General features: G+C 39.6%; 4 protein-coding genes across 8 annotated transcripts; 2 read left to right on the forward strand and 2 right to left on the reverse strand.

Moving 5' to 3' along the window:
• Nucleotides 1–49,548: 49,548 nt before the first annotated feature.
• Umad1 (UBAP1-MVB12-associated (UMA) domain containing 1) lies at nucleotides 49,549–220,339 on the reverse strand. 3 transcript variants are annotated; one of them, XM_057764671.1, is made up of 5 exons: nucleotides 219,081–219,121; nucleotides 216,205–216,347; nucleotides 195,618–195,717; nucleotides 101,361–101,422; nucleotides 49,549–51,458 (listed from the first exon to the last, which is right to left on the reverse strand). In XM_057764671.1, the coding sequence occupies exons 2-5, from the start codon at nucleotides 216,253–216,255 to the stop codon at nucleotides 51,201–51,203; spliced, it is 471 nt and encodes a 156-aa protein (XP_057620654.1). In that variant the 5' UTR covers nucleotides 216,256–216,347; nucleotides 219,081–219,121; the 3' UTR covers nucleotides 49,549–51,200. The 3 variants fall into 3 exon arrangements, with proteins under 3 accessions (XP_057620654.1, XP_057620657.1, XP_057620663.1); XM_057764674.1 differs by lacking the exons at nucleotides 216,205–216,347; nucleotides 219,081–219,121 and adding an exon at nucleotides 219,836–220,339; XM_057764680.1 differs by lacking the exon at nucleotides 216,205–216,347 and having other exon boundaries at nucleotides 219,081–219,170.
• Nucleotides 177,460–177,884, forward strand: LOC130871349 (60S ribosomal protein L31-like). Its single transcript, XM_057764698.1, has one exon. It carries the CDS (start codon nucleotides 177,478–177,480, stop codon nucleotides 177,853–177,855), a length of 378 nt encoding a protein of 125 aa, XP_057620681.1. The 5' UTR covers nucleotides 177,460–177,477; the 3' UTR covers nucleotides 177,856–177,884.
• Rpa3 (replication protein A3) lies at nucleotides 219,277–222,458 on the forward strand. Its single transcript, XM_057764688.1, has 4 exons — nucleotides 219,277–219,571; nucleotides 220,557–220,631; nucleotides 221,627–221,735; nucleotides 222,108–222,458. Exons 1-4 carry the CDS (start codon nucleotides 219,473–219,475, stop codon nucleotides 222,170–222,172), a joined length of 348 nt encoding a protein of 115 aa, XP_057620671.1. The 5' UTR covers nucleotides 219,277–219,472; the 3' UTR covers nucleotides 222,173–222,458.
• Nucleotides 222,459–237,027: 14,569 nt separating this feature from the next.
• On the reverse strand, nucleotides 237,028–271,136 carry Mios (meiosis regulator for oocyte development). Of its 3 annotated transcripts, none has more exons than XM_057775679.1 (12): nucleotides 270,988–271,136; nucleotides 268,591–268,658; nucleotides 263,074–264,407; nucleotides 262,700–262,798; nucleotides 256,901–257,155; nucleotides 252,733–252,902; nucleotides 251,591–251,656; nucleotides 249,635–249,793; nucleotides 245,622–245,774; nucleotides 243,807–244,011; nucleotides 239,831–239,960; nucleotides 237,028–238,582 (listed from the first exon to the last, which is right to left on the reverse strand). In XM_057775679.1, the coding sequence occupies exons 3-12, from the start codon at nucleotides 264,365–264,367 to the stop codon at nucleotides 238,486–238,488; spliced, it is 2,628 nt and encodes an 875-aa protein (XP_057631662.1). In that variant the 5' UTR covers nucleotides 264,368–264,407; nucleotides 268,591–268,658; nucleotides 270,988–271,136; the 3' UTR covers nucleotides 237,028–238,485. The 3 variants fall into 3 exon arrangements, with proteins under 3 accessions (XP_057631662.1, XP_057631670.1, XP_057631679.1); XM_057775687.1 differs by lacking the exon at nucleotides 270,988–271,136 and adding an exon at nucleotides 270,429–270,953; XM_057775696.1 differs by lacking the exon at nucleotides 256,901–257,155.
• Nucleotides 271,137–288,358: the final 17,222 nt, after the last annotated feature.

The following is a 288,358-nucleotide window of genomic DNA, read 5'->3' on the forward strand; positions in this document are numbered from 1 at the left end:
ATATTATTTGCTATCCAAACTTTGTGACTAACACTCCAACATGTTGATATTAATGACCCCAGTTATGGCATGCATACAATAGAAAGCCAGCAGGGATCCACAGTGTCGGCTCATGGTAATGTAATGACTATCATTTAGATTCCTCTTTTTTCAGACAGAGTTTCTCATAGTCCAAACTGGTTGAATTTTCTGTGAAAGAGAAGATGACCTTGAACTTCTCATCCTCCTGCCCTTTCCTCCTGAGTTCGAAGATCATAGCTATCTGTCACTATTCCTGGTTTATACACTGCTGAGAATACAACCCACAACCTTGTCATAAAAGCAAGCACTCTACGACCAAACTACGTCCCCAGCCACAGTTCCTGACTTTTCTATCTTCCAAGAATCTCTGCCTGTTTGGGGCATCCTTCTTTAGTTACCAGGTGACATGTTGTCAAATATATGCTCTCTGAAATATTACAAATTCAGCAGCTTGAGAATTCTATGTGGATTTAATAAACCCAAATCAGCTGTGCAGGAAGCCAGGACAGTTTTCCAGAGTTACACCTCCCTAAAAGTCACGGGGTTAGTAGGGATGATCTATTATTCCATGCACTATGTTCCAAAAAAGCTAAAGGACAGGTTTATGCATGGTTTCCCACATCCAGTCCTCCCTAGAGTGGGATGACTTGGGACAACTGCCCTAAGTCAATATTCAGGGGACCCAATTTTTTCAGTGACTCAAAAGGGCACAGCTGTGGCCTGTAAGAGGCTTGCACCACCCTTGATGACAAACACTTCTAATCGGACTCCGGTTCCTGAACTTACCAGAATGACTGTTTGTCCCCCTTCGATTATTACACTGCAGGATACAGAACACAGAATAAGGTCACTGACAATCTCCACATTGCTAGTTCCCTAAGATAGTTCAGGTCGCTCTTTCTCAATCTCTCCACAACTTTCCACATAGCCAGGCACTCCCTCATCCTTCTGGAAACCTGTCCGCTCTTCACTCCTGTGAGTTCCCATGACTGCTTTCCTGCTACAGCCACAGCTACTCCCCAGCTGTCACGTGTCTCCTCTTCACAAACACTGAATGTTGGCATGGCTCAGGCCTCCTCCTGGGGTCTGCTGCTTCTTTCCCCACTGTTTCCCTAGAAGACCTCATCTGTTCCGTCACTTTAAATGGCATCTTTATGTTCCCAAGTTTATTTCTTCAGCCTAGCTCTTTCCTCCTGTATCAAATGCCAAGCCTCTGGATCTCTTAAACACAGAGTGGTAAGGAAATATTATTGAATACATAAATTAGTTTACCTTCTTGCCTCAATAGAAACCAGAACCTTGTCACTACCTTCCCTTCAGCTTCCGCTCCCATTACTAAGATGCAGGCTTTCTCTTTCCTATTTATCTCCTTAATGTTTCCCAGGCTAGCTGCATTTTTAAGGAAAATACCGAAAGACTTCTAACACCGGTTACAAAGAGCAGCTGGCCCCAGTCCCTGTCCATGCTTGCTCCACCTCTGGATACAGCTGGCCCTGCAGAGGCCCACAGACTCTGCTCTGGTACCCAGGCCAGCAACCATTCAAATGGGTCAGTGCTGGAGCCAAAAGTATTGTTAAATACTTGACCATACTTCCCCCTCACTTAAAGCTGCTGTTGCCAAGAGATTCCAGCACTCAGGCGTCAACTCTCACCCAGTTGAGTGGAAAAGCCATCGAACTGGTCTCCCTATCTGGTGTCTTGTTCATCTGCAGACTTTGCTAGAAAGGCTTGTCTGAAACAGCAAACTGACTCCGTCTCTCCATTGCCTGAAGCCTTTAAACTGGATAAGGCCCAAGATAAAAAACCCCAGCGTCCTGAGAAGTCTGAGCCCTTCAGGATCTGATCTTTCCACCCCTCCAGTCTCCTCACCAAGGCAGGCACCACCCTGACCACTTTCAAGCAGGTCCTCCCTTCCAGAACCTGTCTGCTTTCTCCACAGGGTTCTTAAATACTGAACACTGTTGTGTGCAGTTGTGGTTTTTGTTTTGTTTCTGAGACAGGGTCTCACTATGTAGCTCTGACTGTCCTGGAACTCATTATGTAGGCCAGGCTGACCTCTAACTCACAGAGATCTAGCCGCTGGGGATAAAGGCATGCACCATTATGTCCAGTGTATGAATTATTTTTTAAAATCATTTCTCTTACTAAACTATAAGATCTTTGAGGACAGAAGCCATGTTTTGCTTGGATGTTGATAGATTCCTACCAGCTTTAATTTTTTTATTATTGTTTGACAACTTCTGTGTGTGTGTATCCCTCCTCCATCTCTCCACACAAAGACACACACACACACACAAACATGTACTTATACACACAAACACACATGCACACACACAAATGTGTATACACACACAAACACGCATATGCGCACACACAAACATGTACATACACATAAACACGCACATGTACACACACACATACACACACAGACACACACACATGCACAGAGGTTTCATTTACCCTCCAACTATCATCTCTTATCCATCTCCCCACCTCCAAACCTTCTGCTCCCTCCCTGCAAGCCCCGCCCCCCATCACATAGATTAATTTCGTGACTCACTGAGTTTAAGCAGAACTGTTAACATAGTCATGGTGTGGAGTAGCCACTGGAGCGTGGGCAACTCACTGAGGCAAGGACGCCCAGTTCACAAGCAGCCGCCAATTGCCAATAATCCCTAGGGAGGGTCAGGCTCCAAGAGCCCCTCCCGGATCCATGATGGAATGTTGTGTTCAGTCTTGGGCCGGCCCTGTGCAGGCAACCAGAAAAGCGGTTCAGTTTTCTCCCATTGTCTGGCTCTTACATTTTCTCTGCCCCCTCTTCTAGGATGCTCCCTGTTCCTTGGAAGGGGTGATATGGATAGCTACTCCGAATCCCTAAATCCCTTCTGGTTTCATCTGTTGCTATAGTTTTTCTAGTAACCAATGTTCATAGAACTAACATTTACTTAATAATCTAAGTATAAATTATTCTCAGTTTTTAAGCATTTATGTTAGCTACTAATCTTTGTCAGAACTGCTGGGCTTCATGGCCTATCCTCTAGTAAACTTACGCCACATTTCAGGCACCCATGCTGTTATGACACCAGGAAGCCTACCTGCTAGTACCTCCTTGGTAGAACTCTTTAAACTGTAATCTAAACATCAGATTCATTTATGTTTTTTTACTACATTTTTTTTTTTTAACCAGCTGTATCTGAAGTGCTGGGCTCTGAACTCAGTAACTACATTTTAACGAAACCATTCAGAGAAAACCAGTGAACACATCAGTTTTGGTAGTAAAGATTTCTGAGTGGCTGTGAAACAGAGGAGGGAGTGGTTGATTGGTTGCTATGCCTTGGTGTCTTCTCTCTGACAACGCAATTCCCCTTCCCTACATGGTTCAGTTCTGGCTTCACCTGCAAATTCACTGCTTTTCTGCAAGAGCAGAAATTCGCTCATAAATTGCTCTATTTATTTACAGCCTGAGTGAGCCTTGCAAAGTACAGATTCATGGAAAAATCTATTTAAAACAATGTTTGGGGGCCAGCACAATGGCTCAGCGGGTAAAGGCACTCCCTGGCCAAGTCTGAAGGCCTCAGGTCAATACCCCAGACTCACTTGGTAGAAGGAGAGAAGCAACTCCCAGAAAACTCACACACATGTACACACACACACACACACACACACGAATGCAATTCTTGAAAGAACCAAAAGGGAACTTTGCTATCCCGAGAAGACACAGCAGCAAAGAGTGGCTACTGCTTTCTGTATGCCTTCAGCATAAGTTGGTGCGATTTAGTAAAAGCCAGAAGCACTTTCCTCTTCTTGTTAATGGCAGTTTTACGGTCTCATTCTGCCAGGCATATAACTATGTTATAATATAAACAAGCCCACGGTGTAATGAATCATTTCAGTCTCATTGTTTGTATGGTTTTACTACAAGTCTTAGGGGAAAAGTTATTTGAGTTCGGCATTTGAAAATTATGCTAATGCGATTACCCATTACGGTCCTGCTTACTCTTTATGATGGATGCAAGATGTTTACATCCCCAATAATACTCGTGATGTTTTTGATTAGTGCGTGAGACCCAATCAAGACATTGTTGATGAAATTCGAATAACATATTTAAAAAGTTATATGAAACAGAATACTTGATGGCTTAGATAAGATTTTATAAACTAATAAAATGAATGTAAATTGAATTAACATACATTTTTATTCTTCCACAAAATGTCAGCTGCTTTAAAACGCATTTTTGCCTGGCTGTCCAGGTTATTGTTTTCACACCAAAAACAACAATGACAGAGTAAGTCATCCACGTCAGCCAATAAGTGTCCTCGAAATGCAGGCTTCAGAGCAGCTCACTGTTCCTGCCTTTGGATGCTGTTGTGGTTAAGGGAAATAAAAACAAAGTGGATGAGTGACATTTTGACTCGTTAGTATGACTGAAAGCCAGCTTGTTGCTGCTAGCTTCTTGCACAAGCCCTTAGCTCAGAGAAAGAAGTGGGGATCAGGAAGAATAGGGATGTGTGCTTTTAGAATTATAAAAGAGGTCACTTGGTAAGCAATCCAAAAAATAAAACCGAGGATGTAGTGTGTGTGTGTGTGTGTGTGTGTGTGTGTGTGTGTATATATATATATATATGAATTTATTTAACCTATTTATGTGCATCGGTGTGAAGGTGTCTGGAACTGGAGCTACAGACAGTTGTGAGCTGCCATGTGGATGCTGGGAATTGAACCAGGGCCCTCTGGAAGAGCAACCAGTGCTCTTAACCACTGAGTCATCTCTCCAGCCCCGTAGTATAATATCTTAAGAATTTTGGCCAGGCGGTGGTGGCGCACGCCTTTAATCCCAGGACTCGCTCGCAGAGGCAGGCGGATCTCTGTGAGTTCAAGGCGAGCCTGGTCTACCAGAGCTAGTTCCAGGACAAGCTCCAAAGGCACAGAGAAACCCTGTCTTGAAAAACCAAAAGAAAAGAAAAGAATTGAAAAAACACTTTCAGATGAAGAATTCCATGTTAGAAGGACTCTAATAAAGAATAACTATCCATGTAAGGACTATATGAAAAATGAGACCTTTGTATTAAACAGTTCAAATTTATCATAATTATTTAAATTCAGTGAGTTGGAAAAGTAAGGCTTTTTTGATAAACACCAAAAGTTAAAAGTAAAAATTGGGGCCTGTGATAACAAATATTTCACAGGAGCCTTAGCAGCCGGTTTGTGTCTGCGAGCTCCTATTGGTTGCACAGCACCCAGATTTCTTGGTGACAGAGCTGTACTGTGGGAATGTTTCCCAAAATGAACTTTTTAGGCCGGTTGCCTTGCAATCTAGGGTAGTGTTCCATTTACAAAGAACAAGGGGGGAATTTCATTCGTTTTGAGAATTGCACCCAAAGAGCTAACCCCAGGGACAAGTTAGTGTATTGTTGGTCTCTACCACACAAAGAGTTTTATAATAGTTAAAAATTAAGTAAGATTCCAGCAAAATGTTTTCTGATCCCCTCGAGTTTCTTCAAGGACACACGAGCGTATAGAGTGTTCCTGCTCAGTTCCTGCTGGTTTGTTGTTGTTGCTGCTGCTGTTTTTATTTTTTACTTGAAGTGTCTCTACTACGTAAAGACTTTAACCACAGTCCTGTCCGTCTCTGTTGCCTCCTGCTATAGTGTGGAGCCATGGCATAAGCGATGTATCTTTTCTGCAGCGTTCTCTATCTCGGTGGGGTCAACGTGTTTGGGACTGGAGTTCTGCTCAACTTTCCCCTCTTCCTCACCCTGAACATCTAATAGCTGTTCAAAATCTTTTCATCCCACTACCAAGACTTCAGGTCTATCTGCACGACTCTTTTCTATTGCTACCCCAATGGCCTTCTCTGTAGACTCGCGTCTTTCCCTTCTCCTCACAGCCAGAACTTCTCTTCTGAAACACTGGACTGTGCCATACTCTGACTCCAAAGCGCACAATTCTCTTCCACTTGACTTGATGAGGTCGAACCCCTTGGCACACACGGACTACCTCCACAGTCAGATCCTACCATCCCCAGCCCTCATCTGGTGTCCCTGACCCATGCCCCCAGAATATGTCATGCTGCATACACCATAGATTTTGATCCTTAGTTTGCTTGACTGGGAAACTCGTTTTCATCCCTTAAGACTCAGTTCAGCTTCTCTCCGAAGTCTTTGATTTCTCTGAAGTTACAGGCTCTTTAACTTCCTTTATGTGACATTTCCTTTTAGAATCTGCTTCAAATTTTACTGTGCTCATCAACTAGGACATCTCTCTTTTCTCCCAAATGCTATAAGCTTCCAGAGAGCAGTGACTGTACAACACCCACCCTTTAACTTGGAACCATCATGCTTGGTTGGGTCCAGAACCATGAAATAACTTTGGTCAGTATTTCGTGTGGGGTCTGCTCCTGACTCCTCCAGGATGACACACACAAAGCCACAGTGGCATCCCAAAGACTCCCTGTCACAGCGAGGACACAGGTGAAAAGTCAGTTCTTCACCCTTCTTCAGTTTCTTCTGGTCATTTTCTGCGTCTTCCTCTCAGGTTGTTAACACACATTGCATAATCGAATTTGGAAACCTCTCTTTTGTGAAATCATCTTTCCCAAATTTCTTTTTCCTCTTTTAAAGATCTATCAGACTGATGAATCAATGACTATCACATTTTGTTGTTTGCTTGCATTTTTGAAACAGGATCTGTCTAGTCCTGGCTGGCCTGGTACTTACTCTGTAGAGCAGTCTGGCCTTGAACTCAAAGATATCTGCCTGCCTCAGCCTCCTGAGTGCTGTTTCCAAAACTTTTTTTAACTTGTCTGTCCCCCGGTTCTATATTTCCTGGTGTTTGGTACCTCAACCAGAACTCAATCTCCTCTTAGTGCCCAATTACATTTTGGAGACAGTACTAGTCCTGCATTAGAACAGGATGGTTCTAGCCCCCCCCCCCATTATGATATCATGTAGAGTCATTCCCAAGAAAGCTTTTACTCAAGCAACTTGCAAATGTTAGGTTTTCTGACTCCATAAGCCTGGGAGGTTCTAAAGCAGAGCTAACATTTAATTCTTTTTATATATTAGTGTGTGCATCCCTTATTATGAAAATATATATTAGTGTGTGCATCCCTTATTATGACATTGTATCCCTTTGATTTTCTCTTCAGGAAACCTCCATGATCTGACTTCTTTTCTTTATTATCTCTGATCACTTGGATATTTTATAGATTTTTATCATCTTTTATTTGCTTCATGATTGTACTTGAAGAGAATGTAATAACACTTGGTTATTCTTGCTCATCCACTCAACCATCCCCACCCATTTTCTAGCCATAACATTTCCTATTTCCAATCCTCCCTGGGTTTGGAAAAAAAAATAGGTTGGCAAAGGTTCACTAAGAATTGTAATTTAATCCTTTGGAGTAACAGGCTTTTCATCTGTGCTCCCTGCAATGATCCGACTATCTGCCATGCGGTCATTAGTTCCTTAGAAAAGAACAGTCAGTGCAAAAGAAAAGAAAAGAAAAGTGCTAGCAACTTGGAAAGAATAGGAGGCCTTTTATATAAAATGTCTAAATCAAAATTAACCTTGAGAGTAAATGGCATCATAATATTAATTATTGCTCTTTAAAAAAAAGAATCAAGACACTTCTGGTAAGTAAATGCAAATGAGCAATGTGCTTTTGCTCCTGGCTGTGTAAACACAGGCTCATAACTAGGTAGTTTTATGTTTATGTTGGTGGAGTCTCTAAAGTCCTGCGTACAGACCCAGGAACAATGCAACATTGAACAAAGGGCAAACACAGCCTTAATTTTCCCCTCCCAAGGCACTTGACCTCAGAAGTGTTTGACAAGTCCTTCGGTGTCCCTGTGTTTTATGAAGCAGATTATTGTAAAACAGGAGGAAAAATTGAGTTATAGTCCTAGTATGCCTATTATGTTGGACATATATTTGTCTGTGGGGTTTGTCTGTTATGAAAAGTCCTTCTTTTGAGGCACTTAGAAGCCACCCACAATCTGCACAGTAATTTTTCACCTCATTTTCAGTCATTATCACTGTTTATCAGCCACGGCTGTAACATCACAGAGAGTTCACCAAGATTCCGTAGGTGTTTTAGGATTCATTATCTTCACTGTTATTACTACAAATGGCACTATTTCCTTAGCGCCAACGACCTGCTGAAGAAAGCAGGTTGGTTTCATTTTAAGTGGGAAAGACAGGCATGAGCTCCACACACGGGCAGGAGAGGGGAGGTGACTGACTGAGCAATTGAGGAGGGTGTGTGTGTGGGGGGGTGATTTCCAGAAGAACGAACTCTTTGCAAGAATCCTTTTGCCCGTTCCAATCTGACCCACAGAAAGGGAATAGAGCTGATCAGAGCGCATATTTAAGATGGAAATTCTGGGGAATTGCCTGTGTGTATGGCACAAACTGTTCATTTTGTGTGTTTGCAAAGTCTATTGAGACTTGGAATCTCTCAAGTGTGTCCGAGTCTCTCAAGTTGCTATATGAATTCTTGGAGTTCTCCCTCTGCCCAGCCAGCCCCTCCAGCAGCATGGCCTGTCCAGTTCACTGAGGTGGGGTAGAGAGAGGCTGACAATCTGATATCAGCCAAACAAATATTACAATATAAACATGAATTGTTTTCTGATCAAACTATCACTGAAAGAGATTGAAGGTCTCACCTCCAATTTACTAAAGAAACCAACTTTACTAGTCTTCTTCCTTTGCTGTAAAATGTAAATTTCTTTTTCCTATTTGCTCTTTTGTTTTTAAGACAGAGTCTCCCGCAGCCTAGGCTGGCCTTGAACTCCTCCGTGGTAAAAGATGACCTTGCACTTTCTGCCTCTGCTTCCTAAATTCTAGGATTACAGGGTCACTTCTGTGTGCTTTAAATAAGGCTGGGAAGCAAACCTAGGGCTGTGCGCACGCTCTCTATGAATTAGGTTGCACTACTAGATTTCTAAGGTAAAGTTAGACATTGAATGCCCACAGAGGTGATCATAAGTTAGAAGCTTGGAATTCAAATTCCTTCTCCGCTTTCCATAGACTTGGCAATCTTGAAGCAAAGCTGGATAGAGGCGGTGATTTGGAGGTGATATTTATACAGCTTGTTTATACTTCATAGAGTGATTGTAAAATTTTCGAGTAAAGAAACTCAGTGAACTCAGTGAACTGAGTTTTGTATTTATTTATAAACCATCTTATATTTGATAGTGACTGAAATCTGAGTGACATTCTCAGTTTACGTGAAAATGCTAGTTTTTTAAAAATATATTCGATGTAATATAATGGATGTTACTTTCAAAGACACAGGGATAAATACCTATTATCACTAGTGTCTGATTTAAACAACGAGCAAATGTTTGATCTTGACAAACCCTTTGGACTTGTGGTTACAGCAATACTGAGGAGGCTCTCCATGTTTTCATATGCCCAGGTCACCTATATAACAAGTCACAGTTCACAGCCGTTTGTTTTCTTCCAGGCAGCCTAGAAATGAAACTGAGGGAGAAAAGACAATCGGTTTGTCATAAAGCAAGAATATTTTGGAGGAAAGCTTGCAGGAGGAAAAGGAAGTAGTGCTTGAAAACATGACAGAGTGAAGAGTTTTTAATAATCTGAGCAATCGTTAGAAGTAAATACAGAAAAGAGATTCGCTAGGCTTTCCAGAGAGCAGCGTGAGCTAATTCATATCATTACACATTTACAGTTTGGAATTTAGTTTTTTACTGTGGACCTACACAGGCTAGAAAAAGAATTGCCAACAACATAGTGATTGGTGCCATTTGTGAGGTTGTGAGGTTGTGACTGGCAAAGAGAGAAGACCTTCAGAGGACAGGGTGTGTGGGGGGAGTGAAGTACAAATATTGTGGGTTTTTTATTGTCTTCATGAAAAAATAATATTTTTCAGACCTTGGACCTGGGAGGCGATTTTCCATGGCTGATTATGGTAGTTCTCACGGAATGACTGCACACCTGCATTTGGTGAAACAGAAAGAAAAACTCCCTTGTTCGGTAAGGGAACATATGCAAATTAAAGGATCTGGCAAGCAGGACAGCTGGCCATAAAGAGTGTTTTACCTCTGAGGGAGCCCTTGGCTGAAAGCATGTGGGATCACCACCAAGCTGGTAAAGTGTGTGGAGCAGCTTCAGGAAGCTTAGCTCTCGAATGTGAGAGCAAATATCCTGGCCCAAGTCCAGAACTCACCGACAGAGAGAACTGAGGGCTGAGCAAAGTTGAGGGAGCCACTGACAAATTCATTAACCGAGGCAAGGCAAGCATTGTATTCGGATGGCAACTGAAGATAAGTGGGACTGGGCTCTTTCTGGCTTACTTCAACCTTTAATGCCAGACAACAGAGGATCTTTGCTTAAATCTCATGAAGATACATCAGCAGCACGCTTCTTATATTTTAGGGCACATCTTTGGTCAGTGTTATATTAAATGAAGACTCAGTCCTTCTTTGGACAAAGAGGTGATGATTTTTCATCAGAGACTGCACCAGACTTAAAGGCGCTATGACCCATGCAAAGCACACATGGACTATTCACAGCTTCCATTTGCTCATCTGTGAAATGGGGTGAATAAGACCTGCCCTGCCCACTTCACAGGCGAACATCAAACTCAGTTATGTGCCATGTAAGATGATATATAAATGCAAGGCATTATTTTTATGGAATCAATCCACTGATGGCTATTTTTTATTCATAGACCTTATTGAAGTCCAAGATCACCAGAGAGTTGTATATTCAATTATAATTTGCGGACCCTTCTATCTATTTAGATTAATAATCACATGTATCATTTATTTAGACAAGAAAACCCAATTGCCTTTTCAGGCTACCCCTTCGGCCTCATTCAGGCTTGTTTCTGTGTGCGTCACATCCACAGGGAGGTCCCAGTGTTTATTAAAATGGGCTATTCTGGATGCTTAGGTCCTAAATTTAATCATAGTGACAAAACAAAACAAACAAGATATCCATGCGACTTCAGAGACCAGATCCTCCCGAATTCTTAGTTTACTGACATAAACAAAGCAAACAAACAAAACATCTATCATTTTAGGGGAAAAAAACTCACACCCAACATTGTCTTTCTATGCAATGCAATCATGATATACAAGCAAGAAGCAGCAGCTATGTCAAAGTTTAACTGTGCTTACAGAGCATCACTGAGAAAGTTGTAGCTTTTACTTTAACCTTCTAAGAAAAAACATTATAAATGTGCACCTCGTTTGCAGTGCCTGGAAGCTCTTGGCTCATACAGAGGCTGGGAGGATGAGAGGCTTTCCTCTAGTTTCATATGCTTGCCATTTGGCAACTCATTTTTCTTGCTTTTGTCCTCACACATCTGTTCTTCTAAAAGGGCAGAGGCTTAGTAGTTGAATGGTTTGCAAAGCAGGGGTGACTTTTGGTTGTAATAAGCCTGTATTGGAACAATAGCCATGGGTGATGCAATTTTTCTTCCTTCTTCTGCCAGTGGACTGAGAGGCCGGATGTCATCAAGCCAGTGGGCATTTTCAGGTTTTATAAGCCCAGGGCAAAAATCTTGGTGAGGATTTGGAGCCATTTATTTGTTGTTTTTCATTTTCAAAACAAGCACCCTTGAGTTGTGGTTCCCCATTCTCTATGTGGCTCTGAGATACTTGTTTCATGCTGAGCAATGCCTCCAAAGATGACCTACCTTATTCAGTGTGTGAGCCTGGTAAGTAAACTCACACGACTCCTATCATCTACTGTGAAAGAATTCCTTTCTCCCTTTAAAGAAGACTCTTTTATTATTTTTAATTATGGGTATATAAGGGTATGTGTATTTGAGTGTAGGGGCTGGTGGATGCCGTGAGCAGTAGGAGATCATGGGCATCAGGAGATCACGGGCAGTAGGAGGCCATGGGCAGTAGGATGCCATGGAGGTAGAAGATCATGGGCATCAGGAGATCATGGGCATCAGGAGATCATGGGCATCAGGAGGCCATGGGCATCATGAGATCATGGGCATCAGGAGGCCATTGGCGTCAGGAGATCATGGGCAGTAGGATATCATGTGCATCAGGAGATCATTGGCATCAGGAGATCATGGGCATCGGGAGATCATGGGCATCAGAGATCATGGGCGTCAGGAAATCAGCATCAGGAGGCCATGGGCATCAGGAAGCCATGGGCATCAGGAGATCATGGGCATCAGGAGATCATGGGCAGTGAGAAGCCATGGGCATCAGGAGATCATGGGCATCGGGAGGCCATGGGCATCAGGAGATCATGTGCATTAGGAGGCTATGGGCGGTAGGCGATCATGGGCATCAGATCCTCCTGGAGCTAGAGAGACAGACATCTATGACTCACCTGATGTGGGCATGCTGGGAACTGAACTCAAGTCCTCCACAAAAGTAGTATGTTCTCTTTACCTCTGAGCCATCTCTACAACCCTCATTTCTCCTTTATCATTTTGAGTCTTCATTTATGTTTATAACTAACAACTATCGAACAGCAACAAAAATCCACAACTAAAACTGTCCTGCAAAAGACCATTCAAATCAATCCCTTTGTAACCAGTGGTCCTCTTCATAGTTTATTTTTCTACGAACAATTTTATTCTGGACACAAGCATTACTGAGGCGATCACTGGGATGCTAATTATTAGCTATAGTTTAACTGGCTAATATCTAATGTAAGCTTTGTCATTAACTGGCCAAGTAACCTAGAATAAATTTCCATTTCCTTGTCTGTAGAGTGGGAATTAGGCCAATGATCTAGTAGTTAAAAAGCATCTATAATCTTAGAGGGCAAATGTCAGAAGGCAGATAGCCATGGGGACCATCTGAGACTCTGTGGGTGAGGGTGCATTCACTCTTTTCTTGTTTTTGTTTTTGTTTTGTTTGCCCTGGAACTAGCTCTTGTAGACCAGGCTGACCTTGAACTCACAGAGATCTGCCTGCTTCTGCCTCCCGAGTGCTTGGATTAAAGGTGTGCACCACCACCGCCCAGCTGCATTTGCTCTTTGGGGACATTAGAAAAACCATTTAGTACTAGAGCCATGGCTTACTAATATTGCCCCAAATGGCCCTACAGAGTAGATACATTTTCCATATACCTCTGATCATCTCCATGTAAATCAACTTAATAGATGGTGCTTTTGACAAATTAATTTGTTTGACTGAGGTGGACGTATTATTCCCAGAGAACTTGCCTCTTGGTTAATAAAACAATCAAAGGCCAACCCCCCATAGGCTTGCACATAATACTGTACACCACCACACAGTACCTGTGATGCTTTCCAGAACATGGTATTGTGAACTGCTGTAACAGTGTTTCCTCTCCCACAGTCATGGTCTCTGGTCTTGATAGCTCTGCTGGTGGTGTTGGAGTTACTAGACAAAGGCTTGGACAAAACCATTCATTAGCAGTAGCTATAGGATGTGAACAACTGTCTACCACACACCCTTTTCTCTATGTAGATGAATATTTAATGTGGAATTTTGTACATGTTCATGTTTGCTCTAATATGGGGTAGGATGTCTAGGAACCAGCCTGGTCAAGTTAGGACTATGAGATGACACTGATCAGATGAGTTAATTATCACATCAAATAGACCATTTTCAGTCCGTATTAAAAATGAAGTAGAAGTTGATACCATTGGCCATGGCCACATTTCTCTCCTCTTGTTTCTACAGTGTCACCACCTCCCTTGTGACCAGTCTCATTGACAACTGTTATTTGCTCAGTCTCTTCTGGGTTCCTGTTCTAGCCCTGGAGTTCCTTCTGGTTATGTTTTGTTTGTTTGTTTAAATGGGCTTCCTTCATTCATGCTTACGCTATTTATCACTGATTGACTTTTGAGAGAGTCTTATGTAACCCAAGGTGAGTTCCTAGTCCTCCTACCTCCACCTCTAAATTTCTGGAATTTCTGGTATATATCACTATATACACCACATTTCTATACATTTTGATCTCTGCTGGTCCATGATGGTTCCTCACCTTCAATTGTTTCCTTCTTTAGTCCTAAAGTCTGATGTTTGCCTCATGAATAAATGACACATGATCTTTTTCAATAGCTCAATCAGCAGATCCAGATCCACCTATTCTTTCATGAGACGGGGAGTCCCTGAACCTCAGATCTAGCTGGTAGCCCACCACCATTAACATTACGGCACTCTGAATTACACTGCAGTATTCATTTCCTGCAACTCTTCATTTTAGTTCCTGTCCAATGCCCGTCTTCCCTGTCATCAGAGCATCTAGTGTTTGCCTAGCATTTCCATGTGCTGGTGGTTTGACACCTCCCCTCATTCTAATCCTCACAACCACTACAAGTCTCTATTACCTCCCAGATAGTACTAGAACTCAGACAGCCTGTATCCAGAGCCTATTTCATATCTTATTCCTTCAGTGGAACAGTGAGCCCCAGTAAGTGCAGAGGCCAAGTTGGGAGCCGAACAAGAAATTACATATATTAGTCAGCAGAGGATTGACAACATGGAAGTGCTCAAACATTCAATATATTTCAGGACATGGAGTGGTGTGTAGGTTACTCTAATCTTCCCTTATGTGTTTGCTCATCTCTAGTTTCATCTTGTAGTATGTTTTCTTTATCAGGTCCAGTGATGCAGCTGTATAAGGAGTTCTCTGAGGTCAGGGTAGTTCACAGCCCTGTCCCTTCCGTGTTAGTTAACTCTCATTACTCATGCATCTACTCCTTCACACCCTCATCCTCATTCATTTACTCCATTGCTCAAAAGTGAGGCAGGGAAAAATCCCCGTGATAGACCATGCTAAAGGAACAAAGACAGAGGGCTCAAGAAGTTCTCCCAAGAAAATCGCTGTCATCTAAAGGGCGATTCGTATCTAGTGTACATCAAGAACTAAAAGCCTCAAATTCCAGAAATTAACAGACAGTTCTCAAATACAAGATAGAAACTGCTAGTCAATATATGAAACAGTGTTAACTATCCTTAACCATGAAAAAAAAAAAAAAAACCAAATCAAATTGCATTGAGATTGTATTTCATCCCGAACAGAATAACCATAATAATGAAAAAAAACTAACAATAAATGTTAGGAAAGATGAGAGGGGAAGGAGCCCTTATATATTGCTAATAGGGATGCTGATTGGTCTAGTCACTATGAAAATCAGTGGGCCGGAGAGATGGGTCAGAGGTTAAGAGCACTGGCTGCTCTTCCAGAGGTCCTGAGTTCAATTTCCAGCACCCACATGGTGGCTCACAACCATCTATAATGAGATCTCGTGTTCTCTTCTGGCAGAATGCTGTATACATAATAAATAAATAAAATCTTTAAAGAAAAAAGAAAGAAAAGCAGTATATATATATTCTTCAGGATGCTAAAAAGAACTGCACCATGATCTGTATACACCACTCCTGGGAATGAACCCAAAGGAATATACATCAGTACATGCAGAGACACCTGCACACCCATGCTTATTGTAGCACTATTCATGATAGCCAGGTTGTGGGATCAGTCCAAGATACAGAAGGTACGGTATATACACACAATGGGATGTATTCTTTCTGCCATAAACAAGGATGAGGTTGCACTACTGGTAGGAAAATGGATGAACTAGTGATCATAATTGAGTAATAATTAAGCCAGACTCAAACAAATAGGACATTTTCTCTCATATGAGGATCTCATATTTTATATATATATACATATATATATAATACAAGCATGGCATAAAAATATAGGGGAATATTTAGAACAAGGGGGAGGGAGGAGAAGGCATGATGGAGGAAATATGATCAAAGTACCTGATATACTTAAGAGAAAATGTATTTATGAAACCCACCATTGTGCACATGAATAGATACTAATTTTTGAAAATTCTCCCAAGTGCATCAACATGAAAATTGATGCTTCATTTTCTGGAGTGTATGCACCTACATGGCAAGTCCCTGTTCTTTCAAGGCTCTCTCAAATAGTCTTTCAACGCCCATCCACCCCAGTCCAACCCTGCAGACCTTGTATTGCACGGCTTTATGTGATGTCATAGCCACTTCCAATCAGACTCTCGGGTCTGCTTTCTACCTGGTATATTAGTAGTCTCAGCACAGTTGGTTCTTGGCGGAAAGGAGACAATCAAAGAACTAAAGGATAAAATAATTGCCTATCGTGAAAATACTTTAATTCGTTGTACAATGCTATACCCAAAACAACAGAACTTGGGTTCCTGTTTACAAAATAATTATTTTTCCTTTATGTATAAATAAGGGAGAGTAAGGGTTATCTAGCACTATTATATAATTTTATTTTAAACATGGGTACATAAAATGTGTTTTAAAAAACATATAAACTTACAGATACATGCTCACACAATTTAGCTTGAGAAAATACGAATTCTTGTCACCAAACGTTCCTTTGTAGGCTTTGCACATCAGAAAATACGAACTGATATAATCCTAGCATATTTTCTGAAAGAAAAAAAATCTACTAATTCTTTCATCCATGGTCGTATTGTAGAAACAGCCCCAGTCCTAAAAGGTACTGGTGTACTTCATAAGTGTGTGAAAATATGCCATCTATACATTTTGGACTAACATCAAAGCGCATTTATGTTTTCTTACTTATTTGAGGGTGCCTGTGCCATTTGAAAACTGTAATGAGATGTAAGCTTACACCAATGTCCTTCTCTACAGCTCCAACGCTTTGGCTGGAGCAGGAGTGGGTAAAGGTGCCGTCTTCGCAGGCTGTTGTCAGAGTGTGTGACTTTGAGCTGCCTCCTCCTTCAGGACAAAAGTCTCACTTAAATGAGTGGGGTTGGACTGGGCCAAGAGCACCTCTCCTCTCCTCTCCTCTCCTCTCCTCTCCTCTCCTCTCCTCTCCTCTCCTCTCCTCTCCTCTCCTCTCCTCCTCTCCTCTCCTCTCCTCTCCTCTCCCCTCCCCTCCCCTCCTCCCTTCCTCTCCTCTCCTCTCCTCTCCCCTCCCCTCCTCCCTTCCTCTCCTCTCCTCTCCTCTCCTCTTCTCTCCCCTCCCCTCCTCCCTTCCTCTCCTCTCCTCTCCTTTCCTCTTCCCTTTCCTCCCCTCCTCTCCTCCCCTTTTCTTCCTGTCTGTCTGTCTTTGTCTTTCTTCCTTCCTTCCTTCCTTCCTTCCTTCCTTCCTTCCTTCCTTTCTTTTTTTGTCAATAGTGAGAAGGTAAATGTTTTTGGCTTTAGATCACATGATTAGCCTGTCATAGGTGACACAAACACTATGTAAATAAACAAGTTTTGCTACTTTTCCATAAAATTTTATTGATGAAAATCAGCAGTGGGCCGACTGTGGCCAAATGTCATAGTTAGATTCCACAACTAGTGGAATTTTAGATTCCTTGTTAGGTTTCTCTACTATGCTCTTCAGTTTCTGCAGTTATGTGTAGGCTCAGGATTGGGGACAGCAGGAAGAAAAGAGGAGCACACTTTAAAGAGTCATTGGTGGATGAGCTTACTTTATTTGACTTATCTTCTCACTTGCAGTCTTTCTACCTTTTAGCATAATGCCCCTATTATATTTAGCAATTAGAATGCCATCAGAAGGAAAATGTAAAACCATTACTCCCTGAAAAGAGAAAAGGCTTCCGAATGAAATGGTGCCTGCTAGGAGTGTGGGTGATAATTTACTCATGTAATCATTTCTATTTCAGTTCTATGGCAAGTATTTCTGGAGATGGCTCACACAGCAAGAAGATCTTCAAGATGTGCATACCATAATTAACCTTTTTTACATATCCTAGTAGAATTAACCAATAGTTTCCCTTCTTTAGTAGTTCTAACTTATGTTTTGTGGAAATGATTTCAGTTGAAGGAAATAATTATAAGGAAAAAGCTCTTTATCTTGTTTTTAAACAAAATATGGATGTTTTCCTGTTATTTTTATTTCATGGCTAAGTTCTATAGATTGACACGCAGGTGGTAATTTTTCCTCTCCTGCATAGGGGGTTAAACAACTACTCTTATGCTTTTGTGCTGTAGGTCAGTGACTCGTGGTGTGGTCTCTGAAGCAGCACGTCAGCATCAGTACCTACATCACCCGGGAATTTGTTCCATGTGTACGGAGTTAGAAACACAGATCCCAGGACGCATAATTTCTTACCAAGTTTTCCAGGTGACTCTGATGCCCAATAACATTTGGGAATTGTTTGTATAGACTACTATTACTTTTTAGACATCAAAGTTAAGGGGAAAACATCCTCCATGCAAACACTAGACACATTAAGAAGATGCATAATAAAGCCAATGAGCCTTTAGCTGTCTTACTACAAACAAGTCTGAGCAAGATAATCAACAGAGAAGAAAATGGAGACTAGGAAGAACTAGAGGGCCCCAGAGTATCCTCTTAGGAGCAGTGGCTAAGTTCACGACCATTGCCTCCGGTACAACAAGCATTCAACACCCCTAGGTGGATGGATGGGACTCTGCTAGGTGACAAGAACACGAACGAAGATGCTCCTTTTCCCAGGTGCAAAACATTTGGTTTTGGAGTTAAACAAACAAACAAAAAACAAAACAGAAAAGAAAAGAAATGGCTCACTTAAGAATTTATAAAGCAGTCAAAAGACAGAAGTAGGATGTCAGGAGTCAGGATGAAAAGAATAAAGAGAAGAGGGGAAGGAAACAAGAACGTTTGAATCCTGTAACCATTGAATGCCAAGCTCAGTTTGACTTAGAGACCCAGTTCTTTATTCCTCTGTTCCAATTATCGCAGCTACTCAGAGCCATACGACTGCAGCCAAAGCTTTTCCTTCCTTCCAATGTCTGTATGGTCAAAGACACATATACCAGAAAGCTTCTAGCAGGGCAGTATTTAGACCGAATGTTTGTGACCCCCATCCTCACCCCCATTCACATACTAAAACCCTACCCTCCCTCAAGAGATGGTATTTGGAGTGAAATCTTTGGGAAGTAATCAGGAAATGAAGACAGAGGCTTTGTGAATGGGATTACTGTTCTAATAAGGGACCCTAGAGAGATCCTTTTATTCCTTCTGCCATGAAGACACAGAGTTAAGTGTCATCCATGATCCAGAAAATGACTCCAATGCAACACTGAATCGATTTATGCTCAAGTCGTGGACTTCTGTGCCTCTAGAACTGTGAGTTAAATTTCTACTATTATAAGACATCTAATTGTTATAAGACAGTTGAGGTGTTAAGTTATAGTAATTTAAGTTGTAGTAACGTGAATAAATCAAGACAGCCAGGACCAACATATATCCCTAATACCACTGTGTGGATTGACTTTCTAGTTTTGATGACAATGTCAGTCTCGGAATCTCATCAGAAACGCTGTGGATTTATAAGGAAACCTCAAAAGGGGATAAGAGTCTACTGAAAACTAACAGCAAATAGATCACAGCAGTAATTTTGGAATCTAATGACCTTTTGAGTCACTTTGTCAAAGATTCTCAAATGTTTTACAGAGGAACTTCCTCTGTTTAGTAAAATGATTAAATATTCATTTTTAAATGTCAGGCAATCTAAAATGCTACAGAGAGGAAAATAATCTCTCAAAGAAAGATTGCTAACATTTTGTGAACATTAACCATATAATTAAAAATGGCCTCAAGAGCGATCATATGTATGTATTATTACATATCAAAAAGTAGTAGTAGGTACTACTCTTTAAAACAATTTCTGTTTTGGAGTAAGTTTCAGTTTAGAGAGATGTTGTAAACATCAGGATTCTACATACGCTCCATTCAGCTTCCTCTATTCTTAACATTTCATAATAATAAATAATAAAATACAAAATAAGATTAAACAGTAAAGATGCTTGTTAACAGACACACTTGAAAATATATAAACAGAGATTTATTACAAAGAGTTGGCTCACAGGATTAAGCAGACTTAAATGTTTTGAGCAGTGCCTCAAATAGTCTGTCAACCCAGAGAAGCTGATGTTTAGATCAAACATCACACAGCAAGGCCGTCGGGCAGATAAAATCCCTAGTATTTAACCTTTTTGTTTCACTCATGTCTCTGATTGGCTGGGCACGGTCCAGCTACATTAGGGAAGCCAGTCGGTTCTGTTCAGTCTACTCACTCAAGTACGGATGGCATCAGGAAGGGCCCTGAGAGACACACAATTAAACGTCTAGGTGCCTTGTGGCTTAATCAAGCTGTCAGATAAAATTAATCAACACAGATATAGTGCTACTTTTAATCTATTAGTTTAATGTAATATTCAACTTGTCAGATCATATTGTCAGTAGCGCCCTTCACTTGAAATGTTCACAGCAAGGAGATGGCTCTCCAGATGGCCCACGTTTCTGTCTCCATCAGTTCAGCTGGGTACCTGGAGGCTTTACAGCTGTGTTCAAACTCAGGTATTTTTAATTATATAACTTAGCTACATGTTATAAAAACTAATAGAATAGAGACAGAAACGTGATATAGTTGTCTGTATATAAAATAGGATGACTATGCCAAAAATATTAGTTACATAGAGTAATTCAAAACTTGCTTCAGGTAGGTATGGACAGGACAACGACAAACCCCTAGGATTGTGAGTGCATGTTCCGCCTCGAGCACCTTTCAATCCTTCTTTCATTTAACAGAGAACTGAAGCAGGAAATGTAAACTACATCCTTGTCATGGCCAATGCAAAACTGGTGGCCGGAAGAGCTCAATCAAGTGCCCATTCTAGAAGAAAATATATAAACCCCAGACTAAGAGACTGGGAAATGGCAAAGGGCAATGTACATAGCTTACAGCGAAGTGCAGTTCAGCTCGGGAAGACAGGAATGCTATGGATGGCTGTATGGCCCTGTGAATGGCATGGATACCACAGAACTGTGTGCCTAAGATGGTTAAAATATTGCCCCATGCAAGTCGTCAAAGTTAAACACACACTAATGGCTAGGTATATTCTTTAGCTTCCTCATTTCAACAAATATGCCATTAATAAAAATTGCTGCAACAGACAAGAAAGCTCATTCTGTACTAAACTTACTGTAATTTGGTTTAATAGAAGAACAGGACCCCAACATGAAACCAGATGACTTTCAGGTAAATCCCTTTTGAGACTTTTAAACCAAAGAATTCGAATTCTCTCACATTTTTTAAATTTAAGAGAAAAACGTGTGGTTAGAGCAGTGGCTCTTATCCCAAGGCGTGCCAGGTGTGTTAAGAAATAGACATGTGCACATCTGTTATGGTACTGGCATCTTCTAGTGATGCAGAGATGCCAACCCTCTTATACAAAAACAAGCCCACACACTCACAGGCACATAGACACACAGTTAAAGCTAAAACTAAAGCCTTAAGAAGTTATTTTATATTAAATGTGGGTTTTACATAAATTCATTTTCCCTCTGTCTTTTTAGTATTTGCATTGCTAATATAGCAGAAGATGGGATTGGGTGGTGAAAGAATTTTGCCTTAGTTTGGAGTAATGGAAAAACCAGGTTTCTAGTACAGAAGAGCAGAAGGCATTGAAGTTGCAGGACTGTTTGTTTATGGCAGCAGCTTCCTACCCCACTTTGCATGAGCTCTCTTCTATTTGTGTGAGCTGCTTTGTGAGCAATGTCTGGGCATGCAGCTCCCAGCATGCTAAGGAGGGCAGCTGTAGGGCTGTACAGCTGACTTTGAGTCCCTGCACCATGGTGCTATTCCACTGTTCCCCTGTTTGTGTAGAACTGAGCCATGCTTTGTCTGTCGATGGGATGGCGTCCTGGGGGTGGGAGTGTGGAGAGTTGCTTTCTGGGTGAGTCTTGCTTTGGGAACCCATCCCATTTGCTCTCAAGGATAGCATTCCTCCACAGAAGTAGATATTCTGCATATTTGGAAAATTCTGTTCCCAGCACAAGGAAGACTAGCAGTTTGATCCTCAACACCCAAAAAAAGATGTTTAATTTTGTACAATATCAGTATTTTTTATTCAATGAGAAAAGACATACTTTCATTTTCTTCCACTTGTACTTTTAGGGCTGTGTGGTTTGAATAAGAGTGACCTTATAAGCTCATATATCTGAATGCTTAGTCACCAGGGAGTGGAACTCTTTGAAAGGATTAGAAGGTGTGGCCTTGTTGGAGGAAGCATATCATTGAGAATGGGATTTGAGATTTTCAAAGTCCATGCCATGCCAAGCCCTGAGTCTGTCTGTCTGTCTGTCTGTCTGTCTCTCTCTCTTTCTCTCTCTCTCTTTTTCTCTCTCTACCTGTGTGTTGCCATGCTTCCTGCTGTGATGATAATGGACTAACTTCTAAAACTGTACACATGCTCCCAATTAAATGTTTTCTTTCATATGTGTTGCTTTGATCATGGTGCCTCTTCACAGCAATAAAATAGTGACTAAGACCAGGCCCATTTTTTGTTAGTTATTCCCTATATTCTGGAGCTACCAATGCTGACACTCGGTCAGAACTATTGTTCTAACACTATGGTTCAAACTATCGTCCACTCTTGACTCTATTTTAGTAATTCAGCCTTAAGAAGCAGACGTTTTCCTGCTGCAGCTTCTCTATTGCCTGAATATCTGATTGCTGATCTTGTCATAGATGACTTTTAATTACTTTTATTCCAAGAAGAGATTAGAGAATTTGCTTTCATATTTAGTATCCACCTGTTACACTGCTCCTGAGAGGATGACTGTTAGGGCTCAAAAGTTCAAGTCAGCTTTCTAGTTGTTAATTTTTTAGACTTGTAAGACTACCCTAGAATTTCTTTTTTCTCATAATACTTCTATTTTTTTTGATTTTGGGAGTATTTCCTTTGCTATTTACAATATAAATCTATGTGTGAGGGTGTGTTGTGTGTGTGCAGAGGCATTTATAAGTGCACATGTGTTTACATGAAGAACAGAGAAGAGTCTCAGGTACTGTCCCTTAGGCACTGTCTGTGTGGCTGGTGAGGCCCAAGGATCTTCCTACCTCTACCTCACAATGGTATTACAAGTATACAGAACTATACTGAGCTGTTTCCTCAGCCCTACATCATAAGTCTTTAAGAAGATAGAAATTAGTGGTTGAATACCATGAACATTCCATCTATAAAATTATATGGGCCTGTTCTTAGAAGAAGATTGTACATTTAACTACTTCAGGAATATTTGAGTTTTTAAAAATTTAAAACAATTTTGTCAGGTTATATTTTCTTGAGAATTATTTTGGCTAGGTTTTGAAACATACTGGAAAAAAATTATTCATAGGATTCTGTTTCCAGTTGCTGCTACAGTGTGTGCACCTTTTAAGGCCGTATCCTTTTACACGCTTTTGTTTTTCAACAACTCTTGTGAAAGAATAGTCGATTTTATAAGAGTTTTCAAAAAGTAAACTTTTCGATTGGTCTTCCTGTTCTAGTTTTGTTTTCCATGTACAGAATTGTGCTCTTTTCGTCACAGCTCTGTATTTACTTTTTGTTTACTCTTTTGTTCTGTAAATATTCTGTAAAAAAGCATTCTTTGCAAACAGATGAGAATTTCTAAAACACTTTTGCCACTCACTCCTTTTATCTTAAATTGCCATCAGAACATACCATCTTTCTAAGGCGTGCACTCAGAGCTAACACTATTGTGCAAGTGTTTTGATGAACTCATCCTGTTTAACTAGAAATGCCTTTCTTCTTCCATGCTTGATAGGCAGCAGCTAGTCGCTCTCCAGCCCCAAATATAATGTCCCACGACTTTTTATTTTCCCCGCACACGAAGCGATCATTTCTTCCTCTGTGATCTTTCTCCTATCAGGCTGTTTTTAAATTGCCGCTGTCTTTCTACAGAGCTTCTATTTAACAGCGAGGCACTGGTTTTCTTTTTATTTATCCTTCTTGGCCATACTACACTTTCCCAGCAGACTCATAGCTTCAGCACCCGGGAAAGGAGCCTAGCTACCCTCACTTTCTCCTGAGCTTTGTTCCCGGTGTTCTCTCTCATCTGATATAGGTCAGAACTTCTCATTTGCTCCTCAATATTTGAAACAACTCTTAAAGCCATTCCTTTCTTTTCTTCTTCCTCTGTTTAATTCACTTCTATTCCCAAGGTCATTACTTCCCTCTTCAGGGTTCTGTTTCGCTGTCTCCAGTCCATATTTGCTATTAGGGCAGTCTACTTAGTGATTGGTAACAGGTAACTATTGGTCATTCCTGATAGTCTTCTGTTGCTTGCTCTTTATTTTAATTTTAAACATTTCTCTAAGTATTTCATGAGCAGCTCTTCTCTCTGTGGTGATTCTGATACACATGGCTTACTTTCTCAAGGGCTTATTGGCCTTTGTTGTCAACTGCCTAATTGTGTGTGTGGAATCCAGTAAGACAGCTTATGAGTGGTTTGCTACAGGAATTTATGCGAGTCGCTGGGAAGACATCAGTTTGGGACTGCGGTAGCTCTCTTCGAGGGTCTGGACTTCATGTCAGTGTCAGCTCAGTTTCCTTCTCTTGCTGTTGACTCTGGGGTCAGTCTCTCCATTGCAGTTTCGAGCTCTCCCCCGGCATCTCCACATGACAACACGGCTGCTCTCTCGCTCTTTGCTCAGCCCACTTACCTGTTCGTGCTCCAACGTCTAACACTTCCCTATCTGATCCCATTTCTTTCTTATTTGAGGCAGACATCTGGACTTAGAGATGATTTTACTCACTTCCTGGAAGCCTAGGAACAAACTAAAATGTTTTATTCAGGATTTCAGACCTAATTAGTTGTCAACAGACAGGGTCTTGTCTGCCACTGCTTTGAGAAGCAGAAGTTCAATTCTTAATCTGTGAAGCTCACCAAATAACATACATGATCTAACATCAGCACATAGCATCCTGTCATGATTTAAAAGATCAAGTCTCTGTAATTATTTTTGTATTTTCATTTTTAAACACCACTACTCTCAGACCAACTGTATTTTCATTTTTAAAATGACTAAATTAAGTAATCTTTTCATTGAAGTAACTCAAGCGTAAAATTGTAACTAATGTGGTTCACCCTGGTAAGAGAACATGAATATTTCTTAGGAACAGTTTTTAACAGCGGCCCTCTAGGAAATCTATCAATGTGCACATTGCCAAGAACACGCTAATCATAAAGTCTGGGGGAGGGGAGACTCAGAGATGGGTAACAGTCTGTCCAGCAGCCTTTCAACATAAACAATCATGCTATCAGGGACTCTGAGGGGAAAGGATTACAAACAGGTACACTCAAAATTATAAGTAGCTGTTAGAAGCCCCTGAGGGTTTCTTAATTAATGTCTGGTATTATCTCTTTTGTTTTGGTTAGATATACTGTCAAAGTTAAATTGACAACATTTAAACTTCATTTTACACACACACACACACTCACACACCACATACACACACTCTCACGCACACTCACCCACACTACCACACATACACACACTCACACACACCACCACTACCACTATACAAACACACTCACACACATTCTCTCTCTCTATCACACACACACACACACACACACACACACCACAAACACCACACAATCTTTTTCTGAAAATCAAAAGTCTCCAAAAGTTCCTTCATGATATCTTGGCCATAAATATCTCATTTTAAAATTTTTCAAAGATTATTTTTTACTAAGTAAACTATCCAAGGACATTTTAGTGTCTATAATTATTTCTATGTTAATATATAAGAAAAATGATCACTTCCTTGTTCTTTTCTGCTTTGAATTTTGTCACCTACTCAGGTTTTGATACACACCCACCTCAAAAATATCAGCTGTACCCTCATAAACACCCAGCACCTAGATCTACTTCTCGGAGGCAAGCGCTGCTTCAGTCAAACACAGCCTTGTGCTTGGGGATTTTCTTTTTGAGAAAACTAAACACCTTAAAAAGCTGAGGTCTCTATGGCATGGCTGCATATACTGCTAGTCCTGAAGACCACAAGCAGTGCTCTTATTTGTGAATGCTTGCTTGGTATATGCGTGTTTATACACACAGTTGTGTGTGGACCCAAGTGTACACCTTCCGGGGTGTGTGTGCTTCGACGCAGGGTGGTCAGGAAACAAGTCTGGGTGTTGGCCCTCCCATAGAGCCTCCAACTCCCATCTCCCACAGAAACACTGGGATTGCAGACGTGTGCGACAGTGTCTGTCTTCACGTGGGCTCTGAGGATTTGAACTCGGGTTGCATGTGTGCCAAGTGCTTTACCCACTGAGCCATCTCTCCAGTTAAGGAGGAACTTGGAGGAGCAGAGCTTGTGCCATTCCTTAAAAGCCGGGAGAGCATGCACGAGGGCAGTTTTAGCAGTCAGATCTGTTCAATAGATTCTTTAAGTCACCTTCCCACGTTTCAGAAAGTGATTACGTAGGGCTTGCTCAGGACTTTACATTTCAGACTTAAGGCATTCATAGTGTTATACAGGACATCATAGAAAGTGAATCATTTAAATTACACCTATTTCCAAGCCTGCAGTGAAGTTTAAGACTAAAATAATGGATCTATTTCACTGCCCATAGGGGAGCCCTAAGTTTTCAAAGCCCAACCCTAGGAGCTTGTCTTTGTCCGTATATGTGGGTGCTCAGAGCTGCTGTCCTGGAGGGCTGCAGACCGCACCACCGTCAACAGTCTGCACTTCAGACTGTCTGTGTCACTGTTACTGTTTTCAAAAACACAGCCAACTTCACGTTTTAGGGAAACTGGACATTTCCACAATTGTTATAAGTTGGTGCCTAAGACAACAAAATCCTGTTTCTAATTGCTTTCAGAAAATGTCCTTCTTAAAGGTCTCCCAAGGCAGAGTCTAAAGTCAGGACAGGGAGAATGGCTTCTACACGTGGAGCCAATGGGACGCATCAGTGACAGACATTTCTCATGAGACTCAAATATTCATTATTTTGGTGCTTGTGCTAGTGAACAACTTCAAAGTGAAAAATCAATTTCCCCTTTGGATTACATAGGATACTGTTTTTAAAACTGAAGTTTTCCACACCATCCTAGACACACACCCGCCCCCAGAAAGGGATGAAAACATTGCATGGTTGTTTTCAACAGCACATACAGATAGGTTGGGGTTCTTTCCCATGCTTTTATTATTAACATTCATTTTTGGGTTGTTTGTATTCTTGCGTGTGTACACGTCTGTGCATGCTTGTGTGTGCACGGGGTCAACCTTGAGTGTCGCTCTTCAGAAGCTGCCTCCCTTGCTTTCAAAACAGGTCTCTCATTGGCCTGGGGCTTTCTGAGTAAGCTAGGCTGACTGGCCTGCACGCCCCAGAGACTGGCCTAGGGCTGGGGTTACAGCTGTGTCTCACCACAGCTGGATTTTAAAACTTGGTTCTGTGGATCAAAATCAGGTTCCCTTGCTGCAAGGCTAAGCATCTCTCAGAGTATCCCTTGTTAATGTTCTTAGTGATCACCTTTATTTAGAGAAGAAAGAAAAGAAGGGAATGAGGGAAGTAGGGAAAGGATACTTGGTATTATGTATTAAAATGCAAGTTAAATGGTTTATTGGGGGGGGGAAGCATGGATTTCTCTTTACAGCTTCAAAAAGGTGAAGTAATACACACTTCTAAAACTTCTAAACAATTACTTGAAGTGTTCTAACCTGAGGCAAAGCCTTGGGATATTAAACCCATTCTGCATTAGACGGAAGTCAAGCCTGTCCATTTGCATCTGTTCCTCCAAATAACACCTGCTGTAGAATGACTGGGACAAACGGCCTTTCTTGATCCACCCAGCTGCCTCCCACTGCTGCCAGAGCATCTCTGGGCTGAGGCTAGAGTCTAAGAGGCAAGCCAGATGAGCATGAAATTAACCACAATGCTGACCTCTCGCTATTCCCTGCCCAGCTATTCTATTGGGACTTCCAGTTCTGAGCATGGCTGTCCAAGTCCTTCTCAGCCAGCTCTGCACATGGGGCAGCCTCTGGAAAGAATTCCAAACAGAGAGGCGCTCAGTGTCAGTGTCCTCAGCACCAATCAGGCAACATTGTGGGGAATTTGCTGTCACCGAGGGAAGGGTTCCAGGGAGAAGTTTATCACATCTTTGCAAGGTGTGTTGAAGACAGGAACAAGTCATTAAATTACCCTAGTGATAAAATGCACCATGGCTGTAGTGGGACATGTTTGTTATGCAGACGAGTTAGAACCCTGAATCTGAGGGAATTAAGTCTTAGGACATTTTCAGTTTGGGACCATTTTCCTCCTCAACTACATCATCTGGTGCTTCACCACACCTTAGAACGAAGAGGTAAAAAAGAAAGAACGAAATGAACCAGGTATTTCAAAGTGAAAGAAACACTTGAACACAACCACGCAAAACCCAGGAAACCATAATTAACAGTTTCCTGTAAAGAATGGAGGGTGCTGAGCCGAGCTATTAACTAAGCAATGTGGTGTGCAGAAAGGTTAGTTGAGCCATTAAATCAGTGTGGTGTGCAGAGAGGGCCATGGGGGATTTATTGTTGGCAGAGAGCTTTAGCTTGGCATTTCACAACTTTTGTGCCTTTAACTTTATATTCGTACAATTCCATTCCTACAGTTAAACAAAGCTGACATATGATAAAATCAATACTATCGCAGGTAACGGGGCGGGGATGACAAATGAATTTAGTTGATGGGAAGGGAACTGTTTGGGAAGATTTCTATCTGTGTGGATATGTGATGTGTTTGAGATGGTGGGTAAAGATCAGTGAGATAGCCAAGCTCAATCAGCAGCAGCTGCAATAGCTTCAAGTCAAATACTCGTTTCTGTGTAACATCCAAGCCAGGGTGGGGTTTGGTACAGCAGCAGAGAGGACACGAATCCCATGCCTAACTACGGACAAGGTAAAATGGTCTCATGATTCTTCATGTGTTAGAATTATCACCAGTGCCTCAGTCAAAATCTAGTCTAGAATATGCTCCTTCATAGTAAATTGTAGTTACTTTTAAACCACAGCCATCATTAAGGAAATGATGGCTATATTTTGTGAGCCATTTGCTTGACAGCTGGAAAAATTTAAGTCAGAAATATAAAATGAAACTATGGATAATTGTCTTATACATCCTTAACATTAATACCTCACATATATTTAAGAGTTGGGACACTGGCCTACAACTCCAGCGGAAGCCCCCTGCTTTACCAGAGGACATGCCAGTTCCCCAAAACTTCAGGGGCAACACCAGCACTCAGAACCCCAGAGTTCATGCATGCCATCACAACCACAGCAGAGGCAGCCTATTAGATCAGAAGACTCACTGGCCACCAGAAACCCGGGTAAGAAGACTAGAAAGCAAGTAGAGACCTGGGGGGAAAACACCCATCCAACAAAGACGAACTCAGAAATTGGCACATAAGCCTATAATTCCCCAAACCCAAATGCCTAGAGGCAGCTAAGAGCACAATCAACAACAGCAAGGACATTATCACACCACCAGAGCCCAGCTATACCACACCAAGCCCTAAATATTCCAGCACAAATAAAGTACAAGAAAATAACCATAAAGTCAACTTTGTAAAGATGATACAAGTCCTTAAAGAGGAAATGAATATATTCCTCAAGGAAAACACAAACAAACAGGGGAAATAAATAAACCCCTTAAAGAAAGCCAAGAGAGAAAACAAACAACTAACCGGTGAATGCGATGAAGAAAACTGTTTAAGACCTGGAAATGGAAATAGAAGCAACAAAGAAAACACAAACTGAGGGAATCCTGGAGATGAAACATCTAGTAAGTGAATAGGAAGTACAGATGCAAATCAACACCAATAGAATACAGGAAATGGAAGAGAGAATTTCAGGTATAGAAGACACAACAGAAGAAATTGATACATCAGTGGAAGGAAATATTAAATCTGGAAAAAAATCCTGACATAAAACATCAAGGAAATCTGGAACACTATGAAATCAAGACCAAACCTAAGAATAATAGGAAGTGAAGGAGAAGAATTCCAGCTCAAAGACCTAGAAACTATTTTTAATAAAATCATAGAAGAAATTTTCCTAAGGGCATTCCAATTAAGGTACAAAAAGCTTACAGAACACCAAATAGACTGGATCAGAAAAGAAAGTCCCTTCACCACATATTAATCAAAACACTAAACATACGGAACAAAGAAAGAATATTAAAAGCTACAAGGGAACAAGGTCAAGTAACATATAAAGGCAGACTGATTAGTATTATACCTGACTGCCCCATGGAGACTCTAAAAGTCAGAAGGGCCTGGAGAGACGACCTGCAGACTCAGAGAGCACAGATGCCAGCCCAAACTACTATACCCAGGAAAACTTTCGATTACCGTAGATGAGAAAACAATATATTCTATTCCATGATAAAGGCAAATTTCAACAATTCCTATCCAAAAATCCAGCCCTAAAAAAGATACTAGAAGGAAAACTCCAACTCAAGATTAACTACACCTTGAAAAACATAGCAAATAAGAAATCTCATAAAAACAAAATGAAAAGAAGGAGCACACACACACACACTATCACCACCACCAATGAAATAACAGGAATTAGCAATCATTGGTCATTGATATCCCACAGTATCAATAGACTCAGCTCCCCAATAAAAAGACACAGACTAACATAATGAAATGAGACTAAAAGATGAGAAAGCAGGATCCATCCTTCTGCTGTATATGAGAAACACAATTAAACATCAAAGATAGACATTACCTCAGAGTAAAGGGTTGGAAAAAAGATTTTCAAAGCAAATGGACCTAAGAAACAAGCTGGCATAGTCATTCTCATATCTAACAAAATAGATTTCAAAATTAATCAAAAGAGACAGGAAAAACACTTCATGGTCGTCAAAGGAAAGATCCAGCAAGATGATCTTTGAATTCTTAATATCTGTGCTCCAAACACAAGGGCACCCACATTTGTAAAGGAAACACTACTAAAGCTTAAAACACACTGACCCTCACACATTGTAGTGGGAGACTTCAATACTCCACTTTCACCAACAAAAACTCAAGAGAAATACTGGAACTAACAGACATTATAAATCAAATGGACCTACCAGATAGCTATAGATCATTTCACGAAAACACAAAAGAATATACCTTCTTTTCAACACTCAAGAACGTTCTCCATAATTGACCACATATTCAGTTACAAAGCAAGTCTCAACAGTTACAGGAAAATTGAAATAACCCTCTGCATCCTATCAAACCAGCGTGGATTAAAACTGGGTTTCAACAAAAACAGAAACAACAGAAAGCCTATGAAATCTTGGAAACTGAACAACTCTCTACTGAATGACCACTGGGTAAATGCAGAAATGAAGAAAGAAATTAAATACTTTCTAAAATTCAGTGAAAATGAATGTACAACATACCCAGATTAATGGGACACAATGAAAGCACTGTTAAGAGAAAAGTTCATAGCACTAAGTGCCTTCCTAAAAAAACTGGAGAGATTTCATATTAGCAACTTAACAGCACACCTAAAAGCTCTAGAATGAAAAGAAGCAAACTCACCCAGGAGGTGTAGATCCAGGAAACAATCAAACTGAGGACTGAAATCAATAAAATAGAAACAAAGAGAACAGTGCAAAGAATCAACAAAACAAAGAGTTTGTTCTTTGAGAAAATCAAAAAGATAGACAAACCCTTACTCAAACTAACTAAAAGACTCAGAGATTATCTAAATTAACAAAATCAGAAAGAAGAAGGGGATATGATAAAAAAGGCACTGAGGAAATCCTAAGAACCATTAAGTCATATTTTAAAACCTGTACTCCCCAAAAATGAAAAATATAAAACAAATGGATAATTTCCTCAAAATATACCACTTACTAAAGTTAAATCAAAACCAGATAAACAATTTTTAACGGACCTATAACCTCTGAAATAGAAGCAGTCATTAAAAGTCACCCAACCCAATAAAAAGCCTAGGGCCAGATGATTTTAGCTCAGAATTTTACCAGGCTTTCTTAGAAGAGCTAATACCAATACTCCTCAAATTATTCCAGAAAGTATAAACAGAAGGAACTTTATTTAATGAGACCTGGTAAATTTATTTACAGTCACTCTGGTACCCAAACCACATAAGGATTCAACAAAGAAAGAGCGTTACAGACCAATTTCCCTCATGAATATAGATGCAAAAATATTCAATAAAATATTAGAAATCCAAGAAGACATTAAAAAGATGGTCAAGTAGACTTCATCCCAGAGATGCAGGGATGATTCAGCATTAAAAGGTCTGTCAGTATAATCAACCATATTAACTACTGAAAAATAACTGCATAACCCATTAGATGTTGAAACCCAACACCCCTTCAAGATAAATAAATGTATTGGAGAGATAAGGGATAAGAGGAACATGCCTCAAAATAATAAATTTAATTTACAGCAAGCCTATAACCAACATCAAATTAAATGTAGAGAAACCAAAAGCAAATCCACTAAAATCAAGAACAAGACAAGGCTGTCCACTCTCTCCATGTCTATTCAATATAGTACTTGAATTTCTAGATAGAACAACAAGACAACTAATGGAGAACAAATACATTGGAGATACATTTTGGAAAGGAAGAAGTTAGAGTATCACTATTCAAAGATTATATGATAGCATACATAAGTGACCCCATAAATTTTACCAGGGAACTTCTATAGCTGATAAACACCTTTAGTGAAGTGGCTGGATACAATATTAACTAAAAAAATAAAAAACGAGTAGCCCTCCTATACACAAATGACAAATGGACTAAGAAAGAAATCAAGGAAATAACACCCTTTACAATGACCATAAATAATATAAAATATCTTGGAGTAACTGTAACCAAGCAAGTGAAAGACTTATATGACAAGAACTTTAAGTCTCTGAAGAAAAAAATTTAAGAAGATGGAAAGATCTCCCATACTGATGGATTGATAGGATTAACATAGTAAAAACAAGCATCTTATTAGAAGCAATCTACAGATTCAAAGCAATTTCCATCTAAACTTCAACACAATTCTTTACAGACCTTGCAAAAAACAAAGCTCAACTTCATGAAAAAAACAAAACTCCTAGGATAGCTAAAATAGTCATTTAATAAAAAAGAACTTCCAGAGGAATCACCATTCCTAATTTCAAGCTGTGCTACAGAGCTATAGTAATAAAAACTGCACGGTACTGGCAGAAAAAAAGACAGGCTGATCAAAGGAATCTCATGATCTTGGCATAAAAACAGGCTAATCAATGGAATCACATGGTATCGGCACTAAAAACAGACAAGTTGATCAATGAAATTGAATCTAAGATCCAGATGTATATCCACACATCTATGGATATCTAATTTTTGATAAAGAAGCCAGAAACACACAATGGAAAAAATAAAAAATCTTCAACAAATGGTGCTGGTCTAACTGAATGTCTACATGTAGAAGAATGCAAATAGATCCATATCTATATCACCATGCAAGTCCAAGTGGATCAAAGACTTCACCATAAATCCAGATACACTGAATGCATTAGTACAGGAGACATCTTACTGAACAGAACATCAATAGCACAAGCACTGAGATTAACAATTAATAAATGGCACCTCATAAAACTGACAAGCTCTTGTAAGGCAAAGGACACCTTCAATAGGACAAAATGACAGCCTACAGAATGGGAAAAATTTTCACCAACTCCAAACATGACAGAGGGCCGATATTCAAAATATATAAATAACTCAATAAACTAGACATCAACAAACCAAACAATCCAATTAAAAAATGGAGTATAGACCTAAACCGAGAATTCTTTTTTATTATAAAATATTAATTGCAATTATATTTATTTATTTATTTATTTAATTATTAAAGATTTCTGCCTCCTCCCCGCTACCGCCTCCCATTTCCCTCCCCCTCATCCAATCAAGTCCTGCTCCCTCATCAGCCCTAAGAGCAGTCAGGGTTCTCTGCCCTGTGGGAAGTCCAAGGACCTCCCAACTCCTTCCAGGTCTAGTAAAGTGAGCATCCAAGCTGCCTAGGCTCACACAAAGCCAGAACGTGCAGTAGGATCAAAACCCAGTGCCATTGTTCTTGACTTCTCAGCAGTCCTCATTGTCCACTATGTTCAGCGAGTCCGGTTTTATCCCATGCTTTTTCAGACCCAGTCCAGCTGGCCTTGGTGAGTTCCCGATAGAACATCCCCATTGTCTCAGTGTGTGGGTGCACCCCTCGCGGTCCTGAGTTCCTTGCTCGTGCTCTCTCTCCTTCTGCTCCTGATTTGGACCTTGAGATTTCAGTCCGTTGCCCCAATGTGGGTCACTGTCTCTGTCTCCTTTCATCGTCTGATGAAGGTTAACACACAGGAGGATGACTATATGTTTTTCTTTGGGTTCACCTTCTTATTTAGCTTCTCTAGGATCACGAATTATAGGCTCAATGTCCTTTATTTATGGCTAGAAACCAATTATGAGTAAGTACATCCCATGTTCCTCTTTTTGGGTCTGGCTTACCTCACTCAGGATAGTGTTTTCTATTTCTGTCCATTTGCATGCAAAATTCAAGAAGTCATTGTTTTTTACTGCTGAGTAGTACTCTAATATGTATATATCCCATACTTTCTTTATTTTATTTTATTTTTTTAATTTTAATTTTTATTCTTTTTTAATTAAAATTTCCACCTGCTCCCCTGTTTCCCATTTCCCTCCCCTCCTCCCAAATATTGCCCTCTCCACTCCCCTCCCCCTATCCCCACTCCTCTTCTCCTCCCCCCACACCATTCCCCCTCCCTCTCGATACTGAAGAGCAGTACAAATTCCCTCCCCTGTGGGAAGACCAAGGTCTTCTATCTAGGTCCAGGAAGGTGAGCGTCCAAACAGGCTAAGCTCCCACAAAGCCAGTTCATGTATTAGGATCGAAACCTAGTGCCATTGTCCTTGGCTTCTCATCAGCCTTCATTGTCCGCCTTGTTCAGAGAGTCCAGTTTCAACCCATGCTTATTCAGTCCCAGACCAGCTGGCCTTGGTGAGCTCACAATAAATCAGTTCCACTGTCACAGTGGGTGGGTGCACCCCTCATGGTCCTGACTTCCTTGCTCATGTTCTCGCTCCTTCTGCTCCTCATTTGGACCTTAAGAGCTCAGACCGTTGCTCCAAATTGAGTCTCTGTCTCTACCTCGATCCATCGCCAGATGAAGGTTCTAAGGTGATATGTAAGATATTCATCAGTATAGGATAGGGTCATTTCAGGTTCCCTCTCCTCAGTTGCCCAAGGTACCAGCTGGGGAGATCTCCCTGGACACTTGCGAGCCCCTCTAGAGTCAAGTCTCTTGCCAACCCTAAGATGGCTCCCTTAATTAGGAACTGACATCGGTCTGATCTCCAAAATATATAAAGAACTCAAGAAACTAGACTGTAAAAAACTAATCAACCCAATTACAAAATGGGGCACTGAGCTGAACAGAGAATTCTCAACAGAAGAAGTTCAAATGGCCAAAAGACACTTAAGGTCATGCTCAACTTCCTTAGTGATCAGGGAAATGCAAATCAAGACAACTTTAAGATACCATCTTACACCTGTCAGAATGGCTAAAATCAAAAACACCAATGATAGCCTTTGCTGGAGAGGTTGTGGAGTAAGGGGTACACTCATCCATTGCTGGTGGGAATGTAAACTTGTGCAACCACTTTGGAAATCAGTGTGGTGGTTTCTCCGGAAATTCAGGATCAACCTACCCCTGGACCCAGCAATACCACTCTTGGGAATATACCCAAGAGACGCCCTATCATACAACAAAAGTATATGCTCAACTATGTTCATAGCAGTATTGTTTGTAATAGCCAGAACCTGGAAACAACCTAGATGCCCTTCAATAAACCGAGAATTCTTAACAGAGGATTCTCAAATAGCTAAGAAACAAAGTAACATCCTTAGCCATCAGGGAAATGCAAATCTAAAGAACTCTGAGATTCCAACTTAAAACTGTCAAAATGGCTAAGATCAATAACACAAGTGACAGCTCATAGTGGCAAGGATGTGGAGCAAGGGGAGCTCTCCTCCATTACCGGTGTGAGTGAAAACTTACACAACCACTGTGGAAATCAATATGGCAGTTCCTTAGAAAACTGAGAATCGACCTACCTCAAGACTCAGGTACACCACTCTCTTGGGCACATATACAAAGGATACTGTGTCCTACCACAAGGGCACTTTCTCAGCTATGTTCATTTCAGCTTTATTCATAATAGCCAGAAACTGGAAACAACCTAGATGTCTCTCAAGTGAAGAATGGAATAAAAAGAAATGTGGTACATTTACACAATGGAGTATTACTTAGAAAAAATAACATCATGAAATTTGCAGGCAAATGGATGGAACCAGAAAAAAGATCATCCTGAGTGAGGTACCTAGACCCAGAAAGACAAACATGGTATGTGCTCACTTATAGCTGTAAAGTAAGGATAATCATGCTACAATCCACAGACTCAAGAGAGGCTATGTAAGAAGGAGGGCTCAAGAGAGACACATGGATCTCCCTGTAAGAGGAAATAGAACAGATTTTGTGGGTGGACTGAGGGCGTGTGGGGATGGGGTAGGAGAGGCTTAGGGGCAGAAGAGAGAGAGAGAGAGAGAGAGAGAGAGAGAGAGAGAGAGAGAGAGAGAGAGAGAGAGAGAGAATGAATACTGGGAGAGAGGACTAGGACTTTGTGGGCATTGGGGGCAATGTAGAAACCAGTGGAGTGGAAACTCCCTGGAATCTATGAGGGTGACTCTAGCGAAGTCTCCTAGTAATGGGGGATACAGAGCCCAGATTGATCATCTTTTATAAGCAGGCAAGGATCCTAGCAGTGTGACTGGGCCATCAATCTAGTCACAAAACCTTCTATCTATAACTGTCCTGCCTACAATCTGTGCTGTCAACGATGCCACAGAACGTATGGGAGTGGTCAACCAATGACTGGTCCAACTTCAGACCCCTGCCATGAGAGGGAGTCCATGCCTGATACGGCTTGGATGACCAGGAACCGGAAGCAGGACTGCCCAGAGACCTAGGGATAGGACCAAACACAACTGGCAAAAAAAAAAAAAAAAAAAAAAAAACTGTCCAACCATGATAGTAACCAACTATCCTCTGAATAATTTATCTAAAACCAATAAACAACAGGAGTACAGCTAATTCTCTTTTCTAATTACCCACTTGAGACACCTGGGTGACAGTGAGCACCTACTCTCTGAAGGACATCAACCAGCAGAATATTTAATTTACATTCTAAGTTGATGTACTTTGGAAAATGACAAAAAAAAATAGTGAACGTTTGCTTTGCCCCTAATGTTTGCAATGTTTACTGAGCCAAACAGAATTTCATGTAAGAGGGCATCATGACCAGTTGACAAAATGTGCAGATGTTCATTGAGAGGGTGAATATAGTCAAATTTATAGGCTCTAGAATGACTTAGAAGACAAATCTCGGGGCATGCCTCTGATGGAGTTTCTAGACTCTTTGGGAACCTGCTACCCAGCTCCCTAATAAATACACAGAGACTTATTCTTTCTTATGAATGGTCAGCCTTAGCTTGGCTTGTTTCTAGCCAGCTTTTCTTAAATTATCCTGTCTACCATCTGCCTCTGTGCTTTTACCTTTCTTTATTATTATTATTATTATTATTATTTCTATTATTATTTCCTTCTTACTCTGGCTGGTTGTGGCTGCCCTGGTGTCCTTCTTTCCTTATTCTCTTCTTGTTCCTTCCCCTTCTTCTCTCTTCTCTCCCAAGCCCAGATTTCTCGTTCTATTTATTCCCTCCACCTACCCCTCTCTCCTGCCTAACTATTCGCCTTTCAGTTCTTTGTTAGACCAATCAGAAGTTTTAGACGGGCTAAGTAACACAGTTTCACAGAGTTAAACAGATGCAACATAAAAGAATGAAACGCATCTTTGCATCATTAAACAAATATTCTACAGCATAAATGAATATAATTCATCTTAAACTAATATTCCACAATAGGCTGGGTTAAATGAGTTGGGAAGACTCAGCATAAAAGTGCCTGGCACCACTGCATGGACTGGACTCCTGGACTAAATGAGAAGGAAAAAGTGAGCTGAATAGCAGCACGCATCTCTCCTTGCTGGCCAAAATGAAATGCGACCAGCCACCTCAAGGTCTGCAGCCATGCCTTTACTGCCATGATAGACTGTACCTGGAACTGCTGAAATAAACCCTCAAAATGCTTTTGTGAGGTATCTGGTTGCACCAATGAAGAAAGTAACTGCTATATCCAGTTTGTATATATAAGAATTCAATAATAGTCTATCTTATATAAAATAGGTATTAAATAATAAATATATTTGAACTTCTCAAGTGACCTCACAAGGTAAAAATGGCAAGAATCATCTACCCAGGGAAGATTCTGGTAAGCAGGATTTGCCTTAAGTGGTGACAATATTAGCTCTGAGAAGGGGCATCAGGGACAGGTTCTGACTGTCTTCTAGGTGGACTATAGGCATTTTGTACTGGACAAGAATCATGGCTTGGTTCAGAGTAAGCCCGGTGAATCCTAACATCTTCTCCCAAGGCAACTTCTGATTGAAGTGGTACCTTTCAGATCACATGGGTGTGGGCCATTCTTCATATACTGATGGCTTGAGATGAGAATGAAGTTGCTGTATTAAATAGTGTTTTCATAGAGGATTGCCAATAGCTGCCGTGTGTTACTGCTTACTCAGTTCTCTGCTCTGTTAAATAGTTGAATATAATATCTTCTTTAACTCTCATCGCAATACTACAAAGTGAACATTATCTCCACTTCAAAGATTAGAAACTTTAGTCCCACAAGGCTACACAATTTGCCCAAAGTCAAGGGGAGGAGTGGAGGGTGAATATGATCGAAAGACATTGTATGCATGTATGAGGCTTTCAAAAAGTTAATAAAATACATCATTAACAATCTTACAGTTATTTTTCTGGGAACACTTCGTACTCCATGAAGTAACATTTCTCATCATATTTGTTTCCTAAGGGAGATGTTAGCAAGCACACCTCTTCGCTATGAAACGGTCCTTTGTTGAACACATTCCAAAAGAGCGGATGAGATGGCAAATGAATGGAAAGTAAACAGCCTAAAATAATGAGTGACTGACAAAGGCAAAGGTAAGTGGCCAGTGAAAACCACCACAGACTCAGAAGTCACTCGCCATTCGTGTTCTAGAATTCCCATGTCATCACACGTTAAGAAAAAAGACATTCCCTTTTCTCTGAAATATGCTTTGCTCTTTGGAGTTCTCTAAGCTACAGAAGTGTTTCATGGCTTTCATTATTACCCCCTCTCCAAAGTTTTCATTTAAATAAGAGTGTTGCAACATATAATATTTGAGCAAAACACATACATCACAGTGGCCCTGCGCAAGGCAGGAAGCTTCCTGCTGCCCAGTGGCTCTCAAGTGCTATGCATGATGCTGGCGGCAGTGCTAGGGGAAATAATAACAGTGCTGCACTGCCTTCCATGTGAAAGCGTGGCACACACAGGTGCAGAACATAATACTTGACGGTAAATGATTGCCACTGGTTTACATGTGATATCTTTAATCATTATTTTACAGTGTATAGAAGTTACCTGTAAAACAGCCATAGGCAGTCCTTCAAGATGGACTCTAGAAAAAGATGCTGGTATTCTTGAAGACCTACTAAGGGGGCAGGACACATTTCGACAAAGAGCTAAGGTTCGTTTGTTATTGAAAAAAATGTTTAAAAAATAAATTTAGTGTGCTGGACCTCTCAGCTGTAGGAAAGTACACTGTTGTTTGTATAACAATAAAACTGCCTATGACGGCATATTTCAGAATGTATCCTCTTTCTTAAGAAGTATATTACTGAACTCTGTTATGGAAAAATATTAAATACTGAAGGACATTTCTTGTGCAGAGGTAATATTATTTAGAGACACACACACCTTTTGATTTTTTGAGATTCCTGAGGCACAGTTCTTCCTCTCCTGCTCTGTCTTCACATACCCTCAGGTCTTCCTGAACTCTAAAGGGCTGTGATGAAATACTTAGTACTCAGGAAAAGCACAGCCAGTCAGTGAGGTGGCTAATCTTGGTTGTCAGTTTACCTGGATCTGGAATCAACTCAAGGCAACACTCTGGGCCCTTATCCGATTATCTGGAGTGGGAAGATCCACCCTAAATGTGGGCAGCATCTTCCAGAGATAGCCCAGTTATCTTTCAGTCATCTTCCAGGAAAATGGAAGAAAGACTTGTTGGCCAGTTTATCTACTCTGTGGCTACCACCGCTACATGCCGTGTGCTGACTCAGCATCAGTTTTCTATTGTGGACTGAAGACCAGCGGCTCTCTAAGATTCCTCTAGGTCTTCAGTATCAGAATAGAACTGTTGTAGCATCTAGCTTGGTGGACTACAACTACCAGATTTGTGGTCTCCTTGGTGTTAAACAGTCATTATTGAGACTATCCAGACTGTATCATCTAAGCCAGCCTAATAAATCCACTTTCTATCTCCCTCCTTCCCTCCCTCCCTCCCTCCTTCCCTCCCTCCCTCCCTTCATCTATCTATCTATCTATCTATCTATCTATCTATCTATCTATCTATCTATCTATCCATCCATTCATCCATCCATCTATGTATCTATCTCTATCTCTCTATCTCTCTATCTCTCTATCTATCTATCTATCTATCTATCTATCTATCTATCTATCTTTCTATCTATGTTAGTTATATGGGCTCTGTTACTCTATAGAACCTTGACTAATACAGTTAGCCTAGCATCCTATGGATCCTATGCATGTCTCATAATCTATGTTAAATTAGCTCAGTTATCTATGGCTCTTAATAGCTACAAAACTATATTCAACAGTACATGCTGGTCACAGAATGACTAAGAGAAAATCTCTGAAATCATAGGTAATCTAACCCTATTTCTCGGCTGGAAGTGAATCTCTATTCCCCAAGTCATTTGGCTGATAGCACTCTTGATTGTCACAACCAGATGGGCGTGTGGTGACTACTGGCACACATAGGGTACAGCTCAGGGGTGCTGCTAACCATATAGGGTGGGTATAGAAAAGCCCACCAAGGCAAAGACTTATCAAGTTCAAACTGCCAACTCTCAGGCCGAGAAACAACAATTTTAAAGTTGGGGCTGACTGCAAACACAGTAGACAGACATAAACCCACTTCAGTTATCCACCTATCTGTGTATCCATCTGTCCATTCATACAGAATTTATTAAGTATCATCTATGGGAATCTTGAGCAATAGAGACCTCAAAGCCCACCCCATAGCGACACACTTCCTCCATCAAGGCCATGCCTCCTAATAGTGCTACTCCCTGGGGCCATTTTCTTTCACACCAACACACTTCTATTTCATGTAAATGGAACAGCAGTTGCCCTGTTGTGCCTGGGTTATTTTGTTTATGTCTAAAGATTCATCCATGTAATAGCAGAAATGAAAACTTTATCCCATTCTTGGCTTATACCAAATTCTATATATTCATTTGCTGATTGATAAAGAGGAATGGCTTCCACTTTCTGGCCCATGAGAGCTTTGAGGAGGTTCTACTGGAGGAGAACAGCTACTTGCTTACCCTCGGCCCGAGAACAGTCCTTCTCTACTGGGGAAGGTCGGCCCCTTTGAGAAACGTGCAGCTTTGGGAAGGATGCACATGGAGTGATGAGGAAAGAAGGGTGCACGTATCTCACCAGCCAGATCAGCCACAACGACGCCATGGTCAGTGGGGTAATGGATATTGCAGCCAGATTGCCCTCATATCCTTTCTACCTTGGGCAATAACAAGGTTTCAAAAGATAATGCACGTAAAGCAGTTAGGAAGCTGTAAGATGCTGGGGTACCACTTGGCCCTCAGAATATCAGACTCATTGTGAGTGGTGCCCCAAAGGAGACAGGTAGGAGGCAGGTCATACTTAAGGGCTGGGAACTAGAAGAGCACATGCCATACACTTCTAGATGCTTAAGACGCTCCACGAGGTCTCCCCCACCACCTAGCCACCCTTTTCACAGCTTGTTGCCCTCCAGGCAAGGTAGATGTGTTTTCTCCTCAAAAGATAAACAGCCTAAGCAAAGTTGCTTGGGATTCTCTGAATAATCGCATGCCTGTCTTGGGTGGTCAAGCTGATGTCAGTGCTAGCTACAATTTCACATTCTGGAATGAGAAGCACTCAGGATGGAGACATTGTCTTCTGTGTTTTTGTTTTGTCAAGCGCATGAGACCTTTCTGGCGCTTTGGATCTGAACAAACTCAACAAAGCGCTCACCAGACTGGAGGATATGGAGTTTGTCAATGAACAGACACAGGCCTTGAGGCTTCCCACCTTAGGGTGGTGACAGATTACGCGGCAGCTGGGCCTTTATCACCATCTACGTGAAAGAGAACACCTGTCTATCCTGCAAATGCTGAAAAAGCTAGAGAGAAAATAACTTTAGCCAAAGACAACTGCTCTGCCTAAGGATGGTTTTATTTCTATAGCTACCCTGTGCCAGCAGAACACTGGCAAGTGTGGAACCCGAGGCACTTAAAGTGACTCAGGTGATAAACTCAAGATGGGAAGAGAGTCTCAGCAGACAGTCCTTCAATTAGAGCATGAGGAAATGGCTGACCCTGGTATTCATTTAACATAGTATTTTAATCAAGGACAGGAAGGTAATAAAGATTAGGACACCACTTTACAATTCAGGGCTAGAGACTAGTTGTAAAAATCATGTCTAATAAAATATTTTTATGACTTATTGATGCTATAAAGTGATCGCAACCTGCTATTTAGATTACAGAAATTATAGTTTTGTTAACTAAGTGTAACAGGGCTCTCCTGCCCACCCCCATTCCTTTCATGGACTAAATGAAGCTTTTAAAGGACTGGCTGCTATTTGTGCCTGCACCCTTATATCTAGGGTATGGGGACTTTAGAGGCACAAAGAGCTAACGTGATGATTGCTCCGGTTAGATAGCAGTTTACTGTATAGTACCAGGTCACAATCACTTAATAGAGAAATTAAAATGTTGGCTGGGCATGGTGGCACACACCTCTAATCCCAGAACTCAAGAGGCAGAGGCAGGTGGATCTCTGTGAATCTGGGGCCAGCCTGGCCTACAAAGCAAGTTCCAGAACAGCCAGAGTTGTTGCACAGAGAAACCCTGTCTCAAAACACCAAAACAAAAACAAAAATTAAAATGTTTGTCAAAGGAATGGATCAAAGTATATTTAAAAGTCTGCTTTGATCGCATCAAAAATCAAAAAATGAGTTTTACTTTTTCCAGTAATTGTTTCTCTGAGAGCAAAATGAGAACGCCCCCAATCCACACCTGTGCGCCAACCCCATGAGGAACATGCTCTCCAGTTCTTTCAGTTTGGCTAAGAAACAGAATAATAAACAAACAAAACCCCAAAATACTAGACTGTCACAGCCCACAAAATCATCAGGCAGTCCATGAATTAAACAGTGTGGTTTAATTAGCATTAACCAATGTTGATTTACAAGAAAGCAAAAGAAAAATTCCAGGTAGACATTAAAGAAAACTAAAAAATAAAATACAACTTAAAAAGAATAGACTCATAGTACTTCATTTATCAAAATTTTATCTAAAATGTCATCTGAAAGGTTTGATAAATATCAATGTATTCTTATTATATCAGTGCTGGTGCAGATAGCTAATCAACAAAAGGCAAATTTGGGGCGCCATGGAGAATATCGAGGCTGCTTATGGCTTTTAACAGACTCAGGCAAATTCTGATACAGATAGGATGTGAACATCATTTTAAATTGGGGCTGAATTGTTCATCTGTTTTAACAAACAAACTTACTGAGTACACTCTATGTGTGAGGGATCATGTCAAGCACACAAATGTATGTGTGTTTGTGTCCATTTAGACAAGCAAAAACACTGTGGGTGAAGAATCACACAGAGGAAACCCCAGGATAGAACAGGGGCATGGAAGGACACAAACCAGGGCCAGTAGGTGCCCGGAGTAAAGGACATGGAAAGGAAAAGTTGGCAGGTCAGACAGGAGTAATAAATCCTGGGCTGGGTCAATAGACAAACAACCAGGAACACACACGGGGATATGGAGGGGCACGACTGTCTCACACAAGCTAATCCACGGCACCAAAGTAATCAGCTCTGACTCGAGCATTGCTTTTATTCATTACTGAACGACTACTATTATTTTTAGATGGGGTCTTGCTTTGTGGTCCAATCTGGCTTCAAACTAGCAATCGCCCTGCCTCAGACTCTTGGCTCAAGTCTTCTTAGAAGAAACTCACTATAAGGATGAAAGGTGAAGACACCTTCTTCCCCCACTACATTCACTTCCAATTTCAGAATGAAGAGCAGCCGAGAAGTGGAAGAGCATATTTAATTATGAAGGCAGAGATATCTGCCTCTTAAGCCCCACGGAGACTGGCTCTTCGCGGCTCTCGCCACTGCCTATGTCTTTGCAGTTAGGAAACCGAAATGCCTCGTTGAGGTATAAACACGGAGCTTTTCTCACAGCTCCACGAATGCTCTGTAGGAGCAGAGGCAGGGGGTGGGTAGCGTAGGATTCTCGTGTTAAGCTGTGTTAATTGACAGCTACAGCTGGTGTGGTGTGAGATGGAAGACCGCAGTCTGTTCCAGGTTCAAATATGTGTATAGATAAACAGAAAGTCTCTACAAAGTCCACAACAGCAGCTAGGGGAGAGTATGAAGGATGAATATTCAGGCATTATTTCAGACCAACTGCTACGTGCCTGTCAGCAGCCACGTGCTTCTCTTTTGTCCTGAGACGGCCTGTCCCAGTGTGTAGTGCACCCTCTAGGTGAAGAATTCAGCGGTGTCTGGCCGCTGTTCTTGAACAAAGTTACTTGTTCGCTAGCTTCCTAAATGCTCTCAGCTGTTATGTGGAAATACGTTAATTTTAAAAGAAAATAAAGTATGCATCTTTTCAAAAGCAAGACAGAAAAGAAAAGCGCATAGTGACAAGGAAATACACACCAGGCAGGGCTCCTCGGCCACGTAGTATTTTAGGGTTACTGTCCATACCCAGGGCCACTCTGGACCGTCCTTCCGCGGCAGCAGTGCTAAGCTGAGGCCAGGCTCTTTGGCCTCTGAGCGATCCCTTTCTACATGGGGGGTGAGTGGCAAGCCTGTGGCTAGTTCCGAGCTAATGTGACTGGGCGTTCTGGGTACAAATATCCTTTGTTTTAAGCTTTGACTGTGAGAAATTTGTTTCTTTTGTACGGGTGAAAATTGGGGTTGGGAAAATTCTTGACAAAGGACTATATTCAGGTTTCCTTCAAGGGCGAAATAACTAAAATTGGATGAGATCGATGCTGTTTTTAGCACAGCAAGTTTTCATTCATTAGTAGTTTTTCTGCTATCTCTCCCCTAAGAGGAGATACAGCTTCCTTTCCTTGCTCCTTAAAGCCACTCTCTACAGGCTGATGATGAGATCCAAGTTTAGCAATTAAAGAGCCATATTTCTACTTTTATTAGTACTAAAAATAAAGAGCACGCACCAGAGAGAAGAGCCAGGTGTCATGACATTTCTTGGTTCCTTAAACAGGAAAATGATCACCCTGTCATTTCATGTCCACAGCACTTGCTTTAGGATGGACACTTCCCTACCTACCATTTATGCTAGGACCGTCTTAAGCAAGAGGTGGAATATGGGGTTCCATTTTTGATGCCACACTTATGTGAGGTCTTCTGCATCATCATGGGATGTGTTCTGTCTGAGTCAGGAGCCACCGCATGACCTCATCATGTGGCCATCACAGAACATACTTAGAGAAAACTAGATGGTAGAGTCTGCTGCACAACTGGGCTACAAACCTGAACCGCATGTTACTCCACTGGATATTGTGCGACACAACTGTCGCTGCATTATCTGTACATATCTAAGTGTAGAAGAGGCACAGCAAGGATGTTATGCAGTAGGAATCTTTCATCTCCATCATAATCACCATATGTGCAGCCTGTCATTGACCAAAATGCCCTTATGTGACTCATGACTGTTTACACAGTTAAAGTCAGGGCAAGTTAAGGATACATATACTTGATACAGGAAAAAGAATTCTGAAGGACTATAAAATACTGCAAGACATCCAGCATCAGGTGGGACTCATGCAAAATGTTTCAAAATTTGTTAACTCCTCCAAAAATGTACATATTCCCTTCACCACCACTAATTTATTCTTGGACAGAAGACAGAATACTCATTAATTCAAGCTAATGTAAGAAAAGTAAATTGGGGTGAAAAGATAAATCTCCAATACAGAAGAAGGCCAAATAATTATGTACTATGCCCCCCTCAAGAAGATGGGTGTTTAATTCCCTGTCCCTTGAGTAAGTGCTGCGCTTTGTGATTTGATTCCGAAGAGTAAAGTCTATACAGAGTCTGGAAAAATGAAGCTGGAGGAACTGAGCACGAGAGAGAAACCTGAAAACACCATGTTGACTAGGTGGTCAGAGTTAACACTGCAAGCTTGTGTTAGTGCATCTACTCTCGATGACACGCTCTCATTGAAAGGTGATATCACTCTTATCATTTTTATTTTGCTTTGTGTTTTGAGACAGGGTCTCTCTAGGCAGCCCTGGATGGTCTGGAACTCAGAGAGATCTTCCTGCTTCTGCCTCCTGAGTGCTGGCATTGAACAGGGGCATTTGCACTACACCATGCTATATGAAAACAGACGAAGTCAAGTGTTCTCTATTGCTCTGAAAAGGCACCATGACCTCACCAACTGCTATTTTTTTTAAAAGCATTTAATTGGGGCTGGTTTACAGTTTCAGAGGTTTAGTCCATTAACACAGCTGGAAGCAGGTCAGCATGCAAACAGACATCATGCTGGAGAACCAGCTGAGAGTTTGATATCTGGATCTGCAGGCAACAGGAAGGAAGACAGACCATTACTGAGACTGCTTGAGCTTTTGAGAGCTCAAAGTCACCCCTGGCAATATACTTTTTCCAGCAAGGCTACACCTCCCAATCCTTTCAAATAGTGTTACTCCCTAAGCATTTAAGCCTACGAGGGCCATTCTTATTCAAACACCACAGAAGATAGTCTAGTAGACCAGACCAATATTTCTCAAAACTATCAATTTAGAAAAAAAATCCTAGAGAGACTGCTGAAAATATCAAGAGAGGATGAGTAGATAATAAATCACACCAGAAAGCATGACAGGAGAGAGATACTAAAAGGCAACTACAAAATCCAAACAGTGTGTGTTTAATACTGTAGCACTGTTGGCTCCTTAATTGTGACAGATGTCAACAAGGCGGGACTTTTGAGGACCTCTCTACTTCCCTTTGTAACTTTTCTATACATGGAAAATTGCTTTAAAGAAAAACGTTGTTCACATTAAAAGATTACCATTCTGCTGTGCTGACGTAATAGAGTTCCTATGTATCAATCAATACATCTTTTTCTTCCTGCTCACACACATCTATCTGCCAAGCCATATGGCATGAGGAACTTTTTTGAAACATAAGAATATTCCATCGTTAAAGCCAAATGTAGTCAGACCTATTTTTGGAGGCTTAGATTTCTCAGGAATAGTTGGGTCATGCCCTCAGTAATGTGTCACAAATGTTCAAAAGATAACATCCAAGAACCCAAAGTTCATAGTGGCTCGAAAAGATGTGACATCCTTCAGCTTCCTACCCAATACGTATACATTGCATGGGGCTGTTTTCAGGACATGAGTGAGTAGGTGGCACATGGATCTCTGAAAGTAACATTTTGTGCCAGGCAACCCACAGCAGCTGTTCTCAGGAGGCGAGGGGCAGTGAGACTGAAGTGCTACTCTTCTACAGCGCAAAGGGACCTTCCCTCATATACCTACCTATTCATCAGAACTATAAGACATGATGCTATTGGAAAACACAGCATTTTCTTTTATACTGTTTTCAGTTATTCTATTTGAGGGAGGGTAAAAAAGTTGGTATCATAGGTGTTTACTTGAAAAAAAAACCTACTGTAAGGTTCCTAGAAATGTTAGTAAGAATTTATTTTGTTAACAATTTAACTCCATAATTTGAAAAGTTGAGCTAATAATTTAATTAACTAAATAACATTTGGCTGGAGTTATTTATCTACTTTTAAAGGAAAGAGTGCAAATGCCATTAAAGAGAGCTGGAAAAACACATGTGATTTCCTAAATATATGAGGTTTAAAATCAAGACTTCATGGAAGTCATATGTTCTGCACCTGTAGGGATTTCCAGCACAAGGAGAAGGCATGCTCTTGGACAACTAAGCATTTACTATGGAACTGTCATGGAGGCAGAAGAGGACTCTAACACTACTGAGGGGAGTGGACTCTAAAATGCATGTGGGTAGAGCATCCTAACATAGTCATAAGTAGTTCACAGATATGCTGTTTCTCATCGTGGTAGAGCACCGTGTGTGTGTGTGTGTGTGTGTGTGTGTAATAATGCAAACAGTCCCTTGGTCAGGATCAAAGATCATCAATCATTAGGTTATTGAGTATTTAGCAGATATCTCTTACTATTCAATATAACTCTGCAAGGCATGGAAAATACCTTGAATAAGCAGGGGAGAAGAAGACACCAGAAGTGAGGGAACAGCTTAAGTCCTTCCCCTTAAAAACGAGTCATTATTGACTCTGTGGATGCCTACAGGGTCTCAACTCTTTCCTGTATATGTTTAAAAGTTTTTGCCATTATAAATTAATTACAACATTTCTCCCTTTCCTTTCATCCCTTCAAGGTCTTGCGTATAGCTTTTCCAACTCTCCATCAAATTCATGGCCTTAAAAAAACCTAATAGCTATTGAACGCATGTATGTATGTATGCGTACGTGCATACACACACGCCATGTATGTACACATATATACACATATGCACATTTATGTATACATATATACATATGTGTATATACACACATACATGTATTCCTAAATATAACCTATTTAGTTCATATAACACTGCTTGTACGTATGTTTTCAGGGCGGACTGTCTGGCATTGGACAAGCAATCATGTGCACTTTCCTGGGGAAGCCCACCTCTCCTGCTCCCGGCCTTCCTCAGTTGCCTAAAGCCCATGGTCTTTTCTCTCTCCTGTATGGCATGCTCACTGGTGTCATCTCTGCTCGGTTCACATTTCGGCAGACTGCTATTCAAGTAAATGTTTAATAGTAATTAGGTGCTTTAAGTCATCTAAAGTTTTAGGTCTCAGTTTTCTAAGAAGAGTTGGCTGGTTGATTTATAATGTTGTTCCAATTTTAAAATAGTTATATGACTTATATACAGAATAACAAACTGGCCGGGCGGTGGTGGCGCACGCCTTTAATCCCAGCACTCTGGAGGCAGAGGCAGGTGGATCTCTGTGAGTTCGAGGCCAGCCTGGTCTACAAGAGCTAGTTCCAGGACAAAAAGCTACGGAGAAACCGTCTCGAAAATCAAAAAAAAAAAAAAAAAAAACAAACAAACAAACAAAAAAAAACCCTGCCAATTCATAATGTACTTGTCAAAATATGATTATTAACACTGGTCTTTACTAAATTTTCTGATGATGGAGATTTGTATAGATAGTTATCCACTTCTTCCAAATCCTTTCAGTTCATTTTACTAGCTAGGGCTTGCTTCCCATTTTCAGTGTTCCTACAACTTACACATAAGAAATGATGCCGTATTTTCTACACAAACAATATATTTAACCTTTGCCTTCTACAGAATATACAGCTTCCATTTAGACATTAAAAATGCAATGAATGCCATTTTGTGGGTCTGAAAACAATCAAACATTTATTTTAATTCACATTTTTAAAATACAACAATTTTAGACAAATAGTACTTATAAGCACATTTATAACAAAGAGGACATAAATAGAAATGAAATACATAATTACATAGATTTTCACATATTTTCAACAAAAGAACTACCTCTTTACATTCAGTTTTGAAAACACATTAACATGGATAGTTGAAAAAGATGTACCTTTACAAAAAAGTGCTACAAAAGGTTCACATTTGTGTCAATAATAAGGCATGTTTCCTATGTAGATGGTTTATGAAATCTATATAAAGACCTAATTTAATCATTAACCTCACATGGTAATTTTAAGTGCGAATAAAGTACATTTTTATCAGTACAAATGTTCCTTTAACTTTAAATAACACAGTACTTTTTTTTATCAAGACCACACCACATTTATTAAATGAATATGCACAGAACATTAAAATGAAAATAATTCTTGTACTTTTCTGCACAGTGTTTAGTTTTCCTGATATTCTCTTTATAAGAAAAAACATACTTAACACTTTGGCAAAGAATTAATAAATTATAACTAATCAAAAGAAATGACAACCTTTTCCATGGCATAGAAACTCTCCTATTACTATTTACCAAATTTTTGTTGTAGTTCATTGACCAATGGCAGTCCTGCTTAGTTTTATTTAAAATAAATAATGGATATTCAAGAAGTACAAGTCATATTTGGGTGTCTGCCTACACTCTAATTGGAAAGTAGTTAAACTGAGTGTGTTTAGCAGTTAAACACTGCCATCTGTACCAAGGCCAACAAATCTCTAAACAAGTCTTATCAGCAATGGTACGGACCATGGTGAGATGTTCGCACTAGGAGGCAGAGGAGGCAGAAAGGAAATGCACATCTCATAAACTGGGAACATATGTGGTAAGGAAGCCAAACCAACTGAGGCAGAAGTGGGGAGAGCTTTTTGAAAACTGGTCCAAGAATACCCAGAGGGGATGAGAGGGGAACCAGGAGGGAATGCCAGCATCCTTTAGGAGGGTGGAGAGGGCCACAGGGGTCTAAGCACACCACAGTGTCCTCCCCTTCACGGCGCTCCTGAATCAGTAAAGAGTTGCTGATGTTTACGAGAAGTTTCAGGTTTCCATACGGGTTTGTCTAAATTGACACTGAAAAAGTTACGATAACTGGAAGCTGTCTTTTGTCCTCATTCCCAAACACTGCAGGAGAAGTTTAAGGGGTAACAGGACAACCTCTGCTGATCCCCGGAAGTACTCGCTCTCGGCTCAAATTGCGGAGTCTTGGTAACCAGGGGTGAGCCTTCTTTCTCTTCCTGTGTTGTCTTCAGAGAGAGCAAAAACACCCTGCGTCTCCCACATAATCTCAACAGCGTCACTTTCCCTCTACCAGATGGGGAGACACGGGTGGTCTAACTTCTCACTTTTTTCCAAAGTGAGTTCCCTTCATTAAATTGTTGATTACAATTCTTATATAAATTTGCTTCATTCTGAAGAATAAAACTATGAATATGATGTTATTTTACTTATTTTATGATTTCTGCTTGCCTCAAGGCATTAAGGTTGAAATGACAAGGAACGTCGAACAGGTTCAATAAAATGGGCAAACTAGTTTTCGCTAAAGCTGTTAAGGTGTGTGTGGACACGAAGACTACGAGTCACAGAGTACTGAATTCTCAAGAGTGAAATCATACCAGAATCGGGACAAGTTGTCGCCAACATCATAGGAAAGCAAGTGGTCAGGAAGGTCGCCGATGGTGCCCTGCACCGCCAGCACATGTGGGGCCAAGGTGAAGGGCACGTCGCTCAGGAGCTCAGCTGTTTGGGACGTGTTCTCCAGAGTCCGAACTGCCTGATCTTCTGTCTCGGGGCCTGCTACAGTCACACTGGATGTGTCTGCTTTGCCAGTCTAAAAATACATTTAAAACACTTAGAACATAGCACTGTGAGGTTTGGTAATGGTAAACGTGGTATCAGGACGTCAAAAAGCCTGGGCAATGTGTAATCACATAAATACTGCCAGATTTGAACACAAGCATTTACCCATTTGAGAGAGAAATCCATCCAAATCTCTAGAAGATTTAAAAGTTCTACGGTTTGTTCTTACTCAGAATGGCCCCCCATAGTTCCCTTAAACAAGAACTCCTTCATGTGATTTCCCACCCCCGAGGGTCTCCAGGCCCGTCTCTGCCCCCAGAAGGAGGCTTGGCTCCATGCTTGTCTACCCTGGCACAGTGTCCTGCTCTGTCGTGACACACTTGAGGCTTACCTTTAGTGGGCACCATGAGTATGGTTGGAACCAAGTGTTACTTCACAAACTTCCAAATAAGTAACGAGTACCTTGTTAGATTTCTTTTAAATTGACCTATCTTGTACACACTAGTTTATGAAAAGGCATGCAATAATTAGGATATTCAGACATCCATCATACAGCCAAACCCCAGAACTATAAATACACATTAATAGTTGAGTGGACAGGAAATAGTGTCTATATATAGCAATGAAACTGAATGACCTACTACAAGCAGCTAAAATGTAACACAAATAATCTCAGAAAACAAAAATCTCTTTCTTACCCTACAACCTCATGCAGAATAATTCTCATTAGGTATAGACCTAGCAAACCCCACAGGCCCTGGCCCGTTATCACTCGCTGGCCTGCCCTGACCAACTCACCTCCAGTACTACTATAGCCTGGCTCTCTCCCAGGCTGTTTCTACTGAGCTCACTGCTTCTGTTCCTCTGTCCAGGAGGCTGTCCTCTCAGATCTGCATTGAGCTTGCCTGTCTTCCCTCTGGGTCTTGGCCCATCTGCCATCTTCCAAAAGAGGCCTTTCCTCGCCTCTTCCTGAATCTTATACCCTCTCCTCTCTATTTTGTACTTCTCCTCTCCCACTTCTGCTTTTGCCTCTGGCCCTTACCGTCTTGTCATACGCTTTGTGACCCATCCTAACCATCAGAAGCAGGGTCTGTCTCATGCTCATTGCTCTTCTCCAAATGCCTTCATCTGTGCCTCAAGCTCAAGAAAGTTTACTGCACCAACAAAAGCAGAGCTTCGATTCTAATGGTGACAAATGCTGACAGAGTCCCTGTCTAAGGAGAACAACTTTACAGAAGAGAAACAGCATTTCGATCAGACCCTTCATTGAAGTATACAACATACACAGGAAAGGAACACACATTGTCACTGTAGAAACTGCTAAATTCTCACAAACTGAATGCACATGAGTAGCCAGCACAGTCATCAGTCGTCAGAATCTACTCCTTCAGACACCAGTCTGACTGCTCATGGTACAGAATAGTTTGCTCTGTGTCTGGATTTTCAATGAACGTCACCACTTAGGATAAACACTTCTGCTTTTGACTTCTTTCAATCAATATTATATATATTATCCATCTATATTGCTACATATTAGATGAGACATTTTGAGGAATGTATTGGTGCAGTGGGTGTATACTAACTGATTCCTTACAAGTCTTCTGGTTGTTATTTGACAGTGGACATTGGGGAGGTGAAGGGCAGCCAGTAAAGGAAGCAAGAAGATAGCTGGGAACAGAGACGTTGTCATGTTGACTAAAGTTATAATAGCAGAGGAGAGATGCAATGATTGAATACCCGATAGAGTTTGTGTATAAATTCAACAGGATTTGCTGATGAAATGGACGTGGGGTAGGGGCAAGAGTGTAGTCAAGAATAAATCCCAAGTTCTTGGCCTGATAATGAGAAGGACGGAGTCAACCAGTTACTGGGACAGAGAAGGGCGCTATGAGCAGGTGTGGGCAGCCACACTGGAAGTTGGAGCGAGCTGGAGGCTGGAGACACCTGAGAGATATCAAGTAGAGCTTTCTGTAGGAAGATAATGCCAGTCTGCAGCCCAGGACACGCTGCACAAAGCAGGGAAAACGGCATCTTTCCTAGGTGCTTTACTGCGAACAGGCTTTTGGAAAGGTGTATGTTTTTTTGGAAGAAACATGAGAAGCTTCTTTTTATGTTTGTTTTCATTATAAGTTTGGAGAAATAGCTTATAATGAGAAGAAAAAGGCTGTTAAGGAAAACAATTCATGGAAGGTCAACAGAAAAGGAAGTGTTCTCTTCCTAAGATGTCCACAACAGACTAGACAAAGACCCTTAAGAAACACCAGCCTAGGGAATGACTTGGAGTCAACAAAGCTTCCAAACTATGACTATTAATAATGGTCTTGTAATTTCATGAGAATTATTTCATATAATAATATATAATAATTTCAGAACAGTACTGTTCTGCTTACCCATAAATATAAGCTTATTTAATCCATATAACAATTTTATAAAATGGTACACAATACCAAAGAACCTTCTTAGGTCCGCAATGGAACTCAACATACTATCCCATTACGAAAAAGCTTATTACAAAGATACATGTGTGTGGGGCACAGGTCCTGACTCAGTTCTACCTGGTCTTTTCAATGCTAAGTATCCTAGGGTCAGCCAAATACATAGAGAGCAGTGAAGAATGACAGACATTTCAGACAAGTAAGGGGCTTCACTATGTGCACTTGTGTGGCAAAACTGAAATGGAAGTAACACTTGTGTGCACCATAAAACTGTCAAGATTACACATGTGCCAGCGCTCAGGTTACCTGAAATAAAGATGGTAGAGTAGTCATGAGCACAAGTTCTAGAAAAGACTATTAGGGCAGAAAGCCCAGGACAATAAGCCAATGGTCTTGGGCTATCTAACTTCTCCATTCTTTAGCAGGTTGTCAGGCCAGAAACAGGCACTTTCCTTTTCTGTCTTACTTCTTCCTTGTTTCTCAATCTCTGCAGCAAATCATTCCTAGATTAGCTCATTTTATATTCCCCCCTCCTTCCTTCCTTCCTTCCTTCCTTCCTTCCTTCCTTCCTTCCTTCCTTCCTTCCTTCCTTCCTTCCTTCCTTCCCTCCCTTCTGTTTCTCTCTACATTGACCAGGCTGTCCTCAAACTCAGAGAGATGACCTGCCTCTGCCTCTGAAGTGCTGGGATTAAAGGCCTTTGTTACCATGTCTGTGCACAGAACACTATTGTTTTGTTAATTAAACTGTCCCTTCTCAAGAGCATTCTTGAACTCTAACCTCTACGTTAAGGAGATGGTGTGCCACCCTTAACATTCTCCTTTCCAAACACAGAACTCAAGTTTAACTCTTCAGGACCAGCATTTATTCCCGTTTGTGCTTTTACCAATCCTCTTTTAATTCCTTTAAAAATCACTCTTATCTGGAAAATGCAATTTCCTAGAGAACAAGAGTATACCAAACCGCATCTGGTACTTTAAAGAACTTGGTATATGTGACATCTTGCTCAAGTTGTCCTGACAAAGCAGCATATGGGCCTCAGCCTTCCCGTCTATACAATGAGTGACAAGAGACAAAATGATGGATAATGGCAGTGACGGCAAAGACAGCAACTCTCATGTGCTGGACACACACTTGGACCAGGCTCCACCCGAGACGCTCTAAAGGCGGCACTCACTGATGTCTTGTAATGGCCCTGCAGGGGATGTGCTGTGAAAGGTAGAAGAACAATAAGACAGGATGCTTATGGAGGATGCCTCATGGAGGATGCCTCATGTCGTTTGGGAAATGGAGAATCAAGCCCGTGGTCTCTTAATAGTCTGTTCTATGAACTTATACATTTCAGATGTGCTCCGCAAAGACACCAGATCAACCGAGCAGTGACAGTTTGTGAGATAATAGCAGAAAGGAGAATAATCACTAAATAGCACCTTGGCTTCACTTAGAAGAAAAGAAAAGATTCTAATGTCTTTTACTGTTAGGAAGGATGGAGAAAACATTCTGCAGACAGACTGAAAAGAGATGGAAAAGTCACTTTAATTTAGGGAAATTTACCCCATGGGAACAAGTCTACCAGCAGTCTGGATAAGCCATGGGAAAAGCCACAGACGGGGAAAGAGTCCAAGCCGAGAAGGCTGAGGCAGAGAGGAAGGCACGTGGGAATGCTGTCCCACAGTATTCCTTCTGTCGAAATCAAAGTTCTGAAAGTTTGATTTAGTTACAAACGCCTCCTATACGATCTCAATTTCAGCTGTGCTGGATGGATGGCTCCAGCTTCCATCTCTTAACAGTTGGCTTAGAGCAATGCTACAGTCTCCAAGGAGGCTGCCTGCCCTCTTGGCAGCAGGGTGAGTGCCATGATGCAGCTGCTACTGCCATGCTGAGAGCTGGAAGGGGAGAAATTATAAGGCAAAACAAGAATAAGTCGCAAAGAAAATGTGAGTCAAAATTCAAGGGCCCCATACCAGCTAACCCAGATCACTAAGCCGCCAGTTTGGCAGCGTGTGGAGGTGGAGGTGGGGCTGAGGGCTGGAACAGGTGCACCAGTTCTCGGCAGAAAGCAACCCCACTCAGACACGAGCCTTGTGATTTTATTTTTTACATTTGCATAATGAAATGGATCTTTACTGGGAAGAATTAGTGTGATAACTACAATGGGGCAGAAGAAAAGAATCAATTAGCCTTTTGGTTAATAGCCAAATTGCAGAAAACGATTTCAAACATGACGCTCACACAGAGACTCGCTGCTTTGTGATTAGCCCTGCTCAGAGATGGCTCCAGGCTCAAGGTTCCTTCGTCCAGCTTTGATATTTTTCCAAAGCAGTATTTTCCCTCATATTATTAAAGATCAGTAGAGGATGCCAGGCTTTGTTTTTAATCTCACAGAGAAAATCAATGTCCTTATCTGTATTACCAATAACCACGTTTACAACAAGCTGTTTTATTTGTGTAAAAACAATTTCTTGGCTATCGGGTAACCTGTTACGGACTGGCTGGCCAATTTTACTTTAAGTTCCTTCTGATAAAAAGGTTTATAAGCACTATTCCTCTTTTTCTAGTGCAAAAGGGTCATAAAAATTCATGAAGTTCCATTTGAAGACTCTTCTAAGAGAGTAAGAAAATACACCCTCTAAGGCATCTGACTCTTCAGTAAAGGCTTAGAGAAAGGCAGAGCACAGGCAGCTGTGGTGTCCTGGGAACCTCTCTCCTAGGTGTTCTGAAGCAAAGAACTTCAGGTTTGAACAACTACATTGTTCCCAGCACATGAGTCCAGTCACCCCCATGGAATCCACTGGGAAGCACCAGCCTGGCAAGCACACTGACACTCATCTCTTTACTCATCCCCAAGCAAGCTGTGAATTGTGATTACTACAAACCTACTCCTTTTAGCACTTTGGAAAGCTGTCTGTCCTTTTCTGCAACCCATGCTTTAGACAGAGACCAAAGAGGGTCCTGGAAGAGCAAAATATTTCTATTGCATTGAAATAGAAAAATCAACCTCAATCAAAATAGCAACAGAACTCATGGAAAGAATATGAATCCAGGCACAAAGCAAAGCGGGTAGCCCTAGTAGGCAGAGGAGGGCTTCTAGAAAGCAAGTCACATAGAGAAAAGGCACTGTCAAGCCTGGCCTTCCATGCCTTTAAACTGTAATGTCTATAAATAAAAGACAAGCTTCTTTGAACAATAGCTCGAACAAGTTACAGTGTCATTTTATCTCCCTAGATAGCCATCCATTCTATTCTGGCTTCAGCTGGTATCTGCTTTCATGACATCAGCTGCTAGTTGGTGGGGTGAGGTACAGGGGCAGATCTGAGTGAGAAGCACAGGGGACAGAGGTCAGAAGGTGACGAGCAGGAGCTAGAGCACAGACAAGGGAAGTGTGTTCAAGCTGTGCTCAACAGGAGCTAGAGCACAGACAAGGGATAAGGGAAGTGTGTTCAAGCTGTGCTGAGCAGGAGCTAGAGCACAGACAAGGGAAGAAGTGTGTTCAAGCTGTGCCGCCGCCTTTTTTCAAAGTCAGTTGCTAATATAGGTCTGCGTAGCTGCAAAGAGCTCCAGAGGACCCATCTTTGTCGCTCGCAACTATGGCAGCCCCAGGCAATAGCTCCTTTCATCCGGAAGAAGTTACATTGTAAAAGTAGAGGGCTTTTCTATTTTCTCACAATTTGTAATGAGGAGAACAGTATCTGAACTAATAAGTCCTAAGTAAACATTTTACATCTAACTACCCTGCCCCCCCCCCCCCACTTCTCAGGTGCTCTGGTATGGAGCTGACTCTTCCTCTTTGCTGTGGAATCGGGAGTCTCCTACCTGGGAAGGGTGTACTCAGCCAGAACTTCACCTTCAGCCCAGACCTGGTTTTAGCTGAGGGGTTAGGTGTAAGACATAAGCAAAAGTCTAGAACATTTTGCCACAGATACAAATAAATCAGGTGGGAGAGAATGATCCACAAAAGCCATTTTTTCTATGTGGCCTGAGCATTAACTCCCTGGGCTGGAGATCCTAGTCCAAGGTGTCGGTTTCAGAAGCAAATGGAAGACTGGGCTCTTCATTCTAAGAGGGGAGGTTGGAGAGATGCCGTTCTCTGTTCCCTCTCCTTTTCTCGGTCTCTGGTGTCATTTCAGTTTATATTCCAGCTCATGAGTTTTTTTCAGTATTTTTTTTCTTTCTTTTTCCTTCACTACCTCCACCTGTTTGTGCTTCCTGCTTGTTCCATCTTCCTTGAAGCAGAAGAAGAAGAGGAAGCAGAAGGGGAGAAGAATGCCATCCTCTTCTCAGAACTCCAGCTGAGTGTGCAGCAATGGGGCAGGAAGCACGCAGCTGCTTCTCACTTCTGTAATCTGTACCATGCATTCTTGGAAAAGTGGCCTGTCTGAAGCTGAGGACATCTATGCCCGCTAACTTGATCGGGGTGCGGTGGGCAGAGGAAAGGAGTGAAGCAAGGGCAGGGCATCCAGGGTGGAGTCCTGCTTCAATGCTGCCTCTTAGCACAAAAGGTGATCCAACTGTGTTCTTTCTTTTCTTAAAAGCAGGTTTAAAGTTACTTTATAAAAATTTAGGATATCTAGCCTGAAGACATCTCGCATGTCCCCAGAGGGCCTCCCTGTCATACTTTACAGCACGGATGTCACCTTTCTCCTCTTTCCTGGCCTTACATCACCTTCTTGCTCCTGGGCAGCTGGAGCAGGCTACTGTGATGAAACGGAACTATCAGTGAGGATTACCTCCCTCTGTTGTGCCCAGCAGCCTATCTGGGTTTGCATTTGGATCCAAAGCTAACTAACTGCTCCCTGACTGCAGGCCCAGCCTGTCCCAGCTCTTCCAAGACACAGCTCTGCCCATTAGGAGGCATTTTTGAATTGTTCTTTCCTTTAAGTGAATTAGGCATTTAACGAAATGATCCTCACGCCTATCACTCAATTAGAGTGTCGCCTACTTTGTTTTATATAAGGAATAGAGAGTTGCTGATGCTGGCTGTCAGTCATTCACCCCTTAAAGAGACTGCCTTGGCCCTTTAAAAGGACAGAAAATTAGGTAGGCAGAGTAGACAGAACAGAAGGCTGGGAGAAAGAAGCCGAGTGAGGAGTCGCCATGATTCTCCCACTCCAGACAGACGCAGGTTAAGATCTTTCCTGGTAAGCCAGCTCGTGGTACTACACAGAATATTAGAAATGGGTTAGATCAATATGTAAGAGCTAGCCAATAAGAGGCTGGAACTAATGGGCCAGGCAGTGTTTAAAAGAATACAGTTTCCGTGTAATTATTTCGGGTAAAGCTAGCCGGGTGGTGGTGGGAAGCAGCCCTGCCGCTCATAATACAACAGAGTGGCGCCCAGCGTGCTAATGAACTCCATGTAAAACCTGAGAGGGCTTAAAAAGGACAGAAAGAGAATTTAAGACAGCTTTTTGCTGTTTCTGGGTTACGTGCCGCAAAGAAATTGTCCTGACTCAGCAACAGGAAAAAACTGGCTGTTTTAAAATGCCGGCTTTCTGGGCTGTGCCGCCATTGCGATCTCTGTCTGGCTCCTGCGGGAGAAAGAGTCTTTGAATGGAGCATTTGGAATAAAGTGCTATGATTTGTTTGATGGCAACTAGACTCTCTGTGTGCCTAAAAGGAAGTCATTGCCTGCTGTGGTTCAGGGGCACCAAATGGCTCTGAGGCAGGAGCAGCTCAGCTCCGCCATGCTGAACTGTGCTGGTCTCAGGCAGGAACTACCATAATTACCATAATAACAGCGCAGTTAAGGTTTGGACTGAGCAGGACACAGGCAGTACCGTATTATCTGTACATGGCGCAACTTAAGTTTTTAAGAAGTGCTTAACATTTTAAGAAATGCTCCTGGATAGTAAAAAAATTACAGATTCACAATAGAACTGATTCAGGCACTGTTAGATGAATGTACGTAGGCTTGAGAGAGAGAAAAAAATATATATAGAGAGAATAAAGTTAATGCCCTTAATAAAGGGGGATAAAGTCTTTAAAGAGACAGAGTACAGATAGTTATAGATTAAAAGAAATAAAGAAAAATAAGCCACGTAAAAATGGAAAATTCACAGAGAGTCTGGATTCTTTGTATTATTGTGTTTTCTTTAAAATTTTTGACTGTAAAGGAGCTAACTGCAGAGAGACATTTCATTATATGGGCTGCCAAGCTAAACCAGAATGAATACAAGGGTATTATGATTTCAAAATATGGGTCTAAGTATATGATGCTTTGGAGAGGGTCTTCTTTTGTTTTCACAGAGGATGAGACGCTGTGGATTGCGTCTATACCAATATGGTATGATAGACCACGCCCTCCTGAAAGGTTGCTGTGAACACCTTCAGAAAATTACTTCACTCAACTGCCGACCGAGATGACCCTGACACACAGGTTACACCATGAAAGATCTGAATACAGCGCCCCCATTCAGCAGGAAGCAGTTTGGAGAGAAAAACTGCGCCCATGTTCCCAAATATGGTTTATAAATGTTCTTTTACATTTAAAGGGGGATATGATATAGATATAAATAATTTGCATTGGTGTGGATTTGAAGGTCAATTTTGTTATATGTATATGCATATTTCTAATCTTGATTAAGGTATTGTGATTGTGTAGTTCATTTAAAAATGTAATGTATATAGGTTGTTAATGGATAATCATCAATAATTGTCAAGATTTTAGTCATGTTAGTTAGATTTTCTAGATGTGCATAGATATATTTCAGCTAGGGATATATATTTCAGTTGGATAGGCATTCTTCATATCTTTCAAAGACTACAGAATATGGCATTTAATGTTTTAATAACTTAGGGCTTTTCATGATAATGAGACACGTCTGCTCCTGGCAGCACCAATCTACTTCAAGAGGAAGATGGGCACTGAAGAGGCTCCTTAAGGAGTTTGATAGCCATTTGGGCAAGAAACTGCTCTTGCCTGGACTGTTGCATAAACTGGACACAAAGAACCCGCAGAAAGAGGACTGCTGAACTTGCCTAAAGGTGAGATGGTCTTTCGGGGTGCCTGACTCATGAAAGAGTCTACAAGACATTCTGCAGGACACAGCAGAAAGTGACTGAACTGTCTTTGGAATTTTCCTGCTTCATGGAAATGTCTGCTGAAAACTATGGGCCTGTAGGCCGAAGATGGATGCCCCAACGGTACAAAAGAACTTTGGGTGACTGTCCAGGCAGCGAAATGTCTCTGTCATTTCTAGAGTTTTGGATTTCTTGTTTACTTAGGTAATATTATATCCTTCTGGAGTCTTTGATGGAGTTGAAGAATAGATAGATAGTTATAGTTTTCCATTATTATGATAAAGATAAAATATAAATATTGCAACTGTAATTCTTGCTTGATAACTGTTTTGTTATATGTAATCTTACTATGTTAAAGTGAAAGCCTTTCTTTTTTTGTTTAAACAGAAAAAGGGGAAATGATGTGGGAGAGTCTTCTGTTTTGTGTTGATTTCATTGGTTAAATAAAGAGACTGCCTTGGCCCTTTAATAGGACAGAAAATTAGGTAGGCAGAGTAGACAGAACAGAAGGCTGGGAGAAAGAAGCCGAGTGAGGAGTCGCCATGATTCTCCCACTCCAGACAGACGCAGGTTAAGATCTTTCCTGGTAAGCCAGCTCGTGGTACTACACAGAATATTAGAAATGGGTTAGATCAATATGTAAGAGCTAGCCAATAAGAGGCTGGAACTAATGGGCCAGGCAGTGATTAAAAGAATACAGTTTCCGTGTAATTATTTCGGGTAAAGCTAGCCGGGTGGTGGTGGGAAGCAGCCCTGCCGCTCATATTACAACAACCCCTAACTCACCGAATTCCCTGCCTTCTGTGTGTGTTTCTCTAGCTCTGATTTCATGAATAATCATTCAAGTTTCTGTAAGCGCTAATCGCTTATGACCTGTTTATATACTCTGGGCTACTGGATCCCTTTCTGAGCGTTGAGTTCTTGGCTTCCCTACTGATTCTCAGCTTCACCACCTTCTGCGTCCAGCTCCTTTCCTATTTCTGAAAAGCCAGTGTTCTCAAGAGCTGTAGGTTCAAGTTGTCTGCTCTTTCATTCCGTATAATCTCAGAACACTTCTGGGAAGAGCTCTCTCTCTCTGACACCAACAGTCCTACTCATCCGTTCTCAAAAGCCTGACAGAGGCACAGACTTCTGGACATGGTTACTAGCCTTCCATCAGATCACCTGGACATGGGTACTAGCCTTCCATCAGATCTCCTGGACATGGGTACTAGCCTTCCATCAGATCTCCTGGACATGGGTACTAGCCTTCCATCAGATCTCCTGGACGTGGGTACTAGCCTTCCATCAGATCTCCTGGACATGGGTACCAAATCAGATCCATCATATCCCTGCCAAGCTCTTAGCCCACACATTTGCACACCATTTTTGTGCAGACTAACTCCTGTTGGAATCTCCCATGCCACCCTAAACTCAACAGAGAGCTCATTGCCTTCCTAAACTTACTGCATTCCTAAAATTTCCAAAACTACTGTATAATTTCATACAAATGTTTTATTGGTGATGTTTACATAGAAATTATGGATTTTTTTTAAAAGAGTGGGACTACGTTAATCTAATCAAAGCCTTCCAATAAAAGGCAATGGGTAACTAACCAGAGGTTACCTGTTGGGTGTGTGTGTTGTACTCTATTTTAAGGACTTATATTTAGCCAGTTCTCTATGCACAAGTGCTAACTGTGTGGAGGGTGAAGGTCCAAAAATATAGACTGTGCAACTACAGAAATAAGAGTTTAAGTTAACAGTTCAGCTAAGCATTTCATATTGCCTTAAATCTACCAAGCTGACTACAACATGTGGCCATGCTTAGAGAACCACAGATCTGATCATAGTGAAGGCTACAGAACAGCTCAGCTTTTTATGCAGAAATTCTCCAAGCTTATTACGTGCACCAGGTCTGAAGAATTCGATATCCCATTAGTCACACCAGATCCTACCCCACTTCCCAATTATACGGTCTTATTTATTTTGAATATCTCTTCCCAATTATACGGTCTTATTTATTTTGAATATCTCTTCAGCTTCTTCAACCTGTGATGCAACAGGATCACAATTTTTTTCCAGATAATTTCAAAGGATAATAATGAAAGACGAGCTTGCATATTTCTGTATACTGAATAGACAATAAGCTAGAAAAAAACCCAGATACTTTCTATCTTTAAAGCTCAGAAGAAAATAGTTATGTTATACTAGTTTGGACTTATATATAGAACAGACACAATTTATATACCTGGTTGAATAGAAATAAATACAGTCAGAAATATAAAAAAGTAAATGTAAAAGTATTAAACAATAATTACTTTAGTTCTTTTCATCTGTATGTTCATAGGATGAACATCTAAAATTCGTAAGCCAGGTAGAATAAATATTTTTCAGAATACTTAAATGTTGTGCTTACATAACAGTTAATGTAACTAGTTCCAGCCATGTCTACTATCTGAGAACAAAGTTAATCTCCTCTACTGTGTCCAGTTAGTCTAGCAGTTTCTGCTGCCACTGTTTTCATTATTATGAAAAACATAAAAGTATCATTTTAAATACGAACTGAGAATTGTCATATTTTTAGTCAGAATCCAGATGCAATTATCAGGAGGATGTCATGTTCACCCTGAAGATAAATATAAAATTGGGGAAACCCGCAGAAATAATCTCAGAAAGGAAGTGATTCTTCAATAAATAGGGTAATTAACTGAAATGAAAAGATTCTGTTTTCTTTGTGATTTGGATTTGATGTGTGGACAAGTCCACACACTTGGAAACATAGCCAGTGTATTTAAACTGTATGTTTTCTTTTTAAAAAAAGTTTTACATTTACTTATTTACTCTATCCATCCATCCATCCATCCATCCATCCATCCATCCATCCATCCATCCATCTATCTATCTATCATCTATCATCTATCTATCTATCATCATCTATCTACTGTGTGTGTTTGTATTGGTGTGATGAGATGAATAAACACGAATACACACACATGCCATGGTGTCTGTGGAGGTCAGAGGACAATTTGTGGGAGTCAGTTCTTGTTGTAAGGAGGCTGCTTGTTGGTTCCTGGCTGCTCAGCCCCGAAATAATCACACAGAAACTGTATTAATTAAATCACTGCTTGGCCCATTAGCTCTAGTTTCTTATTGGCTAACTCTTTTTTTGTTGTTGTTGTTTTGTTTTTTGAGACAGGGTTTCTCTGTAGCTTTAAAGCCTGTCCTGGAACTAGCTCTTGTAGACCAGGCTGGCCTCGAACTCACAGAGATCCACCTGCCTCTGCCTCCCAAGTGCTGGAAGTAAAGTCATGGCCAACTCTTACATCTTAATTTAACACATTTCTATTAATCTGTGTATCGCCATATGGCTGAGGCTTACTGGCTAAGGTTTTGGCATCTGTCTCCGGCAGGGCTACATGGCCTTTCTCTGACTCTGCCTCCTTTCTGCCATCATTCCGTTTAGTTTTCCCCTCCTAGCTCTGTTCTCCTATAGCTCTGCTGTAGGGCCAAAGCAATTTTTTTTTATTAGCCAATGATATTCACAGCATACAGAGGAGAATCCTTCTACCATGTGGGCTCCAGAGACCAAACTCACCTCTCCAGGTTGACAGCAAGTGCCTTCTCCCCACCTCCTGCCACCCCACCAGCCATCCTGCTGGCCCACACTACATTTTCACATATGCACGAATGTGAAAGCAAGTATGTCATAGCACTCTGCACCCACACTTTTTGAGGCTGGCTAATAAATCCCACCGCTGAGCACACGAGTGAGTGTTACTTGCACTTGCCGCACCTCGCCCGGAACTCCACTAGAAAAACAATGTTTGGCAGACTGAAGAGGTGAGCAGAGAGCTGTGTTGTTTGACCTTGGTTCTCATTTTCAAATAGGTTATATTTCAAAATAGAAGATGGGGTTGGAAAAGTAAATACAGCTGTGTTTTCTCCACCCCTGCGTGGGAATGAAGGTGCCATTCAGAATGGAAGGAGGCCTAGTCGCTCCTTTAGTGTACAGTCGGAACCCAAAGGAGTGTGCTACTGTTTCACGCCATAGAAAATTCAGGTCAGCACTGCCTTCTCACTGTAACATCTCCCTAACTTTGACTGTATGGCTGAGAGACAATCCCTCCACATCAGTCTCCACACTTCCCACTGCCAGAGCTTCATTGTCCCACACGAAACTGCATCCTGAAACAAACCTTCACCACTCTCCTTCTCTGACCCCACAGAACGCTATGAATTTGCTTATCCCAGCAGTCTAAACGGCATTACAAGGTAATTGTCCTGTCGTGAGTGGCTTATTATGTTCAGTAAAGTATTTGCAAGATCCATTCACACATGTTGTGAATTGTACCTGCCCTTCTCAAGGTTGATAATGGTCCAGAAGATGGATATGGCACACAGTTCATCATCCAGCTCTTAGCCGAAGTTCGGATAGTTACAATCTTTTGGATTTTATGACAATATTTTTAGGTAAGAGTATAATCAACTAGGAGGAATCCGGGAAATAATTCCGGCAGGGATATCTGGAGCCGATGGTGAAGGAAGCCCAAGTGTATAGGAATAGCTGGTCAGGGAACAAGAACTTCAGATGCAGGCATGTCCCTGCTTACATTAAAGTTATTGTATACTTTTCTAAAACATACTTTGCTTGACTTAAAAATCATAACTAAAGTTTCTGAAACTTAATACTGAGAATTAAAATCTAAGCATAACTAAAACCATTTCAATCTTGTATGAGGCAGTTCACAATCCCGACCCTTTCTGGTCACAATGGCACTTTGTGCTGGGTTCTTCTGTGTATTGTTAAAAGGTACAAGACGTGACTACCTGCTCCTGAGGAAAATCCACCCAATAAAAACAATGGTGTCAATGATGCTAACAATGAAATGAAAATCGTTCAAATAGTTCCCACAATATGAGAAAAAGTTTAAAGGTCACAGTTTTGTATCCTTCAAAAATCACAATGCTTTACCTGAATAATAATCTTTTTGTAAGTGACTTTGAACTTCTCAAAGAAAAATACACCTTATCATGAGAAAATGCTTCCAGATTAGTAACAGTAAACTACAAGTGTATAAATTACTCATGGTTTTCTTTCCACAGGACTGCCACTGTTTCAGGGAGAGGGAATGGAATTATCAGGAGCTATACCATTATTTGTGAATTTCTAGTTGAAAAGTGCTACCCGGAGAGGCTGCTGCGAAGCCACAGGGCTTTAGCAACGATCCCTCCCAACGTTCTTGGTTTCCACTCAGTCCTCTGAAACATGAGCTAGTTGAACCAGATGACCCAGAAGCAAAGCCACAGTATTAAGGGCATTAGAGTCTGAACTCGTCCTGATAGGATACCCAAGGAAACAACGTTTAATCAATGCAACTGGGAAGTGTAGACACAATGGCTGAGGAGTGTGCATCTAGAGAACAGAGCTCCAAAGTTATGGAAAGAATTTCTATAATGGAAGAATGCCCAGCTTTATAGTGTTCTTAAATACATAAGAAACAAACACTTAACTAAAGAGAAAAAATGACAGGCATTTGTCATCTTTTCAGAAGGTGCGGCTTAAAAAACACCTCCACAGGATTTAAAGAATTTAAAATGTGCTTTCTCACAGTAAGAAGTACATAATAGAGATGAGATTATGCATATCTGCAGTAAATATAGAAAATGTAATTACAGTATATGATGATAATAAGAACAAACATAGTAAATATATTAGAATGATCGTGGATGCCATTATTTGAAATAGCAAATTCAGTTTCAAGGAGTTGAAATTCGGTGCTAAATCTGAAAGGATTTCAGTTCTTTTTTCATTGCTGACCTGGTATGCTGGGAGCTGGGATCTGTCAGAAATCTTCCAGGGAATCTAGAGAGTTGTATTAAGACTTTGTTTTTTACCCAGTGAGAAGAGGATAAAGTAGAATCTAGAGAAACAAAAAGAAAGATAAATACACATGGAAGTGCCCATATTGTTTTTCCAGAGGACCCAAATCCAGTTCCTAACACCACATGCTGGGTGGCTCACAACGGCCTGTTGGGGGGGGGGGACCCTATATCACTGGTCTCAGGAGGTGCCTGGACTCATATACACATATTTAAATCCACAACACATATCTAAAGGTAATAAAAAGTAAAAGCTGAAAAAGAAGAAAGAGAGGGAGGGAGGGAGGGAGAAAGGGAGAGAGGGAGGGTGGAAGAGAGGGGGAGGGAGAAGGAAGGGAAGAAAGGAAAGGAAGGGAGGAAGGGAAGGAAGGGAAGAAGGGAGGGAGGGAGAAGAAAGGGAGGCAAGTAGAAGAAAGGGAAGGAGGTAGAAAGGAAGGAGGGAGGGGGAAAGGAGGGAGGGAGGGAGGGAGGAAGGACGTACTTTACAGGAGGCTGAGAAGGGAAAGTGTGAACGCAATGGCGCCATCCGCTCGCTGGCTGGCAGAGCTGGAAGAGGAAATGTGAGAGGAACAAGTCTGTTTCCATCATGGGTCCGGAAGAGGAAATGTGTGAGGAATAAGTCTGTTTCCATCATGGGTCGGGAAGAGGAAATGTGTGAGGAACAAGTCTGTTTCCATCATGGGTCAGGAAGAGGAAATGTGTGAGGAACAAGTCTGTTTCCATCATGGGTCAGGAAGAGGAAATGTGAGAGGAACAAGTCTGTTTCCATCAAGGGTTGGCTTTGTTTCCGCAAAGGCTCACCAGGGAACAGAAAGGCCGGGAGCTGGGTGGCAGCAAGAAGCAGCACGGCACAAGGCTCCAGTCCCAGGTGTGTGTGTGGTGTTTGGAAACCACCCATGGCTTTCAAAGGCTTGGTATTTCATCAGCTTGTAGGCAGCCATCTTCAGAACCTTCCAAGAACAGATTTTCCTTACGCCTTCAAGAAATAATTGCTACAGTTTCAACTTCTAACTTGACCTAAAAGTATAAACTTATAATCTCTAAAAGCGGTCTTAAATGTACAGAAACCACATTTAGAGTCAAATAAGGAATTCTGTTTTTCTTCCCCTGCTCTTTGCAGGTGAGCCGGTGATGGGAATTGTCTGAAGACACTGAATAATTTACAGTCTCCCCATGAAGTTGGAAATTCAGCAATTTAGAAAAAGAGCTCTGACACACTATTAAGGAGTAAATTATATTAGCTGTTACTGAATCTGGTCTTCTAACTTTACTCTGGTAAGTTGTAAGGCGGGCTTAGTTCCAGGATCACAGGCGTTAGCTCACACTGAGTGGCACTTACTTGCCAGTCATCTTGGATAACATATCTCATTAAGTTTCCTTTGTGTGGTGGGTACCATTTTAATCTCTGATGAAGCAGACCGGAATGCTGAAGGGCAAAGAAGTTACACAGTCAACTATGTTTAACAACCATTCTCTGAAGCTCCCCTCCTCTGACCTGTGGGACAAAACCGTCTTCTCGAAGGCAGTGCACTTGCTTCTAAAGCGCCCATAGTGTCTCCTATAGGAGGCTATAAAATACTTTATCATTCTCTCAAAAGCAAAGAAGGCACATGCAATGTTAGAGGAAACCAGGTTTTTTTTGGGGGGGTGGGGTAGGTGTTGTATTATGTATCATTTTATATCCAGCTGGATATGCTAATTCTATGCAGATCTTAGAAACCCTGAAATTACATACTGTTTAGTCTATTTTAATCCCTGAAAGCACCGCTGTGATCCCTGAATAATGTATTTTTAAAATAACTGCTTTACCTTCACCAAATATATTCAGTTAAATTTAAGAACTTAAAGTGACAGCACACTGCTCTTTGTTCAGGAAGAGGATCCTTCCTAAAACCAGCCCTTTGTGGCTAGTTGTCCAGCAACTGGCACAGACTACGGTGTACTGCCCACATTTTCTAGCCCACAGCATTTGTGTGACAAGGGCAAGAAGGTGCCAGATGGCTAGGACTTGGATTGCAATCTGTTCTTAGGAAGGGAAGGGTGCTGTCCCTTTAATAGGTTCAAACACAAGCCTTGGGCTCATTTTACATGATTCTTGCACTCTCTCTGCTAGGAGATGATATCAGAGGCTAGAAAAGGGAATGAGCACATTTCCGGGACTCTGTGTAGCTGCAAGCTTCTGGGCAGACCTTGACGATGGGAAAAGAGGAAGCATATCATCACGATTTAAGCGCAGACCAGCATAAAGGGAAGTAGTGCTTTCATTCTTGAAGAGCACAGCTGATTGCTTGGAAGACCACGAGAATATATATGATATATATTTCTCACTTCCTATTTAACTGCTCTGAACTAAAATCCAAACAAAAATTGGTAAGAGTGTAAAGTTCAAGATAGAAATAGCATTGTAATATAAAAAAGATATAAAAGTAGTTGGGATCATAAAAGAGCAAAAGTAAAATGAATTTCAAGTTAAAACAACCTTAAAATTCTGAGTGAATAACCACTTGAGAGGAAAAACACAGACAGTATCTTCATTTGTGCAAAACCATTCTCGGTTGGTGAGTTTCTGTCAATTCCAGTAATCACAAAGTTCACTCTCAAAAAAGAGAGTGACCGACAGTACAAAGAGAAGATACTTTATTTCTTTTTAAAAGTTTTCTAGCATAAGCTTTATATTGCCTCCTAACAACTCTGCTAGGGAAAATTAATCACTAGATCAATAAAACAAAAGACACATGACTCCTGACGTGGGATGTCTTTCTGTATATATATTAATTTTATTGGTTGATAAATAAAGCTATTTTGGCCAAGGGCTTAGCAAAGTAAAGCCAGGTAGGAAATCTGAACAGAGATATATAGAAAAAGAAGGCAGAGTCAGAGAGACGACAAGTAATTCCCAAAGGAGAAAGATACCAGAAGGTAAGACACAGCCTCATAGTAATACATAGATTAATAAAAATGTATTAACTTAAGATATAAGAGCTAGCTAAAAATACACCTGAGCCATTGATCAAACAGTGTTGTAATTATTATAGTTTCTGTATGATTATTTGTGTTTGGGCAGCCGGAAAACAAAAGTATAGTCTCTGTTTACAGATTACCTTGCATGATCAGCTCAGGAAATTCAGGTTCACAATAAACCCACTATTGGTGTGTGTTTGTGTGCAGATGTGTGCACTGTGTGTGTGCACACACATGTGTATATGAATTTATGAGCGCATGGGAGCATGTGTGCCACACAGCACATGTGGATGTCACAATATGGCCTTGGGTGTCATTGTGTTTCCATTCTACTTGAGACGCGGTTTCTCTTGTATTGGTTTCTCCTCGTAGCAATAGACCAGTGATTTGGAAAGCTATGTAATGTGTTTGTATTTTAAGCTGTCATTTTAAAAGATCTAAAATAAAGGGTTATAAAATAAAAAAGCTATAATAGGCTAAGGTTAACTTGTTATTGATGAAAAATACTTAAATCCAATTTATCACAGCCTAAGTGCACGATGTCTACAGCCTACGGTAGGAACAGTTAGGCACACCTTTCAGTTACTCACTCTACAACTCACGAAGAGAAACTTCCAGCTCTGTGATCACTATTCACGGCGAGAACCTATACAGGTATATAGTTTTAAAACTTTGGCGCAATAGTTTTGATATGTCTTTTTGATGTTGGGACATGGTGAAGTGCACTATGTTATAACTTCCAACAATATTCAGCACAGTAGCACACTGGGCAGGTTTGCAGCTTGGAGCAACAGGCTACACACATTGCTCAGGTGTGTGGTAGCTTGTATCAGCTAAGCTGGTTGAGGATTTTTGATGTCTCGCAGCATTTATTGACGCAGCTTGCAGAACATACTCCTGTTGCTAAGTGACACATGGTGTATGTCTGTACATTGTCACAAATACCCAGATATGGAAGAAAGATAAAATCATATTTATAATGCCATCAAAATCAATTTCAAATACTTAAGAAAATTTTAATAGAAGCATAAAATTTACATTCTGAAAATTATAAAGGACTTTGAAAGAAATTAAAGACTTGAATAAATGTTAAAGCATCCCACATTCATGGATCAAGTGTGAAACTGCAAAAATGAGCTCCTTAAACTGAGCTTTGGAATCAATGCTATTCATATCAAAATCACAGTGGGTTTCTTGTGACAGATTCTAAATGCATATGGAATTGCCAGGGACCAAGAGTCACCGAAACAACTGTGGAAAAGAAAAGCAAAGTTGAAATTTCTAATTTCAAAACTGTAATAGCTAAGAGTGATCTCTGACATAGGGGCAAGAATACAGATCAATGGCATAAAATTCAGAGTCTGGAAATAAACCCACATGTCAACAGTCACGTGGTTATCACAAGTGTGTACTGTACCATGAGGAAGAAGGTTTTTTTGCATTTAATACTGGAACAGTTTTACTCTCATATGGAATAAAAAATAAAAACTGGAGCCTTGTGTCACATCACATACAAAAACTCAGTCGGAATGAGTCAAAGCCCCATAAAAGCCCAAGTATAAGCCGCAGAAGAAAATGTAGAAGTAAAGCTTCAGGCCTCCAGTTTCCAACAGAGCCTTAGCTGTAGCCCTAGTATGACCCAAACCAACACTGATTAAGGCATTTTGTCAAAGCAGCCAGGGAGGTGCTTCAGCAGCTGAGAACACTGGTCGCTCTTCCAGAGGACTCAAATCCAGTTCTCAGCGCCCACATGGCAGCTCACAACTGTCTGTAACTCCAGTTACAGGGATGACACCCTCTTCTGGCCTCCACAGCCAGCACCAGGTGTGCAAGTGGCACACAGACATATATGCAGGCAAAACACCCACGCAGCAAAATATATAATAAAAATATTTTGAAAAGGAAATTTCCTTAAAATTGTAAACTGTGACAATAAGGGCTCTATCAATAAAGGGGAAAGTGCAGCATACACAGCAGATGAAAATGTTTGTGAGCCGTGTGTTTGCTAACGGAGTTACATCTGTGTATATTTTCAAAGGTTGTGTTTTGCTGTGTGGGAGTGCTTGTATGTATGTGTATCTATGCACCACACATGTGCCTGGGGTCCACGGTCCTTCACAAAAGCAGCAAGTCCTCTTAACTACTGAGGTATCTGCTCAATTTACATCTGTATCTTAAAAAAAACTTAACAATACAAAGACAACCTATTTGATAAGGCAAGGCTCTGAATAGACATCCCCCCCCCCAAAAAAAAAGTAAGCAAATGTAGGTCACTAGTCATGAGGAAATGCAAATGAAAGCCACAGTAAGATATGGCTTCACACCTCAGAGCAGCACCACAGTGCCAGATGAGAACAGCTGTTGGCCAGGAAGTGGGGAACAGTACTCTCCTACATGCTCACACAGACATAAATGGTGTAGCCACTTTGGAAACAAGTTTGATCGTTTCTCAAGTGGTTATTTACAGAGCCACCCCAAATCTAAGAGATCAACATAAACTGTCACGCAACTACTATTCAAAGAGACCAAAGTAGAAATAATCTGAACCCTCCCAAAGTGATGAATGGATAAATAAAAGTACCATATCTACACAAGAGAACGGGGAAAAGGCGAGCACCACGAGCTGTATGATTTCATTCACATCAAACACTCAGAACAGATTAGTCCAATAGAAAGAATGCACACTAGCTGGGCAGAGCTTACTTTTCTGGAGCTGTATGTCCAGGTAATAGAAATCTATAACTATATTGGTATATATATATATACTATATATATAATACACACTATATATAATATACAGTATAATATAGTATATATTTTGTGTATAATATATAACATATATTATATACATAAAATATATAATATATACTATATCATATTATACTGTATATTATACTATACTAATTAGTATAGTATGACTACAGTTTAGTCATACTAATAAAGGAAATGTTTTCTGTTAAAATATTTGATCGTTAATTCACATTCTTTCAAAATGATTTAATCTACCTAAGATATTTAGGTGAGTCTAAAAGGAATGCTGTAGATTCTGCTAATATACTATCCCCATAAGAAGTAAGGCATTGTGGAAGCCCCACCTTCCCCTTCGTTTACCTCTGACCACCCTCAGATACAGAACTCAGGGAAGAAAAGCCACTCTTTCATCATACTGAAAAAATGCTTTCTAAAAATAATACGGCTCATGTTTAATAATCACCAGAATTAGAAAGTATTCATATTGTTATGATTAATTATATAATATTATAATTAAAATGTGAAGTAAAAAAATTTCTAACACTGGTCATGGCAAATGTAACATCAATTTTTTTGTTCCTAAAAAGAATAAACTCCTGTGGTCCATGTACCCATCAGTGACATCTGGAAGATCTAAACCCCATCACAACAGCATTTAAATGAGATGACTGGGCCATCAACATTTAAAGTCATCATGTTGGGAGCGGTTTCCATCAGTTTCATCAGCTACGAACATGAGCTGGCTCGAGTACTTTCTTGTCCGTCTCCTTTTATGATAGAGTTAGACAGGAGAATGCTCTCTTTGGGCACTGGCACCCTGAGATCAGACTCCCAGCTTCCCAGGACAGTAAGAAGCCATTTTCTGTTCCTTCTAAGTTTCCCACATCAAGGTATTCTATTGTAGCATCACGGACCACACTAGGACAGTGATCAAGATAAGGAGTATAATTCTTTGGGGGAAAGTGGGTGGAAATCTAAGTTCAAGTAAAAGAATGATATAAAATTTCTGATTGATAAAGAGCTTGCTCATGTATTTTTAAAAATGGGTGATGTCATGTATCAGATTACCAGGAGATATCAACTACTGGATATATTAGAAAGAATGACGCAAGACTTTTATGATTAAAATGTGGTAAAAATCCACCTTTTGTATCTATTAAAGTCAGAATCCTTTCCATCACTTACAAATGGGTTTTTTAGACTTTTTGAACAACTCCTCTAAGACTTACATTAAAATCTGTATCTTCACATTAACTCTCTGGAGTAGCTGCATGGACTTCTAATGAATATGAGTGCTTTTCTCCCTCTAGAATATCATCAAAAACTGATGTTTTCAGGCTTTTGAATCTTTGCCAGTCTGGATGTGAACTCTTCTAACTCTTGACACCCCAGCTTACAGGTCATCTAGAGATGGTGTTCTGCCTGTCTACTGACTCTCAGCAGGGGTCCCCACTTCACTTTAACCAACCATCTCTTCTGTTTTTTTGCCCTACTTGCCACCGTCACTCTGTTCACTCAACCACGTTCTCTTTGGTGTTTGGTCTGTCTTTCCTGCTAAAGGGTGGAGCCAACAAAGCACAGAGCCCGTGCACTGCACTGCATGCCAGGGTGAAGCAGAATGCCTGACAGAGCAGGTGTTCACCACTGCTCAAAGGGCAGATGCCATCAGTCGGGTCAAAGAGGGTCAAACCATATACTTCCTACAACTGACTGGGACCACTGTTTACAGTCTACCTGTGGGACATGCATAATATTTTATGCTGTGTGACCCTCTATGCTTACATCCCACAAATGCCTTTGAAGTATGCTGTACTGAACTGTAGAAAAGGAGATATAAGTATACCAAGTTCAAATATCCCCAACTGTGAGACCTTAGAAAAGCTTCCTTGTCTTCAGCAGCGTGGTCACTTAATCCTCACATTTCCAATTTCCTCATCCATGAAGCAGGAGTGAGAGACTCCATCCTCTACAGTATCGTCAGGAGCAGACTAGCCCACAAGGTAGAGCTACTCGACAGTTTCTGGAACACTCTGTATCCTCTCCTCGATAAGGAAATGTGGAAATGTCTGTCAGAACCACTATGCTCATCATTACCCCTCAGTGTACACGAAACCTAAGTAATGCAGAATCTGATCACAACTAAAGACAGAAAGACTGATATCACTGTAAGAATTGGGCAAGAGGAACAAGTGTAATGATTTAGCCCCTTTACCAATTGAGAATGTAGTTGAAATAGACCTGGCAGTACATGTATATAGTTCAAAAAAATTTATTCCTTAAGAAATACTGATAATCGACCAAAAAATCTGAAAGACTTGGTTTCCTCATCACCTTTCCTCTATGCGTGATGACAGAAGAATAAAAGAACCAACTACAGTTTTTATAGTGGCTTCCTGGTTTCTAAAGCAGCTGATGTGGGTTGAGGGAGTACCCCAAACAACCAACACTACTGAATTTTTCTTTAAAATTTTTCTTATTTAATAAGGATGGGACAGACAGTCTAATTTATTTTTTTCTTTTCTCCAATTTTTCTTGTAAACATATACTAATACTTTATAAAGGTTGACCTATAGTTAGTTGCCTTTTTGTTGAACACGGAAGTCGACCAGTTGTAACTCACCCTAAAGACAACTATTGAAATACCAAGAGAACATTTCTGCACGAACTTCATTCTGTGGGACACTGGTACAGAACCAGAACATCACCTGACTCTAGCCACCTTGACAGAGCTGTATTTGATATGATCAATACTTTTAACAAAACTGTGTACACTTTAGACATAAGAATGATGTAGGAAATGGAGACTTTCTGAGTGAAAACACACTTCAAATCAACTATCCATTTTATTGCAATGTATTAAAATTGCTACAATGTGGTCTCTTTTTAAAAACATTAATCTTATGTCAGTTTCCTTTAGAGATAGTAAATTGAAACCGATTAGTCATGTGTACATTTTAGCTTAGCAGATTTTACTAAAAAATTATTATAGAAAAATGTCAGAGAGACGATTAACAAATGCTAAAAGTTATTTTTTATTAATTTTGGATTTTTGAGACCGGAGCTCTCTGTTTAGACCTGGCTGGCCTCAAACTCACAGAGATCTATTTACCTCCTGAGTGCTGGGATAAAAGCATAGTCATCATGCCTGGATAAAGTTAGTTTTAAAGGTACTAATAAATACTTCATTATTGATTCCAAAGAATATCTGAAACTCTTATCATTTTTAATCTAGTAGTAAGTTTAAAAATTCAAAGGTTTTAATTCATTTTGGCTTAAATATATAAAAAATGACTATCAAATGAAAATTCATTGAGAATCTCATAATTATATGTTAAGAAACTAGGTGATCTAAAGAAATTTGTTCAAGGATATAGATTACAATTTCAATTTTTACAGATAACTTATATTCACCCATTTAAAAAGTATTTGAGTTTTTGTAATATATAATACCTAACACATAGTATATATTAATAAGTAATAATATTTTATAATATAATTTGTATATACTAAGTAATTATTATTACAACTAATATAATCATTTCAACATTAAATGACACAATATTTTATATATTTCTATGTAATTAATATTTTTTACCAATATATATTTTTCATGTAATTAAATAATATGACACACAATATAATATTTCTAATTGGACATATTATTTTACTGGTGATTTAAAATATTTTTAAGACAGGCTCTTATCACGTAGCCTTGGTTGTTTTGGCAACTGTGTTATGTAGCACAGGCCAGCCTCAACCTCTTATCAATTTTGCTGCTGCTGCCCAGGTGCTGGAATTGCAGAAATGTGCTGCTACATTGACTGCAGATATTTTGTTTAATGAGAAAATCATCCTAAAAAGCACTTATTAGATTCCACTGACACAATGAGGTATCTAGATCAGAAGCGAGAACTGCACTCGCGTACAAGGTAAGTGCTTGGAATGCAATCACACTGGTCTAGGGAGTGGCAGTAGTAGGTTATCCCCGAGGGCCATGGCCTCAGCAGCCACAGCACAGTGGGCTAGGTTTACAGCACGGGGTATGAACGTCCTCCTATTGACCAGGCCTTAAATCCGATTAGACGGCTGCTGGTTATCCCCAAGACGTAAGTGTCGCTACTGCTCCTGGAGACCTCCACAGACAACCACAACTGGTGACAATGCGGACAACAACTGCCAGCGCATTGCCTGGCTCCGCCTGGTACCCAAGGCTCAGGAACATCACAGAAGAGGGGACAGATTATAGTCCAGAGGACCAGGCTATCCGCTGCGAGATAGTGTCATCTATATGATAGGGAAGCGTTCTTCATGAAATCTTAACGATAGGACCCCCTAGATGACCTGAAAATTGACACTACCAGTTGACATGTCACTGTGGATGGGGGAAATTTCACAAGGTCCCACCATTTGATGAAGAGTTACAGGTAACTAACGACTGCTGAAAGGAGGGAGAATCAGTCCAATCCCAAATCATCAGATCTGACACATATACACATATAAACAACACTAAAGGGACCAGCAGGTTGCACTTGTAAGTTTATATGTATATATGTACGAATAACTTTAAAAAGTTCATGAATTTGAGGAGGAGAAGATATGGGAAGAATTGGGGTAGAGAGGGAAGGAGAAATAATGTAAATACAGTACTCACATATTGAGTTTCAAAAATGAAATAAATGAATAAATTTCCACCAAGATATAAGTCTTTTAATTAGTGTGAACTCTGATGCTAATAAGAGAAATGTGAATAAATCCACACAGATATATACCAAAGAATATTTTTACAACTGACAAAGCAAAATGATCGATCAAGTGGAGGTCACTCTGACATCAACTTCCATTTGCCAAGGACAAAGCATCATTATTAACATGCTGAGGGAAACAGTCCCTCACAAATGGCATTATGATGAAGCATATTAAAAAAAGACACAAAGACAAAGTTGGGTTGGCAGGAAAAGGAGTGTGTATGTGGGAGGAGTTGGGGCGTGGGATGATCAAAACACATTATCTGATATTTTCAAAGAACTAAGAAAAATATTTTTAAAATCCTCACTAAGCATTTAATTAATTCAGGAAATAAAAATTTAGATCAGAAAATAAATTTGTTTAGGTTGAAAAGAATTAAAGTCCAAATGTCTACGTTAGACAGAACTTTTTCATACATATCAGATTTATTTAACACCCTATAATAAAGCAATATAATTTCAAACAAACTGCAGAAACATCTAAGTAAAATGGGTAAGGAAAAAAATGGGGAAAATGCTTTCTGCAGACACGAGCATGGTGTTAATCTCAAGAAACAATACTCAAGTGTAATTCTGGAGGCAATCTGGGGTATATTCTAGTGGTACAGAGTTTGTATAGTATATGCAAATGTCTGAATTCAATCATCACCACTACAAACAAAAATTTTCTGTCTCACAAATTGTCAATTTGATTTCAGAATGTTGTGTGGAATTCTTCTGCTACCGTACTTCCCGAGGAACAATAGGAAGACTGGGTATCCATAGGGCACCCAGCATTCGGCTACATGTCACTTAAAAATAGATGCTAAGGGGAGATTTTCTTTTCAAAATTAATAGTACTTTCCTAAAATATGAGGTTCATTCCTTTCTCAGGAATGCATCACGTGTATCTCTCTCTTCAATCCCCCAATAATTCCTCATTCTACAGCTTAGATATCAGTGAAATCTGGAGACTGGACCTCCAGGAATTAAGAATCGATGGGGTCAGGAGGGTGGGGCTCTAGTGACGGAATTACTGGCTTTACAAGAAGAGCAGGGCACAGTGCTCTTTATTTCATGGACGTACAAAATTAAGTAGCAACTGGCAAGAAGCCTCATAAAAATGGAGCTGGCAGAATCTTGATCTGGGACTGACCAGCCTCAACAACTCTGAGGAAGAGATAAAGTTTGCTACTTACACTATCTAATCTTGGATATTTTGCTATAGAAGCCCAAACCAACTAAATCCTTGTCCGATGACACGGAACAGCCGGAAAACGTAGACTGGAAGGGAACTAAAACGGTGTGGCTGAGAGAGTCAGGTCAAGTTATTTGGGTTGAGAGGATACAGTACTGGAGCCCCACAACCTCCAGGCTGAGGTACCACAGACTGTGCACGCAGCCTCCTCTGGAACCAGGGTCAGAGTAGCTAGATTTCCATAAATCCAAGACTGCATGTTGGCTTTCTTCACTGTAAGGATTTCAAATAAAGCCCTGAGAAAACGCTCGCCATTTTCTAGGTGCTAACTCATCCTTATATTATATGCTTAAAATATACAGAGTTGCGTTTTTGCACAGTTTGCAAATGTGCATGACTTTTCATAACACAAAGGTTCTCAATCTCAAGAAAAGTTGTAGGCCGAGACTGCTCGTTAGTTTCCTGGCCGCCCAGACCCGAATAATCACACAGGAACTATATTAATTACAACACTGTTCAGCCAATGACTCAGGCATATTTATCTAGCTCTTACATCTTGAATTAATCCATTTCTATTAATCTGTGTATTGCCACAAGACTGTGGCTTACCAGGTAAGGTTCTGTTCTGGCATCATTCTCCTTCGCAGTTACATGGTATCTCTTTGACTCCGCCTACTCTATCTCTTCCAGCTTGGCTATATTCTGCCCTGCTATAGGCTGAAGAATCTTCTTTATTAACCAATGGTAATAAAACATATTCATAGCATACAGAGGGAAATTCCACATCAAACTCTTTTCTATCTTGCCACCTTGGTGTATTTGTTTAAATTTGCCACTGTGTAATAATTCAACGAGACAGGCAGGCCTTTTGTCTGTAGCCTGCCTGACTCCATCCCTATTCAGTGAAAGCTGCTACCTCTTCCCTCCTGCTGTCCTCACTACATTCAGTGTTGCGATGGAATACGCTGTCCTCACTATATTCAGTGTTGCGATGGAATACAGAGCATCTCAAATACCAGGCACAGGCTCCACCACACACTACACCCATGCTGCTTCCTAGCCATCTTGACTGAGTGAGAGATTGTCTCCCATCTCTGTAAGGACTGTTGCCAACACTAAGAAATACGAACAGCTCAGTATTTCTGTGTGTGTAATCCTTGGCCTTTCCATTCCCAGGAAGAGGACACTGCCTTAATTTTGGGAGTATCTTTAAGCACATCTCCTTTCCTGTGGTCTGCCACTGTATTGTACATCTGACAAGATAGGGCCTGTTCAATCACACAAGATGGCTCAGGTGCTAGTGTCCTCTATCAAAACCATACAACAGCTGCACATGGACAGTGGAGGGAAAATAGAAATTTCTCTTCCTCTCTTTCAGGGCCTTCCGCAATGTCGCACAAGCTGCTATTCTAGTCATATCTCTTACAACTTCCTTTACAAGGTAACTAAGACTCTACTTCCATCAGCTGCTTTCCTCTGACCTCACTCATGTGTTGGTAGACTTATGGTTTTGCTCATATAAAAATGTCAACAAGTTCTTACTAAATTTTCCTGTCCTATCAAAGGGTTACTTATGCTAGTTACTATCGGAAGAGAAACTTGTTCTAAGAAGCATTTTTGATATTATTAATCAGTGTGATCACTACCTCCAACACACTCCATGCTCTGTGCCACACCCACGGCCATCTGTAGACTCCTTTCTTACCATCATCAGTTTATTCTAGATTTCAGATGCTTCAAGACCTGCACTTCCACGCATCTCTGACCCCACCTTGGTAGCAGCATGTTACCATGAAATAGAGCCCAACAGTTACCAGTGTAGAAAACTGAAAAGGAATAAACCCTTGAAGCCAGGTATGGTGGCTCACACCCACAGTCCCAGCAACTGGGAGGCGAGGGCAGAAGGATCACTGAGTTCAAAGCACACTACAGAGTGAGATCCAAGATAGCTAGGCTACAAAGTGAAACACATCAAAGAAACAACAAATAAACAAATTATTAAATAAAATAGAAGGCAATGTCTGCAGAAGGTCATCACTAAATAATCAATACAATTGGTGTATTTCTCCTGTTCCTTAGGTATAATAATAATCAAAATATAATAATCAATACAATCTATACATTTACTCTGCTCCTTACGATACTAGAGGACACAATGGGTATAATATCTTCTGGGTCTCCTCACAGTTTCTTTTCTTTTGTTGAAAATAGAGTCTTTCCTCATAGAACATAACCTGATTATTATTTCCCTCTCTGTGTTCCTCCCAGGTCCTCCTGAGTGTCCCTCTGCAGTTTCTTCTCCCTTTCTGTCTCTCATTAGAAGATCAGGCTTCTGAGAAATAACAACCAAACGTAACAAAACAAAATATAACAAAATGAATCAAAAGCTATCATATTGAAGTTGGACACAGCAACCCAACAGGAAGAGAAGAGCCCGAGAACAGGTAAAAGAGTCAGGAACCCACTTTTTCTCAGTCAGGAGTCCCATAAAACACTCAGCTAATATCTATAATATATAGGCAGAGGACCATACATACCACGTAGGCCTATGCTTGCTGTTTCAGTCTCTCTGAGCTCGTATGAACCTTGCTTAGTTGATTCAGATGGCCTTGTTCTCCTGGTACCCTCCATCGCCTTTGGCTCTTAGACTCTTTCTGCCTCCTCTTCCACTAAATTGCCTGAGCTCTGAGGGGGCATTTGATGAAGACTGCCAATTTAGACTTTCTTTCTGCATAATGTCTATCTGTGAGTCTCTGTATCGGTTCTCATCTGCTGCTGGAGGAAGCCTCTCTGATGATGGCTGGATAAGGCATTGATATATGAGTATAACAGAATACCATTACGAATCATTTTATTGATTTTTTTTTTAACGACCAGTTGTATTTGGTTTTACTCTAGGCCTCTGGGCTATCTAGTCACTGGTTCTTGGTTACCCAAGCAGCATTGGCTATGGGTATAAGTTCCTCTTTGCAGAGTGGAACTTACTTCAAACCAGACATTGGTGTCTTTGTACTCTTCTACATCAGTAAAAGTTACACCACAGCAATTACGGCTCCCCGTAAAGATGTGGCATCAGGCTCTCCATGTGACGAAGATGTCAACAGTGTAAAGAGAATGCAAGAGGACATGTGTGAATGAAGGGACAGAAAGGAAATGTCAGTTTCAGGAGAGAAAAAAAATACAGAAGAAAGTTTCACAGAGTGCAGTCTGTAGAAAACTCAGCGGAATGTCAAGATTAAAAGAAAAAAAATCAATAAAACCTTTGAAACTGGAACCATGTCAAGATCTTTTAGACTTGATGGTAGAATACGAAGCTAGGACGCCAAGAATGTAAAAATCTTCCTTTATTAATCGCAAAAGCAAGTCCTCGATATTCAGGAGTCACCAGGCCCCAAACGATGCTCAGCACAGAGACTGACGGTCCAGACTCAAAAGGTGCTCAGCACAGACTGCTCACTGCAGAGACCGACAGTCCAGACTCAAAAGGTGCTCAGCACAGACTGCTCACCACAGAGACCGACGGTCAGGATGCAAGGTGTTCAGCACAGACTGCTCACTGCAGAGACCGACAGTCCAGACTCAAAAGGTGCTCAGCACAGACTGCTCACCGCAGAGACCAACAGTCAAGACTCAAAAGGCTTCTTACCATGACTGTAATTAGTCATTAAGGCAAAACTGCATACACATCTAATTGCATACATAATTGGCTAATTGTGTCTTCAAAATAAAGGGCAAAGGGTTAATTGTCTCCACATCTGGCCATAAAGAAAGAGGTTGTCCTTTGAAAACATGACACTATACTTAGAAGATAATTCGCATTAAAGAACCATGCCCACTACTACTAACAGTTATAATACTAACACATGCTTACAAATTAATACCTTTCACTGCGATCCTGAAAACACTTCACAAACATTAGTCTCACAGTACTCCTGTGCGCTATGAATGGTGGTTATGTCAATGATGTCAATGAGGAAACACAGCAAGATTAGGGATTTGTTCCTTCTCTCTACACTGGCTCAAGTCATCAGAGATGCTCAGATCGGAGCTCAGTTCACACAAGCACAGAAACGAGCTTAAAAACAACACAGAACTTCACAGGCAATCTCTACAGCCCCAAACAGCCCATGAGTTAGAGATAATGCTGACTTCTTTCGTGAATATTTTTTTCTGAAAAAAAATTTGTGAGTGTGTGCGCATGCGTGTGTGTGTGTGTGTGTGTGTGTGTGTGTGTGTAGGTTGTAAGGGAGCCGATGCTGGGTCCTGTTAAGAGAACTGCTGAGTCATTGCTCTTTTCTCTCCTGTCAGGGAAATATACACTGAGAAACTGGAGCTAAGAAGCAAATATTCACTGTTCTTTAGTTTGATTTGATGATTAAATAATTCATTAGTTTTTAAAGGTACAGAAAGTTATATGATATGCTACAATGTCTTCACAACCATGTAAAAGATTAATTTTCTGTTAGAGAAAAGAGCTGGAATGTTCTGGATTTAGAAAAAATGGCATGAGGATGAGTTGGACCTAAAAACATGACAGAAGGATTTTATAAAGTAAAACTGATGCTATTTAGATACACAGGAAATTACTCGTCAGTAGACCTAATTTATATTACCAGAATACCTCAAAACAATGTAATATAATTATATATATATATATATGTATATATATATATATATATATATATATATATATATACACACATCAGCACAGCACTGCTATTCAGTGTAACTTCAGTGTCTTAAGACTCAAGATACACATTTAACAACCAAACAGACACTTTAGGATTGGTTTGTTTATTTACTTATTTCGTACTGAGGATTACATCTAAGGCATTGTGCATGTCAGGGAAACCTCTTTACCACTAAGCTATATCCACAGCACTAAATTTGCCTTCTATAGTTAAAAAAATTCTTGTAGCCACCTCGGGAAACGTCTGGATGACTTCCTTACACATCAGAAATAATTATAAATTCTTTGCTTCGCTTCAGTTCATCTGCCCAATAAGGGTAACCAAGTGGAAATACAAGGAAGAGCAAAGTCATAGGCCCTGTCAGGGGACTTCTGCTCTATGCACGTTTATGCACTGTGTCTCCCTCTACAAAGGTTTTGAGGCAATGTCCAGCAGACTTTAGCAAACATTGGTTTATACAAAGAAACAGAACCTGCTCAAAATAAGAATTAGGAAAAATGAAATTCCTATGTTTCAAAGTTGGTTCAAAATCACTGTACACACAGAGAGACAAAAAGAAAAGAAGCAATGGGAAGGGGAATAGATTATGTAATATGATCTATTTTTCGCGTTCGAGAGATAAACATTAATGCAGCATAGGAGTGCTTACATGAGAGAATGAACTTGTCAGGGAACACCTGGGAGGGCTTCCGGGAAACAGTCACATCCTGGGCTGGGCTTGAGGGGCTGGCTTTCATGACGGCTGCTATGAAAAGGGTATTTCACACGCAGCACATGACAAGCTAAGGCAGAGCACTGTGCAGGTGTGTGCCATGTTGGGAAGTGGGAGACTCCAGCCTTCTGGGAAGGTAGGACGCAGATCTAGAGGGGCCTGGGAGAGCTGCAGCCTATTTATTACTATGGAATACAGAAGACACAGATCTGAGGTGGGAGAAAGTAGTATCACTTTCTTGTACTTCATTTTTTTAGAGTGGGCAAATCTAATCTGTGTGTTAAGAACAGAGCAGGTCACAAGTCAGGAGGAAGATGAGAGATCTCACAGAAGACAGTGATGAAGAAATGAGGTGGCAGGGCCTGTCTGATCTGTGGTCCTGACTGAGAGGACAGACAGCAGGTGCTCTGACTGTCCTAGGAAATAATTCAGATAAAGAAAGGAGGAGACGTCCCTCATGACTGGAATGCACCTCACCTCTGTGTCCAGGGTTCCTGATGGCTGGCACTGCAATTTCCTAATGCTTCAGTCAGGTTACTACTAATAGAACTGACACACGTAATTTTGTATCAGTAATATTTTCCATCAATGAAAACGATATAGAAAATTGTTTTTAGTTAAATGCCCATGCAGTCTATCTAAAATTAGAACATGAAGCATGTTTTCCTTTAACACAGAAGTGGAAGACGCAATTGTTTCAGCCAGATCTATAACCTGAGACTGAAACACTGTGGCTGTATTCTAAATCGGGTTTCAACACTTTTTGTATTCATTTATCAATTTCTTTTACATATTTTATTATGGGCGTATAAATATGTATGAGTGTATGTTTTATGTGTGTACAAACGAGTGTGAGTGCGCGTGTGCGTGAATGTGAGACAGAGGTGCCAGCTGTCTTCCTCGCTCCATCTTACCTCTCTGAGTGTGCAGCTGCTGGCCGAGGATGAGACTTCCAGGAAAGCTCGCCACAGCTACACTTTTACAGGTGTGCTAGGGATCTGAACTCAAGCCTCATGCTTACGTGGTGGGTGCTAAGTGACTGAGACAGCTCCCCTATCCCTGCTCATTTCCTTTTAAAGAACAATGAGCTTTTTCCCAGTCACATGATTTGTAATCACTGAGAATCTTGTCCTCCCGCCTCCTACAAGCCATGATCTAAGAAGAAGTTTAAAAAGTACTTGCTGAGTAGTACTCTAATATGTATATATTCCACACTTCCTTCATCCATTCTTCTATTGAAGGGCATCTAGGTTGTTTCCAGGTTCTGGCTATTACAAACAATGCTGCTATGAACATAGTTGAACAAATGCTTTTGTCATATGATAGGGCATCTCTTGGGTATATTCCCAATAGTGGTATTACTGAATCTTGGGGTAAGTTGATCCCAAATTTCCTGAGAAATCGCCACACTGATTTCCAAAGTGGTTGCACAAGTTTGCATTCCCAACAGCAATGGATGAGTGTGCCCCTTCCTCCACAACCTCTCCAGCAAAGGCTATCATTGCTGTTTTTGATTTTAGCCATTCTGACAGGTGTAAGATGGTATCTCAAAAAAAAGGACTTGCTGAATGAATAATTAATAAAAAATTAAAACTAAAGAAAAACCATCTGTTCCCTAAACCCGTATAGAGTTAGTTAGCTACCGCTGCTAGCCCGGGATGAGAAGGCCACTGTGGAAGTGCCTGCTCTTCTTCAATCAACAACCATCTTAAATGAACATTAGGAAAGACATACCTGCTAAATAATTATCTCCACGATTTTTGTTATGAAAATTGCTGTCTGAAGCATGGAAAGCTCCTTATAATGCTAGTACTAGAGCTCCAGAGAGGATCATTCATAAGAAAATGCTTACGGGGAAGGTGGAGCGTGTGTACTGCTCCCACATGACCGAAGTTCAGCGCACAATGCCCATGATGGGCGACTCAGACCACCTGTAAATTCCAGCTCCAAGGCTGAGGCCTCTGTCCCGCCCTGGCACTGGCCTCAGGGGTACTGGTGAGCTTGAAGGTAAAAGGGATCGATTTGTGAGATTTGTGAGATCGATTTGGAGAGTAGGGACAACTTCTGAAGGGAAAGGAGACCAGCAGAAAGGGCAGGAGGGAAGACAGGGGTGCTGGGAGTGAACACAACCAAAGGATGAGACACACATGAAAGCGGCATCGGGACCGTCACTGGCATCATGTATACAGGTGATAAAGTTACCATTTAGTGTGCAAGTAAAGTCAGTTTTACACGTCTGACAACAGCACACAATTTTCTCTTCAGATTCATGTACTAACTAAGGTATCAGGAGTCCAAGTCAGGTGAGGGAAGCAGCTCAAGTTTATTCTCTCTGCACTCAGTTGCGGTTAAAAAGACCATAATTTGGTGCCAGCTGGAACTACAGAGCGAGACTCTCCGTCAAAATTAAAAACAACAATAATAACAACAACAACAACACACACATCCATTGTTTCTGATTTTGTGATATTTTGTTTTTATGGGGTTTGTGTGTATATGTTTCTTGTGTTTTTAATTTTTTTATGTTCTGGTTTGTTTTGTATGCTAATTTGTTCTTAAAGAGGGACAGAAAACGAAGCAGCAGAAGTGGGTGGGTGGCAAAATGAGGAAGATCTAGGAAGAGTCTGGGGAGGAAAATGATCAGAATATATTGCATGTTATTTTTTTCAAAAGGAAGCTATTTAAATATTAAGAAACACTTTTTAAACATTAAAAGGTCTTAAACAATATAAAAATGTCAGTGTAAATTTCCCAAATGACAGGTAAAAAGTGAAACATATGAGTGGCCTGTTATTTTCATTTCTTCCCAAATTTATTGGTGTCCTAAATTCTTCAGGTCTTCCTTAGCTTTTGAAGCTACAGTGATCACGTTCTGTATTAAGAATGTCTTCTACACAATTTGGTCTATGCTAAGTAAGATTAGGTTTCACTATATGAGCAGCATAAAATGATACTACGGTTCTGTTGTTTCCATTTTCACACATGTATGTCTGACAAAAACGATTCATTTGCCTCCCTTGGCAGTGATCGCAGCTTTATGCAGCCACTGGGCACACTAGATTATCTCCTGAGTGGTCTCAAGCTCATTAAGATAACGCATCTTAGAACAGTCTATTAAAATATAGACTAAACTAAAAATTTTGAACTAAGCAATTTTAAAAGGAAAAGATAAATTTGTCAAATTAAGTTCGACTCAATTTGAATTGTTTTATGGCTACTAGTCAGAGATTAGTGGATTGTTCCCTTAACAGTAGAGGAATCGCTTGGCAGGTTAGCAATGTGTCTCCTGAGTAACACTCCCCGGCCTCCCTGGCAGAAAGTGGCAGTTTACGAGGTGCAAAGGAAAGCTGTTGGAGCAGACTGTCAAAAGCTTACTCAGAAGGCCTATTCTCTTAAAGGTTTTATCAGACCTCCTCCTGCTATGATGGAGATGCAATGGACAAGGGTGTGACACATTAGAGGTGGTGAGCAGGGGGACAGAAAAGTCGGAGGCACTGATGGCATTAAGGAGTCACTACACTACTTTTCAACTGCCCAGCTATTACTTGAGCGGATAAATGGATTTCCTCATCCATCTGTGTAAACTGAGGCACTGATCATACTCTCTGAAAGATGATTAAAAGGGAGGGTGGAAGGGGGAGAGGATGGGAGAGGGGAAGGGGGGAGGAGAACTTGAGGGAATGGGATAGTCGAGCTGAGGAAAGACAGAGATGAAAGCAAGGAAAGAGATATTTTGATTTAGGGAGCCATTATGGGGCTAGCAAAAAACCTGTAACTAAAGAAATTCCCAGGAATCCATAAGGATGACCCCAGCTAAGACCATAAGCAATAGAGGAGAAGGGGCCCAAACTGGCCTTGCCCTGTAGTCAGATTGATGAATATCTGAAATATCGCCATAGAATCTTCATCCAGCAACTGATGGAAATACAGGCAGAGACCCACATCGGAGCACTGGACTGAGCTCCCAAAGTCCAGTTGAAGAGTGTGAGACGTGAGAATATGAGCAAAGAGGTCAAGACCATGATGGGTTCACCCACTGAAACAGTCTACCTGAGCCATTGGGAGCTCACCAACTCCAGCAGGACAGGGAAGGAACCAGCATAGGACCAAACTAGTCCCTCTGATTTGTGGTTGACAGTTGCATGGCTGGGGCAGACTGAGGGGCTACTGGCAGTGGCAACCAGGATTTAATTCCTACTGCTTGTACTGGCTTTTTGGGAACCTGCTTTCTTTGGATGATACCTTGCTCAGCCTAGATATAGTAGGGAGGGCCTTGGACCTTCCCCAAAGCAAAGTGCCTTACTTTTTCTGAAGAGTGGATAGGGGTGGGGCGGGGTGTGTGTGCGGAAGGAATGGGAGTAGGGGAAATAGTAGGAACTTGGATTGGTATGTATAATGAAAAAAGATAGTTTGTTTTTTTAAAAAAAATTAAAAATAAAATAAAAATACCGTAGCTTTCTCAAAAACATTTCCCCCAATACTTTCTATAAAGTGGTATATCATGTTACTATTATTCATTCTTTGAAGACTGGGGATTGAAGGTTTCTGTTAAAATGCACACAGTCGGAGAAGAGTTACATTTCAAGCTATCAATATAATTGACTTTATCACTGTGAATCAGGTATCTTTGGTAGCTGGGTAGACTCAGTAGGGATGGAACTCAAGGCCTGTAGTTTTTCTGTAGAAAGATTCTATTTCCACTTCACTCCTATAAAAGACATGCTGATGACAGTCTTCATGGAGGACACTAGAAGAGGAAGGGGAGAGAAGAGATAAAGTGGTGAAGGAAGGGGAAGGAGGGGTAGGAAAGGATTGGAAGGAGGAGGAGATGATACAAGAACGTGAAAGAAGGGAGTACCGAAGGCAAGCTCATCTCATTTCACTATAAAATAATACATAACCACCTCCATAAGGGCACCCTTTATTTTTGCAACTCCTCATAATAAAGATTCATGTGTGAGTATGTTAACTGTCTAGTTTAAATCTTTGGGTCTTCTTCATATTCTCCAGACTGTGGGCACCACAAACTCTGGTAGGAAAAGAAACAAGATCAGTTCAGAAAAACCAGATGTACATGAAGTTTTGCCCAGGAGAAAGTCACTCTACTGAGTGTTAAAACATTTTTTAAAGTTTATTGCCTTTGAGACTCTGCACTAGGTACTAGACACTCAAAAGAATGACTCCAATCATGTCTGATCTTCAAAACTCTCCCAAGGATCCTATTCTCTTTGGATGTAAACTTGCTCAACCTAGATGTAGTAGGGAGGGCCTTGGACTTTCCACAGGGCGGGGTGCATGGCACTCCCTTAAGGTTGGAGGGATGGGGGAAGAGTCTGTGAAGGGAGAGGGAGGGGACTGGGAGAAGGGGAGAAAGTGGGAGTTTGGATTAGTATTTTTTTTAAGTTAAAAAAAAAAAGAAAAGCCTCATTTGGTATACTTTCAGTTATTCACTAGAATTTATGCAACTTTTAAAGAATAGACAGCATTGTAAAAAAAAAAAAAAAGCAAGCTCTGGCAGAGCATGCTGAGATGTGCCTGCTATCACTAACACTCCCTGAAGCTGAAGTAGGGCAGCAGAATCCGCACAAGGGTGGGGAGGACAGTCTGGGAAAGCTGCACAGAAGAAACGATCCCTACATTGGGTCTTCAAGGATGCAAGAAGATTTTGTAAAAAGGGATGTGCACCCCAGCCAGAGCCAGCTGCAGAGAAAGCTCGGCAGACAACAGGTGAGGTACAAATACAAACTGTTGCTGGAGCACAGAGAGCACTGAGGGAAAAGCAGAATAAAAAGGTGGGGTGGGGGAAGGGACCTGATTAGAAGTCAGGCCAAAGCTATGCTATCCTTCCTTCCTTCCTTCCTTCCTTCCTTCCTTCCTTCCTTCCTTCCTTCCTTCCTTCCTTCCTTCCTTCCTTCCTCCCTCCCTCCCTCCCTCCCTCCCTCCCTCCCTCCCTCCCTCTTCCTCTTTTTTTTTTTTAACCCACAAGTCTCACTGTTCATGGGAAATACATGTTTTTAAGGATTCATCTTAAAGTTTTGAATGTGTGGTTGCATGCTCATGAATTTCATACTAAACAAGCCAATATGGGAACACAGGAAAACAGTTTTGCTGTACATACCACTTTTGCTGCGTCAGTAATCATATGCGAGCATTTTCTTTTAAAAAATGAAAAGAAAGCAAGGTGTAGATATAATCTGATCCTTCTTATCTCCCCCAGATATGTCAGGGCAAGTACTTACAGCACACGGGGCCTCAAAGAAAGTACCTGCACTATCATGTTATCTCTAGGCACTCGGTGGAATAGAATGAGCAAACGGCAGAGCACATACAGGCCAAGCAGGACTCTAGAGTCCTCTGAGTTAAGAGTTGTTGGGCCAATGACAGAAAACTTTCTGAGTATGTCCCAAATACTACATGGGGCAAATGCATACAAGTACCTATTGCCAGTACCTGGTACTTGGGAGGCAGTGGACCTGTGTTATTTTTGTTACTAAAGCAACAATCAAGTTTATAAAGTAGAGCCTTCTAAGTGGAAAAGGTAGTTGGATGAAAGATCTATTATACTTTTGGTGCCATTTGGCTTCCTTTGGGGAATGCCGTTAACCACACATGAGAGAATTAGAACACAAAATATAAAAATGTAAACTTAATTAGCTTAAGCCATGAAAACTTTTCCATCTGCAGTGGAATCTCATCTTTTAAACCTACGACTCACTCCTAATTAGCAAAACAAAATATTAACACATTAAAGAAATATTGAGTGGGGTTCACTGACAGGTTATAAATACTACAATGTCAAAGCGATCTGTTGTACTTCTAAAAAGCAAATAGTTCAACAAGAACATACAGGTATAAAACGTTTTCTAAATATGTTACCCAAAACAATTTAAAAAGGAAACATACGTTTATAATAAATGACAGAAACTTAAAACAGATACAAGAAAATCTTTTTTCAAGGTCTTAGGGGTCTTATTAATATGCCCTCTATTGAAAGCCATAAAAAGAGGAGAGGTGGGAAGCTTAAGTGTTCCAATCTACCGTGGTTACTGTCTCTGTACAGTGACCTTACTTTATGACTTCCAGAATCCTTTCTTAACTAAGGCACCCACAAGAACTAGAAGTCGCTTACAGAGCGGCTGCTACAGATCCCTACCTTACAAACATAACAGCCACAGAAAAAGACGCGCTTATTCATCAGATGTATGATGACTGTACAGTCCTTCGCAGGACAAACAAGATTACCCAAGAGAAAAGGCTTTCTCAAGAAAACCACCAGTCTTGAAGTTTGGGAAAACAGATCAACGAGCTACCCTTTCTAGAGGAAATACGTGACTAACTCAAGGGTGACATTCACCTTCCCAGAGGACCTTTACAGAGTTCACTGTCATGAGTGTTTATCCAGTCGTTGCTCTCTGCTTAGCATATGTGACTTCTGCTGATTCCAGTGCTCTACAGCCCCCTCAAGCTCAATACTTCAAAAGTTAAAGGACTTAAAATATTATACAAAATTTATCTTCTCATTCCATAAAGAAAATAGTTCAGTGTCAAGTACCTTCAACACAAAATTTTGCTTTCCTGATCTCTGTAAAAACTCACTTTCGGCTGCTGACATATGAGTAATTATACAGACTAACAGAATAAGTGACAACGTATTTAAAGATCATTAAGAGGTTAAACTATGGTAATTTATTACAACATTTGAGGTATGGAAACACAGAGGAGGTCTTTGGAAACCTATATTCACTTAGAATTATGCTACTGTCAACAACTAAATATGAACAAAGCATTCACATCATCAGGAAAGGAGGGGAAGCAGAAAGGTGTGAGTACAACCACTCATCCGACTTGAGAACAATGGGGGGCATTTGGCCATCTTTAGCTAGGCATCACGTCTAGTCAGCTACATCAGGGCTGGCACTGCCCAAACACTACTGCTTCCACCAAAGAGGAACTAATCTCTCAGACTTCCACATGAGTTCACTGCTCAGGTCAGAATTAAAGGAAATATGCTTTTGACAACATTTATTAAACATATTTAAGTTTTTAGAATCTAGTAGGTTGACATTGTCCAATAAAACTAAGGGAAAAGTCATGCAATTAACTTTTTTTTTCTGGTAGCCAAATTAGTAGATGTAAGAAGTGAGATTAAGTTAATGCTTTACCTTGAGCACAATCTAGCAGATACAGCACCGTCTCTACATGTGATATAAACACTGAGATAGGTTCCCATGCCTAATCTTTAAAAGCCAGGACACTTTATTTCTGAGTGCACACTAGACTCATTGCACGTGATCAACAGCCACCTATGGCAAGACGCTACTGCATCATGCAAAGTTAAACTAAATGCTGAGAAGAGTCCTGTGCCTTGTTTCAGTCATTACCCAATGTTTCCCTGTGGGTTGGATATCATGCCCCTAGTGAGGTTATTTGTTCTTTTGTTTTAATGAACGAAGTAGGCTCCAAAGTACAAATGTAACAGCACTGGAAACAGACATGGAGTCTGAAAATGACGATGTTGATTTTTCATTAACGCTCAACATGTGTTAAAATAAACTACTTGTTTTTTCTGTTTATTTTTTGATTCATTCAAATTTCAAAAACTTGGATTTTCTTCTAGGATCTAAGTTATTGGGCACATCACCCAACCTTCAGGAGAATACTAACATCTTTACCACTTCAAAGGAGTTAAATTATTTAAATCTCTAAAGCCAAAGTGGTTTATGGATAATTGGTAAGAATTGTCAATTCTTGTCATGAAAATAACTTTTTAAAAAAATCACAAAAATAATAACCACAAATGGGTACAAAATATACTAAATTCCAGGCTACCAAGCCCTCAGGAAACTACAAAAGGCAGCGTAAGGGCTTGCATGCTAAACTGAGACCCCACAGGCCGTTCTGACAAACTGCAGCAGAAGTGATCAGTACTAGGAAAGACTAGAAGAGGAGTGCCAGCATTTTATCCTCAACTCTGAGCACACAAAACACAAAAGTTCATTGCAATGACTTAACTCTTTTTGTCTTCTTATTTATTGATAGAAAAGTATTAATTGAACTGTGAACTTTGCATTACCTTCAGGCAACACAATAACAATTAGGAAGTTACTAGATTATAGATTCTATAACAAATGCTTTAAAAGACCTTCAGATGCAAACAGAATATTCATCTTAATGACTTAAAATGAGATTGTCACATAGTTAAAACTCATTGTCATAGTATGTAATTTAGTTATAATTTAATTGCAATTTTCAGAATATATCATCCTTGCATCTCAAACACTTGCACATTAGCACGTCTGTGCATTATAAACACCTTCACACTTGAGAACAGTGGTGTTGGTTCTTTTTGTTAAAGAATGATCACCTCTGTAATACCCGTTGTCTACAAAAGACATTATACCTTTAGGAGTTCAATCATGACCACCTGTCTTGCTTGTTCTTCACATGATGAACTCTTAGGAGCACAAGCCAAGACATTTTCAGGCACACAGAATTTTAACAGAGCCTCTTTCAAAGTAAAGTTTTTATGAAATATTTGCTGAAATAAATGAAGCAGTCTGATATTTCAAAAATGTACTTGGGTGAGAAGAAAGAAAATTAGTTAGGCAATGATAAAATGTAAATAGTTATTCATCACACCATTCTGTGACAAAACTATCTTATAATTAACTAACTACGACCTACATATTCTAAAACTAATTCAATTAACTTTTGCTAGTGTTTTCTTTAGGTTCGGGCATCCATCACAATAAAGACCGAACAGTCTTTGTATAAATTGTATTCCTTCAGTTCTCAAGAATCTTATTTTATTCTCTCAGGCTGGCAGGATGGCTCAGCAGTAAAAGGTACTTTCTGTCAAGCCTCACAACTGTAGCTTGATCCTGGTACCCGCGTGGTGAAAGAAGATAACCAGCTCACTCAAGCTGTTCTCTGATCTCCTCACATGTACCATGGCACACATGTGTCCCCCACCACACAGACACAGACACAGACACACACACACACACACACACACACACACACACACACAGCTCACTCAAGCTGTTCTCTGATCTCCTCACATGTACCATGGCACACATGTGTCCCCCACCACACAGACACAGACACACACACAGATATATATATGTATATATATATATATATATATATGCACATATACAGACACACACACATACACAAATAAATGTTTAAAAACAAATCTTACTCTTCTGGTTTTACCTGTAATTTGCCACACACTAGATCAATGGTTCTCAACCTTCCTAACGCTGAGACCCTTTAATGCAGCTCCTCGTGTTGTGGAATAATAATAATAATATTAATAAATAATAATAAAATAACTTTATTGCTACTTCATAACTATAGTTTTGCTACTGTTATGAATTATAATGTAGGTACCTGATACACTGTATCAGATATACTGTATCAGATGCCTGATATATCTGATGTAAGACCAGCAAAAAGGTGTGGTCCACAAGTTGAGAACCACTGAATTATATGATATAAGCAACTATGGAATGTAAATATCATTTGATGTATTAAAAATTGGGATCTGGCCGGGCAGTGGTGGCGCACGCCTTTTATCCCAGCACTTGGTAGGCAGAGGCAGGTGGATCTCAGTGAGTTCGAAACCGGCCTGGTCAACAAAGCAAGTTCCAGGATAGCCAGGACTGTTACACAGAGAAACCCTGTCTCGAAAAACCAAAACTGGGATCTGAAAGCACTGTGGGGTTGAAAGACGATAATGTAAGCCACAGTCTATGATAATGTGTATACCTCTACACACAAGACTTTATAAAGGGAACAATGCCTGATTAAATCTTTTCAATTGAAGGATTATTGATATTACATTTTTGCAAAGTCAGTTTTAAGATTTTTTTGCTTATTTAATCTTATTAAGAATATGTGGCTTGAGTAGATCCCCTTCAAATATAGTAAGCTCCAGCTGAGTTGCTATGAATGATGCTTTTCAGTACCCAGTGAGAAAAGCGCTGCCTAGCCGTGGTTTGAGCATTCTGTGATTCCACTATTCTCACTACTCTTTTCCTTTTGTTTGTCATGGTTTATATTCTTTGGCTAAAGAAACTTTTAAAAAATCTTAGACTTTATTATGAAGCTACCAATATTTTCACATTTCTTGCAAAGAAAAATTTCACAAATTATAATACAAAAGTTTGAAAAGTAGCAATGTAAACACGACTTGAAAAAAATCTTTAAATATCTATCAATTAACTTTAATTAGTTTATATTTATTATACAAAATTATAGCTTATTATGACATTTTGATACATGCATATTGTGACCTCAAATCTTATTTACCCTCTTTCCCTCCCCCTTCTTTTGTGCAAATAGTTCCCCTTTACTTTTATCTTATTTTTTTTTTTAAAAATCTACATCTTGCATATGAGATAAAATATCTGATATCTCTTTGAGACTATTATTTTGCAAGCCTCTTAATTTTTGTATAAGAAAGTCCTATATGGGCCGGGCGGTGGTGGCGCACGCCTTTAATCCCAGCACTCGGGAGGCAGGGGTAGGCGGATCTTTGTGAGTTCGAGGCCAACCTGGTCTACAAGAGCTAATTCCAGGGCAGGCTCCAAAGCTACAGAGAAACCCTGCCTCGAAAAAAACTATAAAGAAAAAAAACAAAGTCCTATACGAAGAGGGTAAAACACATACAAAAAGACCCTTGGGGAGGTAAGTCCCTATTGTTGAAGACACAGGACATAGAGGACCTGAGCTGGATCTGACCTGAAAGCCTCCTCCCTGAAGACTAGCTTTCATGGTACCAGAAGGCACCATGCAAGCTTTCAAAGGAGGAAAGCAGCCAACAGTCCCACCGACTACGGTAGTAGTTGCCTATGAATGATCAGCATGGCACAATGACCCTAAAGCTGCAGCAGTGGCATGCATACCTTGGTGGTCATCATCAACAGCTCTCAGATTGTGCTCAAGACTTGATTAACACGAGGGAAGACATGCTTGGTTCTGGAAACCGAGTCATACTCAGAGCTGGTAAAGTCATGGGTCTTTGAGGCACTACTACTAACAACACTTTATAGCAAACCAGCAGAGCTCCTAACTGCAGTCTAAACAGTTTTCCATAAACCCACAGATAAATGTAGCTCTCACCCCTAATCAAAGAAATTTCTCCTTACAACAGTTGTAGATACAGAAAACTATAGCCAACCAAAATGCAGAGGACAAGTAGCAATGTGGTACCCAGCTCTGACTGATAAATCCGCAACACAAATGCTACACCTAAGCCTGAGGGAGCATCCCAGAAGAAGAGGTGGGAAGACTGAAGACTCGGAGGAGAAAGAAATTTGAGGTGTGACTTCATAAAAGTCTTACCAACATGGTTGCCTAACCAAGATTTGAGCAAGGATGACACTAATACACACGACAACATGGAAGGGGGAAAATCTCACAGGGCCCCAACCAAACACAAAGAACAGGCAATTAAGGAATGCTGAGGGCACTCGGGGAAATAGCCTTCCTCAGGGAAGAGACGCCCGCCCACCCAGTTGGCCAATACTACGTGGTTAGTTCTGAAGTCACACACACATAAGTAAGATAACATGCTGTATTTTTAATTTTAGGAATATATACAAGCATATATACATACATACATACATACATACATACATACAATTACACACATGCATGTACTCGTGTACAGGCGCACACACATGCAATGAAGAAGCCATAAACTTGAGAGAAAGAGCAAGGGGTGGTGGTACAATGAAAAGTGTTGAAGGAAGAAAAGAAAAAGCAAAAAATGATGCAATTACATTTTATATTGAAAAAATAAAAAATCATTAAAAAGGAAAAAAGTGTGCACCTGAATATATTAATTACAAAATGAGATTTAATTAGCATACTGTGTTTAGTCTATTTTGTATGTTTGCCACTGTGTATTAATTCCAGGGAAATACTTGTTTGAAATACAAGAATTATGTATAGAATAAAACTGAAAATACTACCATAATTTTCTGAAAATAAATATTGCTATCCTGAAATAAATGTTAGTTGGCAAAACAAACAAGCAAACAACAACAACAGCAAACTGATCCTTGGGAATCATTGTTTACAAATAATCTCTTAAAAGTATTATTTAAAAATCTGATTTGTAATATGCTTTTATTTAATGAATGGATGTCAAAATAGTTATGATATAGAAAAAATATTCAAATACAATGATTTTTGAAGAAAGGTATAATTTATAGACAATAACAGATGTGTACAGGAGGCTGAACAGGTTAAGAACGATAAAAATCAATTTAGTGTTTGGAAATCGCCACATCCCCGGCAAGTGTTCTACCAACACCAAGTTACAACTCCAGCTAGCTATGTCGCATATTCAAAACGCCTAACTGAAAATATGAAGAAATAGGCAAGAACAGTTATGGGAGATGAACACTGTGTCCGTATATCCTCTCCGTTCTAACACTGCAAGGCAAACGCCAGTCCATAGCGAGTTTTCCAGCTGTGAGCTGTGTAGATCACTTGTCCTCCAAGTGTTCGCTCATATTGAATGGCTGATATATGCCATGCATAGGGAACAAAATGTGTTTTGAATAAATATGCACATGTACATATACACATAAACATGCATGTTTATAGACATATAAACAAAAATATGTACATATATACAAACATATACATATTTACACACAAATATACACACGTGCACAAACAATATACACATTTATACATATAAACATATACATATGTATTATATAAATATACATATGTACACACAAACATAAACATGCATATGAACATATACACATAAACATACATATGTACACACATAAACACATATGTATATATGCAGCCAGCCAACCAGCCAGTTGGTCACCAGTCATTTTTATATTTTTTGCAGTCTTTTAAAGCGAATTATGAATCTTTCTGCTAGTACAATAACTACAGTTTCTTTATCAGATGTATATTCTTCAAAACTATCTAAAATCATTAAATTTTTTGTTGCTAATGAATCCAAAAGTAAGATTCTATTAATGGGCAACTACTAAGAAGGTGAAAAAGAAAACAACTTTCCTTTCACAGGGAGACGAGATGTAACTGTGTTTCTACTATAAAGCTGAAGACAGAATTTGATGATGGGATTTACTTGTAGAAGGCCACCACTTCCCAAGCCAGGAGGCTGCACTCTACTGAAGGTGTGGTCTCCTCCTGCCGACTAGCATTACAGTGACGTCAGCAAGAACAACCTCAGTCGTCAGAAGTCACTGGCGCTGTCTGTGGCTGGGGAGATTGTGGTTGAGTAGAGCTTGGGTTTAAGCTTTGACTCTGCAGGTTTTGTAGCATTTCAGAGGCACAGAAGTAAGAAAACCCACTATTTAGAAATAGATCTTAGAAATGCTGATCCGGTAAGAGTCAGGTGAAGACAGGACCTTTCTGGGCCTGGGAAGAGAAACCTGTTATGAAACCTTCAGTAGGTGGGATCATAAGGACTTGAAAAGGAGGGAAGACAAATGCACCCAATCACATTTACGCTTTTAATTTGGCACCTGAATCACGGCATTAAAAGAAATTAATGTTACGTATTTTTTCAGCTCATTTTATGTACCAGATGTGAACCCAACCATATGAGGTCTACTTTATTTCCACACAGGTGGCTGGTGGTAAAGAAATGATCTGAGACAGTGATAAACATATGAGGAGAGGAAGTTCAGTCGTGTGATGCTGCTTGAGGGAGCGACAACTCAGCAGAGGCGGTCCTGAGACATGCTAGCTACACAAATGGCTAACTTCTACAGAACAAGGAACCAAGAGAAGAGAAAGAGCTCAGCATCATCCAATGACAGGCAGGCCAGTGGCATGGAGGGCAGGGGTGGGATGTGGGGAGAAACGAGTCCACTCTGCGTTTAGTGCTTATTTCCCTCAGTGAGTAGTCAGCTAACTTCAAGTCTCAGAATGATTCAATTGACTTTTATTTCTGTCAGCTATGTGAAGAATGGCCTCTACGGGAAGACAGGAGGTGGAAACCTGTTTTTAAAAAAAAGGTGGTGGCTTTGATAAGGCTGGAGCCGAGGATTCCTCAGGGGTTCAGCTCCACACCACGTCCTGGATGACACAGATGTGAAGAGACAGATGAAACTTTGGACAGTGATGCTGGGGGGGGGGGCAGTGATGCTCGGGGGGGGGTGCACACAAAAATGATTGAGCCTTTTATGATCAAATTAGGGTGATATGTTTAGATACTCAGTAAAATGTTGTCAGCGGGTTAGACAGTCTTAAGCTCAGCATCATAGACTAGATAATCGACTGTGGGAGTCATGAGCCACTCCCCAAAGTTGAAAACAGCTAGTTTAGGTGGTACACTCTTGTTTGTTTCTACATGAAGGCTTAAGCGGTACAAAGTATACTGCAATGTTTTCAAGAGAAATAAAGAATTACATTTTAGATGCTTAAGATAAAAATAAATAATTTTGACCCTACTTTGATAAATCAGACACCCTCTTGCATTACGATTTAACTGTGGCTTCCCCTGCCTCTTGTGTGTTCTCAGTGAGCAAACACTGGCGTCTCCATTACTCAGAAAGTACTTCTGACACATCTGAGTACATCCATCAACTCCAATGTACTAACTAAAAGTCCAGAAACAGCACCGTTAAAATTTGCTGTTACTTAAAATGTTTAAGTGTTTAAGATTCTTAAAATGCTCCTTTCCTAGGAAATAGCCTTGAAATTCTTCATACTGATAAGCAAACTTAGAAACAATAATAAACTGTTAAGCTGTACAGATATCTCTAGTACATCATGTACGTATGCTAAGTCTCAATATGCTTCCCCACACCCACGTTCCATTTGACATGTGGAAACTGAATTCTTAAGGTAATAGCATTAAGAGATACAGCTTTGGGGAGATAATTAGGTCATGAGGATGGACCGTTCATAAGGGGGGTTGGTTCCTTTAAGAAGGAATGATGGTCACGACTCCATGTCATGTCACAAGATGGTGCCACATATGAACCAAAAAGTAGGCTCTTACCTGACAGCAATGTTGCTAGCGCCCTGATCTTGGGCTTTCCAGCTCTAAAACTTAGAGAAATAATTTCCTATGGTACTCACATCAGCTCTCACAGGATGCTTGAAGTGAAATAAAACTGAAGAGATCAAGGTACTTCAGAATAAAAGGTAATGGTGTGGGAGGTACTTCTATGTGTTGCTTTTATTGGTTAATGAATAAGGAATCTGTTTTAGCCTGTGATAGGGTAGAATAGAGCTAGGTGGGGAAGACTGAACTGAATGCTGAGAGGAAGAAGACAGAGTCAGGGAGAAGCTATATAGCCCCTCCAGAGACAGATGCCGAACCAGATGGAACCATAAGCCACAGCCACGTGGGACACACAGATTAATAGAAATGGGTTAATTTGAGATGTAAGAGTTAGCCAGAAATATGCCTAAGCTATTTGGCAAACAGTATTGCCAATACTATAGTTTCGGAGTGATTGTTTTGGGAGTCTGGGCAGCTGGGAAATGAACAAGCAGCTTCCCTCAACAAGGTAGACAGTTCTTTGTTCCTGCACCCATTTCTTTCATCACCACTTACGCAGTTCTTTGTACTGTGCCTTAGGTAGAGTCAGTGTTTAATAAATATTTGTGGAATGAATGAAAAAAATGAATGCAGGTAATTTTTTAAAAGATTTTTCTTTCTATTCATCAATCTTAGTAAGTTTTCCCTTGGTTATAAAACATTTTCTTAGTGAAAATTATTTTAAAAATTCCTTAAAAATAAATGTAACTTTCTACTTATAGCTCATTAATAATTAATTAATTAAGTGTAATTACTGTATTCATTTATGGAATCTTTTGGACCATCTGCTGTGTAGTAGGCATCAGGGCTCTCGTGCTGAAACAAACACTTCTGATCCCCGACTTCACTGCAGCTGGATTCAGCAGTGCTCTCAGCCACCCTTGAGAAGCGAAGGAGCCACCATGCAGAAAACTGCAACACTGTGGCTATCTCTCCCACCAAAGCATTGTGTTACTACTTCCCATTCCTCAAGTCTTAAAGATGATTACTGCAATGATTAAACACTGCCAATGCAGTGTGTAGAAAGTATCCTGACATACTGTCCAGAAGAAAACAGCTTTTTCATGAAAAAGAAGATAAAGCTGTTTTTTCTCCAGAATAGTCAGGAAGTACTCTCTGATGCAGAAATAGACAACAGAACTCTCTGCGGGATCATATACTATCTACTCAAATGTGCTAGAAAAAAACCACTCAAAACCAGTCAAACTTTTCCAACTCAAGAATTACATCCCTTTTGCCCCCTTCTGTTCTCCTAATTTCCCTTTCTTCCTTTCCATCGCACCTCCCCTCCTCTCTCTGTCCCTCTCTTCCTTTTCACCTCCTTCCAAAAGTTGCACCCCATTTCTCGCACTAGAAAACATGTGATCCTTGGGAAGCCACTCACTGTCCTGCTCATCACCGGCTTTCATAGACCACCAGCATCTTGGTTTGAGTTAAGTTACTATGTATCCTCAGGAGAATGTGGAGTCACAGGGACTTGCTCAGTTTCATGCCCAAAGGATTCTTGCTGCATTTCACTTACCTCCAAAGACTGGCTGCTTTCTGCTTCTGAGGGTTTACATCTCATTTCCTTAGCTGTATCTCCTATGCAACAAAAAAGAGACAGAGAGAACTTTTCTGTTATGACCAATTACTGTCTTCTGTTTGTTCACAGTACTTTTTCTTACTATATGTTCTGTGCCATGGAAGCGACCACTATCCCCTTTGTTACAAAGTAAATACATTAATTTTTAAGAATAATAAAATATATTTTATATAGTTCTCCCATAAACACACACTAAAATGTACCATGCTTCACATAAGTTTACACTGGAAAAAATAAAATCAATTTGTATTGTATATGCCAAGTCATATTTTAAACAAACCAATAAAGCTATGGTTTGAAGACAGAAAAACTATTTTAAAATACAAATTTCTTTATGCCATGAGTAATTGTTCTCAAAATTTGTTTCACAAGACTTAATCTTTATGGGTTTTTCTTTTTGTGTGTGTCCCTGTGTATTAAAGTAGACATGCATGTTTTTGTGTAACAATAAACCAAATAGAATACAATCTTCACAGCAGGAAAACACAAAGGACAAACACATTAAATAGCTCTCAGCTAGCGCTGTGATTTCTAAGACTAGTGCCTCAGTAGATTCTACTGATGAGTTAATTTGGATCAGCTGATTTCAAGGACATAGAATGCATACACAGTTGAGCAAGTACAAGCATAACAACTTATTAATGGCCTGCTTTAATTTGCTTATTCCTAAAAGTTGGTGATTGGCACATGGTCAGTACACATCCAATTAGCCTATTTCTCTGAAGCATAATCAGAAGCTAATTCAGTAATTTGTAAATTGTTCTTCCCATAAAATGAGATCAATTTGAAGAATGTACATCACAGTGAAATTATCAAGCTTATGGATGATGGTTGACTGAAATCAAAGGTAGGGAATTTGTTAATGCTCAAGAATGTTAAAAGCAGTAAGGAGAAATAAATCGGGAGAATATTTACTAAGGTGACTTTTCTACGAGACACAAAAGTCTAGGCTACCAATGGCGACAGTTCAAGAGAAGCCCCCTGAAAACTGCGCAGAACCACATACCTGTTAACTTGAGAGCCATGGAAATGTCCGTGGATAGCACCCCAATGTTTTCATACAGACTAATCCAGCCTATTGGCTGTATTTTCAGAGTATGCAATATGACTGTTGCTGGGCAGGACTCAGGACAAAAAAAGGTACTCAATATCTATTGGTTCAGTGAATGAGTGAACTTCTTTGTAGTATTTCACCTATAAATCTGTGGTTAGCACTGAAAGGTAGCTAATAAAAACCAATACTTTCTAAAATTTATGAAATTTGAAAGGCAAATTTATGACATATTACTTTGATATTCTGTTATTTTTAACATAATTGTGAGATCATTTTTAAAATTTAAAAAGTTAATAGCATTTTTCAAAATTCATACTGAAAGAAAACCAGTCTGGATATAATAGCAGTAACTTTACTGTCGCTGTAATCCAGGATGTGCAATGCTGCAACTGACTCTGACCTGCTGTTTACAGACATCAGGCACTGACACATGCAGAAGAGCCTCATCCTGTCAGGATCCATCCCCAGCGCACAAACGGAGAAACCAGAGTACACAGAGTCCAGTTTGCTTACTTTCAGACATGAGCATGGCAGCATGCTCAGCTATCACGACACAAATGAATGTGCCATGTTAATAATGTGCATAAAAACCAAAACAAAAGTATACGGGACCATGATAAACTCGCTGTGAAAAGTTATTTTCTCTACAAAAGATTATTCATTTAAAATAGTGACCGCTTAACCACAGCCATAGCTGACACTGCATTTAGCTGGAATTATTCATCACAAAATCTATGCTTCCTTTGCCATTTTCTTGTTTCAAGGTGAGTACATAAAATTTTCTCTATTTGTCCCTACTGCCTGAAAAGCTAGAAAGGTTATCAGCCAGTGTTCTTGAAAGCACACAGCACATCTGCCTGGAAGCAATGCACAAGACTATTTACTGAAACACCATGCTGGGTGATGACTCAGATAGGGCAATCACTGACTATAAGGGAAATTGCTATCTGCAAGATTATTTCTGCAAACAAAGGCACAAAATGAAGTAGAACCCAGCGAAGGAAAAGAACAGGTCACAGAGAAAGAAATACAGCTTTTGAAGGATTTCTCCAATGGAATTATGTTATCAGGATAAAAAATTTAAATATTTTGCATAAAGCACTTAGAAGTTAGACAGCATAACAATAAATAAAACAAATCTGAGAAGTGCAATGTGAGTTGTTTTAGTTTTGAGACATTGTTTATGCCTTATAGACGATATAGACACAAAAAGCTCTCAAGTCAGCTGTTTAGAAGGAAGAACCAATTCCTATAAGGTTTTCATGGTAATTTATCTTTTGTAAAAGTGTTGATGACTGTTGGTCGGGCATGGTAAAATGTCCCCCACCTCTACTCACCAAGCAAGCAAACTTCAAGTGACCTGCCCTGGTCTTCGCAAGGAGGGCAGAATAACCTATTTTCCGAGCTGGGACAGGTGTGAAAGGCAACAGCTCCGAAAAGGACATCTGAAGTCAGGACCCCATCCTAGTCTTGCCATTCTTTTTTTACCTCACTAAGCTCCTTACATCATGCGTTTTCTTCTCTCCAATGGTAAGGACAAGTGCTCAGACCAGAGTCAGCCACTGTCCTTCCTTCTGGTCTTATAAAGGGAACACATAATGCCCTTGGGGTTTCTTCAGAGTTTTAAAGACCAGATGCAGTTTTACTGTTACTAGGCAAAATTCCTCATATTCTATAGCATGTTAGCTTCTTTGTTTGAAAATGTAGATCCTGTTTTCAGTAAATGATAAAGGCTACACTTCCAAATACAGCTCATTCAGATCTTAAAGGACTTACGTGAAATAATTTAGAGGTTGGCCAACTTTTATTGTGAAAGGCCAGATAGTAAACATGTTGGGCTTTACAGGCCATATGGTCTCTGTCACACTTCCCAACTCTACTACTGTAGCCAAAATCAGCCATAGAGATCATGTGAACTAATAAAGTGGCTATGATCCAAGACAATGTTATTTATGAAAACAGCTGGCAGGCCAGAAAGTCTACTAATCCTCATTGTAGAGGAATACGTGCATCATGCATTTTCTGCAATTAAAAACATGGAAAAACATTTGAGCTCTTCAAGGAAGGGAGGGTCCTTAGAGTACCATCATGACCCCAGGCATGGGGAAAGAGGCCATGTTCCCTTGGTTCACTCAGGGGAGCCTGCACAGAGAGTTTGGTGGTAGGCAAGCAAGGTAACAGAGTCATGGTTCTCATGTCTTAGGCCCCATTACCACTCGTTCATGGCTACTCTTCTCTCTGTGGGTTGGTGAGTTTGGGAGGTTCTCTGTGGTTGTACCCTTTTCTTGATAAAAGACAGTCACAGAGAACATGTTGTTCTGCTGAGTCCTCTCCCCAGTGGAGAAAGCCTGCCCAAACTCAGCGTATCCTGCAACTGGGTGGAAGTCAGTCTAATTATGGGATGCACATTAAGAAATCCATTTGCTTCTTCATTTAAACCACATTATTCAACACAAGTTTATAGGCAAAATAATTTAGTCTCTATCATGGTTTTGCCTCACTTGGCCATATTTTGTATGGGAAAAGGACTTACCAGCACATCCCTGAGCTCCTAAGCACCAGAATTAAACCAATATGGACATAATTGGAATTTGCCTCCATACAAAAAAAAAGGGGGGGGGGTAGGAAACAACTAGCAAAGGCCTATTCAGTGAGTTAGCTCAACAAGAAGGAAGACACGGATGGTATTGGAAACTCCACCAACTAGCGAGGATTAGTGCAGCCATAGATCTTAGAAAATCCACAACCAACTTACTAAACTCACACAAACCCTACCTACGTTCTAAATATTCGCCTTTATACCTACAGGTAAGTGTTGTTCTCACCCCAATCGAGGGAACTTCTTTCTGCTGTAGGCACAGACAGCCCATAAAGAATGCAGAGTTTTGGAGTCCAGTTCCAACCAATGCAACTACAACACAGCCCTGCACCTATGGCTCGGGGTCACTGCAGAGATGGGGAAGGATTTCAGTGCACGAGAAACAGGTTTGCTGTGATAGTGTTTCTCTTAGAAATGTCAGTAAGCTACATACATGAATTCTAACCAATATGGCTGCCTAAACAAGACATGAACAAGGATGACACCAACATGCTAACAAGGAAGGGAGAAATCTCATGAATCTTCAACCCTAGACAAAGAACTATATGCAACTAAGGAAAGCCAAGAGTAGGAAAAAAGAGTCCTCCCCAAGGAAGAACACATCAACTGGTGATCCAATACCAAATGGTTAGTCCCAACTAATTAGTTAGTTCACACAACTAATTCTATACAGACTGAGCAGGTTGTATTTAGGAACACACACACATACACCAACAATTAAATAGAGGTCATGAATTTGAAAGCAGGGGGTAGGTGTTAGGGTTGGAGAGAGAAGGGAAGAAGAAAGTGTTATGTATATGTGTGCATGCATTATAATATCAAAAAATAAAAAGATAGCAGTAGAAAAATACTTTTTTTATTAGAAAATATTTATTTCTAGAATTTTGTATCTGAGAATACAATCTACAAAAAACTATTTCAAAGAGTTCATATAGAAAAATATTTCTATGGTCAGAAGTATGAGAAAAACCTGTAAAATATAAGTTCTCAGTTGATTTTTATTCATTTTAGTATTTAGGAATGCTTTTTTTGTTTTTAAATTCTGGAACATTTTAGTCACCCAATGCCAGTAAACACATGACACAAACTCATTGAAACTCTATGGGAAATGTAGATATAGCATTTTTTAACAATGCTGGCATAACACTGATTTAAAGTAAATTATCTTTACCTGACACTTTAGAGGGCTCTTGATAAGGTCAAATTTATTTACTTTTGACCATCCATTTTGCAAAATGCTAATCCACATTTTATGCATTTCTGTGATTGTTTTTCACAATGCCCTGTTAATTCACTCAGTTGCATCTAGAACAGACTAAGGTCACATTCTACTGAATAACGTATTTTGGAGTAGGTGATATTCTGCAGAGGAGAAAAAGAAAGCCAACTACTTTGAAGACACAGAGGAAAGTCCCAGTAAAACTTTAAAACATCTTGGAATGGAGAGGTGAGTGTGTATGTGTGTTGGGGGATGTACGTGAGAGGGAGGGGTGAGTGTGTGTGTGTGTGTGTGTGTGTGTGTTGGGGGATGTACATGAGAGGGAGGGGTGAGTGTGTGTGTGTGTGTGTGTTGGGGGATGTACATGAGAGGGAGGGGTGAGTGCGTGTGTGTGTGTGTGTGTGTTGGGGGATGTACATGAGAGGGAGGGGTGAGTGTGTGTGTGTGTGTTGGGGGATGTACATGAGAGAGAGACTAATAAGAACAAAGTGTGAAAATGCCATAATGAAACCTATTACTTAGTATGATAATTCACAAAACTAATACTTTAAAAAAAAGATGAATAATAAAAATATCACTGCAACAAATTCTACCAATTAGAGATTCATTAGAGTTAATGAGCTCTGCTTTTAAAATGCAAATGCCCTCTGGGAGTGTTCTCCTATTAGTCATCGCTGAGTGAAGTAGTGGAAAGAACAGTGGACCGGCCATGCCATTAGCTCCTTTTTAATCTTCAGCCACACTCATTATACAAGGCAGTCTGGCACTGTGGAAAGAGAATGGCTTTGAAATCTGTCAGGGCTCCACCCAAAATCTTTACTACTTCTAAAGCCTTATGTAAGTTACATAAGCTCTTACTGCCTCAGTTTCTTCATCTGAAGGATGGGAAGGTGACACAAGGTGGATGTCACGCGGATCACAGGAGAGAACACGACAGACAGTAATGCGAGAAGGAAGAGATAGTGGTGCAGGTGTCCCTGCCAGCCTTCCTTTGTCAAGTACAAGCCTCATCTCAGTACAATCAATCACTTGAATGTCAGTATCCCCTCAAAATCCACATGTTAACATTTAACCCCCAACGTGACAACATTAGGGCATGAGGCCCTTGTTTCACCACGAGGGAGAGGTGCTCATGAACGGGATTGTGCTATGACAAGGGGCTAGAGAGGTCACTCTTCTCCCCTTCCACCATGTGAGATGTTCTTATAAGGCTTGCATGGTAAAAGGCAAGCCCTCACCAGACCGCACATCTGTCGACAATTTGACCGTGGTCTTCTCAGCCTCTAGACTTGAGATCTATGTGCCTAGTTCATGGTACTTTGCTACAACTAAAAAGAGGCAGGGACTGAGAGGAGGCCCATACGCTCTGGAAGTGACGTGAGGCAGGCTTCCTAAGAGTCACTCAGCAGACGCAGGTAATGTATTAGACCCGATCGAAGTGAAAAATGCCATTTGACCCCACAACATACTGCTTATTACATCTCAAAATTGGACCTCAGTTATCCAATCTAGCGGAATATTCATCTAAGCCTCTTAAAGTTCACATGAGTTCTCCCACCTCGTCTAATCCTGTCAGTCTAACCTAATGAAGCAAAAAGGAAGGGAGAGGAAAGCAACTGTACTAACTGATCCACACACGGCTTGCCCACGACTCCGCACTGATCCTGCTGACTAATGTTATTTCCTAAAGGAACCAAGAATAGGAACAGCTAAGCAATAAAGGATGGAAGGCAGTTAGCAAACAAATGTAAGAAAAAGTTCAAGTATATTAAGACTTGAGGACAAATCAAAATAACACCAAAGAACATATTAAATTAGCATACAGAATTATTAGCAGAGCACATCCACAATGGATAGAAGACAACTGGCAAACTGACACCATTCTGGTGACAAAGTGAATGTTGGTTCAACAAACATCTGTTGAATTGGTTGTAGGAAAAAAGGAACAGGAAGAACGAATTCTAAGATTGCTGGAAGTGTTGGAAAAGATAAACATCTCATCCTTAGTCCCCATGAATCTGAAAGGAAACACCTGAACTGGGATGGAGGAAGAGGTGAAGAGCGTGAGAACAAGAAAGGGTCACAGTGTGTACGGAAAGAAAATAGGTAAAACGAGAAAACACAGTGCTAGGTTTATTGGCCACAAACTTCAACTAACAGCACTGGACTGCTCTCTCTGCCCTGGGTCAGAAATCACATGCCAGGAGGAAAACCAGAGTCAACTGCACAGAGGGCTACATACAGGGGCGCTGCGAGCGGGAATGGCCATCCGCTGCAGGACTTGCAGCCAGCCAGTCATGCCTCTCTTCCCTCCAGTGCTAGTGACATTATGGGAATCCAACCTGGGATCACATGCTACCAAAGACATTAGGATTCCTTTGGGAGGCTTTTAGTTTCATTAGCGAAAGAACTTAAGAATGGACTCAGAAGAAGCTTGCAGACAATTTTATTAGAGTTTACAGAAAAGCCCCAGGAAGACGAGCTATAAACCACAGTAGCCTGGGGGCAGGTGGGGAAGAGAGCAAGCCACACCATTTGTAAGCAGCTACCTGGAGGAGAGGGCCTTTCAGAGAAAGAGTGAAGAACCCTGAAGTACCAGAGGAAACCTAGTCTCTGGCCAACATCTGAAAGAGATGGAAGAAAATGAAAAGTTGTGCCTGAGCCAAGGCTCAGAAGGATGGGACACTCAGTGGACCTCACAGTGACTGTCCAGAGGACAAGCATACTGGGGAGGAAAAGTACAACGTCTCTTTAAAGAAACAAATATTCCACCCATCATTTAGCATGGCATTAAGCAGTGGTCCCTTAGCCAGTCTAGCTAGAAGGTTGGGTTTCCACACAGGACACAGATCCCATTCTCTTGATGACAATGAAATGGCTTTCCTTTAATGGGCCTTTAAGGCAATTGTAGCACCAGTCTGAGGAGAAGTTAGTCCCTGTGGGTGGAAGAACAGAAATGTGAGCACTATCACACCCTCCAACTCCAGAACCCCATTCCCTCCACAGACTGAGTCAGCACCCAGAAAACACACGGGCATCAGGAGGGAGCTGAATTGAGCTGGATTATGGACATACACATACTCAATAAAGCTGTGGGTTGTTGGCAGAAAACAGACATGACCCTAATAGAGAAGGAGAACCCAGAAGCAAAGGAAAATAAAAGACACTGTCCAGGCCTTGGATGCTGAACACCACGGTGGAAAGCACAACTATCCAGAATCAGGTTGACATTAAATCCTATTTCCTTGGTAAATGTTTAGTGAATAGCTTACATGACATGCAGCAGGCTGAGAAGCACGTGAATTAGAATGACATGCCATCCCCACCTCCACAGAATTCATATTCCCTAGGATATTTCACAAAGCATATGAAAAACCAAACAAAACAGTGATATAAATAATACGCATCCACAAATTCCTATGAAAAGAGTGGTCAGTTACAATACTCACAAGCTTCCTCATGAGGACTTTTTCCCTCTACGTGTCCTTTAAAAAATGTTCAGAATAGAGCTACTCACAAAAAAATGAATCATGGTAGCAACTCCAGAGTCCACATATTAATCAGGATCACTACACTAAATGGAATTCAAATATTAACTATGTGCTTTTTTTTGCATCACAGAAGTTACAAGAGTATTTCCTGCAAGTCCACCACCAATAGGTCCGAGAGTCGGCTCCGTAGTTAGGAGCACACCTGCTGTTCTTACAGAAGACCTGAGTTCAATTCCCAACGCCTACACTGGCTGGCTGTAACTCCAGCTCTGGGGGATCAGACAGACACCCTCTTCTGGCTTCCACAGATACCAACACACACACACACTTAAATAAAAATAAGTGGTTGGAGAGATGACGCAGTGGCTGAGAGCACATGCTGTTCTTCCAAAAGACTGGGATTCAAGTTCCAGTACCCACATCAGGTTCACAAATTGTTTGTAACTCCAATCCCATGGGATCCCTTATTCCCTTCTAGCCTAGCCTCTGCAGATACCAGGCAGGTACACAGACATACATATAAGCAAAACATCTATACACAAAATAATTGAAAAAAATGAAATTTGAAAAATTTTAAATAGTTGATGATAAATATACCTATTGCAATTAGGGCAAATTAGAAGCAAAGACGTGCTAGATATATAATCACATGGCTTTATGTGATAACTAAATCAGAGTTCATCTTAAAATACAAGGGAAGTTGGTTGGTTTTATTAAGTATGCCATATTTGTCAGCAAATTATATAATTTAAAGTATGAAATTATGCCCTGATCATTACAATATACAATATCATACTTGAAATTCTCACATGAGGAAAGGCATTTGGTTCCCCTAAGAACACAGGCTTGGGGCCCAGTGCCTATAGTCCCAATGACTGGGAGAGGGCTGCATGATTCTATCTCATGCAACAGAGTGAAACTCCAACCCAGAAAAAGGGTGGGATGGGGAGATGCAGAAGAAAACGAGGGGAGCAGCAGGCAGAAGTTGCCATGAATGGAGCAATTTGAGTAACTCAAATCAAGAAATCTAAACTGTGAAGTGTTAGTATTTGGAGATACAGATAAAGCACAGTTAGAAATTATGTATAACTCCAGTGCTAATACAGATCTTTAAAGCAGGTGCTAGACTTCTTCTGAACGAGATTTTCCATCCTTGAAGTCTCGATGCCACCAGGAGAGAAACAAGATTGATGATGACAGGATTCATGTTTTAAAAGTGTGGAATTCCGTATTAACAGACATTCAAAGTCCTTACTGCTACTGGCTTGTGTGTGTGTGTGTTCTCTGAGACCGGGTTTCTCTGTGTAACTTTGGAGCCTGTCCTGGAACTCACTCAGTAGACCAGACTGGCCTTGAACTCACAGAGATCCACCAGCCTCTTCCTCCAGAGTGCTGGGGTTAAAGGCATGCGCCACCATGCCCAGCTGTTTAGCAAGCAAAAACATTCTAGTAGGAGTTGAGGAAAGAAAGGAGGAGTCCTAGGGTAGAAGGCAGTGGACAGATAATGCTTTGGGAGCATGCTGCTCGCAGATTCTATTCTAAAACTTGGAAACTCTGACTCGAGAACTCCTAAGGTGACACTACAAAATCAGAATTATGGAAAGATGTAAAAACAACAGCTAATTAATTACGAATTAATTGATTCCCTGGTGAGAGTAAACAGGTGGGATATATAACCTGTTTAAGGATTTGCTTGCTTGCAAAGTGGAAATTCATGGAAAGGAAGGACTAGATGTTTTTCTAGAAGATTCCACAAACCAAATCACAGTTAGTAGATATTCATACATAAACCTCAACTCTGCTACATCCAGATGACCTCACCTGTCTCCATGTGCCTCACTCTTCTCTAGGGCTCTCCCCACTGCAGTAACCATCTAGACAGTCAAGTGTGGGTACTATACTTGCAGAAAGTTGTTCCTGTGAGGCTGCAGTTCTACGGGGCCAGTGATAGGCTTATTTGACTTGCTACGGCCTTTTCAACATTGATATAGTGAGTGGTATCATGGAGACATGCAGGCCCTTACTAAAGGCCCATTTTCTGACTGACGTATTGCATGCAGCAAAGGCTCACAAGGTCAAGAGGAATGTGACATATGGGAAAACAAGATTCTGATGAAACTATGGTTCAGATGAAGGAAGCTGAAAAGGATGTCTGCTAAAAGAAAATAAGTTTATTAATAGCACGCTCATCGGGGTGAAAGGCAGACACTGAACAAAAAGCTTAAGGAGAAATCAATAAGAACAGCTCTCACCTAGGGTTTGGATAGGATTTCTGTGACAAGGGAGGAGAGGTAACCCAGACCCAGAAAAGCAGACATAATATGTACTCACTCATAAGTGGATTTTAGACATAAAGAAAAACCAGTCTAAAATTCACAATCCCAGGGAACCTAGACAACAAAGACGACCCAAAGAGAGACAAACATGAATCTAATCTACATGAGAAGTAGAAAAAGATAAGATCTCCTGAGTAAATTGGGAGCATGGGAATCATGGGAGAGAGTAGAAGGGGAGGGGAGAGGAAGAGAAGGGAATAGAGAAAAATATATAGTTCAATAAAAACAATTTAAAAATAAAAATAAGGATAGTATCATTATGATGCATTAAAAATAGATATCAACATACCATAAAATATACATGAATAAAAGAATAAGCAGATAAATGATTGGAGGAAGCCTTTTCTTAAACTACAATACAAATGATTAAAAGCTAAAAAAAATTATAAAATCCCATTTGACAACTATCATAGTAATAATAATTTAGTCAAGATGTTAAAACTGATAAGATAATGAGAAAGAGAGAATGAGTAACTTCATAGAGGAGAAATCTGGTCCATATTATTAAGGACATGATCAGATTCAAAAAACAGTAATGAACAGGAACTGTATACATAACATACTGCAATGTGAACACTTCACTTCCACTATGTCCCTAACCGAAATTTCTCTATCAGAACCCGTCTAATTAAAAATACGCCAGAAAATCCCAAATTGAGGTCTATTTAATAAAACGATTTGCCTGCAATCTTTTAGCCACTGAAGGTCGAGGAAACACTGAGGAGCTGTTCAGGATGGAGGGAGAGCAGGGAGACTGACAGCTCCCTGCTGTCTACCATGGCTTAGATGACACAGAAAACCCCCAAAGAGGTCCACCCACCCCAGCAAATTGTCCCTCCAGAGGAAGAGTAGAAACAGATGGATCTGGGCATCCAAGATTCTAGGGCAGGTAAAGCACAGAGGCTGCTATTTCTAAGCTAGGCGCACTGCCAGCTTCTTTGGCTTCAGGGAAAATGAAGAATGCCGCCCACCATAGTCTCGGGGGCCAGGGCAAAAGGAATCCAGCAAAAAACAAAACAAAACAAAACAAACAAACAAAAACCACCACCTCCTGGAAAAAAATCCAGCTTCTCTAGGGGTAACATGTGACCCAAACTTTATCTATGACTTGGGTTTCTGTGTGATACTGGGAAGGTCACCATCATAGGAAAGAAGCACAAGCATGTGGTCATTGAGACCACATACTGTACCAACAAAAAGAAAGCCACGGAGACCACGTACTGTACCAACAAAAAGAGAGCAATTGAGACCACGTACTGTACCAACAAAAAGAAAGCCACGGAGACCACGTACTGTACCAACAAAAAGAGAGCCATTGAGACCATGTACTATACCAACAAAAAGAAAGCCACGGAGACCACGTACTGTACTAACAAAAAGAAAGCCATGTTCTGCTTCAAGCAGGAGTGTGAGGAGATCATCTTTTCTGTCAAATCAATACCCTTTTCTATCCAAAAGGCCAAAAAAAAAAAATCAGAAAAAACATATATGTTTTCTCTGACATGCATATACAAATATATAAACATATGTTTTATCTTATATACATATGCATATGTATACTGTAAACAAAATAAATTAAAACATAAATGATAAAATATGAGTGAAGCCTTAATATTGATGGTTTATGTACATGGAGCTTAGAACGTAGATGGTTTTTTTTCTTTTCTTTTCTTTTAGAAAATACTAAAGGAGTTGGTATTAATACTGGGTCACTATTCCAAAAGGATTCTGGGTGAAAAGTGGCTTTTAGACATAAAGAAAAACCAGTCTAAAATTCACAATCCTAGAGAACCTAAACAACAGTGAGGGCCCTAAAGAGACATTCAGGGATCGCATCTACATGGGAAGTATAAAAAGACAAGCTCTCCTGAGTAAATTGGGAGCATGGGGACCATGGGAGAGGATAGAAGAGGAGGGGAGAGGATGAGAGAGGAGCAGAGAAAAATATATAGCTCAATAAAAACAATTTAAAAAATTAAAAAAAGTAGTTGGAAGTAATACTGAGTCACTATTCCCAAAGGATTCTGGGGAAAAAAAGAATGCTTTTTTTTTTTTTTTAAATCTTTGACATTATTGTAAAAGAGAAGTAACTAACTGAGAATCCTGAAGGAACGATATACACAGATGGGCACAGCACTAGGATTCTATTTATAGACAGAGATATACCATTAAGGTTTCTTTAACTCACTAACTCCAGTCAAGGTTTCTGACTTCTACTTTCTTTCCAACTTAACTGACCCACCTCTATTAAGGCCATCATCGCCTCATGCGAGAATTTCCACAGCTTGGCCACACAGTCTCAGCCTTCTTCCTCAGTATCTTCCCTTCTCTCTGTTCCTATGCTCTCTCAAGAACATCTCTGGACTTTCTCTCTACCTACATCTCCCCGCTATTTTATAGCTCCATCCTGCTTAGAATCAAGGTCACATTCCTTTAAAAAAGCTTACAAATCTAGGATGATATGGCTGGCCCTTGATGATTCCTGCCACCCCCAGCCCCATCTTTCTCACCTCTTTAATCCCAACAATTTCAATTCTATATTTTAGCCAGAACAACCTTCAAGTTCTTAAATATGCTACCTCTCAGATGTGGCATCTTCTGTCATGAATGCTTTGCCTTGTTCTAGCTCGCCTCTTCCACTAAGTATAAGGTCAAGGACTATAAAAATAAAATGTGTATGTGTGCATAGATATGAACATATGTGTATATGCCATATGTGTACATATGTGTATACACATATTGGAGCTGTGTTTATGTCTGAATCTTCTATACTATGAAGGACAGTATAGAAGAAAATCACTGTCCAGCTATTATATTTCTACTCTATTGTCAGTAGAGACAGTGAATTTTGTTTGAGAAGCAAAATTTGTATTTTAATAATCTTCTTGGCAAACAGAGCACACGGAACAAGACACAGCCATCTCTAATTGATCTGACCTAGTTTCATCCTACAAATTAGACAAGATGGTATAACCAGTCTGTCTTTGTGAGGATTAAATGAGACTCTACAAAGTCTCTTGCTAAAACTCAGCAAACTTCCCTCTGAAGGAGGGCAGCTAATCTCTGCAACAGCTTTTGCTTTGGTCTGTGGGCTACCCCAGAGATTACACATGAGACAGTCAGCTATTGTTGTTGCTGCAGGCACAGAAGGTCAATAATGTGGATTAGCTAGTATTAAAGTATTATTTTCTGATTAAATTTGTGGTTCAAGTTTCTAGGTACTTAAAACAACCAATCTTTAAAGAAAGAATATATAATTTAAATGATTACAAAGGAAATAATAAAACAATAAATTTTAAAGTTTTATATATTAAGGGTAAACATTAATATAAGGTTTATAAAGGTAAGTTGAACAGATAAAAATTTTGCTTTTATTACAAATGCAATAGAATATACACAAAGATATATGATCTAGACTCTTTCAGAAGGTAATGGTAAGACAACATATGACATGTACATTGGCATATTATATACATGCATGTGAATAAGTGATATAAGAAAGGAAGCATTAGGAAGAAATACACAGAGAAAAACAGTATCTGAAAACAAAACTGAAAAGAATTCCATTTGCTTTGTTTCCTTTAATGTTTTCATTAGGATTCAAAGAAGTTTTTCATACTATAGCCTTCCTAGAAACAAGTAGAAAAGAAAAATAGAGAACAGGAAATGGAATATTTATAAACTAAGATACTGGAAAAGCCAGAGTAATGTAAATGGGAAATGTGTCTTAAAAATAACTACTTTGCCTAATGTGGTGACAAAATTCATTCACATTTAAAACTTTATTAATTTTATATTTAACTGGGTAGTTTGATTCTTCCTTCAAAATACAAGGCTAGAGGAAATAGCGTGTCTTTTACAAAGAATACTTCAAGGCAAAAAAGGGGAAATTTTCAAATGATAATTCTATTTTTCTATTTTAAAAATATTTTCCTTGATTATCACTTTTCAATTACTTTATTGCAGATGTAATTTTTCTCTCTTTCTGACCTTAGATGTAAGGTCACTATACAGGTTCACTATAGAGGTTAATAGATCATTGATATACAAAACTGTTTGCATACAACTAGCTATAAATGTAATGAAAAGAAATTGCAATTCCCAAAAGCCAGAAATAGAAAATCTGAAAGATAAAAAAAATTAAAAATTCAGGTCCTTATGTGTATTCTGAGTGGTCTTATATGCATGGCCGTATATTTATATACTGACACTTACTTAACAATGCGGATACTAAGCTAAAACTGCCTCGACCAGCATGGCTGACTCTCATCAATGCAGTGCAGTGAAATGTCCACAATGCACAATTCCACTCATGTGTTTCATATATATACTACAATCTGTGCTATTATCTACATCAAGACAGCTTTAGAAGTTAAGTGAGCAAAAGCAGAGGCTGGAAGATACTAAGTTTCTATGATTTGTTTTATGTACAATAAACTGTAGCCTTATGCAAGTATCAAATAAAACAGTGTATATGTAGTCATCATAACCAACACAATGATATACCATAACCCTCCAAAGCTTCCTTGTGCCCCTCACCCGCTGACCAGTGTTCATGCTACACCACCAGAGGAGAAAGATACCAACCAAAGCAGCTACAAACCCTGCAGTTTACACCTGGGACACTAATTTAAGTGATGATGCCGAGCATGTTTCCTGAGTTTACTTAGAATTCACTGGTCTTTAACCGGACTCTAATCCAGTCACTCAAATCTTTTTGTCATTCTTTTAAAATGGAGCTGTTTCCTATTGAATTTTGAAAGTCCTATTTATTCTGAATACAACTTTTTAATCAAACACATTTTATCCCAAGCTGAGAAAATTTTCATTTTTTAAGAATATCTTTTAAAGAAAAGATCAATAACTCTGACCAAATCCAATTTAGTTATTTTCTACTATAGCTCTTTCATTAATTCTTTTTAAGCCAAGAATATACTGCAGCCCTGCATTCCTCTTCTGTGCTAGTCAGCTGCATGGACTGTGACTTCACATGTAAGACTACCTGCCTGAGTTCAGTGTTGTGCACTGTGAGCTATGGACTGACTCCTAGGGAGGATCTGCATGAGGACAGTGATTGACACAGCTGGAGGGGACAAGCAGTGTGTGCCTCAAGTGCAACAAGTTTAGGCTGACAACATATTTACGGAGACTAACACACAACAGGTTACAAAAAGTCAGCAGTGGCCTCTGCAACATGCACTTCAGTATCATGGGGAAGACAGAAGGCAGACAGCAACACGTGGAAGCTAAGCATGGGTAGTGAGGAAACAGTTCAAGTCATTCTGCGGAAAATTTTCACAGTGAAAATGAAGCAAATGTGACTGTGCAAAAGGGATCCAGCTCTCCCTCTCTGAAGGAGCAGCTGGGATCCAGTTCTCCCTTCCTGAAGGACAGGTAGGATCCAGCTCTCCCTCTCTGAAGGAGCAGCTAGGGTCCAGCTCTCCCTCTCTGAAGGAGCAGCTAGGGTCCAGCTCTCCCTCTCTGAAGGAGCAGCTAGGGTCCAGCTCTCCCTCTCTGAAGGAGCAGCTAGGGTCCAGCTCTCCCTCTCTGAAGGAGCAGCTAGGGTCCAGCTCTCCCTCTCTGAAGGAGCAGCTGGGATCCAGTTCTCCCTCTCTAAAGGTAAAGGAGCAGCTAGGATCCATTTCTCCCTCTCTAAAGGTAAAGGAGCAGCTAGGATCCAGTTCTCCCTCTCTGAAGGAGCAGCTAGGATTCAGCTCTCTGTTTCTGAAGGAGCAGTTAGGCAGGAGTTGACAGGCTAGGGAAGCAAGGAGCAGATAGGAAGAATCAGATTGGATCCACAAGGACAGTTAGAAAGGCGGAAGTTCGAGAAGAAACATTTGAGACTGTGGTCAGGGAAGTTCTCTATAGCCTTGCTCAACTTTCCTGGAAAAATGGAGAATGAGGTTGCCTGCTGAGACCAAGAAAGAAGAGAGTGGAGCTGGAGGCTGAGGAGGAAGAGAGGGCGTGGATTAGCGCTGTGAGAAAGTGGCGGGCTGAAATCAAATGATACGAATCACGGTCATATCTAGGAGCTCTGCAGCTCCCACAGGGGTCTCTGCAAAGTTTGGCATTTGCTGTGTCTGCTTTTTCATTTGTTTGTTTGTTTGTTTGTTTAAGAATCTGTCTGCTGTCTCTTTTAAAGATGCCAATGGCTGAACAAATTGGTTTCTGAAGTGCATAGTATAAAAGTGCCTCAGGGCTCTCCTACTTGTACTTCTCCAGAGGTAGCCTCAGACTAGTGACCTGTTCGGGATATAGGACAGGTGCCACTCTATATACGTCAGGAAATGGAGACCTAGGGAAAGCCTCCTCCAGACCGGTCAGTCAGCTGGGACTTGAATCCAGATCTTTTTTTCATCATTAAAATTTCCAGTTAGTTCTCTTACTGCGTCATGTTGCTTTCCCTTTCAACAGCCTTGCAGTTCTTAGATTAAGGTCTGCATGAGACAATTCCTTCAGAGCACAGAGTCCACAGCACATCCTGCTCTGCATGCCTTTGTAAACAACCGCCTCTGCTCCACAGGGGAAGTGTCAGCTACGGGATCTAGAGATGGGAGGGCGGGGGTCCCAACCACCATTAGAAGCTACCGGGCTCCTCGAAAGGAGACCAAGAGTTGATCACACCAGGGCTTACAGAAAAAGAACTGACTCTCTAGTTGCCAACATGGTTTGCCATTTAGTAAAACTCAGACCCGAGTCTTAGGAGTTTGTTAAGGTTTGCAGTAAAAGAGGAGTAAAGGAAGCCAGAGAGCAGCAGTGTGGGGCTGGGAAGCCATGGCTGCCGACTTCTTCCCTACAACACTCAGTTTCCAGCAGAGTCCGGCTAGACTGCCTCCGCCAGGGAGCAGCCCAGGAGCGGCGGTAGCCTAAGCATCTGCCAGCCTTCCTGCATCCAGTGCTCCAAATTCCGCCAACTAGAATGCAGCCTAGGCTGTTTGCATTAAAATCATCAGTCTATGATAAAATCTTCTAGCAAATCTACAGCTGGTACCTCTATTTTGTCAAGATTGAAACTTTGTATTTTAGTGTTGGGCAAGCAGGATAAAAACTCACAATGGGTAGGCGTCTAACACCAATCTTGCTTATTAGTGCACACAACAGTTTTCTAATTCAGCTCCCTCTGACCTTGGGGCAGTTATTTCACTACTGTAGACTGTGATGCAAATTAAGGCGTTTCTATTCTTATTTCAGAGTCTGCTGCATAAAGTAAATGTGTGCTTTTCAAAGTCAGCTGGCAGCCTGATGTTGAGGGTTTCCCTCCAGCCAGTCCGCTCTTCCTGGGCTTATTCCATTATTCCAATTCATCAAGAATAAATGCCATCTTTCACTTTTCAGTTTCTAATCTCAAAAAACCAGAATACTCTCCCACGTGTTTATAAAGTGAGTGTAAAAGGCAGACTCAATGTTCTTCTATGATGATTGCTGACCTTTTAAATGCATTAAAGTTACCAGAAACATAACTGTGCAATTCCTATTTTGAAGGTACGTCTTTCAAAAGTTAAATCATCTTGAAACTGGTACTTTTTACTTAGCACTTGTTACACAAACAAACACTGTAGCCGAGTACCACATTCTTCTTAGAGCTAAATAATACTGCAAAACAACAAAAACTGTACAGAAATCATAGTGATATTTCCACTTTTACACATGAAAGGAAAAATGAATAAATTTAAGATGAAATTCCTTCTTTTCTAAAAGGGTCTTTTCTGTTATATTTAATCCACTTTCACACAGTTTTTCTTAATTACACTACAGCTGTCTGGTAAGGCACAACTCACCACTTCCATCATGAAAACAAACTGTACCCCGCCATCTAAAGTTCTCGATTAAAAAGCAAATGTTTTTGTGAGCCCAGAGAAAACGGGCGCAGCTGCTCCCGTCTCGCGAGGCAGGCACCTCTACTCCATTCAGCGGTGAAGAATGGCAATGACTGTGAACTGTTCTTCCTGATCGGTTCCACAATAAAAACAAACCACACTACTTTCAACTTTTCAAAGCCATCTTTTTTTTTAAGCCTCTAGTATGCTGGAAACAAGAGTTGTGTTCTTCTGATTCATGGCCTTTGATTTCTACATAAACGTCCCGGTATGCATGTAAAAACAGGTCCCTGCAGGATACTCGCAGACTGTATATATTAGCTTACCAGATGTACCAGAAGATAGGAACTCCATCACCCTACCTTTTAAAGCAAGATACTATTCAACAGCTTCAACTGCCTGTGACTAAAGGATGGCTGCGGTACATACTGTACGCAGGGAGACACTCGGGAGCTCATGAGAACACTCCAGCAAGCTTACAAAGGGTATGGCAAATGCTTGGGAACTTGTGTTTAACGGTCTCCTTAAGAACCAGAATACAAAAGGCATCTATCTGCATTTTGCCACAGAACTGCCTGAAACCTGAGAGGTAAAATGGTTGATAAAATTTTTTATTTCAAAGCTTCTGAACATTCCCAGTTCATTTACTACAATTAAAGAGTCACTATGACTTAAACTTGGAGCCTCAAAAGTATATTTTAATCAAACACACACAGTAATTTAAATGTTTTACAGTTTATGCCCCTTTATAGTTATATAAATCATACATAATTTATTAACAAACATGAGGTACTCTACTAATATGTATACTTAAACAAAAATTGACATCTAGGGCTAAAATAACTTACAAATGTAAGTTTGAAGATCTCTTTGTATACTTCATTGAACACATATCCTTGGTCAGCACTCCCTCCTGGGGATCCTAAGTGGCCCTCAGCAGATCCTGAGTTGGACCTGGCTAATGCCAGCTACACCCTCCACAGCACTGGATGAGCTCTCCGACTGCTATAAATGCTACCCTCAGGTGTATTTCTCTCTCTTCTCTCTCTCTCTCTCTTTCACACACACACACACACACACACACACACACACACACACACACACACACAGAGACAGAGAGAGAGAGAGAGAGAGAGAGAGAGAGAGAGAGAGAGAGAGAGAGAGAGAGAGAGAGAGAGAAGAGAGCCTAAGGATATAATCTACTTCACTGTGAAAAGTGAAGTGAAACCTGATGTGATCAAACATGAAAACCTGAGATATCAGATATATAGGAGCTTCCATTTCAGTGGGAAAACTGCTGCATGCAATGATCCCTTCCTCACACAAGACAACAGTCAACTAAACCAATAACCAGGTTTCCTGTGAAAATAACATCCTTTGTTACTATAGCGACTGCACACCTCACCATGCTGTCCTCTGGCCCTCCATATGTCACCTACTAACAAATGACCTTTCAGATTGCTTCTTTCCTGAAGTGGTGACTGCATGTGATTTAGGCAAAGATGGTCACATCAACTATGGGTCACCGATGATGGCAGTTCTAACTGGGGCTTGTGAATAAGGCAATGCAACAGACATTTAAGAAACAGTTTGGCCACATTTTACTAGAACAATTGCTATTCTCTCTCTTCAAAGGGTTTTAAAACTGCCAAAGCTACACACATACAACACACACACATACACTTTGTATTAGCCATATTTCACTAGCAGTTTTGCAGGTTTCTTTTTGGTCTTTTTCTTCCATTTCCTGTGTTATTCCCTAGGGTTATTCTTTTCTTATTCCATCCCTAGGGAATTTTATCCAAAAGTGGAACTCGGGATATACCAAGATGTCTCTGACTATGAAAACCATTTCCAAAGAAAACCATTTTCTTGGGTCACAAGGCCATCTATTCCGTATTTCCGACCATTGCCTTGATTTCTCCAGTTGAACGTCTCAAGAGCAGTCAGCCTTAGCACTTCCACAGTGAACTTGCTCTCTTCTCTGCAGGACTGGCTGCATTCTGTGTACACTCTCACAGCTGAGGGAATCAGCACAGCTCATGCGTTATTCTCAGCTCAAGCCGTGCCTCCCAAACTTGCCTCCCACTCTCCATCACCGTCACCTTCAGTGTCTCCTGAACCGGCCTTTCCTCTCTAATTTCTACTCAGGTCCAGGCTCTCTACTCCCAAATTGCCTCATCATCTTCGGGAATTTATGTTTCAACCATAAAGAACATGCCATGTTATGGCGGACATGCTATTTCCTTTATACAGATTTACAGTCAAGTATCCCATCTGCTTTCCACTTCTTCCTTTATTCTTTAAGCGACAAAAGGAATATTCCACAATAAATCTGATCAGGTGCACCCCATGTGCTACCAGGCCAATGAGTTGGATACAAAGTCTATACACTGTAAACTGTCCGCTAAGGGAAAGGAGGTAACTCCAGGGGGAGAAGATGCGCAGAGCCCACGAGAAGAAGGGGGGCCAGGAATGGTATTCCAGGGAGCAGGACACAGACATGAGAACGCAACCCAAAATACCCTTCAATCGATTCAGCTGGAAGGCAGGAAATCTCTCTTTAAAAGTTCTTTGCAGGAATGAAGGCCGTTTCCGCTTCAGAAAGATGGTGCTATTGTTTTCCTGAGTTATGGAAACTCATCCTCTTTAATATCTAAGAGAAAGCAAACTCAGAACACGAAAAACTCCAAAAGCACCTGCACATTCAGGTGTGACAAACAGTGGAGCAGAGGCCAAAGCCAGAGCACTCGGGGCTGGTCACAGCCTCGCTTCTGTCAGTGCTGGACGCTGGACAAGCTATGTATTCTCAGTGTCTTCTGCTATAATATGAAGGTTAACAGTGTCTACTCAAAAGGTACTTTGAGGATCCGAATGATAAAGAATTTAGCCCCTAGGGTAATATTGTGAACGGACAGTGCTCCTGTTGCCAGAACAACCTGGAGCTGCTAGCTGAGCAGCCACAGCGGCCACTGAGGATCCCTCGGAAACCCTGAACATGCTTATCCTCCTTAAACTGTAGGAGTGCTGCTCTCCAACTGTTACACACTGACAACAAAATAAACAAGCTTAGCGGTGCATAATGCTTAATCCTACTTCTGGCTAAGAACTGAATTTCGTGGAATGTTCACAATTCATAATAAATAGTAGCAATCATCTCTGAGGCCACACACTCAAGCTGTCTTCTGGGTAGAAAGATTTTAAAAGACAGAACTTGTCTTTTTTTCCCCCTTGTCTGTGTTTCCCCAGGATGGACTACATGAAGGCAGATGAACAAAAGTTAAGTTTAAGATCCACCAGAATGTGAAGCTCACTAGAGAAGGTGAGGGCCTCTGCTGTGCTCATCAGCGGGTCACCAACATCAGCGGGTCACCAACATCAGCGGGTCACCAACATCCGTGTGTCACCGACATCTAGGTCTGTGGCTGGAACATGGCAGGATCTTATAATCTCAAATAAGTGAATATGGTAGTTTAAAATGAGCTGTCTAAATCCCACATAAATGATGGACCGCAGTTTTTGGAAAACAATATATGTTCAATATGTTAAATAATGAACATATAGAGATGGGGACAGGTCTTAAAGCAATACTACCTGTGGGTTTAGGTTAAGTCCTGTGTTTAGCCCCAGTGCTAACCAGTCACAGCATCAGGAGAAAACAATTAGTTGGAGAATCTATTGACTGCCTAAAGAAGCTTGCATGTTCAGCCAGACCAGCACATGCAGCATTCAGAATAATTCAACAAGAAGTGGCTATAGAATACACATTAGAAAGCTGTGGGTTCTTATATTACAAGAGTAACATCAGGGTTTCCTAGACTTGCACCTGGTGTGCTACTTCTAAACTACATAAACTCCCCTTTTTTATGACAAAGTTTGAAATTTGAGGGAATATTAGCTTATTAATCTGACAAACTTCAATGCCAATCAGTAAATTTCTAAATTGCTGGACTGCAGATACAAGAATCAAACAGTATACCAGTGAGCATGCCTGGGCTAAGGAATAACTTGTGGCAACATGTATTTTTAATTGTGATTGGATTAACTGTGAATATATCCTGGGAGAGAAACGGGAAAGTAACTTTTGCTGTTTATTGGCAACATTTTCCCATTCCAATCATGTCCTAGCACAGCAGTACAGCTACTGCACTGGGTTCTGCTCACCACACCTGACTCCAACGCTCAGAGCATATCCAAAGTACCATGTAACCTAGTGTTTATGTACATATGTTTATGCACAACAGCTACTTCCTTGGATAATGATTAGGAAGTGTACTTCCAAAGAAAAAATATCCCAAAGATATCAAATATAAAATGAACATTCTGTAGTTTGCAGGAGGGTGTTTCATTTCACATGTGCTGACTAGGTAGGTGTGAAGGAAACCAAGGCCTTCCTCCAGCTGCTAAGCCTGATCTCTGCTCTTCTGAAAAGTAAAGCTCACATCCATTCCCCCATTTGGCAAGGTCCTCGTGTGGGGCAGCAGCCTTCGACTGTCACTGCTGACCTCCAAGCCTTCTAGCTCACTCCTCTGTAGGCTAAGTGTGCACAAAATCTACATTTCTCTCTATTTCTGTTAACGATCTGTCTCTTCAGGAGACTGAAATCCATGTCAGCAGGACATTTTTTTTTTGTCTTGCTCACTCTACCTATATTCTTAGGCCTTAGCCAAATTCTCACCATAGAGATGGAATTCAATACATATTTAATAAACACATGCATGATTTTTACAAAGTATTGTTTAGAACAAAAATGTGAGTTTCTTAGGGTCACATATAATTCAGAATCCTCCTCACAGGCCTAACTCAGAACATAACATAGATATAGAACTCAAGAAATGTTTAAAGCGTTGACTGAAATAAGTAAATTTTAATACCAAAGTAGTTTTCAATATTAAAAAGCAGTTTTAGGATTTTAATGTTAAGTTTAATGAAACTATTTTATAAGTCTTTTAATAAGAAAGTACAAGAAACACAAATTTAACCTAAATAGGAACTTTTTCTAAATTACCAAATAGCATGATTTTATTCAATATCATTAGTTTTCAGGATTGGAATATTATACTAGGAAATAAAAAACATTTTGAGACAAAGATTTCAAGGGCAGACTACAGAAGGAAATAGTTACACAGAGTGAAGTGGTCAGAGGCAGACTGTGGAGAGCAGTGGAAGAGAATCCGGGGTCTTAGTGAGAACGCTGTCTTCTCATGTATGTGAAGATGTGTGCTGGGTATCTGGGAAAGGAGAATCCGGGGTCTTAGTGAGAACGCTGTCTTCTCATGTATGTGAAGATGTGCGCTGGGGATCCGGGAAAGGAACACTGGGAATATGACTTTAGATTTTACAGGCAAGGTTCTAATACTTCAGATGTATTTGCCCTTTAAAATGACACTAAGGCTGGCAGGAAGTAAGTGTCATCAATAGGCAGGGCCCAAGTGCAAGTATGAGGGCTGAGACAGGCAGAAGGAAGGAAGTGTTTTCAAAAGAAACAGCCAGACAGCTTCAGAGACAAGCAGAGAAACTCTAGAAGCCCACATCAAAACTGTGCGGAAAAAAAAAAAAACAGCAGGTCCCCTGGCAAAGACATCTGAATGGTTCCTGAATGTACACACTGAACCACCAATTATAAACAGCGAGGTCGAGCAATGTTACCTGGACAGACCACACTGGAAACATGACCTCACTCTTAAAACACGCTGTTGCCAGTCCCTCGGCACTGATGCCAAGGGTGGGACTTCAGGTCATCCAGCTCCCACCTCGGCCTTCAAACGGTCCTGGAGCAGCTGTGGAACTGACTCAGACACTAAGCTGTCTACGGAAGGGTTTAACACCACTCCCACCTCCCATGGTTCTCAGTTTAACTTAAACAACTTTGTCTTGACGTTGGTCAGGCCATCTCCATACTCTTAGGCCTAGCCCCAGTAGCACAGCTCACCCGCAGGCTTTCCCAGATAAATGTAGCTCTCGCGTCCCATCTAAGAAACCTTTCTCTCAACAGGTAGACACCATCATAGAAAACCACAACTGGTCAAAATTCAGAGAACAGCTGACTGTGGGGAACCCCTATCCCCAGGTCGCAGAGAACATGACGGGGAAAGTGTGTGGGAAGAGCCGGAGGGCTGGACATCGGCAGCAGGGCAGCATCTCCATATCTACAGGAAAGCTGCATAAATATATATGACTGTATGTGATAATAATAAAGAAGAAATTAAAAGGGAGTAATTGAGGGGGGACACAGGAGTTTGGAGGAAGGGAAGGATAAACGTGTTGTAAATACAGTACTCACACATGAAATTCTCAAAAATTGGCAAAAAATAAATTTGCCTTCTAGCTAGTTGTTCATATCTGATTAACTTTATATTGTATTATTTCTTAACAAAAGAGAAGTTATTTCAAGTTTAATTCTTCTTCATTAGGTCAATTCTTCCATCTTATAGAAACTGTAAATTTTTTCCTTCTTTTTTTTTGAAGTGCTGGGGATTAGATCCACAGCCTCACATGAGAGGCAAACATTCTATTATGCACTGTAATCTCTATTTTCCAAACTATTCAAAATAGTAAGAGCTGTTGCTTGTGATGTTATTGGGCAAATGTGGTCTTAAGACTCATGGGTTTTAGGTGGTGTCTACTTCCCTGCTTAACTGTAGTGAGTTTGCAATGACCTCCCAATTACTACAGCTCTCTGCAAATGCCACGCCCCACTTTACTATCTGATATTACCTTGGTTCCCTTCTGCACTACTAAGCAACTTCTCCTGTTGAACACCAGTTTCGAACTGTCTGGTCTCTGAAGCAGTCCTTGGTATTTTGCTGGGCTACATATCACTTGTCTAGAACAGTCCTAACTTCTAAGGCATCGCTGTCATTTCTTTGTGACTGCCATTTGAGACAATTCTCACACAAGTTATCAGGATTTTCAAAAGTATTGATATTTATATGATGTGTATGCTTACTTCAATTATAATTTCTTTGTATCTTGTTTTCTTGACACATGATCCCAACCTGTAGCAAAGAGTGGCCTGAACTCTGCATGCAGGAGAGGCTAGCCTAAATCTCCTAACATTACCCCTGCCTCAGTCCCCCAGGGTTCATCTATCCTTTTTTGAGAGTTAGCCAATGTGGAAGCAATGACTGCTTAAAAAGAAGTAAGAATAGCATTTTAGCTTAAATTTCATATATTAATTTAAATAAAAAATTCAATACCTTTGGCTTTCCAATGATAGAATATTTCATTGATTTTTAATAAAGTCAAAGAAATTAAAATATCAGAGATTCCCATTATTTTACATATTTTTAATTATCTTTATAGAAGTTTGCATTTCTTCCTACTCGGCTGTTTATAGCTTTGTTTCCTGTGCTCAAAACATTTTAAAAAAATATTTTGGCTATGAGATTTCAGGATATTTATTTCCTCAGCACGAGGTTTACATAAACATAAAACTCCTGTCTTATATCCTTATTTATTTTAATCTAGCATTCCTTTCCTTTGATAAAGCCAGCTCAAAAGCATTTTAAAAACCAAGCTGGCTAAAAAAAATTATACTTTGAATTTGAAATTAAATTCTGCCATACCAATTATACCTATTGTGCTTTTAATTCAAAAGTCCTTTAAAAAAACCCATATTCTACTATGACCCCAAAAAGTTAATGTTTAAAAAACATGTACAATTTAGAAAAGAAATAAAGCTAGTTCATATATGTGGCCCAGTCACGAATGTTTACTTGGGGACTCCCACTACGTGTACTATAGGATGACCATTGTCATCATTTGTGTTGAAGCAATTAAATATGTGTCTACTCCCACTAAGCCGTCTCTCCTGAAAAGCAGAAGCAAACTGAAGCATTGGTATCTCCACAGAGCCTGCCCGTAACATCTGCACAGAGCAGCTACGTGGTCAATTCTTGTCAAATCACAAGGAGTTAGGTTTCTGAGTTTGCCTTGTTACACAACTCCTATTAAAAATGAAAGGAAACATAGCTAACAGGAATGAGTAGTGCTAGCCAGAAAGGAACCACAAATGAAATATTTAACTGGGATGTGATGTAACTAGTTATCAATGTACTCAACTTACCTGACAAACTTAAAATCTTAAAAATAACTTTCATTATTCCCCAAGTTAAAATCTTGAGAAGCATCACTGTTTGGCTTAAAGGTAGTTTCTAATTTATATTTTAATTTCAAACAACAAAAATCTACTTTCCTAATGAGACACACCCATCTGAGAGAGCCAGTTGCACTGTTCTTCCAGTGAGAACGCACGATGGAGAGTAGACGCAGTGCTGGATGTCTCCATCAAAGTCTGGCCCACTGTGAAGGAAATGCATTCTAAAGCAAGAAACTGTGTTAGGACAGGTTTCTACCTCTGACTTCTGGCACACCCTCAGTCTCCAGCTGTCTAGTAGGAATCTCACAGAGGACCTATAAGCAATTCTCCAAAGGCCACACAACACAGGGGATCTTTATTGTGCAACTAATGCACAGGAAAGAACTAATATGGAGACCTGAGGAAAAGGGGAAGTGCAAGAGAAACTGAGAAAAAGCAGTGTTCACTGGAGAAGGAAAAGACGCAGGTGTGTCAGCTATAGAAGAAGGGGATGTTGGATATCACACAGGGTGAAAACAGCAGAAATTAGAAGAAAAGATAAAATCCTCAAACAGGCAAATACAAATCACTAGAATGATAGGTGACAAGTCTATTGAAATGTCCATGTTTAGAATGATCTACTTTGTGACTCTCAAAGAAAACCCACTTTTACTAATGTGATGATCAGTCTCACTACTGTTCAAGGTTTAACTTCCTTCCAGTCTCACTTCGATAACACATGTGACCAGACTTAACAGACAGGACTGACAAAGGCTGCATAATGTACACGAGTGTTTCACCCCAGGGGAGAGACAGTCACACTGTGGATGTGTACACTGCGATCGTATCAACAATTCCCCCGCAGGTGGCAGTCAAGTGTCTTATCCTATGGAAAGTATCTATTGATACCTGTATCCATATACTATGTATAATTTCCTAACAGATGGGAGTAAAATGCCATGAAGAAGAACCACCTTTGTAAACTCCAGAATGCACCCCGAGCGGTCAGTACCAGGGCTCCCCATCCAGTCTTCACACTTTAGCTGCCTGCAGGCATTACCAATCAGAATCATGTAACCTCTTGCGTTAGCTTCTACATTCCTCCCATTTCAGCACACTTCAGCCTATTCCATGAACACATGACAAATTTCCTAAAAAGTATAATTTCTTTTTGCAGAAGGCCTTTGGTGGTCCCATATCATAAAATTTTTGTCAACCCCTTTTACCCTGTCCTTAAACTCTACTGTATCCATACAACAACTCTACAAGGTAGGAACTGCTATGTTCATTTCAAAAAAAGTAATTGATGCTGGGCAGTGGTGGCACACACTTTTAATCACAACACTTGGGAGGCAGAGGCAGGTGGATCTTTGTGAGCTCGAGGCTAGCCTGGTCTACAAGAGCTAGTTCCAGAACAGTTAGGATTGTTACACAGAGAAACCCAGTCTCAAAAAAAAAAAAAAAAAAAAAAAAAAAAACAAAGGTTAATTAAAATATCAAATGTGGACACAAGATTCAAGCCAAAGCTAGGAATGCAATCAATAATGCTTAATATGTACAAACTAAATGAACATCAAAAAACTTGACTCGCTGGGCAGTCAAGGTGCATGCCTTTAATCCTAGCATGCAGAATGCAGAAATCATTTAATCCTAGCATGCAGAAAGCAGAAATCTTTCATATATATATTCATATATTCATATATTCATATATGAATGATCAGGGAGTCCTTGAAGACCAGGGGTCTCAAGATCTCAGACTTGGAACAAAACAGCACTAATAACTGCTTATGAATAAATATTCTCTCTTGCTATTTCTCCATTTACCAACTACTAAAACATCTACTTTCCTTTCTTCATATGAGAAATTCATATTCCAAAGAGCAAACTCACATTCCTTTAAATAAAAGAAGATGCACATTAATTTAGTATAAAATAGTATTCAAATCTCAGAAAATAGTTCAGGATCATTTAGAGCAGGTTTGCAACCCTGCCAGCAGTTAGAGCTACCCAGAAGCTTTAAACAGAATTCCAAGCTGACTGTAAGTCTGAAGATGCTTAGTAAAGCAGTAAAAGTCCAGAAAATTATAGAAGGAAGTGTGTTCTTGATTTTGGGAGAGACAAGGACTATTTTCAGAAAACACAAACCAAAAGGAGACTGGGGATTTCAACATTAAAATTAAATATATACATTTATCCAAAGACATCTTGGTAGAATGGGAAGGCAACACATAGCATGGGAAATAAAAGTGACCAACATTTTGCTGGGATTTTGATGGGCATTACATTGAATTCATAGATTGCTTTGGGTAAGATTGCCATTTTTACTATGTTAATTCTACCTACCCAAAATAATGGGAGATCTTTCCACTTTCTGGTGTCTTCTTCAATTTCTTTCTTCAAAGATTTAAAGGAAGTCCTCCACTTGTTTGGTTAGAGTTACTCTGAGATATTTTATGCTATTTGTGGCTAATGTGAAGAGTGTTGTTTCTCAGATTTCTTTCCCAGACCTTTTATCATCTGTGTACAGGAGGGATACTGATTTTCTTTTTAGTTAATCTTGTATCCTGCTACATTACTGAAAATGTTTATGAGTTGTAGAAGTTCTTTGGCAGAATTTTTGGGATCACTTATGTAAACTATCATATCATCAGCAAACAGTGAGAGTTTGACTTCTTCTTTTCCAATTTGTATCCTCTTGATCTCCCTTTGTTGTCTTATTGCTCTAGCTAGGACCTCAAGAACTATACTGAATAAATATGGAGAGAGTGGACAGCCTTGTCTTGTTCCTGATTTCAAAGGAATCTCTGGGAGTTTCTTTTCATTTAGTTTGATGTTGGTTGTTGGCTTGCTGTATATTGCCTTTTAACTCAAGAAACTGGTCATCAAAAGAACACATAATCCAATAAAAAAATGGAGTACAGACCGAAACAGAGAACTCTCAACAGAGGAATCTAAAATGGCTGAAAGACACTTAAGGAAATGTTCAACATCTTTAGCCATCAGAGAAATGCAAATCAAAACAACTCTGAGATTCCATCTTACACCTGTAAGAATGGCCAAGATCAAAAACACTGATGACAACTTATGCTGGAGAGGTTGTGGGGTAAAGGGAACCCTTCTGCATTGCTGGTGGGAGTGCAAGCTTGGTACAGCCCCTTTGGATGCCAGTGTGGCGATTTCTCAGAAAATTAGGAAACAACCTTCCTCAAGACCCAGTAATACCACTTTTGGATATATATCCAAAGGATGCTCAATTGTGCCATAAGGACATGTGCTCAATTATGTTCATAGTAGCATTGTTTGTCATAGCCAGAACCTAGAAACAACCTAAATGGCCCTCGACCAAAGAATGAATAAGGAAAATGTGGTACATTTACACAATGGAGTACTACACAGCAGAAAAAAATAACGACATCTTGAATTTTGCAGGCAAATAAATGGAGCTAGAAAACATTATTTTGAGTGAGGTAACCCAGACACAGAAAGACAATTATCACATGTACTCACTCATAGGTGGTTTTTAAACATAAAGAAAACCAGCGTACAAACCACAAACCCAGGGAACTTAGACAACAATGAGGACCCTAAGAGAGACTTACATAGATCTAATCTACCGGAAGTAGAAAAAGATAAGATCTCCTGAGTAAATTGGGAGCATGGGGACCATGGGAGAGGGAGGGTTGAAGGGGAGGGGAGAAGCAGAGAGGTGAGCAGAGAAAAATGTAGAGCTCAATAAAAATCAATAAAGAAAGAAAGAAAGAAAGAAAGAAAGAAAGAAAGAAAGAAAGAAAGAAAGAAAGAAAGAAAGAAAAGTGACCAGCATTACAAATGAAAACTGTGTTCCTGGATTGCAACTGCTGTGTTCAGCCATTCTGCAGCCAGACTGAAGTTGAGACGTATCCACAGAGGGAATGGAGATGCAAAGAAAAATGTCCTGGGACCTTAACACTATCTAAAGGAGTCAACCCAAGGACTGCTACTAGGAGTCAATTGATGTTCCTTTTACTTCAAACCAAGGCTAAAGCTTTGTCATCAGTAGTCTCCCATGTTATCCAGGTCGCTCCTTTTAATTCTCAATTCCCTGAACATGATGACAAGCTCCTTTCTGGTAAACCCCTGAGGCTCAGACCAGCATGCCCTCAATTAGGATTACATTCAAATTTCAGCCTAAAAGTCCGGGTCTCCCCAAATAAATTCTGTCACTGTCTTTTTATTTCCAAGTAACCATCTGCACCTGATGGGGTCCGACTTTACAAAAACATTAATTTTTGTGTTTCTTGCTTCTCTGACAGCTCTGCATATAACTTACTTTCTATTTAATATTCTTTGATGCCATTAGTCCCTCCTCCAGGGCCACAGGCTCTAACAAACAGTACTCATTTAAACATTAGAGGATGGATACGCTTTAGTTTGTGCTCTTGTATCTATTCCGTTACGTCTGCTAGTATATACATGTATAACTATTGCCATAGCTTACATAATCTCTTTGGCCTTTAAATATTCTTAAAATATAAACAGGTCTCAGGGCAGCGATAAGTTAACACTATTCACAAACTTAGTCAATACACATTCATTATCATTTCGTTTAAAAATAGTTTCCTGTCTTTATCACTCTAATATTTTTTTAAAAATATTTTTTTCTGAAAATCAAATCTACTTTTAACATATGTAGAAATTATTCTGGCATACACTGGCCAATGTGAAAGCCCTTTCCTTTCCTGGCAAGCGCTTGATTGTAGTGAGATTCATGGAAAGAAGGGAGACAATTTTTCTCCTTTTGTGCAGTATGTGAATGATACAATTCAATACAGCACAAAGGAAGCACCTAATTCTTTTCTTCCTTTCTTTCTTTCCCCCCCTCCTCTTTTTTTTACATTTTAAATTTTATTTTGCGAGCATGTGTCATTTTGCAAGCACCTGTCAGAGTGCATAGCACACAGGAGATCATTTGAGGGGTCAGCTCTCTCCTGCCACCAAGTGTGTCCTGTGATAAATGTAGATGGTCAGGTTTGGTATAAACAATTAACTGAAATGTTTAACCTTAGAAGCTTCTTAGTTTTACTTTTACCAATGTATTGTTTGGATTGGCAGCTCCAGGGCTTGCCTCTACAAAGTTTGGGGAATTGGAAATGTCATTCTATTTTAACAGAACAACTCTAACGGTTTTATTTGCCCCACACAGTCATGGATACCACTCTCATTTCTAACATAAGCTGAAGCTGAGGCACATATAATTAACGAAGACATATTCATCAGAGTTGAGTACTTAATTGGCTAAACTAACATAATTAGTGGTTCAATATGTGCAACAATACAACACTCTGTTCACTCTGCTCAGCTAAGCACACAAAGGGATGCCTGGACAGAATCAAGCGGCTCTCTACAAAGCCGGGGTCTCAACTGACTTCTGAACACAACTGCGACTAAAACCGCTTTTCAGCTTCTCTTTGCAGCTCATCGTGTGGTTTTAACATATAGAATTTCAAGATAGCCGCGGAGGGTATTGCTTCCCAAGGATTTTACTGGTACTACTTGGTACCGCCATTTATCCTCTCCTACTTGCATGGCCAGCAGCAATAGTGCAGCAGTTGCTGCTTTTGTCAAACTCTAGACAGTCTAAACTATAGGCAATAAGAGCACAAATCTGAAGCTAAAATAATAACGTTTAACTGCTTTCTGTTGATATGACCTTAAGCAAGCCTCTTAAAGCCATTGGTAACTCAGTTATTCTATTTGGAAAATAATAAAATGATACTACATCATAAGGATACCAATGACTATTTCATAAATTTATGAATGTAAATATCCAGAACAAACTCAGACACAAAACAGTCACATATACATGTTAAATATGAAAAAAATATGTATCATTATGCAATATAAAATAAGCAGAGAGACATAATCAAGAAATAGAGTATCATTACTAATTTGAAAGGAGCTTTACTAGTTTCTATCAGTGTGCCAAAGATGACTACCTTAAATTGGGTCAAACTGGTACATTATCAATGCCCTATCCATCTCTGATCATAGAGCAGTCAAAGACTTATTGAGTAGTATGATGAATTCTAATATATACGAAACTAATTCTGTTTGGGCTGCTTCAGACAAGTCCAGTTGGAACTTCAGTTTCCAGATTTAGGAAAATGGATATAACTCTAAATGAATTTCCTACAATGTACTAAAATCACATTATATAAAACATGAATGGGGCTGGTAGGAAGGATGGATTCTTAAGGCTGTTGTTAGAGAGGGGTGAATATCAAAATTAAGATCCTAGAGCCCACCAATTAAATATTGGGTGGGTGTGGCAGCCCACCAGTATTCCCAGACTCGGGAGGCAGAGTCAGAGGGTTCCTATGGCAAACTTGCTAGTTAGACTAGCTCTACGTTCACTGAGAGTCCTTGTCTTAGTAAATAAAGCAGCCATTAACTAAAGAAAACACCAGCCTCTGGCCTTTATATATAAAAAGCCACATTTATGTGCACACAGATACATAAACATGAATGCACACATGCACACACTCCACATAACATAAACATGCAAAAAAAGAAAGACAGTAAGAAAATTCCTAACTGTATACAAAGACCCAGTAGGTGGCATAGATCCTGGCAGACATTCAATAGAAGAGTAGTTATTATAACTACCATTAATTATCATCATTCTATTCTTTTAAGATTCCTCTTTACATATAATATCACAATATTATAGACCACAGCTCCCCACCATCTAGCAGAAAAATGAAGAGAATTTATTTCTCCTTACTTCTTAAAACTTAATACATGACCTTGTCCTGGACTAAGGACTGAGTAACATTAGTGAAAGTTCCTTCACGGGTTTTTATGAATCAAATGTGACTCACTGGACCAGTAACACTGGTGAAAGAGATCCTTCACAGGTTTTTATGAATCAAATGTGACATGCTGGACCTTTCATAGTTCTTACCTTATCCATTTTTACGTAACCTTTACATACTATCACAGAAAAAAAAATCGTTTTAATTTTAGATGTTTTCTGTGCAATAAATTTTAGTTTATAGCACCTTTTACAAGAACTTTCAAAGTTTTCAATATATTACTTTATGAATCTTTTCATCATATCTGCACATTAGATCACAGCAAATATTAATGCTCAGTTTTACTTTAGAAAAACATGAAGTCAAGGATTTACGACTTGCTTTCCCAAGCATGCCAAAAAGAGGGGTCACATAATTTCTCTCTGGAAAAAAGTTTTGCCACCAAGAATGCTATAAAATTAAGCAGTAGAGTCTAAAATTGCTAAAAATTCCATAAGCTATGAAAAAATGCTTACCTACTTCCATTCCTGGAAAATACATTAACTAATGTCCTCAAATATTTTCCTTGTATTAGGTGGACACAGTTCAAACCCAGAGAAGCCATTTCATCTTAAACTGGATAATGGCCGTTAGAATGTGTGCTGTTGGCAAATAATTATACTGCAGTGTGTCGTCACTTAAAGTGAGATTATAAAACTTTGGAAAGGAGTTCTTTAAGGAAAATGTGCTAAGGGCATTTCAAATAATTTATCGAGTTAAAGTTCACCATGTTTGTGAAGTTGTTGTATAGTTACTTTTTAACTTGAAAAATAAGTAACTGATAATTGAGTTTTCTTTGAATCCCAAACAGTTTTGCTGATGGGATACTAACAGTATCCCTCCCTTATGTAATACTTAGGAATGAGTCCTCATGGCCTCCTCATATACTTGAAGGCGAGTTAGCCTATTTAGCACTCAAAAGAATTTCCAATTATATATGGCACATGATACTCAAAATGAATGCGGCACTATCCTTCAGCAGCACTCTACACACATGTATACCTCCCCCCCCAAAGGACAGCAACAGTGCCAATAGGGGTTGTTTGTGTAAACTACACCAGAGAACCAGACACTTTCAAATTTAAACAAGGTAGCCTTTGCAGTGTGTCCAGATAAAGATGTAAAACCTTTGAAGGACGGGCCATTTCCCTGGCATTCAGTCACTTTCTACACCAGATTATTTTGGTCACTGCTGTTTTGTCTCATGTTTTTTATTCGCCCTCTAGGGAAGTCAAGGCCTTTCCACTTGCAGGCCAACTGAACTGCAGCTCTAGTAACCACTTTACAAGGTGATAAGCATTCACAAGAGGCTTTTACTAGGCTAGTAGCTAAAGCAAAAACTGCATTCACATATTTAGGCAACATGTGTGAAATGAAAACTTGAAAGCAACAGGAGTTCCGGCTTAGCGCATAAAAACTGCCCATCCCAGGAAAAGGCTAGAGCAAGACGGACATTGTAACTAATCTAAAATTGTGAATTTGCAAATTTCCTCTCAATTCAAGTTATCAGCTAATTGAATTTCTTATGCTGCCTCTTATACTTTCTAATTGACTCACTGCCCTGATTGGCTTCAGTGTGTTCCCTATCTCCTTTCCCAAATGTTTTTTTGTAAAGTTTAGCACACACATTATTACTTGTTTTTCTTGCCATATTTCTTCTTCTTAGTTCCAAAGACATGTCCCAAAGAATTAGTGCAAATTTGAGTTGCATGCAGACGGTGAGGGTAGCCAGACATTCAGATAGGACACAGGTACCCCACTATTTGGAAAAGAACCATCTGTTGTGAGAAAGGCTCCATTCATGAGATGTTTGAAAGTAGATCTTCATGCCAAACAGACTTGGGTAAGTGAGGAGAGAGGAAACATTCCAGGAAAAGAAGAGAATAGTGACCCAACATAAGCTCTCCTGGCCCAGAGGGTCTGGAGTTAGAGCCTAAGAATGGGCAGAGAAAGCCGGGGAAACACTACTCATCACTACACTACACCAGCTTTTCCAGGCCTCGACGTGCAAGACATCCAGACATCTCTCTTTCAGCTCCTTGCAAGTTTCTATCATAAATCTAATAAAATAAACTCTACTTGGTTTGGAAAGATTCCGCACTTTTCCTGATAACTCATTCTGACCTATCCATTGGAGAGTAAGCTAACTAAAATGAACTCTTTCTTATGTCCCAGAAGCTGAGCAACATCAAGCATAATGACTAGGTATCACAAATACCTTCTGAATAACAGAGAAAAAAACTGGACTTGCTAATGCAAAGACCTCTCTCAGTTTGCCACTGATAAGTACCCACAGGCATTTGTTTTTCAAAATAAAGTCATGATGTAATTAAAAATCAGAATTCAAAATCAGACAGAAGAAGCAATAAAAATCTCAGAATGACAACCTTCTCCAGGGTCTAGCCAGGTAAATAAATGGAACTGAAGAAGATCATACTGGGTGAAGTAACACAGATCCAGAAAGACAAATGTCACCTATTCTCTTGTGTCTGAGGCTTGCGGCACCAAGTCTTCAGACCTGAGTCATATCCTGCAGTACCAGCATAGAGCAGGAATGTTTATTTATTTATTTATTTATTAAAGATTTCTGCCTTCTCCCAGCCACCACCTCCCATTTCCCTCTCCCTACCCAATCATGTCCCCTTCCCTCATCATCCCTAAGAGTAATCTGGGTTCCCTGCCCTGTGGGAAGTCCAAGGACCACCCACCTCCATCTAGGTCTAGTAAGGTGAGCATCCAAACTGCCTAGGCTCCCACAAAGCCAGTACGTGCAGTAGGATCAAAAACCCACTGCCATTGTTCTTGAGTTCTCAGTAGTCCTCATTGTCCGCTATGTTCAGTGAGTCCGATTTTATCCCATGCTTTTTCAGAGCAGCATTGTTTGTAATAGCCAGAACCTGGAAACAACCTAGATGCCCTTCAATGGAAGAATGGATGAAGAAAGTATGGAATATATACATATTAGAGTACTACTCAGCAGTAAAAAACAATGACTTCCTGAATTTTGCATGCAAATGGATGGAAATAGAAAACACTATCCTGAGTGAGGTGAGCCAGACCCAAAAAGAGGAACATGGGATGTACTCACTCATATTTGGTTTCTAGCCATGAATAGGGGACGTTGAGCCTATTATGCGTGATCCTAGAGAAGCTAATTAAGAAGGTGAACCCAAAGAAAAACATTTAGGCGATGAAAGGAGACAGAGACAAAGACCCACATTGGAGCCCCGGACTGAAATCTAGAGCAGGAATGTTGAAGGGACACCGCTGGGAAGGGAGGGTGTGTGGGAGGGATGAGGAAGAGGACAGCATACATCAGATGATCTGACGGGGAGATGGGAAAAGCGTGAGGAGGCTGACGTGTAGGGAAGGAGAGAAATACAGGGCAAAGGAGAGTAAAAGACACTAAAAAACAACCCAGAACTCATGTAAGTCTGTGTGTAAATATCATATATAGCTGAAATAAAACTTTCCTATCTGGGGTGACAATGTTCTCTCCTCCAAGCGCCAAAAGCCATCTAACAGAAACCTTAACAGCAGGCATGAGAAGTCCTTTCCTAAGTTGTTGGTTAGGGTAGTCCAGGAAGACTCTCAAGATGCCATAGACCATTGTTGTGGCCCTTGGCTGCCTCCCAGAGGTTGATGGGAAGTTCATCGATTACTGAAGACACCAAGCACTTCAGAGTCAGAGGCCCTGAGCTAAAACTGATTTGAAAACTTCCTCCCTGGGAACTATCTTTCATGGTACCAGAGGGTGCCATGCAAGCTTCCAAGCAGTAAACAATCCTACCCAGCTATGATGTCTATAAAACAAAACAATGACCAGCATCGCATGACATTCCTAATAGTGAAGTAGTGGTAACCAACAGCTCTTTAACTGGACTCAGTTAACAAGAAGGAGCTCATGCCCAGGACTGGAAATCTAGCCACCTACTTGCATCTAGTGAAATCACAGCTTGTGGAGGACAACCTACAACACAAGTTTACTAACCAGTATAATTCCTCACTATATTCTAAATATTTATCTGAGTGCTCACACCTGTAATCTCTGCACTAGGGATGCTGAACCAAGAGGGCTACAAACAGTTCAAAGCGGAGTGGGCTAGAAACTGTTATAACCCAGTATCAACTATTACCTTAATAAAAAGAAGAAAATCAGTGTCAAACTAATAGAAATTTTTTTCATTATGTTTATTGTACAGAATGAATAAAGAAATTAAAGTACATGATTATTTATATGTTTTTAACCTGATCATTATGAAAAATCAGTTTCCTGAGGTTTTGCTTGTAAGTTTTGGGCTCTGTAAATAACAACCCTAAGAAGTTTCTTTCCCATTTACTTCTGTTTGTTTCCTGGACAGTTCATTATAAGAAAGCCATTTCCTACCTATCCTCTCCTCTAAATGTCAACGATGTCTTCTTTCGAAGCACACCCGGTGCTTTAAAACCCCCCCATAATTGCCTTAACTATGCAGAAGAGCATCAGCTCTTCATGCCTCGTGTGTGCTGGCTTGCCCATTCTTCTCCACCTCTGCCCCACACTTTGCTCCTCTCCTCAGGGAGCAGCTTTAGCTCTTGCAGCAAGTCAGAATCTTAACTGCCTCTGGGCACTGCTACCTGCTGTTTCACCCACTTATGATGCTTGATGTCCAGGTAATCATGACTCATCCTACAGGCTCCTGTCCAAATATCATTTCCAAAGCCGATGAGATGGCCCAGGTGGTAAAATGCATGCCCACAATGTTGGCAATCTGAGCTTGATCCTTGGAAATCAACGTAAGAGTGGAGGGAGAAAACCAATTCCATAAACCCTATCGCCTGACTTCCATATGCGAGTGCACACACATACAACTACCACTAAGTATCATCTCCTTGTCGAAGACTTCTGTAACTCCTCACATTAAATTTAGCTCTCCTTTATAATTCTTTCACATGACTCCTTTTCTCCCCTCTTTTTATTCTCATTACTATATGCAATTAAACGAGTATGTATGCAAAATGTATATGCATAAGCACTATGTATGTAGGTATACATATTCATGTATAAACGCTGGCTGTTACTTTAGGTTGTAAGATGAGCAAGCATAGGGACTGTGTCTGTTTTGGGCACCACTACAGAATCAACATATTGCTCAGCGTCTGGCACATAATCAGCTGCCTAAAATAACTGCTGAATTAATTAATTGTAAGTCCCCTTCTCCATTAACACCCCATCCCCAGGTCCTAGCAGAGCAACATAATGTTTTCAAAAAACTATTTCCAGATATATAAACATGTTTAAAAGAAATAAAATTCAGACACAAATACATTTTAGTATACTTTTCTGACTAAAACTTTTTACACGTAAATCAAATCTAATGAAAATACTTTTGTAACTAAATAGAAATAGAAAAGAAACGTGATAATTAAAATTTAGTAAAAATGGTTGAGAATTGAACTAGAAAAGTATATTTTACACAAAAGAACATTTACTATGTAAACTTTTAACATGCCAGCAAGCATTTACTAATAAGTTTATTACGTACCAGTATGAGTTTAGAGACAACATTTATGATAATTTTTAAATTTAATTTAACTAAGTCAACCAACCACATTAAAAATATAATGGAAAAAGTTACAGGGAGCCAATCATATTATCTATCTACCTAAAATTACGTATAATACATAGAACGCCATGTACACATATATAGCTGAGACGAAATTTTCCCAACTGAGAAGCAGTCAAGATGGAGAGAACGGAAGATCAAAGAGTGGCCAGCACCAAATGATACATCTACAATACAACTTTACCTAAGGCTCGGAGCTCGGAGCAGAAGAGGGGGCAGAAAGATTGGAAGAGCCATGATGGAGGAAGGTCATTGGCTAATAAAGAAACTGCCTTGGCCCATCTGATAGGGCAGAATTTAGATAGGCGGAGTAAACAGAACAGAATGCTGGGAGGAAGAGGAAGTGAGCTCAGAAATCATGCAGCTCCTCTCAGAGGCAGACGTGATAAAACAAGCCATCAGGTCAGACATGCTGAATCTTTCCCAGTAAGCCACCATCTCATGGTGCTATACAGAATATTAGAAATGGGTTAGATAAATATGTAGGAGCTAGCCAATAAGAGGCTGAAACTAATGGGCCAAGCAGTGTTTAAAAGAATACAGTTTCCGTGTAATTATTTCGGGGCATAAGCTGGCCAGGTGACCAGGAGCTGGGGCAGCAGGAACACAGCCCGCAGCTCCTACTACAGAGCCAGAAGAACAAGAAGTTTGTTATGAGTTTTTGTCTCCTAGTATGTCAGAGAAGCTACACCCATGAAGTCTCATCAACATGGCTGCCTAAGCAAAGCCTGAACAAGGCGGTACTAGTAGTCATGCTAACATGAAAGGGGGGAGCTAGGTCCTCAGCTCTAGACAACTAAGGAATGTTTAGAGTGGGAGAAAGTCTACCCCATGGAAGATCCCTTGAGTGGCATTTTATTTGTGTTTTAATAAATAAAGCCTGCCTGAAGATCAGAGTATAACAGCCACCCTAGCAGCCTTACAAACCAGGCAGTGGTGACACACCCCTTTAATCCCAGTAGCCACACTAGTTTCTATAGAAATCGGGTGGTGCATGCCTTTAATCCCAGCCCTAGAGAGGATTATAAAATAGAAGAAGACAGTTCTGAGACACAGTCTTATTCTGAGACTCCTGGAGGTAGGATCACCATTTCGGACTGAGGTCGAGGTAAGAGCCAGTGGCTGGCTGCTTTGCTTTTTGGATCTTCAGGTTGAACCCCAATTACTCTTTCTGAGTTTTTACTAATTGTGCTTCAGATCCCCCAAATTAGTAATCCAATAGAAAGTGGTTACATATTCATGTAAGTAAAATTATATAGACTAAGAAGGTTGTATTTAAATATTTAGTAACAGACACAAACACACAATAGAGGCTATGAATTTGAGAAAGTGGGTACATGGGAAGGGCTGGAGGAAAAGGGAAAATGGTGTAACTATATTTTAATTTTTAAAAAATATTTTTAAAAAACACAATGGGATACATCATCAACATAAGACCAAGCAGAAGAATGAACTGCAGTGACAGAAGAGAAAGGCAAGAAAATAATACATATAGACACATAGAAAATAATACATACAGACACACACAAGGAAAAATCATATATATATACATTTACATATATATAGATACAATAAGAAAAACCACATATATACACATAGACACACATAAGAAAAACATATATACATATAGACACACATAAGAAAAAACATACATTTATATACATATAGACACACATTAGGAAAACCATATACAAATATATATATACACACACATATAGACACACACAAGGAAAAACCATATACATGTATATATACACATGGACACACATAAGGGAAACCATATATATATATATATATATATGTATGTATACACACACACACATACATATAGCCACACATAAGGAAAAACTAAAGGAAACTATAGTCAAAATGTCCAGAAACTTTGGGATATCTTCAAGAGACCAAGCCTAAGAAATCATATAATAGGAAAAAAAAGCTGAACTGCAGTCTAAAGGGTTATGCAATTTATTCAGTTTATTCAAAGACGCTATCGCCAAGAATTTCCTAAATCTAAAGAAAGGAATGGACATTCGAACACTAGAGGTGTTTACAACCCCAAATAGTTACGAAAAGAAAAGAATCCCATCATGGTACATCATAGTCAAGATGTCAATAGTACAAAGCATACCAAGAAATAAACAATCACTTATTTCAAAGAAAAACTCATTACACTGGCTAACAAGAACTATGGAGGGGTACACCAAATGACAGGTATATGGGGAAAATGTCAAATATCACTGAAGATGAGAAAATTTGCTGAAAACAGCATAGATTTCTCAGGGACCTGCAAGGGAATGGTAGGGAGATGTGAAACCCGTCCCTCGCAATCCAGCCACTCAGAGTAGGAAGGCCCACATCTTTAGTCAGTGTGCGGGGTTGAAGACTAAACACCTGTTAATTTCTTGCTCTAAAAAAAGGAGTAATTTTAGCTTCTTAATGTGTCTAACAAGCAACTCCTAAACCTTTTAATTATTCTAAAAGCTTATAAATGGCTTTCAAATTATACCTGAATAATAGTATTAAGATGTGAAAATAATTTATTATTATTTTATTAAATTTCTGCCTCTCCTTGTGAAAGTCCAAACAAAAGGACTCCAATATGTAACTCGTTTTTGTCTTCTTCCCAGTCTGTATTAACCTCCCCTTAGGTATCAACAAATCGTCATGTGTATTATAGCAAGTCACCTGAACACAGTAGCTTCAAAGCAAACATTAGTACTACATAGATGAAACACAGTGGCATCTGAGGATATCATTACCATTCCAGAAAAGGTAACCACTGAGTGTTTCCTCCTACCAAAAAATAGTAAAGCAGAAGAAAGACAGAAACAAATTTTATAGCCCTAGATATAATCCAGGAAAAAAGTAGATCAATGGTAACATTACAGACAATAGAAAGCCTTGATTCAGTTAGTTGCCGGGGCAGACAACAGTCATTGACATTCAGTGTTTAATGGAAGTCTAAAACCATACTGTTTTGTACTTTCATACTGCCACAGTAGCCCAGTGTTAGCTGATTCATTAAATAGCAAGTTCGTTAAATAGCAAGAGGTCCTGCTTGAATCATTGGCTAGTATCAAATATCACAGCAAGACATTTGACTCAAAGAGAAATGGTATAAACTTTAAGCCTTGATTAATTCCACAATGCTGTAATTTCTGGCACAGAAGACCTATGAGAACAAACCTCCATTCTGTATGCTTCAATTTCACGTGCAAGTCCAATCCCATAATAGATAAACAATTAGAAAACAAACTAACTCTATCCAGTGTCTACACTAGTTCTTGATAATATTAGAGATCGTTAAGAGACTGAATGCTTTCACTAACTAACTACTGTTTAATACTCTACAGACTTTTTCATTTCAGGAAAAACTTTATTTTTGTTGTTGCCTTGTCTTTAACAGGGTTCTAGGAGCTAGTATGATCTAAGTAAACACACGTTTGTGTGTTCATCTTTGTTTAGTAACACTGAACATTTCCAGTAAATAAAATGATAACCACTAATATTTATTGACAAGTGTACACAAATGCTGGGCTGGGCTTTGACATGTGCTAATCTCAAGAAATTTCTACAAACATCTAATAATTTTTGTTTCAGAGATAGAGAAACTAAGGCATAAAGAAAGCAAAGACCTTGTAAACAAATAGGTATATAATGCTATGGGAGCCAGATATAAACTATATAACAGGAAAGTCTACCATGTTCCAGAGCCCAATTCTCTGGACACTAGAGTAGACCCTCTTATTGGGCTATCAGACTGTAATTTACCACTCACAGCTAACTCAATGAAAAAAAGCTACCTCAGAGTATCCCCCTAAACAAGCAGGAAGCTTCTGATGTGGGAGGGTCTTCTGTCTATGTGTTACTTTCACTGGTTAATAAAGAAACTGCCTTGGTGTTTTGATAGGCTAGCCCTTAGGTAGGTGGAGGAGACCAAACAGAATTCTGGGAGGAAGAAAGCAGAGTCAGGCTGACGCCATGCTTCTCCTACCCAAGATGGGCGGTGGTTAGACTTATGCAGGTAAGCCACAGTCAAGTGGCAATACACATTAATAGAAATGGGTTAATAAAGATGTGAGAGTTAGCCAGTAAGAGGCTAGAGCTAATGGGCCAGGCAGTGTTTGAATGAATATAATTTGTCTGTTGTTATTTCGGGTGTAAAGCTAGCCGTGCGGGAGCTGGGCAGGACGAAAAGCAGGCCTGCTCGCCTAGTCACTACAAGCTTCATTCCAAAATAAAAGCCTACATTAAACAATAAGGTGAGTTCTTTAAGTCAAATCCATAAGATTCTAACTTAAGAGCATACAAAAGATAATAAAGCCAAGGAAACTGACTTCATTTCAAGAGAACAGTCAAGATAAGCAAATGGTCTGATCTTACATGATGGTTCCAAACTTTACAGCAAAATTTAACTACTTGCCCATTCTTTCTTCAGTTACTACACATAAAAAGACAAAATAGGCAGCTTAAAGGAGTCCACCTGAGAAAAGGTGTATAGGTGAACAAAGTAAAACCATCTTTCTTAGAGAAAAAAATATAAGGGTAAAGTTTTTTTCTGAGCATATGTGTGTGTAGTATATGTTCATGTATGTGTTTACATATGTAGGAGTGCATATATGCCTTTGCATGTACACATGCAAGTGTGTGTACATGTATGTAAATGTACATGTGGAGGCTCAGGTGCTGTCAGGTGTCTTACTCTATTCTACCATTCCTTATTTTTACATTTAGGCAAGATCTCTTGCTGAACCTGGAGCTTGGCTAATCTACTCATCAGCCAGTCCCAAGGATCTCATCTCAGCCTCTGTGTATTCCATAGGCCGACATCACAACAGCCCTACTGAGACTGTGTCATCATCCTCATTTCAGAGCCAAGAGTCCTGAAGCCCAGGGAGGTTAATTAACTCACAAAAGTCACAGCAGCTAAGTAACAGAGCTGAGATTCAGATTCAGATGTGTGACTTAATAGACAATGGATCTCTCGCCTAGAGGTGTGTGTGTGTGTGTGTGTGTATGTGTGTGTATGTGAGAGAGAGAGAGACAGAGAGAGAAAGGAGAGAGAAGTATTTTAATTTCTATAAGTTCCAACAGAGGTACAGCTCAACGCAAGTAAGAGAACACACAAAGAGACAAGAATAATAAAACCAGACAGGTACAATAAACCTTGACCCAGGTTGGTTTCTGATTGTTTCCTTCCACTGGGGAACGCAAAGTGGTCAACTTTACAAGCAGTCACTAGAAGCCACAATTCAGCCAGCAAGCGGCCATTGATAATGCAATATTTTTTTGAAAACCTCACAAAAACTAATACACTGACTTCAATTTTTACATACTGAGGAACCACTCACTATGTGCTTCAGCAACTGCCTTGACACCACATGAATATAGTAAGAAACAACTAAGCATGCGGCTGGAATGGCATCTCAGCAGTTAGGAGCAGGCGAAGCACCATATACATAAAATAGTTACTTTTAAATCAAAGAAAGAAAAAGTGAAGGTGTTCTTTCTCAAAGAAAATGAGATGTTTGGAAAAGATACTTATAGATACACTACAAAGACCAGCAAGTAAATAAAAGATTTCACGCACACCCAGAGGTCTTTACTGGCAGAGATCTTGAAGTGCGTGCACCCTGGAATAGAATGAATAAAAACACCCAAAGCTTTAAGGCATTAAGAGAACAGAGGTACCCGGGCAGAATGCCTTCCTCTGGCACTCACCAGATGAGAAGCATTTATGTCACCACATTGGTGAAACTAAGCTGTGACTTGGGGAGTGCATGGTTCAGAACAAGAACTGAACTTATGGAAAAGAAAGGCATCTTTTTCCAAGTGGAGTTATATATCCAAGAGCCTCAGTAGTCTGAGCAAAAGGTTTCCCCAGCAGACACCTCCAGGACTGACACAGCCCATTCATTATGACCGAAGAGCACCTTGACCTACTACCATAAACACTGAAGTCCCAGCTACAACTGGTTTTCATACGACGGGGATGCACTGAAGATATGGTAATACAGCACATAATGTAGATGTATTTTACTACAACATTTAGAAGACATCCACCCTCTCTCTCTCTCACCAAACTGCAAAGCGCTCTGGGAGAAACACCACAGATTCCCTTTTATTAGGAGATGGAAAGATTTTTATCAAAAGGAAACAAAAAGCAACAATGGCTCTCAGGTCACAGACAGGTAGTGAAGGACCTATTCCTAACAGCAGCATAAATCCTTTAAAACACAATGTATGGCAAAAAATCTATAGAAGGAAATTCAGGGTTGTTTGCAAATTATCCTACATTTAATAAAGCAGCATTTGTAAAAAATTAAAATGACTGGATCAACATGGTAAAAACTGCCTTCACAGGAATGAATTCTGAACATGGTAAAAACTGCCTTCACAGGAATGAATTCTGAAAAGGTCTACATTTGAGCTGAGGATGTGGGTGGGATATGCTCTAGTGACTGTCCAAGAAATGTACATGACAAACTGATAGTGGATTTACTTAAAATATTACAAAACTCTACCTTATACATGTTTGTACATATTATACCTTACCTTGAGACCAACTGCTTTCTGGTTTGAGTTAAGGAGAAAGCTTATGCCTTGTACTGTCAGTCTGGGCAAGAATCCACAGCTGAAAGATCATAGACCCTAGGGTTGAGACTCTACTATTATTTTTCCAAATGTAAAAGAAATCAAACTGCCTTATAATTATACCCCTATGCCCACTGATTATTAATGTAGCTCTCAGTCTTCATTAGAGAAGCATTTTTGCTTAGTGGACAGTGGGTAAGACAGAAACTCAACTGGTTGGAGTATGGGGAAGTTCTGCGGAGTGCTCATCCAGAAATGGGACAAGGATCAGGATACACCCTGGAAGATGGGGCATAAAGACTCTAAAAGCCACAAGTTGGGGAGGGCTAGGCACCTATGAACTCTCAGCAGCTGTGGTCCCCTGCATAAGACCTGCACAAGACGAAACCAGTCAACATTGCAGCATGAAGAGGAGACAAGTGCACCCAAGCGCCCATCTCTGAGAAGCTACTGAGAATCGAGGGCTGCCATGGGAAAGGGAGCTGATTTTAAGGGTGTGGTCCTTGGTAGGTTGGCCATGCTCCAGGAGACGACCCCACATCCATGATATTTGGATAGTAGGTTATAAAAAAAACAAAGAATAGCAAAAGTTGAAAGAAGCATATGGGGGTGATCTGGGTGAAGAGGGTAAAAATGATTGAAATAAATTGCATGTATGCATGATATTCTTAATTATAAATAAATATGATATTTACCTTCAGGGCTGGTAATGCAGCTCAGTGGTGAAGGTCTTTCCCAACGCACGTGAGACACCGGAATAAAGTTCCAGCACCAGAGAAAAGTAGTTTATTTAAAAAATTACTTGATATCAAGTAATCTGATCCCTTTACATGTTATTTCTAGCTAGAATATCTGTCTTACAAGGAGTGGCAGCAATCAACTAATTCTAACCTTTCTCTTTGTCCTTTAACCATCTTTAAGACATAGTCATTCTTCATGAACAAACCATTGTCTACAAAATAGTAACTTCTTTAGTATATTCCTCAAAATAAATTTATGCCATTATTTTCATAAAGACACATGCTTTATGGTGTAGTCAGCTAAAATAATGCTATGTTCACAATGTATTCATTAAGTACATTTCTGATGGTATAACAAAACACTAAGCAATCTTATGTTTATTCTAAAAACTATAACCCAACTCAATTAAAAAACTTTTTGGTATAGTAAGTAGTCTTGGGTTTTATAGCTTTTGAGCATATAGGAAACTGCAATGAAATTTTAATCAATGCATTTAGAGGTTAAGACACTGCAAGAAAGTCAAATGTGGTACCTCAGGCCTGCATTTCTAGAGCTCTGAAAGCTAAGTGAGGAGAACAGGACTTTGAGGCTAATTTGGGCTACAAAGTGTAAAACTTTGTATCAAAAAATAAAATAAAAAACAAGCATTAATGAATGAAAAAATAAGAGCTATCTAATATATAATTTTGCTTATAGATCAAAAGATAAGACATGGGTTAATGGGAATAATGTATATTTTTTTATTTTAAGGAAAAATATAAAATAAGAGATTATGAGAGTAAGAGACTAGGTATCTAGTTTCAATATGGTGTGGAGAAGGAACTAATTTTAACAATATTCCTCTTGATATTTTTATTGTTAAACCAACAGCACACATATTTTAGTGAATTATTTTCCAAGTGAAGATTGTAGTTATATAAGCTTTCACATAAACTCTTCGATTTTGTTAGTGGAGCTGATAGTACTCTTCTTAAAGTTGCACATATTTCTTAGGCATTCTGTAGTGTTTCAGACATGAGTGTACTGTGCAGTGCTTAAACCATGGTCTATCTCCTCAAACATTTATCATTTCTTTAGGTTTAAAACATTCAAATCATTTGCTTTATACTTTCCAATAAGGTACTTATCATGACCTTTAGTCACCTCACCATCCAATCAACACAAGAGTGTCTTCCCTTCATAACTCCAACTTGGCATAACTCAGCCTCACCCTATTCTGTTCCCTCTTCTGCCAATTACCACTGTATTCTCAACTGGCCTCCAGCATTTATGCTGCAACTTCAAATCTGTAAAAACTTACATAGTTCCCCATATAATGTGGATAAACACATCTTCTAGTTTTAATTTAGTGCAAGCCAAATGGGGAGGCATATTAAACATTAAAAGTATAAGCACTAAAATACAGCTTAATTAAATTAGAGAAGATAATTTTAAAGGTATAGCTACCAATAGTCATGAATTTCTTATAATAAAGTATTTAATAATAAAAGTTAGCTACAATCTGCTGTAGAACAATCCTCTTTTACACTGTAAAGAGTTGTCACTGGTTTAAGAAAAGGCTAATTGGCTGGTAGCCAGTCAGGAAGTATAGGTGGGGTGACCAGACTAAGGATGATAGGAAGGAGAAGAGTGGAGTCAGGAGGCGTCGGCCAGCAGCTGATCAAGCAGGACATGTGACAAATGAGGTAAGAAGCCATGAGCCACATGGTGAAGAATAAACAGAAATATGGGTTAAATTAAGCGTAAGAGTTAGCTAGTAGTAAGTCTGAGCTATCGACCAAGCATTTGTAATTAGTATAAGCCTCTGAGTGGTTATTTGGAAGAGACTGCAGGACAGGGAAATTCTGTTTACAATAATCCCAAAGTGGAGAAACAAGAGCATGTCTGGGAAGTAAGGGGGAGATTCACACTCACCTTAGGGTGAATCCAACAGCTTAAATTGACTTATCATGTTCAAAATCATCCTACAGGAAAATCAAACTCTTAAGATTCCATTCATTAAGGGTCTCCCCAATATTACAGAACTAAGAATAATATCTCAAAGGCAATTTTAAGGTTTAGAGCTATAACTCAGACTTGCCTAGCATGTCTGACTTTCCAGTCCAGTGGTTCTCAACCTTCCTAATGCTGTGACCCTATAGTACAGTTCCTCATGTTGTGTTGACCCACAACCATAAAATTATTTCATTGCTACTCCATAACTGTAAGTTTGCTACTGTAATGAACTGTAATGTATGCATCAGATATGCAGAATATCTGGTATGTGACTGCAAGCCACAGGCTGAGAACCACTGTTCTAGCTCAATACCAAGTTTTAGAGGAAGAGAAGTTTTGCCACACAGCATGACAGAGCTTCATAATAAGTCGGCTAATAACACTGAGCAAAATTATCAAAACTTTTAAAAAATGACATATTGCTACTTATTTTACTACAACAAAAGAGAATTATATCCCTTTAAATGGAAGAAAACTAAATGCTAAGAACAGTCAGATAATACATTCATATTTTCTTTAATGTGAGATATTCATATTATATATGATACATGTTGATAATCATTTAAATATGTGGGAAATTTGTCTTTGAGAACGCTTAGATCCATTATGGATCTAAGCTATTAATGAGAATAAAGTATGCTAAACACATGAAATATATAAATAGAAACAGCGACTGTGTTACCACAAACATTTAAAACTCAGTGAGGTATGCTAACAGGACACTTAGCTTCACAGATGAGGTTGGTAGCATTAAGGAGTGTCTTGGGATTAGTTCTGTGCCCGCACAGCCAGAGCACCACACACACTAATGTTCTCTGTGCTTCGTCCACTTCATGTGGTTTCAAAACGTGAGCGATGTCTCATAGGATAGCCACAGTTCTAACTTGAGAATATAAAATTTATACTGCTTGGCTTTGTTTTCATTAATAGCAATAACAATGCCTGGGTGAAAGATATTCTCACTAAAGCAATAAATAAAATTAGCACAGGAATGGCATCAGTGAAATACTGCCACATGCCAGCCTTCAGCACCCTTTACAGCCTCAAAGTACCCAAAGGAAGAACACCATGAGTACTGAGTCCTTCTACGAGCCTTAACTTGGCATCCGGCTGACAACCCAGAGAGTCTGGAGTCTCCTGCCAAATAAAAGACAAACATCCCAATTGGGTATAGTGTATTGCTTGCTGCTGGTAAGAAAAAAAGAAGAAAAAGAAAACAAACAACAAAACAAAACAATTACAACAATCTGCCTACAAAAATGCCTGACATTTCTGCCTTAAGACCTTTCGAGCCTAATAAATAACTTCATTACTTATGACAGAGGTTTCTTTCATTGATGGGTTTATTAAATAACTACGTAGTTCATCAGTTTAAAGAATGTGTTATTTCACACAATTTAATAGAAAAGAGCCAGCAGGTGGTACTATTAAGAACCATCAGTGGTGGGAATTGTTTCATAGATGACCAACTTAATCTACCTTTGGAACATGGCCATCCTTTATAAGGTTTTTCCATATAACACAGAGTTTCAGTGCCCAGCTACTCGGGGTGTTTATGAAATCCTTGTGCAATGTTTAACTTGACCTATCCCACTGAACTGTATTTTATGGGACTGTGCTAAAACTGTGTGTATTCATCCAGACCACATTCTTTAAAGAAACTTCAAGCCAGGATCATGAATGCAATTTATGAAATCACTCAGCAGCAGCTGGAGAATGTTCTCAATGAGGTGGAAAATCAGACTGAATGCTGGATTACCAAAATATGGTGGTTATGTTGATGTCTGTAAATTTAAACTATGGTGTTAGTCTTATGATTTCAGTCTTTTTTAATATTTTCTGCTACAAATAAAGTTTAAATTTAACATGAAAAAAATTAAATATCTGAAATGGCTGTTATTTTCCCATGTTATGACTTATTAACAAATGTGTTATAGCATTCTACAAAGGATTTTTATATAAGTGTATATATTCACATATATACACACATATGATATATATGTATATATATATGAGGTCATTTATTTCATATATATATATTTACGTGTGTGTGTGTGTGTGTGTGTGTGTGTGTGTGTTTTAGAGGTCCTTCATTTTCCCACTGACTTGGACCACATTTTTTTAATTGATAATACAGATGAATCTCTAACTTTGAAATAGTTTCTTGCATAACAAAAGGTCAACTCAGATTGCAATAGTCAATTCAGGAGGAAGCTACTACCAACGTGCACTGTGGAAGAGCTATAAGCAGAAGGGAAATAGAAAATATGGGGAAAAATTATTCTTCGTATGTGTGTATACAATGTATATGCACACTTGTGTGTGTGCGCACTTGTGTGTGTGTCTAAGTGCAGGCCACACTTGCGCAGCACACATTTGGAAGTCAGAACACAGGATCTCTCTTCTCTTTGCTGTTCCTCGCTGTGTCTATTGAAGAGCTGGCCAGTACGCCTCCATGAAGTCTGTTTCTACCCGCCTTGTCATGAAAGCACCGCGATGACAGGCGCACCGCACATGCCCAGCATGACATGGGTCCTGGAGCTCTCCACGCACGACCTTATGTTTACCTATTGAGCTGTCTCCTCACCTTTGTTTCTCTTTACCTACTTCTTCTTTTTATGGATTTTATGGATTTATGTAGAATTTATGGGTTACAGTCACTTAATGGTGGGTATCCATCTGGGCAAGGTGTCATCAGGTGACATATCATGCTATGAACAGTACAGAGAGTACTTATTTGATGTGGACTCTTGATGAAAGCAACACGTGCTGCATACTACACACAAAAGGCTGCTGCTGGCATAGTATAGTGTGCTGTTGTAGTCTACCTTCTTGTTAATAAATAGAAATACAGCCTAAAAGAATGATAAACACATGAATTTCACTAAAAATAAGCCTAAAGAGAAGAAAAGAAAAATGTTACCTAAAGTAAGCTATTGCAAAAAGCATAAGAAACATCAAACATGTCCATCAGCCCCTGTGTTCACAACTTTGACTACATGTTAGAATCACCTGGGGAGAGTCTGACAGTCCCTGCTATGTGTTTTCCAGGCCAATTATATTAGGCTCCCTAGGGTTGAATCCCCAAAGAGTATCCTGGGTATTTGATATTTGTATTAGTTACTTTTGTATCTCTATGACCAAAATGCCTGAGAGAACGACTTAGGTGAAGGAAAGGTTTTAAACTCACAATTTCAGAGGAGAATGCTTGAACAGCTCCCATCTGCAGACAGGAAGCAAAGGAAAAAGAAACTGGAGACCAGGTGTACCTTTAAAGGCATGTCCCCAGTGAATCTTCTTCTAGCTAAGACCCACCTCCCACATTTCCATCACCCCCTCACCATGCAATCATCTGGGAACCAAGAATTCAGCATGTGATCCTGAGGAGAACATTTCATATCAAAATCCTAGCAGTAATGGTGGGTTTCAGAGCACACCTAAGAGGTTCCATGTATGGCTGTGCTTGAGACGTTCCCTATTAAGACAATGCAATGAAATGCAGCACAGTGGAGAACTGACAATCAGGTAATTGAAAGAAACAACAAATTAAAGTCCCAATAAAGCAGCTGGAGACACAGCTCAGTAGCAGAGCACTTGCCTAGCAAGAACAAAGCCCCAAGTTTAACACCCAGTAATGAACAATAACAATAGCAACCATAAGCATCATTTTAAGTTACTCCAGAAATACTTAATATCCTTGAAATGCAGCATGTAAAAAAGGTTGGGGGCAACTAAGAAATGCTTAGAGTGGGGGAAATAGTCTCCCCCAATTCCAACACCAAATGGTCAGCCCAAAAGATATACATACAAGTAATGTTATACAGACTGAGTAGTTATACTCAGGAACATATAGGTGTATACATATGTTTGTATGTAACAAATATTAAAGAGGCCATGAATCTGAAAGACAGCTAGGAAGGGCATGTGAAGAGGCTGCAAGGGAGAAAAGGGAAAGCGGAAATCATGTAATTATAATCCCAAAAAAATAAAAGAAAAAGAATAATGATTTTTTTTAAAGTTCGATTTGTTCGGAGTAGAACACTGAAAGGGATCAAAATAATAGAAACTTGATCTCTACACTGTCAGGATCGACTGAAGCTCTAGAATGTGTAAGAAAGTTAGACAGGAAGTGATGAGAAGAAGCTGAGCAGCAGCTATCCACGAGTTAGGTTAATAGGTGGCAATATATATATTAATTAATATATTAACCTAACTCATATATATATTAGGATTTCTGGGCTTAAGAAAAAATATTTCAGAGGTGATACCATTTTTAGTGATTATATAACCTAGAACAAGGCAATGCAGAGAACTGGAGAAAAAAAAAGTCAGTGTTAATGGCAAAACAAAACTTCAGAGTAGAGATGGAAACTAAAGGAAACAGCATCATGGATTTAGAGTGGTCCAGGCTGTGGGAAGGGAAGAAATCCTGCTAATGGCTTCTGAGATGTTTAAGGCAGAGTTAAGAGAAAATAGAGGGCCAGGCGGTGGTGGTGCACACCTTTAATCCCAGCATTTGGGAGGCAGAGACAGGCAGATCTCTGTGAGTTCAAGGCCAGCCTGGTCTACAAGAGCTAGTTCCAGGACAGGCTCCAGAGCTACACAGAGAAACCCTGTCTTGAAAAAATAAAAAAAATAAAAAAAAAGAACAAATAGAGAACAATGGCAGGCAAAAATTGGAATATGCTCAAAACAAAATGCCTTATTTGTAGGTGAAAGAGAAATGTACTGAAATGGCAGAATGGCTAGAAGAGACTGACAAGTATGTAAACAAAGTTTCAAGTGTGTAAACTACCTACATCCTTTGAAAGGGCTGAGCTCTCTCAAAGGAAGAAAGTAGAGTGTCTGACCAAGCCTGTGTCTGTTAAGTCAGTTCTGCTGCTCATAAGGTAAAGACAGGACCAGGGAGTACACAGTCTGGTATGATCTAGGTGGGCTTCATCGTGGTCATACTGCCGGCCTGCACACAGGCCTTTTGCTAACTAACTGTGCTGCAATCCTTCCCTCCAAAGGGCCACTATGCATACTGCGTACTCAGTCTGGAACTCCCAGTCTCTCCTCTTTGTATATACAGTTAGCACATTCATGTTTCCATTGTCAGCTCAAATACGAGTTACACAGGAAAGACTTCCTCAACCTTCAACATTTGTTCAACTGCTTTCATCACTTATGAATGTTTCCATTTTATATGTATTTAAATCCTACACTTTATCTAGCTCTTTACCTGGAGCTTCTGGGCTATGAAGTGGCTAAGTTTGGGTTCTGGTCATGTTGGGTGCCAAAATGTAGGCATAATTAAGAAAGGCCACGAGAGCCTGGAATAAAGGATAACAAATATTTATTTGGGGAAAAACTCACAACAAGGGTAGAGAGCCACAGCTCTTTGGGTACTAGAAGATGCAAACACGACTCCGACCACAACCCAAGAGAGCGAGAGCACACTTCCCAGCTGTGCTCATCAGTCCATACATCGTACCTTAGATGGCACCCTGATGGGCTGGTACCCAAAGGCTACTGGCTGAATGAATTCCCACAGCATATGAGAACAGTTAAATGTACAAAATTCACCACTTATTCTGAACGCCTAGCAACAGGACTGACAGATAGTAGCCCACTGCATTGTTAGACGAATGAAGAGGGAACAAAGAGAAAGCTATTAAAAAATATTGATAATACTCAGAGGGTAGCCAGAGAAACCATTTCTTGGTTCCTGCTCTATGCTAGACATGGCTATGCATCTCTGTATGCATCAACTCTGACAGAGGTACTAACCTCTTAACTGTATAAATTAGCAAACTGTTGCTAAAAGGCATTAAATGACTTGCCTACTGTTCCTCACCTGAGAGGTGTCAGAGATAAGATTTTATCAGCTAAAAATATCCTACCTACCTTTGTGTGGGGGAGGCCAAAAGTATTATACTTAAGTTCACATAATTGTTCCAGAACCATCTTTTGATGCATACATATATTGAATATGCACCAATCTGACTGGCTTTACCCTGGTATTTATCTTCATAATATTTTGCAACAAAATCAAAGTCCCCAATGCTAGAAACTGGGTCAGTGCACAGTTTTATGTGAGAAGCTCTATAAAATAAAAAGGGAGACATGTACCCAGAATTCACAGGTGGTGATAAAAGATCACAGAACAAGATGAAGTAGCTGATTCAGTCACTCAGTATGGAGATTGTCCTGGAGGGAGAAAGGAGTCTTTCTGCTGGTGGGATATCATGAAGGAATCCAGTTCCTTTGATGATAAAAGTCTCTTCTATGAGACAAAAATCAAACACCATCATTTAATACTTGTCCATATGAATGAGCTTCTCTTTAAGGAAAATATATCCTAGTGGCAGTAAGCCCAGTGGTTTGCAATCATGCAAGAGTCACCTGGTTTTCACTGGGAAAGCAACTGACAGACTCCATAGCATATTACATGAATTCAAACTTGACAACATTAGCAGATCAAGACCTCAATACACACATTTAAGTCTTTAGGTTTTAGGTTCTTACCTAACTTTGATTAAAAACCCAAATCAAGAAGAGATATTCATATACTATGCTAGATTGTTTTATTTTTTTTTTTTTAACATCCCAGCTATAGTTTCCCCTCTCTCCTCTCCTCCTTATTCCCTCCCCTTTCTGTTCTCACCCCCAATCCACTATGCCGGTTTTATGAAGTGGTCATAATGATAAATCCACCCTCTCACCAGCTTGGGTTGAATTCAAAACGCCAGGAGAACCATTCTTTAAGAGCCTGTAAGGTAGGATCCTTCCCTCCCTCTTCCTCACTTCTGCTACTCTCCGAGTACATGGGAGTATCACTCCAGAGTTGTTGTCACGTGGGCTTTTCCTCTTTTTCCATATTTTCATAAAGATATCAGTCATTGGCAAAGTTTACTCTAATGCATATGGCTGTATCTTGATTGCATCTGTGAAGATAATTTCCAAATGGTTCTTCCTCTTTTTAAAAAATTTATCCTTGTCTCACACAATAGCTCCCAACTGAAGCCTCCTCCCTTCCACCCCTCCAACAGCCTGCTCTTCTTCCATTCTTCCCTGTCCCCTCCCCACCTCCCTCTTCCACAAATCCACTGCTCCTCCATTACCCTTCAGAAAAGAGCAGAACCTCCCAGTGCTGTCAACTGAACATGGCATAACAAGATGCAATAAGACTAGGCACAAACCCTCACTCATTTCAAGGCTAAACAAGGCAATTGTGTAGGAGGAAAAGGTTCCCAAGAAAAGGTAAAAGAGTCAGAGATACTCTTACACCCACTGTTAAGAGTCCCACAAAACTGCCAAGTTAAGCAACCACAAAAGGTATGCAGGGGACCGAGTGCAGACCTATCCAGGCTCAGTGATTGCTGCTTCAGTGTCTGTGAGCCCGCGTAAGATCTGCTTAGTTGATTTTGTGATCTATGTTCTCACTGTGTCCTTGATACCTCTGGCTCCTATAATCCTTCCTCCCACCTGTCTTAGTTAGGGTATATTATTGTTGTGAAGAGTCACCATGACCACAGTAACTCCTATAAAACATTTAATTAGGATGGCTCACTTATAGTTTCAGAGGTCATCATGGTGGGGAGCAGATGTGGTGCTGGACGCCCTACATCTTGACTCAGAGACAACATGAAATCGACTGACTATCACGCTGAGTGAACCTTGAGAAAAGAAACCTCAGAGCCTTCCCCCACAGTGACACACTGCTTTCAACAAGGCCACAACTTCTTATAATGCCACTGCCATAGGGATCTTTTTTTTCAAACCACCACGCCCCTCTTCTGCAGAGTTCAGCTAAAACAATCCTGAACTACAAAACAACTTCTGGAGGTTCACCATCACTGACTTCCAGCTGTACTACAGAGCTATACTAATAAAAACAGTATGGTATTGGCATAAAAACAGACACAGTAATCAGAGGAATCCAACTGAAGACCCAGAAATAAATTCACACACCTATAAACACCTGATTCTTGATAAATAAGCCAGAAATACACAATGAAAAAAGAAAGCATTTTCAACAACTGATGCTGATCTAACTGGACGTCTGCATTTAGAAGAATGCAAATAGATCCACATTTATTACCCTGCACAAAACTCAAGTCCAAGGGAATCAAAGACCTCAATATAAAACCAGATACACTGAACCTAATAGACGAAAAAGTGGGGAATAGCCTGGAACACATGCAAACAGAACACAATTTTCTCAATAGAACATCAATAATATAGGCATTAAGACATTGAGAGAAACAATTAAAAAATGGGACTTCCTAAAACTGAGAAGCTTCTACAAAGCAAAGGACATGGTAATAACACAAAACAACAGCCCACAGAATGGGGAAAGATCTTCACTAACCCCACATCAGACAGAGGTATACAAAATATAGAAAGAACTCAAGAAATTGGTCATCAAAAGAACAAATAATCCAATAAGAAAATGGGGTATAGAACTAAACAGAAAACTCTCAACAGAGGAATCTAAAATGGCTGAAAGACACTTAAGGAAATGTTCAACATCCTTAGCCATCAGAGAAATGCAAATCAAAACAACTCTGAGATTCCATCTTACACCTGTAAGAATGGCCAAGTTAAAAAACACTGATGACAACTTGTGCTGGAGAGGTTGTGGGGTAGAAGGAACACTCCTACATTGCTGGTGGGAATGCAGGCTGGTACAGCCCCTTAAGATATCAGTATGGTGATTTATCAGAAAATTAGAAAAAAACCTTCCATAAGACCCAGCAATACCACTTTTGGGTATATATTCAAAGGATGCTCAACCATGCCACAAGGACATGTGCTCAATTATGTTCATAGCAGCATTGTTTGTCATAGCCAGAACCTGGAAACAAACTAAATGTCCTTCGACCAAAGAATGGAAAAGGAAAATGTGGTACATTTACACAATGGAGTACTACACAGCAGAAAAAATAACGACATCTTGAATTTTGCAGGCAAATGGATGGAGCTAGAAAACATTATTTTGAGTGAGGTAACCCAGACCCAGAAAGACAATGATCACATGTACTCACTCATAGGTGGTTTTTAAACATAAAGCAAAGAAAACCAGTCTACAAATCACAATCCCAGAGAACCTAGACCACAATGAGGACCCTAAGAGAAACATACATAGATCTAATCTACATGGGTAGTAGAAAAAGACAAGATCTCCTGAGTAAATTGGGAGCATGGGGACCTTAGGAGAGGGTTGAGAAGGAGGAGAGAGGCAAGGAGGGAGCAGAGAAAAATGTAGAGCTCAATAAAAATCAATAATTTTTTTTTACAGTTTAAAAAAAAAAGATCAACAACTAATACATGGGACTACATAAAACTGAGAAGCTTCGAGAAGTCAAAGGACATTGTCAATAAGACAAAACAGCAAGCTACAGAGTAGAAAAGGATTTTCCCCAATTGCAAACTTGACAGACAACTAATATCCAAAATATACAAAGAACTCAAGAAACTAGACATCAACAAACCAAACAACCCAATTAAAAACTTTAAAAAAACAGATCCAAACAGAATTCTCAATAGAGGAATCTCAAATGGCTTACAAATACTTAAAGAAATGGTCAACACCTTAGTCATCAGGGAAATGTAAATAAAAGGTCTCTGAGATTCTGTCTTATACCTGTCAAAATTATTAAGATCAATAACACAAATGATAGCTGATTCTGGAAAAGATATGGAGCAAGAAAAACACTCTTCCATTCATGAGGAGGAAAAAAAGCAAACATCAGACAAAATAGGAGGAAATGTGAAAACTACGCATTCAAGGAGAGGTTAATACCCCCAATACACAAGGAGCTCCAGAAAGTCACGAAGAAACAAAAAAGTGAACACCTCCACATACACTTACAAAAACAGCTCTAATGGTCAATGTGCACATAAAGAATACTTCACATCACTAAGAATCAAGGAAATCCAAATAAACTACAGTGAGGTCTCAGTCCAGGAAATATCCATATTATCAAAAGACAAGACAAGAGCTGCAGGAGGTATGGAAGAGAATTTGCACACTACTAGAGATATTATGTATTAGTACAGCCATTATGAAAGGTTCCTCAGAACAACAACAACAACAAAGCGAAAGTAGAACTACCGATGATCCAACAATCATACTACTTAGTGTGTTGGAGACATCTGTGCTCCTGTAATTACTGCAGCAGTAATCACACGGCCAACATACATAAACAAACTAAATATTCATCAACTAATGAATAAAAAATGTGGTACATTTGTACAGTACAACACAATTTGTCCATAAAAATAATGAAATTATACAACTTGTGATAGTGTGCATAGAACTGGGGTCATAACACAGGCACGAAGACAAGCACTGCATGTGGACACGTGGGGTCTAGTGGCACTGCTCTCAGAGAGCTGAGATAGAGTCGTGCTCACAAGCCGCTGGGAGAGCAGAGGATGGCCTCACTGGGGACTAAGTAACACCTGGAGAGCAGTAAGAAGTCCCGGAGATGTACTGTGTAATGGAGGAACTCCAGACAACAATGAAGCAAGTTTCACAAGCACAGAGTAAAGAATACTGAGAATTTTTCCCCACTGGGAACAAAAAAGAATTCTTGAGATAAGTGTTTTCACTGAATGAAACATTACACATTAAATATGAATATACATGAAAAGCATTGCACATACTCTATAGACACAACTTTTGTGTTTATACATCAGTAACAAATAAAATTTTAGCAGATTTTATTTGATCAAACCAAACCAAACAACTTTTTGCAAATAGAGCAGTCTCCAGAAGCAGAGCAGACTTTGAGAACTCCATCCAATGATATGATCAGACAAGACTTACAGAAAATACAGAGAGCACAGACATCATCTAGTCAAAATCAACAGTTCCCTGGTTACAGCTAATCTAATTATTTTTATTCAGGTCAAGCAGTTAACGGGCTATAGGACTTTGTGCAACTTAGCAAAGCTCAATTAGTATAATTAAACAGTATCTTAGTCTTCTCTGTTGGAACCAACGCAGATGCCAACTTCATTTTGAAAGAAAACAAGGAGGGACATATGGGAAGGTTTGAAGGAAGGAAAAGGAAGGGAGAAATGTTATTAAATATTATAATATTTTATTTTATTAAATATTATCATCTCAAAAAAGAAGAATGTTATTTAATTAAAAATGTATGAAAAACAAATTAGTTTCTTCTACAAAATCAATATAGGAGCCAATAACTGAAATGTTTTGAAGGAGATGGCCCTCGCTGCCTCAGGAATCTGAGAACTTGGTCCCGGTTGGTGGCACTGTTTCAGGCTCAGGTGTGACCTTGTTGGAAAAAGTCTAATATTGGAAGTGGGCCATGAACGTTAAAAGACGTGGGCCACAAAAGCCCCGAGTCTAGTTCATTCTCTTTGCCTTGTGCTTATGGTTCAAGACATCAGCTCCATACGGCTTGAGCTGCCATGCCTGCACCCGATGCCTCCTCCACACCTTCATGGATCCTAAGCCTAGGAACCACAAGTCCAAATAAACCCCCTCTCTCTAAGTTGCCCTAGCCATGGTGTTTCATCAAAGCAAGAGAAAATTACTTAATATAACAATAATTACATTTTTCAGTTTTTTATAATTATTATGAAAATATTCTCCTGATAATACGGAAGTTTTTCCTGATATTTGGAACCTCGTGGTCTTGGCTACAGAATTCTAATTAGTTGCCTGTAGGGCTATAATACTATAGTAGCTGGTATTCATCGCATTTTGGCATGCATCCAATTCATGAGGAGGTGAGGGAGATGATTTAAAGCGCAACTGCCTGGGATCCCCTCCAAGCTTGCAGACTCAGAAGTGATGGGGTCAAGTCCCAGGCCGACCCACGTCTGCCATGCTCCCAGCTCCGCTCCTGTATCCTGAGTGTGACAACTGCCAGGCAGGGAGGTTTCTGCACCTCCTTTTACTTTTTATTCTCAAAGGTAATTAGCAAACTCTGTATTTTAAGGACCACATGGAATTCATGTCCTTTTTATTGCAAAGTTGTACTGTACACTTTGGATGCTAACAACGGAGACAAACAGGTGAGCTCTGCGCATTCCTTTCAGCTCGCCGTCAGAAATGCTTGTGACACAGCTTGGCTCTGGCTGCACTTCTTTCCAAAGATGACACACACTTTTAGACACGTGGCTTTATTCGTCCTCTCTAAGTCCCTCTGCTATCCTGGAAGAAGACACTATTATTCTACTCACAATAAAAGAAAGGGCTCAGGTCCAAGGCAAGCTGAGTATTTATTAAGCACCTTTAATGTCAAGACACTGTTAGATGTCACCTCATCAGGACAGGTAGCAGCTAGAAAGCTGCCTCTCTGACTATGGGGAAGGTACTGGTAGCACTTCATAACGTGCTCACTGGGCTAGCAGTTCTTGTGTGCTCAGAGGGAAACAGTCTGGACAGTTTAATGATTTTAATTGATTATTGTTAAGTAGCTGTGAGCAGTTCTGAATAAGAGTTTCTTTCCATATTATTTTTCTTATTTTCATTTCACATCTGATCACTAATGAAAGCCTCTCAAATTTAGGATTATCAACTACTAAAAAGTACTATAGCCACAACAGTAGGTGGGGGAGGACTTCTTCCCATGCCCTTCTCGATTCAAAATTATGAGGAAAGAAATCTATATTTAAGCCTTTTGTGAAATCCCTTGTGAGACTCAACTGTTGGCTGTGGTTAGAATACATTCGGCAGTATAATCAGATTGCATCACCGCCATCACCTGCTCAGAGGCCAGCAGAGGAAGCATGTGCTCATGGAGCTGAAGCTGGCGTATTGTACTACACCCTCATGTGGGCTTGCCAGAGAGATTAGTCACCATTTTGCAGCTGGTTCTCCATTCAGTCGCTGTGCTACAAGTGCAGATGCAATGGTTTATCCTAATTACATTGCTGCAGTTTAATCTTTCCTTTGCAGCACACTACGCAGCAGATCAAATTCAAGACTCAGAGCTGGCTTCAAACAGACTTCAAAATCACACATTTGTAATACCGCACCACTCCACCTTCTGTCTATTCCAAATCTATTCAAACGGTGTTCTTAACCACCATTTCACTAAATCTTGTCAACTGACAGTAAGACAGGAAAGAGAATTATATCATCCATAGAAAAACTAGTTTTATATTTGAAAATTTTCCGTTTTCTCTCTGCTAGGAATTAGGTATACTAGCAAATCCCAAGGAAATTAATTCAATTTGGTGGGCTCTTTACTGCTGATCAAAATGACTTGTGAAGCTTAACACACACACACACAGCAGTCACAGACAGACAGACACACACAGACAAACACACACACACAGACAGACAGACACACAGACAGACACACACACACAGACACATACACACACAGCAGTCACAGACAGACAGACACACACAGACAGACACACAGACAGACACAGACAGACAGACACACACAGACACACACACAGACACACACACAGAGACATACACACACACACACACACACACACACACCAGCTCTACTAGAAAATGAGTTGAGCTTAGGTTGTTACTATATCAAGAGTCAGGGGAAAAAAAGAACAACCACAGGCAGGTGTTTCTACCACCATTACCACCCATATTTAATGAGAGTACTGTATAAAGAATGATGACTACAAAAAGAGATGGGGCAATCAAAAAAAAGAACTGTAAAATAAAAGAAGTAAAACCCTGAGGCAATTTAAATATTAACAATAATGACAAGACACATAATATACATGTAAAACCATCCTAATATAAGTATCTTTAAGTTTTTACTCTGAACTTACTTAAAACTGTGATTTTTGAAGGTATACATCTTTAAATTCTGATTTTGCACCTCTATGCTCTTGATTCCTAGTAATTTTTTCATGCTAGGTAAAGAAGGAAGATGGCAGTAAACATGGCATGCATTAATAAAGACAGCATCACTGCAGGTATCACAGAAACAAGATGATGTCCTCCAGGTACAGTGGACACCTGTGGGAAATCACTCAGTTCTGTAATGCCAAGTGAGCAGTGCCAGTAGTGCTTGTCAATCTCATCTCACTTCATTACCTGACCTAAACTCTGTTTATCATATGAAATATGCAGCCAATGAATGGTATATGAAATGGCACTCAGTCATACTCTAAAAATGTCAGTATACCAGTTCTAAAAATAAGATTATCTTTTAGAAGTACACGGCCGCGGTAAGAATATATAGTATTTTTGATGCTTCTTAATATTTGAAAATAACTAAACATCTAGTTTGACTGACAGGGGAGCATATTAAGCACACTTTCACACGACAGAGTATACTAACTGGAAACTATTTGTGGACAGTGGTAAAATTCAGCATCTACAGAAGCAGTAAGTTCAAGCTCACTAAGGCCACAGTTACTAAACTATTTGGTTGCACATTGGCTTCTTAGTTATTTGAATGATAGAGACATTTGAAAAACACGTTGTTTTATAAACACACCACAGTGTTGGTGACCTAGAAAGTGAAAAATAGATGAATTAAGTGGAGGTTATGTTAGTGTGACGGGAAGCATTTTTTTCACTTAAGTAATTTCAGTTAAAGAAAACATAAATAACATAGATAGCTTTAACATGTTATTTTAAATCAAGACAAGTGAACTGTATTCATTTGGTGAAATGAATAATTTAATCAATTAGAATAAAGATAAACTCAATAAAAAAAACTATGGTTTTAAGGTACACTCCTTTACTTTTTATTGTAACTAATGGATCTTTCTTCTCGTGTTGAAAACAGCAACTGCTAGTAAAAAAAAATTCTAATTTTAATTGCAAGAAAATAGAGATCTTATTTGTATTTTATGTAATTGAATAGCCAACACCCAGTACTGCAACACCCAGTACTGTCCAGACTTTTTAATGCTTCAAAACTTCATAGAAGCTACAGTCATTGATATTAACAAGCCACTAAGATCTTAAGTTACTCCTTATCAAAGAGAAAAAAATATAATAGTAACTACAGTAGAACAGAAATGGCATTTTACTATTTTTTGAGAATTTTACATATAAATATTTCATTTACATAATTCCACCCTATCCTATCCCTTTCTAACTCCATCCATGTCCTGACCCCTGCTCACGCTCTCAAATTACTGCCTCTTCACACACACATACACACACATAACTGGCTGAGTTTATTTAGCGAATATCATAAATATAGATTTGTGTTTAGGGGTGACTGCTTGAGATTGGATAAACCATCAGAGGGTTTCTACTTGTAGCTCTTCATCTAAGAAACAGGTTTTGTGATATTTCCCCATCCACGTAGGCATGTCAATTAAACTTTTTAAGGTATTGTTTAGGAGAACTTATTTTTGAGAGTTCATGTACAGGTAATGAAAGGTCACAAATTTGGGGTGTCACACAGGAGAACTCAGAAGGAGGAACATAAATGCAGTACTCATATATGAAATTCTCAAAAAGGGCAAAGAAATATTCAGAGGTATTAGTTATATTTTAATATTTTATTGCTATTTAGTCATAAAAGCCATTAATTTTTCAGGTTGCATTTTTAACCTTATCAAAAATTATGCCATAACAATCAAAAGAGTATCAAATAAAAATGAAAGAACTAAAGTTATATGCATCAGTATGGGACTGGCTCGTAGGCACATGATGTTGCCTGAAGTGAGCTGCAGAATGGTATTATATTTGCACTGTGACTATGGATTCTATTTAGATGGGGTTCTAAAACACCAAACTAGAGATATAAATAAATATGATAAAACTCTTTTACAGAGAGTCAGAAAGATGCAATTAGAGAGAAGAATTTAGCTCTGAGATGGGAATAAAAGGGAATAATAAAAGATTAAGGCACACCAAAATGAACAATAAATTATTTATTTTTAAACTGAATGGCTGGTACACAGGTGCTCATTATATTGCCATTTGAATACCTTCTCATTATTAAAAAAACTTCAAATTTATATTAGATTTTCTATTTGCATAAGCATGAGAAATTTAAAAACAGGTCTTTGTTTCATTTCTTTCTTTGTTTTTTTTTTTCTTTTTGAGACAGTTAGTCTTAAACTTGCTTAACTAATTCTCCTGCCTCCACCTCCCAAGCGCTAGGATATTAGCCATATACCACAAAATTCTGTTTAGCATAACCAACTTTAAATAGTGCTCTGTTAGATCTGTCATCATGAACCAGGCTTGTTGGCCCACATCTTTAATCCCAACACTCAGGAAGAAGAGGAAGGTGGGTCTCTGTGAGTTCAAGGACAGCCTGGTTTACAGAGCAAGTTACAGTATAGCCAAAGTGAAATCCTGTCTCCAAAAAAAAAAAAAAAAAAATTGTCATCATAAAGATCTTTTCCTCAGTTGGTCATAATGTCGTTGTGGGATATTTTGATCTCACGGTGACACTCCAAGACTGTTAAATAAATAACCGTTAAAAGTTTACCTTGAATCAGAGGAGCAGAGCCAGCTACTAGCCAACTGGAACAGCCACAGAGTAACAAGCAATGTTGATAAAGAAGATGAACAGGAAGGAAAGGGCAGGGACTAGAGTGTGAGTTTCCTTTTGGTTCTGGGACAAGGGAAGAGATATGTTTCTTGTGGTGTCTCTGGCCAAAAGGGATCAGCTATTTGCTACTCAACCTCTCTGAGATAGCAGGTTTTTACCCCAGCCTTTGACTTCTGAGTCTTAATTGATAAATAGAATGACAGAGACTTAACTTAAACCTACATGTCGTGGCCGTGGAACAGCTGGGACCATGGGACCCAAAGGCCCACCAAGCCACGTCCTGAGTAGCCAGCGGAGTACATACTGTGGGGCCACAGGGCTGCAGGTTGTAATGAAAATATCAGTAGATTTATGTGCAGCTGCTAAGCTGATAGAAAAAAATCATTTAAAATGTTTAAGCTTTCTGCAGTAAACCATGCCCATTCCTACCAGTGACCTCTGAAGGCTCCGAAGGATAACAGAGGCAACAGCGCCGATTCCACACTGTGGAATTGTGGTAATGCCACTGAGCTGACAAACATCACCCAAAGATCAGTTTCGGGACTACAAACTGCTCAGGACAACTTCAAAACTGCTAGCTGAGATGGTCCAGCCTCAGAAACTACTCTATCCAGGACTTCAGATACACCCTGGATTTTCCCATTACACAGAGACTGGACAAAAAATGTTATAGTTGTTTCACAGGACTTGACAATTATCTCAATTTTCCCAGGGTCTCTTAAAGATGCTATTATCTCCAGACAACAGGAAGCAATCTAGAGAACATGATGGCCACATTTCCAAGAGGTGGGGTAGGCAGGTTTTGGTTGTTCAATGGATTATGGATGTTTATCATCATTTAGGCAGGTTAATTGCAAGTTGTTACTAGTCATGGTCTGGGGAAAAATAAACAAGGGAGATTGAATTCAGGGATCTCTTTCTGAGAAGAAAAATGGAGCTATAGTATAGAAATGATATGGGAAAGGATAGATTATTGAATCCACCTTTAAACTAAAAAGTGACTACTAGTCTTATATATTTTATATTAGTATGGATTATTATATATTGATACAAATTTAAGGTTAATTTTGTTATATTGTATATATGTTTATACTATCATTTAAGGTATCAGACCTATGTAGTTATTCATTTATAATAATAAAACTTGTAGTCATATGAGGTATATTTTCAAGGTTAAACAGAGATAGATATATTTTAGATAGTCTTCAAACATTTAAGAGACCTACAGAAAATAGCATTTGAGATGTTTAAAAAACAAAAGACTTTTCATGACAGCGAGACATGTCTGGCCTTGGCAGTACCAATCTACTTCATTAAAGGATGATGGGCATCGAACATCCTCCATATGGAGTTTGCTTTCATTGTGACAAAGTTAGCCACTGAGCAAAAAACTGCTCTTGCCTTGAAAGCTGACAGTATGCTGGCCAAAACGGACAAACAGGACACACAAAAAAGGTAACTGCCAAACTTTGACCAAGACAAGGTAGGACAGTCCTTCAAAATTCCTGCTTCAAAGAAAAGTCCGTCAGATATCCTAGGCCTGTATGCCCAAGATGGATGTCCCAATGTTGCAGAGGAATCTTGGGTGACTGTCCAGGCAGCCAGATGTCTCTGTTGTTTCTATAGTTTTGGAAGCTGTTTGCTCTATACTTCCTGCTTACTCAGGTAATATATCCTCCTTGGGTCTTCGATGGGGTTGAAGACTAGATAGTTATAGTTACAGTTTTCCTTGTTATCAAATTCAGAAAAGAAACTTATATAAGAGATGTAAAGTTTATAAGGTTGAGAAGCATAAAAGCTCCAGTTGTTTATCTAAGGGAATGTTTTTAGGTCAAAAAGATATTTTTAGGATAGGATGGTAATACACGTTATGATAGAAAATGATTTAGGTATCAACTTTGGACTCACCAAGATAGGGCAGATAATGGAGCAATTTCTCCAAATTTGGCAAATACAAATGGACTGAATACTGCAAATGTAAGTCTTACTTGATAATTATTTCTATTTTATATAATTTTACTATGTTAGAGTTGAAACCCTTCCTTTTGATTTTGACCATACCTGATACTTGCTCTTATTGTATATAGTTTTACTATATTAGTGTTAAAACCTTCCATTTTTATTTAGATAAAAAAGGTAAAATGTTGAGGAATATTTGTTTATACTATAAAAATGTGTCTCTGCCTAAGGTACCTTCTGATTAGTTCAATAAAGAGCTGAGCGGCCAATAGCTAGGCAGGAGATATAGGCAGAAATTCCTGGCAAAGAGAGAGAAACTGAGAAGAGGAATTTAAGCATGCAATTTTGCCAGCAGACTCAGAGCAAGTTGGATGTACCATATTAAGAAGAGGTAACCAAGCTGCGTGGCAGAATGTAGATTAATATAAATGGGTTAATTTAAGTTCTAAGAATCAAGCCTAAGCTAAAGTTCAAATTTTAAAGTTAATAATAAGTCTCGGGTCATACTTGCAGGCTGACAGTCCAACACTAGTCTGACAAGAAAGCCGGCTGCACAAAGTAGCATCACAAACTATAATTCAGGGACATACTCAACAGGATGCTCAGCAAAGACATCACCGAGCAGAGAGACCCCACTCTTACCACTGTGCTTGCACACCAATGGCCTGACTGTGCTTTCAGCTCGAAGTTTCCTTGGGGTTCTCCTACTCTTCTGCTTTCTTTGCCTGCACTATATGTCCTTTGCAGTTGGCACCAGTTAAAGTGGACACCAACATCTGACCAGATTCTCCACAAAGATGGCGGAAGGACGATGTATGGAACTCCTGAGAGCAATGGTGAGGATTCACAGCTGAACAGATCTCTAATATTCTTACCCCAAAACTGAGTCTAGAATCTCACTTAACAAACTGTATTTAAAGGAACTCAATGTATATTCATTCACACATACGTAATATGAAATATTTGAGAATACACATTAAAAAGTAAGGAAATGAACGCTCACTTCAAACATCTAAAAGCAAAATTTCTTAATGACAACATTCCTCAATCACACAGTAAGTTACAGAATATATTAAAACACAAACAGAATATATTAAACAGCATTTTTAAAAGACATGCATTTTTCTCAATTAATTTCATTTATTTATTTTATATCCCGACCAGTTTCCCCTCCCTCCTTTTCTCACATTCTGTCACCTCCATTCTGTCTCAATCCACTCCTCCTCCATTTCTTTTCAGAAAGGAGAAGGCCTCCCATGAATCAAAACAAGGCATATCAAGTTGCAGTAAGACTAAGCACCTCCCTTGTATTAAGACTGGGCAAGGCAAACCAGTATTAGGAGCAGGGTCCCAAAGAGCCAATGCCTTCGGGATAGTCCCTGCTCCCACTGTCAGGAGTCCTGCAGGAAGACCAAGTACACAACTGTCACATACATGTAGATGGCCTAGGCTAGTCCTGTGCAGGCTCCCTGGTTAATAGTTCAGACTCTGTGAATTCCTATGAGCCCAAGTTAGTTGATTCTGTGGATTTTCTTGTGATGTCTTTGATCTCTCTGGTTCCTACAATCTTTTTTCCCACTGGTTAAGGTTCTACTATCACTTCCCACCTTTCCTCTTCGCTCCCCTCCACCCACTCCTTCTCCTGATTAAGAAATTTTAAAGAGCAATCTATACAATATAACTAGCTGTACTCATATACAAGCATACATACACACACACATATATATATAGACACACATATTGTGTATTTAATATTGCTTGATAACTTTCATTTAAACAACCTATTAACAGCATAACACCTTAATGTTTATGCCTATTGTATCTGCTGAAAACATATTATCCAACAGGTTAGGCCAAGTCAACTCAATACTTATTCTTTATACGATAAAGTTTTAAGGACTGTGGTGGTCTGAAAGAAAATGCCCCCCAAAGAGAGTGGCACTATTAGGAGGTGTGGCCTTGTTGGAGGAAGTATGTCACTGTGGGGGTAGGCTTTGAGATATTTATTTTTTTTAAGCTTGGCTCAGTGGCAGTCAAACTACTTCCTGTTGCCTGCCCATCAAGATGAAGGACTTACAGCTCCAGCTCCACATCTGCCTGTACGCCACCACGCTCCCCACCAGGGTCATAATGGACTGAACCTCTGAAACGGTAAGCAAACAACCCCAATTAAATGTTTTCTTAATAAGAGTTGCCATGGTCATGGTGTCTCTTCGCAGCAATAAAACCCCAGGACAAGGCTGCTGAAACACAATAGTTAGAAAAGTATGTTACTGTTTTAATAACAAAGTCTACTTCTATTTTTGAAGTCCAGCCTACAAAGGACAAAAACAATGATACGTGTTAAAAGATTTCCTTTAAATGCTTCAGGTTATGAAGCATTGCTGCTTTTGTTAATGTATTAATCTCCTGACTTGTCCCAGTGTATCCAAGACGGTAAAGGATAAATACTAAACACATGAGTGATTGAATATAGAGTCACTGCAACTTGGTTAGCTAATGTATAAACAACTTATTGCATACATGTGTATATATCGTACACACAGGGACAAACACACATAACACACACATGCATGCATACAAACACACACACAACTAAAGCTAAGCAGTCCATTTGGTCTTTCTCAGTATCTAAGAAGCGTATTCAACATTATCTGTTAAAACAAGGATGAAAGGCAGGGTTGTGAAGCACAAAGAAAAGATTCGTTTTATTCCTAATTCCCACTTGAATCTACACATAATGTTAAGTTATGGACAGCTAAGAAGAAGCTGTTGTTTCTGAATATGTAATTGCTATTTAGATGATAATGGCATGGGTGTAGCAGTAGAACCATGACCCACATTTGAATACGGTCTTAATGAAGGAGACTAGGAGAAGAATGAGGAGGGAAACACAACAGTGTCAGCAATGGACCTTAATGAAGCTAATTACTTTCAGTACCTTTGTAATTTTGGAGAAACTGCATAAAAAAGTGACAACCAAAGGATCACAAGCAGGACCTTTGCAAACTAAACATGCTTAAAACATGACATCACTGTCTAGGCAACAAGGCATTGTGGAAATCAGCCTCTGTGTTTAGGTTTTAAGGATCACATTGCAAAATAACTACATTACACGATCTGGCTAGGCAAGTCAGTTTCCTTAGAAAGCATCTTTATATTTCAAGTTAATGACACTTCTGAACAGAAAAGGAATTTAAATGCCCAAAGGTATCTTAGCTGATTATTTGAAAGCATTGGAAATTAACAGTAAGAATAGCTTTAAGGCAAAATTAAACTGGATTTTGGATCAGAGAAAACAAGAGAGATTTGTTTTTTTAAGTTCTAAAATATCTAATTTTTAAATATAAGATAGATATTATTTAATAACCAATGAAATCATTTACATACTCATATGCTAAATCAATTAATTTTAAAAATTACAGCAAAGCAATCTAAGAGCATACGTTAAACATGTTTCAAAGATTTAACCAAGGTAATAGCATTGATGATGGTGTGAGGAATTGAAAGACCCTGCTTCCAGGGAAGTCGCTCAAGGCAAATAAAATAATCAGAAAGCTATTTTTTCAAGTCTCTTAGTTATTATAATGTGGTGGCAACAATTCATTCTCCAGTAGGACTGCAGGCGCCACACAGAGCTTACCAAAGTTAACAGTGTTTGCTTTGCAGACTGGTATATACAGGGCTATAAAAACATTTTTGCCTACTTATCTCAACTTCTCAAATATATTCACAAATGACAATTTTACCAAAGAATACTAATGCAGTAGTTTTACATTTATAATCAGCAAAAATCTCATCAATACAATTTGCTGTTTTTAAAGACCAACTTCAAAGACAAGAAGGGAACAGGAATATGAGCCTGACACTCAGAAAGATTTACTGTCATCCCCTGGGCCCCTGTTAGATCGACACCAGCACTGCGGGAACATGCACTGTACTGGATTTATTTAGAACCTATGTAAGTCAAGATGGTCTCCCCCAAAATATCAAAACCAGCAGGCAGGGTGTAGGCTAGTTATGAGCACTGACAGGCTAACTTGAAACCAGCTCTGTCACTCACCCAGTGTGCAATCGCTGGCACGTTAGTTAGCTTCCTAACAGTGCAGAGTTCTTACTGCTGATATGGAAATGGGTTCATGTTCCTAATGGTTGTCGTCTACTAATGTGTCTCCGGGTGGGATATCTGAGCAATGTCGATTTCGTTTCCCCTCAACTCTCAAAAACAAACAAAAATAAAATTGACACTGGTACAGTTCAAGTATAAACCACTAGAAACTATCTAACAAAAGCCTGACATATACTGTTGAGAGTGTAGGTGGTTATGGTTTGCATCCCTTTTCGAATTACTGAGCTCCTCAAGTTCCCAAGTCCCTCTATAGTTCCTGAACTTGTCCTTCTCTCTAACCAGCAAACCTAGCCTAGGCTAACACAATCAGCCTCACTGACGCCATCTAGCTTTTCCTCAAACCTAGAGTAATGAATAATCTTTTAGAAATGCTTTTTTTCTCTCAAAAGATATTCTGTATTTTGTCCAGTCTATGGATTTCACCCACTTTCACTGTATTTCTCTTTCTAAAATTATCTGACATACACTAAGCATAGGATCATGTGTTGGAAATTTAATTCCTAATGCAACAGTGTTGGGAGATGGACCCTGCGATGAGAAGATCAGCGCACGATGCCTTCATGAATGTATTGATGTCTTTAGTGTAGGAGTGAGCTAATTATTGTAGGCTTTTCATATACTAGCGTGTGGCTTTCGTGAGCCCCTTTGACCTCCATGATGCTTGGTACTGTCAACCTGATGGGACCTGCAATCGGCCAACTTGTAGACAAGCCTGCAGCCATAGCTATAAAGGGTTATTCAGATTCCGTTATCATCTGTGCATACCTATTAGTGATTAATAATCAACTTAAATGAGGTGTGAAGATCCACTCTAAAAGTGGGCAGGACAACTCTCTAGGCTTGGGTCCTGGAGTGCATAAAACAAGAAAGTGGGCTAAGCCATCAGCATTGTTCATGCTCTGCTTTTTGGCTGTGGGTGCAATGGGTCCAGCTGCTTCCTTACACTCTTTCTGTGGCTTCCCTGCCCTGAAGGACTATACACTCAAACTGTGAGCCAAAGTAAACCCTTTCAACATTAGGCTGTTTTTATCCAGAATCTATCGTTTTGCACAAAAATCAACTCCAGATGTATTAAAAACATTAATATAAAGCCTGAAGCTCTGAAACTTCTAGAAGAAAACATAGGGAGAACTCTACAGGACAGAGATAAGGAATAGTCTCCTTCAGTTTGTTGAATCGAGAAGTCAAAGAAAATCAGAACAATAAAGGCTATTGTTATAAGCCTTGTTTGCCCGTCAGAACTGGAAAGTAATGTCCTATTGCTGAAAACAGCATATGTTTTGGTCGTAGAACTTGGAGAAATTAAGTTGGTACTAACCTGGAAGCCTCCTTCTTGACCACTGTCAAGAGTGTAGGGAAGTGTTTGGAGAGAAAAGTTATCAACTATAATCTCTTAGCTGTGAATCCTAGGAACTATAATAATGACTGGCCTGGCAAGATACATCCAACAATGGCACTTGCATGTTGGAGGTACAGACAACTGTCTTATTGAAATCAAGGTCTGCTCAATAGTAAGGAATGGCCGCCTCATACTGTACACCTAACGAGGAGCCTGTGGCTGGAGAGGTCACAGGGTCTAGAGGACAAATTACCACCACTATTTTTCTAAATCAACATCGCTTCCAACTAGTGCAGTTCTTACTCCGCATTAAAGAAGCTTGCTTTTGCAGTTTATAGAGGCTACTACTACACAGGTGCCCATGGGATGCCTAGCCCCAAATGGAGTACCCACACAACCCCTATGCTCAAGGCTCAGAGGATATCATGAAAAGGGAGGTGGAGAGGCTGAAGAGATGGGTCAGCACTAAAGAGGACCTGCTGCTCTTACAGAGGACCTGGGTTTGAATCTCAGCATCCATACGATGGTTCACAATCATCTGCAACTCCCAGCTCCAGGGGACCTGATGTTGTGTTCTGCCTTCTGTGGGCACTCGGCATGCATATAGTGCACATACATACATTCAGGAAAAACACTCGCATACAAGTAAAATAATTTAAAAGGCAGGTGGAAAGATTCTAAGAACCAGAGGAACAGGATGACTGCTCTTCAATAATATTTTCTAGACATGACAGAGATACTATACTCATGAATGCTCAACAATGTGGCAGTCTACACAGACCTGTGGAGACTAGACAGCCGATATGCCAACGAGGATGGGAGCATAATTCACAAGGCCCCATCTTTAGAGGAAGAGCTACTGGCAGTCAATAGTGACTGAGGGAAGGAGAACAGGATCAGCTTTCTCCAGAGAGGAGCCTGACAGGATTTCAAAACTAAGCAGCCAGCCATAAAATAAGGACATATGTGTACACCCACGCACGTGTACACACACACACAAACACACACACACAGGTATATATTATAGTACACTTAGGTAGAAATTTCCAAAAAAAGTTTAAATACTAAAAGGAATATATTAATTCAATAATTAAAGAATCTACAGAATTCTGATAGAGAAATCTCATTTTAAGTACATTTTTAAAATCTCTACAAATATCAAACAGATTTTAATTGTCATTTTAGTGGGCAATCGTAATTACCTCTGGCAAATAATATAAACTAGCTGTACTCAATTATAAGAACAGTCACTTGGTTCAAGTTTGGCAAGGAAGAACTTTTAAATAGGCAGTAGATTCAGTATTGTGTTAACTAGAAAACCGGCTGGTGGCATTACCCTGAAATTTTGCCCTGACTCCTCACATGGCTTCAAACAACACACACTACATTTATGTTCCAACAGGGGCAAAGAATGGTACAAGTAAGAATCAAGAGCTTTTCCTCTGTGGCTAGAATAGTGACGGTTAGAGATGGGTGGAAAAGCAACCACTCGTCACATATACATGAGGTCGCTTGTCGCTCAGCATTCTTATAAAAAACAACAGGGGACACGCATGGTCAAGAGTAGATAGGAAACCCAGTTGTCTTGCCTGCCAGCTAGGATTCTCACTGTGTTCCACAGTCAACTTACAAATATCAACTCAAAAATTAGATGTAATAAAATATAAAACAGTAAAATCATGCTAAACATAGTTCCTTCTTTGAAAGTTAGTTTAAGAAGCACAGGCACTCTGAGTTCTGAAGAGGGCACAGATGACTATATCATAAATGCAAAGAGATACCTAGTGAGAGTCTAAATAAAAGACAGCCTGCAGGTACTACACTGATATCAGCTAATGCCATGATTCCAAAGCCAAACTATGAATAACTCATCCTATAAAATCTAGGTTTTACAATCACAAAAAAATAATGAAAGTGCGAGATGATTGGATCTTTATATAATTCCTTCCTGACCTTGAGACAGCTTATATAAATTTTAACTATATTTCTGTATACCCTTCCTTTCTGACTGAATTTCAATAACAATTTCAGTCTGATGTTTACAATTCCTGAACCACTTCTTTTTTGTTGTTTTTAATTAATTAATCAATTAATTTTTTTAAAAAAGAAAACAATCTTTTTTCATTATACATACCAATCCATGTTCCCACTCCCTACCTTCCTCCCATTCCCACCGCACACCCTCCCACCCCACCCCCATCCAATCCTCAGAGAGGGTAAGGCACATGCTTTGTGGAAAGTTCAAGGCCCTCCCCACTGTATCTAGGCTGAGCAAGGTATCCATCCAAAGAGAATAGGTTCCCAAAAAGCCAGTACATGAAGTAGGGATAAATCCTGGTGCCACTGCCAGTGGCCCCAGTCTGCCCCAGTCATACAACTGCCAAACACATTGGTCCTATGCTTGTTCCCTCCCAGTCCGGCTGGTTGGTGAGCTCCCTTTAGCTCAGGTAGACTGTTTCAGTGGGTGGACCCACCATGCACGAACCACCTCTTATTGTAACAATTCATAAAAGAAGACACAAGAGGACTGAAGTAGAACAGGGGATAGAGATGATGAAAAATAACTAGAAATGGCTACCATGAAGTCTATGAAAGGCAGGAAAGGAACATGGGAGAGTGCAAACTCGCTGAGGCAGGTTTAGGGAGCAGGTGTCAGAGATGTAGGGAGGACTTGCCAGGAAATAACCAGGAAGACCTCCAGCCACAGATGCTTGGGTACACTGGAGGGGAGCTGACTAACAGACAGGAGTAAACACAGGCAACACCCTCTTGTTCTACAAATGCTCCCAATTAGCATTATCATATTTCTGAAAGACCAGTAATAAGAAGGTCCCATATAACAGGGACCACAGTCAACTAGGAGCCAGCAGGGCAGAGAGGGATGACACTGAAGTCACTGTAGGTGCTACCTAGACAGAGACCTGGAGGGGGATACTCAGTGCAGCAAAGAACAAATCTCAGACAGACAGGACCACTAGACAAGCAGACACTGAAAACCACTACTTTAGATATACTGAGTCTTTGGGAACTGTGAAAAAATAAGATCTGGGAAAGTCTCTTCCAAATAAGGATGGTAAGTGAAGACAGCTCCTTATGCCCAAAGCTTAGGACGCACAAAATGTCATGGAGATTTTCTTTGATACACCGAAGTGGCTCTCTGAAAAAAACAAAAACTGTCACAGAAATACTTCCAATTTAAGGCTCTTCGGCTCCAGTTTCCCTTAAGATTCCTTGCACAAAATTCATCTTTCTATAAATTTTCAAGGCCCCAGGCTTCACCGTTTGGAGGAAATGCAAATGCATATATATTGTATATAGAAACATATATGTTTGTGCATGTGTTTTACATAGTTTAGACTCCATTCCACCTCACAGGCTGCCTCTAGGATACTGAATATTTTATTAAATGCTATTAACTAAACAGCTGTAGAGATTTAAGTGTGAATTATACTTGTATAGGGTTTTTCTTATTCTATATTTTGAGTCAGTGTTTTTCCTCCCCTTTATGAACTGAGTATTTTTGTCTTCCAAAAATGTGTCTGTTGAAATTTTAAGCCCCAAAGTGAGGGTATTAGCAGAGCTTTAGGGGACACTTAGCTATTGGGGTTGTAGTCTTCAGAAATGGGAGCAGAGCCCTAGATCAAGAAGCTCCAGAAAGCTGGCCTGCCCCTTCACACACAGAGAAGGGAGAGGGCATTCTGTAGATCACCCCCTCACTATTCAGCATCACCTTCCCAGCTGAGAAATAAATCTCTGTTCTAGCCCTTTCCAGCTTGGGCCCGGCAGAATGGCTCCCGCAAAGAAGGGTGACGAGAAGAAGAGGAGCAGTTCTGCCATCAACGAGGTGGTGACCCGAGAATACACCATCAACATTCACAAGCACATCCATGGCATGGGCTTCAAGAAGCGTGCTCCTAGGGCACTCAAAGAAATCCGGAAATTTGCCATGAAGGAAATGGGGACTCCAGATGTGTTGATTGATACTAGGCTCAATAAAGCTGTCTGGGCCAAAAGAATAAGGAATGTTCCATATCGTATCCGGGTACGTTTGTCCAGAAAACGTAATGAGGATGAGGACTCACCAAACAAACTCTACACATTGGTAACTTACGTGCCTGTTACCACATTCAAAAATCTACAGACAGTCAATGTGGATGAGAACTAACCTACTGAATCTCAAATAAAGTTGGAGAACTGCCTTCAAAAAAAAAAAAAAAAAAAAAAACTCTGTTCTAAGTGTCCAGTCTACAGTACTTCACTATTGGAACATGAAGACGATCCAAGGGCAATTGGAGATCTGGAGATCACCTATAAGTGTGCACCTTGAAAAGTATCCCATTGTGTATATGGAAGTTTCTGTCCCACCTGGTCCCACAGTCATTCAGACCCAAAGTCCCACAGAGTCTTATATCAATTATAAACTGCTTGGCCTATTAACTCAGGCTTATTATTAACTAGCTCTTACAACTTAAACTAACCTATAATCCTTATCTACATCTAGCCATGTGCTTGGTACCTTACTCAGTGCAGCATTCTCATCTTGCTTCCTCTGCACCTGGATAGTGACTGCAGACTGAGCCTTTCTTCTTCCCAGAATTCTCCTAGTCTGGTTGCCCCTCCTATACCGATGGCTTACTAGTAAGTAAAATATCACAAGGGAAAAATACTGTTTCCTTCCGCTTTACCTTACCTTGGGAATTTATTTTTAACAACAGATTGCTAGATATGATCTATGAATAAACAAACAAAACCCTCATTTCCAGGACTTAAATCTGTAGTTGGGAGTCCAGTACAGAGATTTTTCCCATGTGAATCCATCTTCTCATGTACTCAACTAATGGTTACTGAACACCTGACATTTGAAAAGCATTTTACAACTACTAAGACCCAGTGCCTCACGAGCTGTGGTTCCCCAGCGGTTCTAGAATTGGAAAACATGCAAGCCTCCTTGCAATTCAGCTGTGGGGCTAAACGTGATGAGCCTACAGAAATTTAAAACTAAACCATTTTCAAAATGACCTTAGAGACTAGAGCATCTCAACCATAGACCACCCTAGGGGTCAATTCTCCGGCAGTGTCTCAAGTGAAACTTTCCAGTCCTCCTCTTTACTACAGCCTGGTGCCACTATTTTTAAACAGTTGAATGATTTTACTATTTTAATACAAGTATAAACCAAACTACTCTGTACTTCTAATTCATAAGTTCTTATAAAACTCTAAGCTAAGCTATGAGTGACTAAAACACAAATATATTTAACTTTCACATCAAAAGTAGGAAAAATGAATCTAAGAGACCCCAAATCTGATTCTAGATAGACACAGTAGCTCATGCCTGTAATTGCAGTACCTATTAATGCAAAACAGGAGAAGACCACATGTCCAAGGCAAGGCTGGATACAGAGTGGGACTGTCTCAAAAAAAAACTAAGCAAGCCTAAGGAGATGGTTTGGTCATTAAGGAGCTTGTCTCATAAGCATGAGGACCTGAGTTTGAGACCCAGAACCAATATAAAGAAAGTGAGGTATGGTAGTGTATACTTGTAAGCCTAGGCAGCACCAGGACAGAGACCAGAAGACCCTTGGAGCTCACTGCCTTTAGACCTTTTAGAGCGTCCCAAAATGACGAGAGGCCCAACCAGGCTCCCCAAAAAAGGTGGATGGTAGACAACTTGAAGCTGTCCTCTGTTCTCCACATGCAGATGCATAAACATACACACCAAATGAATCAGTCACAACTATTTATATTACCTTATTAAAAACAAAAAAAGAGCCGGGCGGTGGTGGCGCACGCCTTTAATCCCAGCACTCGGGAGGCAGAGGTAGGCGGATCTCTGTGAGTTCGAGACCAGCCTGGTCTACAAGAGCTAGTTCCAGGACAGGCTCCAAAACCACAGAGAAACCCTGTCTCGAAAAACAAAAAAAAAAAAACAAAAAAAAAAAACAAAAAAAGATGGGCATGGTGGAAGGAAGCGGCAGAAGGAAGTGAGCAAGTATATGGGGGAGGGATGGGAGAGAAAGAAGCGAGTAAATATGTCGTGGAGAGATGGGAGAGGAAGAGAAATCTAGTCTATGCACTATGAAGAGAAGCAGAACTGGAGGAACACCCTGATGTGAGCGTTCTTCGAAGTTACCTGAGACCTTGGTGATGTGCAGGCTCCTGATGTGGCCAAGAGCCATGTCTGGATCCGTGGTCCTGGGGCAGCCTAGGTTTGCATTGATGTCAGTGGCCCACACTTCCACCGAAGGTTATGAGGATGTCTGGGATCTGTACTGCACCCGGAAGCCATGTTGATGTCCAAGGGCAGCCCTGAGCTGGCTCCGCCGCCAATAAGCCACCACACTGTGGTGATACCAGAGGTAATTTGAGCTTGGAGAGTTGGCTCGCACTGCATGAATGCAGGGGAGCCAGTCCTGCCCCCGCATGGGCAGCACGAGAGACTTGGTCCTAGTGGTGTGGTTGTGGGAGAACTGGCACTCCAGGACAGGTGTGGGAGAGGCAGCCCCGCCCCACGCTGGGGAAGTGCGGGAGAGCTGGCCACAATGGCATGGGTGTGGGTGAGCTGACCTTGCCCCTCCTCGATGGCACTGAGGATGAGGGAGAGCTGGCCCAGCGGGCGTGGACTTGGGCGGGCGAAAGCTGGTTCTGCCCCTCACCCGGCCAGAGCAGGAGCAGGCCTGATGGTGTGGATGCAGAAATGCTGGCAGGCTGACCAGCTCAACTGGGCCCACACAGATCCTGGGCTTTGAGTGGACCTTCCCCAACATCTTCCCCATGGAGGTGATTTCAGCTGTATTATAACAATCAAATGAGCAATCCCCAGCAAAGGAGTCTCATCCAAGACCTCCTCACAGAGAAGACCTTGTCTCGCGCCTGTGAGGTACCCTGAGAAGCGCCAGCATTTTCATCCAGGCACACTTTCGGGCTCATCAAACAGGAGCCTTTTAAGGTGCTGAAGAGCTCCGAGTCGCACTTAAACTGGGGTGCTTACCCAGAACACTAGGCGTGTGTGAGGCACCTGATGATGAAGATGCATGCAGTTCACTGCAGGACACTTCGGAAAGGAGAGCGCTCTACAAGAAAATACCCACACCTGTACAACAGACACACTGACGACAAAATCCACAACCAAAATCCAAACAAAACAAACAAACAAACACGAAACAATCAAAATCCTTCTTTGTGGTCCTAAGCAGATACATGGTTGTTTCACAACAAAATAAAAGGGAAGACATGTTGAAGGCTATAGTAAAATGCAGGCACAATAACTTTTCCAATCAGATTTTATGTTGGCCTTTTAAGTCTCTTAACAAGAAGGCATAAGATAAGCTACTTCAAGGAAATCCTTCAAAATGAATAGCTATGTTTCACAGGCCTTTTAGAAATGATGTAATGTTGTAAATTGCCGGGGGAAAAAAGAGTGATGTCACAGCAGTATCTCTCTCTCTCTCTCTCTCTCTCTCTCTCTCTCTCTCTCTCTCTCTCTCTCTCTGTGTGTGTGTGTGTGTGTGTGTGTGCGCGCGCGCGTGCGTTCATGCATGCACAGGCACACCTGCACTACACACTCTGGCACAGGTACACAGTTCACTGAAGGGACATCCTTTGTGAAGATTTTAGAAGACCCTCCTAGGAAAATGTACCAAGATGGGAATGGACATCGACGCTGGTGCAGAGAGAGGGTGTTCAGTGAGCTCGCTTATGTCACGGCTGGTTCCACTCCATGTAGTCAAAGGCCCAGGGGGAAAAAAAATCAATAAATCAGAGACCAGCTTTATGCCAGTCTTATCAGATTTGAAATGGAATATCCAAAATGAGCAGCCCTTAAAATGGCGTGGGATGTCACTCATCTAAGTCTGGGCTGACAGACCCCTACTGTGGAACTAATAAGGATAAACCAGTTGGTGAGGGCCCATGACCCCTATTCTGAGTGACTCCAAGCTCAAAATATATATGATACATATGTATCAGAATGATATTTTAAAAATCTTTATAGAGTGCCTTACTCGGCCTGAATTTGTGAGTCATTTGCTCTGTATGATTGAGAGCTACTGGCTACAAATGAGGACACGCCTTGAGATCCACAGATTTCAGACAGCTGACATGGGTTATCAGTCAGGTGGCGGGAGGAAATACACTTTCCCATGATGACATAGAACCTAAACTTACATAGCTTTGCTTATCAAATTCAAACAAGTTCATCACTTCCAAATCAGACATCTGACAAGTTCCAGAAGCTAAGATGAGTCTCACGAAGAGTATTTTTCCAGAAAGTCTTCATTTCACACTAGGGCACATTCAGTCAGATCCCACGTAGCTTTGTAACTGCCTTCACTGTACACACCACAAATAGCAGCATAGTAGGTACTGACGACTTTAAAACTGATTGTTTTAAAAAAGAAATCTACCTAAAGTCAGTGAGGAAGCCCACATGTCTGCAATTCTATTATGTGGGAGGTACAGGCAGGAAATTATCAGTTTAAGGCCAGCCTGGGCAAACTAGTAAGTTCTAGACTAACCTCAGCCATATAGCAAAACTGTCTCTCTTCTCCCTCACACACACCCTGTTTCAACAACAACAAAAAATCCCTGATGATCTTGACTGTAAGAGTGAATCTCAGGCTGGCAAGATGGTTAATGGGGAGAAGGCACTTGCTGCCGAGCACGGTGACCTAAGTTCAGTTCTCGGGACCTCCATGGTGGAACGAGGTCACCAACTCCCACAAGTACTCCTCTTACCTCTCCATACAAGCCACGGCGTGTGCATGCTCACATACAGACATGCACGCGTACATACATACATATATGTAATGAAAATTTTATGAAAGAGACTTAGGGCAAAAAAAATATGCAAACCCAACTATTCGTTTATTACACGGCAAGTGCCCTGTATAAAGGCCAATGGTTAATATCAATTTTTCACACTTGTGCCTTTTAAATCTATAAAATACAATGTACAAAATGCTGTTGAAAAACAATGAAAATTAAACATTACAGAAGACAGATGTAGAAAAATAAAAAGGGGGGGGGGAGCTGGAGAGATGTCTCAGCGGTTAAAAGCACTGATTGTTCTTCCAGAGGTCCTGAGTTCAATTCCCAGCAACCACATGGTGGCTCACAACACCATATGTAATAAAATCTGGCTTGAAAAAAAAAAGAAAAGAAAAAAGAAAAATAAAAAACTTAAAGATGAAATATTAATAGCAAAATAAGATACAAAAGATGCCATATCTGTGTAGAACAAAAATAACTGTTGATGGTCCTTGCAGAGATACACAAGCTCAGAGCAGAATTTCTTCTCTCTGGTACAAGAGGGTCAGGTTCTGCTGGCAGGAACTGAATGTGTTAGAGCAGTAACTGCCAAGGACTGTGAAGAGCCCGAATATTCCTGCTCTGAGACTAAACACTCAGGATGTTTTAGACAGGAAAGTGACAATGAAGGGCATGGCCGAACAACATGCAGCAAAAGTTCACTGGACAGCATCTGATTAACAACCGTTGCCGTCTAGAGAGAGACAGAGGCACTGAAGTTAGCAGATGTTAATTCCTCCACACCTTTCTTATCTGATGGACATAGCTATTGTATGTTATAAATCAAACCTCAGAACTGATTGAGCCTTAGAACCCTACATGATATAAAGTGTGGTGAAGAAAATGTTGCAAATAAATAAACAAAATGGAGTACGCTTTCCTGGAAGAGAGCAGCGGTGTTTCTCTCCACTGGCAAACCAAGCCCAAGTCTTTCTTAGGAATGTTCAGATACGATGCAGACAAATAAGTTTCCAATTATGTATCAATGCTACCCCACAGGTATAGGACACCAAAGAGTCTGCTATTTTAAGTTAAAATTTGTCCAATAAATAAGTTGAAAAAATTAGCTTCCTTCAGTCAATAAAATATTAACAGACTGTCCAGATCAATTGATAAAAGCAGTAATTAAAAGAGAGCCCACAGAGGCTATGGAGATGGTTCAGTGGGTAAGAGTACTTGCTGCTTCCAGGACCTACACCATAGCTCACTACTGTCTGTAACTCCAGTCCCAGGGGATAGACGCCCTTCTTCTGACCTTCCTGTGACACCACGCACAGAAGCACTAGCACATAACGTGTAAAAAGAGAAAACGAGTTTAAATTAAAAGGGGGGGGGGATCTCACAGGTTGGTAAGATGTCTCAGACTCAGATGGTAAATGCTTACTAAGAAAGCATTAGGACCTAAGCTATCCCAGAAACTATGTCAAAAGATCAGGCATTTCCTTATAACCCAACACTGGGGAGCAGAGCTTCCATAAGGTTGACTCTGGCTTTCAAATGCACACGTGTGTGCATATGTACTCATAGGTCCATGAGCGCACATGTGCTTTACACACACACACTTTATAAATTAATAATGGTATTTAAAAATAATAAAATGAAGAAAGAGATATCATCCCTCAGTAGGAAAAGATCATTCCAATAACTGGTATTTTAAGATAGCATTTCAACTTAATTAACTAAGCAGTTAAAACAAAACCTACTGTAGAGGAAAAAAACTTACATATACTTAACATTAATTTGCGGTAATATAATTAAAGATTTCAACTTCAAACTTGAAGGCGGGTGAAATGGCTCAGTAAATAAAAGTATTTGCCTGGAAGACCTAATGACCGGAGCCCCTGGAGCCCTGTCAGAAAGCTGGAAGCAGCCAGTGGAGTGTGCCTGTGTTCTCCACACTCCTACTGTGAGATGGGAGGTGGAGCAAACAGAATCACCAGCAAGTCTGAGGGCCAGTTAGACGGGAGTATCCAGCATGATAGAAACAATATTCTGCTGAGAAGGTCAAAGGTGAGACCAGATGCCAGAAAGGTGTCCTCTGACTACCGTCCACGTGCCGTGGCACCCGCAAACACACACACACAGCTGTACTTACACATGCACACATCACAAATGTGTGTATGCATATACATGATAACAAGATAAACATAAGTTCAAAAAAAACTTTAAACTGAAGGTTTCAGAGAAATATCTTGCAATTTAATTTAAGGAGATGAATAGCAAACATTTCTATTGCCAAAATTGCTAAATTACTAAAATTATGATAAAAATTATCACAAAATAAATGGCATAATTTGTATAACCTATTAAAAATATAAGCATTTCAAAATATAGTGAAATCTAAAACACTGGCTAGCTTCCCCAAGATAGTTTTCTCACCCTTGTAAATCCTTTAAATTACTAAATTAGAGAAGAAACGAAAAGTTTGAGATTTTCGTATACTATAGCTTATATCTATCAAATAATGTAAGTATTGCTATAAATATCTGAGATAATTAAAAACATTTACCGAGAATCTGTAAAACATACAACTTCAATAGTAATAAGTGAGCTAAATCACTTATAAGCTAGAGTTGTCTACGTCTCAAAGATAAGTAACTCAAAGTGTAGTTACTGAAATTACGACTGCTTTGCTAAAGTCTAGGACACATTGTCAACATACTCTCCCAGCAAGACTATACAAATACAAATTCCCAGCGAGCAGCAGCTGAAATGTGCACACAGCATCCTAGCCAGTCACCTGCTTTTCCTGACCGTCCGTCAGGGCAGATCTTCCTTCCTAATGGGGCTTCCTCTTTTTACTGTCTAGTTCTGAGGAACACAAGAAAAATAACATATAATTCCCACTGTCACTGCTACCTCCCCCGATTCTGCCTCTGTTTCTATCCAAGCCACTTTTCTTTTAGAGTCTAGACTTACCTCCCCATTAACAATGATAACCAATGCTCCCTTCTCTACTTACTGACTTATTTACACATGCTTTCACGGGACCAAAAATTGAAGATTAGACTATTATGTGTGCCGCTATAACAGAATACTGGTGACGAGGTAATTTATAAAGAACAGGGACTTACTTCTTATGACTGCAGACCAGAAGGCCTCAGGCTGAGGAGCTGACATATACTATGGACCTATCTCATGCATTGTTCCATAGCAGGGGGTGAAAAAAAGGAAAAAAGAAAGAAAAAAAACAAAAGAAAAGAAAATGAGTCAGGAAGAATAACACATCTTTTGATCGCTATCCTAGTTTATTTTATGTAACTAAACACCCGAGGCCAGGCAGTTCATAGAGAAAAGAGGCTGGCTGATCGACACCATCCATTCGCTCATGCCAAGGGCCTCCGCCTATCCAGAGCATAGTGGAAGGTATGACAGCGAGTTCACGAGAAAGCAGCTACAACATGTGGGCTGGAGAAGCCCACGGTGACAAAGGAAGCCAGAGGAGAGAAGCCCTATTTTCTTCATCATTTGTTCTCTCATCTGGTCTAGAGAACCCTCTATGAAGGAGGTGCCTTGTCCTAATCTCTCACTGGGTCTGTTAAATATCCACCACCTATCAGTACAACCAATTCTGCTCCTGCAGTCAAGTCCGTAAGCACATAAATCTTTAAAATATGTCCAAACTGGGGCCTGGAAAGATGGCTCAGCACTGGCTGCTCTTCCAGAGGACCCAGTTTCAATATCCAGCACCCACCTGGCGGCTCACAAGCATCTGTTACTCCAGGTCCAGGGGATCTGATGCTCTCTTCTGGTTTCTGAGGGTACCACACTAGTGTATGGTAAACAGACAAGTGCAGTCCAAACTATGATAATCAAAATCCATTTCCATGCTCTACTCCAAACTTTTACATCATTAATTCCCCATTAATTCAGAAAGCAGAACCTTTCTGATCTAATTGCCTTAGAGTCACAGGCGACTGTATTCCAATAAAAGCACTAGGGAGCTAAACCGAGCCGTAGAGATAGTGACACTGGGAGAGATATAAGACTAGGGAACAAACGTTTCTTCTCAGAACATCTGCCAACGTAGGGTTTTATCATGTGGGTCTCAATACTATATAGCACCAACCTTCCTACAGCTTTAATATAGTTCCCCATGTTGTGGTGACCCCCAACCATAAAATTACTTTCATTGCCATTTCATAACTGTAATTTTGCTACAGTTATATCATAATGTAAACTGTGGTATCTCCAGCGGTAACCACTGTGAAAGGGTCTAAGCGGTTACGAGCTCTGGTTGGAGAACCCCTGCATGTCTTAGAGCTAGCAGTTCCTGCTCAGCCTAACTCTCCCCAAAATTCCATCTGTCTGTCAGTTTTAAGATTTGTTACGGCTGTAAGTTTTTCTCTCTATATTTTTAAGAGAAATTTAGTAAAAGTTCCGGAAGAGAGAAGCTGGGGCTACTAGTCAGATGGAACCGCCATAGGCCTTTCGTTTGACAGCTAGCGCACAAACTTATTGCTGTCGTGAAAAGAATTCAATGTATATGAAAAAACATTTAGTACCATTGAGGTAGTCTAACAGAGACTAGGGCAATTGAAGGATTTTTCAATCTTTTTAAATCTATAAGAGTATCAGTAAAATGCAATGCTATTTAAAAACTTTAAGAGATAAAAGCCCAATTTATCTCCACATTCATCAAAGAAGGCATCTCACCCAGTAAGAGCACCTGAAATACGTAAGATGAACAGTAAGGAGATGAACAGTAAGGAGATGAACAGTAAGAAGGGCCATCTTTGCCTTCAACAGCACGATCTCTACACACAGTGCTGTCAGGTATCCAGTCAAAAGTACGCATTGAGATTTTCTTAAACTATAATATGAAACTATCACATTAAAGAAAATTATGTAATCAATGGTTCTAATTTTAAATTTTAATTACTGTTCAATTTATTTTAATGCATACGTTATAAAACAGGATATAAAATCATGACCATAAGACAAATATCTGAAGGAAAGAACGTGCGTGACCAATACTGGCCTCTGGCAGCGGCTTCCTTTAGAGCTATTTGCCATCAACACACTGTGCCTGCAAAGAGTCGCCTATATAGTGTTGCTGATTTTCTAGAGCTAACAGAAAATTTTAGAATGAAAAACATGAAATCCCGAGTCTTGCTTGTCCTAGAACTGTGAGAAGATCACACTACTCGGTATGGACAGCACAGTGCCTCTCCCTGACTTCAGGAAGGTACACACAGACGTCCTTGAGAAACACCATTTGTAGCACACTGAACTCTACATGCCTCAAGGTCCTGGAGCCTTGGAGACCTAAAAGGAGCTGAGAAAAACTGCATACTGCTGGGGCACAGGAATATTAAAACATATTTGGATGTATTAGCATATTTTCATACCAGGCATAAATCATAATTAAATTTCTACGGTGATATATTTAACCCTGCCTTAGTAATAAAAAGAAACCTACAGGCAAGAAGATGTCTCGCGGCAGAGAGCATTTCCACTGTAACTGTTTCAAATGTAATTTTGGCCTTTTTTTCTAATTAGGTAGCTCTATTTTCTATTTACCAGAATTAGAAAAAAAATTATATACTTTCAATTACTTTGTAATATGTAACTATCAAACAAAAATACTTAGATGTGAGGTTGCTGGAAATTATTCTTAAGATTCCTTTAGCCTTAAAAATTATCATATATGCTGCCTCATTCTTACTTTTTAATGAAGAAATATTAAAATTTATAGCTCAATTTATGATGAAATACTAAATATTTCAAAATAAAATGTTTAACATCATTTTAAAACACCTCCTTATAATGTGATAGATTGAGAATTATTAATGTATAATTCAAATAAACTATGGTAATGTTAACTTTCAAAAAGAAACAATCTGGTTCTTTAGTCTCCCTCAGAGACCCTTAAAGTAAAGGCTGAGTCCTGGGTTGTGGCCCTCCTGGGAATGCCATCGCTTTAAGAACACAGCACATCTCAGCTCGCTAGCATCTCAGGTCCTTGCAGGCATGCCCTTGTAGGGGATACTGGAGTCCTGTTCCATCTTCCTCTCTTTCACTTTCCAGCTGTAGGTATTTGTTACACAATGTGTAGTCCCATGTTGTGTAACTGCTGTTTCTCTGGCTTATATGTCACCCTAATGTGCATATATACCAAATACAGAAATGCGTTCAAGGCATAATACTGTGAATAATTTTAAATAATTTTTGGTCTTCACAGAATGATAGAAGTTAACTTCATTTTTAAAGCTATTACTAAATTTGAAATGAAAAATTAAATCACTGATGCTTTAAATAGACTAAAAGTTTCTTGCTGAATGGGGAATAAAATTCTGATGTCTTGGCCCATCAGAAACTATTTTTCTAAACAAGTTTAGCAACGGTGACCCTGATCACTCTCTAGCAAAACAGCAACTTTCCACCTGAGGACGCTTTCTTCTCCCACACACCCCTTAGAGGAGGGTGATTTCAGCATCCTCAAACAGCACCATCCCACAAACCACCCCCTTCACGTTGTTAAAAGGATGCAACACATCTCTGGCTTAAGTTCCAAGATTGCGTTTGGTGAGATGTAGGTTAGGCCTACACAACAGCAACTTCCTTAACAAACAGTGGAGTAGCTGGGTCCCATCAGGTTCCTCAGATGCTCAAACTCTTATAAAAAATGAGTAGCATTTGTATGTAGTCTAGACATATCATAACGTGTATTTTAAATCTGCTTTACACTGTTTACAAAACCTAGTGCAATTTAGCACAAAAATAACTGCTATCCAATATATTTTCAGGGATAATCAAGGGGGAAACATCTTGTTTATGTTTAGTTAAGTCATAATTTTTTCCTTATGGATATGGAACCTGCAGATGCAGAAAGCCAATTGTGTTAGGAAGATTATCAAACAGTCCCTTAGGTCTCCCAACCCTACCAGAGCTACTTTGACACAAAACCCGCGCTTGGACATTTGCCTTAATCTGCTCTCTCTCATCAGATGGGAACAGTGTAAATTTTAAGAGAAAGCATGGAAACCAGTTATCACAACTTTCTAGTTAGTCTCAGGTGTAGAAACTACTCTTCAGGAAGCCCGTGAGAAACTCTAGAGGAAACTCCTCGCATGATGCGCACTCTACCATTCCCCTGCTGACCATGTCTGAGTAAGCATCCTTCAGAACATGCTGATGTGGGAGTGATTTCTTTCTAATCTGTTGCTTTCATTGTTTAATTAATAAAGAAACTGCCTAGGCCCATTTGATAGACCAACCCTTAGGTGGGTGGAGTAAACAGAACAGAATGCTGGGAGAAAGAAGCCGAGTCAGTAAGTCGCCATGATTCTCTCACTCCAGACTGACGCAGGTTAAGATCTTTCCTGGTAAGCCAGCTCGTGGTGCTACACAGAATATTAGAAATGGGTTAAATCAAAATGTAAGAGCTAGCCAGTAAGAGGCTGGAACTAATGGGCGAGGCAGTGTTTAAAAGAATATAGTTTCCATGTAATTATTTTGGGTAAAGCTAGCCGTGCAGGCGGCCGGGTGCCATAAACTTAGCCTACCGCTAGTATCTCTACAACACGCTATCACAGTAATCCAGCCAACTCCATCTCCGTCTCCACAGCCACACTAGAAATATGACTGCTTGATGGTTTTAGACAAAAAATAAAAATTAAGACAATCTTAGCTGTTCCTCTGAAAATCTGTCAAACAATCTACCTTAAAGACAATAGAGATGCACACAACTGACCAAAAAGGTACTGAGCGCCGGGAATGCGCACTTGTGTCATCAGCTTAACAAAATGCTGCCCAAATGCTTCACTACCTTTAAAAAAAGCTTCCAAATTTATCACATGCATAGATGACTTCACTTATTCCAGTCACGAAGCTTTGTGCTCTTTACTAGAAGTTTGGTTATCCAAAATTTGTGTCTCACTTGCTTTTTATTTGTTTATGGTTCAAAAGAAGTGGACGAGAACTATAACACCCTGTTAAATGAGGGCTTTCTCAAGGCATCTTAACATATTTGATGGTGTACAGTTACTAACTCCTAGAGAGTGAGCCCTGCATGTCCTCTGGGATCATCTGCAGAGGGATTGCTACCGCTAGTATCTTACCCAAACAGCGGACCCATCTCATCAGAATCCAGCGATGGCTCCCAGGACGAGTGTATTCTCCAAGTGCTGCCTTCACAGGAAGGATCAGAAGCACAGATGAGGGAGAGAGAGCCCTAATTTACATTTAAGTCAACCAAGTCCACTGGGTCCCTGAATGGCTTCCCTATGACTGCGTAAAACATAAAGGTTAGCTCTGCCTCTCTTTCCCCTGTTCTATACAATCAATCCTCTCTCGCTGTAAACATTCATAAACATAGGAAAGGTAGTACTAGACCAGAATGGAGTAGCAATGAATGCGAACATTCCACCCATTATACGCAGCTCCACATTTGTTAATGGGAAAATAAGAACTTCCATTGCATAATGAAGTTAAGTAAAAATTCCTGTACATTTGTTTTAGAATTTAAAGACGAAGAATAAAAAAAATTGAGAGATCCTTATGTTAAATTAAATGTATTTGAATTTTTCTAGATAACATTATGTAAAGACAAGATTAAATTACTTATTAAACCCATGAAAATATGTTTTAAGATCAGTGCACTTGTTTGGTAAGACAGGCGTTAGAATAGGAAGCCCACACTGAAAGCTGATTTAGTTTCTGCAGCTGTAATTAATGGCTTCAGCTCAGCAGAGTCAAATTACTACTATCCCCGTTCTTGGAGTGTAAATCTTCACTGTGTACAGCTAGGTTTTCATTTTCAAAAAAATGGAAAACAGAGACGAGAGACTACTTTCTCTTTCTTTCTTTCTTTCTTTCTTTCTTTCTTTCTTTCCTTTTTTTTTTTTTTTTAGTTTTTCAAGACAGGGTTTCTCTGTAGCTTTGGGGCTTGTCCTGGGCTTATTCTGTTGACCAGGCTGGCCTTGAAGTCACAGAGATCCTCCTGCCTCTGCCTCCTGAATGCTGGGATTAAAAATACAGTGATCATACTTTAAGTATTTTAAGTTAATTACATAATGAAGAATGTAATCAGAAAGAACCTTAAAAACAACTGATTACTTTCTAAAATCTGATTTAATGCTTAAGCTATATAAAAGAGGGAAACTAAGATACATATTTTAAATACCAATACTTAAAGAAGAAACCCAAGCTACCATGAACTACTAAAATAGTTTTAAATGCAGCTTTATAAAACAGTAGCTTGATGGAAACTAAGAGTTCTTGTCTCTAAGAAGTGCCTGCATATACTAAAGAATGTGATGTTGTATTGTAACCCAATTCTTTCTGTCTCCACAATAGTTTGCCCAATTACATTCTGCCGGCTCCAAAATTATATCCAATATTTGGTCAACAATATTAGTGCAGCAACAACAGTAATCTACATTATTTCCTTTCATTTCACATCCTATGATTTTGTCACTACTGTTTTCGCTATAACATAATAAGCTAATACAGGCCTTTGTCAACATCTACACAACACCCTTTCCTAATTTAAAATAACTACAAGGTTGCACATTACACTAGTAGATTTGTAATCAACTTAAAGATAATGTGTTAAAAGCACAATTAAATGTGTCATAACAGAGGAAGGCCTGGTAATTACAAACAGTGCCATGTTTGCCTGCTTTTTAAACGGTAGTGCAGAACTGTGAAAAATCGCCACCCAGTGGTACGAATGAGAACTGCAATTTGTTTTTGTGTAAAATGAGCCCCTGGGAGGATTACTTCAACTTCTTTACCGAATGAACTCTGGCTGTCTTGTGTAAATACAAACTGGCTACTCAAGGGAAAGGGTGTTTTCTACTGGCTCTACCCTCCCTTTATTCTCATTCCGCACACTCCTCAGTCTACAAAGGCCAACCTTTAGGAATCTTGGTAAGGAACAGAGCTTTCCATAAGCGTGAGCAACTGATTGTATATGAATGCACTAGATATTCCCATTATCAAGGGCTTTGGTTCTGCCCGGAGCCCAGATTTCAAGCCAACATTAAGCAGGAATACAGGAGAGGTGTTCTCCAGGGGGAGAAAGAGAAGGGACTGCAATTTATTGTGACCTTCTTAGAAGCAGGTTATAAGGGTAAGAAGATAATCTAATCGATTCTGAAGAGACCATTTTGTAAGGAAATTGTTTCCATATACTTTTATCATTTCTAAGCCAGAGATAAGAAAACAAAACCTGTAATATATCTACTTCAGACAAAAATTTTAAAATCGCATGTAGATATATACTAAATGGTTTGGTTTTTGTTTGTTTGTTTGTTTGTTTTGTTCCCCCCACCACCCCCAAAGGGTGTCTATATATATAGCCCTGGCTGTCCTGAAACTTGCTTTAAAGACCAAGATGGCCACAAACTCAGAGATCCACCTGCCTTTGCCTCTGGGGTGCTGGGATTAGAGGTGTGCACCATGACAGCTGGTTATACTGAGTGGCTTTAATGAAAATGTACCCCTGCATTCATGTACTTGAACATGTGCTCCCCAGTAGGCAGTACTGTCTGGGAAGTTATGGAAATTTAGGACCTGGTGCCTTGCTGGAGGAAGTGTGTGTGTGTGTGTGTGTGTGTGTGTGTGTGACAGCCTCACCTGACTCCTAGTTCCCTCTCCTTGCTTCCTGTGTAGGACTGAAAAGTTGAGATGTGATCCCTCCACTTCCGGGTCTGCCTCTGGCCTCCCTGCTTTCCCTGCTGCTATGGACTCTGTCCCCTGGAACCACAGCGGAAATAAACTCTTTCTAGTCTGAGCTGCTTTGGCTGTGGTGCTTCATCACCGCAACAGAAAGGTGACTAGCACATATTCCAGAACACACGGGTGTGAAACCACCCGTGCTAACAACCAACTCAGTAAAATATCCCCTGTGCACCACTGAACTACCTTTCAAAGTCCCTCCGTGCGCTGTGCTCTGAGACTAACGCAGGCGGCTACAGAGCCCTCCACAGTGACACAACCAAAGGGCGGCTTTCCAGAAGAAACAAGTTTTAAAGTTTGTCACTGCATTTTTACAGATGATACAACAGTCAGGACTGGCATCAAGAAAGTCAGTTAAATCCTTGAATGCCGACAGGTCGACAGGTGTAACTGAGGTCATGGTGAAGACACGAACCGGACCGCTCTTCCCACCTCTGCAATGCGCACAGAGCGGGATCACTATCTACTGTGCCACATTGTTAACAGTGCACCTGACCACACTCCCCACCTCTGCAATGCGCACAGGGCGGCATCACTATCTACTGTTCCGCATTGTTAACACTGCACCTGACCACACTCCCCACCTCTGTAATGCGCACAGGCTGCGCCCGCCACATTGTTAATAGTGCATCACACTTCATATGCCTCTTGTTTCATATCAACTAAACAAGTATAAATTAAAATTTTCAAATGCTGATAGTGCAGCATTTGAAAACTGCAAGAGTACAGAGATTTAAAAGATAGGCTCTGGGATCAGATTACCTCGGCTAACTCCAGTTTTCTTAGACAAGGAGAAGAACCTGTGTTCTCTGTGTCTGGTGACAGACAGTACCACCTCACAGGTTATTCTGAGTATTTTGTGCACATTAATTTAATTCCACACTAGTCCCATAGGGCAAGTACTGATAACATGCTCAGCGACACCCGAGATTGCTAAATAGCTTCCTAAAGCTAGAAACGCTAGCACGGTTTGAAGCTGGGATGTCAACTCAAAGGCTCTAGCTGTAGAGGCAGCATTCTTATTTGTACTTAACTGTAAACCTGGGCACTGCCCCTAAGGAAGAAGTAAGATGATATGACAGATGAAAAGAGAGATGAGGCAGGAAATGAGAGCATAGAAATGATTTTGGTTATAGCATAAAACTTCAGGAGAGCTAAGTCCACAGAACACCAGGTATACATTTTTTTTTTCTTTTTTTGCAAGGAAATCAGTGAAGCTGGAAGCTTTGCATCTAAAACCAAACAGGGTTCACCAGACACAAATCTCAGCTGACAGTTCCTGAGAGACAAGGAGGCCTTGGAACTCTGGTCTTGTTGGGACATATGAACTAAGTGTAATACCAACTACACTGCATATTTTACTGTTTTTGTAGGATTATGATAGAAGCGATTTCTCTTCATTAATCTCAAACAGAAACATACAGTCCTGGGAATATCAATCATCTCAGTCTAAGATGATCCTGGGAAGGCTTGCTCAAAACACAGCATGTGAGCCTTTGAGAAAATTAGAGTGTGGCTAGAGCAGACAGAACAGCTGGTACCGAACATATTAGAGTAATTAAGTCTTGGAAATTCCCTCATGAAATAGCAAATCTGGAAGCCTGTAAGACTTCAGAGTCTCAATCAGAGATGCTTTAAACTCCAGTCTTCCTTGGACTAGGCAAGGCAGCCCACAGCAAATGAACTTTACCTGCTGAAGTAGGAGACTTGCAAAGTCTAGAGAAGCTGCAAAACAACCAATGAAACATTTGATCGAGGTTACAGAGATGGCACAAAAGCAGAGTCACTGCCCATGGACAGACATTGTCTCTAATATTCCATGCTGGAGGCTGAAGAGGTAGATGGTAAAAAGATTTATGAAAACTCTACACACTGTATGTGACATCACACACACAAGTGTGCCACTGCCATATTCTTGAAGTAAGTACACGGGGACAAAGAAAAAAATGCCATTTCTAATTGTAAATAAACAAAACCTGAGCAAAGTTCTCCACATGTATCTGAAGTTTATAGAGATGGTTTCTTTTCAAAAGGGAAAGAAATAGAAAACAGGGGTTAGAAAACCTGACTTAGTTGGAATAAATTCCTGAGAGAATATATTGCCAAACTCCAGAAGACAACAGTCTCCAAGAGATCTGAGGGTTTTCTGGAGTTTTGCTGTATGCAAATTCAGGAGGTGAGAGGAAAGGCCAGGAGCACCTGCAGCTTCCAGGAGACTATCCCTGGGCTGGCAGGCCTGGCTGGCTGGCTGGCAAGGCTCTTAACCCCTGACAGTAAAGGAAAGGTCAGAGAAGCAGTCTGATCCATAGTGCTTTCTAAATTATACACACAACTTACTCTGAAATTTGAGAATATAGTTTAGAAATCGATCATATAATTACCAAACTAATTTTTAAAAGCATTCATCTAATTAGACTTTGTTTCTTAAAGACTCACCTAAGAGGACAAATCCATCTGCTTCTGGCTCCGATACGGAGGGCTTTTTGGATTCTGGAGGCTTTCGGAAGAAGTGGAACATAGCCGCTACTGTTGCTATCTGAAACAGACATTCTGTATGAGGTTAACTTAAATGGGACAAAACTCCTGTCCTTTTTAGCAAGGGGCCTGTCATAGAGGTAGCACAATAACAACTCTGAGGTAGTCTACTGCCAGACTTAAAGCCATCAAACCTTCTCTAGATATTAGAAGACAAAGGCACGAATCAAGATATATCTGTTTATAGTTGAAAATCTGTTTCTTGAGAGTTCACAGTGCAATCGCTATCCCTTTCTAAGGATGCAAAAAAAACATGTAGGAAAATGCTCCATTTTCCTGAATATATCTTTAGATACCACCTGAATCTAAAGAATTTCACAAACCACAGAATAAATATTAGTTTGAAGGGAGGAAAAAAAAAGACTTGTCTAGGCTACTTCACTGCCATACTTAACTGAAGCCTCAAAAAGCCAAGGTTACTTAAAAAGAGCGGGAAAGACGATGCTGCAGACACCTTCACCCCTGGTTACCTGCTTCAGGAACTGTGCTATACCCATTACAAACAGAAAAACCACTGCCAACCCCAAACTCCAATCTAGACAGATCTTTGTATCAGGCCTTCTTTTGGACCACCAACCAGCTCCCAAATGATGACTTCTTATTAGTTAGGAAGTGTGGCCTTAGCTTAGGCTCATTTCTTGCTGTTTCTCTTCATCTCTTTTTCCTCGGGGCTTCCTACCTTTCTTTCCTTCTGTGTATCCCACTCACTGCTTCCTGTGTCTGACTGAAGGCTGCCTGGCTTCTGGCCCCAGATGTGTCGCTCCCTTTCTTCCTTATTCTCCCCTCCTCCTCTCTTGTTTTTCCTAGACTCCTCCTCCTAACTATTCTTTCTACTCTGCCGCCACAGGTCAGATGCTGGCGACACCGCTGCAGCAGCACTGGACTCGTACTTTTAGGGAAGCCAACTGTCAACAACCTACAGTTCTGGGACAATCATTCGCAAGAGTAAAGTTAGAAGGACCCGTGAACAGCATGGTGGTCCCGGTGCTGCTTCTGATGTACGAGTGATGGTGGCCATGGTAACTATGTCTATGTGAGGCCCTGTGCAGACTCCAGGCTCTTTCCCTGCTCTATTATTTTCAGTATTTTAAATATTATCTATAATAAGCAAATTTTACCACTGCAAAAGAGAAAATATCAAATTTACTCTTAAAAATCTATTATTTCCTAGCAGTGATACTTTTCCTTTTCCTGAGCTAAGCTAGAATTGAGTCCTCCTAATAGGCAGACATGGGATCTCAGGGGTACATTCATATTCTCAAGCCACAGACTGGAAGAAGAAACCTGCAAATCACATGCTACACTTCAATAAAGCTATGAATATTGATAGCGTATTTGAATATTATATAAACATTTTAGTTCACAATTATTAGAAAAACCATCTCAAAGTTTTAAGCCAATTTGTGTTTGGACAGTTAATCTCTATGTAAAAAACAAAACACGTCTTTATGTATTCAACACAACCAAAACATGAAGGACAGTGTACTCACTTCTAATGACAGACACTGACCACATTCAGCAGGTATGCCAGGGCTGGCCAGGACAGACCTCAGGGCTCTCAAGTGGGGCATGGTAGAGTGCATAATACAATTATTTGTTTTTACTAATTCAAGAATTTCTTTTTAAGTAATATCACCCACAATAAGATTAAAACATTAAGAAAACATCGATTTCTCAGGCTTATTATCTTTTTAATTTCACTAGACTCCTAGTTAATGTAACTATACTACAAGTGAAATTCCTGCATGACTGAAATACAGCAGCAGCCACTTTATGATAGAAGATATATATGTATATTTATAAATACATTTTCTTTAAGCTTGTGCCAAAATTTAAAAAAAAATATGTAAATTTCACACTTCTGAAAAACTAAAATCCTAAACAATGTGTAATCCTCTTCTTCTGTAATGATACATTATGAAGTGCATAATTATGGAAATAAAATACAAATGTAGATAAAATTTTACTAATTTCTACTGAGAAGTACCAAAATAGTACAGGGCTATGCGCCAAGCTTTTTGCAGTTTTAATCTTAGATTAAGAATGCTCTAAACAGCACAAATCACTTCCCAAAGATCACTACAAACTACAAACGCCCTGGAAGCCTGCTCCCTAGGCCATGTGATGAAGTGAAAAGGAAAGACTTTTGTAAAAGGATCAGTGTGAACAAGGGTGTTGATAGGACATCAGAGGAAAACCTCACTAGTCACTATGTAACATGGAGGGCCTGCTTGTTGGGGTCTCTGTCCTCCCACCAGGTCTCACAGCCATCTAGCCCCAAAGAAAATCACACAGAGGGTCTACATTAGGTTATAAATGGATTGGCCCATTAGCTCAGGCTTCTTATTAACTCTTATAACTTATATTAGCCCATTATTCTTATCTATGTTAGCCACATGGCTAAATGTAACAACTAGACTAAGATAGGAAAGACCTGGGAGGAGGTGTACTGAAATGATATGGAATACAGCTCAGTGACTCTCACTGTACAAAATGAAGCTAAAGAAGGGTCAGGAAAAATTGACCGATACGTCCAGCAATAGAGAAAAGAGAACAATTAAGCTGAGTAAGAAAAGTAGGAAAGGACTTTTTAAGAGAAGATAAACAGTATGAAGAAGACGCCATAATGAGATCCACTCATTACTTTGTTTGCTAACCTAAAAAATTCATAACAAAAAAATGAAGAAAACAAGTTGTTTTTCAATATGATTTTAAGGCATACTAGAAATTTAAATGTTATAAAAAAAACTTAATTTTTAGGCAGGTGGGAGAGCTAGCCCTGAGGTCAGAAGGGCAGGAGAGCTATCCCATCCTGCCACCAGCGGCAAGACTCGGGAGAGCAGGCCCTGCACCTTATGTGGGCAGTACAACAGAGGCAACTCCACTGGTGAGCCAGCCCTGATATTGTGAGCACGGAAGAGTTGTCCCCATTACTCACCCATCATGTGGCGGCATGAGTGGGAGAGAGATGCCTCCCCCTCCCACCCATCAACACCTAAGGCAGGTGGGAGATCCAACCCTGAGAACATGAGGGCAGGAGAGCTGGCCCCGCGCCCTGCTCTTGGTGGCAAGGAGTGAACACACCAGGGCAATGCAGAAGACCTCATCCTGGTGGTGAGGACAAGGGAGAGTGGGAAAGCATACAGAAATCAGAGGAATCAACTTTCTCCCTCTACTGTGTGGTCCTCAAGGATGAAATCCAGGGAGTCAACATTGGTAATAGAGTCTTTACATGTTTTTGTTGTTTAAAACTATAGATCCCGACCCTACGGTCTCACTCAGTTGAAGCAAACTGAAACAAAAATCATCTTTTTGTTTTTCCATGAATGAAATTGGGGCAAGAAAGGGAGGAGGAAGAAGAGAAGGCAAAATGATTATCCGAGAGTATCATTTACCACTAATTTATGTTTTGTGAGCCTTTGCTTTGAGCTACACCTGCTGGGTCATGATGGAAAGTGCATTTTTTAGTTTGGGTAGAAAAGCCAAAAATGAGGAGTCACAAAGCCAAGCAGAACTAAACGGTAACATGCTATTGCTAGAGACACCAGACACAATGATTGAAGAACAGGGAAATCAAGCGGGAACTAGAACCTGGGACTCTGCTCACAAGTTCATGGCTGTGGAAGCAATAGGCCCTAAGGAGAAACCTGCTAATGTTAAGCTCAATCAACTTGACGTCAAATGAATTCTAAATGCACACGGTTATACCCAGAGATAATTGCTGCACTCAGTTTTGGTCATAAAAGCTTCTGTTTGCAAGAGGTACGGCTAACACAGAGACTCATACTGGGAAAGTGCCAGTAATAAGTAACTGTTAAGTAGGCAGCTCTAAAGACGAAATCTGTATGGGCTCCACCAAGGCTCAGGGAACATCGTAGAAGACGGGAGTGGAGAGAGCTGAAGGATAGGAAGAGGGGCTATGCAATGCTGACCTCTGGAAATGGCACGGTCATTGACCCTCCAGGGTGGTTACCTGCACGAGACCTGCCTGCAGAGGATGAGGACAAGCAACTATCCTCATGGGTGGGGAAAGAGCTCATGAGTTCACTCCTCCCTTGGGAACTATGGCCAAATGACAGCTGAGGAAAACGAGTACTTTCTTCAGTGGCGCCCAAACTCTCAGAAGTTACCCCCAATCCCTGTTGGAAACAAATCAATGGGTCACAACAAGCAAGACACGTGTTGTAATAAGAGCGGCAGGGCTGCATCCCCAGCACCCAGCCACCCACATGGCTAACTTATGCCCCGAAATAATTACACGGAAACTGTATTCTTTTAAACACTGCCTGGCCCATTAGTTTCAGCGTCTTATTGGCTAGCTCTTACATATTGATCTAACCCATTTCTAATATTCTGTGTAGCACCACGAGCTGTCTTACCAGGAAAGATCTTAACCTGCGTCTGTCTGGAGTGGGAGAATCATGGCGACTCACTCACTCGGCTTCTTTCTCCCAGCATTCTGTTCTGTTTACTCCACCCACCTAAGGGTTGGTCTATCAAGTGGGCCTAGGCAGTTTCTTTATTAATTAACCAATAAAAGCAACAGATTAATACAAGACCCACCTCCATCATTTTCCCTTTTTTTGTTTAAACAAAAAAGAAAGGCTTTAACTTTAACATAGTAAAATTACATATAACAAAACGGTTATCAAGCAAGAATTACAGTTACAATATTTATATCTATTTTATCTTTTATCATAACTAAGGAAAATTATAACTATCTATCCATTCTTTAATTCCATCAAAGACTCCAGAGGAATATAATATTACCTAAGTAAACAAGAAATCCAAAACTCTAGAAATGACCCAAATCCACTATTTATGGGTACCAAACCATCAAAGAGTAAACGTCTTTAAAGTCTCCAAACTACTGACTGTACATGGGCTCTCACACACCCCTTAAACTTCTTAAAGAATCTCTGCCACATCCACCTCTAAAGTGTATAAAGATAGCCACTGAAAATTTTAAAAGACATTGCAAATAGTTTGTGTTGAAATAAAGCCTTCTATAACCCATTAAGATATAGTCAATGAAACCTAAACAATGTGTTTTAATACCCACTCTCAACCATTTAAAATCCTTGAGAGCGCAGCAGCTCACAGAGCAATTGTCAGGAGTCCACGATGCTGCCCCAGGGCTCCTCTGCTCCGTGGCCTGCCCTAACTCGGAAAAGGCTAACCTTTTCTTTCTTCTCTTTATCTCTTTTCAAATACTGGCCAAACACAAGTAAGCTTTCCCTGGCATCTGGGAGTTTTCATTCTTCCTCTGAAGGCCTGTTCTTTTCTTGTGCCTCACTGTGGCTAGCTGGCCTCCACTGCAAAAAGCATGGAGCTTTCTCTTACTGATCCTCTCTCCGGGTAGCTGCAGATTTACAGCTGGTCTGATCTGTTGCTTTTCTCTCAAAAAATCATAAAAATGTCCTTGATCTTCAAAATAAAGAAACAAATAAATAAACACGCTTTAGCTTTCCTTACAGCAGGAAACTTTTCATTGTTCTTTCTTTCTCTTTGATTTCTTTCCCCTTCTGGCCAGGAGTAGCTTGAAAACAGCCTCAGACCGTGTTAGACTAGCTTCAACAGCACATACAGACACAAACTGGTGGTGGCAATTGCACCTTTTCTTCCCAAAAGGTTTCATATTTTCACTACTGAACCAACCAAACAAATAAGGTATATCACAAAAAAAGAAAGAAAAATCATATTACCGATGAAACATCCCCAACTGTCTAGACAGTGGTGACATTTTTTTTCAACACGATACGGTTTGGTAGTGACTTTGATGCCACAGAAAGATGTGTGCTACTCATATCAACTCACTGCAGCCCTAGCCTGGCTCTTCTTCCTTGTCACCTGCTGGGAGCTGCACTGGAGTGGATTACCAATTCTCATCTAAGCCTGTAAGACAGTTTGCCTCTGTTTCAATCAGTAATCGCTTCATTTTCAAAGTCTTGTGGGAAGACACATGGTAAGGCGGAGCCAAGCATACCACAACCTCATTTTTAAGAAATATCATGCTCCAATTTAACACTTCTAACCTTTTCACTTATAACATAAATAGAAAGTGATATCATGTACACATACATCAATATAAAATGAAAACATTTGATTTAATAAAACTTATTCTCCTAATATGACCTTATGGATATTTTTAGCAAACTGCTAACTTAAAAAAAATAAAAAATACTTGGACATTGGGTAATCATGAAATACAAGTTACACATAGAGCGTCAAGCTAGAGAGAATTCCGGAAAAGTACAAGAGCGCTCCAGAGATGTCACAGTGTAGGCACTATGAAGTGCTCCCCCGTTTGGGCAAGGTGGAATGACTGTGGAGGCCTTTATCATCATTCACCTGTGTTTGTGGTAGTATGTCTGGAACAAGCTGTCTCAACAGTACTGGCTGAGACTGAACCTTCAGAAGCCCAGACAATCTGCTGCAATCCTTCAGCGCTGTTTCCATCCTAAAGCCAATCTGCCTGTTCTACTGGCAGTCATGTTGCTCAAGAATATTAGGGAAGCAAGGAAGAGCACAATGGCTGTGAATTAGGAATCTGACTGCACAATTTCCGACATCTTTGTGTATTCACAGGAAAATGAGTACTGGGTGGAAAGTTATGGTATAAACATAAAGAGCTTATCATTAATATTAACAATTTGCACAGATTCCAAGCACGCTTTAACAGTGCCCAAGAAGAGATGCTCCCCTTCCCCACACTTGCAAGTCTCTCACAGTGATTGTATACAGTGTATGTTATATAGAATCTGTGGTCTTTACCTACCAATACGCCCCCATGCTTGTGTTAAGAAGACCAAAAATGTCTGAAGATTAACAAATGCTCCCCATGTAACAAGACTGTCCTTAGGTGAAAGTCAAAGCATTCGATGAAAAGGATTCCTGCAATATTAACCAATGAGCAGAGAACTCTCTGAATAAAGAAATGTCATGAGACCCGGTAGTGTAGACATCACCCGGAGATGAAGAACAAACTGTGTTCTTCTCTTCTCTGTGGATACGAGCAGTCCTCTGACCTGTGTCATCCTCACCTACTACGTGCGAAGTTCTGGCCAGGGAACACCTTCAAGTTAGAGGTTTTATTGAAAACAAAACAAACTTCCCCTCTTTTTAAAGCTGTTTAAGTAGAAAACAATGATAATGTGTCAGTGCTCACATACAAATGTAGGCATGCACACACACACACACACACTCCTACACACAGGTATACGTGCACAAGCACACACCCAGGTGCAGATGGGGAGATCGGAGGTCAGCTTGTGGGAGTTGAATCTCTCCTCCCACCATGTGGGTACTGGAGGGCAAACTCGGGTCACTAGGTTTGGCAGCAAGTGCCTTGTCTACTGAGCCATCATGCAAGGCTCCAAAGCATAACTTTCTTTTGCCAAATAACTGGAGTGATACAGAAATCTGAAAGGTCAAGTTATTGACTTCTGAGATATTGTAAATTGCACTCGCAAATTATCATACAGGTCTCAGTCACTCACCAAGAAGATAATTTACAGCCTTTAGGGTCATATTAATCCTTCTAAGTTAATGATTCAATGATATATTTTTCTGTTTTAGGAAAATTAAAAACACAATTCTACATTAATATCAAAACAACTCCTAATAGTTGGGCATTTAAAAAAAAACCTATATAGGTCATCAGAAAAATAATGCCTATTCCACTTAAGGTTGCAACTCTGAAAGAAAAACACATTCAGAAAAAAGACTACCGACAATCTGAACACAAAACACCTCTCTCCAGTTCAGGAAATGCTGTGGGACAATGGTATTTTATCCTGTCACTGGTATTATTTTTAATAAAATGCTGATTGGCAAGTAGCCAGGCAGGAAGTAGAGGTGGGGCAACCAGGCAGGAAGTAGAGGCAGGTCAATGAGAACTCTGGGAAGAGGGAAGTTTGAGTCAGCAGTTGTGACCCAGCTACAGAGAAAGCAAGATGGGACTGCCTCGCCAAAGAAGGTACCAAGCCATGTGGCTAACATAAGACAAGAATAATGGGCTAATATAAATTATAAGAGTTAATAAGAAGCCTGAGCTAATGGGCCAATCAGTTTTATAATTAATGTAGACCTCTGTGTGTTTCTTTGGGACTGAATGACTGCAGAACTGGGTGGGACAGAAACCTCTGTCAACAGAATGGCACTCAGTCAACAAATATCTTACATGAAATGACCATGTATAATAAACAATTTCCCAAACAAGAATAAAGTAATTGAGTGTGATAATTAGGATGTCTGGTTTGCCATTAGACCTCAAACAGAAAAAGCTCTGCCAGGTAGTGGTGGTGCATGTCTTTAAGCCCAGCACTCTGGAGGCAGAGGCAGGCAGATTCTGTGAATTTGAGGCCAGCTTGCTCTAGAGAGCAAGTTCCAGGACAGCTAGGGCTACACAGGGAAACCCTGCCTCAAAAACAAAACAAAACAAAACAAAACAAAATACATTAAAAAAAAACCAGTCCTTTTATATTCTAAGTCACCAAAGACCCAATTACTATACAGAAGAGCCACACATGGTAAATGTCTATTCACCACTAGAATTGAATGAATCAAAGAAACATACATTCATCTGACTTCCAGGACTAGATACAGAGCAAGAAGTTGCCAACAATAAAATGTTATGTCACCAGTCCATAGAGAACAACATAGCAGGGGAAATATGGATTCAAAGACTAATAGGAAGAGTATCTGTCTGATAATTTCCTACAAGAAATAGATGAAAGCGTAGAAAACATCTGATTAAACCCACACAATTATAAGAAGTTAGGATCTCTTACCTATCCAGGCTGCAAAGGAAAGATGGGGAAAATACTCCACAAATGGATTCAAGACCTAAAGTCTCAGACACTTCCTTCTCCATAGCAGCTGGGGTTCTCTTGGTTAATGTACAGCTGGATTTGATGTCTTCACCAAGTAGAATTCCCGCACAAGCTCCCTTACATACCATGCACGGGATGCAAAAGAACAGGCATGCACTAGTCAAATGTGATGTCAAAGAATTTGGCTTAATGGCTAAGAATGTTGGATGAAGAGTTAGATGACTAGTTTCACATTTTAGGAGAATATTGAGAGTTCAGTGTGGGGAATGGCTGGGAATAGCCTAATGAATGTGCTTTTGGTACAAGTAACATCACCTTTTTATTTATAGATTTTGCTAAAACATGTAACAGAAAATTTACTGCTTAACTCTTTAACTATGTTTAACTGTTAAGTGTGTTATACAGGTAGACTCACATTGCTATGCAACCATTACTGTCACCATGTCCATCTCTAGAACTCTTCATCTTCCAAAACTCAAATTCTGTGTGCATAACTCGAACACTCCTCGGCACCTTTACTTTCTATCTCTATTAATGTAACTATGCTAGGTTCCTTATGAAATAGTTTTCCTTTTGGATGGGCTTATTTAGCCTTGACTTTGTCCCCTAACTGCAAGCTTTTAGTAGAACTGTACTACATTTTGTCAGAGTCCTACTGAAAAATAACACTAAAGCATAAATAAATTTCTGGTAACATGAAAAATCAGATGTTCAGAGATGTCAATATAACCTATGGGGGAAAAAAACCCAAAACCACACTGGTGTCTTCCTTCTTTCTTTTTTTAAATAAAAACTATAAAACACAAGCCTATATAAGAATACACCTTAATGCCACTTAAAAACTCATGGCCAAATCAATAAGAGATAAGGAAATTCTACAGAGGCCAGAAAGAAGGAAGGGCTAAAAGTGTATAGGGGATATCTGAGTACTAGCAACTTGCATTTTTCCTGTGGCCACTACTGATTTCAAAGGCTACAAAGCCTGGGTTTTAATGACCCATGTCCCACAATGAACAGACACAAAGCCAAATGTTGTCAAAGAAGGGAACAAATGTTTTCTTGAGAAACACAGTCTGAAACCAAACCACAGAAATCAAAAGAAACGTACCATGAATTATGAATTTATAATTTTAAACTACCAAACAAAAAGAAAAAAAGTTAAAGCAAGAAACTGTCAGTTGATTGAAAAACATAGAATCAGACCAAGAAAAACTGTGCATATCACAAATAAGACACACAATTAGGCCTTATATCTGAAATACATGAAGAATAGAGAGTTAAACTTAAGACAAAAGAATGCGAGGTTACCAGAATCTAGGAATAGAAAAGCTATATCTCAACATAATAAAGGTTACATACTACAAAACTATAGCCATTTTATTAAATGAGGAAAATTCAAAAGAATTTACACACACACACACACACACATACACACATCTGGAACAAAATAAGGGTGTCTATTTCGTCCACTCTTAGTCTATTACTGGATTTTTGGGGATAAGTCCCGCCTCTTAGGGGGCGTGTTCGCCTCGGGCTAATGTTTACCTACAAATCTGGCCAGCGTGCTAGCAGCACTTGCTTCTGCTTTCCTGGTCTCCGCTGGAAAGGTGGTTCTGTAAGTCTATTTCCCCATTAAAGCTGTATATATTTTTACAATCTGTCTGCATTCGTTTACGCCATTACATTTTGGCGTCGGGCTATTTTGCCCCCGACTCAAGCGCGTAGCCTGCTAGCTAACACAGCAGGCTCCCGGGTGCCGTATTTTAGTTCGTGACTCGGGCCCCAGTACCCAGTCCGAGATACACTAGGCCACACAGGCCCATTCTGCCCCGTAGCCATTAACCCCTCCCTGCCTGCCTTGGCTAAGTTTGCAGCGGAACCCCACTTGCCTGAATTAGCGGAAGCTCAAGTACCTGCAGTTTTGCAACAAAAGCCGCCACAGCGGCAGATTTGGTCTCATACAAAGTGACTTGGCCAGGCAGTGGTGGCGCACGCCTTTAATCCCAGCACTTGGGAGGCAAAGACAGGCAGACCTCTGTGAGTTTGAGACCAGCCTGGTCTACAAGGGCTAGTTCCAGGACAGGCTCCAAAACCACAGAGACCACCACTGGCAGGAACGGGTCATTGCAGGTAAAAAAGTTTTCTTTTATAAATAAAATGTCGAAACACGTTACCATTCAAGAATTTAACAGTTTTTTTAATTGTACCATGTGGGAGATTTTACAAGAGGTCTCTATCACCCCACATCTATGGATCCTTCTGGGATTCGTAGTTTTCATTGGCACTAAATGGTTTGATAACAGAAATATGATAAAGTCTTTATGAGACGAATCCAGGATTCTTAAGGCAGAGATTGAATGCTTAAAAACAATTGAGAATTACAACAATCTTCTCAAGAATCAGTTTGAAGTTCTCCAGGAAGAGAACAGATCTTTGCTTAACATGACTCGATCAACTGAGCAAAATTTAAAAAAGGTACAGGCTGATATTAAGGAGAAATTCATTACTATGGAAGAGGGAACAGCTGATTTGGATCGTAAGCTTCAGTCCCTTTCTGTAGGAACTGAAACATTAACTGAGAGAATCAAAACTGCTGAGTGTGACAATCGGATTTTGTCTAAAGCTTATAACAGATTGGTGGAAAGATTGTCAATACAAGAAGGCACGGTTTATGCCATAAAAATTATGTCCAAAGATGAGATGTTATCTCTAATGGACAAACTTCATACTTTAGAATCCTCAATAAAGGCTTTGGAACATAATTCTGGACAGGAGATTCAGACATTGCAAAAGGCAATGGTGAATAGAATTGAAAAGATTGAGGAATTTCTAAATTCTGATGAAGAAGAGCAAAGGGTAGAAAGGCAAATTTTAACTACATCTGTGGGTAAATCTCTCCGGGACAATTTCCACAAAGCTCTACCTACAGCTCTACCTGCCTTTCCAGTAATAACAACAGAGAAGGTGATTGGTTCCAGAAACCCTAGGGTCATCAAGGAAGATACATGGGAGCCTGTCCGTATGAATGATCTCAAAGAAATTAAACAGGCTGTCATGACTTTTGGGATGCACGCCTCTTTTATTAAAGAGATGCTAAAATCTTGGGCCACGACAAGCAGAGCAACCCCCTCGGACTGGCTCCAGCTGAGCTCTGTGGTACTTGAGAGTGGACCGCAATTGAAATGGAAATGGCAAGAGGCTAGACTTTAAGAACAGCAGGAAAAAGTGAAGGGAATTGACATTTCCCCAGATAAAATTCTAGGTGAAGGGCTCTTTTCCAACCCTCAGGAACAAGCTAATTTGGATGAAAACACACTCTCCATGTGTACTACAACAGCCTTAAGGGCTTGGGACAGGGTACAAGACCCAGGACAGAGAACGGAATCATTTGTCAGAGTTAAACAGAGTCAGAGAGAACCCTTTAGTGACTTGTAAGGCTGTACAAATAGGGATATGTGACCCAGAAGCAAGACGTATAATGATTGAGTCTTTGGCTTATGAAAATGCAAATGTGGAATGCAAAAGGATTTTGGGGCCTTTAAAGCTCAGATCAGCGCCCTTGGAAGAATGGGTCTTGCATACACTGAATGTTGATACATTTGATTATGGCACTGAAGCATGGGTAGAAGAAGCAATTTCCAATGGTAAAAGGAGACACCAGAATACCAAATGTTTTAATTGTGGCAAAATTTGGGTCATATGAAAAGGAATTGTAGACAACGGATTTTCAGAAATAATAATAATGCATCTTCTAGAAATAACAGAAATAGGAGGACTCAGCCTTCAGGTTTATGTAGAAAATGTGGAAAAGGCAGACATTGGACGAATGAATGCAGGTCTACAAGAGATAGACAAGGCAACCTGATACAGACGGGAAACGTGAGGGGGGCGCCTCACAGGCCCCCATGGCAAACATGGTTCAGTCATTTCCAGTTTCTGCAGAGAACGTGCCTCGTCAGGACAATTAGGAAACCCCATGCCTACTGTTACAAGCAATAATGATTAGAAAGATAAGTTACGTGTGTTTTGGCAAACTTCTATTAATGATCAAAGACCTAAACTGAGAGTGTGTGTAAATGGCATTTTTATTACTGGCCTGCTGGACACAGGTGCTGATGTAAGTATCATTACCCCAGAATCTTGGCATCCATATTGGCCTCTTCAGAATGTAAATGTTCAGCTCCTGGGAATTGGAACCCTATCTCGAGTAAGGCAGAACACGAGATGGGTTGAATGTATAGGGCTAGAGGGACAAATAGGAAAATTAAGGCCATATGTAGCCAATATTGCAATGAATTTATGGGGTCGTGACCTATTACAACAATGGAATACCCAAATTAACATTCCTGCTACTTCTAGAGCCTATATTTCTGAGAATAATATTAAAAGATATTACAAAGAGAGAAAATCGGACATTCGGGCTGTACAAGAAAAAGTAATTGATGTCCCTTCAGAGATGTCAACAGCCTTGCCTCTAAAATGGCTGACTGAGAAACCAATATGGACAAAGCAATGGCCTTTAGCTGAGGAAAAGTTACAGGCTTTAGAACAGCTGGTACAAGAACAATTAAATGCTGGACATATAGAAGAATCTACCAGCCCTTGGAATTCTCCTGTATTTGTGGTTAAGAAAAAATCAGGTAAATGGAGAATGGTGACAGATCTCAGGGCCATCAACAAGGTTATTCAACCTATGGGCCCTCTGCAATCTGGAATTCCTTTGCCCTCTTTATTATCAAAAGGATGGCCTCTCATAGTTATTGATTTAAAGGATTGTTTTTTCACTATACCTTTACTAAAAGAAGATAGAGAAAAATTTGCCTTCACAGTGCCTACTTATAACAATTCTCAACCTTCGAGGAGGTACCACTGGGCCGTCCTCCCCCAGGGTATGTTAAATAGCCCCTCCCTGTGCCAATATTTTGTGAACCAACCATTGCAAATAATACGCAAGAAATTTCCCAAATCTATAGTATACCATTACATGGACGACATTTTGTTATCCGATTCAAACATGGATACCTTGAACAGACTGTTTGAAGAAATAAAGATACTTTTACCTAAATGGGAATTGCAAATTGCTCCTGAAAAGATTCAGAAGGGAGATTCTGTTAATTATTTAGGTTATAAAATAGGTTTGCAAAAAATTAAGACACAAAAGGCACAAATTAGGAGAGATCGCCTACGGGCTCTCAATGACTTTCAAAGACTGTTAGGAGACATTTCCAGTCTACGACCAGCTATTGGGATAACACCTGATCTAATAATTCATTTGAACAAAACCTTGGATGGTGACAAAGATTTAAACAGTCCCAGAGAATTAACAGCTGAAGCAGAAAAGGAACTGACAATGATTGAGGAAAAATTACAACAGGCACATGTGGACAGGGTGAATCCAGAGCTCGACTGTATTCTCGTCATACTACCATCAAAAATTTCCCCTACAGGAATTTTAATGCAGAGAGATATTATCTTGAAATGGATCTTTTTACCACATAAACCAAGTAAGAAACTGAAAACTTATGTGGAAAAAGTCTCTGAGTTAATTATAAAAGGCAAGCTGAGACTTCGTCAACTAGCAGGCATAGACCCAGCAGAAATTATAGTGCCTTTCACTGCTGATGAACTAAAGAAATTATGGGAAGATAATGAACCATGACAAAGAGCTTGTGCTAATTTTTTGGGAGACATTAATAACAACTATCCAAAAAGCAAGAGGCTTAACTTCATAAAGAGAACTTCTTGGATTCTTCCTCGAATCGTCCGTGATGCTCCAATAACTGGAGCCCATACATTCTATACTGATGCCAATAAATCAGGGAAGGCAGGTTACAAATCAGAAGACTTGGGTAAGGTGGAACAAAGTCCTTATGATTCTGTCCAGAAGGCGGAATTATATGCCATTCTTATGGTGCTAAGGGATTTTAAAGAACCTATTAATATAGTTACTGATTCACAATACGCGGAGTTATTTTACATATTGAAACTGCTGAATTTATACCTGATGATACAGAACTAACCTCGTTGTTTCTCCAGGTTCAAGATTTGATCAGGAACAGGCTTTGTCCTATGTACATAACACAACACACATCCGATCCCATACGGGTCTGCCAAGTCCTCTAGCACAAGGGAATGCAGAAATTGATCAATTATTGATTGGTAGTGTGCTACAAGCCTCTGAATTTCATAAAAGACATCATGTTAATAGCAAAAGTTTGAAGAAAGAGTTTTCTATTACATGGCAACAAGCTAAGGAGATTGTAAAGAAATGCCCTACTTGCTCTTTCTATAACCAAACGCCACTGCCTGCAGGGGCTAATCCAAAGGGCACCCAAAGGAATGAAATCTGGCAGATGGATGTGTTCCACTTTGCAGAATTTGGCAAATTAAAATATGTTCATCACACCATTGACACGTATTCAGGCTTTCAGTGGGCAACTGCTTTAAGTTCAGAAAAAGCTGATTCAGTAATCACTTATTTATTAGAAGTCATGGCTATCATGGGTATACCTACACAAATAAAGACAGATAATGGTCCTGCTTATGTCTCTAGGAAAATGAAATGGTTTTTTGATTATTACAACATCACGCATGTTACAGGTATACTGTACAATCCTACAGGTCAAGCAGTCATAGAAAGATCAAATTGAACTATAAAGGATATGTTGAACAAACAGAAAGGGGGGTAAAACACCCCCAGAAATAGGTTACATAATGCTTTGTTAACCTTGAATTTTCTCAACGCTAATGAGAAGGGAACAACGGCTGCAGAAAGACATTGGATAATGGAACAGTCTATTGAACTAAATCAACCAGTTTATTTCAAGGATGTGCTGACCTCACAATGGAAGCCAGGAGATGTGCTGCGTTGGGGAAGGGGTTTTGCTCTTATCTCCACAGGTGAGGAAAAATTGTGGATACCGTCAAAACTAATAAAGGTTTGGTTTGAAGAAGAGAAGCCACTTGGAAAAGATAAATAACAATTCATTCACAAGGATGGCGAGCATACTGATGGTGAGAAATACAGATAGGTTGGGGGCAGGGTTCTCTTCTTATCTCCACAGGAAAATACTCATCTTCAAAGAAATTAAGGGACCCTGAATATTTAATTACTGATGGATGGACACATTTTATAAGTATTAATTTTATATATATATATATATATATATATATATATATGTCTTATTAAACATTTCTTTATAAATATGTAGAGCTGGTTTTGAAGTTGGACTCTGGCTCAGTCCCTCTCCAATTCCAAGCCTGTTAGTAGAAAAACCCAGAGTTTCTGGAGTTTCTGTCTCATGTCAAGAGCCATGATATGGGACAGAAAGAAATATGAGTTTAGAAAACATCTTTGCTTTTCTTCATATCTATCATACTTTTCAATGAATATATCTATCATGCCTTTCATTGTGTATATATATATGTATGTCTATATATGTCTATATGATCAATGTTTAAGTTTTTTACAATGAACAATGAGTTTTTCCTGAAATGACATTTGAAGTTTCCAGGAAGAAGATGGGGCCCCACAACAACAACTCTACCTGGTTGATATGACGTCATGATACTGATAGCACTACTACAAGACCTGTTTTGGGTACCAGTTGCACAAGACGATCCCAACTTGGTTAGCTGAAATGGTGCACATCTTGTACAACATTCTGGCCAGACCTCCAGAAAATACTCAGACACTATTTGTAATTTTAAAAGACATTGATCTTGAAATTTAACCATCATTTTACTTTCCACAGGATCCCCCAGAAAGAACGTCGCCCCCATGACAGCTGGAAGTAATTCTAGAGGACGATGTCCCCTCTCCCAGTAAAGTTTGCCCCTGGGTTTAGGGACATCATTTAGGGGTTGGGAGATTGGGGAGGAATTTTATAAGCTCAGGCATCATTTTGAAAAAAAAAAAAAAAGAAGAAGAAGGAATGATGAGATAATAGATTTATAATTGTGAGTTACTGTTTTTAGACAAATATATTGGTATCGATTCTTGTATATTGATACAAAGTTAAATTATATTGACTATTGTATGCATGCATGTTTCTACCTCTGTTTAAAACATTTTTTATGTATTGACATATATTGTATTGATATATATATTGTATATATTTACCATATTGCAGTGTACATTTCTACCTCTGATAAGATACTTATATAATGTTTGTGTATTGATATATATTTACCATATTGCAATGTATATTTGTACAGTGTTTATATTTGGAGGTCATTATCCTCATTTGTTACACAGTTGTTTACTGTCTTAGTCTTTAAGTTAGATATTGAGAATTACATAGATTAATAGTCATCTAAGTTTGTCATTTATAATTAGACTAATCAGGTTCTTTAGATATATAGAGATTATACTCGGTATAGATAGATAATCTTCAACCTCTTCAAAGAGCTGTAGAAAATGGCCTTTAATCTAACTCAGAGTTTCGTGATAGTGAGACACAATTGCTCCTGGCAACACCACTCTATTCCCAAGAGAATGTTGAGCACCAAAGACACTCCACCTGGAGCCTTTCTTTTTGGCAGAACTGGCCTTTGGGCAAAGAAATGTCCATACCTCAACCACTGACAGAGATACAGAGCGTGCATCAATGGATAAAACAGGACTGTCATATCCTGCCAAGACAGGGTAAGATAGTTTTGAAAAGTTCCTTGCCTTTAATAATGGTATGTCAGTTATGTCAGGCCTTAGCCAAAGTTGGTTGACTCAACATTGCAAACGAGACTTTGGATGATTGCCCAGCTAGTCAGTTGTCTCTGTCAATTGTTGCACATTTTGGATATATCTTGTTTGTTAAGTAATATTTATTCCCTTCTCAGATCTTTGACAGAGTTGAAGATTATATAATTGTAGTTACTCTCTACATTATTTAGACTCCTTGAGATAGAATGTTTAGCAAAACTTTTGTTCTCAATATTGTTTGTTATATTTATTATTTGTTATTATTGTATATAGTTGTATTTGGTTTAGTTCTGTCTTATTTAGACAAAAGGGGGAGATGTAGGGATAAGTCCCGCCCCTTAGGGGGCGTGTTCGCCTCGGGCTAATGTTTACCTATAAATCTGGCCAGAGTGACAGCGCTTGCTTCTGCTTTCCTGGTCTCCGCAGGAATGGTGGTTCTGTAAGTATTTCCCCATTAAAGCTGTATATATTTTTACAATCTGTCTGCATTCGTTTACACCGTTACATGGATTATCTTGAACAATAAGACAAAAGAAACAAATAAAAATTAAAAAGTTAAAAATACATGTTTGTGTTTGTTCTTGTTATGATTCTCGAAGAGATTTCCAAGACTCAACCAGAAAACTCTTAGAATGGATAAACACTTTCAGTAAAGTGTCAGGATACAAAATCAATACACAAAAACTGTAGCCTTTCTATATAACGATGACAAGCATACTAAAGACCAGGGGAACAACATCATTCATAACAGCAAACCAAACTTGGACTAAACCTCACCAATGATATGGAGGATCTTCATAATGAAAACTTCAAAATCCTGAAGAACAAAATTGAGGATGGAAATGTGACTGAGAATTCCTGAAAAGAAGCTGTGTCTGGATGTGAACAAAAGACACCTGGGAGGAGTCTGTGTCCACAGACACTGGTGGATGCCTGGGAGGAGTCAGTGTCCACGGAGACTGGTGGACAGGCTGGGCTTAGACACCATGGAGAGACTGGAGTTTCCTAGATTTAGAGGCTAATTACTTTATCCTGCGCTAGTTTTAGCCTTCTGGAACAGCCATTCCTTGCCCCATACTGTATCTGAAGTGACACTGCCTGATAATAAATAAAAACCTCTTAGAAGCTCCTAACTGAGCAGAAGACCAGCTTCCACCACTCCAAGAGCTAAGAATGCTATCAGATCGCATCTTAGGCCTAGAAAATAGCCCCACACCCCGCCTCGCTGGACCCACCTCTCTGGTACACCCACAAAGGTATGTGAAGTTGCTCTGACTTACGACTTCCTTGTTCTGTGAAACTATACACATTCTGTGAAGCTGCTTCCACCATACTGGAACACAGCATCAGGGGTGACCTAAGTATGTGCTCCCAGGCCATGCTCACTCTTATTGGCTTCAGAATAAACTATGTCGTATTTTTTTTGGGGGGGGGGGTTCGAGACAGGGTTTCTCTGTAGCTTTGGTGCCTGTCCCAGAATGTAAGACTTTAAGACAATTCTGAAGCCATTTTGACAATTCTGAATCCTCTCAGCCTCTGTGCCATAGTGCTTCCCCTCCTCCCCTGGGAACCAAGGACCTAACAGCCACACTCGCACGTACTCAGTTCCCGAACAATTACCCATATACGCATGTTTTGGTTCGGTCCCCTGGGAAATGGGGTCAAAATGACCTCTTACCTCACCTGATCTGGCAACAGCTCTCCAGTCAATTACTGGTAATAGCCCTTTCGAATAAGCCAATCAAAATAGTCAAAGAACAACCCCCCTTGCTTCTGTGGCCCCTTTAAAAGTAGCCTGTGCCATCTATTCGGGGTCCCTCGGCTTCCCGAATGCTGGGGGACCCTCTCATGACAGAATTAATAAAATCCTCATGCTTTTGCATCGGCTGTGGTGTATTAAGTGGTCTCTGGGGGCGACTCCTCCTCGGTGTTTGGACGCTGGAGTCCAACAGGAACTAGCTCTTGTAGACCAGGCTGGCCTCGAACTCCCAGAGATCCGCCTGCCTTTGCCTCCCGAGCGCTGGGATTAAAGGCGTGCGCCACCACCGCCCGGCTGTCCTATTCTCTTTAAGATGAGAATTGTGAGGTGGGCGGTGGTGGTATACATACGCCTTTAATCTCCGCACTCAGGAGGCAGAGACAGGCAGAACCTCTGTGAGTTCAAGGCCAGACTGGTCTACAAAGTGAGTTTTAGGACAACCAAGACTGTTAAACAGAGAAACCCCATCCTCAAAAAACAAAAACAAAAGATAAGAACTGTAGTCATCAACAGAGAAAGCTCGTGGAGCAGAATTGTTGTAAGGAGGCAGCTAGTTAGTTACTGATTGCTCAGCCCCAAAATAATCACACAGAAACTATATTATTTAAAACACTGCTTGGCCCATTAGGTAACTTCTTATTGGCTAACTCTTACATCTTAATTTAACCCATTTCAATTAATCTGTGTATCGCCATGTGGCAGTGGCTTACTGGGTAAAGTTCTCAGTGTCTGCCTCAGGCTTCTCTCTAACCCCTCCTTTCTCCCAGCATTCAGTTTAGTTTTCCCTGCCTACCAAAATTCCCTGCGTAGGCCCAAGACAGTTTCTTTATTAACCAATGGTATTCATAACATACAGAGGGGAATATATCACCTCCCCTTTTCTGTTTAAATAAAAAAGGTTTTAACTTTCACATATCTAACTTTACCATTTATCATAACTAAGGAAAACTATAACTATAAATTCTTCAACTCCATCAAAGACTCCAGAAAGATATATTACCTAACTAAACAGGAAATACAGTGTAAGCAACTTCCAAAACTCTAGAATTGACAGAGACATCTTATTGCCTGGAGAGTATGAATATGAAATCAATATGAAAATGGCTATCTACCCCAAAAGCAATCTATAGACTCAATGTAATGGGGGGGGGGCGGGAAATCCAGCAATATTTTTCCCATAAATGGAAAACCAACCTTAAAATTCATATGGAAGGGCTGGAGAGATGGCTCAGTGGTTAAGAGCATTGCCTGCTCTTCCAAAGGTCCTGAGTTCAATTCCCAGCAATCACATGGTAGCTCACAACCATCTGTACTGAGGTCTGGTGCCCTCTTCTAACCTGCAGGCATACACATGGACAAAATATTGTATACATAATAAATAAATGAATAAATATTAAAAAAAATCATACGGAAGCACAAATGACCCTATATAGTTAAGCAAAAAAAAAATACTGTTGTATCTCCACAACTGATTTCAAGTTATAAGGTACACCTATAGTAATTAAAAAAATATTGCCACAGAAAGAGACATTTATATCAGTGGAATAGTAAACCAATGCAACTATGGTCATCTGAATTTTAGCAAATATGCCAAAAACACACACTGCAGAAAAGATAGCATCTTCAACAAATAGTGGCAGGGAAACTGGTTATCACATGTAGAAGAATGACACGAATCCTTATTTCCTACACTGCACAAAATATGTGTGCAGATCAAGGACCTCAACATAAGACCTGATATTCTGAAACTACTACAAAAAAAGTAGGGATTGCATTTCAATATATAGCTATGGTAGTGTGAATGAAATGGCCCTCACAGGCTCATAAAGAATGGCAGTATTGGGAGGTGTGGCTTTGTTGAAATAGGTGTGGCCATGTTGAAGGAACTATGTCACTGGGGGTGGGCATTGAGGGTTCAAATGTTCATGTCAGTCCCAGTGGTATCGACTCTTCTGCTGCCTGTCTATGAGGATGTAGAGCCTATGAGAATGTAGAACTCTCAACTATCTCTCCAGTACCATGTGCCTGAATCCTGCCACGCTCTCAGGAAGACAATAATAAACTAACCCTCTGAACTGTAAGCCAGCCCCAATTAAATGTTCCCTCAATGGACTATGATTCAGGATATGTGCGTCAAACACCCTTTAATATCACATTGCTTTGGCCATGAACTCATCACAGCAGCAGAAAAGTAACTAAGACAGGAAGTCAGTATATAGGTTTCTTAGAAAGCTAAAATAACAGAACTACCACATGACCTAGCCATATCACTCCTGAGCTTATAAACCACGACATCCATGTTCAATGTTGCTCTGTTGGCAATAGCGAGGAGATGGAATCACTCTGAATGTCTTCCAAGTGATGAAGAGAAAATGAAAAGGTGTGCATATATACAATGAAATCATGATATTTATAAGAAAATGGACGGAACTGGCAAATATTATATGGAATGAGGTAACCCAGGCAGTTTGTTAGGGGGCGAATACTGGGGATAAAAGGTTTAAGCAGAGACGGGAACAGAGAATGGAGGTAAAGCAGGGGCTACAACAGTCTAACTAAGACTGAGGACGTATGAAAAGGCCTCAAGGAAACCCTCTACTTTGTAAGGTAACTGAAAAACATAATGGAAAAAGAGTTTAAATGGAGGTACCCTGCATAGGCGAAGAGTGCTTCCCCCAAAGACAAGGGTTGTTTAATGAAAATCTCAGTGCTGGATGTGAGATTCCTTCCCGAGGTGAGGGAGGCCCTAGAGGCACCCAGCAATACAGCCCTCCTCCATTGCTCTTGGTTGTTCACCATAACTAGAAGGTAAGAACCTATCGATGAACACGTGGTTCAAATTGCTAACAGTACACAGAGCAAACAAGCTGAACTGACGTGGCAACTACTTCCTGGTGGCTAGTTTTCACAGAGCTAAAGGGCGCTTGCACCAGGACAGAAAAGGTAGGGGTGTACCCCAAATGTTGTAATACTGACTTTCCACACACAAATGAAATGCATCCCACAACTAATTAAACTTGTTTTAGAAACAACAGAATTAAGACAAACATGAAGTATAAACACTAAGGAAAGGTAACAATCATTTATACAGGGTACACCGGATTTCAATCTTAAATTGCCACATAAAAATCTCAAAGAAGATCCTTACAGATCTTAAACAACAGCAGGACTACATTGTAACTCCAATTAGGATTCTTAATTTGAAGGCTAATTATAAGTCCGGGGCTTTAGGAAAATTCAGACGCTGTTTCCACATAATTACGAGACCCAATTAATATTATGTTCTAATTTCTGCAAATACAAAGGTATTTTCTTGTGCATTCCTTATGAAATTTCTCGGTACCAATCCCCATTGGTGACATCACTAAAATCAATAGCCATCAGCTTCCAGTTATAATATGACCCAGGAGCACATCCGAGATTTTTCCCAAATCTTGGAAAAAATTGCCTTTCAGACAGTCGGCTCTATGCCTCAAAGTATTTAAGGGAGCTAGATATTACAACTCAGAATTAGCCAGGACCTTGCAAATCAGTCAACCCTTCGTTTCGCAGAGAGAGAAAATGTGGCACTGTCGGAGGAGTAGCCTGGGTCCAACAGATGGTGAACTGTCTCCTCTGGTCCTGCCCAGCGGTCCTCCTCACCGGAGTCTACATGCATGTGTTCGCTCACACCCAGCAAGTGAGGAAACGGACACCTCCGTACCGCCAAAACTAGAAATGTTCCTAGCTGTAGAGAAAAGGTCAGCACCTCTTCCAGCTGGTGGGGAAACTGGGCAGGTACGTGACACAGTTCTATATAAAATGGACTTCAGTCTCCTAGCAATAACCTCCTGAGTGAGGGAGATAAAGACTGATGCTGATACCCTTTAGGTAGAACTAGATCAAAAATAAAAGCCCAAATCCCAGGTTCTGCACGCACCCGCGCCTCCCACGCAGAAGCAGATAACTGTCACCGCTGGAGTTACGACGTTCCGGGACCTGGCACCTGACTCCGCCCCCTACCCCGACTGCTCAGCCCTCCGGAGGAGAGAAGCACGAAGACCGAGACACAACACGCAAGAAAGAGCTACCTGAGAGCGCCGCCGCCCGCCGCCGCCCGCCGCCGCGGTCCTTCAGCCTACTTCCGGGGTCAAGTCGCGGTCCGGCTGACCTAAATCCCGGGTCCGCAGCCTCAGCCCCGCCCCTCCAAGTCCCGCCTCCACCACCCACTCTTCCCAGCCCCAGCAACTTCCGGAACGCCGTGCGTCACTAGGCAGTGGACCCGTACTTCCGGACGTATGGCGCCCGTCACCTCCAGCCCCTGCAATGTAACTTGACGCTTCTGTGGATTTGATTGGTGGAACTGGAGCGCAGGTCTCCCCTGATTGGTGAGTGAGCAATCTGCGTGTGTTGGCGCGGCGGCCGGCTCGGAGTCAGCCCTAACTCTGCGGTCTCGCTGGCTCCGAGTGTTGGCGGCACGATCATGGTGGACATATTGGAGCTCCCCAGAGCACGCGTCAACGCCAGCATGCTCACGCAGTTCATCGACAGACCCGTGTGCTTTGTGGGCAGGCTGGAAAAGGTGCGCGGGCTGGGCAAGAGAGCGGGGCACCGTGGCCACCCGGAGTGGCAGCGGGGTGGGAAGCGGAGGGGGACAGCAGGTAGCCATCAGCAGCATTGCATTCCACCTTGCTTTATTTTTCACAAGCAAGAGTCGCCACTGCAGCTCCGTCAGGGTGCCGCTTCTTTTATGTCGCAAAAAGAGTGTTTTCGAAACAGCTAACTTTGAGTTCCAGCGCCACACCCCCCCCCCACTCTGGATTTATTTATTTGAAAGATTACCAACCTGGCTCCACTGCGTACTGTCTTGAGTTTTTGGTTTAGCCATACTTGGCTGATGAATCTGTTTCCTAGTCTTTTGCAGCCGTCTCTGTTAATAGGCCTGTTTTCCATGTTGCAGTCGCTTCTTCGTGAAACATGGATAGCCCCTCCCATATCCTATTGACGTCCACTATGTAGCTCTCCTGTAGGTAAGAAACAAGCCCAAAGTCTCTGAAGCAGTGACAGAGAAAGCCGAGGAAAGATAATCATTTGTAAGGACTTACTTACTAGTTCATTTCATTCACACATTCCTAAGTGAAAGGAATGCTATTCTAACTTCACAGGTAGGCTGACTGAGCCAGTGTTGGTAATTAACTAAAATGAAATGCTCAGGGTCACAAGTGGCAGAGCTCAATTCAGATCCCAAGAGAAGTCCTCAGATCTGGCAACCAGTTCTTTAGTTCTTCATTCCTAATTCTAAAAGCATACCTACTGTGAGCTGTACTATGTAAATCATGAATGTCAGCAGAATTCCACTAAGCAAGTATTCGTTGTTTACTAGAAATTCAAAATTAACTGGGCTTTCTTCCAATAAGCAGATCTGGTAACTATATTTTAACTTGAACCAAATAAACTGTTCGAAAACCGATTACTTTATGTTCAAATAAAATAATATTTTTTTTAACAATTTAGTTTCTGTAGATTCCATTTTCTAAATCTATGTGGGTTTTTGTTTTCCTTTTTAGATTCATCCCACAGGAAAAATGTTCATTCTTTCAGATGGAGAAGGAAAAAATGGAACCATTGAATTGATGGAGCCAGTATGTTTTAAGTGATGTCTCATATTTAATTTCCATTTGGTTTTTTATTTTCTGATTTGGGATGGGTGTGTGAAGCTGGCACTTGTTAAACCTCCTTAGTTTTAAAATCAAACCCATGCTGACATATTTTCCTTCCATGTCTAACCTATACTGATTCTTAGAGATCCAAGTTTCTGAGTATGTCCCTTAAGAATTGATTGTTTATCAATTTTTTATTACTTAAAAAAATACTCAAAAAGTACTTAACAAAATCTTCTTTTCAAACTACTTCTTTCATTTCACAAGCCTGACCTTGAAGTGATGCCCCCCACCCGCTTCAGCCTCCTAAGTGGCATTGCCAGTCACCTTTATTTTCTATTTTTAATTTTTAATTTACACAAATATATATATATATATAAACATGTATATTTTGTTTGTTTTTGTTTTTTGAGGCAGGGTTTCTCTGTAGCTTCGGTACCTGTTCTAGATCTAGCTCTGTAGGTCATGCTAGCCTCCAATTCCCTTTCTCTACCTCCCGAGTGCTGCAGCACCACTGCCGACTATATGCTTTTAATTTTTTTTATTCTATGTTTTATGTGCTTTAAAACATCTTCATGGTCTTTTATAAAGACAAATCCATACATATACTGTTTGTTTGATCTAACTAGAAGACACATTGTAAGATTTATGCACAGTTCTTTTCTGTGACGTTTTAAACCAATCCCTGTTTATGGGAACTCTGAAGTCCTCAGTTTCTTTAAATTTCTTTGCCTTCAAGTTAAATGTATCTTTGGAACTTAAGCCACTTCTAAAGGAAACAGGACTCATACTATCCTGCCAGTTATATATGCCAACATTTTTCGACAAGCAGTGTTTCTGTTTATATGTTGATAAAATTTGAAAATAAAAATTAGTAAGCTGTGAAACGATTTGAAAACGAGAAACTGTATAACAGCTTTCCAAGTCATTATGAGTTGAAAAGGTCAATATACCTGACATTTCCGTCAACATTTTAGCTTGATGAAGAAATCTCTGGAGTTGTGGAAGTAGTTGGAAAAGTCACAGCCAAGGCAACCATAATGTGTGCATCTTACATCCAGTTTAAGGAAGATTGTGCTCGCTTTGGTAAGTAGAATATACAACTTGTAGTCTCGTAAATAGCAGAAAAACTTTTGTTTATATATGTTGGTCTTAAATCTCAGTCCTGGAATATTTTCAGTTTCTATCAAGTGAAAAGAGACCTTCTTTTAAACTAGTGATTTCTTACATGTGAAGGAAACTTAGTAAATACTATTTATAGAATAAAAATGGCTTAAAATATGATGAAATGAATATTCTAATATGTGAACTGAAAGCTTGAAGAGTGCAGTAACACTGAAATTATGACCCTGCAGAAGACGACTGTGTAACAGACAACAAAATAGTTTATCATCTCTTCTTTCTTTGGGGGCACCAGAGTTAACTAAACATTAAGTGTTTGCTTAAATTTTTTTTCAGATCTTGAACTTTACAATGAAGCTGTGAAAATTATCAATGAGCTCCCTCAGTTTTTTCCTATTTAGGGCTTATAAAACATGAATGAACTTCTTGAATTTTTTATGATTGCCAGTGACTACATTGAAAGCTATTAAAGAAAATTCCTTCAGTTTGAGAGAGACTCCTCTAATTTCTAATATTTAATTTGCTCTTTTGTATGGATTTTGTTATAAATCTATTATGTGACAATTTACAACTAAAATCTTTTTATAAAATTTTTAAAATTGCTATTTCTGCATATGGTCTGGATTCAAAAATAAAGCATTTGTCTTGAGTTTAGATTTATGCTGTATAATAAAAATCAAAATAACATGCTATTGGTCAATTGTGTTTATTTTTTCAGTTTTGTAGCTGTAAGGTCAGTATTAGACCTACCAAATGAAAGTCTGGGCCAACTGTGGTGGATTTACTTACCATCTACCATGCTGATTATGCCTTGGTAGGTTATTTAGAAAGTATTTTGTTGAATGAAAATTTGTGACATGTTTCTTCATTCTGGATATAAAGTGGACATATACCAGTGACAGAGGTGATCTTTGAGAGTAGAGTCATTTGACTTTCTCTTTGTGCCTTTAAACTGGCATTGTTTTTAGTATGGAATTCTATCTACCTTTTTTTTTTTTTTTTGGTTTTTTTGAGACAGGGTTTCTCTGTGGCTTTGGAGCCTGTCCTGGAACTTGCTCTGTAGACCAGGCTGGTCTCGAACTCACAGAGATCCGCCTGCCTCTGCCTCCCGAGTGCTGGGATTAAAGGCGTGCGCCACCACCGCCCGGCTACCTTTTTTTTTTTTTAATGTCCAGAATATTGACTGTCTCTCACAGATTAAGCTATTTTGAGAAATCCTGGAGACATGAAAAATGGCCTAGTTAAAGGAAGTACATCATTAAAAGGTTGTCCTTCAAGGTGTACCTGGCCCTTGGTATGATTTTCCTCTTTTCTCCCCTTCCCTGTCATCCATGAGGTACTAAACCATATGGAAGCACTAATTAGCCCTCCCTTTAAATTGTGGATTCCAGGTATTTTGTCACAGCGACAAGAACAGTTATTTACACACACACACACATACACACACACACATGGTAGACTTCGTTGGGGGAAGAGTTCTCCAAAGGTTTGGAGAACAGACCAGAGAAGTCCTAGAACATTGTGAACAGAGTTTAATGAGGAATGAATAATGTTGGGAGCTCGAAAGACCAAAATGCAGAGAGAAACAAAGACGCTCATGAGATTTCCGGTAGAGATGAGACTCTTGGGAAACAAACTGGAAAGGTCTGTATTACATTATGGGAAAGGATTTGTCTACATTTTTGTCCATGTCCTAGGACTAAGTGAGGCTAAATTCAAAATGAAGGCATTCATTTGGCAGAGGAATTTCTAGACAGGTTAATATTTAGACTGTGACATGTTCATTGCACACAGCTTTTAGCTGGGCTTAGAATAAGAACTAGAGTAAAAAGCTGTGTTGAAAAAATGTAGTTTGTCTAGAAAAGGAATATGTAAAGTGGGTACAAAGAGTATCTATGTGGTTGTTCGGAGCTTAGCACCATAAAAAAGCATTTTACTCACTTGGAAAATTGTACATTATTAAGGAAGCTCCGAGGAACATCGTAAGCACAGCTCTTAGGTTTGTTCGAGGGGCTTTATTTTCTTTTCCCACTGTGTTTATCTTATGCAGACTTGGTCTAAATGGGCCTGGCTCCTGCCCAGGATGTCAGTAGGTCTTAGCATCATCCACATGGAGTTTGTTTTTTCAGGCATGTAAAACTCGAACTGAATGCATGGAAGATTCAACCAACATTTAAAGGAAGGCCTAGAAGTCTAGACGGTGTTTTTGAGTCAGAGTCCCTGCAGGTAGCCTCGCAGTGTGATGCATGAGACTTAAGCTGCAGCGGAGACTCCAGGGTGTTAGATGGCAGAAACAACAGTGGCAACATCTGCAAAGGGAAGCTACAGGCAGCAAGTGGAGCCCACTTAGGAGGTCCCAGGGGCTACAGTGAGAAAGGCTGTCAGGGCAGGACACTCTCATATCATACCACATGCTGCACATGCCACACTTGACACTGCAAGAATTTAACTTTGTCAAACTGGATATTGTTCTTTAACCCCATTCTTTCTAATTGTTCTTAACATTGTACTATTGTATATTGGAGATATGTAACCTTTTTTTTTTTCACTTTATAGAGGCCCTACTAGGAGTTTAAATATCTGCAGAAGTTCGAATTTATATTTTGAATGGTGGCATATAGGAGGTGGCACATATGCACTGTAAAATGCCCACGATCTTTTTATATATCCTCACATGGAGAATGCTATCATTTGAATAGGAAATTGCCCCACAGATTTGATCCACATTTAGGGCTCTATTTTGGAAAGTTCTAGCTAAAGTAGGTTACTAGGGGCATAGCTTGGAAGGGGATAACTTGGCCTCTGGTCCTTCCTTCTCTTTATTTATCTGCTATGATGTTCTGCAATAGGTCCAAAGATAGGGAGCCATGTGAATGAACTTTCTGAAACCATGAGCCAAAATCCTCATTTTAAGTTGTCAAATATTTTGGTCAGTATAATTTGATTATCTTCAATTTCATAGTTTTATGGCCCCTAAATAATCTACAGATTATTTAATAAATATTACCATAGCTGGTTATGGTAAAGCCTTTTATTATATGAAATATAGCATGTAAGTGTAAGTACAGTTTGAAAACAAGGGAGACCAGCCATTTCCAGTAAGTTATTTCCGTCTCCAGTTGTGTGTTAACCAACCTGGTGTTATCAAATGTTGAGTGTTCTCAGATGGTACTAAGCCTAGGACCTTGCTTTCTGTTGAGTGAGTTCTTTGTGCTAATGATACGATGCTGTTTCTAAGCTCTGTCGTTTCTGAGCCGCTTACCATGTACACCTGGATATCCCCTCGGCACAGCAACTGAAGGAGTGTTATCTGAACAAGTACTTCCCTGCCACAAGTTCCAGATTTTTCCTGCAGTAATTTTATTAAAATATTCACAAATCATACAGTTCACCTATTATGAGCATATAATTGAATGATTTTTGGGTAGAATTGCTAACCATCCTCAATTTTAGGGTGTTTTCATTTTGCTGAAAAGAAATTCTACAGTACTTAAATGTTAATTTTTTACACCTAGTAAGTGCTTAGTAAATATTGTTGACTGTAGAGTATCAGTATAGGCAAAGGAGCACACTTATGTCTTTAAAAAACTGTTTATAGGCCGGGCGGTGGTGGCGCAAGCCTTTAATTCCAGCACTAGGGAGGCAGAGGCAGGTGGATCTCTGTGAGTTCGAGACCAGCCTGGTCTACAGAGCTAGTTCCAGGACTGGCTCCAAAGCCACAGAGAAACCCTGTCTCGAAAAACCAAAAAAAAAAAAAAAAAACTGTTTATAAAGCTAGGAAACAGAAATGAGTTAACACAGAAACACTGTAAAAATGCCAGCTCTAGAATCATAAGTATTAAACTTCCTGAGACATTCAAACTTGAAATTGTACAAGGAATATCAAAGTTTAATGTAGAAGATGACATAATCCAAAACAGTTTCCTAAGTGCTAGTTCTGTAGTGCTTCAGATTTTTTTCATGAAATTATAACACAAATGTGAAAGCATCTTTTTCTGTGCTGAATGCTCTGAGTAACAAATTGTTGTGACTGGTAAGTGTATAGAACTCAGAGGCTGCACTTTTAATATGGTAATATAATATGCATTGTCTTTCCATAAATGCTTGGTGTTAAGTTCTAGGCTAATTACTGAAGATACATATAAAAGTTTGAAGTCTGTCCACAGCAGCCTAGCATACACTCAATGTGTCTTACTAGCCAGCTAGTATTTAATTGATCCGAGGTTTCAAAGAAATCCCGATTAGGAGGCGTCAGGTATGGTTTTACTTTGTGAAACTTCAATTTGGTTTCTTCCTTTATCTAATTCATCTGGAATTTTATTATCTGTTATAAAGCTGATCCTAATGCCATCAAGTTGCCTTTCCTAGGAAGATAGTGTAGAACCTAGAATATCAGGTAAAACACATGTTTTGAGTTACTTTCTAATAGAGATGTTGACTTAAGCCATTTATTTCTTATGACCCCATTTGATCTACAGCATGGGGCTATGAGATGGCTAATTAAGACCAGAATTGTAGGCTCTGAACAAGTTATGATATCATGTGTTCCTCTTGATTTCAAGGGATAAACTGCAGTTAATATTGCTTCTGCATTCCTATTACAGAATGTTAGCAGGGCACTAAATTATATGGTAGTTCCTCATTTTAAAAGATGTAAGATGAAATACGTTGGTTTCTGAATATTAAAAAAATTCTGTTTCAACATGATTGTTTCTTTGGTGGGCAAATAAAGATCAGAAAACTTGAAGACCGTTATCAAACAAATGCCTCAATTCATAAGAAAATAATACAGATGGGTAGAGCAAGAGTTTAGGGCATTGCTATAGTTAACAGTGATTTAGAGCCGGGCGGTGGTGGCGCACGCCTTTAATCCCAGCCCTCGGGAGGCAGAGGCAGGCGGATCTCTGTGAGTTCGAGACCAGCCTGGTCTACAAGAGCTAGTTCCAGGACAGGCTCCAAAACCACAGAGAAACCCTGTCTTGAAAAACCAAAAAAAAAAAAAAAAACCAAAAAACAGTGACTTAGTCTCATGTTCCAAGCAACTTCATTTTTCGGTTTGAATTATCACTCAAATCTCATATCAGAAAATGTTAAGGTAATAAATCTTATTTAGCGGTAAATGTAAAAAGATTTCATATCTTGTTACCTGAATTTTTAAAGTTAATCAGCAGGAAGATCTTTGTGGATGGCTAATTATTAATTAAAACTTAATACTCTGACATGAGGCACTGTTTAGGCATTAGACAGCAATGCTTATTTGCATTAGTTCAGCTCCAGTTGACATACTGCATACGTGTACTAGTCAGTTATGTCAGGTGAATTTAACACAAACTTACACAGCGCTGTATTTCCCTGAAACATTTTAATATTTCTTTTGCTTTTGAGAGGCTTTAAATTATATGGAAACACTGAGCCTGATAAGCAAATACATTTTATTTAAGAGCTACATCTGCCCTTTGAAATAATCAGAGTTCCTTTTAGCAAATTATTTTTTCCATATGTCTCAGAAATGTTATGGTTTAGTTGGTCATGTCGTTGACCTTTTATGCAAGGCAGACAGTGGACCAAGACTGCCTCATTTTGAAATCTCCTTAGAAATGACTAAATGTTTTCCAGATGATCATACTGGAGATTTAGAGAAGTAGGAGTCATTGCTTCCAAACCAGGAGATTTTTGTGAATTATTTTTCTATTAGAAACCAGTGACTTAAAAGAATTGGGCCTCTGGGCAGTTTGCTTCACTTTCCATAGTACAAATAAACTATGAAAATAAGTTGGGACTAAATATGATGTTTATAGTGCTCTTATTTTCAGAAAGTGAGTTTAAGGCAGCTGCAGAGGTTTCTGCCTTTCCGTTTTCACTGTGAACTAATACAGTGACTTTTCCAGATGTTAAACTGTGGTTTCCAGTGGAGATAAAATGGGTGACTTACTGTCGTCTGTTTGCACAGGGCCACTCTGCTAAAACTGGCACTAATATCCTGCCTTATTTTTTTTAAGGAAAGTAAAATCACTTTTAAAGAAAATAAAATGGATCTGTGTTGCCGTTGTCCCTTTATCTTCCATCATATGACCTAAACTTTGAGGTATAAGCTTAAAGATATATTTTAAGCAATCTAGTGAAAATACATTATTTGTGTACTGCTGTGGAATAATCCTTCTGTTCACTGTGAAGATGTGTTCTCGTTAATAAAAAGCTGATTGGCCTATAGCTAGGCATGATTTTCAGGACAGAGAGAACACTGGGAAGAAGGGCAGAGTCTGAGGAGTCGCGAGCCAGACTTGGAAGAAGCAACCTGAGAAATACATAGATGAGGTAAACAAGCCTCAGGTCAGCACATAGATTACTAAAAATGGATTAATTTATGCTACAAAATCTAGCTAAAAATAAGCCTAAGCTATCAGCTGAGCATTTACAATTAATAATAAGTCTGTGTTTATTTGGATAGCATGCTGGTGGGACAGGGCTGATCAGTGGTCTAGAAAGAAAACTCCACCTATAAATGTCATTCCAATGTGGGGCGAAGCCGTGTATATCAACATAAAACTTAAAAAAAAGAAAAAAAGCCTTAAGGAAAGGTTCCAAACACACAAAAATGGAGCCAGCTACAGTTTCCTAGTCCCACAGTCTCTCTAAAGGGCCAGGGTATAGAGAGGAGTCTCCCAACCACTGCCTGTGTGCTTGAGTAGTCAGTGTAAGCCCCTCCAGCATGCCATAAACTAAGCCGCAGGGCAGGTTTAGGGTTTGCTCATGCATACAGAAAAGATTGCAAATGCCCTGTAAAGACAGAGCCAGACGAAAAAAAGCCTCTAAATGGGTTACTGTGTATTTAAAAATATACATAGGCTTGTGAGGGAAAAGAGAAAGGGTATAGACAGTTCTTAAAAAGTAGTTTAAAAATAATAAAGCCCTTAAAAAACAAAGTAATTATGTATTGTCTATGAATTTCTTGATGGTTGATGACCAAGCGACAGCTGCTATGACACACTGGGTCATAAAGGCTGCTGAAGTAAACCAACACAGATTTTTAAAATACCCTGACTTCAAAATGAAAGTCAAAAGGTGTGTTGCTCTGGGGAAGGGGTTATGCTTTTATTTCCACAGGAAATGAGAGATGGTGGATTCATTCCAGGTTGATATGGATCAGGTTTGATTGAGAAAGACTCCCGGAAATCTTGGCTACAGGCATAAAGAAATAAGACTTTCTAGAAAAATACTTGCTCAAACATAAAGCAAAAAAATCATCTTTGACTAACTTGTGAACAACACACAGTCTATACTTGTATTAATACAGATATGTATGTTACATTTAAAACTGCTTCAAGCTGCTGGCTGAGATGTTCCAGCCTCACAAACTGTTCCAGTCAAAACTTAACAATTACCCTGTTTTTCTTAAGGTTCCTCCAGAGTTCCAGTGTCCCCAAACAGGAAGCAATCTAGAAAAACAACACACACATTCCCAAAAGATGGATTATGGATGTGTATTACTATATTAAAAGAGTGTTGGTTATAAGTTATTATTGGTCATAGCCAGAAAAAAGCTAAACAAAAGAATTAAACTCAAAGATCTCCTTCTAAAGAGAAAAAAAGGAGGATATGATATAGAATGATAGGGAAAAAAGGGTATTGAATCTCCTTTAATCCAAAAAACTATTAATCTTAAAATACTTTACACTGGTATGGATTTGATTTATTGATACAAATTTATTTTGCTATACTATATGTATGTTTCTACTCTTGTTTGGGGTATTATGTTTATGCAACTCATTTAAAAATGTAATGTATAATTAAAACTACAGGTTAGTAGTCATCTATAATACTCAAATTGTAGTCATATTAGGTATGTTTTCAAGTTTAAACATATATTTAGATAGATGGTCTTCATACACTTCAAAGACCTATAGAATATGGCATTTAATATGTTTAATAACCTAAGGCTTTTCATGACAGTGAGACATGTCTGCTTCCTGATAGCACAAATTTACCTCAAAAGAGGATGATGGCCACTGAAGAACCTCAGTATGGAGTTTGCTTTCTTTATGACAAAAGCTATCCATTTGGGAAAGGAAACTTCCTTTGCCTCAAATGCTGATACTATACTGTCCAAACTGAACTAGCAGGACACACACAAAAAAGTGACTGCCAAACTTTGCCAAGACAAAGTAGACCAGACCTTCAAAGTTCCCTGCCTTTTTAAAAAGGTCTGTCAGATATTCTAGGCCTATGGGCCAAAGATAGATGCCCCAATGTTACAAAAGAACTTTCAGTGACTGTCCAGGCAGCCTAATGTTCCTGTCTTTAGGTAATATTACACCAATCTGGGATCTTTGATGAGTTAAAAACTAAATAGTTAAACTTAGAGTTTTCCCTAGTCTTGATTTAAAAAAAAGGGGGGGGGGGTTAATTAGGCATAAGCCTTTAGACTCACAAAAATAGATAATATTTTCTCTAATTTTGCCATATACACATGGATTGAAACTGTAATTCTTACTTGATAACTGTTTTGTTATATATAGTTTTACTATGTTAAAGTTAAAACCTTCCATTTTAGTTAGACAAAAAAAGGGAAACTGTGGAATAATTCTTTTGTAGAGTATGAAGATGTATTGCTCTCTCTTTTAATAAACAGCTGATTGGCTGATAGCTAGGCAGGGTTTTCAGGACAGAGAGAACACTGAGGAGGAGGGCAGAGTTGAAGGAGTTGTGAGCCAGATTTGGAAGAAGCAGCAATAGAAGTACATAGAATAGGTAAACAAGCCTCGGGGCAGCACATTACTAGAATTGGGCTAATTTAAGTTGTAAGAGCTAGCTAAAAACAAGCCTGAGCTATCGGCTGAGCATTTATAATAATAAGTTTCTGTGTGGTTATTTGGGAACTGGCTGGCAGGAAAGAAAGTCCACCTACAATGTACATATCTGTGATTGCTTAGTTAAAGGGAGGCAAAATATTACATAATGTGCCACATCACAGTATATCTGGTAAACAGTCTGCAACACGTGACACTGACCTTGCAAATTTTCTGAAAGTGGGATCTTGTCACAAGTTCTCTAATGGGTGTCTCACTGGAAATGAGGCTAGGAAATTTCAGAAATTAAAGAAATAAAACAACTTTGAAACAACAAAATTCAGATTATCTAAAAATACATTGCAGAAATGGATGATAAAATGGATTATTTCAGCTTTTAACAATTCTTGTGAGTTAAATTGAAGTCAGTGACATTTAGAATAACACTGCTGCCTATGTTCCCTACATATTCTAAATTCAGCTACATGTGTCTTGTAATCACAAGGTATGGTTACAAATAGCAATAATCATTGCAAAGCAAATTACAAGGTGGCACAGGAAAACATTTCACCTCCAGCAGAGGAAGGAGTGGATTAGCTCACTCATGAACCCTGACTGTTATATGATAAAGACAGATTTTAAAATCACACACACACACTAAAATAGCTACATCCCGTATTAAAAGTAAAGGCAGATCATTTGCTTTAGGCAAAACATCTAAATATATTGATGAAAAATCTTAGACACAAATATTTAAACTTTTATGGGATCTGGAATCTTTCTAAAAGACTAATTTCTCAACGTTTGTTGTCTTTATTTTCTTGAGATAGGTTTTCACTGTAGCTTAGGCTGGCCTCAAACTTACAGCTCTCCTGCCTTCACATACTGAGTGCTGAACTGTAGGCATACACCACCATATCTGGCCTCAATAACTTTTCATATGGCCATAATCATGCAAATAAAAAATTCATTTACATAGGGCTTTAAAATATTACACATCAATATTTTATAACAAATGTTCACTTATGCAAGATTATGCCCAATATCATTGATACACATTTTGCATGTATAATTATAGTGACATATAACAATCCTTTCAAGCTGAAAGACATCAATCACCACCTTGTTCTAAGCTTCAGTTCCTGCTTCTTGTGCCAAGGACTGGGGGGACCTGCTCTCTGGTTCTCAGGACCTCAGTCTTAGACTGAGAGCTACACCATTGGCTTCCCTGGCTCTAAGGTGTTCAAACTTGAAATGAACTACTTACTTGGACTTTTATAATATGAAATATTTTAAATTATTTGTTCTTTGAGAATTTCATAAAATACATTTGGATCCTATTCCCCCCCACACACACCCAGATCCTATCAGATCACCTTCATCTCATCTGTCCAGCCAAATACATGCCTTTTTCTTTTTAATAATACCAAGGAGTTCAATTTGTCTTAGTAATATACTCCTGGGTGTGGGGTCATCCACTAGAGCATGGTCAACATAACAGAGCACACCCTTAAAGAACAGAGAGAATAAATAGTCTGACAAACAGAAAAGTGCCAGATTGCAATCTAGACGCTAGACCTGATTCCAGCTTTACCATCCAATTAGAACACTTCCCAGAATTATCCCTTTACTTCTACTAAATTTAATAATTTTGCATGTCCTGTTATTCAGACTCCAAATAAGTGGCTGAGTTAAAAATGTTCAACAGATGAACTACCAGTTGGTAGTTGCTGCCTAGAATGCTGTGCTGCAAACAGTTCTGAGCAAAGTATGAATGGTACGCTATTTGAATCAAGCATAGGGAAGGGTGTGCTCATTGCCTACTGACCACCCAGCCTAGCAAAGCTTGGCCTAACCAGGTCATCAGTGGTTGAAAGAGTACTGGAGAGGAGGATCTAAAGAATGAAAGAACTGTAGAAACCCGCCCCCACCCTTTTTCTTATCGCCCAGTGCTGCTTCTTACCATGATCCCTTTCTACCCATTTCCCCAAATCCAAGAAAATGGCTGCTGTCTACATCAATCAATATTGGGTAAAAATGCAGTCTAGTTAGGAGTCTTCAAAACAGCCTTTCCCAGCTGCTTATTAAAGTGCACACAGAAAACTCACAGCACCAACCACCACCTAACTGCTAGCCATTGGAAAGAACCATGAAGTATGAAGATGGTTCCACTCCCTGCCTTGGCTCTGAGGGCATATGCACTTCAGCTGGGTGAATCCCATTCAGAGACAGGTTAAACAGAAAATTCAGAAAGGGATAAAGAAAGGAAATTAGGAAATATAGAGAGATTGGGCAAATTGGCAGATAAGTAATGGAGGGAGCAATTTGAATTCAGGAATGCTGAGAAACCCAGGGGCAGAGAGAGAGAGAGAGAGAGAGAGAGAGAGAGAGAGAGAGAGAGAGAGGCAGAGAGAAATGCTGAAATAGAAGTTCTAAATCCCATTCCTTTTCCTCGTATGTATTTTACCAAAACCACAGCTGTCCATTTTCATAAGCTATGTAGGCCTGCATTTTCTGCCATCTGCTCTAGAATGTAGCCCACACTGTCCTGACAGCTAAATAATGTTCTTCTCTTCTTGTTCTAACATCTTGCTTGAATACAAGAGTATCTAAGGAGCATTATCACTCTAAAGTAATTTGGCAGTTGTATTATTGTTCGCCATGCAAGATGCAGGTCTCAAACATTTGCATGTCACGCAACATGACAGTGACTAATAAAAAGAACAAGCAAGGCATAATGGTGCACACCTGCAATTCCTGTATTCAGAATACTGAGGTAGGATTCTGGGCTAAGCAGCAAGACCTGTCTCTCAGAAGGCCCAAAAAAAGAACTGGAAATCCTCGGATGTTGGATCTTGACAAGAACACAAGGTTTTCTAAAGTTCTTTGAAGGCAAATAACAAAACCTCCTTGACAGATAGGACAGTGACCAGGAAAGAATGCTGTTATCTTAAATGCTGTAATTTTTTTTTATTGAAATGCTGATTGCCATAGCACAACTCTGTAGTGGCAGATTCAGTTTCAGTGAGAATACTGATGGCTAGACTATGATCAACCAAAGCCTCCACTACTCAGTAAAAACGTAGTGAAAGTGGCGCACGCCTTTAATCCCAGCACTCGGGAGGCAGAGGCAGGCGGATCTCTGTGAGTTCGAGACCAGCCTGGTCTATAGAGCTAGTCCCAGGACAGGCTCCAAAGCCACAGAGAAACCCTGTCTCGAAAAACAAAAAAAAAAACAAAAAACAAAAAAAAACAACAACAAAAAAATTGTGATAGGCAGCTTATTAATCATTTATCCCAGGGATGAATGTATTCTGGTGCAGGTAGGGGTCTGTAGGTGAATGCTGCCAAAATGAGAAATGTCAAGTGTAAGGCCTTGTGCATAAGCAACGTAGAGCTATTTTTAAGCTTCTTTGCAGATTAAAGTTGTACGCCTCTTCCCTACAGTTCTGTCATATATGCTTGGCAATTTTGTTCTGAGAATTCATTTGCACTCTACTCAAATGTCTCTGCTGGAAAAAAAATCAAATTCTAGCATAAATACGCAAAACGATACTTAGAAATCTCAAAGCTTCACATACTGGAAGTGGACGCCAAATGAACAGTAGAGAGACAAACTAGAAGTAATAAATTAGTGGGGATGGGGTCTTTCATAAGAGAATGATTTATCTGCAAGGATGATAGTTTTCATTTCAAGATCCCAGAGGGAAAATAATCATCCATAGAACACTTCCTGAGGCAGAAATAATAAGAGTCAGCATAGTATAGTATACTTAAAATTATCACCCCCCATTAGGTTAGGAACACTCCCAGCAGTGGCTGGTTGTCTCAGAAGACCCTGAGAACCTGTGTCAGTCTATTTATTTCCAGTTTGTGTCTGGTTTTCTACTGTTTGGAGCAATATTTCAGCATTCATTGGAAGAACTATACTAAATTTTAAAGAGTGCTACCTTAGTGAAGTATGCAAGAGGTGTAGAGAGAAGATCATGAGCTCCAGGCCAGCCCGCCTCCTTGTCTCCCAAAGTGTGGAGGTCAGAGAGGGCAATTTGTCTAGGAAGAGACCCTACATGCTGTTAACAAAAATGTGAATAAATATGAGGATTTGTTATTTCAAACTTCAGGGTTTCTTGCATATTCAAGTGTTTATAAAGCATTAAGTGAAACTAATATTCTTTAAATAAAAAATGCAAAAGCAATGGTTTTTGTGAATTTATATATAAATGTCTGTTTCACATTTGAGACATCAATCCCTTCAAACATACTTCCAGACAATTTTGTCTTTGTGAGTTTAAGATGCCAACTTAATTAAATTACTCTATCTGAATTTCTAGTTAGGAAATTACATTAAGGCAGCATGTTTTTCATAAATTGGATGAAAGACTATGTGTTGAATTATTATTGCTATTTCTGGCATTACATAAATTATCCTTAATCTTAAAGCAAAGCATTTAAAAACATTGTCCCACCAATGGTATTAGTAAGGAAATTGCATTTTGGAAGACATTATGGACAACTATTTCCTTCAATTATTTGAAAGTATTTAGAAAGTTATGTTAAAATTTCAAAACAAAAATGAAAGAGACTGACATTTTGGCTGTGAAGATGCAAATGCTACAACAATCAAACTAAACTTATGGCTATGGCTTTACTCAGACACTGATTCCACAGCAATGATGGTGCCGTCCATTATGTAATATCATGACCTTAAAAATATCCACCAATCAAGGCAAGCAGATGCTTGCTAGGCTGTTAGAAGCATGAGTATCTGGGCACACTGAGAACTCACCACTTCCTGTGAAGAACTTACTGAGAATGTAGTATATGTATGCACTCCAGGTTGGATAACAATGGAGAGCAGGTTTCCTGCCATGGCCAGAGCCAGAAGAGAAGAGTCAGAAAATCTAGGAGGAAGACACAGGAGAGAGAGCAAAGGGTGAGCTAGTACTAGTTATGTACCAGTGACTACAGGGAAATTAGAAGTTTATAACCATTCCTCAGGGTGCTAAATGGAGACTGCAGTGCACTTTCTAACTGTCCTGAGTGCTGGACTAAGTGTGTGCTGTTAGTGCGGTCTTCCTACCAGACACAGAACCGGGGAAAATGCTTGCTGAAGAAATCAGAACTGTACTAACTTTCCTATTATGACGCAGTTGCTTTACCTTAGATAAATCACATCTGGCTGTTTCATAACTGGAAACAGAAGATGCCTGGTTACAGTTAACTGGAAAAAGCCAGTAATATGGGTGATATACATTTGCATTTATTTTTACATCTCTCATTATTGAAAATAAATGCTAGAAAACAAAAAGACAAACATCACCCAAAGCCCAACAGGACTGTAAAATTCCCATGAAAATATACTTAACATGCTGTGCATGTTCTCATGTAACCAGCCTTTCTTCTTCAACTACCAACTTATTTATTACTTATTACTTATTTTCCTAAGTAAAAATATCTACTTTATTTGAATAGTTGGTTACTATTAACTCTGTATGTGTTAATATTTATTGTTATAGTGGACACTAAAGTTCTACATTTGTACTGTAAATGAAGCAAAGAACTACATCATTCATATATCTGCACATCTAACCAGTTAGTAACTCATAAAAACTTTCTGCCATCTTCGGACAAAGGGTTGCATATCTCTAAGGGTTTTAACATGTATTTGCCTACTTCATTGAAAAACACTTACACTGACTTCATTGTTGCTCATGGTGTTCTCTTGGGTTGTTGTCTTCCAATAGTCATTAGAATGCAGATATTCCTTTTTAATAGATACAGACAGGTGAACAGCACCCTCCTTTCTCCCTTTGTGTGCATGTGGTGCTAAGAAACCTTGAGAACTTACCTTATGTATGCTAAGCACACGTTCCCAATGACCTACATCTTCTGCCCTTTGCCATTATCCTTTTAATCGGTGTGCTACTAATGTATTTGTCAGTGGTCATTATTTATTTTGTCCAAGACAAGTACAAATGTCCCTATGTTGTTTTATGTATACAATGGCAACACTATCTCAGTAACTCAACAATACCTTGTTGAGTTTAATCTCAAATACCAGTGACCTAGGGGATAAAAAAATGGGGAAATAATTTGAATCTATTTTCATTCCACATACAATGCAAGACAAAATAAATAGACACCAATATAAGCTGTATGGTTCAAAGGAAATATTAGGAAGCTATTACATAGAAGACCTTTAAAATGTCACCATATTAAGACATTTTACAAGTCTATATTTACATAATTGAGTTCATATTTATACCTATACTCTGTATCAAAACTTTCATTAACTTTATATTATACTTTTAGAAAAATGAAAAGATGTATCCTAAGAATTTGTCATTACTTTAAAGCTCATGTTAAAGACACAGTAAGGTTAAAAGGAATATTTTAATTTATCCAACATTAAAGAAAATATTCTAATAATGAAAGTAAAAAGATTTATGAAGACCAATAATCCCATAATGGCAATTTCTATAAGAAATAAGTCATTATTCTCAAGTTTTTCATCTGAAAACTGTCACCCAGAAGAAATTTAGGGCAGATATACACTATCCCCAAGGTTACTCTATGCCTTTTGCATAATCAGATCTTAAATAAACAAGTTGTGAATATGTACATCACAACTCAGTCTAAAGGATCTCAGTCTTTCCTCTGCCCAGCTGCTGACATGAAGCTTCATACATATCTCCATCTGTAGAAAAATCCTCTAAGATTATTACTTCTAGCAAAACATGCAGTTCAGTTGCTGTACACGGCAGATGACAAGACTATTGATATAAATCTTCTCTTAAATCTGTCCATAGTCAGACAAACTAAAATAGAAACAAAGTCCTTGAACTGGCCCCAGTACACATACTTTCAGCAACTTATATCTAAAGTCGACTTCAGAAACACCCGTTTTGCCCAACATCATTGAAAAAGACAGATTCCAAAACTGAAAGACAGCACCATTAAGCCGGTTCCTACATAAGATCTTGCAAAGGCTTTGTATTCAGAGAACATTCCTGATGGTGAGAATGCTAAGTTAGGATGGTAAGTAGAGAAATCTCCAAAGACAAATCAGAACTCAGAAAAAAAAAAAAAAAAAACTAAAATGAAAACCTCTTTAGCATGTTTTCCTGAAATGTTGTGAGATATATTTTTTAATTCATTTCTTTATTTTCTAAGTGTGTGGGCGCACCTGCCTGCCTCATGCCACAGCACACTTGTGGAGGTCAGGGGATTCAATGCCTTCGACATGTGGGTCTCAAGGATTAAACTCAGGTCATTAGGATCAGCAGCCCCCTTACGTGCTGAACCATCTCACTGGCCTGGATTTTTTGAGAAATACAACAATGACCTATATTAAAATTTGTTACAATACAATGTAAATGAATGAGGAAGTCCCTTAAGTGTATGTGTGTGTGTTTACACACATGCATGCATGTACTTTTCTCAAACATACTAGCAGTGTGGGTGAGGTGCTAATTCTTAATGTAAAAACACATTTTATCTGAATGGAATCTAAGCATGGATAAGCTTAAACTGTTATCTGAACCACTAAATTGACCTTTTGACTTTAAATATGTACAGATTCTATCAAAAGATATCAAGTTCAGATTGAAATGCAGGCAGAGGTATGTTTTTATTCTAAAACCTTCTATATACATTCATATTTTTGACAAAACTCTAGAAGGTTCTTTCAAATTAACTTTAACCTACTGAACAGAACTTATATTCATGCTCTGATGTTCGCTTCAGCAGCATCTGCCTCTAAGAAGCACATCAAAATCACTCAAACATCAAATTGCTGATCTGATAGAATGATTTATTTTCCCATTATAGGAGAGTCGTGAGTGACTTGTTCTGAGGTATGTTTCTGAACTGTGAAGGACAGCGATTAAAAACTCCTCATTTGAAGGTTTCTCTTTATGTGTAGCATCTCATGGCTGAACAGTCTCTGCTGGTACCAGATTCCCTGTTGTATCCAGCTGCATACATTTACACGTGCATGCTGATACAGGACACTCTGCATGGTCCCTGAAAAAAGGTGAAGTAACAGTTAGTAATCCAAGCTTTACACACACAAATATATTTATATAATTAACTTCAAAATGCTACTATATTAAACATGAATTAAAACCCATAGTAAAACACTGCATTAAGAGCATCGAATAAGAAACAAGCACCAAGGCGAACTCTGAAGAAAATGTAACTGAAATGAACAGTTTTGGTTTCTACACCAATATACCAAAACAGTTATTAAGGAGATTGATGTAGGATGTCCTTCTGTATGTTGTGAATATGTGTCTCTCTCATATCCAAACAAAGATATGGAGAGAAAGAAGGCAGAGTTGGGGAGACGGCATGTAGCCGCCCAAGGAGTAACATACTAAGGCATCACTGGTAAGCCATGTCCATGTAATGATACACAAATTAGTAGAAATGGGTTAATTTACAATGAGAGGTAGTCGGTAATATGCCTAAGCCATTGGCCAAACAATTACAATTAATATTAAGCCTCTGGGTGGTTATCTGATAAGCAGAAGAGGGGACTGGCGGGCAGAGATAAACCGATTCAGTGAGACCAAGCAAGCTGGAGAAAAGTTTCCATCTCCGTGGGATAGGGATGAATTAAGAGTTAAGGTTAGCACAAATGAGACAGGCTTTTGTGTTATGTTAATGGACATCACAGGGCCACTGGCAGTGCTCAAAGTCAGTAAGTTTATTTTGAGAATCTCCATTGTAAGAGCTATTTATGTGGAGCGCACCCGGAAAGAACTAGTGTAGTAGATTCGTGTGTGTGTGTGTGTATGTGTATAACTATATTCATACTTTAATTACATGAGAAATTGTAAGATATAAAAAACTATAAGGATCCTATCCTCCAATAAGGATAAATAATGTTAAGCATTTAATCCATACAAGGATTTCTTATACAAGTATAAAAAAAAAAAAAAAACTATGTAGCCCTAGCTAGCCAAGAATTTGCTATGTTCAAACTGACCCTGAATTCATCTGATAAGAATTCACCTGCTTCTGCCTCCCAAGTGCTGGGATTAAAGACACCACACACCTGGCATAAGTATTACTTTTACAGTTTAACATTATGTAAGATAATAATGGAACCATTGATACTACCTTTTTAAGTCAAATCAACAAACGTTTTAAAAATTAATTCTCTACTAAGATATAATACAATGATATTAAGCTCCTAAACTATTGAAAAGGTTATCTGCTCTATGTCCTGTAACTATAAGATTATCAAGGAAGGAAAGTGCTGTTTACCTGAACCAACTAAGCATATGTCCAGCATGCCCGCCATGCCGACAATTGTGACACCAGGTAAACCAATTGTTAAACTGAGCTAACTTTTTGTCCTTGCTCAAGTCCACTTTTTCATCCGATTTGGATCCACCTATAGGAAAAGAAATTGACTACCATTAGCCAAATCACAGAAATTTAAGCTTCTTAAAGGGAAGCTATGTTAAAATATAATTCACATACCACATTGAAATAGCAATTTTTTTTTTTTGTTTTGTTTTTTTTTTTGGTTTTTCAAGACAGGGTTTCTCTGTGGTTTTGGAGCCTGTCCTGGAACTAGCTCTTGTAGACCAGGCTAGTCTCGAACTCACAGAGATCCGCCTGCCTCTGCCTCCCGAGTGCTGGGATTAAAGGCGTGCGCCACCACCGCCCGGCTGAAATAGCAATTTTAATGTTAAGATCCAGTACTGAATGACAGTTTACATATACATATATAGTTAATCAAAAGGCTGATTTAGAAACTCAGTGTCACATGGCTGTCCTTGAAATCATAAGCATACAAGCAGCACTAAATGGAATCAGTGGGTATATTTATATTTTTTCTGTGTGCATGTGTGTTGTGTATTTAATTAGCACACAAAATAAAAAGCAGTCATGAACTTGAGGCAGTTGGCATAACTATATCTTAATTAAAAACACATTAGGAAAAAAGGTCTGGTATATACAGGGTTGTTTCTGGCGGCACATGCTTCAGAACCCAGTACTTGGGAGGCACAGGTAAGCTGATCTCTGAGTTTAAGACTAGCCTAGTCTACATAGTGAATTCCAGGATAACCAAGGCTATATATTGACACTCTTTCTCAAAACTGAAAAAAAAAAGACTGGTGTAGACCATGATTTAAGCAAGGTAGGGAAAAGGATTCTAATAATTTCTATTTAACAGATTAAATAACGTAAATACTTTCATCAATGTTCAGTAAAAAAAATTAAGACATGTAAAATTTGTTTATACACCTGCATCTTTGCATATACTTTTCTAATGACCCTTCTGTAGTACTTAAATTTCAGGCATGTTGGACATCTCCAAGCTTTTCTACATACATTACTGTGCTATGCCACTTTTTGTGTTCCAAAAAATGCTGATTCTATTAATTTCGGCTACCTCAATGTTTTGTTTTAAAACAAATCAAATGAAACTATTTTTAAATCCCACATAATTACAGATAAAAATAGAAAAATAAATTAAGTAAAAAATGTTACTGCTAACCAACTATTACCTTTTAAAACATGTTGTATAAATAAAAAAATTTAACTATATCATTGCCAGTCACACTTTAATAGCTACAGGAATAATTTTATAGCTAGGAATATTTTCTTAAAATATCCATAATTTTCTGCTTGTGATATAAGTTAAAAGGATGTATAAAAGAGGTAGCTATACTGAAATTGTTCTAAAGGACTTACAGACAAATCAACAATGAGAAAAGAAAAAGACAGGGGGAAAATAAAGATTTTATAGAGATAATTATCTTTATACACTTTATTCACTTTAGTGATTTTGTACTTTACTGTGTGTGCGTATTACCTACTTATATGTCTATGAACTAGGTGTGTGTGTGTGTGTGTATATGTATAGTGTCTGAGGTGGTCAAAAGGGCACTGGACCAGGTGGTAGTGGCACACACTTTTAGCACTTGGAAGGCAGGAGCAGGCAGATCTCTGTGAGTTCGAAGCCAGCCTGGTTTACAGAGCTACTTCCAGGACAGCCAGACAAAGAAACCAAAAGAGAGGGGGCGGGGGTTGGATCCTTGGGACTGGAGTTACAGAAGGTTGTGAGCCATCATACGGTAGCTTAGAATCAAACCCATGTCCTCTAGAACAGCATCCAGTGCTCTAAACTGCTGAGCCCCTCTCCAACTCCTTTATTTTTAACTTCTAACTTAGAGAGGAGACAGTCTCCAACAGGCTACTCTCTTGGACTTCTTCCCAAATAAATCTTTCTTAAGAGTTTTGGATGGCTGGGCAGTGGTAGAGCACACCTTTAATCCCACTTTAATCCCAGCACAGGTGGATCTCTGTGAATTCAAGGCCAGCCTGGTTTACAAAGTGAGCTCCAGAAATTCCGTCTCAAAAAACCACCAAGTCAGGTGCTGTCCCTCCAGAGCTGCCACGCTCAGTCACACTGGAAACCAGTCTCGGAAAATAAACCAACAAACAAAGTCTCTGGAATCGCAGATCTTTCTAAAGATTTTGGAATGACAGAGAGAAAATTTGAGGATCACTCCTTACTCCTCGAAAGATAGTAGCCCTTCCTTCTTACTCTCTATTAGTTCTACATGTTCTGTATAGACTGTTGTTCATCACGACCTCTAAAACGCTACTGGACTCACTCAGCTTAGTGTATCAGCCTCATCATAATATGCAAATAAGTGGATAAGCCAAATATAGGAGAAATTTCTGAAATAATTATGATGTAATAAATCATAATCAGCATTTATTATATTAGTCTCCACAATAGCTTGAACTGATTTATGATTTAATATTTTTCAATTCTAGATTATATATATTTCAAAACTAGAAAGGACCAATAAGTTAACATATAATAAAAAATGAAATGCACTGTAACTTCCTGATACTTATGGCCCAAAGGCTATACTAAACATAAATAATTCTACATATCTCAGTTTTCACAGATATATTTAATTTGCTTAATTTTTTAATGTAGTAGATGCTTCATATTGTTGCATTTTTGGTATAATCCGGGCTATATAAAAACTGATCAGCATAAAAACCCTTATTTCAAATTTAAACCAAGCCCAGGGGTGTGATTATGTACACCTCTACTACCAGTACTTCAAAAGTTGAGGCACAGGGCCGTAAGTTCTAGGCCAGCCAGCCAGGGCATCATAGTGAGACACTGTCATAAATACTAAGATGTATATAGAAAAACATTATACATGAAGGAAAAAGGCACAAGGGCCACTTCTTCATTACGCGAGGGTACCAAATAGCCAAATACAATTTTTTATTTGTTTAAGACAGGGTTTCTTTATGTAGGCAGCTCTGGGTGTCCTGGAGCTGTCTCTATAGACTACACAGGACGTGAACTCACAAAGATCTGCCTGCCTGCCTGTTTCCTGAATGCTGTGGTTAAAGGTGTCCTCCACCATGTCCAGCCCAAGCCAAAATGTTTCTGATGAAGACTTTGGACGTTAGTATCATTTTCATGTTATATAACTGGAATGGTCCAAGCTACCAAGTATATTATATTCCATTATTTGCTGTTTTAAAAAAATTCCCATGTTTACTGTAAAGAGTAAAAAATAATAGTATTTTTAATTATTAAAAAAACATATATTGGTCCCAGAATGCTGGCATATGTTTTAATCCCAGTACCTAGGAGACACAAGCAGGATCTCTCTCATTTCAAGGCCAGCATGGCCTACATACTGAGACCCCTTCTCAACAAACAAACAACAAAACTCCACATCTACTTACTACAGAACTGACAAAATAGCAGACGCAAGACTAAAACTGAGAACGAAGGGGTCCTGGTTTCTGGGCTAACAGTTCATATATTAGGGAGGATGAAGGGGTCGGGGTTTCTGGGCTAACAACAGTTCATGTATTAGGGAGGATGAAGGAAGAAGGAATGGATAGTATTATGAGACTATCAAAAAGCATTTATGAATAGCTGTGAGCACAGTGAATTTTAAATATCAAATCTGAAATACTGCTAAAATCCATGGTATAATTATAAAAATCACTCATTTTTAAACCTTAGTCTTCTATGAGATTACCTGAGTAACCATAAACATAGATTTTTTACTTTTAATGTACAGACTTTATAAATTAAAGAGGTAATAAAAAAAATGTCAAGTCAGTCAGTAAAGTGCCTTTTCTTAAAAATAATAATCATTAACATATATTTTATTAGCAACAATATTTCAATTATGTAGGAAAATGAGTTCAGAAAAACATTTGTGCAATTATGTCATACCAGGACAGCTAGAAACAGGCGTTCCCATATTAATGAGGCAAAGTGCACACCGAGGAAGAGGTTTTCGACAGCCAGGGCAACTTGTGACTTTCGATTTTGTTGGTGAGCCACTCACACCATATTGACTAAAGCCTCTGCCCTGATGAGGCACTGAGGAACAGCTGTAGGAGATTGATTTGCCACAAAAATTACAACTCACAAACACCTACAAAGCAAATGAAAAGAGCAATTTAGTGCAAACCACAATGGGTTTATAAAGTCTGATCTGAAAAAAATGTTTTAAAATTTTATTTTACATTGCAAAATGATCCATCTGATTAGCTCTCAGTCATGTCTCCATGTAGCAGTTACATTATTTGGTACTTCCTGTCACCTTTACTTAATTACATTTTTGCTAATACCTAATACTTGTGAAATGCTAGGAACTTTAGACCCTAACATTTTATAATAACCAGGGACAATAAAATGCATACAAAATACCCCAATGTGATTTAATATTAAATGTGTCCCACAGAACACTTGGTTCCTAGCTGGTATAGGGCCTAACTGGAGAAAGTGGGTCATCTGGTGTGGCCTTTCAGGTTTCTTAGCCTGGCCTCACTTCCTGACTGTGGACACACAGTGGCAGTTGCATCATAGTCCTGCTCCCAACCCCCTCTCCCCAACAGTTGTATTCCCTAGAACTGCTGTCCCTTAAATTGCTTCTTGTTAATTAGTTGCTCACAGCAACAAGAAAAGAAACTAAGATACCAACATGCAACCATTAAACCAAAAAGTCAGTGACCCTGAGCTGGGCTTCCTGACAGGCCTATGATCCAACTAGTTGGATAGCTGATGCAGAGGATCACAAGTTCAAGGCCAGACTGTGTAATTTAGTCAGAGTCTTGTTAAGAAAGGAAGGAAGGAAGGAAGGAAGGAAGGAAGGAAGGAAGGAAGGAAGGAAGGAAGGAAGGAAGGAAGGAAGGAAGGAAGGAAGGAAGGAAGGAAGGAAGGAAGGAAGGAAGGAGGGAAAGGAGCTCTGCAGATATAAGACCAACTACTAAGCACATACAAGGTCCCAGGTTCCATATTTCAAGGACAAAAAACAAACAAACAAACACAAAAAAAAACCCATTCCCCACCACTACCTTTTGTAAGATGAAAAGGAATTAAGGCTCCTGCAATAGTACATTAAAAGTTCAAAACAAAGCTGGTGAGATGGTAAAAATAATCATTCAAAGGTGCTCGCTAGGTTTTATAAAAGCCCTAGAGCTCTTCCAGATTAGTAACATACAGCACAGTACTATCTTACTAAGAGACCTACTCCAGCTGCCGCAATAATTTTCAACTTCCTTTATAAAGAAAATAGCACCATCCAGTGCTCAGGGTGAAGATAACCAAATATTTAACATCTGAAGTAATAGTATGATATATCACATACCTTGTGATAATTGATCTCATATTAAAAATGCCATGTATAGACATATGTTTATACTTATTCTATTTTTTAAAATCCTGTTCTACTCTATATAAATACATAAAAATAATATGCACATGGGATTACTAACATGGGAGTCTGACAGAATTTGGCAGACACTGAATTTCAGACAGTAATAGCAATTAGACTTTCCTAAGGTCATCTGGGCCTACTGTTCTTTGTTTTATCTCAAAGTTTAGCTGTTAGGAAATTAAAAAACTAAAATAAAATAGGAAAAGAAAGTATTGAAATAGACAAAGACATTAAGAGAAACTCAATATAAATAAAAGAATAGGAGATAACAATTCATTATTATCTGACATGTTAACATTTGATTCTCTGTAGAATATGGTACTTACCTGTGCTAATGGCTTGGAACTGGGATCCAATTTACTCCTATGTATATCAAATTCAGCTCGTTTGTGCCAAAACCTCCAAGCATCTAATAAGTTTCTGTAATTCTCAATCCAATATTGAACCCTTTCATCTTTAAGAACATCTAAAGGTGAACCCTAAAAAGAAAACATAAATTTCAAATGTCCTAGTTTAAATCAGAGGATTCTGGGTAACTCAGGAGAAATGGCCTTTTCCCTGAAACTGGCTCCTAATGAGGAAAGCCTCAGTAATCTGCCTTACACTAGACTTCACCAGTGATGCAAACACTTGACCAGGAAGTACCTTTGTAGTTTAAGGAGCAGGAGGCAGTCAATGGTGATAAGAAAACCCCTTATCTTAACTATTAAAATTTATGGATTCAAAAACTCTGCTTATATCCAAATTACACATCAAAACTATTTAAAACATTTAAACTAACACTGAGCCTGGCCCTTTATATCTAATAGTGAAATGGTGCTAACGTAAGTTAAATATGAAATGCACATAGGCATTAGTGAGAAGCAAGAATTGGCTTTCCTAAGTTTAAAGTTCTTCCCATTCAGAACATAAATTTCTGACCAGTAAGAATATCTCTAAAACAAGTATGAGTGTCAGAGTCGGCAGAAGAAAGCTGTAATGTAGTATGCAGCACATTCAAAGAAAAATGTAGTGAAATTTTGTTTGTGTTTTAACAAATAAAGCTTGCCTGAAGATCAAAGTGCCAGGGAGTGGTGGATCACACCTTTAATCCCAGGATTTGGGAGACAAAGGCAAAGAGATCTCTGTTAGTTCAAGGCCACCCTGTGATATACAAGATTAAATCTGTCCAACAGAGAAACAGAGCTCACACAAAGGTGACCCCAGCACTTGGGATCCCAGGCCTTTAATTCCAGCACTAGGGAGGTGGAGACAGGAGTGATATGGCTGGGTGGAAGAGAAATATAAGGCAGGAGAAGACAGGAGACCATTGTAATCTGAGGTTTGGTGAAGACAGAGTCTGAGGTTGTAGTCTCAGGACAGGATCACCCCTTCAGTCTGAGCACCGGTAGGAGCCAAAGGTCTCTCTAGTGCTGGCCGCACTGCTTCTCTGCCGTCCATGTACGCGGGTGCAGTGTAGGACAAAGAAGGTGGCTGGAGAGACAGCCGTGGGTGCTGGGAACCGAACTCTTTATATTTTTGGTTGTGAGCCTAGCCTTTAACGGCTGAGCCATCTCTCCAGACCCACACTGCTTCTCTGATCCTTCAGCTTTCACCCCAATAGCTGACTCCAGGGTTTTATTAGGAATAATTAGAAAAATACTCAAGGAAAAACAAAGACTAATGAAAACCAATCCTTTTAACTAGTGAGTAAATAAGGAATGTAAACTATAGTAAAGTTTATTTTTAAAAATAATCGTGGAAGATGGCACAGAAAGTGAATAAGGAAGCTCCTGTCCTTTCCAAAGCCAAAGTCAAAGCGAAGGCCTTGAAAGCAAAGAAGGCAGTGCTGAAAGGCGTCCACAGCCACAAGAAGATCTGCACATCACCCATCTTCTTGCAGCCCAGGACCCTGTGTGGCTCCTATTGCAGCCCAAAAACCCTCAAAAGAGCATGCCTAAGACGAACAAGCTTGACCACTATGCCATCATCTTATTAGCCCTGACCACGGAGTCAGCCATGAAGAAGACAGAGGACAATAGATAAGTGTTCATGTGGATGTCAAGGCCAACAAGCATCACATCAAACAGGCTGTGAAGAAACTCTATGACACTGATGCGGCCAAAATCAACACCCTCATAAGGCCTGACGGAGAGAAGAGGGCGTATGTTCAGCTGGCTCCTGATTATGATGCTCTGAATGTTGCCAACAAAACTGGGTTTATCTAAACTGAGTCCAGCTAGCTAATTCTAAGTATCTACCTTTTCACCATAAATAAAATATATAAATATATATACTTGGAGATGGGAAGAAAAAATTCCCTGGCAAGTTTAATGGCCAAGGGCAGTGACAGAACACATAAACAAACCAACATTAGTTGTTCAATTGAAGCTGGGTGTGGAAGCATAACACACCTTTAAATGCAGTTCACAGAGATAGACATAGAAGGATCCCAGCTTGACCTACAAAATGAATTCCAGGCCAGCGAGGTCTACACAATGAGAACCTGCCTCAAAACAAAAAGAGAAAAGAAAAAAAAAATTGTCCAATTGAAGAGGAGGAGATAAATAATAAAAAGGAAAATAGAAAATGAACAGAAACCCCCCAGGCTCTGAACACTAGAACATTAGTATATACATAGTAAGGAAAAAAGAAATGGAGAATAAAAAATGCAGAAGAGATAAAGAATCAGAAATCATATACATAAACATTCCAAATATGATGAAAAAATGTTAACAGATCCAAGAAGCTCAATAATCAATATACATAATATAAAGAATATAAGTAGGCCCATCAGTCTCATTTTCTTTTTTTCTGAAAAATCAAAGAGAAAGAGGATTTCTTGAAAAAAATCCATGGAAACATGAAACATCACATACAGGAAAGCAAGGAGAACTGCTAATTTCTCATCAGAATCAAAGGAGGTCAGATGGAAAGCATTGCTTTAAAGTGCTGTAAGAAGAACCAAGATGAACTAGATGCTTCTGTTAAATGTAAGCTGTGGCCATCACCTCTATTACAAGAAATGATAGAGAAAAAACAAGGTGAGGAAACAAGATTAAACTTAGATCCACAGGAGGAACAGACACTAGGAATAAAACAGACAAATTACTATCTAAAGCAAAAACAATACTGTAAGTTGGAGCTTATAGTATACATAGAATAAAATATGTGATCAGTGGAAAAAGGAAAAATTGCATAAATGAAATTATACTGTCATAATACTTGTAAAATGCAAAGTTTAAGAAAAACCAGTGCTAGATGTGAGGTAGGGAAGAAAGGGTATTATGACATGTCAGCTGTGAGATGATGAGTTCAGGATACATTGTGAGACCCAAAGCACCAGCTTTAACAATAAGACAATGAGAAGGGTATAGCTAAAAGCCAACAGGAGACACAAGGGGAAAGGCAGAAAGAAGCAAGTGGTGCACAGTAAGGCAGGAAACACAAAGGAACAAAAGGAAAGAGAACAAATGAAATGAAAACGGCATGATGGTAGAGTCAATCTTGGCCACAGAGGAAACATCTCAACAAAAGAGCGGCAGTTATCTATCGGACTGGACTTTGAAAGGTCACATTATGTACTTACTGTTTGCATTTTAACATTTTACAAATTGTGCTATTACCTACCCATCTGTACTCTCCACTCCAGTGAGAAAGGTTGGATGACAGAATACCTTTTCTCACGTGCGGTCGCTTGATATTTTATATGGGCTGACTCTGCATTTTGAACCTGCATTAGGCAAGTTCACAGAAAAGCATAGAGGAGGGAAGGGTAAGCACATTTTGATTTGCTTACCAAGGTAAAGCAGGCTAAAAGAGGAAGGTGCTCATGCCACAAAAGGTTAAGACTGCTAGAGGGTTGCTGGACACGGTAGACACACAGAATTCATGTTTCACACAAAAGTAAAGCTTTTCCTGGAATATGGTTTAACCACTAGACTGTTAAAGCAATGAAAAAAATGTTGATGAACTAGTTATCCAAACTACCTTGTTATTAATAAAAAGGGCACTGAGTGTAAAGAGCTGAAGTGTAACTGCTCTTCTGCTGGTCAGATGAAAGGGAACCACAGTTCAGAATAGAAGAGGGAGTCCTTTATGGAAGACGGGTTGGACTCTGACCTGAGGCTCTGATTCCATCTGAGCTTTATGTGAACTCAGATGCAGTCAAGACTGGTATTTCTCAGACTGAAAGAAAGATAAGCTGATGAGATTAGGGCCATTAGAAACAACACAAGTCCTCAAGAGAACTAAAACCCCAAAGCGAGGAAAAGAGCATGTGTGTTTCACCTGAGGATACACAACATGGAGAATATGGCTTGGCATTTTGTTTTTAAGACCAGTGTCAGACTGCACTAACCTGTAACATGCAGTAGCTTGCTGTCTGGACGTCTCCAGTTCTATCCACGTAGCTCTCCATCAAGTCCACTCCATCTTTAGTGAGGCCTGTAAGCAAGATTCCTTCCAAATTGCCAGCCTCTTTCATTTCATTGGTCAGCTTTTCAATGTATTTATTTAACTGAAAAATTCAGTGACTTTTTAAATATAATCTGTTTCACTACACATTTAATTTAGAACAATTTTATTCTTGATGAAAAACATTTTAAAACAAAAACTCTTACCAAAATCTAGATATATACTAGGAAGTCTATATCTATTTCAAGTTTCAATACAGTTTGCAGAATCACTTTATTTTTTTGTGTGGTGTGCGGAAGCGCATATGTGGAGGCCAGAGATTGACATCAGATGTCTTTCTCAATAGTTTTCCATATTGTATTTAATTCAGGGCTCTCACAGAAGCTGGAGTTTGCTGATTTGGTAGGATGGCAGAGCAGTAAGCCCCAGGGACCCTCCTGTCTCTGCCACCCAACCCTGGATTATAAGATAACACTTAGGTATTTCCACAGGTTCTAGGGGATTCAACTCAGTTTCTTGAACTGTGCTATCTCCCCAGTGTCCACACTCATCTTCAAAACTTACATTTCCTATGTTTACAGACGGCTAACTCTAAGAGAAGTGCCACCTTTTCAGCAAATTCTTACCTCTCATGGTACTATGTAACACAATCACAGAACTGGAATTACATGTTGAAAGCCATCAATAAAAATTATTTCCTTTGGGGGCTGGAGAGATAGCTCAGAGGTTAAGAGCATTGCCTGCTCTTCCAAAGGTCCTGAGTTCAATTCCCGGCAACCACATGGTGGCTCACAACCATGTGTAATGAGGTCTGGTGCCCTCTTCTGGCCAGCAGGCATACACACAGACAGAATATTGTATACATAATAAATAAATAAATATTAAAAAAAAATTATTTCCTTTACATGGTGTAATTTCATCCTATTCTAAACTCCAGCCACCATTCCTCCTCATTTCCCCAAATTCTGTCATTATAATAGCACTGCTAGTCATTGGTGTGAGAAGTCCTTCAGTATATGTGTTGCTTTTATCGCTTAAGAAATAAAGCTGTTTCAGTTAGTGGCTTGGCAGAATAGAGCTACACAGGGAAAACTAAACTGAATGCTAGGAGAAAGAAGGCGGAGTCAATGAGATGCCATGTAGCTGCCAGAGCCAGAGAAGAAGGCACAAGCTGCCAGTCAGAACCTTGCCAGTAGGTCACCAGCCTCATGATAAAATATAAAATAATAGATATGAGTTAATTTAAAATGTAAGAGCTAGCTAGAAATATGCTTAAGCTATTGGCCAAACAGTATTGCAAGTAATATAGTTTCAGTGTCATTATTTTGAGTCTGGGCAGACAGGAACAAACGAGCAGCCTCCCCAACAAGTCATCTCTGTATATTTCATTCTCACGACCTCAGAGGCAGCAGCTAAGTGTTTAGGTACTGAAATGATTTGCATACAACATTACTAAAACCTGAGTTTAGGGACTGGAGAGATGGCTCAGTGGTTAAGAGCACTGTTTGCTCTTCCAGAGGTCCTGAGTTCAATTCCCGGCAACCACATGGTGGCTCCAAACCATCTGTAAAGAGATCTGGCGCCCTCCTCTGGCGTGTGGGTATAAATGGAGGCAGAAAGTTGTATATATAATAAATAAATCTTAAATAAATAAATAAAACCTGAGTTTAAAATTTCTATCTGCTATGTCTTCTTCTAAAGGAAAAATTAAACTAAAACATCAAGTCAACATTCTAAAACAAATTGAGATAGTACATGCATATAAGTTCAATGTAATAATTACCTTTTTAGATTTTGTGTAAAAATTTTCAGGCACATAATTACATGTAAAAATAAGTTTGTTAAAATACTTCATAATAAACATTAATTACCTCAAATACAGAACTGAATCGGTTCTCACCTGAGTATCACCAAGGAATTTACAAGCAAATGCCACTCTGTCACGTACTGCAACTTTGTTTTCATACTGTAAAAGCAAACAATTGTACGCACCATAACTTTTCTGTTTCCACAGGGACTAAATATGCACCTAATATGTAAATATTTTCATATGTATTAGAAAAATATATGTGTATTCTATACATTTTCACACATATATATGTTCAGATATTGGAAGAGTCACCAATTGCCAAAGAAGTCTTTTCTGATTAAATTAAATGCATTCTTAAAATAGCTTGGATCCATGAACTTCCTTGTCAGTTCTCCCTTTTGGTGAAAGAGAAGTGAAAATACAGAATTCAATGTTTAAACAATTGGTTCATTTCTTTTTCTAGGCTCATTCTCTAGCACTTGCTTAAGTATCCTGTCAGCTCAAAAACAGGACTTTAAAACCTCCTGTTTAGCAAATATAGTAATAACAGTCAAAAATAAACATTTCTTGATATTAATTTGAAGGTCAGAAAGGTTCACTAGAACTTTATTAAAAGCAATGAACAAAATAAACTGGACACTGTCAAAATGGACACTAATACTTAAATTTTCAGTATGCTAGCTCATAAGACACACGTTGTTATAAACCTTACAGACTGTGCATATTTTATAAGAAATGCTCTAATGGGAAACAGAGGAACACATTTGAGGAGAGAAAAGTTCTTTTCATTGCTAGAAAGAAGACAGACAGTACAAAGGAAAGAGGTTTTTATGTGAAGCTTGTTACTCAACAACCGAAATGAGTAAGGAAACCTCACTTCATGACAAGGAAGAAATCACATGGTTATACAAGTGACTAAAATAACTGAAAGACTACATTAAATCAAGTTTTTTTATAAGTAGTGTGATTATATAATTTGTTTTCCAAACAGAAATCATCTAAAATGACCAACATTAATTTAGATGGACACCTTAGTCAAAACTGACTGATTGATCACCGGTTATCTATACACACACAGTACACACAAACATATTCGCACTATTTAAACAGCAAATACATGTATACGTTTATAGCTGTACATTTCTAGAGCTCAGTTCTTCAGGAAAGGATGAACTACAAAAAGCAAACCTGTTATAATTCAAAGGACGATCTGGGGAATCAAAACAGCTTACCAAAACTCCATCATAAGCTCCTGCTTCGCTGGTCAGAAATGCAAACATGACACAGAGATAGGGGTTGTTGAGCTGCAATCGCAGTGTGCTGCACATCTCCCTCCAAAGAGAGTTCTTCTCGTCCGTATACCCTGATAAAGCCATTGCTACCACATTGAGATTCAGATCTCCTGTGGGTTAAAAATGTGCAGCTAATCAAAGCAATCAGAAACTAATAACCTCTTTCCCCACAGCTGTTAAATCTCGACACAGTAATCAGTGAATTTTATCCTAAAAGAAGCCCACTTAAATAAGAAAAAAATTAAGACTGTTAAATTTGGTAGAGTACAAAGAAAAATATCCATTCTTAAGAAACAATTCATGACAGATTCAACACAATGTCCATCAAAATCCCAATAAAATTCTTCAAAGACCTCGAAAGAACAATACTCAACCTCATACGGAAAAGCAAAAAACCTAGGACAGCCAAAAACAATCCTGTACAATAAAAAAACTTCTGGAGGCATCACTATCCCTGACTTCAAACTCTACTACAGAGCTACAGTACTGAAAACAGCCTGGTACTGGCATAAGAATAGACAGGAGGACCAATGGAACCAAATAGAAGAACCAGATATCAATCTACACATCTTCGAACACCTGATTTTTGACAAGGAAGCAAAAAAATATCAAATGGAAAAGAGAAAGCATATTTAACAAATGGTGCTGGCATAACGGCATATCAACATGTAGAAGAATGAAAATAGACCCATATCTATCACCATGAACAAAACTTGAGTCCAAATGTATCAAAGACCTCAACATAAATAAAGCCAGCCACACTAAACATTATAGAAGAGAAAGTGGGAAGTACACTTGAATGCATTGGCACAGGGAACTACTTTCTAAATATAATTCCAGCAGCACAGATACTGAGAGAAACAATTAATAAATGGAACCTCCTGAATCTGAAAAGCTTCTGTAAAGCAAAGGACATGGTCAACAAGACAAAACCACAGCCTACAGAATGGGAAAAGATCTTCACTAACCCCACATCAGACAGAGGTCTGATCTCCAAAATACACAAAGAACTCAAGAAATTGGTCATCAAAAGAACAAATAATCCAATAAGAAAATGGGGTACGGAACTAAAGAGAAAACTCTCAACAGAGGAATCTAAAATGGCTGAAAGACACTTAAGGAAATGTTCAACATCCTGAGTCATCAGAGAAATGCAAATCAAAATAACTCTGAGATTCCATCTTATACCTGTAAGAATGGCCAAGATCAAAAACACTGATGACAACTTATGCTGGAGAGGTTGTGGGGGAAAGGGAACACTTCTGCTTTGCTGGTGGGAATGCAAGCTGGTACAACCCCTTTGGATGTCAGTGTGGCAATTTCTCAGAAAAATAGGAAACAACCTTCCTCAAGACATAGTAATACCACTTTTGGGTATATATCCAAAGGATGTTCAATCGTGCCACAAGGACATGTGCTCAACTATGTTCATAGCAACATTGTTTGTCACAGCCAGAACCTGGAAACAACCTAAATGCCCCTCGACCAAAGAATGGATAAGGAAAATGTGGTACATTTACACAATGGAGTACTACACAGCAGAAAAAAAATAACATCTTGAATTTTGCAGGCAATGGATGGAGCTAGAAAGCATTATTTTGAGTGAGGTAACCCAGACACAGAAAGACAATTATCACATGTACTCACTCAATAGGTGGTTTTTAAACATAAAGCAAAGAAAACCATCCTACAACCTACAATCCTAGAGAATTTAGACAACAATGAGGACACTAAGGGAGATTTAAATACATCTAATTAATCTACATGGGAAGTAGAAAAAGACAAGATCTCCTGAGTAAATTGGGTGCATGGGGACCTTGGAGGGAGGGTTGAAGTGAGGAGGCGAGAGGCAGGGAGGAGAGCAGAGAAAAATGTAGAGCACAATAAATAGCAATAAAGAAATACTTCTTTGAAAAAAAAAAAACAATTCATGTACACGTTTGTGATCTGTGCAGCACTGGACACTGAATTCAGAATCCGGCTGCAATGCTTTACCACTGAGCTGCTTCCACAGCAGGAAGTACAACACTTAACTTTCACGCTCTTTGCAGTAGTTTCCTATATATTATATTATTATTTGGTACCTAAATGGAGACAAGTGAGACCATCTTACCAAAATCACTGCCACCCTTATCAGTAAAGTCATCTATGCTATCTCAGAGTACTATACCCCACTATTACAATTTTCAAAGTTTTATTTTCCTATTTCTAATTATATAATACATAGACTGATATACCAAATATCAACAGGAGATACAGTGTTTCAGTATTTTTACTATACTATACTTTGAACAATTTCTAGGCCAAAATGAGCTATCAGAATTATCACACAACCGTACTTAGACATACTTGCAACAAAGCGTCCATTACCACTAACTTTTATAAACTGTTCTATAGAGCATAGGGCGCTAGCAAGCTACAGACCTACTCTTCAGTTCTGCATAACCACTTCACTCCAAACGAGAAAGCTACGATCTCCCTTTGTCTTTTCTCTCAAGCGTTTTCTACCTTTCAGACAGCCCTTGACTCTAACCATTCTTCCTCTTCCAATTAAACAGTACCTTCCCCCCACTTTCTGTTCTTAGCAGCTTTAGTACTCACTTGGACAAAAATGCTTTCCAAGATACTTGGTGCTTCATTCTTCTGCCTACATTATTATTAAGTTTTAAGTCTTTCAAAATAAAAGCATAGGAATACCAAATTTTCTAGGTACATATAATAGAAAACTATGTTTTCAGGTTGTAGCAAAATTAAATTAGAAATAGAGTCCTTTTTGGGAGGAAGAACTCAATAGCATATCAACCCAGGGTCTCACATGTATCCTTTTTTAAATGGCTGATGTGGGAGTGATTTTTTTCTGATCTGTTGCTTTCATTGGTTAATTAATAAAGAAACGGCCTAGGTCCATTTGATAGGCCAACCCTTAGGTGGGTGGAGTAAACAGAACAGAATGCTGGGAGAAAGAAGCCGAGTGAGTGAGTCGCCATGATTCTCCCACTCCAGACAGACGCAGGTTAAGTGGCACTACACACTTATCAGACTATCAAGTGCAGAAGGCTTTCTCTGAAGTAAAGGTAATGATGTTCAGGCTAAAGATCTAACTTTTTTTTTAACTTTTAGAATGAAAATAAATATATTACAGTCAATGGCATTTTTTATGGTATAAATGAACTATAATGTGTTAAAGGTGGGCCAGAATACAGAATAAGTAAGAATTGAAACTCAGAAATAATTGTCTATGTGCGTTAAAGATAAATAGCTATATACACCTTAAGAATTTAAGTGAACTATACCCAATAATAATAAACAAAAAACAAAACTTGTCATGCAGTGGTGGGGCATGAGGTGGTACACGCCTTTAATCCCAGCACTCAAAAGGCAGAGGCAGACAGATCTCTGAGTTTAAGGCTAGCCTGGTCTATAGGGCGAGTTCCAAGACAGCCGGGGCTACACAGAGAAACCCTGTCTCAAGAAAAGTGTGTGTGTGGGGGGGGGGGCCGCAGCAGTAGGGTGGTAATTCTTGGGTTTTGACTGATTTGTTTCTCTTAAGGATCCTCTAGCAGACTGAACTTTATTCTCTCTCTCTCTCTCTAGTAAATTGAACTTTATCCCCCCCCTCTATTTCTTTATCAATTGAACCTTACCCCTCCCCCCTTCCCTCCCTTCTAAGGTTACACAGGACATATGTTTCAATCAGACTCAAGTAGAAACATTTTCCAGATCACAATATGCTTTTCATAAGAATCTATACTGGTCTAAACAAAAATATCATTTAGTATCCTACCAAAAGAGAAAGTATATACTAAAATATTGCTTACAAACAACAGCAGTTCCAACAGACATTCCTCAATGTATATGATTCTCTTTAAAATGAAAAAAGAAATACATGTGGGAAAACATTATTAAAGCATCATTTAAGAACATTTTCTTTATTAATTTATCCTGAGGCATATATAAATGGAACTGTCTAATACTTACTGCTTAGCACCATACACTTTTCCTTTCAATAAAAATGTATATAGGATATTGGTTACGTAACTAAGAACTATCCACATCCTTTCTTTAGCAGATTCTATGAACTGCCAGTTCTCAGAACATAACCTAATACCTTTTTCTGAAGATGCCCCTTCATTCAGGATTTGGATTGCTCTCCGAATATCCAGGTTGAACAAAGCCACTGCAGCAGCTCTTTCCCATTCTCCTTCTTGAACAAGAGAGTTCAAAAATGGTCCCACATCTACATCTGTTCCTTTCTTTACCCACCCACAAAGCTGCAATGCTAAAATCCTCTCTTCATTTAAGTTCTGAATATCAGTTTGTTTGTCCAAGCCACTCCAATTATGTCTGCTGCTTTCCACCATTCCTAAAAACAGAGAATGTTTTATATTATTTTATTGTTATTTTGAAATATATTAGGCAACAGTTCAGCTTTACGAAAAAAAATGTCAACAGCATTTAGGATATTCAATTTCTCAGCCATAATCTTACAATAGCATAAATAAGCAGTATACTAAAATTTTAAAACATTTTACACCATAGTTGAATTACTAAGAAGCTACTGCTATAAAAATGCATGCTGAGACTCACTAAGCTGAGTCATTGCTTCAACTCTCTAGGCTAAAATAGATGCCTGTTCTCTAACTCATCACTTGTTTCCTCTGTGTCCTACACAGTATTTAACAGAGATTCTCACATCTGATCTCTCACTAGAACACAAGCTCCAACAGAGTAGGGAGTTGAATTATTTTATTTGCAAGGAATGCCCTCTGCCTTGGAGCCCCAAGCACTAGAGTTCTCTTCATTTCCTCCTGCATATGTGTGGTCACACATTTCTTAGCAAGAGAGACTGAACCACCTCTGCCTGACTGCTATATGCTGTATAGCTATCCATATGCATGAAAAAATGAGATTACAGTCATCAAAGGACTTCAAGGTAAACAATAAAGAAAAAATACAATGGGAATGACCTGACTATATATCACTCTGCTATTAAGTTAGAAAACTATATATTATCTTTTTTTAAAGGAAAAAAAATATTATTTTTCATAGCATTACACTGAAATCATGGTAGCTGGTTATAAATGCAAAGTAATTTAATTTAAGCAAATAAAGATAAAACAAACAAACATGAAGTTTAGTTTATCAATTAACTATAAGGAATGTGTTATAGTTCTACAAAGTTTTATGACCAAACTATCAAAAATACAAAAAGTATTTTCAGAAAAAATTAAATTATGAATGAGGAAATGTGAGTGTCCATATTTCCTTTATTTAGTAATTTACACATGTAACTTACAGCAATTATATACTTATGAATATATATATATCAATGATACTTATATAAATAACTTGGTCAACAGCAAATAGATGAGCTTTTAGAATTCAATCAGCTTGCCAGGTAGTAGTGGCACAGGCCTTTAATCCCAGCACTCAGAGGCAGATACAGGTGGATCTCTGTGCGTTTGAGGACTGTCACGGCTACAAGGAGAACCCTGTGTACAGGGAAGGGGAAGGAGGTTCAATCCACTGACTGTAGGCTGAATGAAGTAGGGCCCTAGGATTCCTACAGCTTGGGAACCACACCCTTGAATAATCACCTCCTCTGGAATTTAAACTGAATCTGTGACTTGCTTCTAGACAACAAATCATAGCAGAGAAGAAAGAATCCTTACTTGACTGTGAGTGACTCAATGGGCAGTTATGTAGTCTAAGCCTAAGTTAATCAGGCCAACCCTTAAAGAGAGTCTATAAGTAAGAGATGCAGTAGGAAAGACCTCTTGGTCTTAAAGCAGTCAGAGCTACCATCTTGTTAAGAAAGTCTGTGGGAAGCAAAGAACTGTAAACAACCTTGAGGACCCATGGGTAGGCCCCAGCCACCAACCAACCAGAAAGAAGGACATAGCTTAGTTCTACAACTACAACTACAAGGAATCCTCAGTCTCTCAGCCTCTGGTTCCCTAAACCCTAAAAACGACCCCCACTCTAGTTAGTAAAGGACATGTGCATATTTCTTTCAAAAGCCAAAAATTACCTAGATCCAATTCTTTCCCATTCCTAGGAATTTTATCTCCTACATGTATCTTCAACCTGTTTCTGCAGTTTTTGAACTTGACCAACAACCACATGAATTTGGAAGAATATTCGTAACTCTAGAAGGAACTACACTTAGCCACAACATTCATCTTAGCTTTGTGAGACTTTGAGTAGTACTTAAGTACTACTAAGTAGTGACTCAAGGAGACAATGAGACAATCTATGTTAGAGAAGAGCAGCAAGTGATCCAAAGCTGACTACAACTGATCTGTCAAAGGATTGAAAAAATAAGCATTAACATGAGAATAGCTGAATGTGGTGGTGCATGCATTTAATCCAGCATGGTGGCCAAGACAAATGGATCTCTATGAGTTCCAGACCAGCCTGGTCTATATAGTGACCAGGACAGCGAGGACTACATAGAGAGACTCTGTCTCAAAACAAACAAAAATTATATAAAGAAAAATATTTAAAACTAAGTTATCACTTTTAAGTTAAACTTTATATATGTACATCTATGTATATAAATAAAAATCACTTAGTTTAAACACCTTACAAGGAATAAAAATAGGTCTAACCTTTCCAATTTACCTAAAATTCATACTTTTAAATAACTTGTATGATTATCAACGTGATGGTGGTTTGTGACAAGTCTAAAATATTATCTTTGTCAGTATTTTAAACTATACCTTTTTGCTTTACAGAAAAGTTGTAAGGTAAATTAATAAACTAATTAAATAATTACAGCTGAATTAATAATTCTGTGTTGTTGTGAATTAAACCTGGCCTTGAATGTGCTAAGCAGTTCTGTTGCTGAGCTATATCACCAGCCAAAAGGGATTTTCCCTGGAGGGGTTAGCAGCGGGGGTAGAAGGTAGAAAGGTTGGAGATGGGAGTGAAAAATGCTAAGTACCCATCTATTCCTGAGCTGAGCAACACTGTAACACAAAAATTACCTCCCTCCAGACAGGCTCTCATGGAGTCCAAGCCTGCCAAAGATGACCTTAAATTTCTGAGCCTTCTACCTCCACTCCAAGAGCTGGGACTATAGAGTTGTTGGACACATACAGTTTTAGCAGTGCTGGGGATTAAACCTGGGCTTCATGCATGCTAGGCAAGAATTCTCCCAACTCCAGCCCCAAATCACTTATTTTTCAATAGAATATTTTTAATTTAATGAATTGAACTCTGGCAGCTGAGGGATTCTTTCTTAGTTTGGCAATTATGCTGTGGGTAATTAGGATTATCAAAAGAAATGTGATACCATTAATTTCAAATGCATCATTACACTACGATTTTAACATCTATAAAATTTTTAACAATCTATGAAAATCTATGCATGATATACATATCAATACAAAAATGGAAAACTTTTCACTGAATCTCATATTGCCCATATTCATAGGATCAATACTTTATTAATGTTTGCAAAGGAAACAGCATATGCAAACATTAAAATACCAATCCAAAATAAAAGTCTCAAATCACCAATCAGATAATATGTATTTGTATGTCACACACATACACACACACACGTATGTGTATAATATATATATATATTATATATGATAAAATAATACACTATAAGAAAACTTTGGTGTTAAGGAAACAAAAACACAAAATCTTAGCTATTTTGTTCCTTTAAATCAATTTGAACAGATAAATTCTCTAGATCAAAGTTAAACTTTTTCAAACTTTTATGTGTTGGGTGAAAAGTCAGCTAGTCTTTTATTATACAACCCTCTGCCATATTAAAGACAGAAAGTGGGGTGAGAGAAATGGCTTCAGTAGTTAAGTCCTATACAACCCTGAAGACCCTGAGCTCCACCCCCTAGACTTCACACGGAAGGCCAGATGGGAAGCATCTGAATCCCAGCACTCTAATGGGGACAAAGACAGGAACTTCATCATGGGCTGGTGGACTGGAGCATGACGTTCATAAACAGCAAGAAAGACCCCTCCGCAGCAAGGGGGATGGCTAGAAGTGACCTCCAAAAGTTGTCTTCTGATCTCCACATGTGTGTAGCAGCACGTGCATGCCCACACTCACACACAAACATGGCTTTTCCAATCAACATTTAAGCATGCTTAATTTTATGTTGAAAGAGAAAAGAAAGCAACAACAGCCTTCCCTCTATTCAACGTTAGCTCCTGCCACTAGCTATCATTGTATCCTCCCTCATACAGCCTGTTTTTAATTATTTATAGTTGATGATCTCTCTTCATACTGTTCAGCTGTTTCAGTCGACTAAAAGTGATTTCTTTCCCTTGTCTACATGAATATATGGTTCCATTTTTTCCTAGCCCACCACTGTTCCTTTAAGGCATTTCTTTCAGCTCTTACAACAATTTCATCTATTCCATAGAATATCAGGATTTCTAACATATTGCCTGCTCTCTGGTTATATTCCTCCTATATTCTGAACTCTTAGCCCATTGTCCAATACCATACATTTTACTGACATAGTACTTAATTCTTTGTGCCATGCAAGGCATACATCCAAAGAAAATAGGTTCCCAAAAAGCCAGAAGAAGCAGTAGAGATAAATTCTGGTGCCACTGCCAGTGGCCCCTCAGTCTGCCCCAGCCATGCCACTGTCAAGCACACTCAGAGGGACCACTTTGGTCCCATGCTTGGTCCTTCCCAATCCGGCTGGAGTTGGTGAGCTCCCACTAGTTCACGTAGACTGTTTCAGTGGGTGAACCCATCATGGTCTTGCTCACATTGTCATTCCTCCCACTCTTCAACTGAACCTCAGGAACTCAGTCCAGCTCCCTGATGCAGGTCTCGTGGCAGCAGTTTTTAAACTCACAAACCATGGTATATTCAGGTTCATAAATAGTGATATATATTATGCCTGCCTTTTTATTTCTGTTAAAGTAAGTAGAGTAAGGCAGTTTCTCATTAAACTTACTCATTTTATTTCTTCTGATAAAGGTTACTCTTTCTGGTATAGTTCTAATGGGAAAACACCAAAATGAAACAGATCTAAAGCTTTCCATTCATCTTTCAGCACTGAGCATCAAAGTAATTTCAAAGTCCTCGGAGAGAAAACCCCCTAGAACAAATGCAGCGGCTTAACTGCATCCATGCTAGTAGCATGGTGAAGCAAGTCCTATAAAACGATGGCTTTGACTAAATTCTTCTTCTAGCATCTTAACTGGGTAGAGTACAAACAGACTAATAAAGCGTGGAGGTTGAACCCTAAGAGACAATATAACATTACCATAATTAACTCCAACAAAAAGAGTAAGAACACTGCTTAAAGCAACCAGTCTGAAAGTAGGTTTTTGTTTTTGGAAGGAAGGTGTCTTTATTCATAAATAGTTTATCTATTTAAATCTTACATTACTTTATTCATTAGCTGATTCCTTCACTTATTCATCAAGAACTTTCAGGTATTCTTCAAGTTAGGCCATACTTCATGTCATAGCATAGTTCTTGTGAAGGTATTTGGGAAGCAAAATCAAAGGGATCTTCTTCAGTTAAGAGAGCTTTTAATTTAGTCTTTAAAACACAAGATGCTGTGATAAAATCCAAACTAACAATCAGCATCTCATAAATGCACTTGTATACTATCTCCCCTAAAGTGGGTCTTCAAATAAATAGCACAGAATAATAAATGAAGAGATTTAAGAAAGGTCTACATTACATCAAAGAATCAACATTCCTTCCACAAAACATCCGGATATAATAAATACACTCAATATACCTAACAAGTCACTAAAATATCTGATCACAAAGCCAAGAGAGAGTTATATAAAGTATTTATTTATGTACACAGTCCTGAGATAATTTTAATTTTAATCAACTAGGAATCAAGAGTCGAAAAGTTATAAACATATTTGAAAATATAAAATGGAATTTTCTTACCCAAAGATGATTTTACTATTGATTTAATTCCTGCATAAACCAACGATCCTTTGTTGCCTGGAGATTTTTGATCCATATCTTCTGTATACTGCTTCATAAGTATTTAAATGCATAGGAAATACTGGTAATTATGCACAATAAAATATCTCAAAGTTAAAATAATTTAATTAAGAGCAAATCCACAGTAAGAATCTATACGATTAAGACAGTTCCACTTTACTGACCACCTTTCCACACCCAGTCTACAAACTAAAACTTTTAACAGTTTTAAATGATTTCACCTCAGAATTTTAGACTATATAATTTGTATTTAAATACAAAACATTCAGTATGTTTACCCAATGTACCTCAAAAGTTAGCAAGACAAAGGATATAGTGCAGAGTATACCAGAGTGACTTGAGTTGTGGGTCTTCATTTCCAGCTAAAATGTGGTTTCTCCATACCTGCTCTGTATCAAGTCCGTATCTTGATAAAGCCCGGAGGCGCATTTTTGTTGCTATATCTTTTTCTAAGGAATTATCACTTTCTTCTTCTGCACATTCGTACAAATGACGACCACAAGCCCACATTAAAGATGTAATTGGGCTCCAGGCAAGAGATATCCTTTCAAAAACAGTGAAGTCAGACATTGTTCGGTTGGGAGTTACAACTATCATTCGATTTTGACTTGTTGGATGCCATGCAAAGGAAGCAATGTAATTGTCACAAGGTTGCACACTTCTTTCAATTATTGTGGGTTCAGTTTCATCCCCAATGGGCGTAGGTGTATGCTGCATATCATACAGCCTAATAATATTACTATCCCTTGTTAAAGTAGCAAGCAGACCTGTCCTAGTTGGACACCATGCTACTTTTGTCAAGGGCTTTGGCTGCTCAGTCAAAGTCAAAACTGGCTTCTCAAATTTTCTAAGATCCCATATTGCAACCTGACCTTCATAGAAGGAAGCAACGCGATCATGGAAGTATGGGTCTACTGTCACTCCTTGAACAGCTTTTGTATTTACAAACATCTTCTGGCTTGTGTTCCGAAGATCAAATATGGCTAGGTTACGATGCATGCCAGCAAGGAGAAGTTTCTGGTCTCGTGGAAGCCAACAAAGAGATAGACAAGCATCATTTTGTCCTAACTCATACAGTGGTTTTGTTACTAATAGTGTTGTTTCAGCTTCACCTGCTGAAAGTCTTACTTTTTCCATGGGAACAATATCAGGAGTATATTTGCTGCAGATATCCCATATTAGAACTGAAAAGTCAGCTCTGTGCTTGTCCAGACCAGCAGCAAGCCAGTTACTATCCAGTGGATTCCATGCAAGAGTATTGCATTGTCGAGCATGTTTTGGGACAAATTCTTTTCCTATCAAATCTTTAAACTTAGAATTATGATCTTGACCGAGACTTGTAAGTACAACTCGACCATTTGCTTGTCCAACTGCTAGGAGACATTCAGGATCATAATTGAGATACCATGCAACACATTTCATATAAGGTGTATCTGAATTTATTGACAGTAATGTAGCCGCAGAGTCTTCAGACAAACGTAATGATCCAGCTTTAAGTTCTGAATTCACAGCCGACTCCACATGATAAAGGCTCAGTTCTGAGTCACATACAACAAATCTATCAACCTGGTGTGGTGCCCACAAAATATCAGGCTTGGTACCGCTCATGTTTATTGATGGGCGCAAAAAGTCCAGTCAGGTCCATTCACTGAAAGTGTTGAAAAATAAGAGGTTTAAATATCAGCAAATCACATTCCTTAAATTGAATTCTCTACACAAAACCCTTTTTTCTCTATATTTGTATTTTTCTCTCCACCTACAGATTTAAGAAAATATTCACTTGATTAAAAATGGAGAAAGAAGAGTAACCACTTCCTACAATAAAGTGATCTAGTAGGAATCCGACAACCCTATCCCAGCTTTATTTCCCATGATAAATTATCTTAATTATACAGCTACAGGCACCTTCAATGTAACCTCAGGTTATAACAACTTCACTATGATGAGTAAATTAGTAAGTACCAGACCAGTGAAGGGGGAAAACTTAAAAGTAGCATGAATCAAACTCCTAAGCTATGGCTAGAGCAGCATGCAGTGGAACACTCTTCAATGGTAAATGTTCTGTATTTATGCAAACAAGGGAATTTCTAACCAGAGAGCTACTGAGTGCTAGTTACTTCACTTTTGACTGATATATATGTATAAAATAATGAGGCATACGAATTTGAAGTGTAATATGCTAGGACATTGGTTTTTTCAACTTTCAACAATAAGAATCAGGCTTCTGTAGCAGAGTAAAAACTGGAATGTACAAAAGAATTATAAAATTTATCCTAGATTTGTTATAATTAGTTTTAGGATGCCTTTCTCACCCTTCAATAATAAAGGTATTTAGATTAGTACTTCCCAAATTTCACTCATTAGTAGACCACTTATAATGCTATTGAAGATTTCTCTTTAAACTGACTCTTTTTTAAAATCAGAACATCAACTTTTAAGTTCATCAGTAGTTTCAGCAACCATGTGTATAGTGTATAATTATATTTTAATATATACTAAAATAATTATATTATTTTAAAAAGTGTTTGATTGTGTTTTGCCTAAAACTTTCCTGTTTATGATTAGCAGTACACATATAACACTTACTCTGGAAAAATGAGTTATGTGACCATGAGAGGCTCTTAGTTTTTAATTTTACAAGGTTTGGTAAGTTTTGACTAAAAATGGAATAGTTTAAAAATCTTATTTGAATAATAAAGACTAGATACAAATTTTAAGTATTTCTAAGTGGCTGGCAAGAATTAAAAGGCTGGATATAAAATTAACATAATATTTATAAATTTCACTACAAATATATTTTTACAACCACGTTTCACCTATATTTACTCAAAATATCAGGTACAGACTAATATGCATTCCTAATAAAGATAAACTTTGATAAGTATTCAACTCACACATAATTGCTTTACCTCCTAATCTTGTAAATATTTTTAGATATGAATTCCCAATTTAGAATTTTGTAGACTCGGGGCTGGAGAGATGGCTCAGTGGTTGAGAGCATTGCCTGCTCCTCCAAAGGTCCTGGGTTCGATTCCCGGCAACCACATGGTGGCTCACAGCCATCTGTGGTGAGATCTGGTGGCCTCTTCAGGCATACATATAGACAGAATATTGTATGCATAATAAATAATTTTTTTTAAAAAAAAGAATTTTGTAGACTCAAAAATATAATTTTTAAAAAGTTTTTTAAAAAATAAAGTGTACAAATTGAACTCGGGGGGATCTTAAAAAAATAAAAAGACAAGAATTTAAGAAGTGTTAGAAGGAAGGAATACATTTGAGAAGTGTAGGAAGTACATATGGTGAAAATACATTGTACATATGAAATTCGATAAATATTTAACTTTTAAAAAGATTTTATTTTTAATTATGTGTATATATGCAAGTCTGAGTGTTTATGCACATGTGTACAGTGCCTTTAAAGGCCAGGAAATGGTTTTGGACCTCCTAAAGATGGGAGTGATGAGCTATTGTGAGCCATCTGATGTGGGTTCTAGAAAATGAACACAGGTCCTCTGCAGAAGCAGACTGCTCTTAACCACTAAGCCATCTCTCCCACTCTCATATAATTTAGATGATTAGCAAAAAATATTTATGAATTCTCATACTGGATTTATTTTCTTCTTTAACACTTCCGCAGCTCAGGATCAGTCATTTCAACTATATCCTTAATATCACTTTCACTTATTTCCTTTTCCAGTTTATTGTTTGCTTTTCCTTATTCCTAGATTATTCTAATTATTTACCTCTTTCCCGCATCTACTCAAGGTACTACACTGAAGACATTCTCAAGGTACTATAAACTGCATGAGAAATCAAGGTATATATAATTTCCAGTCTGTGATACTAGCTCAACAATTCTCTTAATCATCTTTCCACTATGATCCTTTAAAAGTCAGAATAACCTTTGTGTTGTTCATAGGGGTGAGCATGCATGGTTTACGTGTTCATGTGTACAGGTGTGTGTGCAAAAATGCAAACATATGCAGGGCACGGGTCATGTTAAGATGTCTTCTATCAGGGCACTTGCTGCTCTTCCAGAGGACCCAGGTTCCATTCCCAGCACTCATGTGGTGGCTAACAACTACCTGTAACTCCATTTCCCACCCTCTTATGGCCTCCACAGGTACCAGTCACGAACGTGGTACAGACATGTACACAGATACAACCACACACATACAAGATGTCTTCTATCACTCTCTACCTCATTTTTAATATAATATTTCTAGCAATTCTTTGGGAATTTCATACGTACAGTGCATTTGACAATATTCAAAGACCCTACTCTTCCCAACTGCATTTCTTCCTTCTCACTCCTTCCAAATTCTTGGCCTTATAGTTTTCAAGATAACCCACCCCATCCAATTCATACACTTTATTTTTTGAGCCAAGGTCTCTTACTGAATTTGGAGTTCACTTATTTGGCAACACTAGTTGGCTAGCAAACCCAAGTAACCCTTCTGTGTTCTCCATGGCCTCTCCAGTGCTGAAATTACAAGTCCATTACCATGTACAGTTCTTCACAGAGATTCTTTTTTTTTTTTTTTTTTTTTTTGGTTTTTTGAGACAGGGTTTCTCTATGACTTTGGAGCCTATCCTGGAACTAGCTCTTGTACAAGAGGCTGACCTTGAACTCACAGGGGTCTGTCGGCGTCTGCTGGGATTAAAGGTGTGTGCCACTACCGCCAGGCCTTCACAGAGATTCTAAACTAATGTCTTCATGAGTGTTTAGCAAGCACTATACTGAGTCATTTCTCCATACCAGAATAATCATTGTATAACACGAGCAACCAGTTTACACAATTAATTTGCCAATTAATTGTAAATACCTTCAGCCTCTACCTATTGCTCTAACCTTTTGCCATACTCTACTTGCTGTGTTTTAGCTACATTTTTTTTTTTTCAATTCCTGGAATCCACTCCAATTCCCAATCACCTTATCTTTGCAAACGATGTTCTCCCTGGCTATAACATTCCCTCACCCTTTTAATCAACCACTATATTCTCACTGAATAGTATTCTTTCTCTTTAATCCACTTGAGTCTTTTCTACTAGATTATGTCTTCCAAGACAAAAAATGAAATATCTTTTGTTTTCCATTGTACTTCTAGTAAAAAGCATAGAACTGTCACTTAGTAGATGGTGAATATTTGTCTAATGAATGCATGTGTTCAGGGGCCCCTGAACACTTCTCACAACAGTTATTTCAACATTTTGCCTATTTCCTCGTGCTTCCATCCTTTCCTACCCCAGAAGAATCAACATTTCTTTTTTGTAGTGGAACCTGGCTCTAAGCCAAGAACAAAGCTCTCACTGTTATAATTGGTTCCAGTGACAGAAGGCATTCTAAAAGGAGATTACTTTAATACGTTGTATTCTATTATTCTGTAACTGTTTATTTATTTAGCACCTTGTATATTCTGGGCACTGTTTTCAACTCTGGGAATACAGTGTTAAAGAGGGACAGATAAATTCTATTCTAACAAAACTGCATTCTAATAACAGATTCACCCAATAGAAAAGAATTTGAAAACCAAAAAATGAGAAGGAAGCAAATCATATAATAGGAACCAGCTAAGACAGCATAAAGAAAAACTAGATGCCACCTAGAGCAATGGTTCTCAGCCTGTGGTTTGTGACCCCTTTGGAAAGCTCTACCTCCAAAAAATATTTACATTATAATTCATAACAGCAGCAAAATCACAGCTATGAAGTAACAACAAAAATAATGGTATAGTTGTGGGTCACCACAATATGAGGAAGTGTATTCAGGGTCACAACATTAGGAAGGTTGAGAAGCCCTGCCCTGGAATAAGAGATAACAGGCATACCTGTGTCCTCACTAGTAGAAGCAGCTCCTCAATAAATATTCACATGTCTTGAGATTCTTGCTAATCCCCTGGGCAAAAAGAAAAAAAGAACTCAATACTTATATAAACATACTTTAACCTAGGATTCCATACTATAATTTTATTCTTAATATAAAGTATATATGGTTGAAAAAACTTAGATTACATACAGGAAAATACAGTTCAAAAATTCAAGTGTTACTGTAAACTAGGTATACTATAATCTTGGCATTAGACAGGTGGAGGTAAGAAGATCAAGAGTTCAGAGTCGACCTCAGACACAGGAAATATATCTCAAAAACAATTTAGATCCCTGTTTATGATGGTTACTTTGAACGCAAATTTAACATAATCCAGAATCACCTGATAAGAGAATCTCAATGAGGGATTGTGTAGATTAGATTAACCTGTGGGCATGTCTAAAGGGGATTTATTATCTTGATTATATTAATTGAAGTAGGAAGACCAATACAATGTGGGTGGTACCATTCCAGCAGACAGGGGATCCTGAACTGTCAGAGAGCAGAGAAAGCTAGCTGAGCAGAGAGGATGCACAATTAGTTTACTGACTTTAGCTCCTGACTACAAAAGTGAAGTTACTAGCTGCTGCAAGTCCCTGCCACCTTGACTTCCCCAAAATGAAGGACTGTAACCTGGAAAGTTAGCTAAAATGGACTCTTCTCCCTGAGGGTTCTTCTGTTAAAGTCTTTTATCACAGCAGCAGAACTGAAACGAAGACACTGTCATTTTAACGCTGATTTACATGATTCTCGGTGAAGAACGAATCAGCACTCTTATGCTATGCTTACAAAATTCTGTTACCATTCACAAAATTATGACAGGAACACATACAAAAAATCACAGACCTTTTGAGTTAGAAATGAACTAATGAATCTTTTTCATTTTGTGAGGGGATGGAGTCAAGAACAGATGGCTTGGTTCCTGTGCCAGGTCTGTCAGCTCCCAGCTTAGACAAGTACTGTAGAAAGGACCAGCTACCCAGAGTGAAATGAAAATGGCAAGGAGTGACAGTGAAGCTGCTGGCCAGGGAGGCTAGCAAAGATGGCCCTGGAAAAGGCAATGTCTATAACCACCCTGAGGAGATCTAACACACAATACAGATGGTTCTTGCTCACTAACATACATACTATGAATCTGGAAGAGAGAAAAGTAAGTAAATAAATAAGGACTCAGAAGTTCTTCAGTCACTTCCTAGCTTAGACTCTTACCAGTCCCTTAATAGTGGGTAAATCTACCTTATTTCCTCCTCACAAAGTTCTGCCTTCCAAGACTAAGGGCTCTCTGCTTCACACAGATGATGGTATCTCTACTATTCTTCAGACAGCCCTGGGACTGAATGCTTTCAGATGCTGGAGACATTGTAAAATTCGCGAAGAGGTAGAAGTTTGCAATAATTTAGGTTCTTATCTTCAGACTTAGAAATTGCTCATTTCCCTTCAATGGTTTCTCAGCAAATGAGAACCATGGAGAGTCTGTTCTCCACTAGAAACACCTATAACACTACCCAAAAGAAATACAACGAGCCATGGCCTGTAATTCTCTAGCAGGCATAGTTCAAAAGTAATAAATGAAATTTAGAATATCTTTTAACTTAACCTATCCAATCAAAAATGTTTAAAAATATACAACCAACGTAAAGAAATTACTAAACTTTTTACTTTTTTTATTAAATCATGGGAATCTAGTTTTTACACTTAAAACGCGTCTCAACCCCACGTGGCTACTGGACACAAGTTCAATACACTACGATAACGCAAAAATATACAAATATCTGCTGTGGGGTGTGTCTTCTTTCTTACCGAGCTACATCGCTGTACGATACAGTTTCGGGAAACTTGCAGCACTAGCATCTCCAAGACGATGCATTGCACACATCTAAATTTTCGTTAAGATAATAGTTATTCAAAACAGTCGACAAGAGTAGTCATTTGCTGAGCAATTCGGCAGGCAGAGGCTTCATTCCTCTCAAGGAATTTGCATTATTCGTATAGGTAGCGAGCAGAGAACAGAGCTCACAGGGTGACAGGCCCTTTAACAAGAATTTAATAGGGTACAACTGGAACTCATCATGTTGTTATTCCGGGTACACCAGGCATCTGATCGCGACTCCCACGTCCCAGACACCCGGCTGAGCCGCTCGGCACAGGGGGACGCGGTTCCACACACGCGCCGCCGGCCGCACAGAGGACGGCTGCCACGCGGCCGCGGGACGCCCGAAGGCTCCACACGAGGCCGCCGGGCGCCGGACCGTCCCACTGAGCAGAACGCCGCCCGCCCGCGAGGCACTGAGGCAGTGGCCGCAGCGGCCACCCCGGGGCCCGCCCGCGCCGAGACCCGCTCCGGGCCTCACTCACTGACCTGAGGAGGTGGCGCGCCGCCACACAGCCGTTTCCGGCCTGACGCCGCCCCGCCCGCCGCGGGAGCCGCGCGCGGGTAAGATGGCCGCCGAAGCGCGGGCGGTGACCCGGGCCACCCGCGGGGCCCACGACCGAACCGCCGCTGCGGCCTGGGAAGCGGACGCCACGCCCCGAGTCACGCCCTCCCCGGCCCGGCCCCGCCCGGGGGCGGGGCCACCGCTCGGAGTCACCGCCCCCTCTCAAGCGCTCCGCCCAGGGGAGACCCCGCCCTCCTTCCAAGCGCTTCGCCCAGAGGAGACCCCGCCCTCGCCTGTGGGCGGAACCACAACCTAGAATTTCCGCCTTCCTCGCTCGCGGCTCCGCCCAGCGCAGGCCCTGCAGCCGTGAAAGCTAGCCTGGAGTTTGCGTTTATTCTTAGGAGCCAGATAGCAGGATCAAACCAGTGCACACGCTTTGACATATGTGGTCCATTTTAATTAACACTGAAAAGTAATGACGGGCGATGTAGTAGAAAGTTAAGGATTTGGGGCTCATGATTGCTCCCTTTGGTTATCAGGAACACCAAACCACCCTTTGTTCCAGTGTACCTCCTAATCTGCCCTCCCGTTATCGAACCTGTCAGGGCTTCCCTTCAAGTAACCCTTACCTGGTAGCCTAATACTACGCCACAACGCCTGCATCAATCACTTCATTTCATCTTATCATGTAGGTAATTATATTGACAAATCACCACAAGAAGGGTGATTACAAGAGACAAGAACAAGAGACAGAGTCACATATATATTATAGTCCTATTTACCCTCCGTATCCTCCAGCTCTGCCCCTGCAGGTTCAACCACCACAGATCAAACTACGTTCTTAAAATTGGGCATGGTGGAGCACATCTATATCATCAACACCCCAGAGGTTGAAGCAGAAGCGTCAATAGTTCAAAGCCAGACTCTGCTATATGGTGAGCTTGAGCTAGATTGGTTGTGTGTAAATAACTCTGTCTGTCTCTCTGTCTATCTTTGTATCTCTTTGTCTCATCTGTCTGTCTACCTCTCCATATGTGTGTATGTGTATGTCTGTATTAAACTTGTACACTATTATAAGTAATTTAGAGAATGTTTATAGGTTATTTGCAAATATCACACCAAGATCAAACATTTGAGCACATGTAGATTGTGCTATCATTGGAGAGCACAAAGGGGCAGCTGGTTTTGTTCTATTATATTGTTGTTGTTACTGTGCCTGATTTATAAATTAGATTTTATATAGCTATATTTGCATAGGAAAATATAGTATATTTAAGTTTGATACCAGCCACAGTCTGAGGTGTCTACTGATGGACTTTATATGCATATATATTAATTAAGGGGAAACTAATGTATGGATAAACCAAGGAGGTGAAGAGAGCGTGAGAAGCCCTATTAGAAATGCACTGGAAATTAGTCTACTGCCTCTGCACGGGCTTTTTCAGAAAGGCAGCTGTGGAGTCCCTGATTATCTTAACTAAGGTAGTGATATAACCAGTTGTTCCACAAAGAGATCTGGAGAGGTAGAATAGCCATGTGAAAGATAATCAAGACTCAAATTACTAGTGCTGAGACAAGCAGGCTGCTTGTGATGTAATTCAGAAGGTGAGACTAACCAAGTGAATGATGAAGATTTTAGGGAGTGGCTCCTGAGTGACATTAGGATTCCCTTCAGTTGACAGCCTATGCTTGTGTCCTTGTGCTTGGCTGTGGGCATGGTGGTAGCGATTGGTCATTTTGGTAAGAGGATCAGTTTGAGGTGAGGAATATATTACATTTATGACTCCTGTTATGTAAAGAACATGAAGTATAATCAACGGAATAATATATCAAAAGATCCATCACTTTAGCTTGATCCTATCCCTCTTCTAGTTGGTTTTGGCCTAGGATATATAAGTAAGTAAGACCAACCTTACATTTTTTAAAAATGGCTATATTGACACTTGCCCTAGTTGAGACAAATTCCATCAATAAATGACTTTACTTCTTATTTCTGAAAAATAGAATCAAAACTGCTAGATAGAAATCCCTAAAGCCCCCCATTGCTTTCTGCCCCAGCACCCCTTCTTCATTCACTGCCACCCCTGTAGCTGACATATGGAGCAAGTGCACGCTTCTGCTCTCGTGAGACCTGAAAATATCTGCTTGGGTTTTTTTCCTATGCTTGGGCATCTTTAGCCTCACCATTTCTTCTGGTTACCACATTTACATGCTCAAACCACTCTGTTTTCCTCAAAGGAATTTTTGCTCTGTCGAATCCCACTTTCTTGTGTCTTCTAGAATTTTCTTCACTGTCTTTAATACCTACCATGTTGTTTGCCAGAGGTAACAATGATATTCACTCTGCCATTCCAGTGACCAAGGCTTCACCCTTGCACGTCATACACAGTTGACTGCTTCTATCTCTTGAAATACTTTCTTCACTTGGCTCCCCATCATTAGCCTGGTCTTGTTTGTTCTGGCCCCTGTGAGTTGGTCATTTCTTTGACCAGACAAATGTAGTGTTGCTTCTGTACTCTGCCCTGGCTTCTCTCCCCAGCTGGAAAGTTCTTTAACTACAACATTGCATGAATTAGCCTCTGCTTAATTCAAAGCTGGACTCTTATCCAAGACTGTGTAAGACTTCATGTATAAGTCAATGTCTTACTTACCTGTAGTCATACTCCATTAAGTTTTACAGTCCAACACGTTCAGTTTCCATTGTCTTTTCCTCCCTTCCTCTACCTTTCTCGTATTTCTTCCTTTCCTTTTTTAAATTCTTTGTTTTGTTTGAGACAGGGTCTTGTTATACTTACCAGGTTGACCACAAACTCCTGATCTCTACCCTCTCTTCTAAGAGCTGGGATTACAGTTGTGAGCTACCACATTTGGACCATCTGCCACATTATGAGAGCATATCTGCCTCCAAGTTTTAGCAAGACATTTGGTGACTCAGTTTCTTTTTCTTTCTTTTTTTAATATCCTTTGGCCTCCCTTTCAGCTGGATGCTGTCAAAAAGTTGTGAGTGAGCATTAAGTGTGTTCCTTATAAGAGAAGCATCTCTCATCCACTGCCTGGCAAATAATATAAATCAAGCAACAGGTGTAAATCAGAAAGGAAGCTACATGCTAAGAAAGGCAAATGTAGCTCATTAGACTAAGCATGATTTTGGAAAGCTGAAGGCATTTAAATGGGTTTTGTGGGCAGCATGTTACAAACTGCTTAATGACTCAACATAGACCAGCTGCATACTTGGAACTGGGGCAATGTGCATGGCTTTCAGAGGCGGTTAACGGACTTCGACCATGTTGGGCTATCAAAGCATGCAGACAGTACCGTATATGCCCTAGTATTCTGCAGCTTAAGTTTTTAAGAAGCACTTAGCATTTTAAGAAGCAGTCCTGGTCAGAAAATAGTTATAAATACACAATAAAGACAAATTCATATGGTACAGACCTCTAAATAGTTTACAGTGTTGGATAAATGTACACTGGCTTAGGAGAGAGAAGAAAAAGAATATAGAAAGAAATAAAAAAACAATAAGCCACGTAAAGATGGAATATATACAGAGTGTCTGGATTATGAATTATTATTGTGTTTTATTTGAATTTTTTGACTCTGAAGAAGCTAAGTACAGAGAGACATTTCTTTTTATGGGCTTCTAAGTTAAACCAACATAAAGGTATCTTAAGTTTAAAATTTGAATCTAAGGTTATGTTGCTTTGGAAAAGAGGTTCTTCTTTTGTTTTCATAGCAGATGAGAACCTGTGGATTAAAAACAGACTAATGTGGTCTGATGGACCAAGACCACCTGAAAGCTTGTCATGAACACCCCCCAAAAATCACTTCATCCAACTGCTGACTGAGATGAACCTAGCACACAGCATACACCATGAAAGACCTGATTAACAGCGCCCCCAATCAGCATGAAGTAGTCTAGAGAACTACACTCAAATCCCCAAATATTGTTTATAAATGTTTGTTTACATTTAAAGGGGGCTATGCTATCAAGATTTGCATTGGTATGGATCTTGTCCTATTGATTCAAATTCTAGGTCAGTCTTCTTATATGTGTATTTCTGCTCTTGATTAAGGTATTATGTTTGTGAAGCTCATTTAAAAATGTAATGTATAATTAAGAAATATAGGCTAATAGTCATCTATAATACTCAAGCTTGTAGTCATGTTTGTTTGATTTTCTAGATATATATAGATATTTCAGTTAGATAGGTGTTCTTAAATCTTTCAAAGACCTTCACAATATGGCATTTAAAATGCTTTAAGAACTTAAGACTTTTCATGAGAGTGAGACACATCTACTCCTGGCAGCACCAATAACTTCAAGAGGAAGATGGGCATTGAAGATGCTCCTTATGGAGTTTGTTAGCCATTTGGGCAAGAACCTTCTCTTGCCTGGACTGTATGATATATAGGACATGCAGGACCCAAAGAGAAATGACTGCTGAACTTGCCTAAAGGTGAGACCATCCTTCAGGGTTACTGCTTCATCAAAGAGTCTGCCAGACATTCTGCAGGACACAAAAGAAAGTAACTGACAAACTGCCAGTATAAGCGGAAATGTCTTTGAAATTTCCTGCTTCATGGAAAAGTCTGCTGGACTATGAACCTGTAGGCTGAAGATGGATGCCCCAACACTACAGAAGAATTTTAGGTTATTGTCTAGGCAGCGAGATAACTCTGTCAATTCTAGAGTTTTGGAAGTTGCTTACAATGCACTTCCTGTTTGTTTAGGTAATATTATAATCCTTCTTGGGTCTTTGATGGAGTTGAAGAATAGATAGATACTTTTCCTTAGTTATGATAAAAGATAAAATAGATATAATTGTAATTCTTGCTTGATAACAGTTTTATATAATTTTACTATGTTAAAGTTAAAATATTCCTTTTTATTTAAACAGAAAAGGGGAGGTGATATGGGATTTCCCTCTGTATGCTGTGATTACCATTGATAAATAAAGGAGCTGCTTTGAACCTATAGCAGAGCTATAGGGGAACAGAGCTAGGTGGAACAAACTAAGCTGAATGCTGGGAGAGAGAAGGCAGAATCAGGAGAAGCCATGTAGCCCAGCTGGAGACAGACGCCAGAACTTTAGCCAGTAAGCCATGGCCGTGCGACGACACACAGATTAATAGAAATGAGCTAAATTAATATGTAAGAGCCAATAAAACGATAGAGCTAATGTGCCAAGCAACGATCTAATTAATACAGTTTCTGTGTAATTATTTCAGGGCTAAGTGGCCAGGAACAAACGAGCAGCCTCCTTACTACACTTGGTTCCCAGTTAGTGTCTGTTTGGGGAGGTTTTGGGGATGTATGGCCTTGCTGGAAGAATTATGTCCCTGGGGGTAGGTCTTGAGGTTTCATAAGTCACTCACTGATCCAGCTTTGTTTTCTCTCTTTCCTTCTTGTGGTTTAAGATGTGAGTTCTGGGCTTGCTGTTCAAGCCAGCCTGATGCCACCCTCTACTGCTTTGATGGTAATGGACTCTTATTCCTCTGGAAATGTAAGCCCAAATAAATTCTTCTTCTATTAGCTGCCTTGGTCATGGTGTTTTATCACAGTAATAGAAAAATAACACACCAACTAAGTATATTATTTATTATCTACTTCTGCCTATAACAGCTAGACCAGCTATACATGAGTTTGTGGAAATGAGAAGGTTTCTGATGCCCTTCTTTCTCTTCAGGCTTCCTGCCAGAATCATCCTGGACTGAAGAAGAGAATGCCTCCAACTTCAGTTCAGTTAATCACGTGGTGTAAACATGTTGCTGGTAAGAACAAGATGCTTTTATGATGAAATATGAAAGAAATCACTTTTCTGTCAAAGACTGGCCCAAAGATGCAAGATCTATGCCTACAAATCCATCCAACTGACAGGGGAAACTCTATTCTGCTGAAAACCGAATATGAAAGTGGGGGAACCAATTTGTACTGTGATGCAGTCAATGAGTTCCTACTCTTTAACAAGACAGTAACACAGAGCTGTTAACAAGAAGAAAAACAACTTCTATGCACCAGGTCACCCTGGTCTATAGAGTGAGTTTCAGGATAGGGAGGGTCACACAGAGAAACCCTGTCTCAAAAACAAACAAAAAGTGCTTCTTTAGACGTTATAATACCAATTATAAAATTTAATGATCAATATGCAAAACTTTCTTCTACACCCAGATTGAACTGCATGAAAAGTGTGATGTGATGTGGAGGAACGCTGGCATCGATTGCAGTCATTCCAGACTGCCATTGTCAGGAGGCAACAGTGTGCAAGAGAGGAATTGTCTCAGTGTGGAACAGAATGATATTGTAAGCAATGAGGAATTCTCACTCATGGCACATAAATTATGTAATGGATGCTCAAAATTAGATTTAAAACAATCTCTCTAGAAAGCAACTTTACTTTTGCTAATATAGAAAATCTCTGTAGTTGTGTACTTAATTGTTTAAGAATTAAAATTTCAATCCATGTTTGTTTTTGATATGTTAGCCAACAAGATGCACATCACATTCACTTCTTGTAAGCATGTCAGAAATAAACGTATTCAGCATAAAATGAAGAGCCCCGGGTGACTGAGTATGATTGCAAGGGCTGGGCTATTTAAAAGAGGAGGCTGATCAACAGTTTCTACAGGCAGCTTTAAAGCATTCTTTATTTCTTTAATACTCTCTGAAACAGCGTAAGTTCATGTTTAGGACATAAATATGGGGGTTGTGGTACATGAGCTTTAGTATATAAATTTTTAAATGTCATTTGTTTTACTGTAAATTTAACAGGCTAATTGAAGATTTATAGTATCCTGTTTATGTAGGAATACTTTATGTTAAATCATATAAATGTTAAAATTGCATTTATTAAATACCTGTATTATTGACAGGGAGTTCCTCTCTTTCAACTTTATGTAAATGTTGGGAAAGAAGACTCTCACTTATGGGCCTATAAATAATGTAGGTGTGTCAAAGCTGCTTTGATGTTTTTGGATATGAGTAAAGTCTACCCACCGTATTCAGCAGACTCGTTCTAATAAAAGCATTGGCTCCAGAACTTTCTGTGGTTAAAATTAACACTGCTATTACTACTAACTCTTTGAAATTTTGATTACTATAAATAATTCCTTTAAAGCTAAAGTTTTCTTTCATTTGTATTTATTTTACCAGGCAGAGTTTAGGGAGTAGAGAATACATAATGGAATGAAACAGTGCATAGTAACTTTGAAACTATGTCTACATATATACACAGGAGATAGACATTATTGGTGATTGCCTAGAACATTCTTCTTCTGGGTTTAGAGTTAAATAAGACATATACTTTATAGTCAGAGACAAGCAAATCAAATGTCAGTATGTATCACTGAATGTGGCTTAGTCTCACCCTCTGATCCAAAGCAAGCTTCCTAGTTCCTGTTCTTAGATTCTGAACTCCTGCTAGTCTGCTTTCTAGAAACTGCAGCTTTAGAGGGTGTCACTCATTCTTTAGATCTTAGAAAATAAATGTTAAGAAAATGAAGTCATACATATACATGATCTTTAACACAGTTTTATTCTTCCAGTTCAAGCAAAATGGGAAAGTGGATATTGGATTTTTAACTTTCATTGTTCAGGATAAATATTGTTACTTCTCCCATAGGTAGAATTAACCCAAGGGCAGACAGATGGCAAAAGAATATGCCCTAGTGGAAATATTACAGAATAAGAAGGTGGAAGAATAGGATTCTCATGATCGATTCTAAGGAAATTTTCAAATTTAAGTGATCAAAGTATTTGGAAAGAGAAGCATTTCCAGAATATGCACTGTTTCAAGTAGATCTTCATTCCAAAATTATTACTGATGAATAATCATCATGCATATATGTATTATATATGCATTATAACAGAAGTAAAATAACATTGAATTCCTTCCTTTAATTTGTGAGATAACATTAGACAATAGAAACTGTTTACATCCCAGTACAAAATTCTGTAAATTTCATTAGATGATGCTTCCATAGATAATGCTGGAAGGAATCAGAGTAGGAAGAGAATTTAAGAGACACTGGGTTGAGCCAGTTCAATTCAAGCCCCAAAGAATTGTGTATTTGAATTGTGTGCCATATGTTCAGAGATGTAATGAGCTTCCACATTGATTGGGTGAGGGAATGATACCAATGTGGACCATGTTTCTTTTTATTCTCTGGTTCTCTGATTAGCTTCATCAAAAGGCTGGTTCTTTAACTGTAGGGATTTTTCTCCTGTGAGCAGTCTTTTCTGAAATCTCTGAAGAGCAAGAAATCTTCTTCTCTAGAAATCACCAGCAAGCATCTTTGTAGTCTTATTGACCTGAGCTAGATATTGTATTGTGTCCTTTTTTAAATGAGTTGCTATAGCCCAACAGTTCTAACCTGTGTGTTGTGACCTCTTTGGGGTTGCATATTAGATATCCTGCATATAAGATATTTTACGTTGCAATTCCTAACAGTAACAAAATTACAGTTAGAAAATAGCAATGAAAATAATTTTATGGTTGAGGGTCACCACAATATGAGGAATTGTACTAAAGGGGCACAGAATTAGGAAGGTGAGAACCACTGCTCTAGCCAGGGAATGGGATTCTGTTCATTAATTTGTTATAATGCACATGCAAGTGAATAGCACATATGCCATCTATACTGACTATGTTAATTGTTGAACAATATCTGATCAATAATAAAAAAATAAGTTGGTGTTCAGATTACAAAAATGCTCAGGAAATCAAATTAAATTTGAATTTCAGATATGCAGTAAAAATTTTCTGAAGTATGTCCTAAATATTATGAGATATACATATGCTAACAGACCATACTTTTTAACTGAAACCCAAAATTAACTGGATAGCCTGCATGTTTTTCTTTTGTGTGTGATACTGAGATTTGAAACCAGGGTATTGTGTATGCAAGCAAGCCCTATACCAGTGAACTATATTCCAAGATTATTTACATCCTATCTAGAAAACTCCGCTAAAGTAGATAACTGGAAGACAATTACAATGCTCACTTCAGCTAGGAAAGTTGGGGAAGCTGTCATGGAAAAGATGAGATATAAAGTGTTTAATGGATGGAACATGGCCCCCTTATTCATTACATCTTCACCAGCTTTCTGTCTTTGATTGTTGCCTTTACTACTTAACCTTGGCTGTCCTAGAACTTGCTCTGTAGAACAGGCTGACCTCAAACTCAGAAATCTGCCAACCTCTGCCTTCCAAGTGCTGGGATTAAAGATGTCGCCCCCAATGGGTGGGGCTATATCCCTACAGATAAGACCTTGCTCTGAGGTCGCCACTCCATAAGTCATTTCTTTTTGTCTCCTTGAACACAGGGCTTAGTTTTATTCCACTTCCTGATGTTATTTTTCTCTTCAAATAGTACATTTTTATTTTGCCTTGCTAGGTACTTTTCATTATAAATCTTTATAAGCATGAACACTAGTAACCACATGACACTAGGCTGTTTGGGGATTTCCTTTGCCAATGGAATTATTAATCCAAATCTCTTCACTTTAGCTTCAGGCAGACTTTTTGGACAAGGGCAAAAAAACAGCTGCATTCTTTACCAAAATTTCACAAGAACCTCTAGGCCATATATTAATATTCTTTACATCTGAAACTTCCTGAATCAGGTACCCACAATTCAACAAATCACACTCAGTACCACTGTCTTCCGTGCTTCTACTAGAATGGCCCATTAGGCAATACTTAAAGCTCATCTGCTTTGCTAACCCACACTCCCAAGGTCCATATTCCTTCAAGCAAAAGCATGGTCAGACTTGTCATAGCAATACCCCACTCAAGGTACCAACTTAGGGCATCTATTTGCTGAGAAGAGATAACATGACCATGGCAGTTCTTGTAAAGTAAAAATATTTAGTTAGGGTAATTTACATCATCAGAACTTTAGTCTATTATAATCATGGTATGACATGGTTGTGTGCAGGCAGACATGATGCCGGAGAAGCAGTTGAGTGTCTTACATCTTGACTTGCAGGCAACAGAAAGTGGTCTGAGAGGCTAGGCATAGCTTGAGCATACATGAGATCTCAAAGCCTGCCTCGCCAGTGACACATTTTCTCTAACAAACAACGTCACACCTTCTAATAGTACCACTCCCTTTTTGGGGGCCATTTTCTTTCAAACCACCACAGGGCCCATTCTGGACATTCCACTGAAGAAAACTGGTGTTTCCTTTCCAGTAGGTACCAATTGCAAATAGCTACTTGGCTAGGGGTAGGATGTTGGGTCCACTTCCCCTTCTTAGTACTGGAATTTTATCTGGTTTCAACCCTTGCAAACCTTGTGTGTGCTGTCAGTCTCTGTAAGAGAACATGTGTATCTGTCCTACTGTGTGTGGAAGACTGTTTTCTTGGAGCCATCCACCATCTCCTCTTCTACACAGAACTGTGGCCTTCATGGGAGGAGTTTGATGAAGACCTTTTTTTAGGACTGAGTGCTTCACAGTCTCTCACTCTCTGCACATTGTTCAGTCGTAGCTCTGTGTTGTTTATCATCTACTGCAAGAAGAAGCTTCTCTGATGAAGGCTGAGCAATGTTGAGCATTATCCTATAGAATAGAAGTTGACAAACTTTCCTATAAAGGGACAGGAAGTAAATAGTTTAGGCTTTGGGGACTGATAGTCTCTGTTGCAATGACTCAACTGTATTAGAAAGCAGCCACCAACAAGAAGTAGACAGAGTTCAGATCTATTTAATCTGTATTTACAGAATAGCCAGTTGGCACATGAATGTACTTTATGCTAGCTCTAGAAGTGACATTGCCTACTCCCCACTTCAGACCCAAACACGTTTATGTCAAGTTTTCTCCAAGCCCTCTTATCAGGGGATTAGCTGAGCTCCCTAATTCTGTAAGAAAGAGAATAGTAAAACTGCTGAACAATAGAAGCATCATGCCCTGGAAGACAGCCAGAAGGCAAATTATTTCCAATAGAGGTTACTATTGTTTATTCCACGATGTAGAAATGCCTGGAGTGGGAAAGAGAAACCAGAGGCTCAGCCATGGGAAACTCATCCAAAGAAAGAAAGCTCGACCAGGGACTCCAGATGACGGGCACAACTTCCCTACTTAGTCGCTTTTGGATGTTTGTTAAATCCCCAATTTGGTTATGCTAACTTTCTGCTGTTATTTGTTCTTTTACTTGGAAGTCTCACCCAAGGGAATGCTGCTTTGCTTGGTATTCTGTCAGAAACTCCAATTGACCTAATGGCTTCTCTAGTCAATTTCTCCTGGGTGTTTTGAGCCTTTGATTTGATGGTATCTATCTATCTGTCTGTCTGTCTGTCTGTCTGTCTGTCTGTCTGTCTATATTCTAACTTTCTATCTATATCCATTTCTTGCCATTTTCTTTAACTTTAGGTTGCTGTATACTTAACAAACTTACTCATTCAAAACCATAGGTTTCACTATTATAGATCCTTCTCCAGACCACAGAGAACAGCAGATTGCCACAGAAGAGGAACATTGGCTGGTGTCCGCTGTACATAGCAGGGATGTGTACATTGTTCACTTCTTTGTATGCTTGTTTGTTTTTTTTCTTTGCTTTATTTTTGATATTTTAGCTTAAACTGGCCTGAAACTCATTATGCCACATTGGCCTCTAGGCAATCTTTCTTCCTCAGCCTTCCAAGTGCTATCATGCCTGGCAAATCTCTATTGCAGATAATACAGCTTTTGTCTACAAAGAACTATTCCTTCTTCCTGTGAACTTTGTATATAGTGTCAACGAGGCCATTAGCCATACTTCCTGTAACAAGGATGGAAAGTTATCCATATATAAGATGAGTAATGACTATAGAAACCAATTAATTTCCAACATCAATTAGTCCCCAATGTCTAAACTGTTGACTTTCTGTCCCTTTACAGGTATGCTTCTTTTCTACAAGAAAATGTTTGACATCACTCAACCCACATTAGAGAAGCAGTAGATGGGAATTAACACAGAGAACTACAACCGCTCAATGTGTAGAGAGACTTTGGAGCACTCAATCCTAAATGGGGTGTCTTCATCAAACCCCTCCCTTCAAGGCTCACAGTTCTGTGTAGAAGACAACATGATGGATGGCTCTAAGGAAACAGTCCTTGAGACACAACAGGACTGAAGACATATGATTGATCCAGCTATCTGATTTATGTTGAATTAGTAATGAACACATGATCCTGGGACTCGTAAGCTATAGATCACAAAGAAGACAGTCTCTGACCTTTTGTAGGCTCACCCTGGTGCTGGGTTGATGTGCCTCTGTAGCTGTCAGTGATACAGGAAACATGTTTGTTTTTAGAGAAACAAGCCAGAGCTGAAACATGCACAGGGAGAATATACTAACTGGAATGTCGAAGGCTTAGATCCACTTTTCCAGTGTGTTTGTCCTGTGGGGCAAGAAGGTTCCTGGTATTTAAACACACAACATCTCAGGCATACTTCTGTCTTTACCAACCAGAATGTTTAGCGAATTTAATAAATACTGTGTTGGTTTTTGTCTAACCTAGTTTGAGTTGGACTTTTGCCACTAACAGTGAAAGAGCAGAATGTCTTCAAAACTCTGAGTTCAAAAAGTCACTTAAAGTGGTGGTTTAGATGTACTTGCTGTCTAGGATAGATTGTAGAAGCCTTGGAGAGGAGGAAAATAGGGGCCAAGAAATCCATTTAAGAAGTTTGCTATCTTGGCTGGAGTCTGAAACCTCAACTGTGTTCTTTACTGGGATTTCTGGGTGTTTGGAGGTATCTAGTGAGTTGGTTGTGTGACCCTAACAGCCGTCCTCTGACTTTTAATCATTGATTCTACAAATATTTCATAAGCTACCTAGGGATTATCTGTTCTTCTGGGTGTAAACTATCTACAGTTGACAAACTATGATCGATTTCCCAAATCTCTTCTGCTGCCTGTTTGTGTGAACAGAATTTTACTGAGACACCACCTGTGCCCATTTGTTTGTATCTTTTGCACTACAAAGTAGTTTTTAGTACTTGTGACAAATACCCTATGATCCATCAAACCTAAGATAGTCACTTGTCCTTTATCTGAAAAGGTATGCCGATTATTGAGCAAGATGATGGAATCCCTGTTTCCTTGATGTTATTCCAGTAGAATACAAGAAAGAAAGAAACGGAAATATGATGAAAAATAATTGTGTGTGTGTGTGTTTAGACAAGGAAGTCCTCTTGTCTAAACAAGACAAGGAATATGAATGCAGAGAGCTGGCCACAACAGTGTCTGCAAGCTGAACATCTAAGCAATGGAAGAGCAAAGGTTCTGCGCTGTGAAGAGACTTTTTGAGCTAAGACACAAAAACGTGAAAGTAAGATAGAAAGCAGAGAACCAAGGTAAATAAATCCCAGAGTTGTTGGGTCACGTGGGATCTTGCGTAGGATCCCAGGGGCAGGTGTGCTGGTTAGATTTTTGTTACCTTGATCCAAGCTAGCAAACCGAATAGGGAGCTTCAGTTGAAAGTAAAATGTTTCCCTAAGATTGGCCTGTAGGCAAGTTTACAGGGCATTTTCTTGACTGATGACTCATGTGGGAGGGCCCAGTATGCTGTGGAGTGTGCCATCCCTTGGTAGAGTATATAAGAAAGCAGGCTGTGCACCAGGCAAAGGATGAACTGTAGAAACCCCTGGAAGTCATGCATCCTGGCTTCATGCACCTTGTGCCGAGGAGTGACAGCAGACGATATCTGCGTGACGAAGCCTGTGTAGCTTCTCCATGTGTGCCTCTTCAGCCACCACACACTACGGATCTTGATTGTGTTTCTCTAATCATAGCTCACGGTCCCTGAGCAATTATTATTAGTCATGGGTGGTACACAGCTGTCCTTGAGGCCCTGCTCACAGTGACTTCAGCTTTGCATCATGAGTCTTGTATTAAAACAAAACTCAAGTGGTACAATTGGTTTATACTTTCTAAATAAATTTTTTAAAGAAATAAAAGAAAGCAAGCAAGCAGGCTGAGCAAGCCAAAGGAAGAAAGCCAGTAAACAACGTTGCTCCAGGACTTCTGATTCAGTTTCTGCATCCAGGTTCCTGCCTTGAGTTTCCTCAACAGACTCTGGCCTGAGATATATAATCCAAATAAACCCTTTCTTCCATAAGATGCTTTCAGTCATGATCATTACCATAGCAATAGAAGCCTAACTAAAGCAATAAAGGCCGCCCCTCCCCTAGCTCCTATGACTCTATCTTTCATGTTAGCCTGGGTAGAAAATTATTTTACAGAGTTTATATATATCCATTTATTTACTTATTGGTTTAAAATTTTATTATGAAAATTTTAAACATGCAGAAAAATAGGCCAACATAGGACAATGGCACATACTACCTATATTTTTCATCCCACCTTTGACATTTGACATATCTTTAGTGTATTTGTTCTAACACACACACACACACACACACACCAAGTCATCACTCTGTCTTTTTTAAAAGATGCATTTCAAGCTGGACAGTGGTGGCACACACATTTAATCCCAGCACTCAGGAAGCAGAGGCAGGCAGATCTCTGACTTCAAGTCCAGTCAGGATTTTTAAATTTGTTTTTCTCCAGAGCTGAGTGTATATATATATTTCATTGCTGATTAACAATTAGGTTGATTCCAGTTAGTTCTTCTCTATAATGAATAAAGCGGCAATAAACTTGGTGTCTAAATATCTCTATGGTAGGGTATGGAGTTCTCTGGGTACATGCCCAGGAATAAAATAGCTGGATCATATTGCAGTTCTATTTTTAATGTTTTGAGAACTCTCCAAACTGAGCTCCACAATGGCTGTACTCCTTTGCACCCCCACCAACAGTGGATAAAAGTTCATTTCTCCACACATTCTCTCCAACACTCGTCAGATTTATCGATAGCCATTTGGACTGGGGTGACGTCGTAACTCAAAGTATTTTAATTTACATTTCCCTGATAGCTAGGGATATTGAACACTATTTATAAAAGTTATTGGCCATTTGTATTTCTTTTTTAAAAGCTGTCTGTTAAGTTCATTTGCCTATTTGTTAATTGGTATTTATTTTATTATTAAATACCAAGTTAAATTAAATACCAAGTTATGCCCTTGGTATTTAATTTCTGCAAATCCTTTTAATTCTTGTCAACAGCACCTTCTCTGAAGTGTAGCTGGGAAAGACATTCTCTCATGCTGTGAGCTGTCTGTTAACTCTCCTGACTGTTTCCTTTGCTGGACAGAAACCTTTTGTTTTGTAGTTCCATCTGTGAATACTTCGGGTTACTTCCTATGATATTGGTGTTCTATTTAAAAAGTTCTTAACTGTACCATTATCTTGAAGGGCATCCCAAGAGTTTTCTTCTAGAAGTTTCAGCTTTAAGATAAGTCTTAGATTCATTTTGAATTGATTTTTGTACAAGGTGAGAGATATAACCCATTTTATTCTTTTCCAAGTGGAAATCTGAATAGTTTTTTCCTTAGACATTTCAGAATTACATATTTCAATTTAATTACTTTTGAAAGAAAGGTTTGATTTAAGTGGTAAAGTATAAGGGCATTAGATGCCCTTTACAAATCACTGCATATTATATATGTGTACTGAATTGGCACACTATACCCCATAAATATGTACATAAACATAAAATTTGTTTCTCTATATAAACATTTTGGTAGAATTTGCCATTGCCTTTTAATTAATATTATTATTTTTGTGTTTGGGTGTCCTGCTTGCACATATCTCTGTGCACCATGTATGTCCTTTGTGCTGTGGAGGCTAGAAGACAGGGTCACATTCCTTGGAACTTGAGTTACAGGCAGTTGTGAGCTGCCTTGTGGATTCTCATTGAAGGACAGCCAGCGTTCTCTACAGACCTCTCCATTGCCTTTTGACTTTCTATTTCCTCACTCTATATGACAACTTTGTGACCTGTTTTCTACTTATTCCTTACGCAGCAGGAAACAAGTTTATTTAGATGAGTTTGGATTTCATCTGATGCTATATTAGCCAGTTTTTCCATCCACATAGGAAAGTAGTCTGCCCACTGTTTTGACTCATCTCTTTCTTCTCCTATTAAGAAAATTTGTTGGATCTGGAGACATGGTTCAGTGGTTAAGGATACTGGCTGCTCTTACCGAAAACCCTGATTCAATTCTCACCCTCACATGGCAGCTCACCATTGTCTGAAATTCTAGCTCCAGGGAACCTGACACCTTCACACAGACATGAATGCAGGCAAAACACTAACACAGTAAGATAAAATAAAAATAAATAATCATTTTAAAAATGAAAATGTGTAGAAACCAATTTCTGTCCCTCTCATTCAGCACCATAGGCAGTGAACAACTTTGTTGACATTAGACACTTTCCACAAAGTTCCACAAGGTGGCGCCCAAATATCTTTTTTTAAGCAATAATGCCTAAGCATCACGGTGGTTCCTGGCTAATTTGCATTCGCATTTCTGAATTTGATCAATTAGCAAAACATGCAATATGTAATTTTGAGTAAAAAAAAATCACTTATAGTAATAGTAAATAAAGTTACATATGCATAATTTCAGAATTTGTAGTTCTTGATATAAGCAATGATTAAGCAAATAACTTTAGTATATGGTTTAGTAGTTCTTGATATAAGCAATGATTATTATAGCAAATAACTTTAGTATATGGTTGAGTATTGTTAAAAGCGTCCTCTTTTTTGTTTGTTTGTCTTGATTTTGAGACAGGGTTTCTATGTGTAACAGTTCTACCTATCCTGGAACTAGCTCTTGTAGACCTGGCTGGCCTCAAACTCACAGAGATCTACCTGCCTCTGCCTTCCAAGTGCTGGGGTTATAGGTGTGTGCCACCACTGCCCAGCTATTAAAAGCTTTCAAAACCCCAAATAGTAAATTAAGAATTTGCTTCAAATTCATCTTACTGTAAGCTTTATCTACAACCAAGTTTGCCTTTGTGCAGAGTTTAAAAGAGTAGAAGAAGCAAGCTAGTATATTAGAAAAATTATATATTGATAAAACCCTAAAAATGACTCTGTGACCTTAATTTGGAATAATATTATATGAAACAATATATTATGGGCAGGCACAGAGCGAGACACAATGGGGGACAATAAACTACATGCTTAAAATCATTTTTGCTCAAGAATTTAAAAATTATTCTTTTTTTTTTCTGAATCTATCTTAAACACCCTGATCAGTTTCGTGGATTTATTATTCACACCAGTGCTGAGCCCTAACTGTATTGCTAGCTATATTTTCATCAGGTATCAATTACACGAACTGCAGATAATGTGATCGGCATAAAACCTTCAGCTTCTTGGATAAAACTACGCAAACCTGGAGGAGAAAGTTTCCCAGTCGATAGAAAGTTCAAGATGGAGTGTTCACGCCTTTGATGGTCAAGC

Source organism: Chionomys nivalis, chromosome 1 (genome assembly GCF_950005125.1).
Source record: "Chionomys nivalis chromosome 1, mChiNiv1.1, whole genome shotgun sequence".
Taxonomy (NCBI): domain Eukaryota; kingdom Metazoa; phylum Chordata; class Mammalia; order Rodentia; family Cricetidae; genus Chionomys; species Chionomys nivalis.

Coding starts and splice junctions, on each gene's coding strand:
- LOC130871349 (XM_057764698.1), top strand. CDS start 177,478: ATGGCTCCCGCAAAGAAGGGTGACGAGAAGAAGAGGAGCAGTTCTGCC.
- Umad1 (XM_057764671.1), bottom strand. CDS start 216,255: ATGCTCTTAACCACTGAGCCATCTCTCCAGCCCTTCCATATGAATTTT. Junction 195,718..216,204: donor CCTTCCATATGAATTTTAAG/GTTGGTTTTCCA, acceptor TGTCTGTTTCAG/ATAGCAACAGTAGCGGCTAT. Junction 51,459..101,360: donor AAAGCAGCCAGTCTTTGGAG/GTAAGTGAAATG, acceptor ATGTATTTTTAG/ACTGGCAAAGCAGACACATC.
- Rpa3 (XM_057764688.1), top strand. CDS start 219,473: ATGGTGGACATATTGGAGCTCCCCAGAGCACGCGTCAACGCCAGCATG. Junction 220,632..221,626: donor CCATTGAATTGATGGAGCCA/GTATGTTTTAAG, acceptor TCAACATTTTAG/CTTGATGAAGAAATCTCTGG. Junction 221,736..222,107: donor GGAAGATTGTGCTCGCTTTG/GTAAGTAGAATA, acceptor ATTTTTTTTCAG/ATCTTGAACTTTACAATGAA.
- Mios (XM_057775679.1), bottom strand. CDS start 264,367: ATGAGCGGTACCAAGCCTGATATTTTGTGGGCACCACACCAGGTTGAT. Junction 245,775..249,634: donor CAAGCTACTGCATGTTACAG/GTTAGTGCAGTC, acceptor TTTTCTTTTTAG/GGTTCACCTTTAGATGTTCT. Junction 238,583..239,830: donor CATATGCTTAGTTGGTTCAG/GTAAACAGCACT, acceptor ACCTTTTTTCAG/GGACCATGCAGAGTGTCCTG.